This window comes from Nelumbo lutea, chromosome 8, assembly GCF_056320005.1.
Source record: "Nelumbo lutea isolate HS-2025 chromosome 8, American lotus-T2T, whole genome shotgun sequence".
Lineage (NCBI taxonomy): Eukaryota > Viridiplantae > Streptophyta > Magnoliopsida > Proteales > Nelumbonaceae > Nelumbo > Nelumbo lutea.
In genome coordinates this window covers 56,254,189-56,483,162 of record NC_142691.1, presented here as the reverse complement: position 1 = coordinate 56,483,162, position 228,974 = coordinate 56,254,189, and the positions used below count along the sequence as shown (strand labels likewise).

Here is a 228,974-nt window from a genome sequence, read left to right as displayed (position 1 = left end):
TAGGAAAAAAATAAGTGGGATTTTTTGCACAAGAATAGCATACCAACATAAACAAACATGTTTCTAAGCATCCAAACTAAAAAAACACAAAAGTATTTGGTGAGATTGTAAAATAAAATTAAAAAGGCATACATATTTTCTCTCATTTTTAACGATCTTGAAAAACTAGTTGGATCTTGCAAATTTGTAGATGTTTCGGTGGGTTTTGGAAATTTATAAATCTATAGGAATGATGTGAAGGTTTTTAGAGGGTTTGGGGAAGAAAGAGGGCTTCTAAATTGGGTTTAGAATATTTTTTTCATTTTCCGCAACAGTAAAATTGCACTATATTGGTCAACACAGCACCAAAATAGGTCGATATTACCAGAACGTTACCAATATGGGCACAATACGCTTCCGACATGACGAAAAGGACCGGTACTAAGGATTTGGTACCATTTCCCATGCCAGAACCTCAAAGATACGATACGTATCGATTGATACATAATAGAATTTTGAACCTTGCTTGCACCCATACTTAAGATGTCATTTGAACAAGATTGAATATACTAATTCACCGCATTACCTTCAAGCACTGGGCTAAAGTCTTGGGACAATGAATCTGGTTGGGAAGATATCACCAAGATTGAAAAGGAAGGGCATGAGAAGACACCTTCCTATGAAGAAATTATTCTCTCTTAAATTTTATGTTTTTGTCCCTACTTTTCTATTTCTAATATCCATATACACTTCCTACAACTAGTAGGGCCAGTTTGATGAATAAGCCACTTGATGCTTCATATGAACAGGAGGAGAGACCCTATGATCACCATCAATAATTTCTTCCTGGGGAGGAAAGAGAGAGTTTGGATCTCCTGTGCATTCATCCTAAAGATATTTCTATACAAAACAGAGGGTGCCATGTCAACAACCTATCATGTGCCAATTAGGCATGTACGAGGGAGATTAATGGACATTTTAAACGTCCTTTCATCTTACTTTTTACATATTAAAATTTATATTAAATTTTAAATCAAATATAAAATAGTGGATTAGGTTTCTTCTTCCTCTTTCCTTCAAAGCTTTCTCCAACAAATTGAATATAAAGTACCACGAACCACATACAAAGAACCAAATTCTTAAGACGACTCTCACCTCTTTCTCTCGATACCAATGAAACGACACCACTTAGACCAACAATCAGGCTATTGAACTCACCTGTTCTTTTGATTTCAATAAGTATAGATAAAAAATAAAAATTTTAAAATATAGGGGAAGGAAGAAACCCTTTCTCAAAAACCCTCATCCCCTATTTTTTATTGATGTATTTCGTCTCAGGCATTCAGTTCTCTATCAGTGGTACAAGGTGCTTAGGCATGTGGTTTTGTGTTGATTCGTTTTAGGCACATTCAGTTCATTGCACTATTGGAGAAATCTTTGAAGGAAAGAAAAGAATAAACCCTATCTCAAAAAGACAAAAATCCTTATCCTCTATTTTTTTAATTTGATTAAAAATTTAGTATAAGTTTTAATATGTAAAAAAGTAAAATGGGAGGACGTATGAAATGCCGGTTAATCCTCCTAGCACATGCTTAATTCGCACACGAGTGGATGTTAACATAGCACCCTTTGATTTGATGTATAGAAATATGTTCAGGATTAATGTGCATGAGATCCGAACTGAAAAAGAGATTATAGAAAAAATAATAAGCATGCCCTACCTCACTTGTTAATAGAGGTGTATCATTTGATTGATTGATTGATCATTTGTTTATTGACTCAATAATTTCTTTATATTTTTTTATTTCACTTGAAGGACTACACAATGGGGGTAGTTCATCCCCCAACCCATAACCCCTACCCAGGTGGATTCAATCCCAACTTTCCACTATGACCAGCGGAAGACCTTACCAACCAGCTAGCTGCTTCTTTTTTCACAAATCTAAATCCAAAAAGTTATAAATGATTTTGATAATGTCTTGCATAAGTAGACAAATAGCTACATATCTTTGTGTTTGATCACTGCCCCAAAAGTTCATCTATACAAAATTTATGCAGGTCAATAAACATTTCATTCCATTTTTGTACCATTTCCAATGATCTTTTTCAGTCAAGATTCAACCTATTCACCTCCATTCCAATGGTGACAAAACTGAGATATGGGGAACCCATTAGGTTGCTACTAGGTGCTTGAGGTATAGTAACAGCCCCTGATTCAACATATATTTAATATAATCCACAATGGGAATTTTAGGTAAGATTTAATCCCATATGTAATTCAATGTTGGTGAATAGAGGGAGTAAACTAACCTTTCATTAACACATGAACCACAACGAAATACAAGAATCTAGAGAAACAACACTAACAAAACCTATAGAACAATCAAGAAACAATACAAAGGAAAAGCAAACCTACACCATAAACACAAAGAAAGAGAAACAACAATAGAACTTAAGAAACCCCTAAAATAGGGTTAAAGAGGTCTTCTAAAGTTAACATAGGTGTCACAAGCCAAAGAAGACACACACCAATCCAACATTCAGTCGGCAATAAACCTCTCTAAGTAGAAACAAGAGTTGATCTATTATCTAAGCATTTCACAAAAGAGAAGGAAAAATTCAGACCTTGAGCCATCTTTAAGCAATCTTGAATAAAAAAACTACATCAATAGAACTTCCTTCCCCACTCAGAGTGAAAACTAGGCTTCCACCCATTGAGGGGAATAAGCTAGAACTGATATACATTTTGAAGCCAAACAAAAACATGAATTGTCAATAGCCACCACTTCAATGGTCACAGAGTTTTTATTCAAAAGCGCCCTTCCCACATCTATTTTGATCCAGCTATTCTATGAAGCCAACCAAAAGGAAACAAGAGCTACTAACAACATTAGAAGGGGGCTGTGTTGGTGATGATGTAGTTGCAATCCTCTACATCTCCATTGCTTGCTTTAGTACCCAGTCATTAGTCAATGACAGATAAGTGATTAGGAGAATTGTTGTTAACAACTAAATCATTTCGTTGTAAATCAAATGTGCCATATCATAAGAGTAGAGTAAGTCATTAGCTCCTCCTTTCTATCCTTTTGAGAGCTACACAGCAAGAACCAACTACTTAGCTAGTCCTAGAAGAGAACCTAGAAGAGTGTTGAAAGACTAGACTAAGAGAGCCACCAAACCAGCAATGATTAGCAAAATCACGCAAACACTGGGCATGAAAAACCCACTCCTCTTCCTACAAACACATAGGGCACATCAGATCATTTGATAGTCTTCCTACAAATAAAATTGCTTTGCATCCAAACACAACCTTACAGTCATACACACATAGGGTTAATTACTTATATAGACCATGTACATTTCAGAAACTACTTATATATGTCCTGAACTTTTAAAAACAACTTATATATGCCTTATAACCCTAGCCCACAAACTGACTCCAACTAATCTAGTTAATTTCCTTGCTATTGATTTTAGGGGGCACAAAGAGGGACCATAAATGCTTGCCCCTCTCACACCAAATTCTAAGGGGCTTACTTGATTCTTTACAATAACGTAAGATGATTTATCTAAAAACCTATCGTTTTTATCATGGATCTAAATAAGTCTATCTTCCTAATCACAATGTAGGATTTTAATTCTAAAATTTTCTCAACTAATGGGGGAATGAAGAGAGGATTTATAAAGATGGCATTCCACTCTCTACAATTTGGGGAGAAATAGGTCACTCACCTTTGAAGCATTTAGACCATCAGGTTTAGGACCAATTGCTCCAAGTCCAAGGATCCCAGGATTGAAATATTTCTGCCCAATCCAATTTACCAATAAACACCCTCCATTAGAACTCCTCTACCACTAGAATGCTCTTCCAACCAAATGAAACAAACTCAAGTAGGTTATAATTTATGAAAGGAACATTTTTCACACATTTTGTCCTAATAATCTTGGCCCACAAGCTGTCCTCTCGCTTAACAAAGTCTTAGCAAGGACTGCTTATTGAAACCAATAGGGTCACAAAGATCCAAGCCACTCACCAGCTTAATTTTTGTTATGTTGATCCCAACTAATCCAGCTAACCCCCTTGCTATTATTGTCTTCACCCCATTAGAAGTACATTTTGTAATATCTTCTAAGAAACTCCCACGAAGAGTTTGAAACAAGACATACAATAAGCATGAATAACATTTAGAATCTTTTTTAGCGGTGGAAATCACTGGAGTCTCATACGAACTAGGAAGGGAACTATACTTGAGCTTATTAGTATTTGCTTTTTGTTGTTATATGTCTTATAGATATGTAGCGAGTATGGGCTGAGAAAAGTGCATGCACACACGCACCGGGCTATGCTACGCTAACACACGCATGTGTTCACGTGTCATGTCGTTTTGTTTTTTCGTTGTCTTCTCACCAAACTAAATCTCTTTTAACTCATTAATGAATCTACAATTGCATGTAAGGCATGCTACACAAGTTTTTTTTAGGTGAGGAGAGAGAACTCTATGAGTGTGGTAGGAGTAGAACAATCATAAAGAAGATGACTGCTCCTTAATGTCCCGTGGCCAAGCCCACTTATTTTGTTCTTTCTTTCTTCCTCAAACACAAAGTTACTATTGCTTTTACATTGGTTTTCACTTTGTTTCTCAGAGAATATCAACCTATTCAAGGACCTCACCTAACAACTTAAGCTTTTGGGTTGAATGGTTCTTTGAGATGGTATTAGCACCACTTTGATCAAGTGGTTTAGTGTTTGATCCCCGTTACCCCCATTATATAATTAATTGAGTTTCAGCACAAGGTATGAGTGGCCTGTGTTTATTCACACTTCAAACTCAATGGACTTTCATGTAAAGGGGTGTGTTAGAGAATATCTACTTATTCAAGGACCCCACCTAACAGTTTAAGCTTTCAATCTTTGCTCTTCTGAAAAAGACTTACCAAACAAGTACTAATTCTCTTCTCAACTTTCTGTTTCTCTCCTATTTTTTGTCAAATCAAACACAGCCTAGTTTATATGTAAATCATTCAAGGGACTGGTTTAGGGATCTTGAACTGGGTAAATTATAAATCACCACCCATTTTGTTCAATGGAAAAACAAAGCTTTCAATCAGGCTGTGTTTGGTGTGAAGGAAAAAGTAGGGAATGGCAGGGAAACTTATACAAGGTTTGTAAATATTACAGGTTTCCCTACATTTCCCTTCGTTTTCCTACCTTTTCCTTCAAACCAAATCTAACCTTAAAAAATTTATTTTAAAAATTTGCAAAAATATAATTATAAAATTCTTTTGATAAAAAATCCAAAGAATGAGACCTAAAAAAAATTCTCTCTCTCAGCTAGTACTGTTGTGAACTGACAATGTAACAGGGCTCCACGTTACGTGGAAATTATATTCTTATCAGATTCCCAACGGGAGCATTTGCCATGTTAAGAATCAAAACAACTTGATAAGGCCAACAGTTTCAGCTAATTAAATCAAATATTAAACCCTTGAAAAGGTTAATTTATTAGTATAAATGGGTAACATGTGATCTGGTGGTCGGACAAAGTATTAATCTCTTACAGTAGGGAGTAGGGGTTAAGGAATTATTATGGTAAAAAATTCATTAGACTCATAGCTGCTACAGATGTATTATATGCCGTACATTAGATAGAGCCCAGCGAATTAAAGTTATATTAAGAATACATCTGGCCCCGTAACAGATCCCTGATGCCAAGTGTTTGATGCACTTGTGGCAGATCTTAGCAATTAACTACAACTACAAGTTTGATTAATTCATAACGTTAGACTTTTTTGTTTTTAGGGTAAAATATAAAAATCTCCTTAAAATTTCTTACAATCATAAAAACTTTTACTGTAGTTTCATTTTAACAAATATTTCTCCTGAACTTTTGAAAAATTCGGCAAAAATCTCCTTTCTGTTACCTTCCTAAATAAAAAACGTTAGATTAATGTATCAGTTTCTTTCAAATACCTATTCTACCCATTTATAAATTATTTTACATACAAAATTATTGAATAACCTTGTTTTGATTTGACAAAAACATTAGAAGATGATTGTTAAAAAGAGGTTTTTGTCAAGTAAAAACAGAATTATTTCAATAATTTTACATGTAAAATAATTTATAAAAGGGTAGAATGGGTATTTAAAAGAAATTAGTGCATTAGTCTAACATTTTCCATCTAAAAAAGTGACAGAAAAGAGGTTCTGTCAAATTTCTCAAAAATTGAAGGGGGATATTCATTAATATTAAACTATAGGAGATGTTTTTATGATTGTCAGAACTTGGAGAAAGGTTTTTGTATTTTACTCTTGGGTGAGTTACTTTGTTTTGATTGATATGCTGACAATGTCAGAATGCGGGGTTTGACTTTAGTTTTTCACAGTGACCAAAGCCAAGTAAAACATGCAGTTCAGAGCAGCCCCAAAATTGTATTTTGTTAACTTTTCCTCTCAACTTGCTGTAATTCTCTTATTTTCTATAAATTCGTATACTGATATAAACCTTTCCTGTGGACGGTCGTAATCGTATCTGCCTTCAATTTATAGTGCCAGAGCGTCGCTCAAAGACGGTCTCAGCAACCGAAAAATCAATTCATTAGGCGTGATTAGGAATGATTTGCCCAGTTAGAAAAGCGTTAGCAATCTTTATCTAGAATAACAGCTCAGGTTCTGACATGAATATAGCCACGTCATCAATTGGAGTGGCCCACTGCCTCTTCCATGCTAGCTTTGGGATTTTACTGTGTAACAAATTGACATCCCAACCGTGTTTTGTGAACATAGCACAATGACAAGTATGGGAGATATACTCAATGCACAGTCAGATGTGCATATGAGGCACCTGTGGAGTACTGATGTACCAAGTGCCAACCAGCTGGTTGATAAGGTACGGAGACTTGGGATCCAGTCCCACCTGCACCTGGGTTGGGGGTAAAGCCCAGCATGTTTGTTTCAATAGGGTATAAAAAATGTGATCAATCAGTTGAGCTGCTTTCTGAGTAAACAGGCCATGGTTGTCCCATAGAAACCCTTGAAGTGTAGATTTGAAACAAACTACATGATCGATTTTTTCCTACCTAAGATCCCGAAGCATTCAGCAATCATGCATTATTGCATTGGAAAGTCCTTATTTTTATTTTTTTTTAATTTCAAATCGTGGAACTTGATCAATCCTGCCCATTCTCTGCAAGAATGAACGATAATGAGCAGCCACACATAAGCCGGGCTACTGATTATGTTGTAATCATAAATTCTAATGTACATTAAGATCCTTTAGCTTTGTCTGACAATATGAGGCAAAAATTGCAACTATCTTTTAGCTAAGGCAACATTCATATATCAACCAAGGGTCCATTCCATTTGGTTCTCAGTTGGAATCAGAATCAGAATTATAATCAAAATCAGAATCAGAATGGCCTGTTTGGTTCAGACAGAAATTGGAATTGGAATCAAAATCAACTAACATATATTCCCATTTCCAAGGGAGGGAGAGGGAATAACCATTCCCTCAATGAAAGAATGTCATTCAATGGACCCTGGATCCAAACATGCAATCCTGGAGTCAAATAAACGAGTTGAACTACTGGTTTTTAAATAAAAGAACTGTAGAACCGACTTGTATGAACTAATGAATACCTCCTCATAACAATGACTTCGGCTGAAATAGTAAAACCATGGTACTTGGGTGTTACCAACGATTGCCACCTCTAGATACAAGGCAAAACAAATCAAAAGGAAAACAGTACGAAGTGAATGGTTGTGAGATAATTCGAACAATCAGGGAAAGAAAAGGTAATGAAATGGTGAAAGCATTTCTTTCTCAGAGATGACCTTAACTGCTGTAGCAAACAAACTTGTCCACATCATAGCCGATACTTATACATGATAAAGATGACAAGGGCTGGCAAGAACATCTAACCATCCCAGTAAACAATTAGATGTAGAACTAAAAATATAAGTTTAACAATAGGAAATGGAAGAAAAACACAAGCTTCTCGTAGCCACAGTTGAGGACTTGAATCTAACTTCCTCTCATTGTACAACAATAAGCCGCTTAAGTTTGATCAAAATTGATTTGGTGTTCAAGCTACGTTTACCAAGATAAGTACTTGGATCCTTTCCAGTGATCCCAATCCCAACCAAGTATTGCAACCAGAGTTGCTCTGCAGATAGTTCTAGTTCCCATGAAAAAGGAATAGAATACGGGCCGCGCATGATATGAAGCTTGTGCCAAGGAAAGAGCCATCTCTTTTAACGGAAAAATCCATCTGTATCCTCTCACAAGATTTGATATCAGCATCAGAAACTTGAATTAATTTCATTGAACTTGAATCATCTTTACACTGAAAAGAAGAGATGTACATACGGTTAGAAAGGGTTGATGCAAGATATTTTGTGAAACGCTAATCCAATAAACAAGATCTCTGGAAGTGGAAAAATGATTCAAATAAACCAACGTAACAATCCAAGACACATATTTTCAAGAGTTGGGGGGAAGGGGGACAGTTTCAGGGCAAATGGGTTGAATTGTAATGGCATTTTGGCTGTGTTTTCTAAGAAAATTTTGTAGGCAAGGATGTCCCACTGTTGCAAAAAAATAAAAAAGATTATCACAAGTTTCACTACTTTAAAGGGAATCATTTCATTTGTATCACCAGAACTACCTAGCTGACAATGTTCTGCCAATTGAGTAACAAATCATGCTCATCAAAAGGAATTCTACACAACTCAACCAAGGTTTGTCCTAAGTCCCAACTTTATGGGGTTATCTACATGAATCCTGTTATGCCATTCTACTCTGTTCAGTGCCACATCCATTGTTAAATATGGGCCCTTAAATGCTTTCCTAGAAAATAGAAACTCAAAAGTCCAGAATCATGGCATAGAAGGGCCACCAGGCCCACCACCCAATTTTGGTCCTTATCTTAGGAGGAATGGACTACGGAACTAACATTTAGTATTTTTGCACAATATGGCTGCTCTTACACTTGAACGGCATTCTCACACTTTGTTAGCCCAAGGATCCATCCTTGCACAATTACAATATAATTGGTTCTATATCTCAAACTGCGAAAAACAGAAAAAAAAAAAAGGTAGCAACTTAGTTTGGGGATCTCTGATCAATCTAGTCCAGTAACTACTGATGGTCAGGTTTTTCATTTCAGTGAGCACAAAACAAATATGGACACATAAATTGGCTAAAAGCAACCTCTACATGATATTTCCTAAATTGCAGGCATTGAAGCAAAGACGATTTTTGAGAAATATTACCTCAGGTACACTTAGAACTGTGAATTGCTGAGAAATGTAATCATACATCTAGCACTTTGAAACATTTTATCCATTCTCTGCCATGTTGGACTATGAACTTCTAGAAGTTTCCTTGCTTTATCCTGAAGTTTTACCTGGCGCCTTACCGTTTCACCATGTATCTGACAAGAAAAATTTGGGAGACATTAGAACAAACCCCTGAAGATCTTCCAAAAAATGGTCATATTATTCATATTATTCTTTTATTGGTTTCAACTTTAGCACATCAACGTTGTTCAACTTCAGCATGACATATCTACCACTAAAAATAAATTTCCATTATTTTTGTCCATATATGAAAAACAAATATGTGCATTCAACAAAAAAATGACCATTATAATTTGTTTCTTTTATCATCCAGATCCAGGGAATGAGGAAGGCTAGCAGACAGCACATATGCACTTGCAAGCACTGCAGGCACAATAGGACCCATTTTAATTTGTTTCTTTTATCACCAAAACTGATCCCTTCTCTCTGCAGTGATCTCAAGTCAGGACAAGAAAACATAATGAAGCAATCTTCCACCCCTATCCCCAATCTACAGGCCATTTCTTGATGGTCTAATATACATATGGTATAAAGACATACAACAGCTTAACCAATAAATTAACCCACCCCCCCCCCCCCAAAAAAAAAAAAGAAAAAAAAAAAGAAGGGAAAAAATGGCAGCAGAGTTGTTACTTTTTTGCAGCTATTACAAGAAAAAAAATTGGAACAATTAGAGATAATAGTCAACTGATACCTTCAAAAACAATCTAAGTAGAGCTTGAATAAAATCATAGTTGTCTCCACGGGAAATTTCATATATGAAATAATCCAATAGCAGTTCAATAAAAAATAGCTCGGGTCTTTTTTCAGGTTCTTGCTGATCTTCATCATCTATAATTTGAAGCATGCGAAGTTCCATGTCCAGTGTGGAGGGAGATACACCTTTGATGTAATCCGTGAACGGCGAAACTGCAATCAGAAAGGGTATGAGGAAGTATAAATGCAAAACCTTTTTCCCAACAATTCAGAAAAATCAAGTTACAATCTTGCACCAAAGAAGAGATTTACTGGAGAATTAGCATTACAACACAAATGAAATCCAAGGAACTGTCAAGTAGCCTACAAGGACAACCCATCCTGGGAACAATGATGTCACATACACATTATTTCACACCTTCCGATGGAAGATATCCAATGCCAAAGAAGCTTCATAACGGATGGCAATAACCATCCGATCTCTAATGATTTCTTGCTTCCCTAAATTTATTTTTAGTCGTCCAAAAAGGATGTAGCAGATTAGCATGTTCATCAAATCAGGTTGATCTCTTTATAGTAAGTTCATCCACATTAAAGAATCTCATATGGCAGGTCTTCCAGTGTAACAGTTTCTTTGTCTTGGATGGTTCTTACCATCTGTCAATCAGATTGGTAGATGAAGATTTTGTCAAGGATCCAAGGGTATAAACAGACTTACAGTTTTTTCCTTCTGCAGAGGACTGAAGAAGTTGCAGAAATTGGGAGGCTGGTAAGTCAAATTTCCTTTTACTATTTTCCAGCTCACCACCTTTTCTATTCTTCTCTTCAGCAGCTGGTTCACTAGGTTTAAATGATATTTCTCCAGACAATGATGGAACTGAAGGCAAAAAGAAAGGGGCTTTTTCTGGTTTTTTTGGCGGCTCGATTGGTTTATTACGGACCTGAAAATTGTGGAGAAGAATAAAAAAAAAGATAAGTATAATTTGAGTACAAGAATTAGAAGTGCCACAAAACCAAATAGCAAACCCAAAATTAACAAAATTTAGAATATTATATGGAAACAAAGAGTATGAGTTCAAAAATGACACATTCATAAAGTAAACCTTTATAATGTCCAAGTTGATCAGGCTTTGCCACTGGCTCTTGGGTAACAATGAGAGTGTAACTAGATCTGGAATTTGGCAATCCAAATGTGAAGGACAATGAGTTTCCTTCACTTGCGATTGATGAATCTTAGGTTTACCAGAACCCTCTTCCATAGATCCTTCCTTTGAAGAGACAGTAGGCAACTTAACATTCACAACTTCCTTCCCACTTGCATAGAATTCCAAATTGGAAGCTCCAGAGAACATTGCTTGATTAACCCTGATAGCATCCCACAGTCATAATTGGATTTAGAAAAGAACAAAATATACACAAACATACATGAACAAACAATAATCATGGTACCAAGCAATGATAGGTTATAATGTTACAAACTGGAGATTAAATCGTACCTTCAGTCCTCCTAACCAGGGTGTACAGTCACAAGGTGTAAGGTTTATTTTCTTAACAATGCAAGGTATGGATTAGCTTCAACAGGAAAACAAAAATGGGCTATTGCCATCCAGTTCTGTGATCATAGTTCGAATTTTTTGTTCACCATGAATTGGGAGAACGGAATCTCATAGTGTAGTAAATCATCAAACTAGATGCAAAATGACATACAAAAAAGAAAAGAACAGAAGGAATCTCAATTATATACTTACCAGAGGTATACTCCATTTTGATCAACATGAGAAGTGGCCAAAACATCCATATTGGGTGAAAGAGACAATGCTGTGATAGACACATCAACTTGTATAGCATCTATCTGTCTTGCCAAGATTACATCCCAGATTCTAAGAGTCCCATCCATACTAGATGACAAAAGCCATTTTCCATCCTCACTGAAACACAAGTCTGTAATACGATCTGAATGACCTTCAAACTTACGAACAATCCTTAGGGCAACGATATCAAACAAACGGATGATCATATCATTTGATACGGTTGCCAAAAGCCCTGAAATCATGTTGTTTATGTTCTGTTGAAAAATTGCTCCACATAACGTAAAACAAAATATAAAATACCAGAAAACAGACAAACTAACTAATAAACAAATAATGAAAAAGCACAGAAAATTACAGTACCATTGTGTCGGTGATAAATGAACTTGACCACAGGGCAACCAACTTCCAATTTAGATTTCAGTTCACGATTTTTGAAATCCCATACCTGCACAAGGACTCAAAATATAGTGGAAACAGTGAACTTAGTTTTAGTTGGCCAATTAACACAGAGGAAAGGAAAGAAAACTGGATGTAAATCCCTCAAAATGTTGTTAAAGCAAAAAATCGTTTTCTTCTCTGTTTTTCAAGAATTTATACAAGTCATCAATTATAAGGGCAACTATTTATGCCTTACTAATTCATGCACATTCGAGAATTTTGCATGGACTCGTGACTCGTCAAAATGGATTACTGTTCATGTTGGCAAGTGTTAAATTTTGAAAAACCAACAATTCTTCACGGACAATTCCCTATACGGTTTTCCTTTTCCTGGGTAACAAATTAGAAATGTACTAAGGAAAAGAAGAATTCGGTACAAATGCTAAGTGACTTTGTGGTACCAAACAAAACAATAACCCAAAAAAAAAAATACAATCATGAACCGACTCCAATACCACAAGCAGCTCAAAATCATCATCAAAGAAAATTATGTTTACACATTGTTTTTATTTGCTTGAATACTTTTCTGGGGAATTATGCTTCTGTCCCTTAAATGGTATTTACTACAACTACAATGTAATGGGCACAACTAGAAACATGCTCAGGCACTGCTTTTTTAAGCTAAACTAATGAAAAATATGAGAATGCCATGACATATGGAATAAGCACCTTTATATCTCCATGATATCCTGCACTAATCATGAAAGTATTTGTACTATCACAAGCAACTCCCACCACTTCCTCATCATGTGCACAGCTTCTTCTTTCAGACAGGTCTACATAACTGCCTCGCCTTAATCCTGATTGAAGATTAAATCGCTCAATCCAACCACTCTCTGTTCCAAGAACAGCATAATTGCCACATGCACTGATTGAACATGCCTGACACATGAACAATAAGGTATCAACTTTGTTTCAAATCTGTGCTGCCAAAATCATTTGCAAGTGTGCACAAGCAATTTTCTATGGAGAAGCAGCCCTTGTATGTCTACTTAAAAACTGTCTAAATAAAAGGAAGCATGATGGAAAAAAGTACAATTTTTTTAATCAGCAAACGCAAAAACTTTATTAACTACTTAAATTAAAAAAAAAACAGTTACAACAAGAGGTTGTGAAAACTGAGACACCCATTACAGCAAACACCTCATCACCCTGTTACTATTGCGCCCAACACATTTAGAAAGCATACCTTAACAGGTGTTTGATTCTCCGGACATGGTATCAAAATATGCTTGCCAATGACAAAATTCTGAAGTCTCCAGACATATGCCTGTGAAGTATCCATATGACATGTAACCACGTTGCACCAATCTCGCTCACGAATTTCAGCTGAAATACATTTTGGCACGGTTTAAAGACAAAATCAGGTCATCTTTTGGATTATTGAAAGAGGTTTCTATAAGCCAATGACTACCATTTTCACGCTATTTTAATAACTAGAAAAAGATTACACTGGCCTAATAAACAGTTCATTCAATTTACATTTGATTCCATAGGGATCATACCACTCCTAGATTCCTTTTGGCATAATAACCCTAAATCCTAACGTTTATATAGGTATTATTAACTATCCCCCTTTTAATTACTTTCTTCTATTGCACATTATGATTTCTTTCCCTGGATATCCGCATAGTTTAGTGGGTTCATCATCAATGTTTTAAAATGCAGAGGCATGACATGAGGCATTCCACTACCTGGAGGCATGAGGTGTAAGCCTCCCGAACATAAGGAAGCGTAAGCCTACTTAAGAGGAGGGGGATTAGGAAGAAGAGGGAGGACGAGGACGATCTCATTTTTCTTTATTTTTAATATTTTATATTAAGAAGAATGAAGATATATAGCACTAATTAAAAGGGGGGGGGGGGGGGGGGGGGGAAGCCCCCCAACCGAAGGGGTCCAAGGGCTTAGCCCCAGGTCCACTTTCTTTCCTTCCATTTCCTTTTTCTCTTTTTTTCCTTCTCTTTATTTTTCTTTCCTTCCCTTCCCTTTCTTTTCCTTTCCTTTTCCTTTCTTTTGTTTTTTCTATCTTTTTACATAAGGTGTACATGAGGCATGTACGAGGCATACACCTCAGAGGAGTCAATGGCTCCGGCACACGCCTCAGGGCGTTTTGGGGGCGCCTCCCATGCCTTTTAAAACACTGTTCATCATAAAGATATCCTATTCTTTCCTACATAATGTTGTAATACAATTAATTGAGAGCTTCAAAGCAAAACGTAGTCTGAAAGCAGAAGAAGCAGGAAATGAATTTGAAGTTAAAGTTTAATCAACACAGTTCTAGCAGTATATTTCTGCTTAAGTTCAAAGTAAACATATAACCGCACCAGGATTATATTTCTGCTGCATTGACAAAATTTAGGATGAAAACTACTTGGACTTGAAACCCAACGATTACAACTGGATGCAAGCTTTTCCATTAGCCTTTAGGGGGTCACTTTTGTTTCTTGATAGAATTTTTTGGTTTCTCACCAGTAAAGGAGTGAAATGGGGGAAAATGAGTCTGAAAGAATACCACCTGCACAGGGGAGTATCCAAGTATTGATAGAGCACAGGAACAAACATGTAATAAGGGGTACTTCTGCGGTTCTGCCTTTTCTGTTAACCTGAATTTATCTGGACATGTATGAGGGTGTTTAGGTATTTCCACCCTCATTATTAGATTCTACAAAAGATGAATGATTGTGGGGGCTCTCTTCCACATTTTCTCACTAATAATGCGCTTTGTCTTTTATGTGGCCTTATATTTCTGGACATGTATGAGGGTAGTTCTGTCTTTCTACTCTCGCTATTAGTCTCCTTAAGTCCTTATAAAATAATCAATTGTAAAGGAGAGTGCAATTTTTCTCTCCCACAGTTCTCTCTCTTCTGACTTGATATCAGAGCATATACCATAGGTTCTTCAAGGGATCATTTTCTTTCTACTGATGCTCATGGAGCTACTGATAATTTGATACTTAGCTGCATCTTGTAGATGATTTGGTTTTACAAGAACAAAGTGTAAAAGCTAAAATTGATATTTCAACAGTTTATATTCATACAAGGGGGAAAATGGTGAGCATGATATCTTATAACTGACAGTTAAGAAGAACTACTTTTCAATGATTCCACTTACAAATTAAAAATATACTTGCAAATACATTGCATAGAGGCCAATGTTAGGCTCATGGATTTTTATCTTTTAGTGTGTAGTCTCTAATCTATTATGCATTCTTGTCAATTACCATTACATATAAAAACAAAAAGCAAATAGAAAAGAGCAGCTAAGAGAAGGAAACTATACCAAAATCAAATGCAATAACAGGCTTCAATTTTATCTCATCCTCCTGAAAAAAGAATCCACAAGGAAATAAATCTGTAAGTTAATAACAAGGTTAATGGGAAAGTTGGTAAAGTCTAGAAGTAGGTGACAAATAGAGAGAGAGAGAGAGAGAGAGAGAGAGAGTTCAGCAACAGATGATTCAACAAGATATTCATTGCAGTTGTTGGATGAATTTTCGTGCTTTTGCTAACCAAAGAAAAACAGCAGAATAGAAGATAGACATGAGTGTTGTTGCTGCTGTCACTTTTCTATTTTTAAAAATTAATATGAAATTCATTTTCTTCTATTTTCTTCCTACATGTAGCCCAAAGGTCCTTTGACAAAAGATTATTGAAACAAACATATAAAAGTCCATCATTCACTCTATTCTAAATGGCAAGAAAAATAAACTTTTGGTTGAGAAAAAAGTCTTGAAATAGGTTGTCATGATCATCCATGCAAACCGCACTGGTGAAGGAGACTTCAATGCAAATCAAATGGAAAGTGCCAGCAACAGCTAGAATGAATTCTGATTATCCCGAACAAGTGCTGTGTCATAAAGCGATTGAAGGGTTTGGTGCCATATTTTCCAACTTGTAAATTACATCATATACAGAACCAATCAAAACATACAAGCACAAGGAGCACAAGAGAAGATGTGTAAAATACATACTTAGCTACTGCCATACCTTCACCTTGAGTTTCTTTGCTCTCTTAGATACATGACGCTGAGAAAGCTCTCTACTTTGTTGATCCTGACAACTCAAAATTTGACTAGAATGTTAAAGAAGTTGAAAAAAAGGTGCATATCACCAATAATCCAAAACCAAAAAAAAGGCATTGCATTTAAAAGGAAAAGAGGGAAAACATAAGACAACAGGCAAAGTATAATCCACAGAAGAGCAAATTCCAGCCATACTTATGTCTATGTTCTCTCTTTTCTTGATGATGTTTCAAAAAGAACAAAGTAATCAACAAAGTGCCATATTATGGTCTAGGATGTTAACCATGCCTCGAGAAACAAGGTAGCTCCATCAAGCAAATAAATTCTAGCAAAAATACCAAACTTCCAATATTTGTCCCTATTTGGAATTTCAACACATCAACATCTCTAGCATTTGCAGCATAGTTTTTAAGGCACCAAGGTGAGACTAGGCGACAGGGGGGCGTCTCGTCACCTAGATCCCTGACACAAGTTAGAGATTGAACAGCCTAGATCCGATTGTTCTCTGGGAGTGTCCCCATCGGCTTCCAACTACAAACCAGGTGTGGTAGGAGAAGGTAGTTCCCCTAGTCCCCAGATATCTCCAGTGATTCTAGATCTACCACTAGCCTTTTCTCCTCTGATTTTTTATTTGAGTACTGAAACCACCAACTCCCTTATAGTGTGGCCTTTCAACTTCATCGAAACCCAAACATCTTCAGCCTCTACCATCTCAGCCGGTGTTGTTGCACCCCCTCTAAATTATGGGCCTAGTTCCGACTAGAGAGCCACCGTTCAAATATCATCTCCATCAACTATGTTCACCAATGAGGGAGGTGGGCCTTGCCAACGAACTTTTACTATTATCCACTCCATTATCTTTTTGGCGGAGACAAAATTATCCAACTTTTGGAAGCCTTCACAGAGGTCTCCTATTCTTCACCAGGCTTTTTTGACCAAGGATACAAGGAGAGACCCAAGTTTCTAACCCAAAAAGAGGTGGGTTCGTTGTTCCCAAAATGCCAGCTGCCTTGTTTGGGATCCCAAGGTTTCAGGTGGAGTTCCCCAAACAAGTTTTGAGCACTAGTTTTCCAGATACGTAGGGCCTCCGGTTCAAAAGGAAGAATAAATAAAAATTTATTGTTGGAGATATACCTTACCTTCACTCCAAAAGGAACGTTCCAATTTCTACATGCCCAACGCCAAATAGTCTCCACCGAGAAGCTTTTGGTTACATAACCAACCAAGCATTTTTGAGGCAGTCCAGCCATTGTTAGATATCTTCTCCCTCCAACCCAATGTAGAAACAACTTGGACCGACTTTGATGGAAGCTGCTCCTTTCGTCCAAGTATTTTTACGAGTTGCTTCTACATAAGGGTAGCATTTTGTGGAACATGCCCAAAAAGCGACCTCTTGAAACTCCACCTTCTCTCCTACGTCCAACCCTCTCAAGAGAGGTGCCTGCTTGGGAGCTCGGGCCTCCTCTGGAGGAAAGGGGTGGTTGGCATCACTAATGTATAAATTGTTTTGTATGCTTTTGCTGTTAGATTTAAACAGTTTTTTCTTTATTTATGATGTTACAATGCTATTAGCTTAGACTACTGTCAGCATGTTCTTTTCTTTTGTATTAGGGTGAGCTCCAAGGGCCAAATTGCAATTTCTTATATTTGTTATAAATTATAACACACTTTAAATAAAAGTGAAGCTGGTAACCGCCAGCTCTAAAATGTGTTACCATGTAAACCGCCAACTCTAAAATGTGTTACCATGTTACATATGAATGTTCCCAAACGATTTTGGGTTGATGCAGTGATTTAAAAGGCGCGTCTAGGTACACAGGTGAGGCGCATTTCAAGGTATGCACCTCGCCTAAGTCCTAGGCGCAGCCCTTTCAAAAGGCGCCTTGTGCCTTGCGCCTGATGCGCCTAATAAAATGTCTTCTTAAAAAGCAATTAAAACTATAAAATCATTATTTTTTGTGTGAAAACTAAGAATTTAAGACCTAATGTGGACTTGTTTGGGCTTGCCATGAGGGGTGTGGCACAAAGGCGGCTCGTAGAATCAGGAATGTAATATGCTTTACATTGCATTAGCTATGTGAAGTACTAAAATTGAGTGAAAAAAGAGATTAGAGGTTTTACATGCTTGAAAATTTTTATATGTTTGATTTTAGTTTTAAATTCTCATTTGAATATGCTTTACAACTTATGTATTTTAATTTTAGATAATAGGTTTTTTAAAACATTATTTTAAAATTTAACTTTATATTTTCTAGTAGTATTATGTTTAATATTATTTTGATTTTTTTTTGATTTTTTTGAATTTTTTGACATTTTTTTTTATTTTTTAGCATTTTTTTGGATTTTTGCGCCTTGCTTAAAAAAGACACGCGCCTCGCCTTGTGCCTTGCGCCTCAAGTTGACCCCTGCACCTTTTTTGCGCCTTGCGCCTTTAAAACACTGGGTTGATGTTGTACTTGCTACTACTTGTGTCATAAACTGCATGCTCTCTAGTGTTAAACTACAAAGCCCCTCATCATTTATTGTTTCCTCAGTCTCCCCATTTTTTCCATTCCCATGAGGGTGTTTGGTTGTTGTGCTTTTGTCCATGACTTGTCCCCATCCTGTGGTAAGTTGGATCCTCGGTCTACTCCATGTGTTTTTCTGGGGTATCCCTCTTCGCAAAAGGGTTACCGATGCTTTGATCCCGTTGGCCAAAAGTCCTTTGTCTCCATGGATGTCTCCATTCCTAAGTCTGAATCGTTTTTTCCCGCCACTCCTCAGGGGGAGAGTAATGTGGAAGAGGAGACACAGGCTTAGGTTCGTCAAGTCTCCCTTCTATTCTGGATCTCGCTCCTTTTCGTGTCTTCCAACATCAACGCCGTAGAGATCAGCAATGTGACAAAGAGGTGGAGCCACCAAACACATGGCAACCAACACTGTCTGATTCCCTAGAGGTAAGTCCAAGACCTGTTGATTGATCCCATAGCCCCCGTGAGGTCATGCATTACCAAACATCTCATTACCCAGTATGTGTCCTATGATCGCATTTCCCCTTTCACCGTGCCTTCTTATCTACAATTGACAGTAATCCCATACCCAAAAACGTGGCAGAAGCTTTAGAACACCCTGAATGGATAGATGCTATGAAGGAGATCAATGCCCTCCACAAGAATCCAACATGGGAGTTGGTGGATCTTCCAATAGGGAAAGACCCAGTGGGGTGTAAGTGGGTGTTTACAATGAAACACAAGACAGATGGGACAGTTGAAAGGTACAAAGCAAGGTCGGTAGCTAAAGGGTACACCCAAGTTTATGGTGTTGACTATGATGAGATATTTGCCCCAGTAGCCAAGATGAATTCAATACGAGTTCTTCTATCATTGGCTGCAAACCTGGATTGGAAATTGCATCAACTGGATATTAAGAACGCCTTTTTAAATGGTGATAAGGAGGAGGTGTATAAGGAAGTGAAAGGTGTGCAAACTAAGAAAATTTCTCTATGGTCTAAAACAATCTCCTCAAGTGTGGTTCAGTAAATTTCATATGGCAATTCAACAAGTGGTTTTTTTTATCAATAACAATTTCATTAAACTTCATTAAAACAACATAAGGATAACTACAACAAGGAAGACAAACACTCTTATCTTCCAAATACAACTTAATCCTTCAAGAAAAGAAAAGGAAAGGAAAGGAAGGAACAGTTAAATTACAACTTGGCCCAAAACATTGAGTCCCTTTCTACCCCTTGTTTAGCTAATCCATTAGCTACAAAATTAGTTGATCTTTTAACCCAACTCATCTTAACTTCCATCTCCCCCACCATCCACTTAAATTTCCTCCTCCCATTGCTATAATTCCATAAGCATTGTTGTCTTTATTCAGCCACCCTATTGAGTCCCCTTCAATTATGAGTTTTATGATATTCATCTCCTTAGCTTTCTGGACTCCTTTCATAACTGCCAAGATCTCAACTCTAAGGGAGTCACCACTCCAATTCGGCCTGAGAACAAGGCAGAAATGATCCCATTCTCATCCCTAAAAACACCCCCAATCCTTGATTGTCCAGGATTCCCACTACTACTCCCATCAAAGTTTAATTTTAAGAATCCAGCAGGTGGGGGGTCCAAGACACACTCATTACTGATTTGGTCTGTGTACAATTTGCAATCTCACCCCACTTCCTCAACATATCATCCACTGTGTAATCTGTGAATAGCTCTAAGGATTTCAGCCATTGTACAACCCTTATATGTTGACCTGCCAAAAAGTTGACCCAACCCGCAAACCCGATCCAATCCAACCCGAAAAAACAGGGTTAGGGTCTCATGTTTAGCTACCTAAATGTGAAAATGACCTGACCTAACCCAACCCGAAAAAAAAAACTAGGTTGGGTTGGGCCAACCTGCTGACCCAATTGTCAAGTCTAAATGGAACTATTTATGCATTTTTATAAGTTTTCACTCTTTAATTTTTTCTATTTAATCTTTACTCTTTAGTGTTTACTCTTTAAATTATTAAATGTAGTTTTTCTATTTTATATTTGGAATTTTAAGGTTAATTCCTTTAATATTGGCATTTTTCATGTAGTTTTTCTTTATTTTTTTAAGTTTCAATTATTTTTTGGGATGACCCGAATTGATCCATAGGTCAACCCTAACCCAAACATTTAGGGTTAGGGTCTAGCATTTGATAACCCAACCCGAAATTCAACCCGACCGGAAATCAACCCGAAACGTCTTGACCCAACCCAATTGCCAGGTCTACTTATATGGATTATAGCCCTCAGTTCTTCAGCCCCTCTCTCAAATTTTGAGAAGATCCTGGAATTTCTTTCTTCCCATAATGACCAACATACTGCAGCCCTCAATCCACTAAACACAGTCCTTCCCCTTTTCATACGCCACCTGAAAAAAGGAGAGAAGAGACTCTACATGTTTGATGGAGGGTTCCAACTACACCCAAATAGAGAAAAAGCCCACTCCCAAATTGACATAGCAAATTGGCAAGACAGTGGTAAGTGAAAGCCAGTCTCCCCATCCGCTTTACAAAGAACACACCAATGAGGTGACAAGCAAGTATTGGGTCTCTTCTTTTGGAGCAGATCGCCAGTGTTGAATCTTTCTAGATGGGCTTCCCAACAAAAACTACTAACCCTAGTTGGAATTGGTCTGCACCAAACCTCATTAACAACGAAAGGGGAGGTTGCGGGACTGGTAGACTGGCTTAAAACTTTGAAGAAGGAAGCACAAGAAAAAGAGACAATGGTCCAAATTCTAGAGTCCACCTTAGAGGGGTCTAAGAAAACATTATCAAGAAGTTCAAGGAGGTTCGACATATTGTCGAGGTCTAAGTCCCTCAAATCCCTTTTCAGACCCAGGTTCCATCCAAGCCTAGAACTGGAAGAGGAAGGGGTGATGAAAGAAGAAACTGGCTCATTTTTTAAATCAGAAATAGCATACAAAGAAAGAAACCGACCCTTTAGAAGAGAATTCCCCACCCAAGTTTGTTCCCAAAATTTTATGGAGTTACCTAGATTCAAATCATACCTGACAAGATGGGAGAATACTAGTAGCAATTCATGAATTGCTTTCCAAGGTGAAGTGCTTGTGGTCCTAGCTCTGATTCCAACATCCCATCCATTTTGCTCCAGCCCATGTATGCCTGCCACTATTCTAACCCATAGCTTCTCCTACTCCAAAGGGAGCCTCAACAACCACTTCCCCAAAAGAGCCATATTCCTTTTTCTAATGTTCCCAAACCCCAAACCACCATAGGTTTTACTCCTAGTCACCACCTCCTAGCTAACACTATGATCCCTCTTCTCCTCTCCTGGCTCCCAAAGGAAATCTCTCATCATCCTCTCCAACCTGCTAGAAACCTTCACTGGAATTTTGAACACAGACAGGAAATAAATGAGTAAGTTTGCCAATGTGGCCTTAATTAGTGTAGTTCTTCCACCAAGAGAAAGGTAATTCTTTTTCCAAGAGAAAGTCCTTTTTCAAATCTTTCCACCACTAGGTTCCAAAAGCACTCTCTCTTAGGATTATCACCTAAAGGTAGCCCTAGATAAATCAATGGCCATCCTGAGACTTCACACCCTAGCACTTCTGCACTCTCCCTAATCTCTCCCTCCATATCTGCACCCAGTACACAACTTTTCCCAAAGTTCACCTTCAATTTTGACATTTGCTCAGAGTTGTATCACCAGTTTCATGTTCCTGATGAAACTCACTTTACCTCCACAAAACAAAATCTTATCATCAGCAAACTATAAGTGAGTGAGGGGGGTGTCCTCCCTTCCAACCCTCCAACCTCTAATGAGGCCCCTAGAGTATGCTCTGTGAATCAATTTCCCTAAAACATCAGCAACTAGTAAGAACAAGAAAGGAGATACGGGGTCTCCTTGTCTTATACCCCTAATGGCTGGAAAGAAATCTACCATTGTCCCATTCACTAGCACTAAATAATGACAATTCCGAACACAACCCAAGATCCATTTGCACCATCTAGCCCCCAAAAAAAATTTGGTCATACCTTTCCTCAAAAATTCCCAGTCCACCAAGTCATAAGCCTTTTCCAGATCCAACTTACAAACCACGCCCTTCTTTTTATCCTTCTTGAAATTTTCCACTCTCATTAGCAATGAGGATTTGATCAATAATCTGTCTTCCACTCACAAAAGCCCCTTGATTTTGTGCAATGATGCCTGGCAATACCTCCTTCAATATCAAAGACAACACCTTTGCAATAATCATGTACAGGCTATTTACCAAACTGATTGGCCTAAAGTCCCTTGGGTGGGATGCTTCTTTCTTTTTTGGAATCAAAGCTATAAAAGTAGAGTTCACACCCAGATTAACAATTCCTCTCCTATGAAACTCCTCAAAAACCAACAGAAGGTCATCTTTCAAAAGATCCCAATAGTCCTGATAAAAAGTCATTGTGAACCCATCCGATCTTTGAGCTTTTGTTCTATCCATAGAAAACACACCCTCCTTGATCTCTTCCAAGGAGCTTTTGTTCATCAAGTGGGGTTCAAGCATCAGTTTGATCACACTCTCTTTGTGAAGAGATATCAAGAACAAGTGGCTGTGTTGATAGTGTACATAGATGATATCATCATTACAAGAAACCATATCACAGAAATACAAAAGTTGAAGGAATTCCTAGCCTCTCAATTTGAAGTAAAAGATCTGGGCCCCCTAAAGTACTTTCTTGGAATTGAAGTTGCCTGCTCAAAAAAGAAGCATCTTCATCTCTCAGAGGAAATATATCCTAGATCTGTTACAGGATACAGGCAAATTAGGTGCAAAACCAATCGATACCCCTATGGATGTTGACCATAAACTGGGAAATTGTAATGAACCACAAAAAGATGTGAAGCAGTTCCAAAGACTAGTGGGAAGGTTGCTTTATTTGTCCATGACTCGCTCTGACATTGCTTACTCAGTTGGGGTCCTAAGCCAATTCATGCATTCCCCTAAAAGACAACACATGGAGGCAGGAGAGAGGATTCTTAGGTACTTGAAGAAGTATCCAAGAACAGGGTTACTATTTAGCACACATAATCATCTGAAGGTGGAAGTCTACACAGATGTTGATTGGGCAGGCGTTGCGGATGATAAAAAACCCACAAGTGGGTATTGTACCTTTGTAAGGGGAAATCTAGTGACATGGAGAAGTAAGAAGCAAAGTGTAATGGCAAGGTCAAGTGTTGAAGCAGAGTATAGAGCCATGGCACATGGGGTAGCTGAAGTTCGTTGGCTGAGGAACCTTTTAGGAGAACATGGGGTTACTATCCACAATCCTATGTCCCTCTACAGTGACAATAAGGCAGACATTAACATTGCTAGTAACCTAGTCCTACATGATAGGACCAAACACATTGAGGTGGACAAGCATTTCATAAGAGAAAAGTAGGAAAAGGGAGAAATTTGCACCCCTTATGTCAAATCCAAGGAGCAACTTGCTAATGTTCTCACAAAAGGACATCCACACCTACGACACAATGAGTTGTGTGATAAGTTGGGTATGACAAATATATTCAACCCAACTTGAGGGGCAGTGTTGTTAGATTTAAACAGTTTTTTCTTTATTTATGCAATTACAATGTTGTCAGCTTAGATTGTTGTCAGCATGTTCTTTTCTTTGTATTAGGGTGAGCCCCAGGGGCCTAATTGCAATTTCTTATATTTGTTATAAATTATAACACATTTTAAATAAAACTGAAGCTGGTAGCACATAACTCTAAGATTTTCGACTCACATCTTTTCTCTTCTTCTTCTCCCCTCTCTTCTCCCTCTTCTCACTTCTTGCTTTCTTGTATGTTTACAGCTTTCATATAAATAAAGTTTCTGTAGATAAGATGGGCCGAATGGCCCATAGGCTGCTTATCCTTCTTTATTTATTTATTTATTTATTTAAAGAAATGACTGTTTAGAAAGTTGCAAAATTTCAAAAGAAAGTAGCAGAAATCAGATTTCAAGAGGAGAGAAGAAGAAGAAGGTGGCGACAACTTGGGTTTAGAGAGAGAGATTTTCAAGCATAACCCTCTCTCTTACACCCCTAATTTCATTTTATTAGGTTAAACTTTAATAATTTGCAGAGAGGCCCCCAGTTAAGCAGAAAATTAAGAAACATAACACAAGAAAGAATAAGGCCCAGATTAAGGCCCATTACAGCAAAGAACATTAAAAAAAAATAAAGAAGGATAAGCAGCCTATGGGCCATTCGGCCCATCTTCTCTACAGTTTCTTATCACCAAATTGGCAGACCCGGTGAAACAAACACTTATTCGATCAGTTCCCCAGCCACAACATAATGGATTCAGTACTGCTTGATGGCTTGAGCATGTCAACACTCAATTTGTTGGTTTATTGGTTGTTGCATGTAGGCACTGGGAAAAAAATAAAAAAAAAAAAGAAAAAAAAAGCACAAAATTGGGGGTAGTTATAAAGGGACCATAATTGGAATGCCAAGCATAAGAACCCAGGTTCATGTAGGAATGAGAGGCCAATTTGTGCATGCAAAAAGGGGGAAAAAAAGCCATAGGTTAAGTAACCTGTCTACCCCTTCTAAGGCCCTGGGCCCTGGGCCCCGGATATTAAAGATTAAGGAATAAAATTGGGTAATAACCATTCATTCCCAATTACAATAGAAATCTTCTAAACAAACACTTATTCAAGATTAATTAACCTGTCTACTATTCATTCTCAATCTGAAACTGAACCAAAATCCAATCAGGCTCGGATTAGATTCAGATCATATCAGATTTTAGATAAGGTTCAGGTTTAATCTGAGTCCACTTATGACTATTTCTAAAATAAAGTATGAGTTTAAAAGTTAAAAAAAAAAAGTTGATGATTTTAACTTGTGCATATAAAACTAAAATATATACTGAAATCATTAATTAAAGACTTTATATAATAAAATATATTATCCATATGCATATCTATTCATGCAATTATATAATAATGTATATTCTAAACTTTAATGGAATCAGATCTTAATTGGATCGGATGTGATCAGGTTACAAAATCTGTATCTGATCCAATTATGTAAACAGATCATCTGAATCTAAAATAATCTAATTTGATGTAAGATTGGTTATTGGAATTTATGGACTCCATTGGAAGCTCTTCTCCTAAGACCTAAATATACTAAAGATCTTATAAAAAACCTACCCAAATTAAAATTAATCTTTAAAGATACTACAATCTTCAATATTGACAATTTCCCAACTGGATGAAGTGTCCACATCAGACAGTGAGTGCTTAGAACTACATGGATCTTGGGGTGAACTCATAATGCAGGAAAACAAGTCTAGCAGATCTGTTCTAGTAATTTTTTACAGTAAAATTACCCAAACTGATTGGGAAATTCAAGAGAAACAGAGAAAATATAGTGTTGGAAAAAACAGCATTCTTAAGCTTGCAGTAATAGAATATCCTTCTTTTTCTCCTCTTAACAGCAGCTAAGAATGTTCTTATATAGGCATTCAGTTTAGGTCTGCAGCCAATAGAAAAACCTTAAATTACAAAAACACCCATGTCCCAAAATAATAAGTCCCATCCTAACAGTAAAAATCCACTAGAAATCAATAACCGACTAAGAAACAACCTAGGAAATCATCAAAACAAAATCAGACACAAGACTGATTCACTTTCTTGTTCCTTTTAGATTTGTCACATGTGCAGTAGCCTCTACATCAGTCCTCCACTTGAAGAAGACTCACCCATGAGCCTTATTTGGAGATGGGTGGATGGTACTCAAAGATATCAGCAACATCGAAAGTTCTAGATGTATTCATGGGAGTAGGAAGGTCTACAACATAGGCATTGGCATTAATCTTCTTCACAATCTTGTAGGGTCCAATCTTCTTTGGTTGCAACTTGTTGCATTGCCCTGTGGGCAACTGGTCCTTCCTTAAAAAAATACCATTACTCCATCCCCTTCTTGGAAAATTTCTGGTCGCCTATGCTGGTCAGCTGCTTCCTTATACATGGCATTGGCCTTTTCTAGGTGCTTCTATATTTCCTCATAAATAGATAAGATCTTGTCAGCAAAGTGCTCCGTTTCAACACTATATCCCAGCAATTTTTGAAGCGGCACCAAGTCTAAAGTATGTCTAGGAGTGCAGCCAAACTCTGCTTATGCAAGAGCCAAATCCGTTTGTTTAGGCTTCCCACAGGATAGACTGTGTATCATATTGTCAAAAGTCCCATTCACCACCTCATCATTCTTTGCTGTAAGGCTGGAACAGCACATGGGCTAGTTTGCACCACTCTTTTCCTTAGAAGTTCATCCACTTGCCCTTGGAGTATCTCATGCTCCTTGGGACTCACTCTTCAAATAAGGGTTTCACAACATTGGGCACACCAATAGGTGGGAGACCTTCACCCTCGGCAACAATAGCATAGATCTACCTAGTCTCCTTAGATTCCTCCATGAATCCATGGCAACAGCAGGCCACCTTGCACTGTTGTGAAACCTTTTTCTAGCTGAATCTTCTTCACCCAACCAGCAATGAAAGGATCAGTGCTAGGTCTGGTTGGCAAGCCAAACGCTCTACAATTGATTTGGCAAGGCATTTACTTCTGCTCCACTATCAATGATTAGGTTACACAGCATATCTTTTATTCTACACCATGTCTTGAAGATTTTCTTCTCTTCTGTATCAAGTATGGGTTGCGTGGCTACATGAAGAATACACTTGACCAGACCAAAAGATCTCTTTTCTTTTGGGAAAAGCCAAATGAACATCATCTCCTAAAACGCATTCATTATCAACAATGGCTAAACAGGGGGTGGGAAGGAATCACTTGTTTGGGGCTGTTTTGTAATCATTTGTTCTAATTATGGAAGGAATCAATTCTTTTGTACATCTCTTTTTAATTTAATAAATCAGTTTCAGTTATTCATCAATAAATAAATAAAAAATCTGTGTTGTCTTCAACCTGTTCAATCATAATTATTCCTCCCATTCATGGTTGTGAGCAAGGGCTAGAAGTGTGATCACTTCCCCCACACCTATAGCATTTATTCCCCACAGATAGGCATAGGGATTGTTGTTTCTAGGCTGATTACCTTGCTGGACAGGTTGACTTTGTACTGTTCAAGGCTGAATTCTGGTATTCCCTTGCAACCTCTTTGTCCTCCTCAACAGTAGTCTCAACTCTAGATGTCTAAGCCAAGTAGTCTCTTCCCAAAGTTTGGTGTCCAATTGGATATTGTTCAATATGTCTTTCAGCCTTTATATCATTCAAATCCCACACAACTTGGGCTGCAACTCTTTCATGTATGCTTGTTTTGAGACCCTCAATAAGTTGAGCAGCCTTTTGTGATGGAGTTTCAGCCAACTCATTACTTCCAAACCCCATTTGTACCTTGCACACAATACTGGTACTATTGGAACAAGTATTAGTCATAATCATGTGGAAGGAATTGAACCCTAAGCCACTGCTTTATTTGGCCATGTCTTAATAGGTTGCTTTCCAGCTCTAACTCTCTCCATCTGAATTTGACCCCGCCAAGCAGCAGCTCCACCTTTCAGCTTATAAGAGACCAATTTCACCTTAATTCCTGCTGTCTCTGCAAAATCAAAGAATTTCTCCACCTCACAAATCCAATCTAGGAAATCTTCAATATGCAACTGTCGGTTGAAAGTCACCAACTCAATCTTCATCTTGTAATCCCTCTCACCATAACTTCTTCTTCTGGATGATATCTAGCATCAAGTGGCCTTCCCATACCCTGATTTTCATCTTCAAAATCTCCCTCTTCATCACTAAAATCAAAGGCTGTTGCTAGGGCTTGTAAACATGGTTGTTCTTGGGGCTGGACCACCACTTGTGGCTGAAACTAGATCAACTCTCCTTGCTGGTACAGAAGTGATACCCCTAGTTTCTTCTTGCATTGGGGCAGTACTTGGCAGCTGAAGATTGGTCCTAGTGATTGCTTCAGTCAACTACCTAATAGTAGCTTCTAAACCTTGAAAGGATGCAGCTTGTTGCTGCTGTAACTCTCTAATAGATGAGAGAATCTCGGATCCATCATTGGAAGCACTGTTATAACCCATGCCTGAGAGAATGAAAATAGGGTAAACACCCAAACTGACTGAGAAAGAATGAAAATAGAGTAAAGAAAGGAAAAAACAACTTTCTTAAGCTTGAATTAATAAAATAATCTTCTTTTTCCCCTCTGTAAAGCAGCTAATAATGTTCTTATATAGGTGTTCTGTTTAGGTCGGCAGCCAATAAAAACCCTAAAATTACAAAAACACCCTTGCCCCAAAATAAAAAGAAAATCCAAAAATAACTTTATCTAATAGCTATATACCCTATAAGACTCTTCGTAAGAGTAATAATTCACTAGAAATCATTAAGTGACTGAGAAACAACCTAGGAAATCGTCAAAACAAAAAAAAAGCAAAATTCAGGGCCTCAACCTTACGACTGCTTCACCTTCTTGTTCATTTTAGATTTTTAATGTGTTTCTTCATAATTAAGTGCAGCAGCCTCAACAAAAATTCACTTTATGTTCGAAACTTTCAAAACATAGTATTTTATTAGTAAAAAGGCCATTACCCAATGTGGGGTCTTGGAAGGAATAGACTGAATACAAATCTAACATTCAGCACTCATAACGAGGGGAGTTTGGAGGCAACTAGGGTGTTGTGAGCATTGCAGAATGGTTGCAGGGTTCCGGCTCTTTCAGATGCTGCAAGGATTGAAGAGTGGAAAAGAGAAAGAAGAGGAGATGGGAGGAAAAAGAAGAAGGTACAAGGGAAGGGAGTGTGTTAAAAGGAGGAGCTAGGGGGCAGCTGAAAGGGTTGAAGAGGAAAGTCTGGAGTTTGTTTGCGACCAGGAGAATGTTGGTAAAGTGGAAGAGAGTAGTGCAGCAGGAAACTAAGAGGAGTTTTCAAAAGCTGAAGTGGTTGTTGGCAGGTTAGGAGTCGATCTGGGTTGGAAAAGGAGTGTGATTTCAGATGGCTTCATGGGTGAGATGGAAGTGCCAAAGAAAGCCTGAGCTGCAAATAATTTCCAAATAGTGCATGTTACAAATTCAAGATTGAACAGGGGTCTGGTTGGGGCTGGTCTAACAAACAAATTCAAAGAAGTCTACAAGAAAAAGGGAAGAAAAAGGACAAAAGAGAACGAAATTCAAGGTTCCAACTTCCAATCAAGGACAGTCAAGAGAAGGGGCTCCAAGTTTCAAAGGATGGTTGGGGGGTGTCCCATTCAGTTGGGATTCCTGAGAAAAGGGTAGGGCTAATTGTTGGGTCAGAGGGTACTGAAGAGGGGGGAGGTTTGGAAGAAATGAAATTTGATGAGTATGCCAGTCACCAAGGGAGAAAAGGGAGGTGCAGTGGAGATCGAGAGTTTAGCTGTTAGAGATGTCAAAGCTGGCAAGAGTTCAGGTTTGTCATTTTGGGGAGGTGAGAAGTTTGCTAAAGGTGCATTTGAAACTTTCAAAACATGTAAGGTGGACATGCTAAAGAAATACATAATAGGGGAAGAAGGAGAGGCATGGAATGAGGAAGAAGATGGTCAAGAAGAAGCCTTTGAAATAAGAGATTAAAGGTGGGGAGCTCATATTGGGTTTCTTCTGCAAGGTCGGGGTTTCGGATTAGGAGTTTGTTTTTCTGCAGATCTTTGGAGTGTGTGTTTCTCTCTTTATTTTTTCATTCTTTTGATCCACTGTAATTGGGCAGTGTTGCTCCAGGTGTTAGCTCAACACCTGCTTCTGATTGTATTCACCTTTTATTTAATGAATTTTTCATTTTACTCTTTAAAAACGGAACAGATAGCATCAAGACTCTCTTGAAAATGCAAGTCACACCTAAATGCGACATCCAACTCCAATCCAGAAACAAAACAATTGGATAATAGAGATATGAAAGATTTGACAATAGAGAGTAAAGGGAACCCACAATGTATATGGTTTGGGTCACTGAAAGATATGACATATTAAAAGCAAGGAGCACAACTAAATTGCAAGGGCATATCAAAAAAAACAGGAAAAAATAAATAAATTGCAAGGGCTTCATAGAACCTCAGGTGCAAGGCTAAATGAAAGGTGTGTGCCTGAATAAACTGCTGCACCACTTATGTATAAAAGATATGGAAAAAAATAAAAAACAAAAAATAAAACTTAACATACAAGAATATGCAGGTCTAAACTCTTAAAGGAATAAAATTGTTCCTAAAAACCTATTAGCTTATTTTCTTAGTGCACCATATTTTCTTAGAGAGGTTCGAGATGCTACCTCTCTATAAAAAGCAAAGAAAAATTACAACTGAGCCCAAAACAAATTATCCTTATTCAACCCATACTTAGACAATGCATCCGCCATCCCGTTTGCTGATCTCCTCACCCATTGTATCCTGAGATTCATGATTCTATTGAATCACTTAAACTTCTTCATTTCATTCCTGTAGCACCAGATTATAGAGTCTGGGTCATTTAGCCACCTCACCGCCACTTTTGAATCCCTTCTATTACCACATTTGCTAGCTGTAGCTCATTTGCAATCTGCACTATTTGTACTGCTGCAAGCAACTCTGCTTTGAGAGAGTCACCAAACCCATGGGACCTGAGAATAAAGCTACAGTCTGACCTTCTGAATCTCTCAATACCCCTCCAATACCTGATGGGCCTGGATTACCTTGACACTCCCGTCAAAGTTCAGTTTCACAAAACCTTCAGTTGGAGGTATCCGATGCATCTCCACACTTTCCTTTCTAGAGAAACTTCTGGCAATTGCATTCCTGCTCCTCCAAGCATCATCAAAGGAGAATTGGGAGAAAAATTTCAGAGCCTTTATCCAATGGATCACCAATACCAATACACAATACCTAACAGCTTCTTTGCTCCTCTCTTTTTCTAAAAATATTCTAGCATTCCTCTCTTCCCAAATAGTCCACACCAAGGCTGCTCTAACATCTTCACATTGTCCATCCCCCCTTTTTTGGCAGCATAAACATGGAAGGATTGAAAAGCATGTTGACCTCCGATGGTGAAGTCCACCTACACCCAAACAAAGAGAAAAGCCAAAGCCAAATCTCTGCATCAAAGGGACAAGAGATCAGCAAGTGAATAGCAACTCTCAGTATTGGAGTTACATAAGATAAACCAGTTAGGAGAGAGACAAGAATTAGGCCTACTCTTTTGTAACATACCCAAGGTGTTAATCTTCCCATGTACTACTTCCCAACACAAAGCTCCTACTTTAGGTGGAATGGATCTACACCAGAACTCTTTAAAGGGAAAAGAAGGATGACCCGACGGAATGCAAAGAGTCTTGAACAAAGAAGCACAGGAGAACAGACCCTTGGGGTGGGGAGTCCACACACGCTTACCAGACTTCTCAGGGTCCAAACTAACATGTTGAGGGATTCGTAACAAATCTGAGCAAGCTGAGATCACACCATCTCTTAGACCTCTGGGGAAACCAAAATCCCAATTGAGGCCCACAGGGAGTATTGGAAGAACAATAGAATTCGAAACACACTCTTTTTATACAAGGAAACTGAATATAAAGAAGAAGAAAAAAACACTCTTTCAACGGACAAGATCCGATCCATGTAACCTCCCAAATTTTAACAGAGATCCCAAAGCAAACATCATACCTGATAGACCGACGTAAAAGAGGCAAGGTGTGGTGGATGGATTTCCATGGAGAGGTCAGTGTAGCCCTGTTAGATACTCCTACATCCAAACCATTTAACCTCCCATGTATGCTAGCAATGACTTCATGCCACAATCTATCCCTTTTCTTCGGCCACCTCCATACACAACCTCCCGTTTAACCAAATGATCCTTCTACCTATCACCCGGATCCCAAAGGAAATCTCTCATGATTTTTCTATTTTTTTGCCTCCTTTTGGGGAATCCTAAAAACTGACAAAATATAAATTGGTAGGTTGGCAAGAGTGGATTTGATCAAAGTAATTCTTCCGCTCAATGATACATAATTTCTCTTCCTAGCAGCCAGCTTCTTTGCACACCTTTTGACAACTGGATTCCAGAATCTGCTTTCTCTAGGGTTTGCTCCTAAAGGAAGGCCAAGGTAGGTCAAGGGCCAACTAGCTATGGAGCACTCTATGATGTCGGCAACAGAGTTTGTTCCCCTTCCTCCAAGTTGATCCCCGCTACACAGCTTTTCTTAAGGTTGAATTTCAGGTTAGAAACTAGCCCAAACTTCCTCACCACCTCCTTTAGGTTCCTCGCTACACCTTGCCCCCTCCCCCTTCAAAGATAATTGAAAGATAATTTTATCAACAAAAGATGAGAGCTCTTACCAGCAACCCAAAGAGAGGCACGAGGTGCGACTTTCCTTGAAGTATGAAGATTACATCAAAGCACTAGAAGAAGTACATAACAAAGTATCCCAGTACAGATGTTCCCTCATAACCCCTTGTTTGACAAGATAATCAGCCAAAGTGTTTGCTGATATGCCCACCCCATCTAAGCTAACATTCATGTTCCTTGTACTAGCTAGCTTTCTTTAGGATGTCCTTGTAGCACCAAATGACAATGTCTAAATCTGTTAACCAACCCACAACAACTTTAGAGTCTCCTCATTTAGTAAGTTCTCCACACCAGATTGATTTGCAATCTGAATACCTTGTAAAGCAGCTAGTAACTCCCCTCTCTTATACCCCCTCATAACCCCTTGTTTGACAAGATAAGGACTTGAAAAAAAAAAGAGGCACAAGTAAAGGAACCTTTTGGATGGGGGGCCCAAATCCCCTTGTCTAGCTTTACAAGATCCAAGCAGACATTAACAAGAACAAGAAAGAAATCGGAAACACAGCCAACTTCATCATCCCTTAAACCCCTACAGAAGCCAAAGTTCCAACTTAAGGAAAGAGGGGGTATAATAGAGGGGAGAAAATTAAAAACAATTTCATGCTTAAACAAAGAGATTGCTTGAAAGGGAAAAAAATTTCTTAGCACAAACACTACCATACCTGACAAAATTAATAAATTGAGGAGAGATATTGTGGATTGCCTTCTAGGGAGTAGCCAAGCTATAATGACATGATACACCAACATCCCAACCATTTTCCAAGCAACCTTCAATACTGGCTATCACCTCGTGCCACAACCACTTTTTTTCCAAAGACCATCTCCACAACCACTTACCTAGCATAGCTATATTCTTGAAAACCAAATTTCCTATCCCCAAACCACCTTCTTCCTTACTCCTACACACTATCTCCCACCTTATTAAGTGATCCTTTTTCTCTTCTCCTAGCTCCCAAAGAAGGTTGTACCCTTGTAGGTCCCAATCCTACAATTAACTGCTTAAACTTTAAACATCACAAGTACAACATACAATATAGTAAATTTCCTATTCAACATCAAATTCAAAGTTAGTTCATCAAAATCTAGGAACACGCCAGATAAGGTGCACTAAGTTCAACCTAGGGCTCCCCATAAAAAAGCCTTGCCTATGAGCCTATGTGCACTATCTAGAAAACTGTTTAAAAGAAAAACTAGATTGAGCTGACTGAAGCAATCATGCTCTATAGAATTGTGTTACTTGGGTGTACTTGGATTTTTTTTTTTTGAAAGAAGTTAACTGGTTTCATTAGAGGAAAGAAGGGTAAGTTTCTTTTTGCCTATGTGCCTATGTGCACTATCTACAAAACAGGGGCCAGACCCCTGAGAATGTGTAATTCTCATCTGGAACAACAAAATCAACAATAAATCATCTGGAATGACAAAATTGTATCAAAATTTGATAAAATAAATACTACCGGAAAAGTACACAAAAAGAAACCTGATATTCCTTCTACATGTAAAACATAAGAGATGTAAAACTAAAAGAAAGCAATTGGTGCACTTTTCTAAACCATAAGCTAAAAGATGGGAAGGTAAGTTTCTTTTTAGTTTTTCAATATATATTTCTTATAATGGATGGGGAGGGCAGAATGGTGGCACTATATTCTGGTCCCATAAGAGTGGGAGACTCTCTGAGAGCTGAAATTTTGCCAAGAAATGGGGATTTCAGAACTTTGAAGATGAAGGGGATTCTGAACTGTTAATAGGGTGGCTGCAGACAAAATGTCTGGGTGTATGGACTTTTAGACAACAAATAAGGGAAATAATTTGCTTGGCAAGGGATGTTGAGGTAATATTCAAATGGGTAAGGAGGTCAGCCAACTCTGTGGCAGATAGTTTGGCAAAGCAGGGGACCTTCAGGGAAATTTTCTTTTGGGCCGAATTGTAATTCTTAATGCTGATTGGGGTCAACACTCAGATTTTGAGTGGTTGATAGTGTATGATGTTATAATTGAGATCTTTAATAAAAGTTACCATTTCCAATCAATAATATATATATATATATATCTTTAATGAAAGTTACCATTTCCAATCAAATATATATATATACTCTTATAATCACTACATATGAATCTACAAGATCATACGGAACTCAAAATCAATCATCTGGAATGATAAAATCGTTATGAACACTTACAAAATAAATACTACCAGAAAAAGAAAACAAAAAGAAACCCGATATTCCTTCTACACATAAAACATAAGAGATGTGCAACTAAAACAAAGTAATTGGTAAACATTTATTTTATCAATAACAACAATTTCATTAATCAATCAATATGAGCAGTAAGGTACAAAGAAGTGGAGCTAAACTTTCTCAACTCCCTCTACTGAGGCTAGAGCCCCCATAAAAAACTGAAGTTACAACTGAGCCCATAAAATAGATTCCTTATCCACCCCTTGCTTAGTTAACCCATCAGCAAAGGAGTTAGCAGATCTCTTCGCCCAGCTGAGTTTGATATCCATGTCCTTAACCATACACCTTTACTTTTTCCTTTCATTGCTGTAAGCCCATAACCCAGCCTTGTCTTCTTTCAGCCACCCTACCACCACCTCCAAGTCCCCTTCAATTACAAGTCTTCTAATGTTCATTTCTTTAGCAATTTGGACACCTTCCACAACAGCATAGATTTCTCTCTGAGAGAATCACCCATCCCAAATGGACCTGAGAACAAGGCAGAAACAATCCCATTCACATCCCTAAACACAGCTCCAATACCTGACAGCCCCGGGTTCCCTCTACTACAACCATCAAAGTTCAGTTTTATAAAACCAGAGGGAAGGGGAATCCAGGACAAACACTGGCCTGTTTTGACCTGGGTACACTTAGTAACTGGTGCACTTTTACAAACTATAAGCTAAAAGATGAAAAGACAGGTTCCTTAGCTTTTCAATTTGTGATTCTTATAATCACTATATATGAAACTGTTGGTTTTTTCTCCCCCTACGCCCTCCCTCTCACACACATATAACATACACATACACATGGCATTAGTAGATTTGACCCAGACAGTTAGTTAAACAGGGGATCATGATCCTGTCACTTTTCCAGGTTATCATCTCATTTCCGATAACTACGATAAGAAGCAAAAAAATGATAATGCAGTAAGGGCATAAACATTTGAAGAAAGCACAACTTAATCTTTCTGCACAAATAATGTCAGACCTGGATAACAGAGAATAGGCGAAAGGCACGGTCCTGACCGGCAGACAAAATGTGTCTTCCATTGGCATAGAACCTGAAAGGATTATAGACAACTTAAGACCAAAAGGAACCTTCAATTCAAAAACTGACATAATAAGCAGGAAAAGAAGGAGAGACTAAATTTTTCATGCAATAAACATATAAAGGTGGCATAACATGCCATAAGGGAGAGAGACCTCAAAGTTAATAAATTTAAGTCTTCAATTCACAAATTGCTTATCATGGGCATGACTTGTTTACACTTGACAATGCACACCACTACCACTTGTCAATATAAAGGTTGGGAAACTAAGGGGTATCAACAATTCTTCTCTTTAAGGGTATCAAAGAAACATCCCATTTTTCACAACCATTCAATAGCTTGGGAGGTAGGTTAATGCACTGGCTCATACATAGCTAAGCAAGGGGTATCAAAGATTCAAGCGAACATTTTTTTATCAGCAGATTCAAGGGAACACTTGTTTTGGGCTCGGCTGTAATTTGCACTCTCTTTTATTTTGGAAGAGGTTGCATCTTGCACCTCTTTCCAAGGGATGCTTGTATATTATGTACCTATCGAAGTATATTAATACATGTTATTATTTATCAAAAAAATGATTAAATTAAACACAACAGTGGTTTTGTCTTTTAAAGCATGTAATGTTTGAATAGTAGTTAGGAGTGTGATCCTTTTTTAAGAAAAGATTACATCCAAATCACTCATCTGGAAAAAAAAGTCCTGAGATTTATATGGACCATTTACAGAAATTAGTTGTCCAGTACTTTGTTAAGAGATTATCAAAGTATATCTGTTCATCAGGAAGTACAAATCTAATCAAAATGTAGGAACTGTTGGAAGGGGAATTTTCTCGAATGATTACAATGAAAAAGATAAGGACTCTTTTTGCATGTGGAAGTGCCATGAAAAAGATGTGCAACTGTTAGTTCATAGAGCAGCAGAGTTCACTTGGTCATACTCTTTTTGCATTGTTCTGATTGAACACATGGGAATTTTCTCTTTGGCTTCCTTTCTCTGCTGAAAGGATCGATTTTATGTAGTACTATTATTTTTGCAATCTTTAGCACATTCGCATGAGCAAAATAGGAGAATATTTCAAAGGACAAGGAATGGTTACAAAATGTTTAAGGAAAAGGCACATCCTATATTTGAAGACATCAACAAAAGTTTGGTGGAATATAGTTCTAATTTCATTGTTGATTGAGCTTTTATCTTGGTCTTATGGTGGTTTGTTTGGAGTGCCATTGGAGGGGTTGCCACCTGGTTCTTATTACAGACACTCCCTCGCCCCCCCCCCAGAAAAAAAATAAATAAATAAACGATGCACCCTATGCCATGACTTATTAAAATACTAAAGAAAATTTCCATGAACAATTATGAAGGCATAATTAATCTTTCAATGCAAGTTATTACCTTATGCAAAGTGGTGGAGCACTGTGCCCACTTCGGAAGCGCAAAAGCCGAGCATCACCATCACTTGTGTCAAAGATCCACATCTGTTACAATGTTGAAAAATGTTAGTCGACTAAAGAGGGATATTTTGGTCTTTTCCCCTAAGTAAGTTGTTAGCTGTATGTCTCCTCATATGCAGGGGCATTTCAGTCTTAGTACTTTTATTTTGTCATGTTTAAGCATATGGTCGACCGGGTTAGATGAATAGTCCTTTCTCTCTCTTCTCTCAGTTCGGCTGAAAAGCACTAACATGGTATCAGAGCGCCATTGGCAGCAATCAATTACAGCTTCCGCAACTAACATTTCTCAGTTCTTTTTATTCGTTTTTTTTTCTGGTGCGAGAAATCTGGGGTTGAAGACTGCAGCACAACCCAGATTCCTGCAGCAACCTCTAGGGTTTCATAGGCTTGGTGACAAGGAAGAGTACAACAGTCGAGTGAACAGAAAAAAAAAAAGGTTTTTTTTGTGTGTACTGCTATCACCATGCGTGTGACAGCTATGGTGGTCGAGTAGGTGCAGTCGTGGTGGTCTGAATCCTCTAATGAGCAGTTTCAAGAGGGATTCTTTGTGGTTTTAAATCTGCCTGTTAGCAGTACAGTGGTGTTTGAAGTGGCAGAATGTATGCTAGGCAAGTAAGTAGTGATTGCAAGTGTGCTTGTGTGGTAGTTGACGAACAGTAGTGCAGTGGTTGGAACTGTTTTTTTTTTGTGTGCGTGTGACGAGCAAAACCGACTTTGTAGACTGAAATGGCTCCGATGGATGATGCGAGTGGTGACCAGAAATCGAGTGTCATGATCTCCTCTGATTTTTTAAATGTCCAAATAACCTCCATCAAACTTATGGTGAAAACTATGTTCCATGGGCCAAGTCGGTGGAGGTGTTTCTGAAGGCTAAGAAGAAAGTGAAAAATGTATGGGAGGAGAAACCTAGTACTGAATCCCCGGGTTTTTGTGATTGGGAGAAAGAGAATGCTCAAATTATGACGTGGTTGTGGAACAGTATGGAGCCTAGAATCAGTTTTAATTTCATGTTTTTACATACAACAAGGGATATATGGGAACATCCCAAGAAACTGTATTCTAGACAAGACAACACCACAAGGGTTTAACAGCTTTATCAGGAATACTTCAGTTTGTAGCAGAGAAATCAGACTCTTGAAGAATATTATGCTAGTATGAGAAATCTTCGGAATGAATTTAATGACTATCCTCCCTTGACTCTAGACGTCAAAGTTCTGCAGCAACAAAGGGAACAACTAGATGTTACTCGATTCTTGGTGGGACTGAAATCAAAATATGAACCCGTCAGAGCACAGATATTGGGAGGGTCTGCTCTCCCTACTCTAGAACAAGTGTTTGCACGTCTCCGTAGTATATCTCTCACCCCCACAGAGTGTAACATACCTTCTGACAGATCAGCACTTGTTGGCAATCAAGGTGGTTCTTATGAGCACAGAGGAGGTGGTCATACAGTTAAGGGAGTCCGTGGTTAACCCTATGGGTGGTCGTGATAGTGGAGGAGGTCGTAATTCAAGGGGAGACCGTGGCATAGGAAGGGGGAGCACTACTAGAAAATGCACACATTGTGGGAGAGAAGGTCACAGTTAACTTCTACTATGATTTGCATGGTCCACCATCAACATGGGCTAATCATGCCGTTGTTGGTGGTAGTGAAGTCAGTGATATTCAACCAGTTGATCCAGCACCCTCTACGGTCACTACTTCTGGGAAGGAGATGATGAGTAATCCAAGAGAGGAGTATGAGAGATTTCTTTAGGCCACCCCACATTAGAATACTGCCACCCTTGCTCTTTCAGGTATATCTTGCCTAGCATCCAAATCTTCACCCTGGATAATTGACTCTGGAGCCTCTGATCACATGACTGGGACTCCATGTGTATTTTCCTCCCTTTCTCAAACCTCTACATCAAATAATGTTATCCTTGCCAATGGATCTACTTCCACCATCTTTGGTGTTGGTAATATTAACACAGCATCTCTTTCATTGACTTCTGTTTTATACATTTCCAAGTTTCCTTTTAATCTTATGTCTGTTAGTAAACTAATCAAATCCCTCAATTGTTCTATCACATTTTACCCTTCCTCCTGTGTTTTTCAGGATCTAACGACGGGGAAGAAGGCTGGTGGAGGGCATGAAGCTGGCAGATTGTATTATCTTGACGATGGTGGATCTACGGTTGCACTTCAAACCTATTTGACTCCTCTTCAATGGTATTGTAGACTCGGCCATCCATCTCTTAAAGCTCTCAAGCTTCTTGTTCTGTCATTGAGTCGTCTATCATCTTTGCAATGTGAGTCGTGTCAATATGGGAAACACCATTGGGTTTCCTACAGTCCTAGAGTTGATAGTCGTACGTTGAGTCCTTTTGATTTAGTTCATTCAAATGTTTGGGGTCCAATCAGAATTGAGTCTTATAATGGTTAGAAATATTTTGTTATCTTTGTTGATGACTATTCAAGAATGACACAGCTTTATTTAATGAAAGAAAAAAGTGAATCATTTTCCATTTTCCAAAAGTTTCATGCTGAAGTGCATACACAATTTCGTGTTTCACTTGAAATTCTTCGTTCCGACAATGGCAGAGAGTATTTTCTTTCTTCATTTCAGCAATACTTGGAACAACATAGTATTATTCACCAGACATCTTGTGCCCACACCCCTCAACAAAATGGGGTGGCTGAGAGGAAGAACCAACATCTACTTAAAACAGCTCGGTCTCTCCATCATATGAATGTTCCTAAACATTTCTGGAGTGATGCAGTCCTGACTGCTTGTTTTCTTAATAATCGCATCCCTCATTTATTCTGGATGGTCGTTCTCTGTTCTCTATCTTATTTCCCACATTGTCTCCATATAATTTGACTCCCAGGATATTTGGGTGTATGTGCTTTGTTTAGAATCTTGGTCCTAGGCTAGACAAGTTGGATGCTCATTCCATTAAATGTATCTTCCTTGGCTACTCTACCCAAAAAGGGTATAAATGCTACAACCCTATTATTTGAAAATCCTTTTGTGTGTCCTGATGTTACATTTTTCGAATCGGTACCATACTTCTTTACTTCTGATATCCCTTCTCTTATAGAGGTTCCTCTTCCTCTTCCGATTGATAATTCCATCCCGGTGGTTCCCATTATGCATGAGTCTACACCTTCCCCAATGCAAGAACGTACTGAAAGACCACCAATCCATCAAGTGTATACTCATCAATAGATGCCAACACCTCCACCACCTTCTACTCTGGCGGTTGATCCAACTCTTTCCACAACTAAATTGCCTTCTGATATTGACCTTCCTATTGCATTGCGGAAAGGTAAACGTAGTTGCATACTACATCCTATATCCAAATATGTTTTTGTATCTCACCTTTCTACTTCCCATCATGAGTTTATGACCCTGTTGTCCTCTGTATCCACACCTAAGGATATTCAAGAGGCTCTTACCTCACCAGGGTGGCGAAAAGCTATGGAAAAGGAACTCTCTACTCTTCATCACAATCATACATGGGAACTCACCAATCTTCCCCTTTATGGTGTAGACTATGTCAAAACCTTTTCTCCAGTTTCAAAGATTGGCTCAGTACATGTGCTGATTTCCTTAGTTGGACTACAAGATTGGCCTCTCTTTTAGTTTGATATTGAAAATGCCTTTCTCCATAGTGATCTTCTAAAGAAAGTGTACATGGAACAACCACAAGTGTACATGGAGCAACCACCAGGATTTGTTGCTAAAGGAGAGGATGATAAGGTGTGTAAGCTCAAGAAGGCGATCTATGGGCTCAAAAAATCTCCCCGTGCTTGGTTTGGAAAATTCAGTGAAGTGGTAAATGAGTTTGGAATTAGACAATGTCAAGTTGACCATTCAATATTTAGCTATGACTCCGTGACCGGGAAAATCTTGCTAGTAGTGTATGTGGATGACAAAGTCATAACTGACAATGATAGAGTTGGGATTGATAGATTGAAGCCATTCCTACAAAATCATTTTCAGACAAAAGATCTTGGAAATTTGAAGTATTTTCTAGGTATAGAAGTTGCTAGATCAAAGGAAGGCATCAACCTCTATCAGCAAAAATATGTTCTTGACCTGTTGGAAGAAACAGGGTTGCTAGGTGCTAAACCAACTGAAACTCCCATGGAACTGAATGTGAAGTTGGGAAGTGACACAGATGAATTGTTTGATAATCCTGGAAGGTATAGAAGGCTAGTGAGAAAACTGAATTATCTAACTAACACTAGGCCTGACATCTCTTTTGTTGTCAGTGTGGTAAGCTAGTTTATGAAGAATCCTTGAGTGCCTCACTGGGATGCAATTCTTAGAATTGTGTCGTATTTGAAGGGGGTCCCAGGTCGTGGGTTACTATTCAAGCCAAGAGGTGATCTTGAAGTAGTTGGATACACCGACGCAGACTAGGTTGGCTCTGTATCAGACGGGAGACCCACTATAGATTATTATACCTTTCTGGAAGGAAATCTAGTGACATGGAAGAGCAAGAAGTAGATTGTTGTAGCAAGGAGCAGTGCAAAAGCATAATACATGGTCATGGCACATACTACATGTGAACTAGTATGGTTGAAGAATCTACTGCAGGAAATTAGGTTTTCAATAAACAAACCCATGAAGCTATACTGTGACAACCAGGCTGCAACTCACATCTCATCCAACCCAATTTTTCATGACCTTTGTAAGGGAAAAGGTCATCAATTGTGAGATAAGTACTAAGCATGGCGAACAGGTGATCAATGGGCAGATATGTTCACGAAAGAGTTGAGTTCAGGAAGAATGAGCTATATATGTAACAAACTGGGATTATATGATATATACTCTTCAGCTTGAGGGACAGTGTTAGAGTTGACCAAAGAGGGGCATTTTGGTCTTTTCCCCTAAGTAAGGTGTTAGTTGTATGTCTCCTCATATGCAGGGGTAATTCAGTCTTTGTATTTTTATTTTGTCAAGCTTAAGCATATGGTCGACTGGGTTAGATGAATAGTCTTCTTAGTTCGATACTATTCTTCCTCTTCTTCTTCTTCTCTCCTTTCTCTCTCTTTTCTCAGTTCGGTTCAACAACACTAACAAAAAAGAATAGTAGATTAAAGGCAAAATGAAACAACACATCAACAACTCAGTGAGGCACCTTTTCGCCTAGTTATTAATGAAAAGAAAATGGAGGAAAATAATTTTTAAAAAAATATAGGGACCGAGCCCATGCTTATGTCCTAGGAAAAGAAGAGAATAGGTGGAAGAAGAATGCATTGACTGGACAAATTTTCCATTCTTCCTTGTTGTTGGTTCAGGTTTTGTCGTCTTGGAGGGTTCAAACCAACAAGTGTGTTGATTGAACCCTAACAAATAAGAAAATAATAAAAAGAAACTAGTAAAATAAACAGACAATGAATATTTTTAGTTTAATAATGTCCATTTTATATTATTATAATCTTAAAAAATTAGGAATATAAAAGTATTGCATAGTGCTATGCACAAATTAGCTTGCTGCTTAAGCAATGTAACAGTCTGTTGGCACCTTGTTGCTAGGCAGCACCTTGACAAAACATGATCAACATATCCCCAAAATCAACAACCAAAGCCTCAATTTTTGTTCACTTAACAATGTCAATCAGATTTGTGATGAAAATCCAAAAAAAAAAATTATAAGCAATGCAGAGATAACATAAATATCATCCTATACATATAACAATATATCAAGACAAGCAGTGCTGTTTTTTACCAAAGATTGTTCAGACCTGTAATCCAGCATATGTGAAATGTGGGTGAAAGGAAACAAGTATACCTTTGAGGCTAAGTTATGCACCATACCATCTCTGCATCATGGAGTCATGGTTCCCAATATCAGCAAGATTTAGTGAAATTTCCCTGAAATTTCCTCATTTTGCTAGGTGGCAATATGTTCCTAATATGTCTAACATTTATATTTCATTGATCTACTATACATTTAAGATTTAAAATTTTAGAATATCATTAAAAACTTTTCAATATTTCATTAAAATAATCATATTTTTTAAACGTTTTCTAAAAGAACAAATAGGTATTCAGTGATTATTGGCTTACCATTTTGACATTCAATTAATATGTCACTACAATTCAAAAGAAAGAAAAAAGGCACCTAACTACAAAAGAGAATTCTCAATCTAATCAGAATGTATAGCAGTGTTTTAAAAGGTGCGACTGAGGCGCAAGGCGAAGCGTTTTTGAGAGTAGGCGCCCCACATGGGTCAAGGCGCCTACACTTTAATAAGGTGCTCGCCTCTGCGCCTAACGCGTGTGCCTCAGACCAGGCACCAGGTGGTCCAGGCGCGCGCCTATATTTGTTGCCTTTTGTTTTTAAATTTACTTTTATACTGACTTTTATAGATAGATTATAATGCTATGTGTATAGATTATTTCCTTTTATAGATAGATTATAATTCAAAAGAAAGTCACGACCCTCTTGAAAGGAAAAAAACTTGCCATGCAAGGTTTCTCAGACTCCCAGTATCAGTCGAAGTCTCAAGCCCTCAGCCCCCACATTCTTATTCCACTGACAAGGGGTTCCGCTCACCCCATTCTTCTTCTTTTCTTCTCCTTCTCCTCCTTCTCCTTCTCCTTCTTCTTCTTCTCCTCCTTCTTCTCCTCCTCCTTCTTCAGTTCTTCTTCTTGTTAACAGAAAAACAGGGGCTCCGCCCACTCTTGTTACTTGTTTTTTTCGTTGTCTTTCTTCTGAAACCTTCTCTTCTGAAATATTTTTACAGTAAAACAGGGGCTCCGCCCACCCCCTTCTTCTTCTTCTTTTCTTCTTCTCCTCCTCCTTTAGTTCTTCTTGTTCACAGAAAAATAGGAGCTAATAATTAAGTAATTAACTTTGTTTTTTGATATTTTCCTGATTTCTTAGAATTTCTACATGCTTTTTTCTAATTTTTTAGTTTTTTTTTTATTTTGTGCACTTAGCCTTCCGCCTCAGGTGCATTTGGAACCTGTTGCTTTTTGTGCGCCTTTCACTTTTAAAACACTGATGTAGAGTAAAAAAAGAGATAAAAGTCAAAACAGTAAATAAATGGCATACATAATAAAGAAAAGATGGCAATTATACTTATCTAATTTGATCTGTACTGTATTTTCTATTGTTGTGCAATTATACTTTTTCTAACAATTCCACGAAGGTTTATTTACTAACTCCATGTTTTCAAAAAACTTCACTGATTTCTTAGATTTTTTTGATAAATGCATAATGATTTTATTAATAAAAAAGGATGTGTACATTCACCCCAAGAGGAAGCATGAGATGTTACCTCCCCTTAGACGTGAGAGCATAAACAAAACTTAACAGAATACAATCATAGAGTGGCAGAAAATAACTCAACCTTTGAGACCCCTTATTTTACCAAAGAATCTGCCATGCATTTGCCGATCTGCTGACCCACTGATAGGTAACTGACATATTCCTTGTGAGCCCATTAACTTTCTTAAGATCTCTATAGCCCCATAGAACTGTTTCTGAACTCAACAACCAATGAACTAACCCACTACCACCTTAGAATCTCCCTCAACTATCAGATTTTCTAAAATATCTCAGTGAAATATCCCTGAAATTTCCCCATTTCTGCATGGAAAAATGTCCATCGATATCAAAATTGTTAACTCTGCATCACAAAATCCACACTCCTCTAATCTTATGGGCATAGGCACAAAGAAGTCGCTAAAATAAGCTATGCGGATTTGGGCCAGACTTTTCTTCACTCATCCTTTATGGAAGTTCACTACATTTCCAATGAATCCAATATAAATATAGAATAAAATTTTGAGGAAAGTTCTCTTGAAATTTTGGTATGATACAATATAAATATGTTATTAACAGAAAAGATGATAACAAAGTATAGGTGTGTTGTGGCCTAGGAGGACGTTTAATACAAATTCTGCAGAGGTTGTGCTTGACAAGTTCAAGGATTGCTACAAAGAAGTGCCTGCTGCTCTAAGTGTTAAAGTTAACATCCTTAATACCCTAAGTTGGGTAAATCCTCAAAATGTACACTTTCAAGTCAGTGAAGCTATCTCATCAGATTAAATATATTAGAACCACATTCTCAGCTAAAAATAATAGCAAAGAAATAACAATGTCAATGGTAAACAAGTTTAAAGCAGCTTACTTTTATAGAGTTGTCTGCTGAAGAGCTCATCAGCACAGGTTCATTGGCAAAAAAGCACAATGATATTATTGAACTATCATGTGCCTCCCTTATGACCGATTGGAGCCTTCTTTTCTCAAGATTCCATATGCTTATCACACCCGATGAACCTCCAGATGCTAGAAGAGGTTGTCCATCTAAAAGTTATAATCGAGAAGATAATTAGGTCAGTTATAAATGCTAAAGGATTCCAAGAAAATGTGTCTAAATTTACTGTCAAATATGAGTGTATACAGAGATTTAAAAGATTCATAGGTGAGGCACATTTCAAGGTCTGTTCCTTGGCTTGCGCCTTAGCCCAGGTGCACACCTTGCACCTCCCCCTTTTTACTAATGTGCAATCTAGCATGGACATTTTTGGGCTTTTGCCTCAAGGGACCCAGTACAAAGCAGCTTCTAAATTTAGGGTAATGCAATTAGAAAGAAACAGATTAAAAGTTTCACACACCTGAATCATTGAGTGCTTGTATGTGTTTTATATGCTATATTTAATTTTATTTTTACATTATTCACTTTTAATAAGTTTTATATGTTATGTTTATGTATTTTATTTGAGATAATAGAATGTTTAAAACATTTAGTTTAAAGTTTAACTATGAACTTTTTATTAAAACTATTTTAATATTTTATTTTATTTGAACAATTTATATTAAATTTTAGCAGTTTCCCTTTTTTGAAAAGTTTAAATTTTGTACCTCACCCTTGCACTTTTAAAACATTGATTGTAAATAGGTCTATCAATGGATGGAATCTTAAATATGATCTGTTTATAATTGGACAAATCCCATATGAGATATGACAATATTTTCTTTTTCAGAAAAAGGTAAAGTATGCATTAAGATGGAAAAAGGGAAGAGTGTACAATATAACAATATGTGGAAAAATATACATACTTCTATTCATAACTTTTGTTGACCATCAGCTTTTGGTATTGAATTTTCCTAACCAAAAGTTATAAGCCCAAAACTTATGGTATCCTATTTTTAAAGCATGTATTATAACCAAATTCAACCCAAGCCCAATCAGCCAATTCAAATCACGATATACTGGATGCCTGAATACTTGATCAGAAAATCTTTAAGCATAGTTACATATCATATTTTCTTTCTAGGTGAAATTTAGTGCAAGTGGTAATTTATTTAGGGGAAATCTATGATACCGGAAAGACATGGTGCTGGAGGAGCTTTGACCAATCAAAGCACCCTCTGATATCATAGTCGAACCCAACTGCTTATCATGTTTTTTTATTAGTATATTTGTTTAACATGTTTCACATACAGACAATTTAATAATCAATTAAAGAAACAAACCGCAAGGATTTACCAGTCCTAAAAGACAGGGCAGTCACAGAACCTCTGGTTGCATGTGTAAATGTTACCAATTCTTCATCATACTGAATATTATGAACATGAACTTTTCCATCAGCACAGCCAACTGCAACTACATCCAACGCAGGTGAAGAAACACAGCAACAAATAGATGAGTTCCATCCTTTGAATTCATAAAGTTTCTTCTTTGTACTGATATTCCAAAGCTGCAAAGAACCTTCCTGGCTTCCAATTATAACCTGCACATTGTGTACCTCACATTAAGAGGTTCCTTTGAGACAAAAATATCTAAAACATTCTGTCAAAGGAAGTATTGCAATGGAATACTTCCCTTCACACATCAACAAACAGACAGAAATATCTAAATTTCCATGTAACATTTCCCTTCACACATCAACAAAGCCTTCTCTAAAGGAGTAAGCATTTACCTTGTTTAAATAGGTATCTGGATGCATTATGCATGTAGGGTTGAATTTGTCTTCTAGCAAAATGTGTGTGATAGGAGCAAGGTTCTGGTTGACTTCTTTAAATGCCCAAATGAAAAGATTACCCTTAACATCAACACTTAGAATGTGTTCTCCAAACAAAAGCAATAAATGGACCTTCTCATTATGCCTACTCCATGTTGCTACCTGTTCATAATATTATTATCAGAGACAACCTCAGAAACAAGAGAAACATAAGCATGTAATTTATTAAACTAAATAAAGAGCAGCATCTGCAATATATATAGATATAGATATAGATATAGATTTAGATTTAGATATAGATATAAATATAGATATAGATATAGATATAGATATAGATATAGATATAGATATAGACATAGATATAGATATAGATATAGATAAGCGGCACTAAATAGAATTTAACTGTAAATTCTATTACTAAAATAGTATAAAAGGATGTAAAATAGTATGCTAATACCAAAAATACTATTTTTTTCATAAGAGTAATTAATACTCCAAAAAAGGGTACATGAAATGATGTCCAGAAAGAAACAAACAAAATGCATCTCAGGAGTTACACAGGCATAATTCTATTACTATACAGAACTTCCATGTGAGCACCAGATTTGGCAAATCCATCGGCTATTGAGTTTAGCTCCCTAAAAATTCAGTTAAGATTACAATCAGTGAATCCATAAGTCTCTAGCCTCAGTCAAGTAGTCAGCCAATCTCCAGGAACCACCATCCTTCTCCCCTGATCAATTTATAGTTCTAGCAGATTTTTTTAAGATAAATAAAATAAATTTTATTAATGATAAAAAGATACAAATGTATTGGGTGCCAAGGTGTCACCACCCAGCAATACAAAAGAGAAACTACAATATAACCAAACTAAGACAGACCAAACTCAAAAACCATACAAAACTAAACCAACAAAGTATACCAAAATTTGAACCAAAAATCTTCTTTTTTTCTGCTACAAATTCTGGAAAAATTAAAGCCCAACCAACAAGTTTTGAGCTGATTGATGCAAAAAAAATTCCTTTGCTCTTCATTTTTCTACATTTTTCTATCAAAAATTCTTCTATTTCTTTCCTTCCACAACTCCCAACAGACAGCAAAACGAATGCAGCTCCATAGGATTTTTACTTCGATGTTTCCTGATAGCCTTGGCTACGCTTCTGAAATATTCGCAGGCATAGCAGGAGACCAACCATCAAAGGTAAAAAGTTTGATGAAAAAAGCCCATATTCCCTTCTACAAAATTACAGCTAACCATTAAATGGAAAAGTCTTCTTCCTCTGAAAAACACAAAGCAATCTGCTCGGCATTATAAAACCTCTCTTCAGGTATAGTATCAGAAAAAGGCCCATATTCCTTTTACAAAATTTATAGTTTTAGCAGAATCACCTTTAATGTTTTGGAAAGACATGCCCAACTCTTTAGCAATTTGGAGCCCATAGAGAGCAGACAGAACCTCTACCTTTGTAGAATCAGCAGTCCCTATCAGTCCACTGAAACCTCAACAAATACTTCTATCTCTCCCCCTGATCATAGAACCATTGCTCTATAAAAAAGCCCTTCCTACAACCAGTTTAGCTAGGTCATCGGAAATTGAATTTTAACCCCCTAAAGGACTCATCTCATTCTCAACTGAAAAGGCAACAAGGATAGCACGCACCTTATCTAGTGTGGAAAATGTGAAAGCTTCCAAGGACCTAGACTGCACTCCTTGCTCCAATGGTACATTTGTCAAACCCCCTGCTATACAAACACCACGTAATGAGGGAGAGGACCTCAACCTTTATAGAGTCAGCAGCACGCCATCACCAATAGCTCCATGAACACTGATAAGGATCTAAAAGAGCCATTTGTATGAAAAAACTACAATCTCCTGTCTCCTCTTGGTCAGTGATTTAAAAGGTGCGCCTAGGCGCACAGGCGAGGTGCATATTAGGGTAGGCACCTCGCCTGGGCGTGTAACTTTTTGAAAATTTGACGTTTTATTGCTTTTATTGAATCTAGCAGTTGGGCCGGGGGCTCTACCCCTAGACCCCCGTGTCACACCCCTCAAGGCACACCAGGCGTGTTGGAAGCTTCACTCGCTCACTGAAGCTTCAAAAACCCCCTATTTGGTAATGTTGTTCATTCATTCATTCATCCTAATAAAATATCTTCTTAAAAAACAATTAAAACTAAAAAAATCATTATTTTTTGTGTGAAAATTAAGAATTTAAGACCCTAACATGGACTTGTTTGGGTTTGCCTCGAGGGGTGTGGCACAAAGGCGACTCGTAGAATAAGGAGTTTAATATGTCACATTAGCTACTAGAAGTAATGTAATTGAGAAAAAAAAAGAGATTGTGGGTTTTATATGCTTGAAAATGTTTTATATGTTTGATTTTATCTTTAAATTCTCATTTGAATATGCTTTACATGTTATGTTTATGTATTTTAATTTTAGATAATAGGTTTTTATAAAACATTTATTTTAAAATTTAAGTTTATATTTTTATTAAAACATTTATTTTTTAGCTTTTTTTTATTTTTTGCGCCTTGCTTAAAAAGGTGCGTGCCTCGCCTTGTGCCTCAGGCACAAATTGACCCCTGCACCTTTTTCGCACCTTGCGCTTTTAAAACAATGCTCTTGGTTCCTTCACTACCTGCTTTAATCAAGTCAACTGAAACAAAATCATCTCTATTATAACCTTTGTACTACTTAAAAAGGCCACACACAAGATTGGCCATAGTTGGTTAAGAACAATATTTCTTATACTATTAGTTTGTAGCCATATATTCTTAGATTGTCAATGAACTTCTCATTAGTAAGAACGAGATGCAGAATGAACTGAAAACAGAATCCAGGACAAAGGCAAAAAACAGAGACAAACAGCTGCACCAACCCAACAAAACAAGACTCAGACCCACATAGGGATGAGCATTATTTGTTCAAAACTGTTCAGTTCGGTTATTTCAGTTTTTGTGTATTTTGGTTTTCAGCTTCAATTTTCATAATTGAAACTTCAGTCAACTAAATTTCCTTGCATACATAATATAATATTATAATGAAATTCAGTTTTAAATGAAATAACCAAAAAATCTAACTGAAAATTCAGTCCGGTTTTTTCGGTTTTAGCTACTTCAGTATTTGGTTCAGTTTATTAAGTTTCGATTTATTTGGTTTGGTTTTTAACAAAAGAAACTGAATGCTCACCCCTATGCACATATGCAAAAGCATACCCCAATATATAGCCTCAGATCTTCTATTTAACATTCCACCAAATTGCTCAACTAATTTTTAGATATAAAAGCAAAAACTAAAAGAAGAAAAAATTTGAAAATACAAAATCCAAGAGTAGCAAAAAACATGTGTATGTTTCAGATCTTTTAAGCCTTTAGGGCAATGTCTGTCTAGATCCTACTCAGTTCAATAGGAGAATTTGGATTCCCAATCCAAAACGTTCATTCTCTTGTGCTTCTTTCTTCAAGTCCCTTTGTTCCCCTTCTGGTCAGAGGTTTTTTCCGGTTAAGGTGGTTTGGTTTAGGCCTGTTCCCCCTAAAGTTATGGTGTTCTGTTGGGAGGTGTTTCTTGGGAAAATTAATACTTTGGACTGATTGCAAAAGAAAAGGCCTTTCACGTGCTTGTCTCCTAACTGGTGTGTTCTTTGCAAAGCTAATGGTGAGGACTGTTTCCACTCATTAATATTGTGCTCTTTTGCTTCAGCTATTTGGAATTGGATCTTTGTTTTGCCTGTTTGAACCTTCTTTCTTTGTGTGGACCAATAAAAGAGGGCGGAGCATGTGGAAATGCATTAGAGCAGCGGCTCTATGGACAATTTAGGAAGAGAGGAAGCAAGAATTTTTCAAGAAAATGAAAGAAGCCTCCTAAATGTTAATGACTGCATTTTCACAAGAACAAAACTTTGGATCTTTGCTTTGTTTGGGTGCAGGTGGAACTTGCCTACAGATATTTGTTCACTGTTTGAACCTTCTTTCTTTGTGTGGACCACTAAAAGAGGGCATGTGGAAATGCATTAGAGCAGCGGCTCTATGGACAATTTAGGAAGAGAGGAAGCAAGAATTTTTCAAGAAAATGAAAGAAGCCTCCTAAATGTTAATGACTGCATTTTCACAAGAACAAAACCTTGGATCTTTGCTTTGTTTGGGTGCAGGTGGAACTTACCTACAGATATTTGTTCACTGTTTGAACCTTTGTGTGGACCACTAAAAGAGGGCATGTGGAAATGCATTAGAGCAGTGGCTCCCTGGACAATTTAGGAAGAGAAGAAGCAATAATTTTTCAAGAAAATGAAAGAAGCCTCGTAAACGTTAATGACTGTGATTTCACAAGAACAATATTTTGGTCTTAGGTTGAGAACTGTGGACTCCTCCCAATCCTTTTCCTTCGATGGCCTTTGGAGGAGCTGGTCAGTTGTAACAGCTTGCTCTTCCAGAAAAGATAGGATAATTGCAGATTGGGTTCCTCCTCCTGAAGGAAGTGTAAAGATGAATTTTGATGGAAGAAGTCAGGGTAATCCAGGACCCTCTGGAATAGGAGAGGTCATGAGAGATAAGGACTGTAGCACCTTAGCTCTATTCTCTGGCCCAGTAGGTCCGGGAGACTTTAATAGGGCTGAACTGCTAGCAGCCCTACAAGGTACTCAAATTGCACGTCAACTTGGGGTGGAAAATTGAATACTAGACGAGATTCTCAAGTTGTTGTGAGGTGGCTGGCAGATTCATACTCAGTGGTTTGGTGCTACAGGGACCTTCTAAAGAAAGCTAAGTGGCTAACTAGAAACATGAATATCAGCCTACACTGGGTGGGAAGGTCGGCAAATGCGTTGGTCAATTGTCTTGCCACAAACAAGGGGTTGGGAAAGCTTATACTAAGCTGCTGCTTTGTAATCTTTTCACTACTGTTTTTTCTATATTTTATTTTAAGGAGGTTGCACTGCATGCCTCTCCTTGGGATGCCTGTACTATCTACCATTTCTTGACTAATAAAATCACAATTCAATTATAAAAACAAGAGTAACAAAAAACAAAATTTGAAATCAGCTTGGAGAGGTTGTACTCTTTTACTCAGGGCCTCTGGGATATGGAGATTCTGTTAGGGCCGAACTACTAGCTGCTGAACAAGGGATGCATTTTGCAAATCATTTGGGAGTAGAGCAACTGATTATTGAAGGGTATAACAAGGTAGTGGTGGGCTGGTTGAAGAACCCCGAGAATGCTGTGTGGTGCTACAAGAATGAAATTAAGAAGTTAAACTGGCTGGTAAGGAATATGTCAATTTTTATACAGTGGGTGGGGAGATCAGCAAATGCTTTGGCTGATGTGCTAGCCAAGCAAGGGGAAAAAAGGGAAGATTTGTACTGGACTCAGTTGTGATTTCTGTTTTTCACTTTTAATTTCCTTGTAATATTTTGGGGGAGGCTGCAGCCTTTTTTTTTGAAGAGTAAAAATAAAAGATTTCACTAAACAATAAAAAAAATAAAATCAAGAACCGTCAAGGAGACACCTCAGCAAAACAAGAAAACAAACAACTAATCTACTGTGAACTGATCATCATTACAAGCTTGACTCTCAAAAAAATTCAAGAAACACTCCATCGGTTCAGCCTGAATAACTTAAGCGAAATCTAGGAGAGCCAGAATCCAATCCACACTAGATTTCTGATCGAAGCCACCAGCACCTCAATGCTCTTTATTTGTCTTTGAACAACCTTCTAATTCATTCATTCCAAATGATCCAACGCACAGCAAATGGAAAACCTCTGGATCCCAAAGCATAGCCAATCCCCCTGACAACCCAACAGCATTTAACTCCATCCACTCTTGACTCTCCACTGATCACTCCCCAAATTACTTTCCTCATACCCATATCAAACTATTCCAATTTTGTTCCCTGCAGCCAAACAAATTCTGGTCTATGTTTTCCAAGTAAATTCCTCACCAGCCCACACCTTTCTCAGGGTTGTTGTATGAGTTTACAGATCAAAATCAGTTCCTGAACTAATAAAATTATTCTTATTCATCAAAAAAATAAAATTTGAAAATAGATAAAAAAACATAGAAATCAAGAACTTTTAAACGTTTATTCAGTGCCAGTGGGAGAACACCAAGGGCTAAGCATTGAAGAACACCAAAATATTGCAACATAGTAACTGAGAGTGGCTGAAGGGTCAAAATGGACTGGTCGTTATGATATGACAGCCAAGTTTGTTAGACAGTTTTGTATGCCCTTAGCTTCAATCAAAATTGATGTACTTTATGAATTTATTGTAAATGAATAAAAGTGCATATTTGATTCATGTTCCCTTGGTATGTTTCTGTGTAATACCCTTAAACTGGACACTTATTGAGACTCGTGTTAGTTTAGAAAGTTCACAACCAGTGGGTCGGTCTGGGGAGACCTATCCTGACAAGGCTGACATTGTGGTGCCATCAAGTCGGTTGAGGTGGCTTGTCTCAGCTACCGGGGTGAGACCCTAGGCACATACAGTGTGGGATTAATTGAATCTTTGAACTAGACCAGATTTCCAATATTGCCCTGGACCTTGGAGATTGATGGGCAAAACTGGAAAGTTACACCCGACCCCTAGACTCGATTATGATACTACACTAGGTGTCGGATCGGGGTGTCTTTGATATACCAATCAGTGAGATCCTTAGCGGGGGTCAAAACCTGGGTATGTTGGGACAATCCGAGAATTCATCTGAGTGGGTGATCATAGTGACAAGATCAGCCCCTTTGTCGGACAAAGGTAATGATCGGGGATGCGCTCTCACTGTTGGAAACCAAGACTGCCGACAGCCGATTTCAACCGTTGAGATTTGTTTTGCAAAGTATATTTTATATGAGATATAAAAGTATATATATTATGGTTTCTAAAATGTTTGCAAAATGTTTTAATTCCCGGAATCCATATAAGTGGAGAGAGCAACACTGTTCCTTGCAGCCAAGGGAGAGGTCCTCTCTTGTCGGGCAGTGTATGATCATTAAGGGCTGAGAGGTTAAGTGTAAGACCATTGAGGATAATACCTGATGGGATAATCTTGCATCTGCCCACAGTCCCTAGGTGTTACAAGGTGGCTTGGCCCAAGGACCACTTAGGGTAAGTGTTGGGCCCATAGAGCCCATTTGATGGGTTTCAGGGGGTGCACTGTTTTTAACAGTGTATTCGACCAGGCCTTGTAACAAAGGCTGAGCCGAACCCATGTGGCTGATGTGTAGATCAATGCTTGGGTCCCACGCCATACAAGGAAGCCCAACTGGGCAGCAGTTAGGAAGGTTGAGTGAGCACATAAGCTTAATGGGCCTAAAGCCCATTTCGAACTGGGCTATTTATTTAGTTAATTAAAGGGGCGAATTCTGAGATGGATTAGCAGATAGGATAGGATCTTAATCCTATCCACTCAGAGAGTCCAAATCTGAATGTGATTCAGATCTAGAAACCTCCTAATGGGATTAGGATAAAGCTAATCTAATCTGCAGATAAGATAAGGGTTTATCCTTATCACTAGAAGAGAAGGCTGATCCAAATAAGATTTGGATAAGCACCTCCTAATGGGATTAGGAGCTGATCTTTCAAGTTAACAAAAAGAAGGAGGGGGCGGCAGCCTTGAGAGAGACCAACAAGAAACACATCAGATCCTCTTTAGTGCTGAAATCAAGAAAAGAGAATTCTGCAGCCTGCGAATACTCTCTTGCCGCCTCCCTGCTCTTGTCGCCCTGTTTTGCCAGTTCGATCTCCAGCTGTGGAAGAAGTCAAGATTGGATCTTGACATCAGTTCTTTGAGAAATGATTGAAAAGGAAACTGTGCTCACGTTCCATTCTACTGTTTTTGCGAAGGACAGAGTTCTTGGGAAGAACACTGCTGATTCTGCTCCATCCTGCAATGCACCATCTTCAGTGGGAGTAGTCTTTGGATCCTTCCTTGGGCGTGAACACCTTCGTTGGGAGATATTACTTCTCCGTATCAGGTATTATTCTCTCCCATTCCTTTTGGTTCAGATCTGGTTCAGTTTAAGGTTCAAGATTTATCCTTGAAAATATGATTTTCTAAATAGGGAATGTGATTCCCAATTGAAGGGAGAAGAAAATTTTTGAAATTCGCCCCTTATTCCGCAATCTTTGGGCGTCCATATGATGGATCTCCCATCCCTTTCAAAGTTATTGAGGGCAGTCAAAGGTGGTGAAGATTTTTTTTATCAGCATGGTGATGATTGATTTTGATGACAAATAACCTAGGACCTCAGCCAGATGCATCACTAGATTCAGGAAGGTAGAGAACTGATTAACAAATGAACATCTAGTTTGGATGGCTTGCAATACTTGCTAATTCATTAATTAATTCACTAGTAGCAAGGGAAGAGGTGCCTAGATCTGATTTGGATTAAGAGCTCTAACCCCCTGGGGTAAAGATTTTTTTCTTTGTACCTTGAGATTGTTGGACTATAGTGTGGATTTGAAATGGAGAAGGTATTGGAGCCAGATCTTTTTTGTATTGTTTTCTTCATCTTTCCTTTACTGATAAATAAAAACAATGCCAACAATAGCAGCAATAACAACTATAGAAAATCTTTAGAGGACCTACAGTATGCTGCAATTTCTTTGTTCACTTTGGTATTCTTCTTGATCAAAGATGAGTAGAATATTTTTTGATTTTTTTTCTCTTTCTGGGACAAATATCCCTTTAAATCTTCTAATGTACAAGGGTTAAACCTCATTACTTTGATTACTAAAGCTAACTTGTAGTAATCTTACGTTTTTCAAAAAAATTAAAAAAAAAAAGTCAATAATTAAATTTTTTCAGTACATTTCTGATACATAATGCAGTTTAATTAAATATCAAGAGTAAAAAAGAGATGCTAAGAAAAAATAGGAAAGAAGCACAATGATAACTATGTCCACCCCCATAAACAGGATACACAAAGATATCCCAACAATCCAGGACAACCCCCCCACACACAGGAAAAAAGAAAGTTCCTCCACAAGGAAAAAGAACAGCCATCACCAAAATGAGTATAACCTAACAGCACACCTCCTCTAGCCTTCTCCACTCCACAGAATAACCCCCAACTGAAACAACAGCAAAGTACCCAACTGGAAAACTCCGCAACCATACCCAACACAGAGAAGGAGAAGAGAGATGACCCTTCCAATACATGATAAATCAGGAACCTGGTCTACCCACCATTTTAAGGCCATGCACAATATATAAGCATACTTAAAATTGGGGCACCCGGTTTTAAGTTAACAAGTTTCTATAAAGTGCTGCAATTTATGGATTACCAACAGTATAAAATTTTTGTTATGACAGTATTCTAAATATACCCTCTCTCCATGTAGAAAATATAAGATTGACCAAGCCTTGTCCTGTAAAAGAAATGATCTGTCACTCAATTATTCTCATTTCCTTGGGGAAGTAGAAAAATTACAACCAAATTGATTAACCTTTAAGTTGGAAAAGCTAATGAGAGACTTTCTATGGGAACCGAGGGAGGAGAAAAAGGACCACAAGGTTGTGTGGGAGGTAGTGAGTAGAGGTAAGAAATATGGTGGTCTTGACATTGGAAATATCAGCAAGAGGAACTTGGCTCTCTTAGGGAAGTGCTTGTGGAGATTCCCTATTGAGAAAGAGAAATTGTGGGCAAAAGATTGTAGCTACTATCCAGGGGTTTGCAGATGATGGTTGGGATACTGGGATTCTGGCTAGAAGCACAAGAGCTTCACCTTGGAAAGCAATTCAGGCTTTCTGTTCTCTCCCTGGATCAGGTATGATTTACATTCAGGTAACATCACCAAATTTTGGGAACAGGTTTAGGTTGGAGATTCCCCTTTGAAAGACAAATTTCCAACTTTATTTGCTATCTCTGCTTTTAAAAGTGAATCTATTTCCACTTTCCTTGTACTTTCTAACTCATATTCAGGCTTTAGGTGGAACTTCGGTTTAAGAAGAGCTATTAGGACAAAGTTGGACAGTATTGGGCATCCTTGATGAAATTTTCCTAGACCTCTCACGGTTAGATAGTAGAATTTGGACCCCATGACCCTCAACATCCTTCACTTGTGCCTCCTTTTTTAAGACACTTACTCGACCAGCTGACTTTTCTAGTTTGTCTTTCCCTGTTAAGGAAGTCTGGTGTCAGCCTATCCCTCCAAAGATTGGGAGTTTTTGTTGGGAAGTGTTTCTGGAAAGAATCAACACAGATGATTTGATTCAAAGAAAGAGACCTAAAAGATGTTTATCTACTTATTGGTGTGCTCTCAGTAAGGCTGATGGTGAGCCCAGTTACCACTTATTAATTTCTTGTCAATTTGTAAAAAGTATTTGGGAATGGTTCACATATTTATTTGGGTGCAGTTGAAATCCCCCATGAGAAGAGAAGGTTTAAGTGGCTGACTAAGGACATTGAAGTAAAGTGTATTTGGGTAAAGAGAAGTGCCAACTCATTTGCCGATGGATTAGCTAGGCAGGGGGTGCATATGGATGCTATTTTCTGGATTCATTTATAACTGTTTTTTCTCACCTTGATTGCTTGTTATGAAACCTAAGGGAGGTAAGATGCTTCATCTCCCCTAATATGTATTTTAATCTCTTATTTTAATAAAATGCTTCCTGTTATTGATAAAAAAAATCTGATTTTGGAGTTTTTTGGGCTTTCTGTTTCTTGCATAGAACATTCATGTACATCCCCCCACCCCTTTTACTTCAATAAAAGTTACCTTTTCTCCACAAAAAATAAAATAAAATAAAAGACCGCAAATTCCTCTAATAGACGTTTCTGGGCTGGGCAGTAATATAGGAATAGAAAAGCATATGCTCCATTTACAAATCACAAAATGTCACCAAACACAATGAAACCAGATATTTCTGACTTGATTAGGATCAACCACTCCAGTCCCATTAATCAAGTCAGCAAACCCCAGATCAAAAAAAACACCCATAGAAAAATGTACTTGTTTCTTCTAATGGCTCTTACCAAGTTGTGAATCTTGGCATGTTTGCAAGGAGAAGAGAAGTAGAACTAATGAGAAAATTACAATTATACCTCTGATCCAATACTTCACTCTTCTACCATAGTGTATAGTCCCAATTGTTTCTACCAACAATCTTGAAAGAAATAAGATGGCATGCTAGGATTTTTAACCAAAGTTTGACTATGTAGTCTTTAAGAAAATAAGAAAAAAGAACCTCTGAACAAACTTGCCCTAGTGGAACTCCGGGTGACTAGTTCTTTTTTTATGACAAGTAACAGAATTTTTTGTTAAAGAGTAACAAGAAGATTACAAGGAGTACAAAAAGAAGGAAATAAAAGATCTTATCTCCATAAAGAACAGTTACAACTTAGCCCAAAACATATTAGTCCTCTCCATCAAATCAGCCATGCTATTAGCCACCCTTTGCACCCATTGAATTTTAATATCCATATCCCAGGTCAGCCATTTAAACTTTTTGAACTCATTATTATAAGGAAAAATCTCTTAAAGTACTCCTAAGTTTTAGGAAATTGACTTACTCTACTCCTGTTTAGAAATTGTCTTAAAATACCCCCCAAGTTTTCTGACAATTGACTAGTTCCTCCCCTGCCGTTAGAATTAAAAGCCACATGATCATCATTTGTGAATCACCTTGAATGATCAAATTGAGCACATTCAGCCCCTCTGCTCTAGATACACCTTCCAAGACTCGCACCACTTTATCTTTTAGGGAATCCCAAAAACCAACCAGACCAGACATGCATGACTAGTCCTTCGATTCCCCATTTAGGAACTTGGGGGTATGCCATATGCATCATATTTCTTTCATTAGGAAATCACCCCCCTTTCCCTCTAAGATAATTACCCATATATCAGGAAAATATATTTTTAGCATGTCATCTCAGATTCTCATATAAAGCAATAAACCTCTAGAAACAAAGCATATAATCAACAAACCTGATGAGCACGTTTAAAAACGCCAACGTCTTTTCCATATGCAGCAAATGTGTAGTCACGATAGGATGCAAGAGCTCGGATCTTCTTTGGCAATGAAGGTCCTTCATTGAAAATTTTCCACATCAAAATAAATGTTAGTCTACCAAACAAAAGTAAAACTCATCCAAAGCAAATGAATTAACTGGCAATGCTAATCCAATCTGTTAAATATTGCAATCAGATTCACAACCTCTTGTTGTATCTTTTTCCCTTCTAATTTAATGAATCAATTTTTATGTTCCTGATAAAAAAATGTTGCAATCATATTGAGAAGGATTGTCCTAGGAGCTGTAAGTTTACATGAGTGCTAAACTACACAGGATAGGTCCCCCCCTCCTCTTTTGGGAGATAAATAAAGAAGAAAATATTAGAAAACAACCAGCAGATAATACAGCATTGACAAGGCATCACCCAAAAAACCCAACCCACCCCAACTTCCAGACAAACCCTCAAACAAAACAAAAAACATTAAACTCAAAAACCTGCCACAACCAATCCTGAATTCAAAGCCAGAATCCCTATTTATAGCTTATCTCCCCTCTTATCAAAAATCAAACTATCAGATACCTAACCCAAAACGCTTCACATCAGCAGAGAGCTCACACCCTTCCTTCAAAACCCTCATCAGTAGGAATCAGAACTTATTTCCATTTCACAGTTTTCCTTGTCTTCTTTACTCTTTTATTCATACCAACTCCAAAAAGGTCACCCCTTAGTCTAGCAAAAATCTTTCAAACTGCCACATTTCGGTTTTTATTCTGGTGCTTAAATCTCCTCACTGCATTAGGAAGAGTCATATTATTTTTCTTCTTCTCCCCCCCCCCCAATTATCGTTAATCCTTTCCAACTCTATGACTGTGTTCTTCTCAAATATTTGTTATGCTGTAACTCCCTCTCCATTCTCCAATTCACTGACAGAAACACAAGCCTCAGAAGATGGAAAATCCTTATCATTCCTCAATGTAACTCCACCGTCACTTCTTCCACTTCCTTGAAGACATTCCTCGCAAATCCCTATCCACCTAAGAAAAACAGACCCAAAATTTTATTTACCTCCACCTCTTTGTTGATGACCATCTCGAAGTCAGCATTTTTTTCCAATTTCATCATTTCATCCAACAGAATCTCTCCTTCTCCACCTTCCACTTCCTCATGACCTCATCACAATCTTTCTCAATAGGTTTTGTTCTGTAGACTCTTTTTTCTGGTAGATCCTCATATCCTTCACTCCAAACTCATTTGTTTTTTTTTATTGCAAAACGATAACTTCATTAATACAACTTAAGAATAACTCTACAGAGTTAAGTACAGCTGTCAAACCCTAAACAGAGGTTGAGTCCCCAGTAATCTATCTTACAAAACATTCTCTCCCTCAGTCCCTTGTTTAGCCAACGTGTCAGCTAAACCACTAGCTGATCTCCTTGTCCATTTGAAGCATGCACCAATCTCCCTTGTTGTGTTGAAGATTTACCTTATGGGCTGTTTATAAATCCAGGCTCCCAACTTACCAGATTGCAGCCACTCAATCAACAATTTAGAGTCTCCCTCTATCTCAATTTGGTGTAACCCCAATTATTTGGCATATCTTACACCTTGAAGCAAAGCCATCACCTCCGCTCTCAACGAGTCCCCCACTCCTACTGGTCCTGAAAACATAGCCACAATTCTGCCATTTTCATCTCTGAATACTCCTCCTATACCTGAATGGCCCGAGTTACCTATAGAACTCCCGTCGAAGTTCAATTTCACTCTTTGTTGTGTTGGTGGGGACCACAATTTCTGCACAATAGGTTTTATGGAAGTTGTAGATGCCACCACTTCCCAATCCCTGTAAATGTCTTCAGCTGAGTTGTCTTTAAACAAATCCAAAGTTTTCAACCATTGAACAGTCATAATGACTATCCTTTCTACAATTGCCTCCTTGGATTTCTCCACTCCTTTAAAGATTCTATTGTTCCTTTCTTCCCAAACTGATCATAAGATAGCTCCTCTTGTGGCTCTCCACACGTCTCTTCGGTTTCCTAAAAAGGTTTGGGTCAAAAAGGCTTGCATCTGAGGGAGGTGTCCAAATGCAACCAAAGATAGAAGAGAACCAGGCCTAAATAAAGCACACAAATGGACAAGAAATTAATAGGTGTGTGATTGTCTCACCAAAGCCCAAGCAGAGGCTACAAGCATGGGGTGATAGGCATACATTTGGCCTTTTTCATTGCAACATATCTAGAGTATCGATTTTTTGGAGAACCACCTCCCAACAAAAAGCCCGAATTTTTGGGGGTACAGGCTAACACCAAATCTCCTTTGAAGGAAAGCTCCTTGCAGGGTTTGATGAATGAATGAGGACATCAAAGGAGGAACAAGTGAACACGCCAAATGGGGAAGGTTTCCAAATTCTACTGTCCAAACAAGATTGATACAGGTAAACTGACCTAAGATTATCAGTAAAAACTGAAGATATCACTTTTATTTTATTTTCTGATAGTGAATAAATAGAAGGGAACCTTTCATTAAGGGGAATGTCTCCAACCCAAACATCTTCCCAATACAACACTTTATTTCCTGCACAAGAATCAAATTTGACGTAAGGAGGTAATGAAGGTAAAATACCATGAATAGCTTTCTAGGGAAAGCATCAAGAAGCCCTAGGTCAACTCCTGCATCCCAACCATTGTCCACCAATCCATGAATGCTAATAATCACTCTATGCTGTTCCAACGGCAATCTCCATAACCATTTCCCCAATAATGTTGTTAGCCTATGATTTCCTATTCCTAGGCCCCCTTCATCTCTACTTCTAGAAACCACCTCCCACTTCACTAGGTGGTCTTTTTTGGTGTCTCCTGGTTCCTAAAGGAAGTTCCTCATAATCTTCTCTAGCTGGTCTGCCACTTTCACCGATATCCTAAAGGTAGATAGGAAGTACACTGGTAAGTTATCCAAAGTTGACTTTATTAGGGTTATCCTACCTCCCAAAGAAATGTAGTTTCTCTTCCAATTCGCAAGTCTCTTCGTAAATCTCTCAATCAATGGATACTAGAAGCTATCTATATTAGGATTTCCTCCCAATGGTAGTCTCAAATATCGTAATGGCCAATCCCCTACTTCACACCCCAATAGTCCAGCTAGCCAAATCACCTCTTCACTCCCTAAAGTTACTCCTGCACACAACTCTTGCCCCAATTAATCTTAAGGTTGGAGATCCTCTCAAATTTATGGACTATCCTTTTTACGTTCATAAGATATTTTGTTTTCCCTTCACAAAACAAAATAATATCATTTGCAAATTGTAGGTGTGTAACCACCACTTCATCCCTTCCAATTCTCCAGCCTCTAACCATATTGTTGGCATCTGCACTTATGATCAACTCACTCAACACATCAGTTACCAGAGTACAAAAGGAAGGGGGATAGAGAACCTCCTTGTCTAAGGCCCCTTTTGGCAGGAAAAAAACTCTTGCTACTCCATTTACCAGAATTGAAAAATGACATGAAGAAATGCAACCCTTCACCCATTTACACCATCTCTCTCGAAACCCCTACGCTTGAGAATTTCCAACAGAAACTCCCAATCCACCATGTCATAAGCTTTCTCTAAGTCCAACTTGCAAACCAGTTCCTTTTGCTTTTTCCTTCTTCTAAACGCTACACATTCATTGGCAATGAGAATTTGATCCATTATTTGTCTCCCAAACACAAAAGCCCCTTGATTTGGAGAAATCATCGAGGGAAAAACATATTTTATTCTTAGGGATAACACCTTGGAAATGATTTTGTACGTGCTTCCTATCAAACTTTTGGGCCTAAAATCCTTCGGCTAGATTGCATCAACTTTCTTTGGTATCAAAGCGATGAAAGTTGCATTTGCACCTGAGTTAAATTTGCCCCTCTCATAGAACGCATCAAAAACCTCCATCAAGTCACCCCCAATTATTTTCCAACAATCTTGATAGAAAGCCATTGTAAAACCAACAAGTCCTGGGGCTTTAGATCTCTCCATCGAGACGACTGCATTTTTCACTTCCTGAACCTCAAATTTCCTTTCCAAGGAATCCAATAACTCTCTATTTCCAACCATCCAATCTAGGCCCTCTAGGTTTTCTCTTGACCTCCTTGGATCCTCATAGAGTGTTTTGAAGTGATTCACAAAGGCTTGGGCTATGTCCTCATCTCTTGTCAATACTTTCCCATTCCATTCCAATTTCAACATTGAGTTTTTCATCTTTCTCCCATTTGCCAACATATGGAAAAAACCGGTATTGTTATCCCCTTCCCTAAGCCATTGACATCTAGATTTTTGTCTCCACATAACCTCCTCTTTTCTTAGAATGTCTTCCATATCCCTTTTCAACCCCCAACTTTCTTTCCTCTCTTCTGAACTCAAACTTCTCTAAGCTTCCTCACCATCTAGCTCCTCTATTCTACTGAGAATTTCTTATTTTCTTTCTTCAATATTTCCAAAACTCTCTTTAATCCACATATTAATTCTTGCTTTCAACAATTGCAATTTATAATAGAATCTATAACCCTTCCATTTGAAATCCACTTGATCTTCCTCCCACCACTCCTTCACCTTTGGAAAGAATTCAAGCTGCAAAAGTCGCATATTCTCAAATCTAAAAGGGTAGGGACCACCCCCTATCCTCTCTTGGGTCAAACTTATTGGGTAGTGATCTGAAACAGGTCTTGGTAGTGTTGTAACTACTAATCCCTGCCAAGCCACTTCCCGATCAGTTGTGAATAAGAATCTAACTTATAGCAAGTGGAGCCTCTTAAAAATTTGACCAAGTATAATTTACCCTCTGAATAGATAAATCCCACAACTCAAAGGTCTCTATGAAGAGGTTAAACTTCCCCATACTCATTGTAACCCAGTGATTTAGGTTGTTTGATTCACTCAAAAATCTTATGACATTAAAATCTCCTCCATAGACCTCTCACTACTTATAACTCCTCCCAAAGTCCCTCTCTTTCCTTATAAGAGGTGGGTCCATACACGTTAGTTAAAACCCATTCCCAATCATCCATCCTCCTCTTCAACTTAATGGACAGCGAATACTTCCCAATTAACTCCTCAGTACACTCCATCTCTGCATTTTTCCACAAAGTTACAATTCCCCCTGAAGCTCCCCAAGATTGTGTGTATGCCCAACTTATGTCTCTCACTGACCATATACTTCTTACCCAATTCCTATCTAACTCAAACAACTTAGATTCTTGAATCAACACAATATTTGGTTTTTCTCTTCTCAACAGATCCCTAATCACTCCCCCTTTTCTTGAGCTTCCTAACCCTCTTAAATTCCAGCTTATGAATTTCACGAAGACCACGACAACTTAAACAAACAAACAACTCATCGCTGCTTTTTCTCCTTTTTTCCAACACTCCCATTATCATAATCCACCTTACATTTTAGCCTTTCCACCTCACTTAATTTTTTCTCTCTGCTTTTTTACACCAACTCCTTTAGATCTAGGATCCTCTAGTTTCTCTTTCCCCTCTTTCGTTCTATTGGGACCCTTTTTCTTTGTTTTCCCCTTTTGTTTTTTTGAGCCAGCTTCTGCATTTAATCTGCCACCACCCTTTACTTCCTCTTCAACAATAGGATTAGGAGTGTCACCCTTCTCATCCTTTTCAATCTGTTCATCCATCTCTTCCTCCACCTGAATTCTAAACAATTCCATAATCAGCTCCCAAATTCTATCCCTGATTTCCATGTCTACAATTTCTGAAAACAAATCTCCAATCACCTCTGTTTCCTGCATTTGTTCATTCTAATTGGTAAACTACAAAGTTGGATTAGTCTCCTCTGTAGGCACAACATACACAAGAATAGAAGAAACATTAATAGCAACAAAAAACGGGTTCAAAAGAGACTTTTGTAAACAGGTAGGATTTACCGGAGGATTTGGCAACCCCTTAAACCCAACCATTGGGCTAAAGTGAGAGGTGTTACCTTCAGAACCACCCTCTAGATGGTTAGCCGTGGGAACAGGGAAGTTTGTAGCTCTACAAAGAGGTTCTGGGTTGACTTTACAGCCCCTACCAATATCCTGTATTTGGTCTTGTTCAGAACACAGATCTCCACTATTCTTTGTCTTAGATTTTACTTCCCCCAAAGCGATGCCTAATCTTCCTTCCCCTTTGTCAGGCTGGACTGAGTCTAGGTAGTGTAGTAGAGAGATCATCATCAAACAGTAGTCTCAAGCCATCTTCCGCTTCTTCCCCAAGTCGAGAGTGGCACTTACTTTGAACACTTCCAAGGCTAAAACCTCCAAAGTTCTCTCCCACCGTACTGTCCTCTAAACTTATCCACCCTGAATTTAACGTTTCATCCCTGTTCTTTGTTCTATTGTACCTTGGATTTAGCTTCTCTGGACTGGTAGAGTAGGAAACCAGTCTTGGCACCCAAGCAAGCCCCAAACTGGAACTTCTCGTTGAGCCTTCTGCTGGAGAATTGAGTTCGGAGGAAGAAAACACCGCTGCAACTTCAGTTTGGAACGATGGTACACCCAAACAATGGTCCCCCAATTTTTTTTATGAATGAATATAATTTATTAAAACAGAAATATGAGGCAATACAGTAGAGCCAAGAGGAGGCACGACTTGTTACCTCTTCTAACAAATATTACATCAAACTAAAGCAGTACTGACCAGAATTAACAAGAACTAAAATCACAAAGCAGCCCAAAAAAAATGTTCCCTTGAGGCCCCTTGCTTAAATAACCCATCCGCTAAGGCATTTACTGATCTTCCCACAAAGGTAACAGCCATGTTTTTGCTTGATCCAGTTGACTTTCCTTAGCATATCTCTATGTCGCCACATAGCTGAAGCTGGTTCTGTCAGCCATCCCACAACAATTTCAGAGTCCCCTTCAACTACCAAGTGCCGGACTCCTAACTGTTTTGCAATCTGAATACCTTGTACTGCTGCTAATAACTCAGCTCTATTGGAGTCTCCTATTCCCACAGGGCCTAAAAACAATGCTAATATTTTGCTTTCATTATCTCTCAGCACCCCTCCTATTCTGGAAGGGCCCGGGTTTCCTTGGCTGCTTCCATCAAAATTCAACTTTACCCATCCTTCAGGTGGAGGCATCCACACAACAGGATTCCAGTCCTTCCTTGTATGGCTGTTAGCCACCGCTAACCAGTTTTGTCCAAAAATCATCAAAGGAGAACGTATAAAATAGGTCCATAGTTTTCAGCCAATGAATGGCCCTAGTTAATATACAGTCCTCAACAGCTTGAGTGCTTCTTTCCTCCTTAAATACCCTTTCATTCCTTTCTTCCCATATTGTCCACAAGGCGGCTGCGCTAATACATCTCCACATTATTTTTCCTTTTTTTGTAGGCCACACAAAAAATGAAGGATCGAATAGCTGACTTAAATCTGTGGTCAGATTCCACCTGCACCCAAACAAAGAGAAAATCCAACTCCAAATAGCACTAGGAAAGGAACAAGATACAAGTGAGAGCAGTCCTCACCACTAGCCCTGCAAAGTACACACCAGTTAGGGGACAAACACAATGAAGGCCTTTTCTTCTGCAAACAGTCCAGGGTATTAATTTTCAACCTCTTGTTGTAGTCACATGATCACTTAAGTGATCACATGACTTCCTTTTTAATGGGCCATGCCTATTTGGTCCAACAGCCCCATTTTCTTCCATTTGAGTCAAATTTAATGGGTCAGGCATAATCAGCCCAGCAGCCCCCCCCCCATTCTCTACTAGAGTCACGTGTCTATTTAGTTTTTCTCGAGACTGGGCCAAGCCATTCAAAGGCCCACCAGGAGTTACTTCTCTCCCATTTGTCCCCACCCACGGCCATTTGTTTGAATTTGAACCTGCCACGCCTCCATCTTTTGAATTCATTAAAGCATGAGCGAAGGTTTTACACCTACTTGTTGAAACTCTAACCTGCTGCTTCGAATTACCACACTGAGAGATAGCTTAATTTACACCTTTCCAATTCTCAGTCTTCTTAGTTTCCTTATTCATGAAACTTCCTAATTTTCTCTGTTCTCCTCTCTTTCCAAGGTTTCCTCAAGACCAGGTTTTGGCCATGCCAGCTTCATCTTCTCCAGTCCTTCCTTCCTTCCACCATTGAGCTTCCACAGAGGAGGCTATCCAAGCTTTGAACATTTGACCATCTGAGAAAACATCTACAGAACGTGGGATGAGTTCTGGCTTCACTCCATTCACCTCCATAAGCACAACTCGGAGATCTGAGGCATCCACAGTCGAGAGCTCCCCACCAGACAACCTTGCACTTCTGTTAAAAATCTCATCCGACCATAGATGATAAGGCAGCTCCAGAATTCTCATCTCAATGCTATCTGTTGGGTTTACAGTTTTCTCATTACAATTTTGGGACCATCTTCCTACCACTGCCACTCCTTCCTTTGTTACTGCTGACACAGCTTCAAAGTCCAGCCAGGGATTTCTACAAGAAATCACAGCCTTCTGCCCACCAATAGGAATAATCTGCAGCATTTCTGATACCTTCAAAATTTGTTGAATCTCTTCATCTAGGGTTTTCCAATCTGTAACATCCTTACTCATGGATAATACTAATTTGTTCTCCCACTCTGTTTTGGCTTTATTGATCCCCATTCTCATTGACCCTAATCTTGCATCAATCTGATCATCCTTATCTGTATTGGTTCCCTTATTATGTGTTTCCTTCCCGTCTGTTAGTTCCATCTTCTCTTCAAGATTCTTCTGACCTTCTTCCTTTCTGATTGGAGACCTTCGTCTTTCATATAACACCAGAAAATCCCACATTGCTTGTATTAGTTTATCCCAACCCGATGCTTCTCTCCCTTCAGGGAAGCAAGTGAACTGTTTCAGACCCTCTCCATAATATTTGTATGTACCCACAAACCTTCCTTTTTTGCTTTCTCTTCTTTCAGCAGAATACCTTCTTCCCTCTTCCACAAGACTACACTTCCATTCTATTGTTCTCAAAGTTCTCTTCACTCCCTCCAGGAATCCCTGAAGCCAGGATATTGCTTTCTCTTCAAGAATCAGCGAAGCTTTTCTCAACTCCACTACCTTCAAGGCAACTCCTCTTCTTGTCCAAACTTCTTCCAAGACAACCGTTTTTGCCTCAATCTTCAGAATTCTTCTCCATCTCCTTGCTGGTGCAAACTCCATCCATGCAGATTTGAAGGTATAATCTTCAGAACTCTTTCACACCATCAAGCTCCTTTTTCCCCTTGCTCTCAACTATATTTTCTTGTCATCAAGTTCCTTGTTATCGCCTGTGTCAATGTTGTCAATTGGATCTCAACTCCAACAACCATTTTCAACTACTAACCACTTCAAAACTACAACAATCCAATTCTGGTGTTTATGGAAGGAAAGGAATGTTTTTGTGTTGCTTTTGATAGATCTCAAAGGCCATTGGTAATTGGGCATTGAATTTGGTATCCGAATATCAAAATTAATTTTAAAACTTTTCAGTTGAGAATGGAAAATAAAGTGCATGGAGCTATCAACTTACTTCATTTGCATGTGCATCCCTCAGCATATCAATCTGCAATTATTTAACTTGTAAACTTCCAAGGCTGGAAATCGTGTACACCCAAGTTGCATGATTCCAGTGAAGGAACACTTGAAATGGAAGTACAGAGAAGCCTGAAGACAAGGATGGAACTGGAGGCATTGAAAGTGTGTCTTCTTGCAGCCTTGACAGCAATTATGGGGGTAGAGAATCAGATAGATCAGAGAAGAGCACAAATCTGCTGGTTTCCAAACTCATTTGTTTCCTCCCTGTCATTTGTTTCTATGTCAGGTGACTGGTCCCAATCTCCTTGGACCCAATTCCTTCCTCCTGAACACCAATCGGGACAACTCCAGTTACTTCATTCTCCACATTCATCTTCTGGACTTCCTCAAAATGGAAAATGAAAGACCAACATCATCATCCCTCAACTCCCCAATCTTTTCCAGAAATTGCACTCGACCTATGTGTCTCTTCCCCATTCAACAAAGCTCCTTTCCTGGTTCACCCTCCTGATATTTTCTTCCTTCGCCTGGTTCAACTGCATTATATTTCCGTTCTGCCCTTACTACTGTGGCCCCCACCTTTCATGTGAAGAGGCACCCATCTTGACGGTTTATGCAAAAGTTTTAATACCCACCGTTCCATCTCTATTTTCGAAATGGCTTAAGTTATTCTCCTTTCTCAAAGTCACCTCCCCATCTTCACTCATTCAATCCGTTTCATCTTCCCTAGGACCTCGAGCCTTGACAATCTTACCTTTCTCCAATCTCTCTCCTCCATGTGTTCTCCATTCCTCCAAGATTCCATCTTCTTAAACCTTGGAGCATCTGTTCCATAGAAACGCTAATACAAGCAAGTCCCAAGCTCGAGGAACATCATCCGATTTTATTCCCATAATCCTAAATCTCACAGCATGGAAATTTGTTGATTAAAAACAACAAGAACTCCCCCCCCCCAAATGACTATACCAAGCTCTCAAAAAGTTTTCATTCAGAAGGTTGAAAGGAAGCCCCACCAGATGAAGATCAAAGCTTCCATCCAAGAAAGCCTTCTGGTTGCAGGACATATTCCACGCCTCCACCCTCACCAAAACCTATATTGTTTCCATCATTTCCACTGTAGATAAATCTTTCCTTCTTTTGCCAAGGATAGGTCCCCTTTTTCATTTGATGTTATTAAAGAATTAGTTCAAGAGGACACACAGATATGTACAAAAGAAAAAAAAAAAAAAAAAACTTAGAAAGTTGGTTTGCCTCTTGGCAATATATAAAGAGAGATTTCATAAAAAGAATAAATGTAGTTTCAAGTGAAAGGGTGTAATGGGAGTATACAAAATACACTTTGAAGCCCCAGCTATCAATAGCAAACGATTATGTAGGAATAGAGTAATTGTATTCAAAAAATCCCATCCCGTCTGAACTTAGCAAGGCAATCAGAAATTAAGCTCCCACAGATTCATCTAATCTAAACTGGGAGAAAGAGGATTTTCCCAATCTCATTCAGGTAATGATCAAGCTACCTAATCTCATTTGATGCCAGATCAATGATTTGGACTCTTTCCAATTCTTTTCCTTTGATGATCTTTGGAGGAATTGGTCAACTGTGGCAATTAGCTCTTCCAGGAAGGATTGTGTTACCATAGAGTGGGTCCCTACCTCCTGAAGGAAGCATAAAGCTGAACTTAGATGGAAGTAATCAGGGTAATCTAGGCCCTCTGGTATAGGAGGGATGTTGAGAGATAAGGATAGCGACAATTTATCCTAATAGGGATGAACTATTAATGGCTATACAAGGTATTCAGATTGCAATCAACTTGGTGTGGAGAATCTACTAATTAGTTAAATATTGATCAAAAAAATTCTACTAATTAAAGGAGACTCTAGAGTCATTGTGGGGTGGTTGGAAGATCCAGACTCAACAGTATGGTGCTACAGAGACTTCTTAAAGAAAGTTGGTGTTTAAAGTTGTTTAAGGTGAAGCCAAAAAACAAAGGAAGAAGAAGAGAAAGGAGGAGAAGGGAGAAGAAGAGAAGAAGAAGAAATGTTATGAAGGTGTGTCTTGAGCTACTGTTCACACCAGAGACTAAAAATTTATAATGTTGCTGAAATTACAAGTTTGCCCTTACTTGGGTGCCCAAAACAAAGAGGAAATTAAAAAAAAAAAAAACAAAAAAAGTCATTTCATCATATTGCATATTCTCAACTAGGAGTGTAAATGGTATTCGAAAATTCAAATTAGAATTCGAGATTCAACATAATTGAATCGAATTCGAATTATTCGAATGTCATTGGCAGTCAAATTCGAATGAAGTGTTTTTACCAATTAATTAATCAAATCGAATTCAAATAGGAGTCAGTCCGATTCGATAATATATGGTATACATATATATCGATATTAGTGATACAATTATATTCATATTAAATAAATATATTAAGGTATTATTTTGTTGGAGTACAATGAATGATGACTTTTGAAATTTTCTTTTATAATATTATTTTAATAATAAAGAATTGAATGAAGAAAGAGACGCTATGATTATTTTCGGTCAAATAAAGTAATATTTTAATAATATTTGAATAATAAAAAGTTGAACGGATACAGATGTCATGATGATTTTTGGAACAAACAAAATTAGAGAGGATTTGGGGACAAATTTGTGCTTTCCTTGAGGAGTATAGACAAAAAGAGAAATCTTTGGAGGAAAATCAAGGAATTGTGGAAGGGCGAAACATAACAAAAGCAGTCTTAAGTAGATCTGGAACAATAAACAACCCAAGGAAGAAGAAAATATCAGAGGTGGAAGGGTTGATCTCAGATATAGAAGGAGATTTAAAATTGAGGGGAAGAGGGGAGAGAAGGAAAGCCTCCAAGTAGAGGCCTGACCTCAGAAGGGGAAGTCAATTCTTTTACCTCCATGAAAATCATTAGTTGGAATATGAGGGGCCTGGGGAGTCCTAGGAAAAGAAGGCTTATTAAGGACCTCCTTAGAAGAGAAAGGCCGGATATAGTGATGCTACAAGAGACCAAATTAGTTGATATTGATAGAAGATGGGCAAGAAGCATATGGAAATCTAGAGGAATAAGTTGGGTTTCAGCACCTTCTTGGGGACCTTTGGGAGGCATTGCCACTTTCTGGAGAAAGGATACAGTGGAGGTTTTGGAGGAGCTAATAGGTAATTTTTCAATGTCATTAAAATTCAAGATGGTAGAGGATGGATTTACTTGGGCACTAACTAATGTGTATGGACCAAGCAACCATAGAGAAAGGAATGATTTTTGGGAAGAATCAAGGGATATGGGATGGCCCGTGGTGCTTGATTTCAATGTAATTCGTTTTACGAATGAATCAAATAACCCCCAACAGGTCATTACAACCAGCATACAGAGATTCAATGATTTCATTAATAATTGTGAGTTGAAGGAACTCCCATTGTTGCAAGCCCTCTATACTTGATCCACCTTTCAAGAGACACCAACCTGCTCCAGGTTAGATAGGTTCCTTTTCAATGAAAGTTGGGAAAACAAGTGGGAGGACTATATAACAAGAGCTCTACCTAAAGTCACATCTGATCGTTGCCCCATTGGCCTAGGACAGGAGCCGTTTAGGCAAGGACCCCGACCCTTTAGGTTTGAAAACATGTGGTTAACTCACCCGGATTTCATAAAGAAGGTTGAGGAATGGCAGAGAGAAGACCTAAGGGGGGTGAAGTGGAAAGGTGTAAGATTTCTTAAAAAACTAAAAAGTTTGAGAGCACATGTGAAGGATTGGAATAGGGAGCATTTTGGAAGAATAGAAGAATTGAAATCCTCTTTGATGACCCAAATAGAGGAATTACATGCGAAGGAATCCCAAAGAGTCATAAACTCTCAACATAGAGATTGGAGATGGAAATTGAAAAGAGAGTTAGATGAAGTCATTTTGAGAGAAGAAATTTCTTGGAGACAGAAGTCTAGATGCAGGTGGCTCAAAGAAGGAGATGGGAACACTAAATTTTTTCATGAACTAGCCAATGGAAGGAGAAGGAAAAACCTAGTTTCCAAACTGGAAGTGGATAGACTAGCCCTTGATTCCCAATAGAGGATAGCCAATTGTTTTGTTGACCATTTCAAATCCATATTAAGGAAGCCCCTAGATCCTAGTGTGAAGTTGGAAGGTGTGACCTGGCAAAGGCTTCCAGAAGAAAGTAGAAATTGGCTAGAATGGAATTTTGAGGAGGAAGAAATAAGAAAAGTTGTCTTCTCCATGAACAGATCTAAAGCACCAAGGCCAGACGGTTTCACAATGGCTTTCTTTCAAGATTGTTGGAACATAATCAAGGTAGACTTGATTGAGGTCTTCAAGGAATTCGAGGATAATTTAGTGATTAGTTGTGGAGTTAACGCTACTTTTTAGCCTTAATTCCCAAGAAGAAAGAGGCCAAGCATCCAAAGGACTTTCGACCTATTAGTTTGGTGACTAGTGTATACAAGATTGTGGCTAAGGTCTTATCTTTGAGGATTAAAAAGGTGCTTCCTTGTCTTATCAGCCAACCCCAAGGAGCTTTTGTTTAGGGGAGACAAATAGTAGATCAGATCCGGATAGCAAATGAATGTGTGGAGGAGATGAGGAGATCGGGTCGTAAAGGTTATGTTTGTAAACTAGATCTTGAAAAGGCTTACGACCTAGTGGATTAAGGATTCTTATTACTCGTGCTAAGGAAGTGTGGGTTTGGGGATAGATGGTGCAAATGGATAAACAGTTGCCCTTCCTCTTGCCATTACTCCATCCAAGTCAATGGAGTAGTTAACGGTTTCTTCCCAGCTACAGGGGTCTGAGACAAGGTGACCCCATGTCACCTTTCCTATTCACTTTAGTTGCTGATGCTTTTAGTAGACTTCTCTCAGAAGCGGATAGGGTCGGATCCTTAAGAGGGTGGAGAATAGGTAGAGATAGAGTTTCAGTAACCCATCTTCAATTTGCAAACGACATAATAATCTTTTGTGAAGGTTGTGATTTGATGGAGGTAAGAAATCTGAAGGATTTGATAATTCACTTTGAGAGGGCCTCAAATTTTAAGTTAAATTTTGAGAAAAGTTGTGTTGTGGGAATAAATTTGAGTAGAGAGGAGATGGAATTTATAGCAGCCTCATTAGATTGCAGTTGGTCTCAGTGGCCTCTATCCTACCTAGGACTTCCTTTAGACGCAAATCCAAAGAAAAGTAGGTTCCGAAACCCGGTGGTGGAAAAGTTTGAAAAAAGATTGACAACTTGGAAGAGAAACCATATTTCCATAGGGGGTAGAGTTACTTTGATTAAAGCAACTCTAGCCAACTTGCCTTTATACTTCCTGTCAGTCTTTAGAATTCCTAAAAGGGAGGCAAAGAGGTTGGAAAAACTGATGAGGGACTTCTTATGGTAACCTAGGAAAGAGAAAAAAGATCACTTGATTAGGTGGGAGGTGGTGAGTAGAAGCAAAAATGAAGGAGGCCTAGGCTTAGGGAATGTGGTGAGTAAAAATGAAGCTCTTTTAGGTAAGTGGCCTTGGAGGTGGCCCTTGGAGAGGGAGAGGTTGTGGCATGAAGTAGTGAAGAGTATCCATGGCTGTTCTGAATCAAGTTGGGACGCGGACGTATCCTGAAGGGCTTCGCTCACAACACATTGGAAGGTTATTTATGGCATTCTCCCAAAGTTCCTCAGATTTGTAAGGTATGATGCTTGTTCTGGAAACTCCATTCTTTTTTGGGAAGATATTTGGGTGAGCACTCAACCCCTAAAAGACCACTTTCCTTCTCTCTATTCCATCTCCCTCTTTATTCCCCCCCGGTTCGCCCTTTGGATTTAAACTAGAATTTTGGGTTTCGAAGAGGGTTAAGGGATGAAGAACTTCTTTGTGTTTCAGAGCTATTGTTGCTTCTAGACTCAATGTGCTTGGACCCCCCTAACCTGGACAAAAGAGTTTGGTCTCTAACCTCGATTGGCTCATTCACTTGTGCTTCTTTCTTTAAAGCCCTCTACTCCAATCCCTCCTCTCAGGTGTTCCCTGTTAAAGAGGTCTGGTCAAGGCCAATTCCTCCTAAAATAGCAGTGTTCTGTTGGGTAGCCTACTTGGGTAAGATCAATATGGTGTAAAACTTGCAAAAGAAGAAACCTTACTTGTGTTTGTCCCCAAATTGGTGCTTCATGTAAAGTGAAGGGTGAGGACTGTAACCATTTACTGATATCGTGCTCTTTTTCTGCCAATATTTGGAACTAGGCTGTTGCACTATTTGGGTGCAAGTGGAACTTGCCCTCCGAAGTAAAGTTACTGTTCATTCCATCTACCTTTGAGAGATTGACAAAAAGAGGGAAGCTAATGTGGAAATGTATCAGAGCCGCTACCTTGTGGACTTTATGGGAGGAGAGAAATGCTAGAATATTTCAAGAAAAGGAAAGAAGTCTGGATGAAATTAAGGAATGCATAATGACAAGGACAGTCTCGTGGCTAAAATCTTCACACTTGTTGGCAGATTACTCATTTGATGACTTAAGGAGAAATTGAGCAGCAGTGGCTTCTACAGTCTCCACAAAGAACAAATCACAAGCTGAATCCCCACCGAATGGAGTGGTAAAACTGAATTTTGATGGTAGCTGCCAAGGTAACCCAGGGCCATCTGGAATAGGAGGGATTCTAAGAGACAAAGATAGCAGCATGTTGTCTCTATTTTCAGGACCAGAGGGTGTTAGTGATTTTGTAAGAGCAGAGATACTAGCTGCGGTACAAGGTATATAGATGGACATTCAACTTGGAGTGAATAATTTGATAGTAGAAGGGGATTCCAAGGTAGTAGTGGGCTGGTTGACAAGTCCAGAGACAGCTTGTTGGGGCTACAGGGATTTGTTAAAGAAAGTTAAATGGCTGACAAGGAATATGTCAGTCAGGTTCCAGTGGGTCAGCAGATCAGCAAATGCAATAGCTGATTCTTTGGCCAAGTAAAAGATGTCAAGGGGAGATCTGTTTTGGGCCACTTTGTAACTGTGTTTCAGGCTTGTGTTTGTTTAGTGTTTATGACTCAGTCCTAGGGGGAGGTAACACCTCGTGCCTCTTCCTAGGCTGAATGTACTACTATTTTTTGAATTAATAAAACTACTCTCATTTATCAAAAAAAAAAATATTTGTTATCAAAAGGCCTGCATTTCATTAATTATTTTGTACTTTTCATTTCAATCACTTTTCATTTATTATTCATCTTTCTTCTTCCTCGGTTCTTATCTGCAACATTTCTTCTTCGCAAGTTCTCTTGTTTGGTCTGCAACTTGTAAGTTTTAACGTTAATCTCGCTTTCTTCATTCCTTTTTTTTTTTTTACATACAAATGTTTTTATTCTTTGTTCCTTAGTCGCTTTCTCTCTCTTCCTCTCTCCTCTCTTCCTATCTCTTGCTCTCTTTCTCTCTTGATGTTGCAGAGAACATGAACATGGTGGACAACCTCTCCGTTGCAGACCACACTAATGGCGACACTTGTTGCAGCGACATCAAATAGATGGTTATGATTCAAAAAATATTTTTTTTTTCTTTGTTTTTTGAATATTAGATGACAGGGAATGAAAAAATAAAACAACTTCAAACCAGGTTTCTTCTTCTTCCCCCGGTGAAGAGGTTGGTGTTAAAAATGTATTTCGAATTCGAATATTCGGTTATTTAGGGGAATTTGAATTCGATATATTGCTTTAAGAATCCACCGGATATCGAACCAAATTCGAAAATTCATCTATTTAATCGGTTCCGAATTCGAACCAAGCATGATTCGATTCGAATTCGCTCCGTTTACAGCCCTATTCTCAACAGTTAACAAGGAACATGAATATTAGCTTACATCGGATGGGCAGGTCACCAAATGCATTGACTGATTATCTTGCCAAACAAGGGGCCAATAGGAAACATCTGTACTTTGCTGCTTTTTAACGTGTCCCTTCTAGTGTTTTAATGTAATCTTCACCCTATAAGGAGAGGTTGCACCTCACGCCTCTTTGGGATGTGTGTAACAATCTTCATCTTTTGCTAATAAAATTATTCTTCAATTATCAAAAAAAAAAAAAAGATTTGGAAGCAGATACTCTTGTGGAACTATCAACCCAACTTCATGGAATACATCTATATGCCTAGGGGAGGATGACAGAAGAATCTAATCAAGGATTCAGGATGGTGGCTTCCTTCATCCTAATGATCATAAAGAATTCTAGATCCTTTAGATAATCCGTCATGCACAAATGATTAAAAGGTTCCTCTTCTAAATCCTCCATGAAAGAAAGCTCCAATCAGTGTCTATGCCATAAAGTCTTCTAGAAGACAAGATATCAACAAATTGTACATGGTAACCTCTGTTTGTTACCTAGGTGGGCAGTGCATGACAAATGACTGCCATGAGAAAAACAGGCAAATAGATTATAATAGCAATAGACCAAAGGATAAAAAGCTCAGATGTTTTTCAATTGCTTCTGGAAGAGCTATTATTTGTTTCAGAAAAAGGTTCATAGATGATACCTTAAAATATAATTACTCAAAATAGAACAAACTAGGACAGAATACATGCACTCTACCTCCATTTTAATAACACCCAAAACCAATAAATCAATTAATTAATTAAAAAGAAATGTAAATGTAAAATAGCAATTTAATATTCCCTCTCATGGGCACCCACAGTGCAAAGCAACGCTGCTCATTCTGTAGATATAGAGGGTGAATCAGCGCATCAACATTTTCCATTTTTTAACAAAATAAAAGTGATTACTGATAATACAGCAGTACAGATAAATTGGCATCCAAGGAAGCTGAACTTGATTGCAGATGCTATATCCAGATATAGGGCTGGGAGGGTCTTTTTTGCATAGTAATAGATCTATACCCATCTAGTTTTTTGTATGAATGAGTCATTTGTTCATATTATGTGCATCCTTGTACACCCCCTAATGTGCATCTATCTTTCTTGGCATATAATTCAATACATGGTAGTTGCCTTTATATAAGTAGAAAAAAGAATGCACTTCTTCAAGGTTCAAAATAATCAATTAGCAATGAAGTCATGAATAGAAATCTATGTAGCTAAATTAACCGAATGTTATTATAACAAAAGATGTATATTTAAATATGTATTGTTTGTAGTCACCAGCTAAAAGCATGGAAGATTATATGCACATGTAACGCATATTAAAAGACAATTTAAGCTTAATTATATGGAAAACCTGAAATTCAAAAGGTGCATGTATAAAAATTTATGACACATCTTGGCTGTGTAAAGTGCTCCTATGAAATCAAGCCACAGAAGCACCAAAAACACCAAACAGATGTGATACACCTGGTCATGGCACACACACCTCAGCAATACTCAAGCATGCATTATATAAATCAAAGTCTTACCAACAATCTCCAACGTCAGCTTAGCACACTGCAACAGTAAAGAAAAGGTATGAATGGATAAAATAGATAATTAGCTTTTGTTGAAAGAAAACATTTAAACTTCTAACATGATCATACACTTCTTGACATGAAGAAATGGGCATTCACATGAAGATAAGCCTAAAAGCTACTACATAACATGCTGGTGCAAGTACCAGTGCAGACAAATACAAACATGTCCATAAACAAAATAAGTATTTACAATACAAAGTTACCTCCAATCAAAAGAAAGTACAAGTTATCAAATATTCCAAAAATAACAAACTGATAGAAGTTATTTTCCAATAATAGGATGAGAGATCATTCTTCTAGGAAGAAGCACAATGAATATATGTCAAATTGTTTAAGCAACATTAAGCAATGCCTCCATTCCGTCATTCCCTTTTAAAGAAGTTTGGTCCAAACCCATTCCACCCAAGGTTAGTGCTTTTTGTTGATAAGCCCACCATAGAAAGTTAACTACGATGGACACTTTGAAAAAGTGAAGACTCTTCCTTTGCCTCTCCCCTAATTGGTGTATCCTCGGTAAAGCTAACGGTGAGAGTTATCACTTTCTAATCTCCTGCCCGCATGCTGCAAACCTTTAGGAAAGGTCATTGGTACTTTTTGGTTGCAAGTGGCCTTTGTCTTTGCAGGTCAGTAGCCCATTTGACCCTACAACTTTCAGTTGGTCGTGAAGGAGGGGCATGATTTTGTGGAGATGTGCTAGGGCTTCAATGATTTGGACAGTATGGGAAGAGAGAAATGCCAGAATTTTTAATGACAAGGAACAAGGAGGTTATTAGAGAATGGATCTTGAATAGGGTCATACACTGAGCCAAAACTGTGGATTTACTTTCTTGAATCTCCTTGGATGATATCTGGAGGAATTGAAAAGCTATAACAAAAAGTTAAAAGATTAAGGTTAGGCCTTGTCTTGGGTACCTCCTGAGGTAGGGCTCATAAAACTAAATTTTGATGGAAGCAACCTTGGCAATCCAGGGCCTTCAGGAATTGGTGACGTATTTAGGAATCCAAAGGGCATATAATTGCTTTATACCCAGGTCCTGTAGGAGTGAGGGGACTGGACACCATACTCCATACATGCTGAGTTTCAAGCCGTTTGCAAGGAGCACGGTTTGCTAGAGAGCTGAACATGGACAAATTGATAATAAAGGGGGGCTCAAAACTGGTATTTGGTAGTTGGGTGGTTGACAGATCCGGAAACTGTTAATTTGACTTACAGGGAAGCTGTGAAAAGGTTAACTGTAAATATGACTGTAAGGGTCATTAGACAAAAGGAGATCAGCCAATGAGATGGCTGATTGACATGAATAGGGAGCATTTGTTTTGGGGTCAATTGTAATTTGATTTGTAATTGAGGCTGCATCTCATGCCTCTATATGGGAAGCCTCATTGTATAGCTTGCTATTTGATTTATAATTGGTATGCAGCTGTTCCTCCCCGAGTCTCCAGCTGAAATTTTCTCTAAGTGGCCGTCTTTCAGTGGAAGCAAATAGGCCAGAATTGTTTGGAGCTGTACTCCGTTTGCTGTTTGCTGATTCATATGGAGAGAAAGAAGCAAGAGAGTCTTCAAAGATAGTCGGTACAAGCTAGAGAAGGTGGTGGAGTCCATTGGAAGGGCTGTCACTGATTGGGTGCTCACCTTACCGGATTGCTCAGATATCCATGTCAGATTTAGGGTCTAACTTTTGGAGTGCAATTGAAATCCAAGAATGTAATCTGGAAAATTTTTTGTAATGGGTTGTGGTGTAATCTCTACACCAGGCTGTAATATTCGTTTTTTGTTTTAATAAAGAAAAACATTAAGTAATATTTGTTTGACCAAATTTTTTTCCTGCCCTCTTTTTTTCTCTATTTGAAACTATAAAAAAACATGGACTTCATTGTATAGAAAAAATCCCTCATTCAATGTATTTTATATGTAAAAAAAAATGTTTATTACAAGTATAGAGAACACATTGGGATTATAACCACTAATCAAAAAGGTTACCCTCCAGTACAATCAAGGTTCTAGTGTTCTACCAGAAGCATGGTATTAAACGTGCACTGAAACTGAACTAATTCCATTAAAATGCTTCCATTTTCATGGAGAACAAAGCACAACTTGCCTGATTGAAGTGTAATTCAAGCTTCTATATAGCTTCCGCTCCAATTTTAGTCAGTTTTGATTGTTAAAATTGAAATGCTAACATTAATCTGCAGTCGTTCGAGCAGAAAACGAAGAAGAGTCATAGTCATCAGTTCCAAAATGTTCGAGCTAAAGTTCTTTATTGGAAGAAAATTTGAAGGCCTAGAGATCACAGAACGTGGATGAGGGCTTGGACGAGGCTGAACCTAAGGCTTGAGGAGGCGGTCTGGCTGGCGGAAATTCAGATGGTTGTGGAAGACAGAATAAGAAAAATAGAACCCAAGAAGAAAGCGGAAAGGGGCAGGGTGATTCTTTTTCAGGTCAACAAAAACAGATGGGGGAGCAGACAAACTGCAAAGTATATGCATCCTGGAGGAAGAAAATATAAGCGGATGGAAGACTTTCTTGCAAATCTTAGAAATCTCGGTCCCTTCTAGGGAGAATTGAAGTTTTTCAGCTCCTTCACCTGAATCCTTCCCCACCTTGGAAAACCAAAGCAGAGTGGTGAAGACAGGAAGCTCAGGCCATATTTCAGTCGTGCATCAGACCAGTCCGTTCGGACAGTGGAAAACAGCTTTTGTATGTACAAAACCAAAGGAGATGAGTTGGGAGTAAGTGAAGACGGGATTGACTACAAACCTGCATGCCCCAAAACAAAAACACCTTACTCCCTGCGATTCTAATCATGCAGTGTGGGTTTCGCCCCATCAGAGGATGTAGTTATGATTTGGTTGAGGCTAGAGAAAGTCTTCATTTTCAGTCAGTGGCTCTCTATATACCGTTGGTAGCCGACGGTTAATGCAGTCCCAAAATCCTTGATGTTCAACGGGTGGATTCTCACTCAAGGACTTCCATTTCATCTATGGAGAGAAGAGGTTTTTTCTTTGATTGGGAGCTTTTGTGGTGGGTTAGAAGAATAGACATTGTTAGCGTAGGGGTATTTCGGTCTTTATACCTAGATTAATGTTGCTGATCTGTAATATTGTGTTGGAACCAGTGCTCCTAACTTAAATAAGGGCAAATATGTCTTTTCAATTAATTTTAATAATATAAATACTGCCTGGCCGACTGGGAGATGCAAGGTTGAGTCTTCCAGTTCGAACCAGAATTTCTCCCTTCTTTCTTTCTCTCTTTCTTCCACTTTTCTCTTTCTACATAACTGATCTCAGACAGACAGAACTAGGCAGAACCGAATCATAACAGACACAAAAACTAAGCATTCTCAGGGGCTAAGGTTTGCCCAATTAAAGGTAAAAAACAGAGGAATCCATTCCATACCTCGTTCAATTCCCCTTCTCAAGAGAAATGTCTGGTTTTACCTGGCCATCGATGATTCGACAAGTCACTGAGCTAACTCGCCCAAACAGCTCTCAGACATGTAGAATCTAGCAAATGGAAGCTGAAGCAATCACCATGCAGAGAAGCTTCTATGAGACCAAAGATTTCAGAGGAAAGCCATTGCCACTCAAAGCTTTTGCCAAAGAAGGTAAGAGGTCAAAGAGAAGAAAAGGTCTTAGAGAGATGGGTAGGCGAAAGCGAAAAAAAAGGGGTAATGACAAAAGAAGAAAGTATTTTCAAATTTTAAAGGGGACCGATGAAGAAAGAAATAGGGTTGGGTTGGATTCAAATTGACCCGGTGAACCAACCCGACTAAACTCCATTTCATTAAACCAGCCAGGTAAGTTGGGTTCAACCAGGACTAGAACCAAAGAGCCCTCCTTGCAACTTCCAAGCGGCAACTCCAACATCCCTAATACCCCCACCTTCAACAATGGAGAATTACCTAATACTCCTGTTAGTTCAGAATGTAAAAGAAGAAGCATCAACAGGCCTCCAACTCCTAGCTCGAAGACTTCTTCAGGTGAAGAAGAAGAGACAGAAACAGATGTAACCACTTACTTCTCAAAGGAGGTATCAGACGGTCAGGAGGTGGCTTTTAGATAATCAAAGACTTTGTTCGAAGGAAGGGAAGATTGGGGAAGTGTCAAAATTGTACAGCCAATGCAATTAGTGAACCTAGACTATGGAGAGGATTCTAACCTAGGACACCTAACTGAGGGACAGAGTTGTTCTTCTTCGACCATTGCTAACCATCATCTTTCAGCCCCTTCTCTCCCCAACTTTTCTAACTTCAGTCACGATTTTGTATCTTCCTCTTCCAATTTTTTAGTCTTTCACCCTAACTCCTCTATTGTCTGTCTTTCAGGTTCAAGCATCTTGCTATCCCAATCGTCTGCAATGTCTTCCTCGCCATCGGTAACAAGGAAGTAGGCAGCCTGCAAACTTTAAAAGGGGAAGCGGTGGCAGTGAAGGAAATTCCCACCGGCATGACAGACTTAGCAGAGTTGGCAAGAAATCTGGATTTGGCAGATCGGATTGAAGAAAGGGAAGTTAGACCAGAACAAAAAGATGCTAGAAGGAACGACAATAAGGGGATCTTGTGCAAGATGGATGCAGGAAAGAAACTAGGGATTAATAGGGAATTGAAAAGACTCCAATGGGGATTGACAAACCAGAAGCTGGATACTCATTATGGTGCAGGAAGTAGAACCAGTAAGGGAAAGAATGTAGTAGAGGCGTTATGAAGATTCTGAGCTGGAAAGTTAGGGGTTTGGGAGGAGAATTGAAAAGAAGCCTAGTAAAGGAAACTCCTAAAAGTTAATTGGGGTGTAAGGGGCAAGTAGTGGACAACCTTACCAACAACAGGGACTGCAGGAGGAATCATAATTGCTTGGAAAGAAGAGTTAGTTTCAGGAATAGAAGTGAACATAGGGGAATTTTCCATTTCTGTTTTATTCACAAACACCTCAGATGGTTTCTGTTGGATTTTAACAAGGGTTTATGGGCCTAACTCCCCCTCCGAAAGAGCAAGATTATGGGAAGAACTGGACTCTATCCACGAGTTTGAGGAATTTCCTTGGTGCATTGGGGGAGACTTCAATGTCACCAAATATAATCATGAGAAGTTGAGTGGTAAACAGAAAACCAGAAGAATGAGAGATTTTTCTAATTTCGTAGCAAGGCATCATTTGCAAGATATCCCTCTCCGCAATGGGAGATTTACTTAGTCAAACATGCAAGGGAATGCAGTGAGCTGTAGACTAGATAGATTACTGATGACTTCAGACCGGTAGGAACACTTCCCAAACCTTCTACAGGAGATCAGACCCAAATGCACTTCGGATCATTGGCCAGTTGTGTTACAATCTGATTTTTTTAAAGAAGGAAATCCCCATTCAGGCTAGAGAAAGTTTAGACATTACGTAAGGACTTTAATGTGGCTTCTTAATGGAAGGAATGTAAAGTTGAAGGATTGGTTGGGTTCGGTTTCTTACAAAAGTTGAAGTTTCTTAAGATGAAGTTAAAAAGTTGGGGAAAAGAAGAATTCAAAGCTTTCTCTGGGGAGAGAAAAATAAAAGAAAAAAGCAAACTTATTAAGGTTTTGGAAGATCTAGATAGGGAGGAGCAAAATGAGACTTTGGACAATGAGGGTAGAAGAAAAAGAGTGGAGGTGCGAAGGTGCGAAGGTGGCTAGATGGCAAGGTGGACTTTTATTGGAGGATAAGCAGGTTTAGTTGGAAAGGGAGTTCAAGGAGGAGGAAATCAAGGAGGTAGTTTTTAGTATGGATGGAGATAGGGCTCCAGGGACAGACAGTTTACCGTTGTGCTTCTACCAACTCTGTTGGGATACCATAAATTCATATTTGCTAGAAGTTTTCATAGACTTCTTCAATTCAGCCATAATAAATAAAGGCAACAACTCAACTTTCATAGCCCTAATCCCGAAAAAAGAAAGCACTCTGGAAGAACAAGATTTCAGGCCAATCAGTCTACTGGGTAGCATCTACAAGATTGCGGCCGAAGTATTGGCATGCAGGTTAAGGGAGGTGTTGGGAGAGTTTATTTCCAGCAACCAGTTTGCCTTTATAAAAGGAAGGCAGATCATTGATAGCATCTTAGTGGCCAATGAATGTGCAGAAGACTGAAGACAAAGTAGTAACTCTGGGGTGGTTGTAAAACTGGATTTGGAAAAAGCCTATGATAAAGTGGACTGGGATGAGATCCTAAACATCTTGGAGTTAAGAGGCTTTGGAAGAAGATGGGTGTAGTGGATGAAGCTTGGTTCTCAATACTAGTAAATGGAGGGCCCAAAGGTTTCTTTCAGGCAAGCAGGGGCCTAAGGCAAGGTCCACTTGAAATGAGTGAAAATAATCCTTGGAAAGATATCAGTTCTACCTATTCTTCTTTTATCTCTTTATCAGGTATAGAGTAGGGAATGGATCTAAAATTAATTTCTGGACTGATTCGTGGTGGGGAGAAAATACATTAGCTTTTTCTTTCCCTAGTTTGTTTAGCCTTTCCCATAACCAAACGAGCACCATAGCTTCTTGCCTTTCAGACTTTTCTCCTTCTTTAAGCTGGAATTTAAGTTTAAGAAGACCCTCAAGGGATGTAGAGAATGCTTAGTTAGCAGATCTGAACATTCCTTAAGGGAGGTCTACATTTCCCCCTCACACAAGAATCTGGAAACTCCTTACTTCTGGGAAATTTTCAACCAATTCCTTTTTCAGGGTCTTGGTGTCGAAAGATTCAAATTCTGGGTTCCCGTTTCGGAAAGTTTGGATTGGTCTCATCCCTCCTAAAGCATCCTTCTTTGTTTGGGGAGTCTGTTTGAAGAGGAGAAATACTTGTGATCTTTTACAAAAAAAGCACTCTAGTAGATTAAACATTTCCCCCAATGTCTGTGTTTGTTGTCTCCGCAAAATAGAGAGTCAGCCGAGCACCTCCTTCTTCACTGTTCAGAAACTAGGAAAGTTTGGAACCAGGTCCTAAATCTGATCAGTTACAACTGGGTATTTCCTAAAAGCATCAAAGATTTTTTGTGGCAATGGCAAGGGAAAGGGCTAAGTCAAAGGGGCAAACTCTACTGGAACACAGTGGCACAAGCAGTCATGTGGGGTGTTTGGGAAGAACGAAACAACCGCATTTTTAACAACAAAGCTAGAACCTTGGAAAACCTAAGCTCTCATATCTCTCAAGTCTCACCTTTGCAATTTGTGGGTGCTGAATTCAGAGATGTACAAAAACTTCTCTCTAAACATGCTTCAGCAGAACCTGGTGGAGCTGCCGTTCTCTTCAGTCAAGGAAGAGGAGGAGGTGACCTTGTACTTTCCAGCTGGTTGTGGGGGTGTGTATCTAAGGAGGGATTCTAGTCCTCTGTGGTTCTTCAGTGGACCATTAGGGACTGCAAACTCTACAACAGCTGAAGTCGTAGCAGTGCTAAATGGCCTCCGTATCATAAGAAGACTAGGCCTGACCAACCTGGTGGTCAAAGGTGATTCTAGTAACACAATAAAGTGGCTGGGGGAGATGGACGGAGGACCATGGAGACTGGTTCACTACCTTGACAAGGCTAGAGATCTGTTACATCACTTGAATGCATCTTTAATCTGGATTCCCAGGAATTTAAACTCTGTAGCAGATAATTTAGCCAAGTCTGGTGCTCACAGGGAAAACTTTTATAGTAATAGTATAATGCCTTTGTAATTTGTGTGCAACTAGCCTTTCGAACAACATCTCGTGTATTCTACCTTTTCTCTTTATTATTATATAAAGTTACTCTTTTTCTCAAAAAGTATTTGAAATGCTACACCCCTTTTTTATCAATATGAAATACTACACCCATGGCTGCAATTATGTTAACGGCTAACCAGTGTTTTAAAAGGCATTCCTGCATTATATTCCCGGATATTGGCATGGACACTGACACGGATAAGGAAATGAGGACATGACTCCCCAATTCCTAAAATTCAGGACATGGATAAGGGTACTGGTATCCCATGTGATATGCTTATATCATACATTTATGTCTAGTTTTTTAAGCTAAATGTCATTTCTGAAGACTTGTGTCTTGCCAAATTTAATCAATTTTATTAACATGTACAAAGGTTTATAGTATAATATGTTAAAACACACCACTTTACATATTTTAAAAGTGTTAATGTTATAAAATGCATCTAAAAGTATTCGTGCAGTATCTGCTATTGTATCTAGTAACTTAGTAAGTATCAGATACAATACTAGTACACTAGACGTGTACAGGAATCTATGTATCATATATTACTGAAAGTCTGAAAGAAAAACTATATTGTTTACAGCATATACTATGTACAGAGAGCATATTTACAGCAGGTCACTTTAGAGGGGCTATTAATCTGGTTTCATTGCTTTGCATATAGGTCAGTGTTGTATGGACTCTCCTAAATGGACTTGAAAGGAATATATAATCCCTGCAGGATGAATAATCTCTACAATATTTCTTCACAGGAATTGAAAAATAAGCCCTTAAACTAACTAAAAACATTGGATCCTGGTTACATCATTTGAATTGAACTGATAAAGTCTTAGTCACAAATAGCACAATCTTCCAGCACCCCACCATTCACATATTGAGCTGGTTATGTCTTTGAAATTTTCTTTTCAAAGATTTTGTAAACATTATAGTTTATACTAAGTTTTTGCTGTTTTTTTTTTCTGAAAGACTCACAAATTTTTTCTTGAATTAAAATACTAGAGAGAAGATACTTCAAATGAATTCAATTATCAAATTTTTTTTATCAATTCAATTATCAAAAATAAAAAAGATGCTTCAAATGAATTGACCATGACGTTATTAGGTTGCTCGCATACAATGACTATTTCAGTCAATTTGGATACGCAGACTCGTCAGTGTCACCTTCCAACCACAAATATTATACCCTTCAGCAAATGCAACCCACACTAACTAAATATGTAGAAACTTGACAATTTATCCACTGTTGTGAAATTAAGTTCATAATAAAAAATTCATGGTTCCTCTAAGTTTTCTATAACTTCCACTAAAAGCAATTCTGTCCATTACAAGTTCACTATCTCTTGTACCGAATACAAATGCATCATACAGCATACATCTGGAACAATGTATCAGTCCGAGTGGGTTCCGCATCAGTCAGCCCATTTACTCCGGCAGACAATGTTTCGGATGTAAGATGCACTTATAGGTAGCATTCCCCTTTGTACTAAAGCCTCGCGATCAAATCATCAAACAAACAATTGCATAGTTCAAAAGCATAACAATTCCACATAAAAGCAAACAATAAAAACGACCATATTTGACTGAAGAAAGAAACGAAGCATATAGGGGAGGAAAGTAACGGGAAGAAAAATCTTACGTTGTAAACTTGCCATGCCTTCCCGACGCTAACAGTGACAAATGTCTCCGTCCCCAATCTCTGAACAGAGAAGGGAACATTGTTCGTGATGTAACCAATAGCTCGATAAGGTTCGAAAATCCCCATCTTTTCTGCAGTTTAAGGGAAGAAGACAGATAATTACCAGCTTGCATAGAGAACCTGAACTGACACAAAAGCAAAAATAAAAACAAGGACAAAAAAGATGAAGCATTTAAAGATTCCTGTTTGAGTTTAAAAAGGATACAGAGATTACAGGAGCCAAAAACTATGGTAATCGTTTGAGTTTCGAATACAAGACACAAGAGGCACAAAGAGAAGCAGAAGGGTGCCGCCTTACTCAGGGTCGGGGGGAGAGGCGGGAGCAAGAAATAAACGAGGACTCGTGCTAATAGGGAAAGTTTTAATTTTTATTCCGAAACTACCCCTGCATGTTATTGAAAATACTCCTGTGTCATCTCTCAAGGGTCGAGGGCGGGTTGGGTTGGGTTCAGAGTAGGACAACTTGGACCGGGTTGGTCCGAACCCGGCCCGGAAATGTAAATCTGAGTTGGGTTTTATTGGAGTTCGGGTTAGGGTTGAGGCTTTCACCAATCCAATTTAATTTCATGTTTATATTTACAAATATTATTTTAATATCTATTTATGAATGTATATTGATGCTTGTGTATTTTTACACAAGCATTTATATTTATGTATTATGTATATAATTTATCTATACGTGTATGCATGTATGCATGTATAGATAAATTTTAAACTTAAAGGTTTTTATTTTTATTTTTGGCAATTTAGAGATAATTGTTTTCTAGACATAATAGCCATGTTTTTGTACACATAATAATGCTACTATTGAATTAATAATATGGAACCTTGGAGTTTAGGAAATAAAGTAAATTGAACAAAAGAAACTAGGGAAGTTGGGCCAACCCGAGTCTGACTTGAACCCAACTCGAAGTTTTAGGGTTAGGTTAGGGGTTCAACAAATAGGATTATCCTCAACTTGACCTATCCCGATTTAACCTTCACCCCTTATTCAAAATATACTAGTACTTGAACGCTATAAATGACATATGCTTTGCTGAGAGAATGTACACATGCATTCTTCTCCATGCATCCTTCATGTTTTACCATTGCAAGCTCTAATCATCAAATGAGGAAAGGTATGCATCATACTGTGTTCCCTATTCTCCATTCCTCCCCCCCCCCCCCCTCCTATATGCACAAATTCATACTTCTCCATGCATCATTATCTTTTATATTATTTGTCCATCATTATATTTTGCAAATGTGTTGAGTGGGATTTTCATTTATGTTGTGTTTTATCATACAAATAGTTTTTTTTCCTTTTTTGTTGTTTTGATGGTCAACTTACTAGGCTATTTATGTGATTTGTGTAAGATTGATGTGCTTGTTATTCATCATTGCACCATTCGTTATTGTAAATTTCAACTTTTCATTAAGCACTCATGAGTGTTCAATGAAAAAAAAACACTTATTTACCAAAGAGGAAATAAGCATTTTAAAAAAGCTAAAAACTAGGGCATCTTCAATGATTGTTTATTTTCAATAATAGATACTTGCTTGGACTTATTTTGCAAACAAAAAGTAATGCGGCATTTGATGAATTTGAAGTATGATGTATAAAAAGTAAAAAAAGTTATTATTCTAATTTGAAATCTATAAAGAATCAAATTTTATTTTTTACTTCTTAGAGGCTATGGGAAGATAGCATTGTTTAACTTTAAGCAATTTTCCAATACATGGAACTATGAAGGTTACTATTTTACCCCTACAAATAAACTACTTGATAGCAATACAAGTAGTAAAAAGAATATTGTATAGAAGTATTATTAGTATTAAACAAATATTATGATTTTTGAAAATAAATAAATATTTATTATTTAATTAATAATAGTATTTTAAAGATATTATTTGTTATTATAAAGTAATGTTATTATTAAATTAATATTGTTTATTATTGAACAATTGATGATAATAAGGGCATTAACATTATTTCATCATGCAAAATGCATTTGATTGTACTAATGCATGAGACGACATCATATTATTTGCTACGTCTGTTTTCTTGTTAGAGTCGACATTATCTCAAAATCCCTTACTTCTAAAAAGCAAGGTTTCGTGTTTATTTGGATAAGCATTATATATCTAAAAAGTGTTATCAATAAGTGCTAGTTGGTGTGATATCCACTCAAAACCACTCATAAATAGGGGCTTAAAATTTCATTGTAATTATGCATTTATTTATTTATATTATTACTTTGTACTTGTATACAAATATATAATAAGATTTATGCTTTATAAAATATTTAATTTAATATTTTATGAAAATACGATACATTATTTATATGATGAGATTATAGTAACAACTATTTTTTATGTGAAATCGGCAAAAGAATATAATTTCCAAAGGTAACAACATCAAAGAATTTTAAATAAATACATTTCGAAGGGATAAGATATTTAAATATATAGACGAATGAAAAAACATTAAAATGTACAATTATTAGAGGTTATAACATTCAAGTAAATTGGCAAAATAATATAATTTTCAAAGAAAACAACATCTAAGAATTTTAAACAAATTCATTTAAATTGACAAAATATTAAAAATAAATAGACTAACCCAAAAATTATTAAAATATACAATTACCAGATGTTATAACATTTAGATAATAACCAAACAAAGCTCAATGTTATCAAAATTTTTCCATTTTTATATGATCAAAACCTAGTGTTATTAAACACACACTAAAGTTGAAGCACAACTCAACAAGTTTCTCCACTTTTATCTCTCATTTTTGAATTATACTCATTTTGAATCAAAGTTATTGGATATAGGTTCATTAATGCTTATTTAATAGGTTTCACATCTGCCTTTTAAACTCTTATTGTTTTGCCTATGGTACACTTAACAAATTATGCCATTGCTATTAATTTTAAACTATAATTATTTTGATAATCATTCAAAGCCTTTGTCAACCATTAAATTTGGGTTTACATATGTATATACACATAACCATGTTGGCACTTTGTTAAGGACAATGATATGTGAAAAGGGAATAGATGGATCAAAAAAGATAAGGGGGGAGTGTTAACAATGGATATGACACTAAATAGAACAAAATGGCAAAAGCAATATTCATGTAACTAACACAATATATTTGATACTAGTTTTAAAAATCACACAAAGCGTACGTCTAGATATAATGATCTAATAAGGTTAGTTACCAATAGTCAATCAAATTGTAAACTATTTTTTGAAACTAAACTAATATAACCAATTTTTCCAATTTCTCAAACTAAAACCGAGTTGGAAACATTGGTTGACTAATTAGTTGGTCTTGATTTTTGACTAGTTTGGTTCTTTTGCTTGTTTAGTTTCTTATAACCATAACATATATTATAAATAGATATATAAGTATATATATAATATTATATTAAATGGTGAATTTGAACAAAAACTATTGGTTCAGTTATCTGCACTTTTTTGTTTGATTTTTCTCATTTTCGTTCAATATTCAATTTTAATGAGCACCTATAAATTTACATATGTTTGGTAGGCAACATAGAATGGCATTATAATAATAATTTTTGCAATATGATTTTTTAGCATTTCAATTTCATATTTAAGCAAACTTTCAAAATCTTAATTCCCTATTTGAGAATAGTGGTTAACCTCCTTGTATGCCTACTCTTGGCATTCAAAATAACACACATTCCACATGGGGTAATCATACTTAATAGTCACATGGTTATTACTGTTCATAAGGACAATTCATGGACCAACATAACATTTCATGCAAGAAAGGAGGCTTTGCATGTAGGTTGGCTATAATCATACCCTTAGCCAGTCACATGTCTAAGTTAATTGAATTAGCTCGTATCCCAATACTTGAGTGTGTTCAAGGCCTACTAGTACCTTAGCATCGACATTATTAACATAATCTTTCATTAGTACGTAAGTGATGTATTTTATGAATGAACATAAGCCAAATAAAAATCTCGACTATGTGCAATGAAGTCACGATCTAGTGCCAATGACCTTGATGGAGACATCAACAATCCTATACTTGGCTATTACATTACTAAATGTTTGTCCTTTGCGCATAAGGCTTAAATACCATATGGATTCTTTTTATTGCCAAATCTAACAACGTGACAATTAGATTATAGCACATATTAATAACTATTATTGCAATTCTTATTAAAACACATTAGCCAATTGTTGTTATATTTGGTATTAAAGTAATTAAGTAAATCTTATTTGAAATGATTAATATGGGGTGTGGTTAATTTACAATCACATTCATTGGGTTCAGGCAAACACGCAAAACTGGCATGGCAAGAGGCTTAGTTATAGGGTTTCCATTTCAATGACCTTAATTAAAAGTGCTTAATGGCAAAACATGCAATTTACACTTAAAGGCATATTATGGTGATTCTAATGGAGGAGTATGTGGTGCATGGTTCTTTCATGGAAATCAAACTTTATCCATTTTGATGAGTTACAAATATTCCACTACATTTTACTTTCATAAATAGATAAATTAACGCTTTGTGACCTTTCAAACTCATAATTGAATGAACAATAATTTGAAATTAGTTTGTATTAATGGTTGTTACGGAATACCATTAAAATATCAACATTAATTCCAAAAAATCTTGTGATCAAATTACAATATTAAAAAGTTTGAAGAAAGGTAGTCAACATAATTGGGTGTTTATCTTAACATTCCAAATACCATACATGTCTCATTTGATGGCTTTAGTTAATATCTACGTGCGTTAATAGGTATAGTAGTGTATGGATTGACAATATATCTCACGCATGAAAATGAAGGTTTGGTATACGGATTTTTTATAGCCATGCCCATTCACCTTGTCAAACCTATATATAAATTTATCTAATTTTCTTATATCACAATAATTGGGTGTATTAGGACTCATGTGAATTGGCATATTTCTCATTTTTCACATAAACGACACATTTTATAGATAAAAATGACTGAGGCAAAAATCATAACCATACACAATAACATCATGATCTAATGCCATAAATCTTAATGGAGCCACTATCGAACTTGTGCTTGATCCTTACATTATCATAGGCTGGTCATTGTCGCACAAAGTCACATGGGTTCTTTTCATTACAAAATCTAACTGTACATTTAAATCAGGTGCCTATAAAACAAAAATAAATACACATGAAACGTATGCCTCATGTATAAATGATTAAACACATATAGTGTCACATGCATTTTATATTTGATATCTATTATTCATTTGATATTATGTTTTTTGTTTTTAAAATATTATTGATGGACCATAACTATATAATGTTCCTTACTATATAGTACTATGTTTTTAACCATTATAATGATTATTTAAGATTGCTTTTGGTTTGAAGGAAAAATATAGGCAAGAGAAAGAAAATCTATATATGATTTGGTTTGAATGAAAATAGAGAAAATGAATGATAAATAAGGAAATAATTCTTTTAATCCAAATGTGTCTCAAATATAAAATATATATCATTAAACAATTTAAATATGTCATGTGATTTTTAAAAGTATTTAAAAATGGGTAAAAGAGTTGCACATATCATCGGTTTCTCAAATTGATTTAATTATATCATAGAATTAAAATAACTTATTTACCCTTCATCATTATTCACATTTTATAAAATAATAATCATGGTTTATAATTATTGAGCGTAGTTTATTATGATATATAAAAAATGATAATTAATGAAATAAACAAATGTGGTTCATATACAACTAATGAAAAACTTGACGATATAAAATTTGTTGCTACTCATATTTTTCAACTGTAAAAATGGTTAGTACACAACAACTAAGCATTAAAAGAATAACAATGTATCAAAATTTAAGTGATAGATTATTTGGTCTAAGTCTAACTGACCATAATACATTTAAAGGATTTAAATTATACTTTGAACAAGGGCATAAGTGTTTATAGATTATGAGTAAATTTAGAAAAATTTCATATTTGTAAAGTATTATCACGGTTATTTAGAAATGAAAATGGTTCATTTTACTTTAAATTTGATAAAAAAATACAAAAAATCATATTTGGTAGGAATGCATTTTGATTGTGTTTTTAAAGTGTTTTGTCTTATTATTATAATATATTTATAATGACAATTGTATGGCATCTCAAAAAAGATGCCACATTTTTTAAATTTCAATGTGTTGTATAATCTTAGTGATTTAAGATTACCAAGGTGATTCAAAAACGATCAATTTAACATTTAAGAAACATTATATTTCCTAAATCATGAACCTAATTATTGTAACAATTGTTTTTTGAAAAAAATGATTGCCAAATACAATTAATTTAGCATTTTCATTTTTTATATAATGTGACAAACTTCATAATTTAAAACACTTGTAAAACTCTCTCTACCAAACACCTACTATCAAGATATTATCATCAAAACAATTATTTTGTATTGGCATGAACGACACATCAACAATTAAACGAAATTAGTAAGAAAATTGTATTTAGTAGTATGCTTTTTTCTTATAAATGGTTAAAAACATTTTGCTTTGATTTTTTTTTTCAATTTCACTTTTTAGCTGAAACATCTTTTTAAAATTTTTTGGATTGCCCCATCGGCTAAAAAATGATAATAAAATGTGTTGACCTATTATTTGTATTGGCAATAATGATAAATGTTATTTGGATCACCCTATTGACTCAAAAATGATAAACGTTAAAAAATATATTTTTGCACAACATTAATTTCAACTTGGAACATGACTAAAACCTTATGTTAAATTTTAGGGATTCTCCATTCATGTTTTTTTATTGTCGTTATTGAGTTATTATTGGGGTACATTTCTCATCTTGAACTTTGGTTCTTATGAATCAACTATTCGAACACCATAAATTTTCCTCTTATCATCCTTAACAATCTATATTTTAATGTCTAATTTTTAATGCATCCCATTACAAAAGGTCGCTGTTTGCATTTGTTATTGTCATTGCCTTCACCAAGCAAAGGTATTGTCAAGGAAGACAAATTATACTATTATTTTCATTGACCAAATGTTTTATATCATTATGAATTAACCTTTGTTACTATTATTATTACCAATAAACAAATTAACTTTTAATAGTGTTAAATTCTATTCGATGACTTATGAAGATTAACATCCATTATTTCCATAGAATAACATTTTATTGCGTTGAATAATGATTTGCTTACAATGAAGAAAGTTGTTTGTAGCAAATTTATGCATTTGAACAATATTTGTTTTAAGTAATAAACAATTTTCTTAACTATGTTTTTTTTTTTTTTTGCATGGCTTAATTTTTACAGCTTAGGACTTGAAAGCATATTAATGATGTTGCAAATTCATATGATTTAGCTTTAACTGATTTATTAATTTTAACTATTTTTTTGTAAATAAGAAATCACCATGTTAGTCCATTTGAATCAATTCCTATAAGCAAGGTAAGTTTTATATATATAAATTAAATACTTAAAAATCTTATGTTGTCTAAAATTTTTCCAATATTTCAGTGCACCATTAACAGTTTTAAAGATCAATACCTTTGAAATTGTGACTTTTTTATTTGGTATAAGTGGTGATTGTTTTGATAAATCATGTCACAAATGTATAAGCAATCATGAGGTGCCAATGTTATAGTCCAAAATGTTTTATTTATTTGTTTAGAGCATATTTGTTTAGTGGGGAGATAATATTAATATTTACAAATTATAATGTGCATTTAAACTTTTTAGGCCTGGTTTGGATAAACTTTTATAAATTACTATCGTATTTTTGAAAATACAAAAATACGAAAATAGAACACACTATTTGGATAGCATACTTTCTATTTATACTTTCATACTTTTTAAAAACACCAAATCTTGTAAAAGCATGAAGTCAACTTTTATTACCTCTTGTTTCTAACAAAAGTGTACTTCCATCCGCTTGTTGTTTTCAAGCATTAGACCTTATCATTGTTATCTATCTCTGACCATCAAACTCAACGGGAATCACCACATAAAGCATAATCTATTGGTGACACTGCTACTTCTTTGGGAATCACTATTGGTGACACTGCCTTTATTAGAATCGTCATTGTTGAATGATGCTCAAACCAGTCACTTAAGGTCAATTGAATCACATGACTGCTATATTGCAATTAGCAAATGGGAAATTGTTATTTTGTTTTGTAAATCATACTTTACAATTTTTTTATTGAAAAGTTTTTCACAACAAAAATACCAAAGTAGAAGTAATTTATGTACTTTATACTTTTGTATTTGTCAACTTTTAATATTTAATAATGTTCATAAGAATGAACATAATTATACAAGTTACATATATCTTATATTATTTGTATTATCCAATAATGAGCTTAAGAGTATCTCCCCTCTCCAAAAAGATTGACAAAGGTTAAGTTTGTATCAAATCTATCCCTTCCATGACCCAATATGCTTGGGACCAACATTGATTAATTGCCATTTTTTATACATTTCCAATGATGTGTCAATGAGTTAATTTTTCTCATATTGTTGAGTCAAACTCTTAAACAAACATTAAACAATGAATTCATTACGAGTAGCCTTGACAATCTTTAATACTTTTTAGAAAACTAATAAGTTGCTGCCTCTTTTGGTAGGAAATAAATAGGAATGGAAATGGGGCAGGGTGAATTCGAGGCAGGGGACATCCTCTTTATCGAGGATGGGGAATCCCTGAATTTTCACCACTTGAGTCAACTCCTAAAACTACATCATATTTAAGGTATTTTGGAAATATATTATGGGAATTTAGGAGTACTTTAAAAATTGTATTATGGAAATTTATGGGTATTTTAAACATTAAATTATTAGATCATAAAGGTTTTAGGAATATGGGGAATTTTAAAGATATTTTAGAAATTAATATTAAACCTAAGCATATTTTAATAATTTACCATTGGGTAATTATATGCAAAACTCATCCCTACCCCATCCCCATTTAAGATCGGTGAAAACTCATCCAATTTAGGGTGAGGCCCCGGTTTTATAGGGAAAGTTGCCCTCCCCATATGTAAATGAGGTACACTACCTACCCACCTCCATGTACAGTAAACTTTTTTTTAATGTATATCATACATGTTGTCAACAACTTTAAATGCAAGAACCTTGATATTAATGACCAAGAAATTCAATAAAGCTTGTAGACAATTACTTAAATATGCTTAGAAAGATGTTGGGGTTGTACACTATGACTCCATAGGTATGTTTGTTGGGCCCTTGAAAAATCTGCATTATTATAGAATCTTGGTGGGTTTTTTTTAGTGATCATTGTCTATTTGTTTACTAATTATAGACTAGTTTTTTTTTTTTATGTAATTGTCTATTGTTACTTGTTAGAAATTAGATTATGATAGATGATTGTTATTGATATCAATAAAGCATTGTATGGCTAAAAGGGATGGGGGTAGTGATGACAAGTTGATCACATATATGCTTAGAAAGATGTTGAGGTTGTACACTGTGACTCCATAGGTATGTTTGTTGGGCCCTTGAAAAATATGCATTATTATAGAATCTTGGTGGTTTTTTTTTAGTGATCATTGTCTATTTGTTTACTAATTATAAACTAGGTTTTTTTTTATATAATTGTCTATTTGTTACTAGTTAGAAATTAGATTATGATAGATGATTGTTATTGATATCAATAAAGCATTGTATGGCTAAAAGGGATGGAGGTAGTGATGACAAGTTGATCAGCCATATTTCTTTCATTAGTAATTGTCTAATCATGTACTATTTAGTAGGATGGTTGTTAATGTTGCTTGATTTTATGTAGTTCTTGAACCGATGTCACAGTTAGATGATCTTGCCAACTAGGCAAAGCCGAGGTAAAAGGATGATGCCACTCTTTAGTATTTGAAACCAAGAATGAAGTCAGAGGCTCAAGGAGTTATCCGCGGGTAGGTACTCCAACGCTCAATTCAGTCGAGACTAGTGGGTAGACAGGTCGAGCAATTAGAGAACGGTGCTGGTCCAAGCAAAGTAACGGTATAGAAGTCAAAAGTTGGATCATTTACCTTGAACGGGAGGTACCTTTTTATAGCCAAAGATCTGCGTCCTGATTGGATGAGGCTTCCGGGGTTGTTAGGATAAGGTTGCACGTCGAGATCTTTGAGATAAGACCTAATCCCTAGCGGAGTTGTCATCATCCGTACGACATTCTCTTGTTTTGGCACCCGGGGCCAGCTCTGCTAGGGACCATAACCCAAACACCACTCCCCCGCACCATTTAAGTAGAGGACCTTGGAATTGAACCAGTTTTTTGGATGAACCGGCTAGCTTGATGCTCATGTCATGCTGACGAAAGTGACTCTTCACCTTCCCGAGGCTACATGCATGCGAAGGTTAGTGGGGTTGTTTCAGCTTCCCGAGTGGTCAGAAGGCGGCGTTTGATTTATGTCGTTGATCTGGATAGTTGGGAGCCCTATAAAAGGGGGTGAAGGGCATTCATACTTTGTCATTAGCGAGAGAAGTTGTGCTTAGAGCTCGATAAGAGGTAGTCTTCAGCTCGATTGTTGCTTCTGTTCCGCCCGCTACTACAGAGTTCAGTAAGATGTCTTCCTCATCTTCAAACTCTTCCCATTCTTCTTCTTCTTTTGCTTCCTCTTCTTGTTATGAGTTCGAATTGGGGTTTCTCACCGAGGCTGTCGTGCTAGATGTTTGTGAGGCTGATGGCTAGGGTTTCTCACCGAGGACTTTTGGTGTTAGACCTTGAGTGGGTCGCTGAGTGGGAAGCCAAGGTTAGGGGCCAAGACCAAGCCATCGACTAGGAGAGAGGCACCCTTCCTCTGCAGGCTGGTCGATGATTTGAGACCACACCATGCTGTTTTACTCCCAAGATATACCCCGGATCCGAGCCTTGTATTGCTTCCCTAAAGAGTATGAACTTAGGTGCCCAAGGATCGATGAGAGGCCCACAAATTCTTGGTCGAGCGAGCTCTGTGTATGAGCACATCCTAATAGTCGGGCCAAGGTTTCCTTTGCACAAGGGGCTTGTCGAGTTGTTTAAGTGGTATTGGGTACTGTCTATGCAGTTGATGCCTAACTCGTTTAGGTTCCTAATTGGTCTTTTGTCTTACTGCTTGATCCATGACCTTGAGCTTATCTTGGGGATGGTTACCTACTTCTTTGTGCGTTGTCCCGGAGGCTCACCTCTCCTGGCTGAGCACCAGAAGCCCAGGACAAAGGTCAAACCAGCTCGAGCTGGCAGCAATAGGGTGATCGAGGGGGTCGATGTGATGTACTACACGTCCTTCTCAATGTTGGTTCATACTAGGTTGATGAGTGAGAAACAACCGATTTGTTGTGTTCCGCGAAGCACACACCTCGACATCAAAAGAGGGCAAGGTAGGTTGATGAGGAAGTTGTCATTGTCAATCCAAAGGGGGGTACTTTGGTCGTTCACTCTTCCCCTCTGTGGGACAATGTACTAGAGGGTGGTAACCCTACAGTCTACATGTCGCGGTGGAGTGTTCAGCCTGAACAGAAGCTGGAGACAGAGGGTGTCCTATAATAGTTGCTTCGGGTCTTGCTAATGCCGGCCATCCGCGCGTGGTCTTGCTGAGTCTACCAACGGTTCCCTGGAGAGAGCGCTCATGTGCCAGGTCAACTCAGTAAGTCTTTTTACTTATTCTGGTTGCTCTTGGGTTGGCAGGTCGAGCTCTGCACAAAGGTTTTTGTTGTTATGCTCCTCGTCTTAGAACTCGACCTAGAGAGTTAGCGAGCCTATCTCTATGGGGATCATGGCTTCTACCCCATATGCAAGGCTAAATGGTGTATCTCCGATAGTTGTTCGCAGTGTAGTCCTATATGTTGTGTAGTAAGGTTATGTTGGTCACTTCAGTCTGTCCATTACTTTGAGGTCGATGAGTGGCCGTAGTCCAATTATTGATCTTCAAGTTGGCGCAGAAGGCTCCAAACTTGCAGTCAATGAATTGTGCGCTGTTGTCAATGATGAGGACTCAAGGTATGCTAAACCGATAGACAATACTTTGCTAAAAGAAATTTCGAGCATTCTATACGGTAATGTGTGTCAAAGCCTCATCTTCCACCCACATGATGAAATAGTCCACTACAACCAAGAGAAACTTCTTTTGCCCAACCGTAGTAGGGAAAGGGCCGAGGATATCCATTCCCCAATGTGCGAAGGGCCACAGGCTAATGATCGACTTAAGGGGACCGCTGGCTAGTGATGGAGGTTGGAATGCCTTTGACAGTGGTTGCATTTTCTAACGAGTTGGGCTGCATGTTGCTTCATGGTTGGTCAGAAGTAACATTGCCAGAGTGCCTTGTAAGCTAGAGTTCAGGCACCGGGGTGATCTCTGTAGATACCTTCATGTATCTCCTTAAGGACATAGTCGGCCTTAGAAGGGGGGAGATACCTTAGGTAGGGGAGAGTATGTCATCAACAGTAGAATTGTCCCTAGATGAGGCAATATCTGGTTGCCCAGTGTGCAAGTCTTTTGGCTTTGGCTCGGTCTTTTGGTAGTGTTCCATCCTGTAGGTACTGTACTACGGGGTCCATCCAGGATGGACCTTGTTGAACCAGAAGGACGAGAAGGCCATTGGTGCTATGCTAGGCTGAGCCAACATGTCCATCCGCGCTGTTGAGTCGAGGTCGATTTGTGGCGAGATAGCTAACTTTGAGAGTGTGTCACTCAGATGTTTTCGGCTCAGGGAATCTGTTGAATGGTGAAGTGATTAAGCCATTGGATGAGCTCTAGCACCCTTTATAGGTAACTCACCATAGTTGGGGTCCATGCTTCGAACGGGTCGTGGATTTGGTTGACCACCAGCCGAGAGTCGCTAAAGGCTTCGACTTGCCAAGCACCGAGGTCTAAGGCAAGTTGAAGTCCGGCGATTAGGGCTTCGTACTTAGGTTTGTTGTTAGAGGCATAGAATTCGAAATTGAGGGCGTGCTCTAGTACCGTGTTGTCTAGGCCAAGGAGGATGAGGCCAGCCCCGTTACCTTGCTTGTTGGATGAACTATTCACACGAAGAGTCCATATCTACGGTGTTGGGGCCGGGTCTTATGTCGTGAAAGTGCACTCTGCAAGGAAATCAGCCAAAGCTTGGGCATTGATGGTGGACTGAGGCACGTAGTCAATGTCGAACTTGCTCATCTCCACACTCCATTTGACTAGGCTGCTAGATGCTTCCGACCTTGGTAGAACTTGCTTGAGAGGTTGGTCGATCAGCACTCGGACGTTGTAGGTTTGGAAGTATGGCCTGTACATCCCTAGAAAGATGACTAGGGCCAACTACCTTTTCTAGATTTGTGTACTGGGTTTTTGCGTCAGTGAGAACCTTGTTGGTGTAGTAGATTGACCTTTGTACCCAGCCTTCCTCCTTGACCAGCACTGAGTTGACCACCTCGTCTCCAGTCGAGAGATAGAGCAGCAACTCATTCCCAGGGTTCGGATTTGTGAGAAGAGGTGGCGAACTCAAATACCTCTTCAACTCTTGAAAGGATCGTTCACATTCCTCGGTCCATTGAAAGTCCCTTATCTTCTTTAGGGACCTAAAGAAGGGCAAACATCAGTCTACGGACTTTGACATAAACCTATTGTGGGTGGCTACTCGTATAGTGAGGCGTTGCACTTCTTTGTAGGTACAGGGTGATTGCATGTCGAGGATGGCTTGGATCTTCTCCAAATTAGCTTCAATTCCTCTCTACGTAATCATTAACCCCATGAATTTGTCGAAACCGACCCCAAAAGCACATTTTGTTGGGTCAACTTCATTTTGTACTTTTTGAGGGTGTCGAAGACTTTCTTGAGGTCGGCTAGGTGGTGCTTGGCCTTCTTGCTATTTACCAACATGCCATCCATGTAAACTTCTACGTTGCGACCGAGTTGATCTCTAAACACCTCATTCGTCAGCTGCTGATAAGTAGCACTGACATTCTTTAGGCCGAAAGGCATAGCCTTGTAACAGTACAGTCCGTGGTTAGTGATGAAGGTAGTCTTATTGTAGCATAAGAACGCATCCATGGAGCTTAGAAGTACGTGCTTCGCATGTAGTCTAATTGCTAGGCTGAAAATGGGGGAGAAAAATTGGTTGGTTTCTTGCTACTATTAGGAGAAGATCCTTATGTTCCATCGGAGAAGATCCATAGGAACTTGGTTTCCATATCCGCGGGAGAAGGAGAAGGTGCTTAGAAAAGGATTTTCTATGCCACTGGTGGGTTTGTTGCTTGCTGCTAGTGGATTTGTTGCTTGCCTCTAGAGAAGAGGAGCCCTATATTATTGAACTAGGGCTTGGGTGAAAATGGGGGCAGAGAGGGAGTTGAAACGGAAGAAGAAGAGCCTTGTATTTTTCCTAATTGGTTGATTTTGTCTTTAACCAACCTGCCTGGTTCCCTCCTGGTTCAAACGGCTCACGACTACTTCACTTAACAGCGAGGAGGGTCAGTATCAGACTCTAAAGGGGTGATGTGGACACCTCCTATTGGAGGGTTCACACGCCCTGTGAACTAAGGGGTTCACTGAATCCGCTCTCCAATTTATCGTGATCAGTGAAAAATGAAGCATGAAAGAAACCATAAAAACATAAGCGTGTGAATATCAATCCAGACCTCATGCATCGTTTATTCGGACGATACAACCAAAATTACATGTATATACCATTTATTTCACGAATAGGAGACCACATCGCCCAATGAAGACCCTTCCCATTTTAATATATACTAGTGAAGGGACCTTGCGTTGTAGGGGCTCGCTCATAAACTATTAGGCTTGAGCTTGATTTGAATTAGAGACTTGAGCTCGAGCTCGAGCTCGGCTACCTTTTGATTGTAGGTTTCTCAAGCAGTCGAGGTGCCAAGTCGAGGTCTCCCTCAATTGTTGAGGTGCCAAATCGAGGTCTCCCTCAACTGCTGAAGTGTGGAGCTGAGGTTTCCCTAACAGGTGAGGTGTCAAGCTAAGGTCTCCCTTAGTTGACAAGGTGTTGAGCCGAGACCTCCCTCAATGACCAAGGTACTGGGCCAAGGTCTCCCTCAGTGGTCGATGTGTCGTCTAGCTCGAGTTCGATTCGAATTAAAGACTTGAGCTTGAGTTAAGAAGTTTGAGGTTAGCTTGGCTTGAACTCAACTATCTTTGATTGCAGGCCCCCTAGCAGCTGAGATGCCAAGTTGAGGTTTCCCTCAGTTGGAGAGAGAGTGGCATTCTTGTAATTTATAAGGAGAGATATGACATTCTTGTAATTTGGTAGAGAGAGATGGTAGGAGAGAGAGTGTCATTCTTATAATTTGAAAGAAAAAAGAAAGCAAAAGATAAAGAGTTGGTAGAGAGTGATATTCTTGCAATTTCAATGAAAAAAGGCAAAAAATAATGTTAGATTCCATTTTCCTCATCCTCAAGCCTTTTTACGTACACATTTCAACTTAATATATTTATATAGATATTAGAGGCTGACCTCGTACTAATTATGAAGCAACTATAGTTTCATTTAATTATAAATTTACTATTTAATAATAAAAAATAGATTAGAAAAATTAATATGGGCATTACATCTTTGTATTCACAATATATTATAACCTATTTTGTTTTAACATCACTATTAATTTATGTTATTTTTAATATGATTTAAGAATTTAAATGAGGTCTTATTTGTAAATAGTAACCCACTTTAATTTGAGTTTTATTTTGTGGTTTTTTTTTGATAAATAGCCACGTTTGTATCATTTCAAAGTGGAATGAATGTGTTTTAAATAAATCACTTATAAGCAGTAGAATTAACCACTTTTGATCCCTTATAAGCTAGTTTTTCTATTTCAAGAGGGTCCGGAATCGGAATCGGAATCGGAATAGACTGGTTGGGCGGAATCGAAATCCGATTCCCATTCCGGGAGGAATGGCAATTCACCGTGAATGGCCATTCCCGACCCACCTCGCTTCTTAAAATAATAAAAAATAAAATGACAAAAACCCTCAAACCTTTTCTCACTACCCGATTCCAAGTTAAAACTTTCTCTTCCTCCCTCTCTCTCTCTCTCTCTCTCTCTCTCTCCTTGCAGTGAGGTTTGAAGGATTTGGATCGAAGCTCCGGCGACGGCAAGGTAAGTCACCGTCGATTTTGCTCTGTCTCCTCTCCTTCTCTTCTTCTCTTTCTCAGACTCATTTTCATTCCTCCCCTGTTTTTCTACTTCAGACCAGACCAGAGCACGGTGAGGTAAGTTTTCCTCAAGTTTTCGTTCTGGCAAAAGTATCTATAATTTTTATTGCTGTTAGATTATTTTATTGTAAGTTGATGAAAAATCCCTGAGATTTGATTTTAACATTGATGTTAAAATTGAATCAACGTATGTATTAGATTTCCTTTTGTAGGTTGTTAGACTTGAAATATTCTCAATTTGTACTTTCTATCCGAAAGAGGAGTGTTATTATTTCGAAGTTGAAGAATCTCCACCATTGATGAACAGCTTGTAGAGCTAGTTATTGGTGGAGATTGACTGTTATTGGAAGGAAATTGATAGGTTGTAAGTTAGTGGTGGAGATTGACAGTTTGTTAGTTGTTGGGTAGATTACCATACCCCTGAATATTTTATTATTCAATTATTCCCTATTAAAAGACAAAAGCAGTAAGCCATTCAATTCAGGTTGACCGTTATCAAATGGCCCCTGAGTAAATGGACTACATCCAAGGTAGAAAGACAATCATCAAACTATGGAATCCCTATTTTTCTTTTAGGAAAATATTTTCAAATGTTTTTTGACAATTCTAGTGATATATTAAAAAGATGGTCAGAATGTCTCATTTCCTTGCATGAAAAGTTGCTAGGAGAAAGACCCCATTGGAGCTCTTAGGTACAAGCTTAGTACTGTTTATTCTTGTTTGGGCATTTTCCCTTGCTTTGTAAGCATTGGCATTTAGATAGCTTCTGCTTTGGAGCACACTAGTATCATGTTCATCTTTCAATAAAATCTAGTTCTTGAGTAAAATATTTAAAAGAGTAAATGATCCAAGAAAAGACCAACCTAGTTCTTGCTTTGTAAGCTTTTTATCTTTAATAAAACCCAGTTCTTGACTAAAATATTTTAAAAAAGTGAATGATCTAAGAAAAGACCAACCTGAAATAGTGAAACTGCCAGCTCCTTTTTGCCTTTTGGGAATTCAGCTTTCAATACACAATGACCTAAAGAATTTTGCCACATCAAGCGCCTTCCACTGTGTTTGCTCAAGTAGTCCTTGAAAATGTTCTGTCTCACCATGAAAGATAAAAGAGATGGTGATTAAAGACAAAGTAGCTTAATTGTTGAAGTAGAACTCCTGAACCATTTTTCACTTACTTGGTATACATTCAGTTAATGTGGAAGCCGTACATCCATCGGTGGATATGTTGGTTAGTACCTTTACACAGTTACCAGACCAAAATTTACAAATTTTAGGAAACGGAACTTGCATAGCAGTGTTAACTTGTGCTCTTAATGTGTTATACCAAGTTTACAAATACTAAATTGGAGAAAGCAAGACCTACCCTGTTGTTAAGACATGGACACTCATTTCGATACCCGAAGGGAGTTTTGTCCTAGCTTGGGATGACTGCTTGAATGATTCATTTATCTCTTTTGATAATTCAATATCCTGCAAATGCATAGGGCCCTACTATATTCAATGGGAAATCTGTACAGATGAACAGAACTAGCTGCAGAATACCATTAAGATCTGGCAAGAACACTTGTCATCATCAATTAATTACATCATGGAACTGATGGCAGAATCTAGGAAAATTACCTAAAAGGTTATTTTGGAAAAATACATTTCTTATAGGGTTAAGCCATCTCAAATTTTTCCACCAAGGGATAAATAGTTCTGAATCATTGATTTACTGTTCAATGCTGCTTTCTTCTTTGTGCTCCATCCATTTAATTATTTTGTTAAACTATATCACTGTTCAATGCTGCTTCTATGTGTTGGACTTAGCACAAAAATTGACAACATTATTCCAAACCCAAGACCACAAAAATTATGATAGTAAACTCTGTAAAAAAGTCAAGCTTCATGAATTTACATCTTTATGCATAAATAAAACAGTTGTGAATAGAAATAGAGTGGACCATTTCCATATTAATTAGGCTACTTATGGAGGATGGCTGAACTAGATCTGATTTTCATCAAGGTTTGGTAGGGAAGATATAGAGAGACAAGTTTCTCTCTCCATAAAGGTGTGTGGATGTTGAGAATTGAAGGGAATACAGAGGAGGCATACCTGCGATCAAATTCAGTTCCTTAAGTTGATTGCTCTCTTATTTCCTTAATTTTCTTAAGGGTAAATTACAAAGACCCTCCTGTACTATGGGGTCAGTGACAAAGACCCCCTGTACTTCAATTTGCGACAAAGACCCCCCTGAACTTTAGCCATTAGACAAAGACCCCCTCCGTTAGTGCTCCATCAGTTAACTTTGAAAAAGATTCTTGTTTGACTGTTTAAAGTTTTTCAAATGCCCAAACTACCCTTTTATAATTTATTTTATCATTTTCTTTAATTTATGAATGTATCTTACTTTGTTTTTTAGCTTTGTACTGTTCATTGTCTTCTCCAATGGAGAAAATTCATTTACATAAAGAGAGAGAAGAGACCAACAACATGATGCCAGAAAATCAGAGTATGTTGTTTTCCTGGTGGCTTTGTTGAAGCAACATATCTCCATTTGGGTCAATTAGGTTTTAAGAAAACATGGCAGGAAAAGGAAAATAGAGAAAGTTTAGTGGGGTATTTTGGTAATTTAATGCCTTCCATCATCTGACTTAACGGCCGAAGGGGGTATTTGTCACAATGTAAAAGTTCAGGGGGATCTTTGTAATTTACCCTTTTCTTAAAGAATTCTTTGGAGTTGGAATCTGGTAGAAAGTCTTGTGGTTGCTAGCACTTCTCAACAGGCTTGAGGTAGATCTAGACATTCTTTTGTACCAGTCTTCCGTGGATTTCAGTATTTCCATATTATGTGGTGGCATGAAGTGGGTCACTTGATTATGTACTTGGCAAGGAGAGCTGAAAGGATTCCTTAAATTCTCAACCCCCTAATTAAACAGAAGGATTTTAGCTTAAAAGCCTATATTTCAGAATTGCAAATTGTTACAAGCTTAAAAGCCCATATTTCTGAAAAGATTGGTGGATGAATTTCAGCAGGCCTCCAAATTGAAAGTCAATTGGGGAAAATGCTGTCTAACTGGAATCAACATTGAAGGGGAGGATATCCAAGCCACGACAAATCTGCTAGGTTGTGAAGTGAAAAATTGGCAATACTTAGGAATGCCCTTGGGTGGGAATCCGAAAGCTGAAAGCTTCTAGAAACTGGTGGTAGAGAGGTTCATGAAGAAGTTGGCAACGTGGAAGAGAAATTATATTTCCTTGGGGGGAAGAATCACCTTGATAAAATCAATCCTTGCAAACCTTCCCACTTACTTCCTTTCCATCTTTAAGATCCCAGTGAAAATAGCTGGGAAATTGGAGAAGATTATGATGGACTTTTTGTGGGAGCTAGGTGAAGAAAAGAAAGATCATTTAGTGAAATGGGAGCAAGTTTGTTACCCTAAGGACCAGGGTGGATTAGGTATAGGGAACCTAATAAAGAGAAACAAAGCCCTCCTAGGGAAATGGCTATGGAGATTCCCTTGTGAGGAAGAAAGGTTGTGGCATAGGGTCATTAAAAGCTTACATGGTGATGTAGATAATGGTTGGGATGCAAAATTAGCCCTCAATGCAGTTCCATCCTCTCCTTGGAAGGCAATCTTTGAGGTATATCCAACTTTTCTTCAATTTATTAGGTTTGATGTTGGTTGTGGCAACAAAGTTTTATTTTGTGAAGACCTTTGGGTTGGGGATGTGCCTCTTATGTTCAATTTCCCAGACCTCTACTCTTTATCAAACTATAAAAACAAACCTATTGCTAGGTTTGGTTTGCTTTCAGAATCAGGGATCTCTTGGGATTTTGGCTTTAGAAGAGGGTTGAGGGAAAATGAGTGTGAGTTTCTAGTGCTGTTGATTTCAACACTTGAGAGGGTCTACTTGGGCCAATCTATAGTTGATTGTAGAGTGTGGTCCCCAACTTCTGATAGTTTATTTTCCTGTGTATCTTTCTTTGGTTTGCTCACTCATATTAACCCTATGGGGGTGAACTTCCTAGTGAGCGAAATTTGGACTAAACCGATCCCTTCAAAAGTACAAGCTTTCTGTTGGGAAGTGTTCCTAGGGAAGGTAAGCACTTGTGATGTGCTACAGAAAAGGAGGCCAAACAATTTCCTCTCTCCTCATGTGTGTGTCCTTTGTTTGGGATGTGGTGAAACTCTAACTCACTTACTATTATCCTGCTCTTTTGCTTCTGATATTTGGAATGTTGTTTGTTCTCTCTTTGGATGTAGATGGGCTCCCCCACAGGATGTGGTAAGTCTATTCCGCCCCTCTTTCCTGTGTCAATCAATGGAAGAAAAGGGGAAATGTATATGGAAGGCAGTGAGAGCAGCTACAGTATGAACTATTTGGGAGGAAAGAAACCTAAGAATCTTTTCAGGAAAAAGCAAAACAATGGAGGAAGTTACTGAAGCAATAAAAATCAGAACTGCACATTGGGTGAAGACCATGGAGATATTTAGAAACTACTCCACGAATGAGATACTAAGGAATTGGGCTGAAATAGCACAAAGAGATGTACCCAAAGTTCTTGTAAGCATGGAATGGAGGCCACCAGCACGGAACAAACTAAAATTGAATTTTGATGGGGGTTCTCTTGGCAACCCTGGAAGGGCAGGCGTAGGGGGTGTGTTTAGGAATTATCTGGGTGTGGTGGTGGCACTCTACTCTGGACCAATAGGTTATGGTGACTCAATATAGGCTGAATCTCTAGCCCTACTTCAAGGTCTAAAGATGGCTGAGCAGATAGGAACAACAGATTTAGAAATTGAAGGAGACTCTCTATTGGTCATCTCTTGGGCCAAAAACATCAAATCAGCACCTTGGAAGCTCAAGTTTATTTTCAGAGAAATTGACAGACTTGCAAGGCAGTTCAATTCTCAGTTTGGTTGGGTTAAAAGGGATGCAAATGGGATGGCGGGTACCGTAGCAAAACAAGGGGCAAATAGATCTTTATTGTATTGGGCAGAATTGTAACTGATTGTTGGAGATTGCAATTTCCTATGCAATCTTTAGCTATTGTATCTTAATCTCTCTGTTATGAATGAAAGGTTTTTACTGAAAAAAATGTTACAAGCTACATTTTTTTTTCTGATTTTTCTGCAAAATTTCTGGTATTTTCATGCATTTTCTATACTTTTATTTTTATTAGGGGTAAAATTGGAAAACATGGCTGATTCCAATTCCAGACTCTTAATGAACCAAACAGCATTAATCAGAATCTGATATTGGTTCCTGTCTGAACCAAACAGATAGGGGGAATAGGCCATTCCAATTCTGATTCCGATCACAAACCAATAGTTTCTACTTCTCCTTCTGGCTGAAGCTTGATCATAACTTATTTATTTATTTTTCTTCTTTTTTCTTCTGTTTTCTTTTTGTTCTTGCTCGAACCTGTTATTGAATAACGACACCTTGAATAGTTTGGCCGTCAACCCCTTACTGTGCTTTAAATCCAATGCACCAACTTCTAAGTAGGAAATCAGCAGCTTCAGCTATGGGGCTATGAGTATGAGCTACTGGGCCTTGGCTGCTGCTAGCTTTTCTTTAAAACTCTGTTTCTTGACAAATAAATATTTGATACTGTTATAGTGGAATTCTATCTTGGCTACTTCAGCATCAGTTTTATATGAACCATGAAGTTTATATTAAAATTTAAAGATTAAACAGAAATTTAAAGCTTGCTGTTAGTATCATCGTTCATTGGAATCTGGCTATTAGTTTAAGTTCTTAATTTAAAGCTTGTTGTTACTGTTAGTATTAGTTAAGTTCTTAATATAATGTTTTATTATTAGGAATTTCCAATTATAATTATGAAAAAAATACATGCTTGAGCCTTGAGGCTTATGCCTCCTTGCACTTGGGAGTCTTACACCTCTTGTGTTCTGAACTACGCCTCACGCCTTTAGGCAGTGGAATGCCTTGCATCACGCCTCTGTGTTTTAAAACATTGGTAACAGCTGAAGTTGCTGAACCGAAGGACTTATTGATTCGCCTTTTAATATGGATAAAATAATTAAATAATAAATGAGAATATAATAATCTATCAAACTTCAGTTTCAGCCATTAAGGAGCCCACAAGCTCTTTAAAAACTTCATTAAATGACAAAGCAATAAGCAATAAGCAATAAGCTTCAGCTGAAGTTGCTGTAAGATAAGCAACTTTTTTAATGTCAATGTTTTTTTTTTTTTGATAATTGAATTGTGATTTTATTAATCAAGAAATGAGAGCTAGTACAGGCATCCCAAGGAGAGGCATGAGGTGCAACCTCTCCCTAAAAGAAAATTACAGAAAAAAAAAGTAGTGAAAAGATTACAAAGCAGTCCATTATATGCTTTCCCTATTAGCCCCTTGTTTGGCAAGACAATCGGTCAACACATTTTCTGACCTTCCCACCCAGTGTAGGCTAATATTTATGTTCCTATTTAGCTACTTAGCTTTCTTTAGATGGTCCCTGTAGCACCAAACCACTGAGTCTGAACCTGCCAGCCACCCCACAACAACTTTAGAATCTCCTTCAAGTATTAAATTTTCCACCCCAAGTTGATGTGCAATTTGAATACCTTGTAGCACTGTTAACAGTTCAACTCTATTAGAGTCTCCGACACCCACTAGGCCAGAGAATAGAGCTAAGGTGTTATAGTCCTTATCCCTCAAGATCCCTCCTATTCCAGAGGGTCCTGGGTTACCTTGACTACTTCCATCAAAGTTCCTCTTTACACTTCCATCAGGAGGAGGAACCCAGTCTGCAATTACCCCATCTTTCCTGGAAGAGCAAACTGCTATATTGGTACCACGCATTATATCGGGAAGCTTGGATATAGATACAAATATGGATATGCATGGATACGGTAGAAAGATATAGATACACTTGGATTCCTTAGGGAAATTTCTTATAAATCCCACAAATACATCAATAATACTAAATGTAAGGCTGAAATAACTATAAATAAGGTAATTCATAAAAAAAAACTATAAATAAGGTATAAACACATAATAAATGTACATTTTAATAAATTATATTAAGAGATGCATTACGATCAACCATATTGGGAGTTTAGAACATGTAGATATCATACAATAACTTTACTAATAATATACCAAACAATGTTTGAGCTTCCATCTATGATAGATCATTGATAGATCCATCATATAATTCTCTCTTACCATGAAAATCATTTGAAACATATAAAATAAATGTCTTTTTTTTTTGTTTTTCCTAAAATTAAGAAAAAATCATTTTTGACAATTTATTCATAGATCATTGATGGATCCGTATTTATTACTCTTTATTGCAATGAAAATCATTCATAACATAAAAAGTAATATTACTTATAATTTTTGGACTTTTAGTAGTGGTCATGATAGCCGCTAAAAGTTCGAAACAGCAACGTGTTGTTTCACTTGTGCCATGTGCCCATGACTTAAGATACCAATACAATATGCCATATATTGGATGTATGGTGTCAATATTTTGAACCTTGGTTCTTAGTTCATAAGTTCAGAATGATAAAATGATTGTAGCCATTACTTAAGATACCAATACAATATGCCCTATTATCAGATGTATGGTGTCAATATTTTGAACCTTGGTTCTTAGTTCATAAGTTCATAATGACAAAATGATTGTAGCCATTACTTTCTAGTATAGAGTTTGATGCATTTGATACCTCCCTTCAACCAGTTGACATGATATTTGTAATGTGCTGTGTATTTTCCTTTCTATTCTCTTCCATTCTCCACAAATCAAGTAATTTTGATTATAATGTTCCCAGCATGATGATTTTCTGGATACATGGGAATTTTTGCCATTTCTTGTACTGATTTGTAAAGGATGGCGTGGCAGTGCTTCAAATTTAGGAAAATTTATCCACAAATAAATGGAGGAAACTGATGAAAGTGGATATCCAAAAAGAACAGTTTTTGTGACTGTGGGTACAACTTGTTTTGATGCCCTTGTTAGGGCTGTTGACACTAAGGAAGTTAAAGAAGAATTGTCAAGGAGAGACTATACTCATCTTCTTATTCAAATCGGTCGTGGGTCCTATATCCCCACAAAGGTATTTCTTTGAATCTGAGCTTCACCATTTGGTCTATTTCCTTATATTTTCTTATATAATAAATATAAATTAATGGTCTCAAAATCTTGAGGACAAAAATGAGAGAGGCAGGATAGATGTTTTTTTTTTTTTTTTAAATAAATGACAGAAGCTGTTCATAAATAAAATAGTAGTCACCGTCAAGCATGACCAGAGTCAGCCACCTTTCTTCAGGCCCTTTAGGCATGGGGGACTCCACTAGGGGTGCAACTTGCAGTACAGTTAGGAGTGCAACGTCTATTGATAGAAGGAGACTCCAAAGTGGTTGTGGGGTGGGTACAAAACCCAGATTCTGTGACTTTGTGCTTTATGAATGAACTTAAGAAATTTAAGTGGCTGACAAGGAACCTGTGTGTCAGAAAACAGTGGGTGGGGAGATCAGCTAATGCTATGGCTGATAATCTAGCCAACCAAGGGCAAATAGGGAACAATTGTATTGGGCATATTTGTAATCTGTTGCCGATTTGCTTGATTGGAGAGGTAACAACTCATGCCTCTCCATGGATACTTGTATCCTTTATTATCCTTATTTTAATAAAATTTTAATCATTTATAAAAAAAAAAGACAAGTAGGCGGTAGAATGTCCTACCTCTTCAAATTACATAATTAGTCAATGCTTTAAGTCTTAATGACCAGTAGATTATTTCATCGTGCACCTACTTCCAATCTTGCACACATCTGTGGCCAAGAGAATGTACTTCCTGTAATTATATTCCCTTACATGTTATTTCAAATATTAGTGTTTTTATGAACAAAAAATCTGTGTATGAATTGGCTGCTTGATACACATCTTATATATTATGGCTTTTCCAGCATCCCCTATATGTCCTCGCCCAGGAACTTATATCAGTTATCAGGGGACAAAGAGTATTTTATAGGTAGCATTTTTAGTTGTTGGTTTTGGAAATCAGAAAGTTTTAGAAGTTCTGTTGTTTTCTGATTCATATGTGAACTATGATTTATTAGCATCTATTTTTCAGTTATCTTGACCCAGCAAGGGTAATTTTCCAGCTTCTACCTCCATAATGACCAATAACTCCCTGTCCTTGAGCAGTGGAACTTCTTTCCTTTATTGGAATTTCTTTCTACAAGGTCATGCTAATGAGTTAAATCCAGTAGCACCAAGGGAGTAAAAAAATCATGTAGAGTAAGGGTAGTCTTCTTAAGCACAAAAATCCTGCTTTGGTATTGTATTTTCCAACTTCAAGCACCAAACGTCTTGGGGCATATGTTTAAACATTTCACAAAGACACATACAGAAAAAAGGTCAATATGGTATTTCTTGCATAAATATAATCATGCTATTTGTCAAAAATATCATAACATGAACAGAATAGTGCTGGATGATAGGCTGCAAATGGATTGGGTTGAATCAGATATAGGGTAGATCCTAATTTGAAATTTGATTTATTTATATCCAGATTCCAATTGGATCTTATCTGTCAGATTTTTATGGGATTTGAATTGAATTGAGATTACAATCAAATATTGCACAATAACCATAAATAAATACATAACCAATTCTTTGAAAATAAGAACCAAAAACAAATGAATAGATAAAGGAAGTAAACCAGTCAATTCATTTTTTTGACCAAACCAGTCAATTCATTTAAAAAAAGTAGATTTTTTGGATCCGTAACTGTGAATTGTATTAATTAAGATTAAGAAAAATTACAAAGCAAGGGGGCTAAACAATCTTAGCTCCTTAGAACAAACATTGAACACCAAAATACAATTACAATACGACCCAAAATATAGAGTTTCTGTTCACCCCTTGCCTAGCTAGACCATCTGCCAGTGAGTTTGCACTTCTCTTTACCCATTTGTACTGAATTTCAATATTCTTAGTCAGCCACTTAAGTTTTCTCTTTTGATTGCTGTAATTTTATATCCTAGAGTTATCATCTTTTAACCAGTTCACCACAACTTTCAGAGTCTCCTATGATCAGCTTACTAAATTGCATATCCTTGACTCTTTGTACCCCTTCAAGAGCTGCAAGTATCTCAGCCCTCAAGAAATCTCCCTCCCCTATTGGTCCAGAAAACATAGCTAACAGATTCCCATGTTCATCTCTTATTGCTCCTCCTATTCTGGATGGCCCTGAATTACCCATACTGCTGCTATCAAAATTCAGTTTAATAAAGCCATGAGGTGGACGAATCCAACAAGAGTTTGATGCCTTCTTAGCTGAAGCTAATTTTGCAATCTCCTTCTAGTTTCTTAGCATCTCATCTACTGAGAATTTTGCAAACAATGCCAAAGTTTCCAGCCAATGTATCACCCTAATATGGATGACCTCCAATATTACTTCCAAGTTTCTCTCCTTTTTTGAGAAGATCCGTGAGTTTCTCTCCTCCCAAACAGTCCAACAAACTGCAGCCTTCATACATCTCTACATAATCTTGGCCCTTTTTGTTGGCCAACTCGGCATGGAACTGAATAAACTTTGCACATTCAAAGCGGGGGGGGGGGGGGGGGGGGCGTCCACCTGCACCCAAACAAAGAAGTACACCATTCCCAAATGACTTTAGTAAACTGATAGGAAATTAGTAAATGGTATTCAGATCACCATCGGCTTTACAAAGAGCACAACAATGAGGACACAAACAACTATTGGGCCTTTTTCTTTGAAGTAAATCACCTACATTAACTCTTTTTAAAAAGGTTTCCCAACAGAAGCTCCCAAACTTTGGAGGTATAGGAAGACACCACGCCTCTTTAATAGGGAAGGACAGACCAAAGAAGAAGGTTGTGTTAGGGCTTTAAAGAACGAAGCACATGTTAAAGAACCCGAGGGGATAAGTGTCCAAATTCTACTGTCTGCCTTTGTTGGCTCTAGGAAGACCCCTTCAAGAATGGATAACAAGGATAAAATACAATCGAACTCTGTGCCCCTGATTTCCCTTCTAAAGCCCAAGTTCCAACTGAACCCAATAGCTGAGTTAGAAGGAACAAAGGAGGAAACTGGTTCATTTTTAAATGTGGAAAGAGTGAAAAGACTCGAGAATTGGTCTTTTAAGGGAGAATCCCCTCTAGATATGCTCCCAAAAATTGATGGGATTGCCTGAGTGCAAGTCAGACCTTATCCATGGAGAGAACAATGGCAAAATAGCTTGAATAGCTTTCCAAGGTGCTGCTCTTGTAGTCCTTGCTAGAATCCCAGAATCCCATACATTGTCTGCTACCCCATGAATACTGCCCACTATCTTCACCCAAAGTTTATCCTTCTCCAATGAAGATTTCCATAGCCATTTTCCTAGTAGTGCCAAATTCTTATTCCTTGTGTTCCCAATACCCAAGTCTCCCTCCCTCTTGCTCCTACAAACCATCTCCCACCTAACCCTATGGTCCTTCTTCTCCTCCCCTGGCTCCCAGAGAAAGTCTCTCATTTGTTTTTCTGATCTGCTAGCCACCCTAACTGGAATCTTAAAGACTGATAAAAAGTAGACAGGAAGGTTAGCTAATGTAGACCTGATTAAAGTGATTCTCCCACCAAGAGACAAATAGTTCCTCTTTCAAGTTTCTAGTCTCTTTTCAATCCTCTCCACAATTGGAACCCAAAACTCATCTTTTTGAGGGTTACCTCCCAATGGCAAACCGAGGTAGTTTAAGGGCCAATTAGAAATTGCGCACTCTAAAATGTCTGCACACTCCGATGTCTCCCCCTCCCCCATATTGACTCCAACTAAATAACTCTTCTCAAACTTCACCTTAAGGTTTGACATTTGCTCAAAGAGTTGTATAGTGAGCTTTAGGTTTCTTATCCTATTAAGGTCCCCTCCTTCACAAAATAGTATTGTGTCATTTGCAAATTGCAAATGTGTGAGTGGCACATTCTCCCTTCCAACTCTCCAACCTCTTATTAAGTCCCTGGAGTCTGATCTAGAAATTAGTCTCCCCAAAACTTCTGCAACCATTGTGAATAGAAAAGGGGAAAGGGGACCTCCTTGTCTTATCCCTCTCAAAGCTGGAAAGAAATCTACCACTGTCCCATTTACCAGTATGGAGTAATGGCATTTTCTGATGTACCCATCACCCACTTAAACATCCTGTCTCCGAACCCAAAGTTGACCATCACCTCCATCAGGAAAGACCAATCCACCATGTCGTAAGCCTTTTCCAAATCCAATTTGCATACCACCCCTTTTTTCTTGAATCTCTTGAACTCCTCCAGACTCTCATTTGCCACAAGTATTGATCTGTTATCTGCCTCCCTTTCACAAAAGCTCCTTGGTTGTCTTCTATGATTGTTGGGATCACTTTCCTAATTCTAATGGACAACACCTTAGTGATGATCTTATAGAGGCTGTTAACTAGGCTAATCGGCCTATAGTCCCTTGGGTGATTTGCTTTCATTTTCTTGGGAACCAAGGCAATGAATGTGGAATTTAGCCCCGGGTTTATCACTCCTCCAGAATAAAACTCATCAAACACTAGCCTTAGGTCCTCTTTCAGTATCTCTCGACAATCCTGATAAAAATCCATCGTTTAACCATCAAGTCCTGGTGCCTTTGATATGTCCATAGAAAACAATGCTTCCTTTATCTCTTCCAATTCAGATTTCCTTTCTAGCCATTCCCTATCCTCTAGTTTCAATGTTGGCCATTCCAATCCCTCAAGCCACCCCCTATTGTTTAGAGGTCTTCTAAAAATAGACCTAAAGTGATCCGTAAAGGCCCCTACAATTTCTCTTTGATTGGAGATTGTTGCCCCTTCAATCTCCAGTCTTGAGATATAATTCCTTCTCCTTTTTCCAGTTGCCACTGTATGAAAAAATTTGGTATTTCTATCCCCCTCTTTCAGCCACTTACACCTCGACTTTTGTCTCCAATTTATTTCCTCTTGAAGAAGACAGTCCTCTAACTGTTCACGCAAATTCCATCTTTGCTCCTTATCCTCTTTTGTGAAACAATCCCTCCCTTCCTTACTATCCAAGGCCTCTATTTGTGCAGTCACCATTTGCTTCCTTTCCTCCAGTCTCCAAAACTCTAACAAATTTCACTCCTTGATTCTACCTTTCAGATATTGGAGCTTTTTATGAAACTGCATTCCACTCCATTTCACTATTGGATTGCTCTCTAACCACCATTCTCTGACTTTCTTAATGAAACCCGGGTGTTCGAGCCACATGTTTTCAAACGTAAAAGGGGTGGGACCTGTATTTCTCACCTCCTCCTTACATATTACAATAGGCTAGTGATTGGATGTTACCCTTGGGAGTGTTCTGGAATTCAAATTCCCCCAATGTTCTTCCCAATCATTTGAAAACAAGAATCTGTTCAGCTTGGAACAAATTGGGTTCACTTGGAGATTTGACCAAGTATAACAACTATGTGACAATGGGATCTCTTTAAGTTCGTAGGCATCCACGAATTGATTAAATTTTCTCATGCTCATGGTCGACCTCTGCCTAGGACTATTTGTTTCTTCCAAGAATCTGATTACATTGAAATCACCTTCTAAACACCAAGGCCCTTCCCACAATCCCCTTATATCAGCCAATTCTTCCCATTACTGCCTCCTCTCTCTATAGTCATTCAGTCCATAGACATTGGTTAACACCCATTCAAACCCATCCTCCACCTGTCTAAACTTCAAGGAGATTAGTTGTAAATGCTTGGATGTTGGGATATAAGATCCATGAAAGGGTCTATAGTCCCATGTAAGACTAGTTGGGCGCCAATAATCAGTTTAAGACATCTTGGCCGTGATTTTAAAATATGAAATTAGCTACTTTTGGGTAGCAAGGGGCACCAGGCTTGGGAACTAGCATGTGAATTGCAAGGTTTTAAAAAATGACCCGGAAACAAAATCGCATTGTCCACTGGTTTTCTGGTCAGCAGTTCAACCATCCGGTTTGGAGGGTTCAATATATATGTGTGTGTGTGTGTGTGTGTGTGTGTGTGTGTGTGTTATGCATTTTTAGGTCCTATGTTCCATGAGAACATTTGTATCGTTCCCGGTGTTATCGCAGAGTAGGAATGCATTTGGTACAAAAAAATGAAAGAAACAAACTATTCTCACGTGAGAACAACACCCAAAAAACACGTTCTCAGAGAACACGCGGTTCTCACAATGTTAATGCATATTAGTGAACATGTGCCATCGATTCCTATGTGAGAGAAGGGGTATGTTTAGTATTTCACTTGAAATGATAGAAACAAGCCCTAAACAACCACCTTTCATTCATTCAACACTACCTCATTGCCATTGCACATCTTAGAGGAGGGGACTCCCTTGGCTACAACTGGACAGAAAGCGAACGGTACAAAGCTCCGACGACATTTCAGGCCAGATTCACATAAATAGGTTGGTGTATTCCTTCTCGTCGTACCTGGTTTACTCGTCATTGCTCTGGCTAGATTTACCCAAACTAATCTTCGAAAACAATCATATCTAACAGATGTCGAGTTTCCATCATCTGAGATCATTTGTTCATATTATTATTATTTTTTTACTTTGTTGGATATCTTGAAATGTGGGGTTTCTATTATGTCGAATGAGTAGGATTTCTTTTCATCTGAATTCGTTATTTAAACACCATTTTTGTTTCTATAGAACAAAAATGCATTCTTGAAAACCATTTTCCAAACGCCTCTATTACTCTCGAGGAGCAAGAAATAAAATTCTTGTTCTAGCACAAGAATTTCTAAAAGAACAGGAACAGGTGGGAACATTGCAAAACAGGGCCTTAGCCTTTAGATTGGAATATTAGGGTATGCATGTATGTATATATAATTAGAGATTTTGAGAAATTTGATCAAAGATGATGCCATCAAGCTTTGGTCTTTCCAGATTCTTAATAGAGAACAAATCCTTGCAAAAGTTGACTATTGCTGCAGTTATTCACCTTTCATAGTGAGACCCCGCAATGTCAATCTGATTAATCATGTTGCTTCTTTTCCTTGAACTTTCAATCTTATGGAAATAGGTCGTATTACTGTTCCCTTCTTTTAGCAATTGGACTCTAGATCTTTGCCTCCAAGCTATCTCTTCCATACGAGCCAACCTACAAAACTCTTAGCAAGGCCCCTCTGAATCTGCTCATCTTCTAAAATTTGGAATTTCAAAATACATGAATTCCAATCAGAAGGGGCAACCCTTTCTAAGAATACCTCCAACCTGTAAGATAATGGGTCAATGGTCAGAAGTAGGTCTTGGGAGGGTTTGCTATAAAACTTCCCCAAATTTGTCTTCTCAACTGTAGTTAATTAGAAACCTATCTAGCTTAGAAAGAAGGGAGTTGTAGAAACTAGGGTTTCAAGAGAAAGGAAGAAGAGAAGAGAAGAGAAGAAGAAGAGGAGGAAGAAGAGAGCAAGTGTCAAGAGGTATGTGTTATTCACTGTTCACACCCTCAAAAGATTACTTTATAATTTGAGAAAATAATAATTACAAGAAGGCCCCTATCTGGGTGCCCAAATACTTAGAGAGTATAAGAAAGGAGAAAAAGACCAAAAACACCCCTGTTGAATCATTCTCAACAATCCCCCTCAAGCTAAGTATATATCTCAATCATGCCTAGGTTGGCAAGGTTCTTGCAAACTTTGGATGGTGAACACCTTTAGTGAGGTAATCAACTAGTTGGTCTTCTGACTTTACAAGAGGAAGGCAAATCTCTTTGCTAGCAATTCTTTTTCTAATAAAGTGTTTATCCACCTCAATATGCTTTGTACGATCATGTTGGATGGGATTGTGAGCATTATTTATGGTTGCTTGATTGTAGCCTCATTGGAACATTTGCTTGGATGTCCATCTCAGTCAATAAGGTCTTCAACTAGAGTAGTTCATACACTCCATGAGCCATTGCACTGTACTTTGCCTCAACACTAGAATGAGCAACTATAGATTGTTTCTTACTTCTCCAAGAAACCACATTGCCAATTGAGGCACAATAACCGGATGTAGATCTTCTATCACCGATGGACCTTGTCCAATCAGCATCTGTGTAAGCCTCAATCTTTAGATGGCCGTGGTTGGAATACAACATCCCTTTGCCAGGGCATCCTTTTAGGTAGGCTAAAATTTTGCTTGCATATAAGATGTCCTGGGTTCATGCATATATTGGCTAACCACTTCAACAACATAGGAAATGTTAGGTCTAGTCAAACAAAGATACATAAGGTGTCCCACCAATCTCTGATATACCCCCTTGTCTAGAAGAACTTCTCCTTTAGTAGAGTTCAACTTGTGGTTGGGATCAATTAGAGTTTCTACAGGCTTACACCCTAATTTCCCAACCTCATGAAGCAAATCAAGTACATATTTCCTTTGTGATAGAAAAATCCCCTTCTTGGATTTTGTAACTTCAATGCCAAGAAAGTATTGAAGATCACCAAGGTCCTTAATCTCAAATTCAGAAGCAATGAATGCCTTTAACTGAGAGATACTTGTGATATCATCACATGTCACAACAATGTCATCAACTTATACTATCAACATTGTTACTCTACTATCAATTCTTCTTAAATAAGGTGTGTTCAGCTTGAAATTGAGAAAAACCAATCTTTAAGATGTCATTCTTGAACCTATCAAACCATGCTCTTGGATATTGTTTTAGCCCCATACAAAGACTTCTTCTAGCAGAACACTTTTCTATTACTGTTAGGAAAACTTACCCCAGGTGGTAAGTCCATATACACTTCCTCTTGTAAGTCCCCATTATGGAAGGTGTTCTTTACATCCATTTGATATAAAGGCCACGAGTAATGAGCGGCAAGAGACATAATCACATGAATAGAGTTCATTTTAGCAATTGGAGCAAAGATTTATAGATAATCAATGCCATAAGTCTAAGTGTATTCTTTGGCTACAAGTCGAGCTATGTATCTTTCAATTGATCCATCTGCTTTGTGCTTAACAGTGTAAACCCACTTACACCTAACATGAATCTTATCTTTGGGGCAAGGAACAACCTCCTAAGTCTGATTATTTATTAGGGCCTCCATTTCTTGGTTCATAGCTTCCTTCTAGTGGGGACACTGCATTGCCTTTGTAACACTGCGAGGGGTGGAAACAAAAGAGATAGCAGAAATATAGGTACAATAGGAAGGTGAAAGAGCATCATAAGACACATAGTTAGTGATAGGATACTTGCTACATGTCCTCTTCCCTTTTCGAATGGCAATAGGAAGATCAAGGCCAGAATCAATAATAAGATTGTCAAGAGGTTCAAGATTACTTGAGTCTGGGGAACCAGATTGTGATGGCTATTCTACTTCAGGAGCCACCCTTTTACTGCGCCTGATGAAAAGTTGCTACTAGGACCAAGGTCGATACACAAGAGGAGGAGGAGGAGGAGGAGGAGAAGGAATAGAGAGAGGAACAGGAATGTAGAAGGGAGTCCGATCTTTACTTGCATTCTCTCCCTGAAGAGAAGGACAGGATGACTGGAAAAAGGAAGAGGATTCCAAAAAGGTAACATCCTTAGAGATATATCTCTTGCCAAAGAGAGCATCAAAGCATCTATAGCCTTTCTGGGCTGGAGAGTAACCAAGGAATACACATTTAATTAATTTAGGACCAAACTTGCGCTGGGAAGGACTCATATCATGAACAAAACAAGCACAACCAAAGACCTTAAGGGGTAGATTAAAAGGAGGTTTATCAGGGAAGAGTAGTTGATGAGGAGAATGAAGGTTAAGGACCCTTGATGGGAGTATGTTAATGAGATATACAACTGTTTCAACAACATCACCCAAAAAAGTTGGAACAATAAGTCTCGAGCAACTTCAATCACATGCCTATTTTTTCTTTCAGCCACCCCATTTTGTTGTGGAGTATGACTACATGAACTTTGGTGAATAGTGCCCCTATCTTCAAGAAATCTATGCAAGTGATGTTCAATGTATTCCTTGGCATTGCCAGTTCTTATTATCTTAACTCTTTTCTCAAATTGTGTCTCAATCATATTCATGAAGTTTTGAACTATCATAGGAACTTCATCACTACTTTTCATCAAATAAAACCATGTATACCGACTGTAGTCATCAACGAAGAGAATGCAATATTTGTACCCCCCATACAGGGGAAGACATATGGGCCCCAAACATTAGTATGGATCAAGTGGAAAGCAATACTATTTCTTTTACTGCTTGCAAAATATGTGTTTCTACATTATTTGGATAAATGACAAATTTCACATTCAAAATTCAATTTGGACATAAAATCAAACAAGTTTGGAAACAAAAACTTGACAGAATTGATAGACATATGACAAAGGCGACAATGCCATAATTTCAAAAGACTCATTTTCTCATTGGAACAAGACTCAGTTTGGCTTGACAATCCATGCACTGAAGGTCCATCTAGGAGGTAGACTCCATCCACTTCATGCCCACTTACAATCGTCTTCCCCGTGCTCAGGTCTTGAAAAATACAATGTGTAAAGAGACTGGGCCGAATGGGCCCTAACAACCTCTTATGTGATATCGTTTATTTTATCTTTTATTTTATGTTAATGGGCCTCACATAATGGGCCTGTTATTTGTTCTTATTTTATTTCCTTTATGTAACTGCCAAGCTGGCCCCCCACTTAAGGGTATACTTGTCATCATCAATTTGTTTTAGAGATTAATAAAATAGGGTTAGAGGAGAAGGAAGACTGATTCGACTTTTTCTTCTCTTACCTCTTCTCTTCGACATACACAGTTCTTGTACTATCATTCAGATCTGATTTGTACTGCTAATCACTGATTTTAAACCTGATATTAGAGAACTGATTCACATCTTGGTATCAGAGCGGGTTCAGTTCCTCTTTCTTCTTTTTTTCTTTTGTTCCTGTACACTCTAAAATCAAGAGAGTGTATGGAGAGATAGGTTCTCTATAGTATAGAGAATCACTTGCCTAGTTGGTAGAAGGGTTTGGAGAGTTTAGTTCTGTCCAGATTTTGCCAAGAAGTGGTGCTGTCTTGCTGCTGCCCGAAACCCTAGCCGACTAGAGATTTTCGAGTTACCAGGAAAGGTGAAGCTTGGGTGTGGTGCTCTGTGCTTGGAAGGTGTCTTGTGACTGCTAAAGGAGGGCGGTTCAGGTTTAGAAGAGTTTGGATTACTCTGGTAGGTGCGGTAGTGTCTTCTCTTTCCCGCCCATCTACTGGACGAAGCAAAACCCTAGCTTTTCAAACACCCAAGTTCTAGTTTGACTTCAAGTAAGTTCACATAGTCAAAATTTTCTGTTCTTTGATTTTCGTTTGATTAATGGAGACATATGGAAGTGAGTTCAAGCAGGTGCTAGCTTCTGGACCTGCTCCAGTAGATTCCGTTTTGATGGGTGTTACCACAATTAAGCTAGATGGGATGAACTATCTTGCTTGGGCACAATCTATAAAAATCTATGTTTGTAGTAGAGGAAAACTCGGGTATCTCACAGGCAGCAAGGTGAAACCCGAAGAGGTAGACCCTAAATTTGAAAGATGGATGCAAGAGAACTATACTATTATAGGATGGTTAGTCAACTCTATGCAACCTCATATAAGCCATCACTATCTCTGGATGTCTTCGGCTAAGGAGATATGGGACAGTGTAACTGAGACCTATTCACATAAACTGAATGTAGCCAAAGCATACAAATTGAAAAGTGATGTGAAGAACCTGAGACAGGGGGAGAAGAGTGTGGCAATCTATTACTCCATACTAAAGTCCCTATGGCAGGAAATTGATGTTATTGGAAACAGTGGTGTGGGAGAGTAAAAAAGATGCTGAAATGTATAGAAAGCTAGTGGAGAGAAATAGGGTTTTTGAGTTTCTCACTGGACTCAACCCTGAGTTTGATATTATCAGACAGAACATTTTGGCCAGGGATGAGGTCACTCTTTCACAGGCATATGCTATGATAAGTAGTGAGGAGAGTAGGCGGCAGGTGCAGTTGCAGAGTCCATCTACAGAACATTTTGCACATGCGGGAGTGAAACCGAAGGGCCCTACTGAGAAAAGAGAGCAATTGTGTGAATATTGCAAGAAACCATGACATACAAAGGACACCTGCTGGAAGCTTCATCCTGAACTTCTTCCCGATAGGTTTAAGAACAATAATAACCCTAAGAAGGGCAGCCAGGTGGGAAAATCCAAGACTGCTAATGCTGCTACAGTGCCTGAGGGGGGAAGTAAGGAAAGTGAAGAAAAATCAACTATTGAGCAATTGGCTATAATGAACCTGGATTTTGAGAAGTATGGGAGGCTCCTAAATCACCTGGAAGCTACGGTTTCTTCAACTCACCCTTCCAACAATATATCTTCTTCATCGGCTTTTGCTCACTCAGGTACATATGCCTCAGCAAATCATGCTTCAGTTTCAGGTAACCATAAACTCCCTTGGATTATAGATTCCGGTGCATTAGACCATATGACCAGCCTATCTAACCTTTTTTGTTCATACCATCTTCTCTCTGGGAAAGAGAAAATATCCCTGGCCGATGGGTCGCTTGCCCCCATCTCTGGTAAAGGAGATATAAAGACCTTTGACATCCTGTTCTTATCTTCTGTTCTCCATGTTCCTAAGCTTAACACAAAACTTTTATTTGTTAGTAGCTTAACATAGTCCATGAACTGCAACATAACCTTCTTTCCCACTCATTATTTTTTTCAGGACCTGCAGTCTCAGAGGACGATTGGGAGTGGCCATGAGGCGAATGTTATATACCTGTTGGACACACCAGATCAAGCCTTGGGATTACCTCATGGAGTTGCTTTAGAGTCAGTTGTGTCAGAGTCTGTTAACAAAATTTTGTTGTCTTTTTCGGTTTGGTCATTTATTTTTTTCTGCTTTAAGTCATCTGTTCCCAGATATGTTTAAAGGAGTTTCTTTATCTAGTCTTCATTGTGAGTCATGTGAGCTAGCAAAGCATTGTAGACATTCCTATTCAATCAGTAATAAAAGATCTCTTTCTCCTTTCCATATTGTTCACTCTGATGTGTGGGGGCCATATCTAGTCTCCATATTGTTCTCTTTCTCCTTATTGTTGTTTCGATCCAATTTGCAGAGTTGACTCCTTTCTTTAGTGTTCCTCCTAAGGGGGAGAAATCTGATGAACCCTTTGCTATGTCTCCAATTGTTCCTCTTCCCATTCATTGTGAGTCTGATCATGGGGTGTCCACCTCTTCCACTGGGCCCACCCCTGATCCTCGTCTTGCTTCTGCTTCTACTCTCCAAAGGTGTTCCTGAGGAAATAGGTCAGCCCCCTATCGACCCACCTTCGACCGTCCCTGACCTTGACTTTCCTATTGCTCTTCGCAAGGGCAAGCGGGAGTGTACAACCCATTGCATCTCCAAACATTTATCTTACAACCTTCCCTCTCCTTCCTACTACTCCTTTCTTGCTTCTGTCTCTTCACATGTGATACCCAGGTCTGTACCGGAAGCATTGTCTCAACCTGAATGGAGGGATGCTATGATGACTGAACTTGAAGCATTACATAAGAACCATACTTGGGATGTTGTGGACTTGTCGGAAGGGAAGGAACCAATGGGGTGTAAATGGGTGTTTACCATTAAATATCACTCTAATGGCTCGGTTGAGAGGTATAAGGCTAGGTTGGTTGCCAAGGGTTACACCCAAATGTATGGCATTGACTATCTTGAGACCTTTGCTCCTGTAGCTAAGATGACTTCAGTTAGGGTCTTGCTTTCTCTAGCAGCTACCTTTGAGTGGCCCCTGCACTAGTTTGATGTTAAAAATGCTTTTTTGAATGGAGATCTGCATGAAGAGGTTTATATGTCTCTACCCCAAGGAGTGTATGGGAAAGAAATGAAAAGCAAGGTGTGTAAACTACACAAATCCCTTTATGGTCTCAAACAATCTCCTCGAGCTTGGTTTGAGAGATTTCGGGCCGCTCTTGTCTCCTTTGGCTACATTCAAACACAATCTGATCATACACTGTTCTTGAAGAGAAATGACTCTCTGGTGACCTTCTTGATTGTTTATATTGATGATATTGTGGTCATGGGTAATGACATTGAAGAGGCCAGTAAACTAAAAACATTTCTCTACCTTGAATTTGAATTAAAGATTTGGGAGATTTTCGGTATTTCTTGGGAATTGAAGTTGCACGATCTAATCACTGATTTTAAACCTGATATTAGAGAACCGACTCACATCTCAATGGTTGGAAAAAAGGTCACTAAGCAATTGTGGGATTTTGTTAGGGAACCAACGGAATATATATATATATATATATATATTTTGTAGCTGGGGCGCATGTAGAACAAAGTCAAGAGAAAGGTTATTAGTGATTCTGACTTCACCCTGACCCGAGATTGGGGTTTGAGATCCATCAGCAACAGTAATCTTGCCCTTCCCCGGGGTTAACTTATATGGGGTAAAATGTGAAGGCATACCAGTCATATGGTCACTAGCTCCAGAGTCTACAATCCATGGGCTAAATGACGTGGAACAAGCAAGTGCAGTACCTGTCTTGGCATATGAACTAGATAGATTACTAAGTCCAGAACCAGATGAGGAGGATGTACCACCATTCTCTAGCTGCAACAATATATTCCTGAGTTTGTCCATCACATCGGAGGAGTCAAGCACATCTGAGGGCTGAGCATCATTACCAACTGTATCCAAATGAGCATTGCCCTTCTTCCCGGTTTTGTACTTCTCCGACTTCAGATGATGATTGAGCTTCCAACACCCTTCTTTAGTGTATCTTGGCTTCTTGTAGTACTTACAAATAACATCCTCGACCTTTTTTGCAATGGGATGTTTGCTAGTATTTTGCTTGGGTCGAGATGACATAAAGGTAGAATGATCACTCACAGAGGATTGCATCATGGTGACTCTTCGGCTTTCTTCCCCTTGTACAAGAGAGTAAGCAGTAGCAAGAGAGACAATGCCTGTACTAAGAATGTGTTGCCTAGTGAAATCAAACTCTGGATTTAAGCCTGCCAAAAAATCAAAGACTATTCTCCTCTATGTACTTCCGATACTGTTCACCATCTTCAGGGTCCTTCCAGACTAGATCTTTCAGGCACTGATACACTCTAGTAGTATTGTTAACTTGGGAATAAGTAGCAACTACCCTATCCTAGATATCCTTGGTAGATGGAAGGAGCATGTAATTTCAGGCAATATGAGGTTGCATTGAGCAAATCAGCCATGACATAACAAGGGAGTTGTCTTGTTCCCACCTTGCAAATTTCGGGTCTTCAAGACTCGACTTCACTTCCCTTCTTGTGATGAATCCCAGTTTCCCCTCTCAGTAATGGTAAGTTTAGCAAACTGAGACCACTCTAAAAAATTAGTTCTATTCAGTTTAACAGTAGTTATCATACCACTGGAAATATCTGTAGTTCCCGGGAGCATGCCGGAAGCCATCTGAAAATCCTTAGATGATTCCATATTCTAACCAGACACCTTTTCACCAACCAAAAAGGACCCCCAACACTTTAATCGAGGTTCTAGACCCAAAAACTAGGTTACCACATGGTTAAGAACCAAAGGAAGACCTAAAAAACTAGGTTGGCGGAAAAATAGAGGGAGAAAAAAAATCTCCCAAAAATCACACAGTGCTTAGAAAATTAAGGGACCACTTCTTGTCAATCCCAAATTGAAAAATGACCTGAATGTTCTAGGTTTTACGGCAGAAAAATATTATTAAACCTGTTGTACATGGCTCGACATCAGATATGGAATTTCTGCGATTTTTTCCTTGAAAAATCCACCAAAAATCATAGAAGCTTCATATGATGACAAGAGTCATTCCAAAAGTTTTCTAAAATTAGGGTGAATCAAATTGTGCTGGTTTCATAGACTGCCGCCGGCACCCGTACGGACTGTTGATGCCATTTGGCGGCAGTCTGACATCAGCAGTTTGCCTCTGGGTAGGAGATCAGCAGAGAACAACTTTCAGATGCTTCTATCTGCTCAGATACCAAGTTGCAGAAACTAGGGTTTCAAGAGAGGAAGAAGAGAAGAGAAGAGAAGAAGAAGAGGAATAAGAGAGTGAGTGTTGAGAGGTGTGTGGTATTCACTATTCACACCCTTAAAAGATTACTTTATAATTTGAGAAAATAATAATTACAAGAAGGCCCCTATCTGGGTGCCCAAATACTGAGAGAGTATAAGAAAGGAGAAAAAGGCCAAAAACACCCATCTAACCATTCCCAACAAAGGGTCTGCCTGCAAGGTACTCCAAGTGTATTTTGCACCCTAAAAAGGAAGATCCATGAGATTCCATTTGTTTACGAAGTCCCCAAATGTTCCATCTCCCTGCTTATTCTCTGATTTCCTTTTCTTTAATGGCAAAAACGAATTATGTTGAAATCCCCCACCAGTTACCAAGGTGCTTCCCATTTTACTGCAATGGAGTCTAGTTCAGCCAAAAACACTTCTTTGAGTGAAGGAGAGGTGGGCCCATAAACTGCTGTCAGCTTCCTGACATCATTGTCAGCCTTGTTTTGAAGCAAAACAGTGACCAAAAAATCATCCACCCAGCAATCTAACTTCCTAAACAGGTTCACATCCCAAGCCAATAAGATTCTCCCTGAAGCCCCAACCGAGGGTAAGATCCACCCATTCTCAGTTTCTCAAGGACCAGACTTCCTCCATTTGATTTTTGCTGCAACAATCCTTCTTGGTTTCTTGTAACAGAATAATACTTGGCTTGTAGTTCTCGATCATCTTCTTTACCCCAGGCTCTTATCTGGGTTACCTAGGCCCTAGACATTCCAAGACAATGTTTTGAAATTCATGAGATCAAAGAGAAGAAACCTTGCCCCCCTATGAGCAACTCTTGCCCTTAATGCCAAATTTTCCTTGGACGTTTGCAGTGCTGCTACTTGCCCAATTTATTGAAGACCCCCTTTCATTCATGGTCCAGTTCAATCTCCATCTTTTCCTCCCTCTAGGCTTTGCATGCTGGTTTAGTGCTTCTTCCCTCAGCCCAGAGTTCCACTTCTCTATTGCATCGAAAAGGGCTCTTCTTGACCTTCATAAGATAGTCCTAGAAGCTTGTTCTCATCTACAATATTTAGTCTTGTCTATTCATAGATGCTCTTTGACTTTTCCTGGCAAGACTTTTCTTGCTCTTCAACCTCATTTACCCAAGACAGACTTTGTGAACTTGATCCTTATCACCAAAGTTATTTCTTTCCTCATGCTGCTCACCTACTAAGTTTCCTTCATTTCCTCTTATCACCACCAAGGGGGACACTATCTACACTGAGTTCACATTTGTGGGGCCGCCCCATAGCACATCCCAACCTTGTATTGGGAACACCTCTTGATGATGTCTTATCATTTCCTATACTTATCATTGGGAGATGTTCCCAATACAAGGTCGGGATGTGCTGTGGGGTATTAGGATTCGGCCTGCCCTTGAATCTTGTTAGACTGATAAGAGTCAAAGTAAAAGAAAGAGAGAAAGAGAGAGGAGAAGAAAGGGAGATAAAGATCTGGTTCGAACAAGAGAGAAAAGTCCACTCTCCCATTCGGCCAGATTTGTTTTTATATTATTAATACTCTGGAAATGTCACATGTGCCCCTACTTAAGTGAGGGACATAAGATCTAACATAACCTTACACATCAACAACTTAAACATAAGTTGGTGAGTATATATCATATAATCCCAGCTTGTTACATATGTAGTTCACTCTTCCCCGACTCAACCCTTTAGTAAACAAGTCTGCCCATTGGTTTTCTGTGTTAACATATGCAATATCTATCACTCTACTTAGCACATTCTCTCTCGCAAAGTGACAGTCAACCTCTATGTGCTTGGTTCTCTCATGAAACACCGAATCAGAGGAAATATGGACTGCAGCTTGATTGTCATAGTAGAACTTCATTGGAGTGTCAACAGTGTTTCCCATCTCCTGTAGAAGGTTCCTTAGCCACACTAATTCACAAGCAGTATGTGCTATAGTTCTATATTCTGCCTCCGCACTGCTTCTTGCCACAATTGTCTACTTCTTACTTTTCCATGTCACCATATTACCTCCAAGAAAAGTGCAATAGCCCGTAGTAGATCTCCTATCACATATAGAACCGGCCCAATCAGCATCAATGTACCCTTCTATTTCAAGTTTTCCATCACTTCTGTATATCAAACCATGACTAGGAGCCCCCTTTAAATACCTCACAATCCTTAGAACTGCATCCTAATGTGGAACCAGAGGTTTCTGCATGAACCGACTTACCATACTAACCACAAATGAAATGTCTGGCCGAGTAATGGTTAGGTAGTTCAGTTTACCTACAAGTCGCCGGTATCTGCTAGGGTCTTCAAACTCTTCACCCATATCACTGCTCAGCTTAGTGTTTGTTTCCATAGGTGTTTCAGCTGGTTTAGCACCTAACAAACCTGTTTCTTCTAGCAAATCAAGAACATATTTCCTTTGACACAAGTTAATACCATGCTTAGACCTTGCTACTTTTATCCCCAAAAAATATTTTAGTTTACTAAGGTCTTTTGTTTGAAAATGTTCTTGTAGAAAAGTTTTCAACCTATCAATTCCCACTTTATTATTTCCAGTAATAACAATATCATCTACCTATACCACTAATAGAATCTTTCATGCCAGAGAGTCATGACTAAAGACTGAATGGTCAACTTGGCACTGTTTCATACCAAACTTCTTTACCACCTCACTAAACCTACCAAACCATGCTCGAGGAGATTGTTTGAGCCCATAAATAGCCTTCTTTAGTTGACACACCTTACCAACCTTCCTCTGAGCAACAAACCCCGATGGTTGCTCCATATAGACTTCCTCGAGCAGATCACCATGCAAGAAAGCATTCTTGATATCAAGCTGATAGAGGGGCCAATCATACATAGCAGCAAGAGAAATCACAACACAAATTGAACCAATCGTAGCAATCGGGGTGGTCTCTGTGTAGTCAATACCATAGGTTTAAGAGTACCCTTTGGCAACCAATCTAGCTTTCAGCCGCTCTACTCTACCATCAGGTAAGTACTTAACAGTATAAACCCACTTACAATTGACAACCTGCTTATTAGGAGGAAGAGTGGTGAGGTCCCATGTATGATTATGAGTTAGAGCTGAGAGTTCTTCCATTGCACAACGCCATCTTGTAGAGGCAAGGGCTTCCTAGACATCCTTAGGGACAACAACAGAGGATAACAAGGAGATAAACTGACAATAGGAAGCAAAAAGGTGAGTGAGAAACAAAATTAGAAATAGGATGAAGGGTACAACTGCGTTTACCTTTCCGCAAGGCAATGGGAAAATCAAGGTCAGATACTGGGGTTGGGGCTGGTGCGGGAACAACTGTCGGATCTGTTGATGATGATGGAGCTGGTACATGTTGGCGATGTGTATACACTTGACAGATAGGTGGCCGTTTAACAGGTGGTGGCACTGGAGGCATGGACTTGGTCACAGTTGGAATAAGAGGAACAAAATCCTCGACTAGAAGAGGAAGGGGAGGAGGTGACGAGGAGGAAGAAACATCATCGGACCCCAAGAAAAATGGAGTACTCAAATAAAGTAACATCAACACACACAAAGGAACGTCGAGAGCTAGGATGATAACACTTATACCCTTTCTGAGTCCGAGAATAGCCAAGGAAGATGCACTTAATGGATCATGCATCTAACTTGTCCCTTCCTAGCCCCAGATTCTGAATGAAGCAGACACACCCAAAAACTCGAGGAGAAAGAGGAAACAGAGACAAGGTAGGAAACAAAGTGGTGAATGGAGAACGACCATCAAGGATAGACGTGGGCATCCGGTTAATCAGGAAGCAAGAAGTAAGCACCGCATCACTCCAAAAATGTTTGGGTACATTCATGTGATGCATGAGGGATCAAGTTGTTTCCAAAAGATGACGATTCTTTCTCTTAGCCACCCCATTTTGTTGTGGGGTGTTTAGTACATGAAGTTTGATGAACAATGCCATGTTGGTCCAAGTATTCTTGAAATGATGTAAAGAAATATTCACAGCCATTATCGCAATGAAACGTTTTAATGCAGACACCAAATTGGTTGCGAATCTCAGCATAAGATTTTTGGAAAATGGCAACAATTCACTCATTTCTTTCATTAAATAAAACCACATCATCACTGAATAATCATCAACAAAAATGACAAAATATTTATATCCATTGTATGACATTACTTTATAAGGACTCCAAACATCTCAATGAACTAAAGAAAAAGGATTCGACATACGGTTATCAACCCTAGGACTAAAGGGAACACATTGATGTTTCCCCAACTGACACGACTGACAATCCAAAACAGAAAGATGACTCAATGAAGGAACCAAAGATGCCAAAACTTTCAGCAAAGGATGACCAAATCGATAGTGCCACTGGAGAGGAGAAAGAGATGACTGGAGAGCTGTTGACGTACTTCCACCACCTTCAAGGTAATACAATCCACCAACTTCATGCCCTCCACCAATCTTCATCCTCGTCTTGAAATCCTGAGAAACACATGAAGAAGGGTAAAAAGTAATAGAGCAATTAAGAGGCTTGGTCAACTTACTAACTGACATAAGGTTAAATAGAAATTTAAGGATATACAAAACTGAGGATAAGGGTAAGGGGTCCATGTTAGCATTACCAACACCACAAATGGAGGATGTGGAGCCATTAGCAAGGTTAACAAATTGTGATGTTGGGCAATGAGAGAGAGAAGAAAACACACATGGAGTTCCAGTCATGTGATCAGAGGCTCTAGAGTCAATATTCCAAGGATTGGGTGTGGATGCCAGACAAGCCATACCTGAGTGTGCGAGAGTGGCCGTGTTCTGCTGAGATGTGACCTAGACAAACCTCTCGTATTCATCATGGGGAATACTCATCATCTCCTTCCCGCGAACATCTGTGGATGTAGGGAGCATTTGATCGGCTGGACGATTCTCCTGTCTGAAGCTACTGTCACTAGTCATGGGATGATTAGCCCAAGTTGAAGGTGGACCGTTGCAAATCATAGCAATAATTAATGGTATGTCCATCCATACCACAGTGTGTACATCTCCTCGGACCTGAACTACGTCCTCTGCCACAGGCTCCCCTTGAATCTCGACCTCTAGTACGACCACCACCACCATTGCGGCCATATGCCGGTCCATTGCTACCACTACGGCCAGACTGAGCTCCCCGAGCTCCACCTCTAACACCACGGCCCCTTGATACTGCAAAGGCTGATCTGTTGGAAACACTAGGGTTCTCAGTAGATCCAATAGAAATCCTCCTAAGTCGAGCAAACACCTCTTCTAAGGAAGGGAGAGCTAATCCTCCTAGTATCTGAGCCCACACTGGTTCATATTCATACTTCAGCCCCACCAAAAATCGAGTCACATCTAGTTGTTCTCTCTACTGTTGCTGAATTTTGACATCAGGAGTGAGGGGGTGATAAACATTTAACTCATTACGGATGTTTCTCATACTAGCATAGTACTCCTCAAGACTCTGATTACCCTATTGCAGATTAAAGTATTCTTGATACAGCTGATATACTCTAGTTGTATTGTCTTGACCTAAATACAACTTCTTAGCATGGTCCCACACTTCCTAGGCAGTATCAAGAAACATAAAATTTACACTAATCTTGGGTTCCATACTGTTCCATGACCATGTGATAATTTATGCATCTTCTTGTTCTCAGTCATCATACTTATGAGAATCAGTGGAGGGTTTTTCTTCCCTTATGTGTTTCACCTTCTTCTTTGCCTTGAGAAAGACTTCTACAGATTTAGCCCAAGGTACATAGTTTTCTCCATTCAGTTTAATAGAGGTCATTTGAACATTCAGGTAGTCAGTAGGGACCATCACACTAGTCTTATTGTCACTGTTGTCTCCCATTGCTGAATTCGGCACACTGCACACTAAACCACACTGCACACTGAACACACTGTTTTCAGCACTTATTATTGTTAAAAACTGCAATCTCTACACCACAACCCTACCCCATGACTACCTGAAAACTCACCACACTGTTTGAGGATCACTCCCCCTTTGAATCACATTGAAATTTGCATAAACCCTAGCACACTACAATCTGAATTCCCACCATACAATCTGAAGCAGACTTATCATTTGATTCGCAACAAGAAATTGCATAGAAACTTCTTACCTAATCACCCGAAAATCAGACCACACAAGGCACCTACTACACCGCACGAATCAACCCTCTTCTCTTCATCGATTAGGGGAGGGCTTCTTACAAATCACAGCAACCAACCATGAACAGCACAACTGGAAGCATATAAACCTCCAAGGGGAGAGGGCGATCACTCCTTTTCAGCCCTTTCCCTTATCTCTAACTGATGACAAAGAAAGCAAGGGAAAACCCTAGACTGGGTGCGCAAATAACAGAATTCTGGGCAGATCTGATTGCTCAGTTTAGCTTTGATACCATATTAGGATTCGGCCTCCCCTTGAATCCTGTTAAACTGATAACAGTCAAAGTAAAAGAAAGAGAGAAATAGAGAGAAGGAGAAGAAGAGAAGAGAAGAAAGGGAGAGAAAGATCTGGTTCGAACAAGAGAGAAAAGTCCACTCTCCCATTCGGCCAGATTTGTTTTTATATTACTAATACTTTGGAAATGACACACGTGCCCCTACTTAAGTGAGGGACATAAGATCTAACATAACCTTACACATCATCAACTTAAACATAATCATAAAGACAAAAATACCCCTACATAGTTGACATTAACATGGGGCATTGTGGGGCACCCCCTTGTGGGGTGTAGATGTGAACTCATCTTCACCTTGCCTTCTTGCTCAAGATTTATTGGGACTAGTGAGCGGTAGTTAGGTTGTGGTTGAAAAGAAACAATTATTATTTGCTTTGAGAGTGAAACATTGCAGGTGGACAGTCAACCCAGTTGAAGATGTACAAAAAAGGGGTTTGGGGGTTTTAACCTTGCTAGTGGACTGCAGTCATTTCCCTTCGATACCATCAGGTGGAGTTGGGGAAAATTGGATGTCTCTCCACCAGAATGGTTACCTCTGCTAACCACTTGACCTTCTCTTTGACATATTTCTTGTGAAGAAGACTCACACCTCCTCCCATAAACTTTCAATGATGATTCATGACCCAGTGCTCTCTTGGTTGAACCTTGTCTACTTGGGTTTGGTTTAAAAAGGAGTTTAGATCCTGATTGTTTGAAGTCTAGGCTGAAACAGTTGGCCCAGTACAACTGTATAGTTACCTCCATCTGCTGAGTTGACCATTTTAATTTCTTCAATTCGCTTTTGTAAGCCCAGATCACTGAATCTGGGTTTTTTTAGCCAACCCACCACTACCTTGGAGTCCCTTTCTAACACCAAATTTTCCAATCCCAACTGTCTTGCAATCTGTACACCTTGTAGTGCTGCATACAATTCTGCCTTTAAGGAGTCTCCATTCCCCACTGGTCCTGAGAAGAGTGCTCTTAAGTTTCCTTCCTTGTCTTTGATGACCCCTCCTATTCTAGCTGGGCCTGGGTTGCCTTGACTACTCCCATCGAAGTTTAGTTTCAGAAATCCTTCAATTGGAGGAGCCCAAACCAGCCTTGCCTTAACCTTCTGCATTGAGCTAGAAGCCACTAATGGCCAATTCCTCCAAATATCATCAAATGTGAAATTTTTGAATAGTTCCACCGTTTGTAGCCAGTGTATAACCCTAGTCATTACACTCCACAATTTGTCGTTTGCTCCTTTCTTCCTCTTAGAAAATTCTGGCATTTCTTTCTTCCCACAAGGTCCACACCACTGTTGCTCTAGTGTACCTCCACATTACTCTTCCCCTCTTCTTTGGTAACACAAAGATAGATGGGTCAAATGACATTTTTATCTCTATTGGCATATTCCACCTGCACCCAAACAAAGAGAAAAACCAATCCCATATATCTATATCAAATGAACAGGAAATTAGTAAACGGTAACAAGATTCACAATCAGATTTGCATAGAGTGCACCAATTCGGGGAAATACACAGAAAATGTCTCTTCTTTTGCAAATAATCCTGAGTGTTAATTTTCCCAAGTGCCACTTCCCACCAGAAGGCTTGAATTTTAGGGGGAATCAATGGAAACCATACTTTTTTCCAAGGACAAAGAGGAAGAGGACTGACAAAGAGCTTTAAAAAAGGAGGCACAAGAAAAAGAACCTTTAGAACTTGGGAACCAAATTCTTCTTTCTGGACTAGAAAGCTTTAAGCAAACACTATTAAGGAGAAGGAGAATCTCTGACAGACAAGTTGCTTCCTCATCCCTCAAACCCCTATGAAATCCAAGATCCCGATTAAGACTCAAAGGTGAAGAAGGAAGAACCAACAAAGTTGAAATGACCTTATTTTTGTACAACGAAATAGAATAAAAAGAAGGAAAAACCTTCTTTAAAGGCCGGTCACCAAACCAAGTGTCTTCCCAAAAACGAATTCAATTCCCTAAGCCAACGTCATACCTAATGTACCTGAGAAACTGAGGGAGGAGGCTATGAATTGCTTTCCAAGGTGCTGCCATGGTAGCCCTACGTGATACACTAGCATCCCAGCCATTCTCCAATCTACCATGTATACTTGCCACTACTTCAACCTACAAATTTTCTCTCTCAAGAGGCCATTTCCATAATCATTTCCCTAACAGAGCTGTATTCTTCTTCCTTACATTCCCTAGACCTAAACCACCTTCTTCCTTTCTTTTACACACAACCTCCCATTTTATTAAGTGGTCCTTTCTAGTCTCTCCTGGCTCCCAAAGGAAATCCCTCATAATTTTTTTTAATTTCTTTTCTTCTCTTGGTGGAATCCTAAAGATAGAGAGAAAGTAGATGGGTAGGTTAGCTAGAGTAGATTTTATCAGTGTGATCCTACCTCCCAAAGAGATGTAACTTCTCTTCCAAGCAACCAATCTCTTTTTACATCTTTCTATAACTAGGTTCCAAAGCCTACTTTCCTTTGGGTTTGCACCCAGGGGAAGCCCTAGGTAGGTCAGAGGCCACGGGGTGATATGACATTCTAAGCAATTTGCTATCCTATATAGGACCATCCCCTTCATATTAATCCCTGCTATGCAACTCTTGTCCAAATTGATTTTCATATTTGACACTTTTTCAAACTGCTTGATTAGATTTTTCAATCTCCCGACTTTCCTAATGTCTCTTCCTTCACAAAAAATAATGATATCATTTGCAAATTGGAGATGAGTAAGTGGGACATTGTCTCTACCCACTCTCCAACCCCTAAATTCATCTCCTCTATTTGCCTTAGAGAGAAGTCTACTGAAGATATCTGCCACTAAAGTAAAAAGGAAGGGTGATAGGGGATCACCTTGCCTTAACCCTTTGCAAGTTGGGAAGAAGTCTTTTATCACTCCATTAACAAGGATAGAAAAATGACAAGATCGTACACATCCAAGCATCCAATTGCACCATCTATCCCCAAACTCCCATTGATGCAGAACTTCTTTCAAAAAACCCCAATCCACCATATCATAGGCCTTTTCTAAGTCCAATTTGCACACAAAACCTTCCTTCCTAGATCTCTTCATCTCCTCTACACATTCATTGGCTATTAGAATTTGATCAACTATTTGTCTCCCTTGAACAAAAGCTCCTTGATACTGATTGATGAGGGAAAGGAGAATTACTTTGGTCCTCAATGATAGGACTTTAGCAATTATCTTGTAAACACTAGTCACTAGACTAATGGGTCGGAAATCCTTTGGATAGCTAGCATCACCTTTCTTTTGAATCAAGGCCAAGAAAGTTGCATTAACTCGAGGGCTAACAATATGTGTATTTGAGAATTCCTTAAAGACTTTCAGTAAATCATCTTTCAATACTTCCCAACAATTTGGATAGAAAGCCATTGTGAATCCATCTGGGCCTGGTGCTTTAGACCTATTCATGGAGAACACTGCCTTTCTTATTTCTTCTTCCTCAAAATCTCTTTCTAGCTAATTTGCTGCCTCCTCATTTAGTAAAGGCCACTCCAAACCTTCTAATCTCAACCTATCCTCCAGAGGTCTCTTGTAAAGGGATTGAAAGTGGTCCACAAAGATTCTGGCAATTTCATCTTGATTTGAGATTAGCTCTCCATTGATTTCCAACCAAGCCACAAAGTTTTTGCGCCTTCTTCCATTGGTGATCGCATGAAAGAATTGTGTATTCCTATCCCCTTTCTTTATCCATTTTTGTCTTGACTTTTGTCTCCAAGATATTTTCTCTTTCTTGAGGACTTCTTCCAATTCTTTTTTTGATTTCCATCTTAAATCCCTATCTTTCACACGGAGATTTCTCTCAATTTCCACATTGTCCAACTCTTCGATCTAGGAAATTAGAGTAAGTTTCCTTTCTTCTAACCTTCCAAAATGATCCCTATTCCACTCCTTTATTTTAGATCCTAATCTTTGCAATTTCTTATGGAATTTGATTCCTCCCCACCTTAATCCTCTTAGTTTCTCCTTCCACCAATCCTCCATTTTTCGAATAAAGTCCGGATGCGTCAACATGTTTTCAAATTTGAAAGGAGTAGGGCCATGTAAGAAGATTTCTCCTTTCCTTTTTTACCTTTGTGGCTGAAGTGCTAAGCAAAATGGTTGTTAAGGCTGATCTAAATAATTTGCTTAGAGGTTGGAGAGTTGGTAGGGGGGAGGTTATTGTCACCCACTTACAATTTGTAGATGACTTAATCATCTTTTGTGAGGACTGTAGTGAATCTAGTGCGAGTGTTTTGATCATAATTCCTAAAAAAAAGAACTTGAGTAGAATTATGGTTTCCCTATTCAGGGTGTATAAGTATGCACTGTTTGCTAAAAGCCTAAAATCCCTTAATTAAATTCCTTAAAGGAAATACCCTTTGATTTTGATTTTGTGAAAGAGCTACTTTGTAAGGGTTAAACCCGATAACAGGTATAAGCAGTCCCATTAGCTTGGACTCTTAGCGGGTTATACCCATGAGTGGGTCTCACAATTGGTAGATAGGTCATGGGATCCATACACTATTGGGTACTTATGTATTTAAACTTGTACATCTAAACAATGAGTCCTGTTAATCGGTAAAAAGTGGGACCTACTATACTGATTTGGTGGTGGGCATGACCCACCTTAATATTTTGGCAATGGGCCCCGCTGACAGGTGGGACCCACTAGGTTGATTTGTTAGTGGGCATGGCCCGCTTTAAGATTTTAAACTTAAATATTTTGACAGTGGGCCCCACTGACAGGCGGGACCCACTAGGTTGGTTTGTTAGTGGGTGTGGCCCACCTTAAGATTTTAAACTTAAATAGTCTGACGGTGGGCCCCGCTGACAAGTGGGACCCACTAGGTTAATTTGTTGGTGGGCATGGCCCACTTTACGATTTTAAACTTACGTATTTTGACAATGGGCCCCACTGACAAGGTGGGTCCTACTAGTTTGATTTGATAGTGGGCATGTCCCACTTTAATGTTTTGAACTTAAATATTTTGACAGTGGGCCCCGTTGACAGGTGGGACCCACTCGGTTTATTTGTTAGTGGACGTGGCCCACTTTAAGAGTTTAAACTTAAATATTTTGATAGTGGGCCCCGCTGATAGGTGGGACCCACTAGGTTGATTTCTTAGTGGGTGACTAGGTGTGGCCTACTTTAAGATTTTAAACTTAAATATTTGATAGTGGGCCCCATTGACAGGTGGGTCCCACTAGTTTGATTTGATAGTGGGCATGGCCCATTTTAATGTTTTGAACTTAAGTATTTTGGCGGTGGGCCCTGTTGACAGGTGTGACCCATTAGTTTGATTTGATAGTGGGAATTCAGATTATATTTTATTTATCTATATATATATATATATTATAATTGAGGTGGATAGGATTCACCGGTTGAATCTTGAATAATTCAGGGGGTAATGTAATTTATCTTCTTAAAGTGAATAAGATCCACATCATATGACAGTGGGTCCCTTTGTAACAGTTGGCAACAAACTGAAATAGTGGGTCCTAGGGGTTTGTCATTTACAAATGACAATATTGGCTGCAACAAATAGCAAACCAGTACATCTGTCCTTATTAGGTCTGCGGCAGTAACACATGTGGTGTCCCCTTTTAAGTGGATAAGATCCATTGACAATGTGCCCCCTTTTCCAGGTCTGCAATAGTGTTGCAACAGGTGGCAAAGTGTTGTTACAGGTCAGCACACCTGTCCCATTTTAGGTGTATTGACAACACTAGGTTAGCCTACTGAAATTCTTTGAGGTGGATAGAATCCACCAACATATCAGAGGCTCCCCAGTATTGTTATTATTTTTTTGTTGTCTTTGAGGTGGATGGGATCCGCCAGATATACATATTTGTATAATTTGAAATAAGCTTTTGAGTTCTAACAAAACTCTAGAGAGAGAGAGAGAGAGAAGATAAGCATTGAAATAGATAAAATTTTAAAGAGATAGAAGGAAGGATAAGATTTATGCCTGTGTAAGCCTATCCTTACACCTCAATTAGTCGAACTTCGAATTCCCTCCTCTATTTCTTCTCTTCCTCTCTCTTCTCTTTTTTTTTTTCTCTTTCTTCCTTATCTCTTTCACTGCTCCCTTCTTTCAATCTACCGCCCAATTTTCTTCTCCTCTCCCTCTTATATAGAGGGAGATAGTTATGGGGTAGGGAGGTTAGAGCAACCTCCCCACTCTTCATACATGGGGTGGTTGCTTAACTCCCCCCTAACCAGAACTTAAAATTTGAACTTATGTGGAGTGGGCCAGCTGTCAAATCTGCCCCCCTCAAGCTTTATTTATTTATATCATATTGTTTTTTTTACATCATATATTTTTAATCATAACAGTGAGGAACATAAAACACCTAGTTGATGGATTCCAAAGGGTATCAATGCTGAAAGTGAATTGGGGGAAGAGTTGTATGGCAGGATTAAGGAGAGCAAGATATTCAGGTGGCGGCAAAAATACTAGGTTATGAGATTAGGAGTTGGACCTTATAGTATCTTGGCATGCCTTTGGGGGGTAACCCTAGGTCAAAAAGCTTTTTGAAACCGGTGATAGAAAGGTTCAAAAAAAAAATCTCTTTGGAAGAGGAGTTACATTTCTATGGGGGGTAGAATTACTCTGATTAGAACCACCTTAGCCAATTTGCCTACCTACTCCCTTTCCACTTTTAGAATGCCGGTTAGGATTGCAAAGAATTTGGAAAAAATAATGAGAGACTTTTTTGTGGGAATCGGGGGATGAAAGATGATATCATCTTATAAAATGGGAACAAGTATGCAAACCTAAAGAAGTAAAGAACTGAGAGGACTTGGAATTGGCAATCTAAGAGAAATACAACTCTACTAGGAAAATGGCTCTGGAGATTTCCCTTAGAAAGAGATAGATTGTGGCACAAGGTCATTGGAAGCATTCATGGTATGGCAGAAAATGGATGAGATGCAACTTTGGCAACTCATACTTACTCAAGATCCCCCAAGGAAGCAATAATGGAGGTATTACCAGCCTTTCTCTGTTTCACTTGGTCCGATGTGGGCAATGGGAAGAGGGTCCTTTTTTGGGAAGATCTTTGGGTTGGGGATCTACCACTAAAACGATAATTTCCCTTACTCCTTTCTTTATCCAATTAGAATGCTGAACCCATCTCAAAATTTGGTTTACCATTAGAACTTGGTATAAATTGAGATTTTGGGTTGTAGAGAGGTCTGAGAGATTCTAAGCTTGATTTCCTTGTCCTCTTACTGTCAAAGTTGGAAAATGTTTTCTTGGACCCTAACTCTCTACATGGAAGAATTTGGTTTCCTTCATCCGATGGCCTTTTCTCTTGTGATTTCTTCTTTAACCTTCTTGTATTGTCAGAGCCTTTGGGGGAAATTTTCCTGGTTAACGAATTCTGTTGTAAACCTATTCCTCCTAAAGTACAAGCTTTGTGTTGGGAAGTGCTCCTTGGGAAGATCAACACCTGTGACCTGCTACAGAAATGAAGGCCAAATAAATGCCTTTCTCCTCACATGTGTATCCTTTGCAAGGAAAGTGGTGAGACCCTTCCTCATTTACTTGTTATGTACCCTTTTGTGTCTTGTATATGGAAATATATTTGTTATCTCTTTAGTTGGAGATGGGATCGTCCACAGGATGCGGTAGGCCTATCAATTCTAGTTTCTTAAGGCAGCAGAAGAAGAAAGGAAGAGTTATGTGGAGGACAGCAAGAGCAGCGCTGATCTGGACTGTATGGGAGGAAAGAAACCAGAGAATTTTTAACAAGAAGAGCGAATCAAAGGAGCAACTGTTTGAAGCCGTAACAGTAAGAACAGCACATTGGGTGGAAACTTTGGATCTCTTTCGAGAATTCTCAACAAATACAGAAGTGGCCCAAACAGTTAGACCTACAGAAAGTGTAATAATGGCTTGGAAACCTCCATCTTCTAACAAGCTGAAGCTTAACTTTGATGGTAGTTCATTGGGTAATCCAAGAAGGGCAGGAATAGGAGGTGTTTTCAGAAACCATGGAGGAGTGGTGGTGGCATTATTTTCAGGACCAATTAGCTTTGGAGATTCACTACAAGCTGAAGTGATGGCTCTCTTACATGGATTAACGCTGGCTATACAACTTGGAGCAAGGGATTTGGAAGTGGAAGGAGATTCTCAGTTAGCCATATCTTGGTCCAAGAATATTATATCATCTCCATGGAAATACAAACATGCTTTTAGGGAGATTGACATCTTGGAAAAGAAATTCAATTCCACGTTTGGGTGGATAAGAATGTCTGCAAATGGAATGGCAGGTGTATTGGCAAAGCAAGGAGCTAATAGAGATGGCTTGTTTTGGGCTAAATTGTAATATGATATATTTTGGGACGATGCTAAACCACGCATCATGTCTCCAAGTAGTGGAATGCCTCGCATCACACCTCCATGTTTTAAAACATTGTTTCAGCCTTTGGCCTTTTGTACTGGTTACATTTTCCTAAATATTATAATATTAAATATATTTATAAAAAAAAATTATAATATCAAATACTATAATTTACCTACCTTTTATTATTGTTTCGACTGCTGCTACAGTAGTCCGAACAGGAAGAGGAGAAGAAGAAGAAGAATAAGAAGAAGAAGAAGAAGAGAAGAAGGGTCTGTCGAAAATCTGATGGTTAACCCATCCAGTCGACCCCCTTAATCTATATTAGATTCTAATAATGTTTACAAAGACAGAAATGCCCTTAATTAAGTGTGGGGCAGAGTAACTCTAATAACACTACCACATAAGCAAGTTACTTAATAAACAGAAGAAGACTAAACTACCCCTATTCGGCACATCTTAAAACTCCCCCTCAAGCTGGAGAATATATGTTATATAATCCCAACTTGTTACATAGATAGTTCACTTTCCCTGAGCTTAGAGCTTTTGTAAACAAATCTGCCCACTGGTCATTGGAGCCCACATGTTCTGTATTTATCTCTCCGGCAAGAACCTTCTCTCTCACAAAGTGGCTATCAACCTCTATGTGCTTTGTTCTCTCATGAAAGACAGGATTGAATGAGATATGGAGTGCAGCTTGGTTGTCACATTACAATTTCATAGGTTTATCCATGTGAAACCCAATTTCTTGTAGGAGATTCCTCAGCCACACTAATTCACAGGTAGTGTGAGCCATGGCCCTATATTCGGCTTCAACACTGCTTCTGGCTACAACCGTCTGCTTTTTACTCTTCCATGTCACAAGATTTCCTCCCAGAAATGTGCAATAGCCTGTAGTAGATCTTCTGTCACTCACTGAGCCTGCCCAGTCTGCATTTGTATACCCAACTACTTCAAGTTTTCCTCCTGGTTTATACAATAGCCCATGGCCTGGAGCTCCTTTCAGATACCTCACAATTCTAAGGACTGCATTCCAGTGAGGTATACGGGGGTTCTGCATGAATTGACTCATCACACTGACTGCAAAGATGTCGGGTCTTGTGATAGTCAGATAGTTCAGCTTTCCCACTAGTCGTCTATACCTTCCAGGATCTTCAAATACTTCTCCTGTATCACTGCTCAACTTAACATTTGGTTCCATAGGGGTCTCAGCCGGTTTTGCACCTAACAATCCTGTTTCTTCCAATAGATCAAGGACATATTTCCTTTGGCACAGATTCACACCTTGTTTTGACCTGGCAACCTCTATTCCCAAGAAATACTTTAATGTTCCAAGGTCCTTTGTTTGAAAATGATTTTGCAGAAATACCTTTAGTTTGCCAATCCCCAATTTATCACTACCAGTGATGACAATATCATCAACATAGACCACTAATAAAATCTTCCCAATTTCTGAGTCATAGCTGAACACCGAGTGATCAACCTGGCATTGCTTCATTCCAAAACTCTTCACCACTTCGCTGAACTTCTCAAACCAAGCACGTGGAGATTGCTTGAACCCATAAATTGCTTTCTTCAGCTTGCACACCTTACCACCCTCCCCCTGAGCAACAAACCCAGGTGGTTGCTCCATATATACCTCCTCCACTAGATCACCATGGAGGAAGGCATTCTTTATGTCAAGTTGAAGGAGAGGTCAATCATACATAACTGCCAAGGAAATTAGGACACGAACGGAACCAATTTTAGCCACCGAAGAGAATGTCTCCATGTAGTCCACACCATACAACTATGAGTAACCTTTAGCAACAAGTCTGGCCTTCAGACGCTCCACACTACCATATGGCAAGTATTTCACAGTATACACCCATTTACAGCCCATAGCATGCTTCCCAGGTGGGAGAGTAGTAAGTTCCCACGTTTGAGTATGTTGATGAGTAGAAAGTTCCTCCTCCATTGCCCGCCGCCATCCAGGTGAACTAAGAGCTTCTTGAACATTGTTAGGTATGGAAATAGAAGACAAAAGTGAAACAAATTGGCGATGTGAGGTAGAAAGACGAGATAATGAAACAAAATTGGAAATGAGATGGAGTGTAGAACTACGTTTACCTTTCCGTAAGGCAATGGGTAGATCAAGATCTGAAGGTTCAGCAATAGGAGCCATGAGAGGATCCACAGATGAGGTAGAAGCAGGAGGAGGGGCTGGTGTCGTTCGACATGTATACACTTGTCGGATCGGTGGTCGTTCAGTGGTGACCTGCACTGGATGAGGAGACGGGTCTACTCCAACAACAGCCTCTGGAACTGAATCACTGACAGGAAGAGAAAGAGGAGGTAAGGGTGAGGGCAAGGGTGCTTCATGACTGGAGAAGGGGACAAACTCAAAAAAGGTGACATCAGGGCAGACATAGCACTTTCGGGCAATGGAATTATAACACTTGTACCCTTTTTGAGTTCGAGAGTAGCCAAGGAAGACGCATTTAATTGAGCGTGCATCTAACTTGTCTATTCCAGGACTCAGATTATAAACAAAGCACAAAACCAAAGACACGAGGAGTTAATGGGAACGAAGATAAAGTGGAAAACAAGATGGAGAAGGGGGACCGACCATGAAGAATAAAAGAGGGCATCCGATTAATGAGAAAACATGCAGTGAGTACAGTATCACTCCAAAACCGTTTAGGAACATTCATGTGGTGAAGCATAGACCGAGCAATTTCAAGAAGATGACGATTCTTTCGTTCAGTCACCCCATTTTGTTGAGGGGTGAAAGCACACGAGGTCTGATGAATAATGCCATGCTGTTCTAAATACTGTTGAAATGCAGTAAGAAGGTATTCACGACCATTATCTGAACGGAGAACTTTGATTGGAACACCAAATTGTGTGCGTATTTCAGCATTGAATTTTTGAAAAATGGAAAATAATTCACTTATTTCTTTCACTAAGTAAATCCATGTTATTTTTGAACAATCATCAATAAAGGAGACAAAATACTTGTACCCATTATAAGACTATTTTGATTGGACCCCAAACATCTGAATGAACCAAAGAAAAAGGACTCAACATACGACTCTCAACTCTTGGACTGAAGGACACACGATGGTGTTTACCAAACTGACATGACTCACATCGTAAAACTAACAACTGACTCAATGATGGAACCAACATCTTGAGAACCTTGAGAGGTGGATGTCCCAGTCGGCAATGCCATTGTACTCTTTCACAGTTGTCTCTAACTTTACTTCTCAGCTACAAGCTGATTGATGTTGTTCACAGTTTGATATTTCAGCACCTATTGCAGCCTCTAAACACCACAGTGGAAGCACACATTTGTTCTTATTCGCACTACTGCTGACTTCACACACTTACGCCCCACATAAGCATTAGTTTACCATTCACTAATTACAAGTAGAGGTCCTCTTACAACCACTCAAGCACCACAACACAGCCAAATCTGCTGCACCTAGTTCAGACTTGTTTAACACACTTAAGAGGGCATTACACAACCACAAGGAGTTCGTCAAGGTCACTGCATTCTACCTTACACCACTCGGCCACTTACAGCAGCCCTAACACCATTCAACAACTTACAGCAGCCCTACACCATTCGGCTACTGCACACACAACCCTTCCTAGGGCAACAATGAACCTAGTTCTCTAGGTTCTACTCAATACTAACAGTTTCTTGTAGGGTTTCTACCCAGAAATATAAGTAACACTAGAAGAAGAGAGAACCAACCTTCATTTGAGAATATCAATCAACCATTCACTGCTGAAGTCACTTTCCTTGTTGAAGAAGGTTATGCGTAGCAGAGAGACAAGCTGTAATGTTTCTGACCTAGGGCAAACCAGTTCTCTCCATCGACTAACCAGAAACAAAGGTGAAGAGTCACGAACAATGCTGAGGTGCTTTACCAACTGACTTAGGTCAGGAGCATGGCTCTGATACCATGTTTCGACTGCTGCTACAGTAGTCCGAACAGGAAGAAGAAGAAGAAGAAGAAGAAGAAGAAGAAGGGTCTGTCGAAAATCTGATGGTTAACCCATCCAGTCGACCCCCTTAATCTATATTAGATTCTAATAATGTTTACAAAGACAGAAATGCCCTTAAGTGTGGGGCAGAGTAACTCTAATAACACTGCCACATAAGCAAGTTAATAAACAGAAGAAGACTAAACTACCCCTATTCGGTACATCTTAACAATTATATTTGATACTGTCAAAAGAATACATAGATCAGTTTAAACAGATTATACAACTTTTGGCTCCCATAAAGACAATGCCCTGATCACATCAAACAAACAAACCCAAAATAGATGCTCCCTAGACACCCCTCATTCACCTAGTGAATCTGTCAAACCATTTGCTGATCTGTTAACCCACTCGAGAGATCTCTACTTCGCTTACTAACTGCCTAATAACTCTCAAAGCTTATCCATATATCTAAATCCCTTGGCTGTTATTATTCATCCACCCTACTATCGGCATGGAGTCCCTTTCAAGTTCAACCTCCATGTGCCTGAGATTCAGCTGCTTATCTGGTCTTAAACTTTGCAATGATGCTGAGATTTCTGCTTGTGGGTCTCCATAGCCTATTGGACTGGAGAAATAGAGCCAAAATTGTTCCATGTCTATCCCTAAAGACTCCCCCAATGCTTGAAGGTCCAAGTGTATATTCAGTTGAGTCTTTTTTTTCTTCTTTTTCTGGTTGGCTATTTGTAGATTTCATTTGATAAAATTAGTTGTCTGAAGTTGAGTCCAAGGAGTTTTATTGGACCAAGAAAGCATTTACCTTTATAAGAGAACAATTTTTACTCTGTTAGATTTAAACATTTATCTGATCTAAACTAAGATGGACCTCCTTATATCTTCAGACATCTAGCTTGTATGGTAGGATTCAATATGTTGATTTGATGCTTAAGTCAATTGTCTTACAGATATTTCTTTAATGCAGTCTATAGGAGATGGATCCTTGGCCGTAGACTACTTTACTTTTTCATCTAGCATTGCTGAATATTTAAAATCAGCATCTCTTGTAATTAGTCATGCAGGTAATGTTTTCACATAAACTAAGTATGTATAAGGGATCACGGTATTCCACACTACTTTCTTAATGATACATGTTAGACATGTCAAACATGCTCATCAATCTGGCTGAATCCTAGCCCATGCTCATCAATCTGGAGCACCTAATAAATTGGTCTCACTTGAAGAGCTATTCTTTCCAGAAACCATCTTTTTCTATGCTGCAGCACCTTGTAGGATGATCAAGAAAAAGGGGGAAGTGAAACTCCAGTTTCAGTTCCCCTTTTTCCTTGGGTGTGGTGGGGTGTGGGAGAGGTGGTAATTGGAACTTAGTGGCTGCTAGGAGAAAATTGATTAGAATATATATTGTGCTTTCTATGTATATTCCACACGTTTGATAGATATTTATATTAATCTTGCATATATTTATTTCTAAAGAAAAATCTATGCTGCTGGATAGACATGCTACCAAAAGGACTTTGGTCAATCACAAACCCCTGTTTGATAAATAATCATCTGATTGGTTACCAATTTAATGATACCGGTTGATTGGTTAAAAGTTTTTCTAGTATCATATCGAACCCTTTACACTAATCTTGCATTTATACTAATAAGAAGAATATATAGAAGAATGTCATAAATTTAACTGGTTAATCTGCTAAATAAGCGTTCTTGAAAAAGGATCACTGAATAACCAGTGTTACCATGCAGGCTCAGGAAGCATATTTGAGACATTGCGGCTTGGTAAACCACTTATTGTAGTGGTGAATGAGGATTTAATGGACAACCATCAGAGTGAGTTAGCAGAAGAACTAGCAGAGAGGAAGCATTTGTTTTGTGCTCGCCCACAAACGCTGCACCAAACTATCGCAGGCATGGATTTGGAATCTCTCATTCCTTACCCACCTGGAGATGCCAGGCCAGTTGCAAAGCTTATAAACAGATTTTTAGGATTCCCGGAGGATTAAATTAGATGTAGAATTCTTCTTTTTCCCCCTTTCCAAGTTGTAAGTTCTCTTTTTTATACTGTTATGGAGGCTAAGAGATCTCAATGATCATTTGAAAAAGCCTTCCTCATTAAAAAGAAGCGAAGAAAAAAAATCCTTAAATAATTACAGATTGCAATATTTTTTGGTGAGTTCATCACAAATTTCAATTCCAACTAATAATTGACCAACTTAATTGCCTCTCCAACCAAAAGAATGAATGCTGGTTGTCTTATTGCAGGAGATTAAATCAGATTGTACTGGCAAATCATGGATAGTAGAAACGTTGGAGCATTTACAGATCCATGGATACCTGGTCTGCTCGGGGTAATACCAGGAAGAAAAGGAGCAAAGTCAATCTCCCAAGAATTCCAAGGTCCCAGTGATTTTGAGTTCAGATGGAACCTGGAATTAACAGTTATTAAAAGTGGCCTTTGAAGGTGGGACGATAACTCTATTAAAAGAAATAAGATCCAATAGAAACAGCCAAGAAAATGGGGTACCATGGAAGAGAAATAATACTCGGAACTATACAGTAAAATCAGCTTACAGGTCTTTTTGTTTTAAATCAGAGGCCACGGTCATTAGGATCACAAGTCAATACAGTGAATTTGGAAGACAGGCAGGAGTGTAGAAGCTAATATCATAATGGAGTTATATGAAAAGACGAGGTAGCAGGAGTCGCGTGCTGTCGAGTGGAAACTGTTGCAGAGGGAGAATATTTGTAGCATGCTAGGTTTTCCTACCTTTCACTGCCTTTTCTTTCAAACCAAACACAACATTAGAGAAAAAGAAGTGAATTGGATGGGGACACCTAGAGAAGAAAAATGGTTTTAAAACTGTCGTTCATCCAGGCGGTTGAACTATCCGACCGGGTACCAATTACCTATCCAGTTCTGTTTTTTTACTTGGCTTGGATTTTTTAAAAAAACGTTGAACCAGTCAATGAACTGTTGACTCAGATAGTTGAACCGCTAAATCATTCGATTCATACACAGTTTTCAGTTGGGATGGCAATGGAGCTGGTTCAGCTATTCAGGTAGGGTTTTGTAAATTCTAGACCCTCCCCCACCTTCAATGACCTCCCAACCTGTACCATCCCAAAACTTTGGTACTTGGGTTTTCAAAATCCAAAGCTTCTCTGCACATGAAAATGCAAAGCTCTCTCAAACTCGCATCTAATTTGAGAGGGGTGGGTTAAGTCCAAAATTCACGTATAATTTCCTGTTATTTTCTGTTACACAAACAATAAATAAACAAATTAACATGAATAAATATTAAAATTTCCAATTATTTGATTGAAACTACAAATTATTAATTATTTTTCACATGAAATTCAAGGCATTATTAAATCTGATACATACGATATAAAATTGTCTTATAATAATAATTTAATTATAAGTATTAGGGCTATTTTGGTAGATTCAATGTATGGGTTGGAAAGGTTGGATTTATACTAATACCACTCCCTATCCGTACTCATACAGGTTATAAAATTCCAAAACCTGTGCCTGCCTCAAAATCAATTCTTCAAATAAAAAAAATCCTAAATGAGCGAGTGCCCACTGGATAGGGAGTGGTATTAGGTTATTTTTTATTTTTAAATTTTAAAAACATCACTAAAACTGTTTGATCCACAAACCAATGGTCAAAACATTTTTATTTTGAAATCGATTTTTAAAACCATGAATAGAAATAAGAGAAATAGAAAGATGAGGAAAAATTATTAAGGGAACTTATAAAATTTATTAAGAACCCAAGAAATCTGCCTAAATATAACACCATGAACTAAGCCCTAGTTAAATTGATGGATGGTTGGTCTTGAATTATTTTATTTGGCACCTAGTAGACTAGTAGAGCTTTAAATTTTTTACTTGATTTGACTTTAGTCTTACAGTAAGAACGATGGATAAAGACAATGTTTGGATTAGGGTAGCATTAGGTGCCCGTTTGAGAGGGCTTTGCAAGGTAGACCTAGGTTTGTCAATGGGTCGGGTTAAAGGGTAAATTCAGCTTGACACGACTTTATAGGGTTAGATTAGGGTCAAGCATATTCGGTTTTAGGATCGGTTAGGATTTTGATTTTTCAATTTAAGTCGGGTTGGGGTTTTGGCTGACTCGCCTTGCCGGGTCATGATACTATGCATATATACAAAGTATTCTTTTATCATTTTGACTTCTATTAGAGTGTAAGTTTTATTTATATGTTGGTTTTGGTTTTCTTCTTCTTCTTCTTCTTCTTTATATAGGAAAAATGATACGTTAGAATTTATTAAACAGATTTCTACCTAAATTAATGGATTTCAGGTCTTCAAAGCATGTTAAAAAAATACAATTGAAATTCTATGGGTTAGGTTGGGTCAGTATCGGGTTAGATCCTATATGGTTGGGTTGGACTTGAAAATTATGTATTTTTAAGGCAGGTTGGGTGGGATTCAGGTTGGGGCACTGGAAGGTGAAAGAATGGTAAGATCCATCTAATGGACGTCATGAAGGGTGCGAAATGGGTGGGTGAATTTCAAAATTTTTTCTACATTCTTCCAATTGGGAATCATATTCCCTAAATTTAGAATACAATATTCAAGGATTCTACTTGAACCATAATCAAACCAGATCTGAACCAAAAGGAAACATGAATGGTTATACCTGATCCGAAGAAACAATATCTCCCAAAGTTGGTGTTCACGCCCAAAGAAGAAACCAAGATCCGCTCCTGCTGAAGATGACACAACTGTGGATGAAACGGAACCAGCAGGGTGCGTCCTACACTGGATCCTTTGCAAGAATCATCTGAAAACTTTGAACACCGAATCTTTTGGTCTTTCTTGCAAGACTGTTGTCAAGAACTGATTTCTTGACTTCCTATTGCTGCAAAGATCCAATCTTGCAATAGGGAATGGCGGCTGTTGGAGGAGAAATCCAGGGACGAAGAGGGCTGAACTGTGTCTCTTCTCTCTGGAGTCTGTGTGAGAGCAAATCTCAATTCGTAGGAGGTATCTCTTGCATACCAACCCTAGTTCGAAATCTGATATTTCTGTTAGGGTTTCTCCTCTTTCTTCTTGATTAAGAAACCTCCTAATTAGGAGTTATCCCAATCCAAATCAATATTTGGATATGGGGGTAATCTTAATCCTATCTGCATATTAAGTTAGTTTTCTTCTGATCTTATCAGGAGGTTACCAGATTCAAATCTAATTTGAATTTGGTCTCCTAGAGTGGATAAGGTTAAAGACCCAATCCTTTTACTAACATTAATCTCAGATTCGCCCCATGAATAGGTGGTCATATCAGCCCAGTTCGAAATGGGCTTTTGGCTCATTAAGTGTTCAGTGTTTAACTAGTTTCCGATCTGCTGCTCAGTTGGGCTTCTTTGTATGGCGTGGGACCCAAGCATTGATCTACACACCAGCCACATGGGTTCGGCCCAGCCGAATTCACTAAAAAACTCAGTGACCCCCCCTGAGCCCATCATATGGACCCTATGGGCCCAACACTTTCATTAAGTGGTCCCTAGGCTAAGCCATCTTATAAAAACCCAGGGACTGTGGGCAGGTGCAAGATTAACCCATAAGGTATTATCCTAAATGGTCTTACGCTTAACCTCTCAGCCCATAATGATCAAGCACTGCCCGACAAGAGAAACCTCTCCCTCGGCTGCAAGGAACAGTGCCGCACTCTCTTCTCACATGGACCCCGTGAATTAAAACCATTTGCAAACATTTTGAAACCGCGTATGTATTGTAAATATGCAGTTACGAATATATATATATATATATATTAATTTTGCAAAACAAAATTCCAACGATTGAAATCAACTGCCGACAGTTTGGTTTCCATGAGAGAGAGTGCCTTTCCCGATCATTACCTTTGTCCGACAAAGGGGCTGATCCTGTCACTATGATCACCCACTCAGATGAATTCAGACTATCCCAACATACCCAGGTTTTGATCCCTGCTAAGGATCTCACTGATTGGCATATCAAAGACAGCCCGATTCGGCATCTAGTGAAGTGTCATAATCGAGTCTAGGGGTCAGGTGTAACTTTCCAGTTTTGCCCATCTGTCTCCAAGGTCTAGGGCAATACTGGAATTCTGGTCCAGTTCAAGGATTCAAGTAATCCCATATTGCATGTGCCTTGGGTCTTACCTCGGTGGCCAAGACAGGCCATCCCAACATTTGGTGGCACACCAGTATCAGCCTTGGCAGAATAAATCTCCCTAGACTTATCCAATGGCTGTGAACGTTTAAAACTAACACGAGTCTCTATAAGTGTCTAGTTTTAGGGTCTTACACAAAATTATACCAAACAACATGAATCAAACATATAATTTAAATTATTTTCACTAAATAACAAAAGTACATCAAATCGGATTGAAGCTAAGGGTATACAAAAATTGTCTAATAGAAGGCTGGGTTAGGATTGAGAGAAACCCATGCCGAACCCAACCTGTTGACACCCCTAGGTGGACCCTCGTATAGAAAAGCTAGAGGTGATGTTTGGTAAAAAACCCAAAAATCCCAAATATACTTTAATCCAATTAATAAATCAAATTTTCAGTGTGTGGGGGGTTCATGCCTCTGCTAGAGAGTTAAAGAGAGTTTATCTCTCCCCTTTTGTAAAATTAATTATTCTGATTGATTATTGAAAGTTTTGTTATTGATAAAAAAATCAAAATTTCCGTGAAACTAATTACTTCGACATAACTCCATCAATGTTGAAACCCTTCAAAACAGGCTCCAGATTTGATGGTAAAAAAATGGAATTATCATCGATATGGGCATTTATTGGAATTCATCAAAATATTAACCATGTCAATGTTTGTTTTAACCAAAAATACAGGTTTAATCGTCTGGTTCGAACAATTCAACCGTAAATTTCAATGCCAATTTGAAAATGTTATTTAGAAAAGATGTGATAGGGGTCTGGCCTTCTAGTTCGGGTCATTTGATAGGGGTCCCCAACCCATTTTTTTTGGGGTCGGATCAGGTTCGGGGTTGGGTTGCCTTTTTACCATGATCACCGGAAAAATCCATAATAAAGGAAAAACAATGGAAAAATCCATGATCAAGTTCGGGGCTGAGTTTGGAAGTAGTACAAATGCAAATACGTACAGCATAAATACATATAAAATAATACAAAATATAAAATTTTGTACTCTACATATTTACATTTGTATTCCTTCTAAATTCAGCCGAAAGATTTTTGACCAATCAAAGCAATCCATGAATTTGGATGAATATCACATCTTTTATGATATCAGTTGATTGGCGATAAATTTTCCGGTATCATAATTGAACCCATTGATACCAAAAAAAAAAAAAAAAGTTGAGCCCATGACCATTTTATAACATTTTCCCTTTTAACCCAAAACCCAAAAGAGTAATGAATGCACCAATTTCATGGGTTAAAATGTGAAATCCTCCTCAATCTCTTATATACAAACTAAACATTGAGATACCTCAAGTTGAAAACTTAGACGAAATACTTTTTTTTTTATTTTTTATAATCAGGTGAAATACTTGACATATCAAAAAACAAAAGTTTTTTCAGTACACTATTACATATTAAATATCTAATTAAAAAAACTTTACTTATGATCTTACGCCTCCATCCCCCCCACCCACAAAACCCAAATAACGAAGCATAAAAAAGGTGAAAGCCCGTAGAAAAATTAATAACCAACTCAAAACAAGGTTGAGTAACTATCCCAAGTGTAGTCAAAAGAGTAGCATCTTTCACCCATCTTCCATAAAAAGAATTTTTCTTAGGAGAGAACGACAGCTTTACTTAATATCCATAATACTAGAGAAAATTCAAAAGCAAACAGTGTATGAAGTAATCCACGGTCAAGTGCAAATCCAAACAATGTGATCCCACCATTGTTGTGTTGCAAATATGTCACTGCACAGTACAACGCTTAATATTAATACCCATCTCTGTTAATCAAAATTGACTTAATATATTAAAATAGAGACATGGGTTTCCCTTAAACAATACCCTACCAATACTACCCTATCCTATGTTAAGAAACAAATGAAAAACAGCACATTTCTTAACCCTTTTGGCTTGTATGTTTGCAGTGAAAATCTGAACCAAATGCAAATTTTGCACCCTGTTCAGTTTTACATCCATTTGTTTGCAATTATGATTTTCACTCCTATCTAATAAAAAATTTGTACTTTTATCTCATTTGCACTCACTAACAGTGTAAATTTTGAGTTCCAAAAGCTGTTGCAAAATTTGTACTACTTTCTTCTTTTCTCAATTCTCTCTTATATAAAATGGGGATCCCCAAACAAACAACCCTTCTACTTCTCTATTCTCTTTCGTATAAGGTTGGAACCATATCATTTTACTTATTTTACTTTTCACAAACACCAGTACATGCATTTACACCAGTGAATAATTTGCACTGCAAACAAACAGAGCCTATGGAGAGTCCCTTCACTAAAAAGTTTGGGTGTTTATGATCCTAGTCCAAATGTCCAGCCCAAAGCGTGGCCAACCCACTTTCATGGGTACAGGACTCAGGACTGAGCCCAGCAATAGAAGATGATGGTGCAAAGTTCCTTCCATTGATAAAGTTTTTGGACCAAAAAAAAAATTGACCCATAAAGGGGACGCCCATCTATGGTCTTGGGTTGTATCTACCTGGGCTGTTGCATGTTGGATGGGTTCTCTTGATCCAGCCCAAAGGCTCACGGCCTTTCTAGTTTAGCTGTACATATTCGACAGCTTGGGCTGTTCCGATGCTCTCTCCTCCTAACACGTTATAGTTAGGGGTGGTGGATTTGAGTCGAGCCCAGTTGAATACTTAGCTATTTGACTTTGGCTCGCAAGAATACTATGAGGTTTGAGGTCGAGCTCAAGCTTGATTCGAGCTAGAGACTTGAGCTTGAGCTCGACTCGGTTCATAGCTCGCAAGTTCGAGTTCGGTTCAGCTCGAGCTCAATTATAAATAAAGTTTTTTTTTGAAAATTATATGTATATATATATATTTTAAATTTAGGCAAAAATTAAGAATTATAAAAATTATTTAATATTATATACAAAAAATAATTATAAAAGTATTATTATATATAATAAAATTGTTTATTATATACATATATTTATTTATATGTATGTATGTATATATAATAAAAATTATTTATTATAAGCTAGGCTCACGAGTCTAGTTTTATTGGGCTTGAGCTTGACTTGATTAGTAAACTAGCTTATATATCGAGCTCGAATTTGACTCGAAGCTCGGTTTAAACCAAACTGACCCAAACTTTTCACAAACCAAACTCAAATAAATTGTGAAAGTCTCTGACTCATGGCCACCCTTAATTATAGTCAACACAACCATACATCTAGTATCATTAGTAACATGGAGTTCATGTAGACCATTGTCAATTAAGGGGAGCCCTCGGCCCTCTGTACAGCATGTTGAATGTGCACAGCCAATTTTTTCTTCAAATTGGGGGCCTAATTGCCAAGTTCAGATTTGTTGACAAAGGATGAAAATATTACATGGATTGGGGTGTATAATATCGGTATTGATGCATTACATATATTTGGATACATCATACGAATGTATACCCATACCCTATTTTGATATTGAAAGTATTGGTATTTTGATCCTTGCTACTGACCATAAGACACTGACTATATCTTAGTCACAGCTGCACATCAGGAATATATCTCCATATTAACTACAATATAAACTATGAGAAATGTTCCCAATTTGCTGTTGTAAAGTCTTGTGGCCATCATCATTTCAGGATTATCTTAGAAATCCCAACCCCATCCCCGTCTCTATGAAAAATGGGGATCTTCGAATTTACTTTGCCCTGTCTTGGTTCTACTTGCAAATTGATTTTTTTAGTGGAGGCAGGTTTGGGGCTGGAATTAGAGCAAGGTGGACATATTCCATCATTATCCTGTCCTTGGTCATCAAAGTTTTGAATTTCCCCGAAACTAACCCGGATCGGCAGTCAAAAAACCCCGTCGATGAGGGGAGGGTGGGTTGATACTTGAAACCCAAGGGGTAGATCAAATACATACAAGAACATAAAAGAAGAAAAATACATACAAGAACATGAACATGACTCACCTAAAGCCTGCCTGGTCTGAGAAGAGGATGTGTCTTGGGAGGAGGGTATTGAGGCAAGAGTGTGTGATGAATGGTCGTCACTGGGGTCTGCATTGGCAATTGGCAGTAGGTTCTTCCATGCTTCTGATTCAGCAGCATTACAAGAAGTACATGTCACCACCATGTGCCATCTTGTTGCAATGCTTACAATCCCTTGTGCTCTATGAGTGATTCTTGCTGCTCCAAGTAGGCACAAGAAGAAACCACTTAGCTGCACTGCTGAGCACACCTGCAATTAACCCTCATCCACAAAATTAGTTAGAGCCTGATTCATTCATGCAAGGCTGGCGGAAGCTAATATTCATGATTACGCTCTTCTTTGATGATCAACATTACAAGTTAGATCAATATTTTAAGAGTCGACTTTCAAAAATAAAAATAAAAATTGGCCTAAAAAAGTCGTTATTTGAGTCAAATGTACTAACAGTTCAACTGCCCGGCCGGATCCACAGATCGCTAATCAATTCAATGGTTTAGGACTGAAAATGAAACTGGTACCCTAACTGGTTTCTGGGCCATTAGTGTTCAGGTCTACCACCATGCTTATACTGTTCAAATAACCTTTTGCAATCTTGTATTGAAAATATTTCTTCATGAAATGAAATAAAGCACATAAATACAGAGATATTCTTAATGCAAGGTTGACGATTTGACCATCTGGTTGGAATGAACATTCTATTTTAATAACAAAAATTAAAAAAATTAAAAATGACTAAAAACCGTTGAATGAATCAATGATTTGACTGTCTGTATCAATAGATCATTGATCAATTCAATGATTTTTGATTAGGGACTGGATTTGAGATTAAATGGAATTGATTGACTGAACGATTCCCAGGGCCGAATGGTACTACTGTCCGGGTCAACCGTTCGAAAACCATGGTTAGCTGTCATTGCACTGAATAAAGCCGAACTCATTAGGTTATTATATTTGAATCAAGAGCTGTCAATGGATTGGTCTGGTTCGAGAAAGAAAAGGGTGGATCAGTACCAAATCGATTATGAATCAATTCTATCAAATAAACCCAAAATCGAACTGATTATTAATCGAAATAAAATTATATTTATACCCAAAATTATATGAAATTTATCGTTTTAAACATAAAATGAAAACAAAAATTACAAAAAACATCAAAGTACACTATTATATATATCATTAGTTATATAATCTATTAGGGTTTTAATCTTTCGGAACAGCAAAAACCGGTCCCGACTCCAGACCCAAATGTTAATCAAAATTGACATAATCGGTTTGGTCGGTTCAATTACCCTTAACTCTAGAATGAAATTGATACTTAGAAATTGTTCTTGTGTCCTTACCACAACATCACCTGAATTGAAGAAACTCTTCTCAGATTTTGAAGCCAACGCCAGCATCAGAGCTCCCAATTGACTAACCGTGATTGTTACCAGACAGCCGATGATGAAGGAACGGTACCTGTGGCTGGTTACTGATAACTGTTTTCTGATCCTCATGTGTTCCCGGAATATGACACAGGAGTCTGACTCTGACCCACACCCCTCCAGCAGCTTGTGAAACCCTTCAAATCTAAGTATCTGAAGCTCGCAGGTCAGTCGGAACAACACGCAGACCAGCAAGAACACGCCCGTCCGGTACACCCACGAGACCAAAACTGCGATGAACATGATCGAATTTGAAGGGACTGAAGCGCTGATGTATGGGATTGACACGGTCACCGTCGAGAAGAATATTATCTTGTGGAAGAACTCGACGAAGAACGAAGGCAAGAGGATGAAGGCCAGGTGCCGGAAGGCCTTGTCCAGCTCCCGTGCATACCCACGTCGGACAAATGGAGAATCATCCTGCATCGCGTCAAGAAACAGGAGTTGCCGGAGACCATATCGCCGGAAGAAGCCGGATAGTGTGAAGAAGGCAATGGCAGCGAGGCCGGACTCCGGGAATTGCACCAGCTTGTTGAAGGAAATTGGGTCGTCGGCGGATGCAGTGGGCGGTAAGCGCACGGATAGAGAGCTGGCAATGGGGATTATGACAGTGAGCAGAACGAAAGCAAGGTAGGAGACAAACTTGCCGGTGCATGAAGAGTGATCGAGAGCACACCACTTGAGGCTTATTCGAAAATTCCGTAACTCATCGTAGATAGATGATTTTGATCGGGCATAGGCCGGCTGTAGGAGCAATGGAACAGTGGCCGGCGCCGTATCTGGTTTGTTGGGTTGGTCGGAAAATGATACATGTCGACTTGGAAACTCGACGTCGATGCGTGCGTCGCCGGAATTCATGGAAGGGTTGGTGGGTTCCATGTTGCAGGGAGTAGATAGATTGAAAGTAAATTAAGAACTAAAGATGGATGAGCTTTAATACTACAAGGCAGCTCGATTCAGGGTGAGATGGGTCAATGGGTCTCTCTGATTTCTTTTTTCTGGTCGAGAATAAATCAAGATTATTGCTTGAGAGCTAATTAATCAGAACAGACAAATGTCAATTTTCTGAGACAAAAGATTAAATTCTGGGGCAAGCCCTGAAAGCATGGAAAATAAGAGCTTTAGTGATTGATAAATGGCCAGTTAGAGACAGAGAGAGAGAGAAAGAGAGAGAGGAACCGGAGAATGCACGAGACTTGTGGCTGTGAAGAAAACTAAAGTTGATTCAAATTTCAAAGCAAGCAAGAAAGGAACTACTTTTTTTAAACCAAGGATTGATTATCTTTCCGGAAAGCTCTGGTTGTCTGTGAGGTGATGAGTTTTCTTTTAAACAACCCCAGAATTAATTCACAAATCTCACAAGACCACCTGTAAGATTGGCCCACCATTGCAGGGGCTCAGAGCAAGAAAAAGATGATAGAAATGAGGCGGCCGGACCCGGACTAGAGACTAATAAAGATTAAAGAAGACCATGAAATTCATCTGGGTGGTAAATAATAACAGACTACCATCATGTAATTCGGGAGTGATGACACTTAAACCCCCCGAACTATCATTTTGTGACAAACACCAGCCCTGAACTTTCAGATTCTAAGCACTTTGCCCCCTGGTTGGTAGGAGTGCAAATGGATCCGATCCGATCCTATTTGGTCGAATTGGAATCACCCTGTTCGGATCTTTAGATCAGATCTGAGAAGATGCAATCTGATAATATATATTATATGTTTATAAATATAAATATAAATATAAATTTATATATGTTATCTGTTTATTTATAAATACATTTTTATATTATACTTTTATAAATTTGTTATATTATTTAATTTTATAAAAATATGTATATAATATATTTTTTATTTTATTTAAATTAGTATATTTTAATTTATTTTTAATAATTTATTAATTTTTAAAGAAAACAAGTCGGATCGGATCAAATCCAAAGATTCGACTTACCGATAGGATTCAAATTCAAATCGAGTCCTATCAGATCGGATTGAATCTGACATGAACAATGTTGGATCATATTCAAATATACCTTGATTCGAATCCGATCTGATCCGTTTGCATCCCTAGGATAAAATAAAATTACAGACCCTTTGGGAGCATTTTTTTTTGTTTGTTTTCAATTTTCTGTATTTCTTTTTTGGAAAATTTCATTATTTTATGTATTTTGATATTTTTTCTGTATTTTCTTCTTTTATTTAACTTTCTGTTTTTTTTTGGTATTTTGTTGTATTTTCTTCACTTTTATTGTATTTCTTGTATTTTCTGAAATTTATTACTTTTGTTTCAGTTTTTTTCATTATATTTTATCAAGTTTCCTACAAAATGGTCTCATAAGGACAATTTAGGGTTTTAGAAATGTTTAAACACACATATAACACTTTTATTTTTATAAGAGTCTTTTCTAAATTTAACTCACGAATGCTAATGACAGAACGGAAAGTTCAAATGGGTTTTCATCCAAACTGAATTTTCTGCCCACTACTCTCTATCCATACTCTACCCACTTTGAATTATAATCACACATCGCCATCTTGTATCGTAAGATATGCGGCTGTAATGCAATTAAAAAAGGGCACACTAAATAGTGAGTAAGAAATCTATCTAAGTCTTCATCACAAATGAAAGCATCAAAATACAGGGTGGTAGGCTATAATTTAGCTATTTTGTTTTTATTTTGTCTCTTCATCAACCAAATAATATATATCAATGTGGTTATTCCTAACCTCGACAAGTAACTAATAAACAACTCTTAAATCTCCGAAAGCATAATAAAAAGCAAAATATCAGAAGAGAAAGGAAAAGCAAAAGCCTCGCTGTGTCTCGTGAGATCTATAAAGAATAAAGGCTTCACACGTAACAAGCTTTAGGACCGGTCATAACAAGCTAGAGTGCCTTGCTTTGTTGGGCACTGAATTCTGGTGATCAGAATTCAGAATCAGAAATTCAACTTAATCCATTTAGAAAATGAGATTCAAACTTCAAAGCATTCACAAATTTCTCAAAAAAGAAAAGAAAAGAAAAAGAAGATTCCAAATGAGTGATGGGTTAACGCCCAATGATGAATTTGACACTATCTGATTCATGCAGAGTCACGGCACGGGAATGGATTATGGAGCGTGGGGGAGGCCAAGTGTCAACTGTGATTTGTGAGAGCAGGAAATGAGGGTTGTTGATTCCATCGTCTCTGCTCTGTTGCCACTTTTCATCACAATATTCTAGGTTTCTACTCCCGCTGTCATGCACGGGATTCCATGCAAATAAAAACACTGCATATATTAGGGCTGTGTTTGGTTTGAAGGAAAAAGGTAAGAAAAGAAAGAAAAAGACAAATTTATATAAGATTTGTACATGTTTTTTCTTCTTTTCGTTTTTTTTTTTTTCCTTTCTTTTCCTTTCCTTATTTTTTCTTTTAAACTAAATATAGGCTAGGGCAATCCAGCCATTGGGAATTTTTCTTCATAAATTTAACATACATGATATATGTACGAAAGATATTTCTAATGTATGGCTGATTTTTTTTATATCTTGTAAAGGGCACTATACAACCGGGGTCCATTCCCCAATCCATACCCCCCTCCCCAGTGTAAGCATAATTTGATTCCAAATCTCTGCTATGATCAACAGGAGACCTTATCAACCAGCAAGTTGGCACCTTATAATGTATGGCTGATTTAACATACATGTATGGAAGAAATTTTTAATGTGCAGTTCTACACAGTTTTTACTTGTAAGGCTCACAAAACTTAGAGATGGCAATTTGAGCCTCCCCACCCTGCCCGTTTAGGGAGGATTTTTTTTTACCACCAGTAAGTGTTCGAGGAAACCCAAAACTCTAATAGGGTGGGGATGGTATAATATAATATTATAATATTTATATTATATAATAAAAAATAGGTCTAGGTATGTTTAAAAAAAATAAATGTTTAAGTATGCAAATAAGAGTGACCCAGGTGGGGTGGAGCAAATTCAAGGATCCCAATTCCCCATGGGGACTAGCCCCGCCAAGGTTTGGTTGTAGGGGGTGGGGGGGTGGGGGTGGAAAGCCCGACCCTGCCCTGCCTGTTGCCATTCCTAATGAAAATCGAGGTGAAGGTCGATGGGCTGAGTTAGGTTTACCGAGGCTAAACCTTAAGAATTGGGCCTAAGGCCCTAGACTGAGCCCAAGGCCAAGCCAAATATGTCCAACTCGAGCCTACCCTACACTAAAATTTGATGAATTCAGCAGGTTGGGCTTGGGTTGGTCAATCAGCCCAAATTAATATTTGATATAATTGCATGTGTATATCGATGCATATATACGTATAATTTACTGAAAAAAGTATGCATATATGTATATACTCATGCAAATATGTGTTAGTGCATGCATATATGTAATGTTTATAGTCAACTAGGGCTCAGTCCAGGTTTGAACTACCTAAGGGCAAGACTGGAGCCCAGCTTGAAATTTTTTGACCCAATCCCAACTTGAGGACCGAAAGTCCAAGCCTAACCTATGTAAAATTGTGGACTAACTCGATTCAGGCTCGTGTTCGGCCTGCTCTAGTTGCACTAGAAAGTAATGAATAGCCCTATTCATGCTCATATTTATGATACCAAACAGTACAATAGATATTGCTGATGTGTAGCTGGATGATATAGTCTAAGGAATATTGCTTTGATCCAGGCTCTTTTGCACATGGTATTAACATCATCCTATTTTGATGATATTAGCTGCATGCATATAGACATTTTCGGGTCAGGAACCGGCTTCCTGGTAAGGATCCGTTTCTTTCTCTTGTAATGTTATGGCTCATGACCTTTATCATGAAGATTCAAACTGTGTAGGCAGATTTGATGGTAACACCTTCCCAAATTCTAAGTTCCTATTTGTTTGCAATGCAAATATGAACCATAAACAAAATGTACACCGGGTTCAATTTTTCACATAATAATTTGTAAGTTATTTATTATTTACACTCTTATTTGACAAAAATGTACTTTTTGTTTCATTGGCAGTGCAAATTTTGTATCACAAAAACTGAAGCAAAATTTAAACCACCATCCACCACCTTAGTTCTCTCTTATGTAAAAGTAGGGATTGTACCATTAGTTTCCTACCTCACTCCTTAGTAATCCTTCCCTACCCCCATTCTACCCCATTCTGTTGCATATAAGGTGGACATAATCATTTTACTTCTCACAAACAAATAAGACAGCCAAATTTGAAGCAAATTTTTATTAGGGCAGCCTAGTGCACGAGGTTCTTGCCAATGCAGGGGCAGGAGAGGGCCAGATGTACACATTGAGAGTAATAATTGTTAGCGTAGGGGTATTTCTGTCTTTATACTTGTTGAGGTTGCTGATTTGTATTATTATGTTAGTTCGAGTGTCTCTTACTTAAATAAGGGCACTTGTGTCTTTTCTCATTATGTTAATAATATAAAACATGTCTGGCAGAATGGTAGGGTTTGACTTTTTCCTAATTCGAACCAGACTTTTCTCCTCATTTTCTCTCTCTCTTTCTTTCTTCTTTCTTTCTCATTCTTCTTGACTGCTAACAAACAAACAAAATTCAAAGGCAGGCTGAATTAGAACATGGTATCAGAGCCAAGCTAAGCAAATCAGATCTGCCTAGATTTCTGTTCTCTGTGCACTCAATCTAGGGTTTTCCCTTGAACTTTCTGCCATCGATTGGAGATCAGGGAAAGGGCTGAGAAGGAGTGATTGCCCTCTTCCCTTGGAGGTTTCTATGCCTCTAGTTGTGTCGTGTGTAGTCGGCTGCTGTGATTTCTAAGTCCTCCCCTAATCAACTCTTCCATCTTTAGAGGAGGTGTTTGCTCGACTTCGGAGGACTTCTATTGGATCTATGGAGAACCCTAATGTCTCAGATAGATCAGCATTTGCAGTGTCGAGAGGTCGTGGTGTTAGAGGTGGGGCTCATGGAGCCCAGTCTGGCCGTGGTAGCAGCAATGGTCCGGTATATGGCCGGAATGGTAGTGGTGGATCTACATATACCCGTGGTGGTGGTCGTACTGGAGGCAGAGATTCAGGGGGAGTCCGTGGTAGAGGACGTGGCTCGGGTTCGTGGAAGTGTACTCATTGTGATATGGATGGACATACCATTAATTATTGTTATGACTTGCATGGTCCACCCTCAACCTGGGCCAATCATGCTATGACTAGTGACACCAGTTCCAGTTTTAAACAGGGGAATCGTTTAGCTGATCAGATGCCTCCTCCCTCTTCAGATGGTCTAGGCAAGGAGATGGTGTGTCCCCCGTGATGAGTATGAGAGGTTTGTTCAATCCACGTCTTAGCAGAACACGACTACTTTTGCACACTCAGGTATGGGTTGTTTGGCATCCACACCCAATCCCTGGATTATTGACTCTGGAGCCTCCGATCACATGACTAGAACTCCAGGTGTGTTTTTTTCCCTCTCTCATTGCTCAACATCACAATCTGTTACCCTTGCTAATGGTTCCACATCATCTATTTGTAGTGCTGGTAATGTTGACCTGGACCCTGTATCCCTGTCCTCAGTTTTGTATGTTCCTAAACTTTCGTCTAATCTTATGTTTGTTAGTAAGCTGACCAAGTCACTTAATTGCTCCATTACATTTTACTCTTCTATGTGTGTTTTTTAGGATCTCAAGATGGGGATGAAGATTGGTGGAGGGCATGAAGCCGGTGGACTGTATTATCTTACGGTGGTGAAAGAACATCAACAGCCCTTCAGTCATCTATCTCTCCTCTCCAGTGGCATTGTCGATCTGGTCATCATTCGTTGAAAGTTTTGAAATCTTTGGTTCCTTCGTTGAGTCAACTTTCTGTTTTAGATTGTGAGTCGTGTCAGTTTGGGAAACACCATCGTGTTCCCTTTAGTTTTAGGGTTGATAACCATGTGTTGAGTCCTTTTTTTTTTAATTCATTTAGATGTTTGGGGTCCTTATAAAGTGATGTCATACAATGGATATAGATATTTTGTTATTTTTGTTGATGACTTTTCAAGGATGATGTGGTTTTATTTAATGAAAGAAAGAAGTGAATTGTTTACCATCTTCCAGAAATTTTATGCTGAGATTTGCAATCAATTTGGTATTCACATTAAAATTTTTCGTTCTAATAATGGCCGTGAATATTTGTCTTCATCATTTCAAGAATACTTGGACCACCATGGCATTACACATCAGACCTCATGTACCTACACCCCACAACAAAATGGGGTGGCTGAGTGAAAGAATCAACATCTCTTAAAAACAACATGCTCCCTCATGTATCACATGAATGTTCCCAAACCCTTTTGGAGTGATGCGATGATTACCTCTTGCTTCTTAATTAATCGAGTGCCCATGTCTATCATTGATGGTCATTCCCCATTTAATGTCTTATTTCCCACCATGTCTCCATTTTCGCTTTCTTCTCGGGTATTTGGGTGTGTCTGCTTCGTCCATAATCTGGGCCCCAGGAACGACAAGTTATATGCACGATCCCTTAAGTTTATCTTCCTTGGCTATTCCCGGACCCAGAAAGGGTATAAGTGTTACCATCCCAGTTCTTGTCATTCCTTGGTGTGTGCTGATGTCACATTCTTTGAGTCTACTCCGTTCCTCTTGGGGTCCGGTGATGCTTCTTTCTCCTCTTCCACTTCTAGTTGCCGATCCTCTTCCTCTTGTTCTAGTAGTGCCTACGTCCTTGCCTCCAGTGCCACCACCCATTGAATGTCCACCTATCCATTAAGTGTATACACATCGTCCGCATGTACAGACTGCTACTCCTCCGGCTTTATCACCGTTGATAGGTCCAGCTCCAGATCCGCCATCGATTTTTTATCTTGATCTTCTCATTGCCTTGCGGAAAGGTAAACACACTTGCACTCTTCATCCTATTTCTAATCACGTTTCACTTACTCAACTTTCTGCCTCCCATCGCCAATTCATCTCTTTGTTATCCTCAGTGTTTGTCCTTAAGGATGTCTAGGAAGCCCTTGCCTCTTTAGGATGGTGTCGTGCTATGGAAGAAGAGCTCTCCGCTCTACATCATAATCATACTTGGGACCTCACCGCTCTTCCTCTTGGGAAACAGACTGTCGGTTGTAAGTGGGTTTATACTATTAAGTATTTGCCTGATGGTCGTGTTGAGTGCCTGAAAGCGCGTTTGGTTGCAAAAGGGTACTCCCAAACCTATAGCATTGACTACACAGAGACCTTCTCCCCGGTTGCTAAAATAGGGTTAGTTCGCGTTGTCATCTCTCTTGCAGCTATGAATGATTGGCCCCTATATCAGCTTGATATAAAAAATGCCTTTTTGCATGGTGATTTACTCGAGGAGGTCTACATGGAACAATCACCAAGGTTTGTTGATCAGGGGGAGGATGGTAAAGTATGCAGACTCAAGAAGGCTATATATGGGCTTAAACAGTCTCCTCGAGCATGGTTTGGAAGGTTCAGTGAGGTGGTCAAGAAGTTTAGTATGAAACAGTGTCGAGCTGATCATTCCGTCTTCAGTCATGACTCTCCGGTAGGAAAAATACTATTGGTGGTGTATGTAGATGACATTGTTATTACCGGGAATGATAAAATGGGCATTGACAGGTTGAAGATCTTTCTACAGGAACACTTTCAAACAAATGACCTTGGTAAATTGAAATATTTCTTGGGCATAGAGATAGCAAGATCTAAGCATGGTATTAATTTGCGTCAGAGGAAATATGTGCTTGATTTGCTGGAAGAAACAGGTTTGTTAGGTGCCAAACCAACTGAGACACATATGGAAACAAATACTAGGTTGACCAGTGATATGGGTGAAGTGTTTGAAGATCCTAGCAGATACCGGCGACTTGTAGGTAAACTGAACTACCTAACCGTTACTTGGCCAGACATTTCATTTGCGGTTAGTGTGGTGAGTCAGCTCATGTAGAAACCTTTGGTTCCTCATTGGGATAGGGTTCTAAGAATTGTGAGGTATTTGAAAGGAGCTCTTGGTTGTGGTTTGATATACAAAAGTGGTGGAAAACTGGAAATAGAAGGATACACTGATGCTGACTGGGCCGGTTCTATGTCTGATAGGCGGTCTACCACAAGCTGTTGCACTTTTCTGGGGGGTAATCTGGTGACTTGGAAAAGTAAGAAGCAAACAGTTGTGGCAAGTAGTGGAGAGGCAGAATATAGGGCTATGGCACATACTGCTTGTGAATTAGTGTGGCTAAGGAACCTTCTACAGGAGATAGGGTACGACATTAGTACTCCAATGAAGCTCTATTGTGACAATCAGACTGTAGTTCATATTTCTTCTAATCCGATGTTTCATGAAAGAACCAGGCACATAGAGGTTGACTGCCACTTTGTGAGAGAGAAGGTGCTGAATGGAGTGATAGACACTGCATACGTTAATACGGGAAACCAATGGGCAAACTTTTTTACAAAAGGGTTGAGTCGGGGAAGAGTGGAATACATATGTAATAAGCTGGGATTATATGATATATACTCACTAGCTTGAGGGGGAGTGTTAGCATAGGGGTATTTCTGTCTTTATACTTATTGAAGTTGTTGATTTGTATTATTATATTAGTTCGAGTGTCTCTTACTTAAATAAGGGCACTTGTGTCTTTTCCCATTATGTTAATAATATGAAACATGTTTGGCCGAATGGTAGGGTTTGACTTTTCCCTAATTCGAACCAGACTTTTCTCCTCCTTTTCTCTCTCTCTTTCTTTCTTCTTTCATTCTCATTCTTCTTGACTGCTAACAGACAAACTGAATTCAAAGGCAGGCCTAATTATAACAATAATAAATGGTGTTAAGTGTGTAAAAAGTGTTTTAACAAAGTGCCAAGAGCTGAAAAGAAAGGAGAAGCATCCAAGTCTACTAGTCTACATTGTTTTATATTTGGAACTTGATATAAATTATATAAATTATATGCATAAGATGCACTTAATGGGTTTGAACTTGACTAATCTCAGTTAACCTAAACCTTTATAGACCAATGGATTGTTGGGACTGGTAACTTTACACAAGGTGGGGGGGGGGGGTGAATTGGATAGAGCATAAAAATTAATTATCTTTGAATTCAAAATTGAGTTCTTTGACTCTTAACAAGCCAAGCTCAAAACCCTTCCCTTCAAACTGAAGTTAAGCCTTTTTGATAGTGAAGATTAAGATGTAGCGGATATAACAATGACTACTAACAACATTATAGCAATAATGCAAAAACAAACTGACAATATAATAGTAGGAGTTGCAGCGGTTAGTAGTCAATAAATAATAACAATAATAACGATGACCGCTAACAGGATGATAGCAATTGATAAATAAATTGAATAGATAAATCTGTAGCTTGCTATCTGATTAGTGATTCTACAATTAAACTAATGGATATAAAAAATGAAAGTAAATAACTACAGAAATGTAAAAGAGAAACTAAAAGTAAATCAACAATAGATTTAAATGGTAGTTACACTTGGTGTGAGCCTGAGCAACTGGAGAGAGATGACCAACCGCTAATAGTAACAAAGAGATGGACCTGCTACAATATGTGAGTTGAGATAAGAACTATCTATCCAAGTATAATCAACTTGAGATTCAAGCAATTGTTAGCTGCAGTCAGAATCTCAAAGTTATATCTAACTGTAGAAATGTAAATATTGTTGAATAATATAGAAACAATAAAGATAAACAACAATAGAATTAAATGCAAAGCAATTAGAGTAATAGCTAGCAGTGGTGAAAGTTAGTAAGCAGTAAAGCCGCAAAACTGCTAAACTAGGGAGTTAGTGCAATCAATAATTCTAGTAAGTTAGTAGTTCAATAACTACACTAAATGACCTTATATTTTGCAAATAGAAACAAATAAAACAAGATTTGCAAGACCTCAAAGGATCAGATTATTGTAGTTATGAGAATATTAGTAAAGTAAAAGTAAATTGCAAAAAGGAAGAGAAACAAACACATAAGACACACAAGATTTTTATAGAGGTTTAGTCAACCTTGCTTATGGCCTCTACCTCAAACCACCACTGATTCCAATAACCGACTGGACTTCTCAAGCACTAACCAAACCTTTAACAATAGTACCAACAAGACCCAACCTAAAACCAACAAGGCTTTTGGCTGCCTACAAGACCTTCTAGTTGGGCTTAACAGTAGTGCCAACAAGACTTGATGGTGTTCAATTTGTTGAACACCTATTTGCTCAAATAATCTTTTTTAGCAATGGAGCATATTTACAAGCAAGAGAACTCCTCTTAATGGATAGATGCAAACAATACAAACACAAAATATCTCAGTTTCTAGACTACTCACAGATGCTCAATTCAAAGAAGTAAGTCCCAATAGACAATAGATGAATGAGACTGTACAAGCATAATAGCTTCTTAGGTTTGCTCACCTCTAACATTATTAAAGCACATGGATTTCTCCTACAAAAATGAGTCTAGATAACTTGCTTTCTCTGAAAAACAACTATATACAATATGTACAAAGAATGTACAAGTTGTTTTTCATAAGCCTTGATTTAAATATCTTACTTCTTTTTATCTTTAAATCAACCTGAACTCTTCTATTTATAAAGGATTTGAGAGTAAGTAGCCATTTTCTAGATGTTGGAGGGATTTTACTTTCTTTAGCAATGGTTCAAAATTCCCCTAACATGTTAGAAGGCTTTCCAAAGATAGCAGTAGCCATTGGAGCCTTAAATGGTCAAATTTCTTTGGAGCAGTCAACCATGAACTCTTGTTAGTTAAACAAAGAGAGGAATCTTTTTTCTCTCATGGTCAATTGGTTCCTCAATATCAGTTGATTGGTATCATATGAACTCAATTTGCTTGGCATAGTTGACTCTACTTTTATGAGTTGACTCTAGGGCTGTAAATGGAGCAAATTTGAATCGAGTCAAGCTTGGTTCAAATTTGAAATTGATTAAATAGATAAATATTTGGATTCGATTCGATATCTAATGGGTTTTTTAAACAATACACCAAATTTGAATTCATCTAAATAATTGAATATTCGATTTAAAATAAAATAAAATTAATGCCAATCTCTCCAACTTCCCCAGAGTAGGAAGAAGAATCATGTTTCAAAGTTTTTTCTCATTCTTTTCTAATCGAACTTCCAAGAAACAAAGAAAAAACAAATTAAAAAAATTTGGACCATAGCCATTTATTTGGTGTCGCTATGTTGGTGTGGTTTGCAACAAGCTTAAAGAGATCTAATGTGGTTTGCAACAGAGAGATGTTTAATTGCCATGTTCATGTGCTCTGCAACATATATATATATATATATATATATATATATATATATATATATATATAAGAGAGAGAGAGAGAGAGAGAGAGAGAGAGAGAGAGAGAGAGAGCAATTGAGAAATGAAGAATCAAAAAGACTTTTAAATACAAAACATAAAAGTGAAACAAAGGAATGGAAAAAAGGGAGATTAATGATTAAAGTTTGTAAGTTGCAAGAGTGGAGAAGAAATTCACATACGTTCTGAAGAAAGTAGTGAAACAAAGTTGAAATAGTAAAGGTAAAATCATTTAAATGAAAAAAGTAGAAGATAATTAATGAGATATGTGACTTGTCTTCATTCAATTCTTTTGTTATTAAAATAATATTAAAAAGAAAGTTTTGAAAAGTTATCATTTGTTATACTTTAATAAAATAATGTATTAGTATATTTATTTATATATATATATATAGAGAGAGAGAGAGAGATAGACAGATAGATAGAGAGAGAGAGAGAGAGAGAGAGAGAGAGAGAGAGAGCAATTGAGAAATGAAGAATCAAAAAGACTTTTAAATACAAAACATAAAAGAAAGGAATGGAAAAAAGGGAGATTAATGATTAAAGTTTGTAAGTTGCAAGAGTGGAGAAGAAATTCACATACGTTCTGAAGAAAGTAGTGAAACAAAGTTGAAATAGTAAAGGTAAAATCATTTAAATGAAAAAAGTAGGAGATAATTAATGAGATATGTGACTTGTCTTCATTCAATTCTTTTGTTATTAAAATAATATTAAAAAGAAAGTTTTGAAAAGTTATCATTTGTTATACTTTAATAAAATAATGTATTAGTATATTTATTTAATATGAATATAATTACAACACAAATTATATATATATATATATATAATATTAATATTAGTATATATATATATATATATAATATAATTTAATCGAATAAAATTATGTCCTATTTGAATTTGATTGATAATAATTAATCGGTAAAAAACTATTATCCAAATTCGACTGTTAATGGTATTTAATAATTGAATTCAATTTGATTACATCAAGTCTTGAATTCAAACTCAGATGGGGAATTTTGTATGCCTCAGTTGTCACAGTTAGTTGACACATTTTTCTAGGGTAGTCGATTACATTTTACAAACTTGATATTTCATGCCTCAGCTGTTATAGTTGGTTGACTCATCTTTTTGTAGTCAACTACTATTAACAATTAGGATAAACTTGCCTAACATAAATCTCAATACTTAAACCTTGGAGATTTTTATCTAAATGTTTGGAAACTCTTCCATTGTCTTTCAAAATGTATTTTCCTAATTTTTTAATATCTTGTGTTTAAGCTCTAGAAAGCTTAGGAACCAAACCCATTAAAGTTTGTGGTTTATAAGGTTGAATGTATTGAGAAGTCTTGTTGAGCATCTAGAGAGTGCATCATACAATTGACTACATCAAGATCCTAAAAAGGTAAATACAATTAGAATACAATTTGATGTAGTCTTCTCCTTAATGAGATGTTGTAGTAGATCTTCCTTGAATAACTTCAAAACCATCAAGTCTTTCAATAGCCTTGATGCTTGAATTGCTTGCATCTTCTTCGGTTGGAGAGATGATGAGTTGTTCTCTGAAGCACAAACAGCCAACTCAGTAGAGCTTCCACTTCATCGTTTATATCATTATAGTTTAATACTTTTTTAGAACAAAGAAGCTTAGTAAAGATTTGTTGCACACCATTAGTATTCACAATGATGAGTTTGTTATCATAAAAAACATAGTAAAAAATCTCCTCCTTTTTAATGATGACAAACCATTGATGAAAAATAATTAACAACAATTAAGCTTAAAATGAGAATACCACTCTTATGGATCATGTTACATGAACATTTAATTAGCCATAATCCTTAACCAATGACTATTCAATATATGAATCAAACAAAAAAGCATAGGAATAGTCATGCCATGATTTTTGTTCAAATGATATAACAATTTAAGCACAAATAACTAAATGTTTTCAAATTATACAATATATCACAATTTGATCACATGAACCATTTAACTCCCCTTAATCGTAAAGGGGATTTCATGAGTATTCTCTCCTTAAACATATTCTTCATTTAGGGAATTCTCCATTTCTTTTTCAGTTCCCTTATTTTGAATCCACACATTTGGATCAAAACCTGCCCTCAATTAATGTGGGGATATTTCTTTGTTTGTTTCCTCTTGAGATGTATAAACATTGGATTGTTGGACATATAAGAGGTAAAGCTAAAGTTCCTTCATTTTCACTTGAGAGATAAAACTCCCCCCTCTATTTGTGAGGATGCATTCATTTCGTTGACATCTTTTTCCACATTTCTTGCAACAATCATTTTTCATTCAATTTCATAATTTCTCCCCCTTTTGTTATCAACAAAAAGAAAGAGAATAAAGGGGTAAAAAAATCTAATCATACTATAGACAATAAGAATAAATAGCAAATGATAAGGGAACTTAAAGATTATGGATTAACAATTAGAGACAATCATAATTGAAGATTATAGTTCAATGGCAATTGTAAGCATGTGCCATTCTCTCAAAAAGAAATATAAACAATTCAAAGCTTAAAAGATAAGCATAAATAACAACTTATCAGTTGGTTATCAACATTTGTCAAGTTTATGGACCCATACCTATAGGTATATGCAATAATCCCATCAAAGTAAATATAAACCATTGAGTTCAGAAGATAAGCCATTCACATAATATATCAATTGGAAAATAAAACATACATTTTCAATCTATTCTAATTGATTTGTCCGGGAAAGTACCATGACTGGTTTGAGCATTCAAAGCTCTAGGGGTTGGAAACTTAAGCTCCCCCTTTCATAGATGCTTTTATCAAAATATGTCATCTTTTACTTATTCTATCTCATTAGAACACATAAATATATAATAAATAAGTATGAAAATCAGAAAATGAAAGGATATTCAAACAATAAGTACCCAAATTATCCATGGCAACTAAACTTGGAAATGTGCTGAGCTTCATAGTTAAACTTAAACAAGTGTCTCTTGTCTTGTTTTTGGAAGTGATGTTGAATTAACTCCCTTCTTAGTTTGTTTTGGGAGTGATGTTGAAACAAATACCACAACAGTTGGGAAATGTTAAATATAATAAACTATAACCAAACCAACTGTGAACTAATATTCCAACTTTATCTACTTGGTTTAAACAAGCACTTCTTAGCTTATTTTGGAAGCTAAAATTGAGTCCCTTGATTCTTGAGCATTTGAAGGATTTCCATTTCTCTCATAATGATTTTATTAAACAATTGTTTGAAATTCATGTAGTTATAAATTCTTCTAACTATACGCTTGATCCAAGACTCGAATCAACCATTTGATATGAAGGGAAGGGAGATCCATTATATGGATGGCCAAACCATATAGGGTGGCTGAGCAAAATTTCAAAAATTTCTTTCTCCCTTGCGGAAATCCTATTCCCTGATTTAGAAAACTGCATTTTCAATGTTCATTATTGAAATAAATTGGACCAGATCTAAAACCAAAAGTAAGCAAGTAGGAAAATACCTGATATGGAATAATAGTAACTCCCAACGTAGGTGTTCACGCCCAAAGAATTGACCAAAACCTGCCTCCACTGAAGATGGCACAGCTTATGGTGAGGCAGGATGGTTCTTTAGCAAGAACCCTGATTCTTTAACAAGAATCAGGCAAGGGGATAGTGAACACGACTTTAAATTGTTTCTTCTAGCAAAAAACAATATCAAGAATTGTTCTTAATCAGATCCAAGAATAGAGATCGAACTGGGTAGGGGCGGCAAGAGCTAAAGGAGAAAACTACAAAATGTTGAATGCATAAAATGGTGAATTCGCCTCCTATTTATAGTCTTTGGATCAGCTTCCTAATCCAATTAGGAAAGAGTTTCTTGATCTAAATCTGATATTTGGATTTGGACTCTTAAATGGATAAGACTTATCCCCTTTAGCTAATCCTGATCAGACTATAAATCTGAAATCACCCCATTTAATTAAAACACTTAAGCCCAGTTCATAATGGCTTTAGGCCCATTAAGTCATGTATCTCACTTTCCCTTTCATATGCTAGCTAGCTTGGCTCTCTTTGTATGGCGTGGAACCCTAGCATTGATCTACACATCAGCCACATGGGTTCAGCCCAGCCTCTGTTATAAGGCCTGGCCGAATTCACTACAGAACATAGTGAACCCCTGAGTTCATCAGTATTGGCTCTTAATGGGCCAAACATTTACACTAAATGGTTATTGAGTCTAGCCACCTTATGAAGGCCCAAGGACTGTAAACAGATGCAATATTAGCCTATTAAGTATTACCCTCAATGGTCTTACACTTAACCTCTCAACCCATAATGATCAAACATTACCCGACAAGAGATGACATCTCCCTCGGCTGCAAGGTACAATGTTGCACGCTCTACTCACATGGATCCAGAGAATTAAAACCTTTTGCAAACATTTTGTGAAACCATAATATATAAGTATATATTTATATAAATATATTTTGCAAAACAAATTTGAACAAGTTTGAAATCAACTGCCAGTATTTTAGGTTTTCATCAGAGAGAGTGCATTCCCCGATCATTCACTTTGTCCAACAAAGGGGCTGATCCTGCCATTATGAACACCCACTCAAGTGAATTCTCGGGCTGTCCCAACATACCCAGGTCTTGACCCCCTCTAAGGATCTCACTGGTTGGCATATCAAAGACAGTCCAATCCGACACCTATAATCGAGTCTAGGGGTCAGGTGTAATATTCCAATTTTGCCCATCTGTTTCTAAAGTTCAGGGTAATATTGGAATTTGGTCCAATTCAGGGTTTCAAGAAAACACACACTGCATGTACCTCAAGTCTCACCCTCACAGCTGAGACAAGTCACCCCAACCCACTTGGTGGCACATCAGTTTCAGCCTTGGTAGGATAAATCTCCCTAGATCTATCCAACAGCTATGAAGATTCTAAACTAGCACGAGTTTCATAAGTGTCCAGTTTAAGGATATTGCACAGAAACACAACAAAATAACACGAATCAATTATGTACTAATAGTCATTTACAATAAATGCACCAGTACATCAATCTGGTTGGGTCTAAGGGCATACATTGTCTAACATTATAGGCATGCTTAACTTAAGAGTGTATAGAATTTTTATCTCCAAATTGAAAAACCTATAAAGATACTTGGGAGTGAGATAAGAGTTAAAGGCTATTCTCTTGCGATAGAGTGGAATGGAAGTTCTTGAAAGAATCTATGAGAAAGTTTGGGTTTGGAAAAAAAATGAATAGGTTAGGTTATAAGACGTAAAACCACTATAACTTATGATATCTTCATAAATGGTTCACCCTCTAGGAGAGATCAGTGGAAAAGAAATCTATGTATGGTGTTAAAATTTGTAGGCAAATTCCATTGATCTCTTGTTTGATTTTTTGAAAATAATAATTTCATATTCACATCAGTAAATTTTAGAGGAAAAAAGTTCATTGATGGAGGCAGTCTTCACCTATGAGCAAGCTTTAAGCCAGTAGGTCAATTATGGCAAATCACATTAAGGTATTTTTTAGTAAAAAATTACACCCCAAAGTGAAGAAAATCATGGCAAACACCCTCCATATTTTAAAAGTAGAAAACCCTACAATCTATTTGGGGACTTACCCCCTCTTAGATAGAAAGAAATGCAAGCCTTTTGAAATATCTTTTAGAGAGAGTGGCCTCTAAAGCTCTAGGATGGATGGATTCCCTTTTGTGCCAAGCCAAAGAAAAAAGTATTGCTCAAATCAATGATTCTTCTATTTTAACATGTATTTCCAGTTTCTTTTTCCCTAAAAGGATTTTTTATAATTTGCAAAAAAAAAAATACATATGATATTTTGGTGGGGGAGCCTCAAGGAGAAAAGAAAGTTAATTGGATTACCTAGAATTAGATTATTGAAAATAAAGAAGATGGAGGGTTATGTTCTGGGAAGATCCTCAAGTTTTCAACTTGGCCCTCTTTACAGAGTTGGCTTTGAGGCTATGTGTTGATTCTCAAAGCCTATAGGCTAGAACTAAGAAAGCAAAACACTTCCCGGATAATCACTGGAAGTGCTTCCTTATAGGACATTTACCTCAAGGTTCTTTAAACCACAGTGTTGCCAACCTTATAAATAGCAAAACCAGATGCTAGCATGTGAATTGTGTGAATAAGTGCTTCCTTCAACTCATTGCCTAAAAAATCCTTAGTATCAGGTAGCTGGAAATGAGTGGGAAGATAAATTATTTTGGGCTCCAAATTCCTTAGGTAAATGACTCGATCTCTAATTTGCATAAGATGTGAGGGAAAAAACGTGAATTTATCCTCCACGCTCTTATTTGTTATAACTAGCAAATTTGTACAAGCTTTGCACATGAAAACTTTAGATGATGATGATGATGATGATGATGATGATGAGATTAGTAATAGTAATATATTTCAAAATTATTTTAATATTTTTATATATTTCTTGTAAAAATAATTCTTACTAATGGCACATTTGTAATATGATGAATATATAATATCAAAGATGTCCACAAGTGTTTTCTACAAATGTGATGTATTTTTCATAATGACATCATGGATTAGTCCATTTGACCCCAATGTTTGAATTTTTTACCAACCACTTAGATAGAAGAACAATTTCATTTTTAGATCAATTCAAAAAAAAACTTGGATTTTATATTGTTAAAAGTATTGGATGTAGACATAATAATAGAATTAATTGGTGAAAAAAAATACCTTAAATATATGATTGACTTAGGGAGAATGGGAGTTAATTAATACCTTAGATATATGAATAATGAGAGAGATTTGAACAAGGTGAAAAGTAATAGTTCAAATTACACTTTCTACCATCACAATTAGAAAAGGAATAAATTTAGAAATAGGGATATTTTAGTAAAAAAAACTTCATAAACTCATTCATACTTTAATAGTAGTATGATATAGATGTGTTCAATTTTTCTTTAATATGATTAATATTAAATATTAGAGATGTGTCCAAGTTTTTATAATCTTATTTATTTTTTGTTTTCATTTATATTTTAAAAACTTTATTATTTAACTATGACATCATAGGTTTACCCAATTGACCTAGATGGTTGAATTTTTTAGTATCCATTTGGACGGATGAAAGGTTTCATTTTTGAGTTTGGTTTTAAAAAAATATAGATTTTATATTGTTAAAAGTATTGGATATAAATCTAAATTGTTGGATTTATTAATAAAAAATAACTTAAATATGGGATTTAATGAAAAAAAAAAGAGTTAATATCTTAAATATAAGACTTAATGATAGAGAATTAAATGAATTGAAAAGTTATAGTCCAAATTACATTTTTAGTCCTCAGTTAAATAAAAAAGGGGCTAAATTCAAAGATAGGGATATTGTAGTCAAGAAAAAAATTCCACACCCTCATTCATACTCTTAATAATAATATAGATATAGATATAGATAAGGCAAAATGCATCTGGTATAATTCCTATTTTGGTAGTTAATGCTCCAATTTCAATTGATGGATCCGGTGATGTCAATGTTGTAGTGAGTAGGGGTGTCAATTGAACTGAATTTGGTTGAATCCTATCCAGTTCAATGTGAGTCCATTACAAATGGACCGGGTCCGTTCCAATCCAATGAACCCAACCCAATATAAATTCATTATGGATGGACCAGGTCCAATCTATCCAAGAAATACTTTGGACCATAAGTCTGGACCGGTCCAATTCAATATATCTTATTGGTCTGTCCAATCCATCCAAATTGATTTTGGTTTGGATGGGTCCCAATCTAAAACTGGTCCATTGACACCCTTAGCAGTGAGAATTGGAAAGCTCATCCAAGGCTGAGAGAAGAGAGAAGAGCTGGTTCTTTATCTTTTTGGTCATGACCACCAGAAAGATTAATGTAGATGGTGGCTTTCCTGATCCAAATAATGCAGCTTTTTGGTTTTTCGGCCCAGAACTAGAAGGGATTTTGTTTGGTGACATTTCCTGGCTGAAGCAGCTGCTCTTTTTGAGGCTCTTAAAGTGATTCGAATGAAAGGGTCTCGAGAGTTGGTGGAATTGGACGGTCTGCATTTAGTGAATTGTTTAAGCTCAAAATCCAGTGGTTGCCATCAATATAGAATTTTATCATGGTTTTCAGAACCGGATTGGAAAATCGGGAACCGGTCAGGTGACTGGTTTTGTTTTTCACCAAAACTGGATTTTTGCCAAAAAAAAACATTGATTTGATCAACAAACCACTGACCTGGGTGGTTGAACCATTCGAACCATTCAATAGTTTTGACCATTTTTTATTTTTTATTGTAAAAAAGGGTCGACAATTCGATTCAAATGGTTAGACCATTCAACTTAAAAACCGAACCCCTGACCGGTTCATTATCTGGGTCGGTTTTAAAAACCTTGGTTTTTATATATATATTCTCAAGGATATTTTGCTCCTTTGTGAAGGTCATCCCATCCAGTTTACTTGGGTGACTCGTGAGGCCAATATACTACAGCAGCTCACAAGCTTTCTTTGATGGGTGCCATGATTTACAGTCGAACGAGATCAGCTTTCAGTCTGGTTTTGTTATCGAGTCAAAGACAATGTAGTTGGTTGTTCTGTTTAGCTTCTTTTTTTGTTTCTTGTTTGTTCTGAGTTGTTAGATAGGTGGTTTAACAAAAAAACCCAAATGCTGATTGCTGCACCTTCACTGGATTATAATAAGTATTAAAGTGTGCAAATGTTGATTTGGTCTCCATTTGGGAGAGACGCGGGCTTGACCACGCCAGATAGATGGCCTCCCTCCCTCCCGTCCCGTATGTTGATTTGGTCCTCAATTCTATCACTGAACATTCATTGGCCACTGAATTTTCAAATTCCGACAAAGTCCTCTCTCCGTTAAGTTGAGTGATGGAAGTTCATTTATCAAAATACCAAACTTATATGAAAACTTAGAATTGCAACAAACACAATATATAATTAATATCAACTAAGCCATTAACAAATGGAAATAAAAAAACGTTAAAAAACCATTAGAAAAAAGGATGATTTTGAGGTTCTGAAAAGTTTAAACAATTACATAAGAATCTTTTTCGGAGTTATCTAAGAGACTGCTAATGTAGGGGGTATTTGTAGGAACATGAAGTTTGGTAATTATACCTTTGTTGTTAAAACGTTTCTTGAAGTTTGGTAATTTCAATCATTTCTTCTGAATTTTTTGACACAGTTGCAAGTAAATTCTTTTTATTAGAATCTTCTAAAAAGAGAGAAAATTTTCCAAAATACCCATACAATTATTATTGAGGCCGGTTTCTATAAAAAAAAAATAATGCAAACTTTATAAATAAAAAATAGAGAATTTATAGTTTCATATTTACATTTGAGTGATTAATATGAACTGCAAATTTAGAAAATAAATCAATTTTAGAAGAGATATTGGAAGGATTTTAGCTAGTGGTTCGCATGAAGAGAAAATTTCAAAAAATAAGCATCTTGATCAAAAGAAATTGCATGGATGTTTTGGATATTTTTTAAAGATTCTAACAAAGGGGGTCTATTTGCAACTATGTTAAAAAGTTCAGGGAAGGCAATTGCAATTATCAAACTTCAAGAAGGTTTAGCAACCAGATTTCAGTTATTTACCATTAATTTCATGGAAGCAAGTTTAGTTGACCTGATCTTCATGAGCAATTTTCAAGCAAGTTGGTTTAATACAAAACCTGGAAGTCCATTGGAAACAAATGAGAATTTTCCATTTTAATTCATAGGGCCACACGGTTCTGGGTCACCGTGTATAAGCTTAACATTCTTCCTCCTCCTACTCCTGTTGAGGCCTTGGAATTTTCCAGGAAAATTCGAACTAAGTTTCTATATAATTAAGTTGAGGGGGATTCCCTCCTTTTCAAGGTGCAGAAGTCTACTGTCTGAGAAGGATAGAGGGAGAGCTTGAACGTAAGATAATATTTTAGTCCAACTCCAACAAGAGAGATATCAGATCATTCATTTCCTATTCCCTTGTGGCTGACGACGAGCGTGCAGCTATCATTATGGTTAGAGAGGAGACAACAGACGAAAAACTTGCAGAAATGCTACAATTCGAGGAGTATTTGTTCAATCCAATAATGAAGAGGTTTGAATACTGCGAGGTTTGCATGGAAAAGAAGCCTGAAGGAGAGATGTTCACAAACGAGACCTGCTCTCACCGCTGCTACTGTCGTGACTGCATAGGTAAACATATAGCAGCAAAAGTTGAGGACAACGTTTACAGGGTGAAATGCCCGATGTTGATATGCAAGGGGGTTTTAGAACCCAGTTTCTGTAGCTCACTGGTCCCAGAACAAGTGTTTGACCGGTGGGTGAATCTGCATAGCGAGCCGTCTGTAACTCCTGAACCTCGATGGATTCCTTGTCCTTTCAAGGATTGCGCCAAGATGCTGAAGGTAGACCAAGGAACAGACATCAAGTGCAAACATTGCCAGAGATCGGTTTGCGCTGTTTGCGGGCTTCAGTGGCATTCAGGCCATGGATGTGAGGAGTTTCAGAGGTTGTCTCATGAGGAGAAAGATGATCTCATGATGAAGGAGCTTGCCAAGAACAAAGGGTGGAGAGAGTGTCCAGGGTGTGGGATCTTTGTGGAAAGAGTGGAAGGTTGTTTACGCATCACTTGCAGGTTAGTATTTATCAGCTAATAATACGATCAAATGAGCTTTTGTTGCAGAACCAGCCAGCTTTCATGGCATTTGAAACCAAAGAACCCATTTCTCAAAGGTTAAACCAAGTCCGAAATTTTGGTTTCTTATTCAATTTAGATTTCCACTAAATAAATTAAATGAATCAGGATTCGTTTACTAACCCAGATATAGTTAATTGTAAACCCACATTCATTATATTAAGATTTTTGAAGCATTCGACTGACGAAGGTTGTCACTGTGAACTTTTTCAGATGCAACATTGAGTTCTGCTATAAGTGCCGTTGCAAGTGGACTGAAACTCATGCTGGGTGCCAAATGGAGTAAGCATGGAGAAGAACAGATCACAAAGGCAATATAAAGCAATTGAAGGTCTGCACATCTCTCATGTTGGCTCCTCCAAATTGCATATTCCTAGTAGTTATGTTGTTTAAACAATGTTCCTAGTGGTTCTACACAGTGCTTAAAATTTACTGTCTGTGTATCAGTTTGGTAAAGTTAACAACTCTATATTTGTATTTGAGGCTCTAGTTGGTGAAAGAAGTTTCTGTTTCGAGATAAGAGAAACCTTCTAAAAAGTAAAGAAGGTAGGGTTCGACTATGATAGCAGAAAAATTTGTAACCAATCAAGTGGCATTTATCAAACTTCATGGGGGTTTGATTGGTCAAAGATCTTCAGTATCATTTCTCTCCGGCAGCATAGATTTTCCCCGTAAACTAATGTGTCTGAATATTAACTTTCTACTGTTTTTGTCCTATCAATCAATTATATCAAACAGACAATGACATACCCCAACAACAGCCTCCATATTGCTCACAACCCATGACTGTCTACCATACTTAGAGCTAGTTCAGTTGCCCCCTATTGTCACTCATCTGACAGCAAGGGCTAACATCCTTCCTCTGAGGGGTTTTCTTTCAAAGCATGAAAGCACATAACTACCAAATTTGCTGGTTTAAGAAGCAACAGAAGCATATCAAATGATCATTTTCATTTTGGTGTACCCGTGAACCAGACTAAACATGGAGACAATTATCAACTGAACACACCAATGTATACGTGTGCGTGCCACTATACAGGTTAGTTTAATTCAACGATTGAACTAATTCATGTTTATATTAAATATAGAGATTGGACTTGGGCAGCCGAGGAGCAAAGCTATTTCCCTGCCATTTTTTGAAATAGAAGGTGAAGTTGGTCGTCTTTAAGCTCAAGGAAAGCCCTTACTTATTTTGTCAAGAAAGAACATCTTAAAAGTGGTTATTCCCACTTTCAAACAAAAGCTTCTTCCTTCAAACCAATGTTTTAAAATGCATAGGCGTGACGTAAGGCATTCTACTACTTAGAAGCGTGGGGCATACTTCAGAACGCAAGAGGCATAAGCCTCCTTAAGAGGAGGGGGGTTAGGAGGAGGAAGGGGATGAAGATGAAGAGGAAGGGGGGAAGCAGAGGTGAGAGAGCAAAGCGAGTTTGTGGGGTAGCGGGGGCAAAGCCCCACAACTGAAGGGGCAAAGGGAAAACCACTTTCTTTCCCCTTATCCTTTCTTCCCTTCCCTTTCCTTTTCTCTTTTTTTTTTCTCTTTCTTTTTCTTTCCCTTCCCTTTCCTTTTCTCTTTTTTTTTTCTCTTTCTTTTTCTTTCCCTTCCCTTTCCTTTTCTCTTTTTTTTTTCTCTTTCTTTTTCTTTCCCTTCCCTTTCTTTTCCTTTCTTCTTAGATGCAACGTTTTAGAAAACGATTCGAAAACGGAACCGTTTTGGCCATCGATTTTCGGGTTGATGGTCTAACCGTTTGGTTCGAGCAAATGACTCATTTTGACAAACAAATTAAAAAATAAAAAATGGTCAAACCCCATTGAATGGGTCAACAATTTATTGACTTTTTCAACAATTTTTTACCAAAACCGGGTTTTAGGTAAAACAGAACTGGTTGCCTGGACAGTTCTTGGGCCGAACAGTCCGATCGTCCAAGTCAACGGTAGCTCGAAAGCCTTGCTCATAGGTGTCAACGCCTCTAGCATATGCCTCAAGCCGTTTTGGGAGCACCTCACCTGGAGGTTCACCTCAACCTCCAAGCGTACATCTTCCATGCCTTTTAAAACACTACTTCAAAGTTCAAACATGTCTATCAACTGAAAAAAAAAAAAAAAAAGTATAATTTTCAAATGGTATTTGCCTCCACTCTTAAAAATTTAATGGTAGTCGACTCCCTGAAAATAAAAAACTCATTTCAAATATGTAAGATCCATAAAGTGAGTTATTGTTTAGAAATAAAACTTGACTAATGTCTTAAATTACATAATAAATTTATATATCTAAAAATATCAAATAAAATAATAACCTAAGTTTCCAACATAAGAAATGGATGTCAAACAAAATTTATCAAAATAAATTTGATAGCAAGCCAATGAGGGATAACTTCCTTCCACCAAGGGGATATCATTATTATTATTATTCATAGCTCCTTATCCTGAGCTCTTTGGATTCTTTTGCTCTCGACTCTAAACCTTTATCACAAACTCAAGCTCCCCTCTTCTCGATCAAATTGAACCAAAATGAGCCATAGTTATATGGCTCATGACACGCATGGATTTATCAATTCTAGACAAATCCAACCATCCTGCAAAATCTTCTCATCAACTAAACATTGAAAAGAAATTTTGGTAGGATAACTGGTCTCAGCAACCAAACATAGGTAACAGAATTGAGAAAATAAATTTTCCCTTTTCATCCTTTCTCGGCAACCAAACAGACCATAAAAGAAGCTAAGAAACTCCATGAAAAGCAATAATAATAAGGGCTAATTTCTTAAACTACCCTTATGGTTTAGCTAATTGACTAACTCTACCCAAGGTTCAAAGTATCAGCCCATATCGGCCGATTATATCATTCTGGGACCCCTCCGATATGCCCCTACAATGGGTGTACCGGGGGTCTGACCAGTTCAGGGGGTGGAGTCGTCCTAAACTGCCCCCCCCCCCCCCTGAACCGTTGAAGCACTACTAGCCTGAAAGTCGAGCCATCCACCAACGGCAGTTGTTTGTAAATCTGAAGCACTATAATCTAAGAACAGAATCACATTCCTAAATCCCCGCCTCCTATTCAATTTTGAAAATTTGGAGAATAATTGGTAAAATCATCTTTTTCATCTTTCCGTTATCGAATGTTAATGACAAGGAGATTTTAAATAATTGTCAAAAAAAAAAAACTTAATGGGTATTCTAAGACAATATATAAAACAATAAGGGTAGAGTTAATCAATTAACTAAACCATAAAAATAGATTAAGAATTTTGCCCTAATAATAATTCAAAGAGTGTCACTATGACAATAAAAACGTGAGCCATTACCACGTGAGAAAACAGACTTAACATTGTTTTGTTTTGCAGCAGGAGCCTAAAGCCCCTTCTCTGAATAAAAAATCACATGGTCAGTGGCGAGGGCGGAGGTCACAACCCTTTGTTGGCGTAGCCCATGTATCAGTGTTCCCCAATGCCCCACTCGAAAGAAAAACTAAAATAAAGACAAAATAGTATATAATATAAATAAAATATAAACTAATCAAACCCAAAGTCGATGATGAACTATGAGATACTAGTACATTACAACATCTGAAACCGTAAATCAAAAATAAAGAACCACAAGAAAAATTTATTAGTTTAATGTGTACAAAATATTTGACCAAGAAATGACACCATCAATGCTTTTCCAGTTACCCATTTTTTTTCATGAAATGAGCAAAACCCAATTTTAGCTTCAGCATCCAAATTTAAACTCCAATGTGAAGAATGACGGGGGGAATGGGAATAAATAAACGTAAGTTACACTATTGACCTTCATCCATTGCATCATTCCCACTACAACTTTGAGATCTTAAGTCTTTGTTCTCATCTTGCTTTGCCGCCTCAGATTCTAAAGCTTTGGTGACAGTGTCGTCCAGTGCCTCAAGAAAAGACAGAACAGTGAATTTATCTGCACAAAGGAAACGAGAATGTCGACAAACACTTGGACTATGATATGAGTTGAACAGAACTATGGGCCTGTTGGTTTGAAGTTGGAACCGAAATCGAAATCTATTGGAATTTGAATCAGAATGGTCTATTCCCCTTGTCAGTTGGTTCAGACAGGAATTGGAATCAGTTGGAATGGATTCTCAATCCCAAGGGAGGAGGGATGGTCATTCCCTCAAATGGGGGAATGCCATAATTGCAATGGCTATTCTGATTCAGATTCCAGACCCCTATCCCTGCAAATTAAATAGATCCTAAAATTTCAGAGAAACTTCATTGACTATAAAATAACAACCGAAATACATGGGGAAGACTCGGTTTCTGATAAATGGTTGACATCCTAATGACTGATGTGATATTGTAACATTTAGAAAAAAGCATGCCTATCTGATACTGTAATAAGAACAAAGGACCTGCCAAGAGGCATATAAGAAAAGCAAGCTACAAGCACAAAAGAAAAAGCATTCAGGGGTAGACTAAGATTTCGTTCTTACATTTACTTGGATCAATCCCAAACTGAGACAGGTCTATCTGTCCTGTCCGAAGCACCTATAAAACAAGAGCATTTTGTAAACTGGCCTGGATTTTATTTGGATAGCAAAGAGTAAGGAGAAAAATAACCAAAATAAAGGATGTTAATGTTTCTCACATAAGTAAATGCTTCTACTTGTTGGCGAAAAGGGGGACTTTGTAGCAACTCAATCAAATCTTCAGGAGTCCATTGGCCCTGCAACCTCAACACGGTTACAACTACAGGATACACCCCCACCAAAGGGAGGGGGAATATAGAGGAATATCAGGTAGAGAAATGTTGTTTTATCAATTTACCTCAGGCAAATATGATGCTAATCGCTGTTCCAAAGGCAATGTTTCAATTAAAGGCAAGATTAATTCAGGTTTAAGAATATCTCCTAATCCCAAACCTAGTTAAAAAAAATGATGTTCAGTGATCTGACAGGAAAAGAACCCCACCAAGATAATAACTGTAGGAAACTCAAGATAACCCTAAGTATCAGATAGACAGCATTTACAGTCTACCAACCACATGGCTTACATGAAGTACGACTACTAATTGGGAACTTTGCTGAGAGATCTTCCAACCTATAACTCATTAACTGAATGATCCTAACCATCTGACTTGACATCTCTTCTTCTGACCTGCCAAAAGAACTCAATAGTCAGAGTATTCTGGGGGGAAGGTAATTGGGGGTCAACACAGACCCCAACCTGCTATTTAATTGTTAGATGGTTAGGATCATTTCATCAGGAAGACCTTGAGACCAAGATTACTAGGAGGGACCAATAAGGTAAATTACTAGTTCCAAAATTCCAGATGAGTAGCCGCATGTATTATCACCATGCTATTGGCAGACCATCTCTATGGTCTTAGTGGCTTTCTTTCATGTTTAAGACAATTGGAATAGCACCTGCATCCTCATCTCCAACAGCACCTACATAACCAAGCAGATAATAGCACTATCAGTAATCAAAACATTGCAAGGCTGGGCACAAGAGTAGTCCTTCAGCAAACATGATACCTGCAGGTCCAATGCTACTTAATATTCTCTGCAGATCTGCCAACTGTACTGGTCCAGATGAAGAGACATCACTAGTTACTTCTGTGCCCAAGTTTGGGCCGACCAGGTTTCCATCTCTGCAAGTACAATGATAAGAACCATAAGTACAATGCAATATACTTTATTTTTCCTTGAAAAAAAAAAGTCGTATACAAATCAATCAGAATTAAAAAGAACTACTTGCCCTACATTAAGAAAAGCTAAAAGACTACAAAATTCTTCCAACATTGCCAATTTCTTGTCCAGGCATCTTGGAATTCTAGGGTAGGTTGCATAATTTTTGGAAATAAATAAAAAAGAAAGTTTATTAAGAAATAAAAAGAGATTACTAAGAAAGGTGATATCACCTACAGAAAGAAAGCATACCAATAAGTTATATCCCACTCACCAGAACCCACCTGAATCCCTTTTTTAAAACACAGGTGTTTCCCCCTCCCAGACATTAAACAAACAGAACCTTCTGCCAGGATCCAAAACCATCACAAGAGACCCAAAATTCTCCCCCTACACTACCAGCCCCAATCACAACCCATACAACCATCATCTACAAATCAAACCTCTGCATCAGAACCATTCACATTCAAACCATACATTTTTCCCAGATCCAAAAAAAGTACTTCTTGCAAATTCTTCCCCTCCCGGCAAAAAAAGTATTTCTTGCAAATTCTTCCCCTCCCAGAAGAAATAACCCCAAATTGACATTGTCATCTCCTCATTTTCCTCTTCCTTGTCTTCACATTCAGCCCCTGGCAACTTTTCCTCTCTCAAATTGACATCATCCTTTTGAACATCAGAATTTAGTCCCATCTTCATCTTCCTCACCTTTCTCTCTTCAACATATCCAAAGAATTACTCCTAATAGAGCTTTGATTTTTATTTTTGGCCTTCACCCCCTCTCATTTAGATCCTCTTGAACTTGCTACAAGGACCAGCTCCTAAAAGACCATCTTTCATCTGATTAAAAACTTCAGTAACATGAACTATGTGACCATTATTTGAACCTCTGTTTTTTTTTTCAACTTTACCAAAGGTTTATCAACTTCTCTACTTCAATTATGCTGCACCTTTTTCCTCCATAAACCCACTCCCAATTTTCAAACAACCACTTGGATAACAATTATGGGGTCCAACATCTCAATACCTTAATTTGAATCATCAAATTCCTCGGAATTCACAGCACCATCTTTTGCCCCATAAAGATCACTGCAGTCTTTCCTCATCTCTGACAAGTCAGCCGACATAACAGACTCAGGGGACAATCTAAGCAAATTTTTATGGCCAAATCCCTGGCCCACATAGGTAATTGTCTGATTGATGGCCCACTTAAGCATGAATTTTAGACAGGCAATTGCCAGCACAAAGACATTAACATCTATAAAAAAAAAAAAATCCAGATACGCTACTATGAGGATTGCTCATTACATCAAGAAGAGAAGATGTTTTGCATGGATGACATCTATGAGGCTAGATATAGTACTCTCATTGAATTTTGATAAATGCAGCCTTGGTCATCTGAGTAATTCACAGACAAAAGCAGCCTTCAGAAACCATCAGAATATCCAGTCTTTTTTCCTTTTGCGGTTTGGTTTACACAAGTCATAATAGCGGAGGGAGATACCACTCAAGGTAAGCTTCCATCCTTAACGAATTAAGGTTGCCATGTCCTTTGGGATATTGAGCACAGTCTTGGACACGCAAGAAACATCATGTCCAAAAAATTGAGTGTGGCAAAAAATGTGAATATTTGATGAAACATAGGAGTAGAAAAACTACATAGGAATAGCTCCAATAGGGAAAATTAAAATGTAGACTAAATGAAGACCATCTACATTTGAAGAAATAAACTTATTTGAAGAAATTGAGGAGTAGCATCAATAGGGAATAAAATGAATGAGGGAAAATAGACCAGCATGGTTATAGGACACGTGCAGAGAAGACCATCTAAAGCAATAGTGAAAAGAAGTCATCTGTGATGAGCCAAAAAGGACATGGACTGAAGTAATGAGATATGGTTTCCAGGTCGATAATATAACATGGTGGAACAGGACTAATGGTTTCCAGATCGATGATGATGATGACGCTCTTTGTGATATTCAAACTTACCAGTGGATGAAGAATAAAAATTATCATTGGAAGGATGAGTGATACAGCTGGACCTTCACCAATCACCACTTTATCATTAAATTAGAAAACCAAAACCCTTGACCTGGCTACTGCCTACCCTAACTAGTTATTTCGTTTTTCTACTGGCAGCTTCAACTATAACCTCAGCTCTATTTATTGGTCTGAGCAAGATACGACTTATTTAAAATGAAATGAATGAACAATTCAGAAAAATAAATGCTTCTGTGAATTCTATAGTTACTTCCCGCGTTAATTAATTCTCCAGCGGTTTGGGAACAAATATGCAAATTCTCTAGCAGTTAAACCCCGAAATCCTTCCTGACCTACCCAATCTCTACCTTTAGTCCCTAAATCATCCTTCAACCCCATCCAAACTAATTAATACCTTTACTGATTTTTTTGAAGATAAATAAAGAAGGAAAATTCTTAAACTAAAGAAAAATTATTACAAAAAGGTGACAAGGCATCACCCAACACCAATAAACAACCAAACCATCCAAAAAACTAACAAAAGAACCTACTACAAAACAGACCCAACAAGACTTTCACAGCCAGCCACAAGCAAAGCTCAAAAGAAATGCCCAAAACCCGACTTACCCCCCATCTCAACTTGGAACAAATTTAGACAGTCCTCTTAATACATAAAACAAAACCCATTCACTTCCCCTTCCTATGTACAGAAAACAAAATCCATTCACTTTAGTCTACCATTTGAAAAACTAACCACCTTTTTTTTATTCTCCATGACTATTTGTCTTCTTCACCCTCCTGTCATCTCCAACCTAAAACAAGCCTCCCCTTAACCTAGCAGAAACCTTCAAGACTGGCATAATTCGACTATTATTATTTTTTGGTGTCTAAATCTTTTGACTGTGTTGGGAATTACCTCAAATTTTTTCTTCTCCCCATGATTATCATTAATCCTTTCAAATTCTAGAACCACATTCTTCTCAAAAACTTGCTATACTGTCAAAACCACGCCCTTCGATGCTTTAATGGTTGAAGATTTTTCCACAGAATTCAAGCTGTCCTTCTCATGAACCCCCAACAAACTGCCAGAATTTCCTTCCACTTCCTTAAAGGCCTTCCTTGCAAATTCCTCAGCCCACAAGAAAAATAACCCTAGTGTTTTGCTCACCTCCACCTCTATGTTAATGACAGTTTTCATATCAGCTTTCTTCTCAATCTCATGTGTCTCATCCAACATAATCGCATGTTCCTTCTTTTCATCTTCAGCTTCCAAACCCTCATCAACAGGCTTCGTTCTATAAGACCTTTTTGTTTGGCATACCCTTGTTCCTTTATCCCCAACCGGCCTTCCATCCACTCCTTTATCCAATCCATCCTTTTCCTGCTTTCCAGTTTTATTCTCCTCTTCATTTCCATACTTCCTAAAGATCCTTTCCACCTTTTTCCTTTTCCTTTTCCTTTTCCTTTTCTTCCAACCTCTTTGTAGTATCTCCCCCTCTGTCTACAATGACTAAAACAGAATCAATTGTGATTTCTCCATCAACAGCTCAATCTCCAATTCCTCCTGCCAAAAACTAAACGAAGAGGACAATAATGGACCAGAAGAACCGTCAGTCAACACCCCTCCCATGTTAGTTGTGTGATTGTTTAAAAGCCCATAAGCCTCATCTCTGTTGAAAGGGTGTCAAGGTTCAATCCCGGTCAATACACGTGCCAGGATATGAGAGGTCGGTTGGGAACCAAAACATGAGTCACCGACCCAAACTGGTCCTTCTACAGCAGTGGCTGCATCGAATGCTCTCTCTTGCACAAGAGCTAGGTTAGGCCTAACTTCGATTCAGGAGAGGTCTGCTTTTCTCAAGATAGGAGAAACAAGGATTCTTATTCTTTCTTCTGCCTTTAATTGCATCTGCCAAGGTATTTATAGCCATGACCCCCCCCACCTTCTCTCATTGCATATGAGAGAGGAGCAGAGGTCTTCAAAGCTCATCATTCCTAGTTTCCCCCTACTTGGAGCACCTTTAATGCCTAGTTTTCTCAAAATCATCACCCTTCATCTTACATGCTTCCTAGGTTTAGCCACTAATAGTTCCCATCCTAGCACAGCCATGCCACGCTAATTATCATTCATAAATGCGTGCCAACCCTTGTTCAATCATTAATTGTAAGCCAATGCAGCACCTTATGTGGCACAACCACAAGGCCTCCCCAACCTGCCAAACCTTACCCGGTCCATCACACATCAAGATGCCTTGTCTAAGTGAATTTGTGTGTTGGTTCACCCCTCGATCTTGCCAACCTGACGCAACCATCAAGTCAAATCTTCCCAACTTATCCTTCATTATTAATGCCCCATACTTTCGTCACATCAAGTTTATTCAAGCTCCTCATCGCGTGCCACATGTGGCCATTTGGGCCTTTGAATGATCGATAGGGTCTTAATCACAACATTAGCCCCCTAACGGCTAGGTCGCCTCGAGGGGAACACGAGAGCAACGTGGCTATCACATCGCCCTTGCTTGGCCATCATGTCTTCCAACATTTATCACTCGCATCTAGATCTCTCTCCATGCCTTGCCTTGGGTGATGAATTTGCACTTGAGTTATGCACTCAAGCCCGAGTTAGCCTTATTTGGGTGGCAACCACATATCCGAATTAGCCCTCTTTGGGTGGAAAATTCATGTGAATCATGCCCGCGTTAGCCCTCTTTAGGTGGCGAACCCATGGCCAAGTTAGCCCTCTTTGGGTGGCAAGCTCATGCCCGAGTTATCCCTCTTTGGATGGCTAATCCATGCCCAAGTTAGACAAACTATTGCGTCTTGTCATCTTCCTGAGGTGCCCTTTTGCATGCGGCAAGCCGGTTCATAGGTTTCTGCCTACCACAGGTGCTTCTTCGAGGGAGCTCAGTCCTCCTACAGAAAGAAAGAGGATAAGAAAAGTTTGAAGTTCAAAAGGTTATCCACTTTACTCTATTTCAAATATTTATACCCCTTTACATCACCGGGAGAGGGGCTAATTCAGTTGTAACTAACTAGTTGACGTGGCCCTCTCACATAGGTATTCGGGTAAGACTGTACGAGTATCATGCTTCAGTCGGCAGTAATCTTCCCAAGTGGCTTCCTCTTCAGGCAGGCTGCTCCATACAACTAAGGCCTCTTCGATGAAGCATCTCCCTTTGCGAACCCAATGGAAATCTATCAGCTTGCGGGACTCTATGACCATGACTCCCCTCAGTGAAGGCTGGGATGGTTGCCTGAGATTTGTCCCCTTGACCCACTTGTTTCTTGAGTAGGGATACATGAAAGACGGGGTGGAGTTTGGACAATGGTGGGAGCTCCAACTTGTAGGCGACTAACCCAATTTTGTCCAAGATTTTTAAGGGTCCATAAAATTTGGGAGCTAGTTTCTGCCATGCTTACTTGGCTACTAAGGTCTGGCTAGAGCTTCAAGTAGACCATGTCTCCAGGCTGAAATTCCAAAGGATGATGCTCGTGGTCATAAGTAGCTTTCATTATCTGTTGAGCTCGTTGTAAATTGCCCTTAAGCTCCTGTAACATTAAGTCCAGACTGGTGAGGTATTTATCTACTGCAGCTACTGTAGTGGAGCCCGTCTCATAGGGTAGAACAACCAGAGGATCTCTTCCATACAAAGCCTTGAAAGGTGTCATACCAATAGTCACATGGAAGGTGGAGTTATACAAGAGTTCCACCCAAGATAACCATTTCAACCATTGCTTTGGCCTCCGCCCAGCAAAGCACCTCAAATAGGTCTCAATGCACCTATTGACAACCTTTGTCTGTCCATTAGACTAGGGGTGGTAGCTTGTGAAATGGGCTAGGTGTGTCCTCTAGATTTTAAAATACTCCTGCTAAAATCTTCCCATAAATAGACGATCCCGGTCAGAGACGATGGAAGCTGGTGTTCCATGTAACTTGGTGATGTCCCTAACGAACAACTCTGCTACTTGTGTTGCTGTGAATGGGTGTGATAAGGCCGAGAAGTGAGCATACTTGCTAAGCATATCGACTACCACCATGATCACTGTCTTGCCTTGAGAGGGTGGCAAACCGGTGACGAAATCCATGGTGATGTCATCCCAAACCTGATTTGGCATCTTAAGAGGCTGAAGGAAATCAGTTGGCTGCTGGGTATCGTACTTCTGTTGTTGACAGGTTGGGCAGCTGACCACAAAATCCTGTACATACTTCCTATTGCCCTTCCAATGGTAGTGTGCCACAATGCGTTGATAAGTCCATAGCACCCGGAGTGACAACTCCTACGGAGTAGAATAACCGTAGGAGCTCCACTATATGAGGTGATGATGAAGGTAAAACCAGTCTTCCCTTATAAAACAAGAGGGAGTCCCTCACTATATAGCCTGGGGTCTTGGTTGGGTCCTCGGCCCATCTCCTTTTGATAGTCGACAGCTCCTCATTACTCAGTATCTCATGTTTGAGTTGTTCCATCAGCTGGTATACGGGTCTGGACTCCGCCATCCAATGCAATTCACCTTGTATTGATAGGGCATCCGCCACCCAATTAGCAGCCCCAGTTTTGTCCTCTATCAGATAGTCAAACCCCAACAATTTCAACACCCACTTTTGTTGTTCTTCCGTAAGGAGATGCTGTTCCAAAAGGTATTTGAGGCTATGTTAATCAGTTCTGATGGATAAAGCGATGCCCTAGAAGGTAGTGACACCATTTAAGGACTGATAACACCACAGCCATTAACTCCTTAGCATAGGTGGATCCAGCCTTGGCTTGAGGGGAGAGAACCTTGCTGAGATAAGCTATGGGTTTATCTCCTTACATCAAATCAGCTCTGATGCCAGTTCCCAAAGCATTGCATTCTACCACGAAGGGCTGCTCAAAAGTGGTAGTACTAATGTAGGTGGAGTGGAGACTGCCATCTTTAGACGCAAAAAACTTGTTAGGCCTCTTCAGTCCAGTAGAAGGAGTTCTTCCAAAGAAGTTGAGTTAGCAGAGCTGCTATCAGCCGATAATCTTTAATAAAGCGCCTGTAATACCCGGTCAGGCCTAGGAAGGCCCACAGCTGTCTTACTGAAGTGAACCTGGCCCACTGCCATATGCTAGCCACCTTCTCAAGGTCGGCCTTCACTTCCCCTCTCTCCACAGCATGACCAAGATAATGTACTCGTCCCTGCCCAAAAACACATTTGGAGGTCTTGGCCGAGAGCTGATTCCGCCTTAGTACATCCAGTGTTAGCTTCAAGTGTAAAAGATGCTACTCCAAATCAGAGTTATAGATAAGAATGTCATCGAAAAATACTAAAATGAACTTATGGAGGTAGGGTCTGAATATGTCATTTATAAGTGATTGGAAAGTTGACAATGCGTTGGATCAACCAAATGGCATGACTAAGAACTCGTAGTGGCCATCGTGAGTCCTGAAAGTTGTCTTATGCACATCGTCAGTGTGAACCTGGATTTGATGATACCCGGATCGGAGGTCCAACTTTGAGAACTCCCACGCTCTTTGCAGCTCATCTAGCAACTCATCGATCAAGGGAATTGGAAACCGGTCCTTAACTATGATGCAGTTCAATGCCCGGTAATCCACATAGAATGCCAGGACCCGTCCTTCTTTACTAGTAGAACTGAGGACGAGTAGGGGCTGCTGCTGGGTTGTATGAACCCCTTTTGCAGGAGGTTTTGGACCAAGTTCTCAATCTCTTGGCGCTAGTAGTAGGGGTACCGGTAAGGCCTTACATTGGCCAGTGTCGTCCCTGGTAGGATGGGAATCCAGTGGTCGTGAATTCTCTCTAGAGGGAGCCCTTGTGGTTCTTCAAAGACATCGGGATACTCGGCCAAAACTGCTTGCAACTGTGGGTCTAGACAGCCCATTTTTCCTTCACTGTTTGTGGGCTTCAGATGTGGGCCAGGCATGCAGGACCCTATAAACATCAAGGTGGGTCGGCATTGGTCCCAATTGGTTTTGATGATTGGGATGAGGGTAGCTGGTTGTGGAACCAGCAGGCTAGAGCCGCTCAGAGTTATGGTGTGGTCTCCCCTTTGAAACTCCATGGTTAGTTTAGACCAATCACAAATCACCCGCCCTAATTGTTGCAACAATTATACCCCTAGAACAATGTCAGCCCCACTGAATGCCAATGTGTACAAATCAACGCGGATGATTTCTCCTTAGATGGTTAGCTCCATGTCTTTACATGGTATTTGACTGTCGTTGGCCACTTGGATATTGAATTTAGAGGTGGGTTTAATGGTCACCCCCATCTGAATGGCCAAGTCATCAAAAATAAAAATCATGGTGCTCCCACTGTCCACAAAAATTGCTACCTCCTGGCCCATCAATCTACCCATGACACGCATGATTTGGGGAACGCAAGGCCTGTGAGGGCCTAGAGAGAAATCTCAAGTGGGCCAAACCCAAATATCATATCAAGGCTGGTTGGGCTATCTTCTTCGAGGCCTTCAACCACCAATTCTCCTTCTTCTGGCCCATCTATTTGCAATAAGATGGCTTGTTGGGCCTTGCATTTGTGACTTGGGCTGAACCGCTCGTCACAGTTATAACATAAGCCCTCCTCCTTACGGGCCTGCATCTCGGCCCATGTCAATCTTTTGAAGGGAATGTTGGGCCTAAAGCCTTGGTTCTCAGCTTTAGTGGGCTTGGCTGACAGCAGCCATGACCGTCAAAGGTTGCATGGATTTCACCTCCACTCGGATATCCTCCCTCAACCCGCCGATAAAACTGCCCAACAAAGCATTTTCTAGCCACCCCTGTACCCCTGACGATAAACGCTCAAACTCCACCTTATTCCCTTAGTGTCCCAGTTTGTCTCCATTTTGCCAATTGTTCATCGTCGTTTTCAAACCCAATGGGTCCAAAACGTACACATAGGGCATCGGTGAAGTACACAATTTTTCCCGAAATTCACTTTCAAGTTTGACATTTGCTCAAAAAGTTGAATCACTAATTCCAAATTCCTAATGAACCTCACACCACCTCCTCCACAAACATGATCATATCATCAGCAAACTGTGAGTAAGTGGGATGTCCTCCCTACCAACCCTCCATCCTCTAATGAGGCCCCTAGAGTCCGCTCTATGAATCAATCTCCCCAGCCCATCAACAACAAGTAAGAACAAAAAAGGGGATAGGGGGTCACCTTGTCTTATACCCCTAATGGCTAGGAAGAAATCTACCACTATCCCATTCACTAGCACTAAGTAATGACAGTTCCTCACACACCCTATGATCCATTTAAGCCATCTAGCCCCAAATCCCAATTTTGTCATGACTTTCCTCAAAAATTCCCAATCCATTGTCATGTCTTCTCCATAACCAGCTTACAAACCACCCCCTTCTTTTTATCCTTCTTGAAATTCTCCGCACTCTCATTAGCAATGAGGACTTGATCAGTAATCTGTCTTCCACTCACAAAGGCACCCTGATTTTGTTCAATTATGTCTAGCAATACCTTCTTCAATCTCAAAGATAACACCTTTGCAATAATCTTGTTTAGGCTATTTACCAGACTAATTGGTCCAGACTAATTGGTCTGAAATCCCTTGGATGTGAGGCTTATTCCTTTGGGGGGATCAAAGCAATGAAAGTGGAGTTCACCCCTAGATTAACAGTTTCTCTCCTATGAAACTCCTCAAAATCCCGTAGAAGGTGAATATCCCAACAATCCTGATAGAAAGCCATTGTAAATCCATCCGGCCCTAGAGTTTTTGTTCTATCCATAGAAAATATAGTTTCCTTAATATCTTCCAAGTCAAACCTCTTCTCCAAACTTCTCCTGTTGTCCTCCCCTACATCTAGCCAGTCCAATCCTTCCACTTACAGGCCTTCTTAGAATGGATTTAAAATGTTCTACACATGCCCCAACTATCTCCATTTGTTGAATTAACTCAATTCCATCCACAACCAGTTTGGAAATGAAGTTTCTCCTTCTCCAACCATTTGCCAAAGAGTGAAAGTACCTAGTGTTTATGTCCCCCTCTTGTAACCATTTACACCTAGATTTCTGCCTCCAACTTACTTCCTCCTTATGTAGGTAGTCCTTTAATTGTCTTCTCAAGCCACTTCTTAATCCATTGTCCCCCTCACCAAATTCTCCCGTTTCTTCTTTAGAATCAAGGCTTTCTAGTTGGTCCATCAGAGTTCTCTTCCTTTCTTCTGACCTCTCATGCTCCAAGATATTCCACTCCTTGATCTTGGCTTTCAAGAATTCTAGCTTCTTATGAAATCTCATCCCCTCCCATTCCACCACTGGGTTACACTCATTCCACTACTCCCTCTACTCTATTTGTAAACCCAGGATGGAGTAACCACATATTTTCAAATCTAAAGGGGGCAGGTCCTCCACTCCTCTCTTCTTTGCAAATCACTATGGGCCAATGATCCAATGTCACCCTAGGTATGGCTCTAGATGCCAAGTCCCCCCAATGTTCTTCCCAATCTGTAGAAAACAAGAACCCATCCAACCCTGAACATATGAGTCTAGATTGGAGATTTGACCAGGTAAATGTCTTCTGGGATAGAAGTATCTCCTTAAGCTCAAAGGCATCTATTGAGCAAGAGCGAGAGCAAGTGAGAGACAAGAGGAGAGAAGAGAGGGAGAGAGGAGAGGAGTGCCAAGAGGACTGAAAGCCCCTATTGAACTTGGGGGGCGAAAGAATGATCTATTATTATTTATACTAGTACAGCCGAACAATGTAATCAGGAGGAAATTACAACAGTACCCTTATGGTACTAAAACTGCATACATAAACATAAACAACTGACAACACTCCCCCTCAAGTTGGAGCATAGATATCAATCATGCCCAACTTGTCACAAAGATCATGATGTCTAGAAAGGTTTAAACCCTTTGTAAAGATGTCTGCAAGCTGGTTCTCAGAAGTGACATAGGAGGTACACACTTCGCCTGTGATAACTTTCTCTCTGATAAAATGCTTGTCAACTTCGATGTGTTTTGTTCTATCATGTAGCATCGGATTGGCAGCAATGCTTATAGCTGCTTTGTTATCACAATATAGAGTTATAGGTTTGGTAACTGGGAAACCCAACTCCCCCAACAAATTCTTTATCCACATGCCTTCAACAACCTCGTGGGCCATAGCACGATATTCAACTTCAGCACTGGATCTAGCAACCACATTTTGCTTTTTACTTCTCCATGTAACAAGGTTCCCTCCTATAAATGTGCAGTAGCCACTAGTAGACTTTCTGTCACTTTGGGATCCAGCCCAATCTACATCTGTATAAACTTCAACTTTCAAATGTCCGTGCTTTTGAAACAACAAACCAATACCGGGATACTTCTTCAAATATCGGAGGATTCTCTCTGCTGCTTCAAGATGAGAAGACCTAGGAGCATGCATGAATTGACTGAGAACACCAACAGCATATGCAATGTCTGGGTGAGTCATAGAAAGGTATAACAATCTCCCTACAAGCCTCTGAAACTGTTTCACATCCTTAAGTGATTCACCACTGTTGTCACCTAATTTATGGTTGGGGTCAATGGGAGAGTCAACTGGCTTCACCCCCATCTTTCCAGTGTCTTGAAGTAAATCTATGACGTATTTCCTTTGAGAAATGAAGATACCCTTCTTTGATCGGGCAACTTCAATTCCAAGAAAGCATCTGGCGGGTCCAAGATCCTTCACTTCAAACTGAGTTGCAAGGAAAAGTTTCAATTTCTGAATTTCATCCTCCTAATCACCAGTTAACAATTATGTCATCCACATAAACAATTAGAGCAGCAATTTTACCTTCTCCTTTTTTCACGAACAGTGTGTGATCTGATTGACATTGCCTATATCCTTTCTGTTGAACTGCCACATGGAATCTACTGAACCAAGCTCTTGGTGATTGTTTCAGCCCGTATAAGGACTTCTTCAACTTGCACACTTTCTTTTCATTGCCTTGGGCTAGAAACCCAGAAGGTTGAATCATGTACACTTCCTCTTCAAGGTCACCATTCAAGAATGCATTCTTGATGTCCAGTTGGTGTAAAACCCAATCCAGATTGGCTACAAGAGAGAGGACTATAATGGAATTCATCTTGGCAACGGGGGCAAAAGTTTTAGCATAATCAACTCCATACACTTGAGTGAATCCCTTTGCCACTAAACGAGCTTTAGACCTTTCCGCTGTTCCATCAGCCTTATGCTTGACTGTGAACACCCATTTACATCCAACTGGAACCTTTCCCTTGGGAAGATCAACAAGTTCCCATGTGCCATTTTTGTGAAGGGCATTAACTTCTTCCCTCATGGCATTTGCCCATTCAGGAACTGAAAGAGCTTCTGCCACATTTTTAGGGATAGGGACACTGTCAATAGAGGTAAGGAAGGCACGGAATGAGGGTGAAATGTTCTCATAGGAACAAAGTTGGAAATTGGATGTTTTGTGATGCACAATCTAACACCCTTCCTGTGAGCAATAGGACGGTCAAGATCATTAGCAGTAGAGGAATCATTTTCAATAGATTCAAGGACATCATTGGGAGCTAAAATACCTGAGTGAGAATGATCCTCCCTCGAGGAGTCTGGTGGCACTAGAGTTACAGCTTTCGGATTCTCTACAGCTCTTGGATTTGGCTGGCCTTTGCGACAACGAGAAAAACACGAAAAGGTGGAGGGTTAGGGAGAGAGGGAAGTTAAACTAGTTTCTCCTCATGTCTACACTCCCCCTGAGGAGAAACGGGATAGAAAGGTTCATCTTCAAAGAAAGAAACATCCATGGAGACATAGAATTTACGAGAAACAGGATCAAAAACACGGTAGCCCTTTTGAGTGAAGGAGTAACCAAGAAATATGCAAGGTATAGCACGAGAGTCCAATTTCCCACGGGTGGGAGATAGATTTTGGACAAAACACCGACAACCAAAGACACAAGGAAGAATAGAAGGAAGGGGAGCCTTAGGAAAGAGAAGTTGATGTGGGGCTTTGTACTCTAACCGACGAGAGGGCATACGGTTTATAAGGTAAGTGGAACAAAGAACAGCTTCAAGCCAAAACCGTTTGGGAACATTCATATGAAGTAGTAAACCTCGAGCCACTTCAAGGAGATGCCGGTTCTTCCGTTCGGCCACACCATTTTGTTGTGGTGTGCGGGCACAAGAGCTACGGTGAAGGGAACCATGCGAAGCAAAAAATTCCGTGAGGTCACTATGAAAAAATTCTTTTGCATTATCTAATTGGAAAATTTGGATTTTAGTTTGAAATTGAGTGAAGACCATCCGCTGGAAATCTTGAATGATTTTTTGTACTTCTTCCCTGGTTCGCATCGGGTATACCCACGTAAATCTAGAATAATCATCAATGAGGGTAATGAAATACTTGTAGCCACTTTCAGATGGTAAAGTAACAAGGCCCCACACATCAGAATGAACAATGTGAAATGGAGATTCAGATTTACTATGTCTTTGAAGAAAATGAATTCTACAATGTTTACTCAACTGACACGTTTGACAATAAAAGTCAGAGACAGACATTGACTTAAACAGTTCTGGGAATACAACTTTCAAAGACTCAAAAGACAAATGACCAAGACGACAATGACATAAATAGACTTTTTTCTTACAGGACTGACTCAGTGACTCTGTAACATGAAGACCAGCCTTATTCTCCAGCATGTAAAGTCCATCAGCCATACGACCCCTACCAATCGTCCTCCCCGAGGCCAGATCCTGAATCACACAATGAGAAGGGAAAAAAGTCACTGAGCAATTCAAGGAATTAGTAACACTACTAACAGAGTACAAATTAATGGGAAAGTTTGGAACATGAAGAACATCAGAGAGGGTAAGGCCAAGAGGAAGAGAGATAGTTCCTTGACCAGCTATGGAAGAGTATGATCCATCGGCTAGTCTCACCTTGTCTCTTCCAGAAAGAGGGTGATAGGTTTGCAAGTAAGAGGGCGTACCAATCATATTTTTTGATGCTCCAGAATCAATGATCCATGGAGAGTCACGGGTGTGAGAAGCAACATGGAAAGCAGTGGCAGGGTTACCTGACGTAGATGCAAATGAGGTTGAGGGAGGAGTATCCATTTGACGAATTGCTCTACCATAGAGCTCTAAATGGTCACGGAAGGAATTCATAATGTCCTCCCTCGGGTCAGGTCCAGTGAGATGTGTCTGAGTCATAGTAGAAATGGTAGGCTGATGCTCCCGGGTAGCCATGTTGGCCATGTGATGTTTCTTTGTAATTTGCTGCCCGTACTTCTTATTCACCTCTGAACTATGCTTCTTAGTCAAATCTTGGGCCCATTTTGGTTTCCCATGAAGATCCCAACAGGTATCTTTGGTGTGTCGGGGTTTCTGGCAATGAGTGCACCACAATTTTTCCTTATCTTCTGTTTTTTCTGGAGATCTCCTTTCCGAGAAGATCCCCCACCAGTAGATACACCCCCTTTTGCAACTAACACAACAGCATCCCCACCAGGGTTGTTCATCAAATTTCTCCTACTTTCTTCCAATTGTACAAGAGCATAGACTTCCTGAACAGAAGAGAGATCCTTAGAGCTGAGAATCTGAACTCTGATAGATTCATACATAGGATTCAGACCATGTAAGAATGCAAACACCCTTTGCTGGGAGACAATCTGTTTGTACTTCTTAGCATCCTCATCACACTTCCAATCCACACTCTGGTAGTGATCCAACTCCTTCCAGGCAGATATTAAGTCAGAGTAATAGACCGATAAACACCTCTCCCCATGTCTACAAGTAGAAGATGCTGCCTGCAGTTGATAAATTTTGGCATAGTGTCTCAATTCTGAATATGTAGACTTTGCTTGTTCCCAAATTTCATTCGCAGTTTCAACCCACATGAAATTCTTCCTGATTTGAGGTTGCATGGAAACCAAGAGCCAGGACATAACAATATTGTTCTCCTGATTCCATCTATCATATTCAGCACTCCCAGAGGATGGTTCTTTTATCCTCCCATTAATGTAGCCTATCTTCCCTCTTGCAGTGATGTATAACTTGACCACTCTAGGTAATTTAAACCATCAAGAGGGACAACAGCCATAGGAAAGGATAAGTCACCCCCACCCATTCCATTCGGCATTGAGGAAACTCCAGATGAGGCTGAATCTTCACTACTCATGATTCCTGGTTTAAAAAAAACAACCAAAGGAGTACTTCCGTACACGGCTATTATAGAAACAGGTCCTTCTGACCTATGGAACAGGTCTGTATAACCTACGGTCTTATAGGAATCCAAGAAGAGAACACTGCAGTTGTAGTACATAATCAGGTCTGTATGACCTACAGTTGTATAACCCACGGTCTTGTAAGAATCCAAGAAGAGAACACTACAGTTGTAGTACACAATCAGGTCTGTATGACCTACAGTTGTATAGGTGTCATATGACCCTCCAACAGAATAGAAAAAACAGGTGAAGATCACCACACCCCTAATCGGCAGGTCTGGTAGCCGAACAGTCAATGACTGAGATCAATACAAAAATCTGTTTTAGGACATCAACAGTCCAGCGAAGGGGTAAAGGACTACAAAACAAAGTTGAATACAACTACTTTGTTAAAAAAAAAACAGTCCCTCAATAGTCCATCAATCGGCTGAACAGTCAATCAATAAACAACCAATCCGTAGGGCAGCCGAACAGTAAATGATCAATACCTCTTTTAACTTCAGATGATAGCCTCTCTGTAAGCCAAAAAACTCCCTCTACGAACCTCAAAGGATAGCCTCTCTACAGTCAAATCGACAATGAATACCACTTTTGGGCTGAAAGATGAAAAGTCTCTACAACTTCTAGGTCGAACTGAATACAACTGATTAGCAGTTCGATGGATACAGCCTTGGGAGATGAAAAGACTATTTGCTACAATTTGCTTGACCCCACCCTTCAGGCCTGGACGACTTGCTCTGATACCATGTTGAGCAAGAGCGAGAGCAAGTGAGAGACAAGATGAGAGAAGAGAGGGAGAGCGGGGAGGAGTGCCAAGAGGACTGAAAGCCCCTATTGAACTTGGGGGGCGAAAGAATGATCCATTATTATTTATACTAGTACAGTTGAACAATGTAATCAAGAGGAAATTACAACAGTACCCTTATGGTACTAAAACTGAATACATAAACATAAACAATACATAAACATAAACAACTGACAACAACATCCACAAACCTATTAAACTTCCTCATGCTAATTGTCACCCTCTGATTGGACTTACTTTTTCCTCTAAGTATTTGATCACATTAAAGTTTCCACCCACACACAAAGGCCCATCCCATAGTCCTCTTACATCAGCCTATTCCTCTCACAATTCCTTTCTCTCTCTATAATCATTTGGCCCATAAACATTTGTGAGCACCCACACATATCCATCCTCTTGTTGTTTGAACTTCATGGAAACTAAGAATTGTCCAATCAATTACTCCAATACTTCTACCACATCCCTCTTCCACATGGTCACTATCCCCCCTGAAGCACCCCAAGAGGGAGCTACCACCCAACTAATCCCCCTTCGTTTCCATACAGTCCTTGCTCATCTATCATTAAACTCCATCCTCTTGGACTCCTATAACATTACGATGTCTAAATTATACCTCTTTATTACCTCTTTTATTGTTGCTCTTTTCCCCATAATTCCTATTCCCCTCACATTCCAGCTTAGTATCTTCGTTCTCACTCTTTCCTTAATTCCCTCCTACACCTACCCACTACTTTCCCCCTTTCCTTCTATCCTCTTTTGCCCCAAACATCTTATCACCTTCCACATCTCTTTTCAACTTCACTCAACTTTCTCTTTTTTGTTCTGACTTCCCTCCTCCTCTTCTGTAGCCCCTCCTTCAGCACATTCAGATTCTAGTCAGCATCCCAACTTCTCCACAAAGTTCGCTATTAACTCCTCTTGGTTAGGTTCCTCCCCCCACTAACCTTCCTCCACATTCCTTTCCAGCCCTATCCACATCTCCCCTCCTCTCTCCTCTCCATCCTTCCTCATCACATTTCCTCCCTCCAATGTGCACTCCACATTATTCTTTCCCTCCCTGCCCTCCTTTTCTTCCCTTCCCTCCAGTGAACCCTCCCCTCTTCTCTCCTCTCCACCCCTTCTCCATATTACTTTTCCTTTCACCTCTTTAAATACTCTCTCACTTATTTCCCACACTTTCTCATTTGTATATCTCCCGTCCCGCTCCTCTTCATTGTTCTTCACAACCATTTCCAAAACCCCACCCTCTTGATTGGATGCACATACATGGGCTTCAAGACATGGAACGGAAACAGAATCTGGAACAAAGGACACAGAAAAAGCATTAGTAGCAAAATCCGAATTCACTTGGTTACCTAGGTGTGAGAGGGAAAGTGGATTAGGACTATTCCCGACCTCCCTTTCTAGTTCCCGAGGTTGGTCAATATCTATCTCCCTGGGTTGGTGGGAGAGTCCTTATGTCCCTTGGTCAACCTAGTGATCTCTTCTCTGTACCCCTATTTCACCCCTGATTGGTACGTTCTAGCTCTGCTTCAGGTTCTCCTGATTTGCCCTTTCATTTGTGTCTTGCACAATCTGAGGCCTTGGGTATAGGTTTTTTCGCTTAAAGTCTTCAGCCTTGCTTGTTTCATGGTTTCCAGGCCTTCTTCCTTCCTCTGTCTGACCTTCCTGGCCGCTTATTAGCTGCCTCCCATCATCCTCTAGGTCACCCCAAAAAAGCTTCGCAATGTCCCACCCTCCACTGCCATCTCTCGTAGCCATCTTCCTCGTTCACAATAGCAATATCGGTACCATCATCTACCCCATCATCTGATTCTTCTTTGTCACCGCTACACATCACCCAACCTTCATCCGCCTCCTCTCTCTCTTCTGCTCTCTCCTATGCATGTCTTGGATTCGGCCTCTTTGAGAAGCTTCGTAGAGAACTAGGGTCCACATTCTTTCAGAGTGGAACCCACTGTAAACTTTCTTGCTTGTCCATTCTCCGCCTTTGCAGATTTCCCCCACCTTCCTTCGCCGTTTGGGCCATTTCAAAAGAAGATAGACCGTGATTGCCATCTATAATCAGTCTATGGCTTCTCTCCTTACCCCAATCCACGTAACCTTTTAAGTTGTCACGTGGGTCATTACAACTATGCTTCAACCCACCCGACCCGCCCAACACCTCAACTGGCTTGGACCAGGCTTTCCAACGCCCTAATCCACAACCTAGGTCCAGCCCAAGTCCAGCCCAAACTACTTCCACAAATGGGGTTTTCTTTACTCCTCCTGGGCAGATTCAAAATTATTTGAAAAATTGCTAATAATTGCTACCCCCTTCTTTTTATTTATCGAATAAGACTGTTTGCCTTCCCTTTTCATCGAATCCACCCCTTCCTCCATTCTCCTGTTGCCACCTAGAAACCACCTTTCCAGCTCTCGACCTCCCTGCCACAATGACGCTTCGATTGCTGTTGCAATCCACAGGCGCCACCACCTGCCTTCCACCAGGAGTTCGCAATGCCCAAGGATTAAGAACGGCTTCACCCCGACAATTCTCATCTTCACAGCGAATAAGTTATCAAAACTGTAACCTTCAAGCTTGGCTCCTAGAGTTGTAACTATTTTTTCGAACACTCCCTCCTTCTAGAGGTTGAACAGAAGACCTACAACCTTCACGTCAGCTCTCAAGTCATCGATTTCAATCTCATTACACGACATGTTCCACTACTCGACAAGTGCCATGCCTTCCCTTGTTTAACCGTTGTCAGTTCCAACTTTTGTTCCCAAAGTCTAGGAGAGCCTTGTTTTCAAAAAAAGGGAGTATTGCAGTCGCTGCTTTAATGTGAATATCTTCCTTCACAGCCTCTAGAATCCCCTGCCAATCGTTCACCTTTCTCTGCAAGGTAATAACATATTTGTTAGCCCACACCCCTTTCTCTACCTCCATCGCAAGTTTAGTAGCAGATTGAGAACTTGTGATAGCCATAGAGATATTATCTTTTTTTGGAGGGTCTGAGGTCCAGGTTTCGAAGATTTGATCTTGCTCTACATCCGCTTTCTCCATTCTCCTGCCAACCTTAACACCCTCTTCGATGAACAACAAGAAGTTATACAATGACTCTGTGAACAAGAAGTTATACAATGACTCTGTGAACAACCCCTTCTGGTTCTATTTGAGGAAAGCATCATATTTCCGGTCCAAAAATTACATCGAACTCCTCCATTACTGCTGCTTCACCGATCGTATAGCCCCAACCACGAATCCTTGTAACCACTGCAAAGCATCTCCAATCAGAAAAACCATAGCTCTTCTCTCCTCCCTTCTCTTTAAAGACCATTGACCTTTGAATCTTTGTTCTTCTAATACCAATTTTTTCATTTGGTTGCTTTCACGAATCTTCCTTCCGCCATTTCCCTTGGATCACACCCCGCTTGTCTTGCACCTCAAAGTGAGCAAGTTGTCTTGCACCCCGCTTGTCTTGACACATGAATTGGATTGAGACGTTTCGATCCCCTACCTCCGTCAACACTTCACTTCCTAGGTCATGAACAAAAGACTTTTGAAATCCCAACTTAAGTTGGCATGAGCTTGCTAATAAAACCTGGGCATAACTTTTAAACCCAGCCACCTAAAATAAACAACCCAGACTTGAATCTTTATAGAACTTGGCATCTGATGCCCCTAATTTTGATTTCTTGAAAGTTCAACTTCCTCTAAAGGTGAAAGTTTGCAGTGGTCACACATTTCCTCTCTTCTAGTGCCAAGTGTGCTAAAGCCTGCCAACTCATCTTCTACCTCCAGCCCCTCCTTCCTTAGTGCTGCCTCCATAGATGAAAGAAGTCACACTTTGAAACTCAAACCATCGATGAACATTTCAATCATCTAGGGGATTGCATTGGCCTTTACTCCCAACAAATCTATGGTTGCCACCCTAAGGTCTATGGCGTTAAAAGCAGACAGAAGATGCCACAACTTCCCACAATCAATTTAAAAGTTGTCTCATTCCACTTCCAGGCACGATTAGTTTTCAAGGCGCCAAGGCGAGGCTAGGCGACTGGGGGGCGCCTTGTTGCCTAGTAGCCTAGGCGATGGATTTTTTATGTTAAAAACATAGATCCTAGGGTAGGTCCCTAGGTACCATAACCAAATTTCTTTAATAATTATTCATGATTATCAAAAATATAGGGGCTGAACCCTTATTTTTGTTATAGGAAAAGAAGAAATAAAAAGTATTGGTAGTAGTAGAAGAAGAAAAAGAAGAATATATGGAAGAGGAAAATGTGCTGATTAGATAAACTTTTAAGCTTTTCCTTACTTATTGGTTCAGGTTTTCAAGTCCTTGAGGGTTCAATACAGCATTTTTTTATCAATAACAATAACTATTATTAAAAATATATAAAAGAGAGATGCAGTATAAAAAGAGAGGTAAAAACACTTAACCCCCCCAACAATAAGAATCATATTACAACACAGCCCAAAAAAGATTCTCTTCTCACCCCTTGTTTAGCCAAGACATCCACCAAAGAATTGGCACACCTCTTGGCCCACTGAAACTGAATTTGCATGTTTCGAGTAATCTGGTTTTTTTTTCATTTGAGAACTTCCACAAACTGGAATCTCTCTCCTGCAACCAGTTAACTGTCAGCCTTGAATCTCCTTCCACCAACAAATTTCTTATGTTCAACTGCTTGGCTCCTTTGATCCCTTCCAATGCTGCCAAAATTTCAGCTCTCATTGAATCCCCCCAGCCTATAGGTGTTGAAACATGGCAATTATTCGACCTTTTTCATCCTGAAACGCTCCACCTATACCTGAAGGACCTGGATTTCCTTCACTACTAACATCAAAGTTTAATTTAATGTATCCCAAAGCTGGAGGAGTCCAAGATGGATTGGGAGAAGAAGACAAGGGAGCAGACCTAGCCACTTCTTCCCACTTTCGAATGATGTCTCTTGCTGAACATCCTTCAAATATCTTCATAGACTTGACCCAATGAACCACCCTAACATATATTAATTCAATGATGGCTTCCCTGCTTTTCTCTTCCTCATGAAAAGTTCTTTGATTTCTTTCCTCCCACACACTCCAGCAAACAGCTGCTCTAGCACATCTCCACAAGAGTTTACCTCTCTTTTTAAAATCCCTCACTGATGTAGTACTAAATAAGCCTTGCACACTTGGAGGGGGAGTCCATCTGCAATCAAAAAGAGAGAAAAGCCAAACCCAGATCCCTGAAACAAAAGGGCAAGAAATTAATAAGTGATAACAATTCTCACCATTCTTCTTGCATAAAATGCACCAGTGCGGGGATAAACACCACTTAGGCCTTTTCTTTTGAAGTAGTTCAGAAGTGTTACATTTTTCTAAGATTGCTTCCCAACAAAACGCACCTACTCTGGTAGGGATTGGATTGGACTGTGTTAATTTTTTGAAAAAAGAAGAGCAAGAGAAAGTACCTGACAGAGACCACACCCTATTGTCCACTCTAGAAGGATCATTAACAGCCTCCTCCAAAATCTTAAGCAAATTAGAGATGGAACCCAATTCAAAATCTCTGAGATCCCTTCTAAAACCTAGATTCCAATTAACTGTAGCATCAAAAAAAATAAGAAAGGAAGCTACAGGCTCATTTTTAAACCTTGAGAGGGAAAACAAAGAGGGGAAATGCCCTTTTAGAGGAGTGTTACCCACCCAAATATGTTCCCAGAATCTCAAAAACATGCCAGACCAAAGATCATACCTAATAAAAGGAAGAAGAGAAGGATGGCATGAATAGACTTCCAAGGAGATGCCCTTGTAGCCCTAGATGAGATCCTCGTGTCCCAGCCGTCTACCTCTTGCCTGTGAAAACTTAGGATTATTTTAGCACACAAATTCTCCTTTTCTTTATTCAATCTCCATAATCATTTCCTCAAAAGAGCTTCATTGTTCTTCTTTAAGTTGCCCACACCCAATCCACCCTCACTTTTGAGTTTTGTAACCAAGTCCCACCTAACTCTATGGTCCCTTTTCTCCTCCCTTGGTTCCCATAAGAAATCCGTCATTAATTTCTCCAAAATCCTACATACTCCCTCAAGAATTCTAAACACAGACAGAAAGTAAACCAGAAGATTTCCAAGGTTGACTTAATTAGAGTTATCCTGCCACCCAAAGATAGGTAGTTTTTCTTCCAAGAGGCAAGCCTTTTTGTGAAATCTATCAATCACCGGATTCCAATAGCTCCTTTTGGTAGGGTTATACCCTAGTGGAAGCCCAAAATATTTCAATGGCCATTGAACAATCTCACAATCCAAAACTTGGGCCCTTTCTTCCATCTCTCTGGCACTCATATTAATGCCAATCACACAACTCTTATCCAAGTTTACTTTTAAGTTAGTCACACGTTCAAACACCTTGATCACCATCTTTAAATTACTAAACCACCTAATCTCCTCCCCTCCACAAAACAGAATTGTGTCATTAGCAAATTGTAAATGAGTGACCGGAACCCTGACCCTCCCAACTCTCCAACTATTTACCAATCCTCTAGCATCTACTTTCTCAATAAGCCTCCCTAACACTTCTGCAATCAAGGTAAACAGGAAGGGGGAGAGGGGGTCCCCTTGTCTAATACCCCTAGTAGCAGGAAAATGATCTACCACCCTGCCATTCACCAATATAGAGTAGTGGCACATTTTCATACACCCATTTATCCACGTGCACCACCTTTGCCCATAACCAACGGACTCAAGTACTTCTTGCAATAAGGACCAATCAACCAAATCATAAGCCTTTTCCAGATCCAATTTGCATTCCAACCCTTTCTTCCCTCTTCATTTAAAATCCTCTACACTCTCATTTGCTATTAAGATTTGGTCAACAATTTGCCTATTCTTCACAAGAGCACCTTGATTAGGGGATAAGATTGTAGGAAGCACCTCTCTAATTCTTCGGGATAGCACCTTAGCAATGATCTTATAGAGGCTATTTACCAAACTTATGGGTCTAAACTCTTTAGGGTGGCAAGCTCCCTCCTTTTTTGGAATTAAGGCAATAAAGGTCTATTTCAAGCCTGGATTTATCAAGCTTGGGCCAATCCAACCCATCGGTCCTCCATAACAAACGCCTCTGCCTCTGCTTTAAGGTTCTGCTTCCATCTTGTTGTCAAAGCAAAACCAACCTCTTGTAAGTGCACCACCACACCTATTTTCATTCATGCATGGGGGAAGCATTATATTCTTTTTAGCCTAGAACTAGAGTGCGGCCTTACTCTTGATGACTCGTAGCTGTATTATTCTGCTCTATATCACTGAAGACTGTATGGTTCAAGGTCAAGCACATGATGGAGATTATCAACCTTCTAACCGATTCAAACCCAACTAAACTTATTTTTGGTTCTGTCATCCCATAAACAGTGAAGATGTCATTCAGATTATTTTCATTATGGAAAAACTAACAAATTGAGAGTGTTATATATAGATATGTGCCTACCAACACATAATTTGGATATCCTACTCTAAGCCCCTCCCCTATCCCTATTACATTTTACATTGTTACATGTCCCTTCTTCACTATGCTGTGCAACTTGTGCCCCCAAAAAACAACTTATAAGATAAGAAGATAAGAAGAGCACAAAAAGAAAAATGGGGAAATGCTTAGGTGTTTAACACAGAGGTTCGTCATTATGAATATATAATAAAAATCAACAGCCCTTGCTCATGATATATTGACAAGAATATTATTTACCTTTTAAATAACTGAAAATAGAAATAAATACAATAAATTCCTTGGTATATGCATACCTAGACGAAATCTCATCTTCAACCATGCCTTCAGACATCTCAGACATTTGATGAGGAACTGAAGCATCGGGTTCTTCTTCACCAGCTAATTCTGTCAAGCAAAAGTGATAAACAGTGGTTACAAAACAGAAATGCTTTACCCAAAAAGGAACGCCAGAAATATTTCTCATACCCAATGGCCGATTTATGTGATAATTGACCGAACTGCATATCTGGGAATCGTTATCAGATTTTGGTTCCTGGACCCAGTTTAGAGAGAGAATGTCAATCTCAAAGCAAAACAACACTGTAATAATTTTATTATCTTTAAGAAAAGAAATAACAACAAATGCTGCTGACCTGCATCCAAAAAAAGAACCGCCTATTATCCGTGCTAAACTTCAAAATGTATACCCTTTCAGTTGATTGAGTGACCTGAATTAGCCAAAAAGCGAGACAGAAAGTAAAGACAAAGATATCACAGCAGTAAGTTTGACAAAAGTCTGAACGAACGGTCACTCGTTTACAAAAGATAAATACCTTCTCAAAAAATGCCTCATCAGGAAAAACAATCTGATCCTGTAACATATACGGTCAAGGGAAACCATGGAAGTTCAAGCCACCAAACAAGATTCCCATATAGAATTTAACATCAGTAATTATAATGCTTTATTAATGTATTCAAAAGAATAGCATGTACAGTCTTTTGTGCCAGAAACACCCCATCAATTGACCTAGTTAAACCAGCCATATAAAAATATAATACAAGCCCCCTACCGAACCAGAGCCAGAATAAGCCCCCTATCAGCCAAACTGTTGGCAGTCCTAGGTGTCTACTCTAGATTTTTTTTATCAATAACACAATTCATTAATTATCACAATAATAATTACAAAGAGGAAGACAAACTTTCTTATCTTCCAACTTCAGTTTGAACCCCAAGAAAGGAAACAAGAGAGAAAGAGAAAAAATTAAAAATGAAATTTAAATTGCATCTGTGCCCAAAACATTGAATCCCCCTCAACCCATTATTTAGCTAACCCATCAGCAAAAGAATAAGCTGATCTGCTTGCCCAACGGATTTTAACTTTCATTTCTCGAACCATCCATCTGAATTTCCTCCTTGCATTGCTGTAATTCCATAAACCACTATCGTCTTTATTCAGCCACCCTACCACCACCTCTGAGTCCCCTTCAATTATGAGTTTTCTGATATTCAACTCCCTACCTTTCTGGGCTCCTTCCTTAACTGCATGGATCTTAGCTCTGAGAGAGTCACTCACTCCAATTGGGCCTGAGAACATATACATGTAACTATATAGATGCATCCACATCTACTAGCTGTATATGGATCATAGATAAGAACAAGATGAAAGAAGACATGCAAGTCAATGCAACATGCACACCCTTAATTAAATACAATCCAAACTCCAATAATGGACCATTTCAGAAAAAAAAAAAAAAGAAAGAAAGAAAAGATCAAATTTCTGTCTAAATCATCATCATCATCAAAGCCTTGCTCATCTATATGGGGTCAGCTACATGAATCTTGTTTCACCATTCTGCTCTGTACAGAAATTTATGCCTTAAAAGAAAACAAAATACACAAATTAATGTTGGGAATAGGCTAATTACAAAATGTTCACATGAAAGATGCTATTTTGAATCATAGAGCAGCACCCACACAACAATCAGGAAACTCACTTCAAAACACTCTATTAAAACTTTTTCACAAGACAGCATGGTCCAAACTCCACTCAACAGCAAAACCCTGAGTGTTTGGGGATTTAGAAAAATGAAAAATCAAAATTCATCAACCAAGTGGCTCTATAATCTATATCAAAGACTGAATTCATTACAATTTAAGGCACTGCCATAGGCCAGAGGAACATAACTGCAAGACAAGGCCCTATAATTTGCCATTTCTTGCAGATATCAGAGGATTAGAACCCATCATTACAAATAATAATGCAAGTTTTCACCATCTGGTTTATGCTTTTAGGAGCACTTTCCTTGCTATTTTTGGTGGGGAGTGAGATGTAATAAGGATACTTGGAAAGCCATAGAGCAATAGCCTGGGTCCAGTGGCATCAAGCCCAAGTTTTTTAACTCCCTTAGCATGTAATTATGCATAGCCTCTAATAGAATATCCCAAGAAACAAAGTATGCAATTAGCATAGAGCTACACACCAAGACCAAACAGGCAAAACAAGCACCCAGCCCCAACACCCCCAACCAAACAACTGAATACTTGCAACCCAAAAAGTCATAAGCACTGCCTTCAAAACATAACCAACTTTTCATGTGCAGTGTTACAGTTTTCTGCAAGTTGTCATTCAAAATTTTTAGATAAGAAAAATACTTCAAAAATTATGGACATGTATGCAGAATTACGGATAGATAAATGTGACCACAAACAGTATAAAGTACCTTCAGCCATTCAATGAGAACATGGTGAGCTGCAATTAAGTGGCCCAAATTGAAGAAAAAACTGAATATTACTTGACCAAATGTTCAGAAAATAAACATATCAGACTGTGTTATGCTTAATATATGTCTTTGCCTGTGTTCATACAGATATAAACTGATTTGAGTGATAATATGTGGAAACTAAACTATTTCATTACAAACAAAAGAACCTAATACACACAATTTCCACCAGGCAACAACCAAAGAGGGATACATCTTCAACCACATTTTGTGCCCGATCAAGCCACTGAAAATGAATCAAACCCTCCTCACCCTAATGGAGGAATCCAGAAGTTAGTCTTATTTGAATGACAAAGATGCATAATCTACATCTGAAAATAAATAAAATCTAAGACAGAAATAGCTTTTTTTCTATTATTAAGAAAATCACTGTATTTTTCCAAGGAACACTTCACCCAGAGATAGATCCTTGTCCTCAGGATGGCCTTACCCTTGCTATGCGAACAAGACCTTTACGTGTATCTGGGATCACCCGTGTTCCTTCCATAAACATCTTACCAGCTCGGAACTCAAGCAGAACTTCCTGCACAAAGGTACTTATAAAAATTGTCCTTAACTGATTCAAGAATATTTTTATCGGTAAATAGGTATAAATATGTATTTTCTTTATCCTCATGCAGAAAACTTCCCTATAATTATCAAAGATAAAAGGTAAAAAAGGTATTAACAGGAAGAAGAAACAAAACTGTTCAGTTATAGGGGCAACATTAACCTCAATTTATAAGAAGCCGAGAAGCAATTTACGCATTAAACACACCCTTCAATTTCTTCCCAATGAAATGCATTTGACATCATTAAATTCAAAAGAAAATATCCTAACCATATATTAACAAAATTTGCAGCAACAAATCCCCTCAAAAGCATCAAATACAAGCAAAACTTATCCTGTCTACTCCCACTGTCCCCAACGAATAATGATACAGTGAGCCACCAACAAAAATCATTAAAATAAAACTAATCTGTGTCTCATTTAACGTTTTAATAGGCACTCTTCCGGCATGGTAGATTCATAGGCCAGGCTTATATTGTGGGGTGCACCATTCCCAAACCCAAGTGTCTCACATGACTTATTGCTATGTTTCAATGAACTAACCTTGAATTTGATATTGTATGCGAAATTAAATAAGTTGTAGGTTGCACGTGTGATGCAAGGCTGCAGTCTTCATATTATTAACGCCACACAGATTCACTAACCGGTTAGCTAATAGACTTTTCAAAATATTTTATTTCTTTCAGAATTTAGGTTTGATATTCTTTTATATTACTTTCGTTGTTTTTTCCCAAATGTGGTGCTCCACTTCATTCAAGTGCAGGCCTCACCTTGTGCCTTGCAGTGATTTAAAAAGTGCGCCTAGAAACACAGACAAGGCACATTTTAGGGTATGTGCCTCACCAAGATCCTAGGTGCATGCCTGGTGTGCGCCTAATGCACCTTGCACCTCAGCCAAGGTGTGCACCTTTTGAAAATTTGATGCTTTTTTGCTTTTTTTGAACATAGCAGCTAGGTCGAGGGCTCTACCCCCGAACCCCCATGCCATGCCCCTCGAGGCAAGCCCAAACAGGTCCATATTAGGTGTTAAATTCTTAGTTCTCACACAAAAAAATAATGAATTTATAGTTTTAATTGCTTTTTAAGAAAATATTTTATTAGGATGAATGAATGAACAACATTAGGTCATTAGTAAATAGGAGCTTTCATGAGCGAAGCTCCAAGAACCCCCTCTTTGCTAATGTAGTTCATTCATTCATCCTAATAAAATATTTTCTTAAAAAGCAATTAAAATTATAAATTCATTATTTTTTGTGTGAGAACTATGAATTTAACAACTAACATAGACTTGTTTGGGCTTGCCTCAAAGGGCATGGCACAAAGACGGCTCGTAGAATCAGGAATGCAATATGTTTTCATACATTAGCTACTTGACGTAATGCAATTGAGTGAAAAAAGAGATTAGAGGTTTTACATGCTTGAAAATGTTTTTTTATGAATGTACATGCTTGAAAATGTTTTATATGTTTGATTTTATTTATAAATTCTCATTTGAATATGCTTTGCATCTTATGTTTATGTAATTTAATTTTAGATAATAGATTTTTAAAACATTTATTTTAAAATTTTACGTTTGCATTTTTATTAATACTATGTTTACTTTTTTTGAATTTTTTTGGATTTTTTGGCAGTTTTTGAATTTTCAAAAAAATTTTGGTATTTTTAGCTTATTTTGTATTTTTGCGCCTTGCAGTTTTAAAATACTGGTGCCTTGCAACTCAGCCTGTAGGAACGTCTTGTGCTTTAGTTTCACTCCTAAATTTAAAAACACTACTCCTCATTAGAGAAGAATAATGAGAAGCATCCAGGAAATAAGATCCACGGATCTACATTCATCAGCACAATCAATTAAATTTACAAATTTAATGGATATGAGAGCATTACACCCAAATCCATCTACATATAAAATGGGAACTTGAGACAGAAATCCTTGCCTGTCCAAGCTCCATGTATCCTGCACAATAATTATATTCTGAGTGTATCTAAAATTGATGTCATTTGCCTATTTTCCTGCCCAAAAAGGATACCTGATCTATTAAAATGTTTTATAAAAAAATAACTGAATTTGATATACATCAGCTTCACTGAGAGAGGCCCTTTCTGATGACATTCTGTTTACCAAATTTAATTAAACAATGTAATAGATGTTGAGATTCATTTTCTTATCAAAAACAAAGTATTACACAAGTCAGGAATGGGAGGAGCATTCAAGAATGACTAGAGAAAATCATGATCGTATTCTCAGGGCCAACTGGCGTAAGAAATCCATGAAGGAAAGAAATGTTTGCTTCAAGAAGTGAAACTGAGGAACTCTCTCTCAACTAAGGAAAGATAGTGATAGAAGTAAATTCTAAGGTGGCGGGGTATTGGTTTCAAATGATAGCTTAGGACCTTTGTAGCATTAGCAAACTAACAGCAAATTAACAGTGGGTGTGAACTGTGCAGGCAGGAAGGAACAAAGGATACATGATGTTTGTATAGGTTCCAACCTCAGAAAATGGTCAATCTGGTGTTTTGGCTAGAAAAAGATTAAAAAGATCCTGCATTGAGGTAGTGTTCCCCCATAAACTGAGTAGAATGTAAATTAAGGATGATAGGGGCAAGGTGGTTGTAAGCAGCTGAGAGTCAATGATAGAGGTGTTAGGCATGCTCTCCATATTTGTATAAGTCAAAATTCTTTCCCCATAAAAAATAAAAAATAAAAAATAAAAAAATTGATTGTTACTGATCTCAAATTTGAGTAAGGTACTATCGGTAGCTCAAAAAATGATTTCACAAAAGGGAACATCAACCAGGAGTAAGCTACACTCCCCCTCCTATAGTACCTTACTCAAATTTGAGATCAGTAATAATCAATTTTTTTTTATTGTTATCTGCTCAATTTTATTTTATTAACATTTAAATAAAAAATTTATTTAAATACAAGAAGAAAGTATGCCTAGCACCCCTTGATGTTTTAGTCAACCACAGCCGCTCAATCCAACAGATCCCATTTTACACTCATGTAACCGCACTCTATGGGTCAGTACCCCCCCCCCAAATACAGCTGATTCCTACTTGGTACCTGCCAAATAAATGCATCTGCCATGCTGTTTGCCAATTTTTGGATGGCACGTCCATAATCATTAGTAAAATGGTATATGTTTTAAAAGACAAAAACATTCTGCACATTGAACTTTATCATTGTAAACAGGGTTTTCTTTGTCTTTTCACAAGGAATTTTCCCTGCTTTTCATGTCAGCAGGAGCAGCAAATTAGGATTTTATTATACCCATTATGCACATATATTGATTTTGCATTTTCCCTCTTATCTTTTTATGCTTTTCAAATCAGCAGCAGCCAAATTATATATGTATGAGTTTGTTTTTCAAAACAAAAACAACCGCCAAATCAGCAAGCATATATTGATTTTGATGATGTGGCAGTTGTTTTTGTTATTAGTTCTCCTACAGTGACAAGTTATGAAAGAGGGAGTCAATGAAAGATTTTTACTGATCAAAAAAAAAAAGTTATGAAAGAAGGAGATTCAAAGGTGGTGGTGAGTTGGATGACTAAAAACAACAAAGCAATAATGGCAACATAGGCAATCCTTAAAAGTAATTAGGCACCTAGCAAGGAAATTGGAAGTTATATTGTGCAGGTAAAACGACCAGCCATAGTTGTCAAGGCATCTGGCAATTCTGGCTGACAGTGGGGTGCCTAGTTGTCCAGGCAATAGGATTTTTTTTTGAAGAGTAATAATAAAAAAGATTTATTAACATAAAAAAAAAGGATTAGAACAGAAGGTGGCAAGGTGACACCTCAACAAACCAACAACTACAACCAAAAAAAAGACCACTATAGACTGATACATATCTGAAACTCCATTACATGCCAAAGATTCCCAACTGTTCAGGCAATAGGAATTTTATAAATTTACAAAACAACTAATGAAATTTTGTCTAACTTTCTAGTTTTATATACAACTCAGTCTGCATATTAATTGAAAAATAGCAATTCTCTTTATTAAGAACATAAAATGTCCTCTCATAACATGGAAACTCATCATATCTAAAAGAAAAGAGTGTTTAAATAATCTAACATCAATATTTTCAAAAATAATACTAATATAATAATAAGTATCTTATAAAGCAAATTCATGTCAATTAGCAACAAAAGAAGGCTATAATTTTATATAATAGAAATTTAAGATAGAAAGTAAAAGAGAAAAAAAAAACAAGGGTGGAGCTACTGGTTCATTTAATGAAAGAAAGAGAGTAGAAAAAACAAAAAAAAAAGAGAAACTTCTCTGTACTTCTATTATTTCTTTTTTCTATTTTTCTTTTCTCAAAACCCTTTCATCTTTTACATTTCAATAGTAAAACTTTAAAGCAAAGTAAACAATTTACGTAAATATCAGTGACTTGAAAGGCACACCTAGGTGCACAAGCGAGGGGCATTTTAGGGTAGGTGCCTCGCCTAGGTCCTAGGTGTAGCCCTTTCAAATGGCGCATTCCTGGTGCACCTAGACGTGCGCCTGATGCACCTTCTGCCTCAGCCCAGGTGTGTGCCTTTCACCGCCTTTTTTTGCTCCAAGAACACCCTATTTGGTAATGTTGTTCATTCATTCAACCTACTAAAATATCTTCTTAAAAAGCAATTAAAATTATAAAATCATTATTTTTTGTGTGAAAACTAAGAATTTAAGACCCTAACATGGACTTGTTTGGGTTTGCCTCAAGGGGCGTGGCACAAAGACAACTCGTAGAATCAGGAATGTAATATGTTTTATATCACATTAGCAATTTTATGTAATGCAATTGAGGAAAATAAGGGATTGTGGGTTTTACACATTTGAAAATGTTTTATATGTTTGATTTTATTTTTAAATTCACATTTGAATATGCTTTACGTGTTATGTGTATGTATTTTAATTTTAGATAATAGGTTTTTTAAAACATTTATTTTAAAATTTGAGGTATATTTGTTATTAATATTTATGTTTAATATTTTTTATTTTTCTGCATTTTTTATTTTTTTGGCATTTTTTATTTTTCTAACATTTTTATTTTTTAGAATTTTTTTATTTTTGCACCTTGCTTCAAAACGGCGTACACCTCACCTTGCACCTTGCGCCTTAAGCCCTACGCCTTGCGCTTTTAAAATACCAGTGTATATATAGAATGTATTAAAGCACATATTAGTAAGATTTAGCAAAATAAAAGCTATTATATAATAGGGTGCAAGCCTTGTCATTTTTGTTGCCTAGGCAGGCACCTTATTGCTGTAAGTCATGGCACTTAGGCAAGGCAACTAGTCACCTACGTGATACCTTGACAAATATGCGGTCAACAAAAAGTCTAGTGGGTGGCAAAGCAAGGGATGGGTGGAACAGAACTATTTTGGGCTCAAAAGTAATTTCTAATTAAAAATGGGTCAAGTGAACTTTATCAAGCCTAAGCACAAATGCTTGTCAGGCTCTATATACCTCATTGTTTTTATAAATCGATAAAATGGCCATAGCCATCAATAAAAAATGATAATAAACCATAACTCTGTACAATTACCCCTCCATCTTCATGGCAAGTGAATCACTAGGCCTGCCTAACCCAACAAAAGTTACTTTGTTTTCTAAACTGGCAAAAATATTTGGAGAGACCTTTCACAGAAGAAGAGGTTAGAAAGACAGACAAGGTTATGGGGTCAAATGAATTCATAATGGAGTTCTTTCAAAAATCTTGGGACATAATAAAAGTTGATCTAATGGATGTTTTTCATAGAGTTTTTAGAGAGAGGAAACAGAAACTTTGGAGAAAATACAACCACTATAGCTCTTATCGCCAAGAAAACCAGTGTTATCACCTAGGGTAAAAAAGTGTTACCCATGATAGTTACTCAGTTTCAAGGAGCTTCCATGGAGAATGGGCAAATTGTAGATCAAATACTCATCGCCACTATATGTGTGCAAGAAATGAGGATGTCAAGCAAGAGAGGGTGGGTCTACAAACTATATCTAGAAAAATCCTAGAACATGATAGATTGGGGATTAACAGATGAGGTGTAGGAAACAATGGTTTTGGAGATAGATGAAAGATGTTGGTAAGGGGTTGCTGAAGTTCATGTCACAACTCACTCTGGTAGTTGATGGTCACAGTCGTCTCTTATCCAAAGTTGTCAATAGGGTCTCTTTAGAGGCATTAGGATAGGAAGGGATGAGGTAGCTTCTTGCCTCCAATTTGTGGATGCCATCATCATTCTTAGTGAGGATGAGAAAGAGAGTTATGTTAGGTATATCAAATTGTTGGTGTTTTGTTTGAGCTTTTTTTTGGGGAAGATAAATAAAGAAGAAAGGAGTACAAGAAAGTGGTAAGGCATCACCCACAAACAATAACCAGGAGAACCACCCTTAAATTTTCCAATAAAACCACCAGCCAGAAACTAACACTCAACAAAAAAAAAAAAAACCTTGAAACCACCTACAACATAGCCCCAAAGTATACAAATCAAAACACAACCTATCCAGCCACCGTAACATAGCCCCCTTCACAAATAAAGAAACCAAACATGCTCACTCCAAATACTCAACAATTGAATTTATTGAAAGCTCTTTTTCTTGAGCAAATGTCAAATTTAAAGGTCAATTTAGGCAAAAGCCACATTGTGGGGATTAACTTGAGTGGGGATGAGAAAGAGAGAGATCCTCAATTATGCTACGTTTACTTGGCCTCTTAATTACCTTAGGGTTACCTCTAGAAGGAAACCCTAGGTTAGATGACTTCTAGAGCACGGTGGTGGATAGGTGGTATAAAAGGCTTGCCTCATCGAAAAGGAATTACATATCTTTGGGTTCAGGGATCCCTCTTATTAAATCCACGCTTACAAATCTCCCAGTGTATCTTTTTTGAGTTTTTAAAATTCCAATGAGGGTGGTCATCATTCTAGAGAAATTTTCTTTGGGATCCAAGTGAGGATAAGAGATGTCACTCAATAAATTGGGAAATAGTTCACATGGAAAAAGAGGATGGGGGCTTAGGCTTAGGCTTAGGTGAGATAGCTAAAAGAAACATTTCCTTGTTGGGTAAATGGTTATGGAGCATTAGTTGTCAAGGTGATGTCTAGGCGACATGGCGCCCTTTGAGGCTCACCTTGCTTAATCACCAAGCAGTTTTGTACTATGTATTATAAAATACTTTTTTGTTCTTTATTTTTTGACATTATAATTATAAAATAGGCACTATTAAACTATAATATTCATTTATGTCTAAATACTAATTTCTTTTTATTATTTCCTTATTTGTTAGGGTTTAATCAATACAAACATTGCTAGCAAAAAAGGGTTCAGTCCCTATATTTTTTATTTTTCTTTTCCTTCTTTTCCTTCTTTTTCTTCTCATTAATATGCTGATTTTCTATACTTTAACATTAACTCTATACTATTCTTATGAAAACTATGAATAATTATTAAATATGGTTATGGTACCTAGGGAACTACCCTTGGATCTATGTTTTCTACATAAAAAAATCCATCGCCTAGGCAACGCCTAAGTGCCCACCTAGGTGACAAGGCACCCCCCGGTCGCCTAGCCTTGCCTTGGCGCCTTGAAAACTATGTTCTCCTCCTAACCTTGTATTACAATCTTGGTCCACATTCAGTACAACATTTAACAACATCTTATATCAAAACTTAGAACCCAAATAGCAATTTATATCCCAATTCCTTGAGAATAACTTTAGTTATTCATTCATCTCAATTAATAGTTGTAGTATAGTAATAGTAATAATAATTGATCAATGTGTAAACACTATACCTTAGCACAAGCCTTCCCTGAGTGAGGTTGGACTTTTGCTGACAAACTGACAGCAACGAGACCCAGCTCAACAGGTATAGCTACATATGGAAGGCCATCAAGAAATAGAAGAACCACTTTCCTAGCATTTCATTCCTATATCTCTAACCAGCAAACAACCCACCTCCCCTAACAATAAGATTTTGATTAGGAAAGTTGCATAACGTAGTATTTTTTTTATCAATAACAGCACTTTTATTAAAAGAGATAAGTAAGATACAACCAAAAAGGAGGGGAAAAATGTCTTAACCTTCCATTTCAAACCCGAAAAAACATATTACAGAATAGCCCAAAACAAATTAGATCTTCCCACCCCCTGTTTAGCCAAGGAGTCAGCCATGGAGTTGGTACTCCTCTTACCCCATTGAAACCTTATAGTCATGTTCTGAGTTAGTTGCTTGATTTTCTTTCTTTCATTTGAGAACTTCCACATGCTGGACTCTTCCACCTACAACCATCTAACAGTCAATTGGGAGTCACCTTCCACCATCAACTTGCTAATATTCAACTGCTTAGCCCTTTTGACTCCTTCTACAACTACTAGGATTTCAGCTCTTAGAGAATCCCCCCAGCCTATAGGTCCTGAGAACATAGCAATAATTCTCCATTCTTCGTTCCTGAAAAAACCACCTATGCCTAAAGGGCCTAGATTTCCTTCACTACTACCATCGAAGTTCAATTTGATGAAACCCAAGTGGAGTTCAAACAGGTCTGACATCAATAGACATAGGAGCTGACCAAGCCACTTCTTCCTAGTTTCTAATGATGTCTCCTACTGAATAAACTTCAAAAAGCTTCAAAGACATGACCCAATGAGCCACCCTGACATATACAAGTTCTATGAGGGCTTCCCTGCTTTTCCCTTTTTCATGAAATAATCTTTGATTTCTTTCTTTCCAGACCGTCCAGCAAACAACAGCTCTAGCACATTCCACAAAAATTTACCTCTCTTTTTTAGACCCCTCACTGCGGTGGAGCTAAACAATCTTTGCACACTTGAAGGGGAGGGCCACCTGCAACCAAATAAAGAAAAGAACCAACACCAACTATTTGAAACAAAAGGGCAAGAGACAAGCAAGTGATAACAGCTTTCACCATTCTTCTTACATAAGATGCAATAGTGAGGGGATAAACACCAATTAAGCATTTCTTTTGAAGTAGGTCACAAGTGTTACACTTTTCTAGGATTGCTTCCCAACAAAAAGCACCTACCCTAAGGGGGATGGGACTACCCCAAACTTCCCGAACTGGAAAAGGAGGCCCAGGTACCAGACTAGAATGTGTCAATGCTTTGAAGGAGGAGGAGAAGGAGAAGATACCCGAGGGAACAAGAGACCACACCTTGGAGTCCACAATGGAAGGTTCAAGGACTACCTCATCCAAGATTTTAAGCAGATTCGAAAAGGGTTCCAACTCAAAATCTCTGAGAGCCCTTCTGAGACCCAAGTTCCAACCAGTAGTGGAATTAGACAAGTTAGCAAATGTTGTTATTGGTTCATTTTTAAACCTAGACAGAGCAAACAAAGAGGGAAATTACTCTTTCAAGGGAAAATCTCCCACCCAAGTGTGTTCCCAGAAAAGTACAAACAAACCAGAACCAAGATCGTACTTGATAAATGGAAGAAAAGACTGCATGACAGCATAAATCGACTTCCAAGGGGAGGCTCTTGAAGCCCTAGATGATAGTCCCAGATCCTAGCCATCTGACTCTTGCCCATGAATACTTAGGATTATTTTAGCCCACAAATTTTCTTTTTCTTTGGACCATCTCCATAACCATTTCCCTAAAACAGCTTCATTCTTCTTCCGCAGATTTCCTAGCTCCAGTCCCCCTTCACTTTTATGTCTTGTAACTAGATCCCACCTAACTCTATGGTCCTTTTTCTCCTCCCTAGGTTCCCATAAAAAGTCCCTCGTTAATTTTTCCAACTCCCTACAAACTCCTTCTGGGATTCTGAACACCGACAAGAAATATATTGGAAGGTTTGGCAAAGTTGACTTAATCAGTGTTATCCTGCCCCCTAGAGACAAGTAGTTATTCTTCCAGGAAACTAGCCTTTTAGTAAACATGTCAATCACTGGATTCCAAAAGCTCCTTTTTCTGGGATTGTCTCCCAAAGGAAGCCCTGAGTAGTTCAGTAACCAATGAGCTATCTCACATCCTAACACACGAGCCCTTTCCTCCACCTCTCCCTCACTCATATTAATACCAATCACACAACTCTTACCCAGATTTACCCTAAGGTTAGTCATTTGTTCAAACACCCTAATCGCCATCTTCATATTGCACACCCATCTAATCTCCTCTCCATCACAAAACAGAATTGTGTCATCTGCAAATTATAAGTGAGTGACCGGAACCCTATCCCTCCCCACTCTCCAACCATTTATCAGATTTCTAGAGTATGCCCTCTCAATAAGCCTCCCTAGCACTTCAGCAATTAGGGTAAAGAGAAAAGGGGAGAGAGCCCCCTAGCCTAATACCCCGCACAGCTGGAAAGTGATCCACCACGTTGCCATTTACTAACACAAAACAATGGCAAGTCTTAATGCACCCTTTAATCCACTTGCACCACCTTTGCCCAAAACCACAAGACTCTAGCACTTCCAACAACAGAGACCAATCAACCAAATCATATGCCTTCTCCAAGTCCAACTTACACACTAGCCCTTTCTCACCTCTACTTCTGTATCCTTCCACACTCTCATTTGCAATTAAGATTTGGTCCACAATTTGTCTATTCATCATGAAGGCACCTTGGTTATGGGAAATGATCGAGTGGAGCACCTCTCTAATTCTTCTGAATAACACCTTAGCAATGATCTTGTAAAGGTTGTTAACCAAACTGATGGGTCTGAACTCTTTAGGATGAGAAGCCCCAACCTTCTTCGGTATTAAAGCAATAAAAGTTCTTCTTTGAAGATTATGTCCTCCAGGCTCTTCTTTAACTCCCACCTCATTTCTTTATCTCGGTCCCCAAAACATCCTCTTTCTTCCTTAGCACCTAACTCCTCTATTTTACTTATCTACTATTGCTTTTTCTCTTCTAGCCTACCAATGGGGAGAGAATTCCATTCCTTAGTTTTGACCTTGAGCTCTTTCAACTTCCAATGGAATTTCATCCCTTCCCAATTGACTTTCGAATTACTTTCATTCCCCCATGTTTTCACTTTGTCTTTGAAGTCCAGGTGAAAGAGCCACATATTTTCAAACCTAAAGGGAGAGGACCCACTACCACCAATATTAGACTTAACAATCATTATTGGCCAATGATCAGAAGTAACTCTGGGTAGAGCCCTTGACACCAGATCTCCCCAATGCTCCTCCTAGTCTGTGATGAACAAGAATCTATCTAATTTAGAGCAGATAGGTTCAGCTTGGAGATTAGACCAAGTGAAACTATTATGAGAAAGGTTCAATTCCTTTAACTCAAAAGCATTAATGAACTCATTGAACTTCCTCATGCTTGTAGTGCTCCTTTGTCTCACCTTATTGCTCTCTTCAATGAACCTTATCACATTGAAATCCCCTCCCACACACCACAGCCCTTCCCACAGACCCCTAATATCTCCCAGTTCCTCCCAAAGCTCCTTCCTTTGTTTGTACATAGCATAGTATTTGACTCTTAAACTGTATCTATTTCTGCCAAAGAACTACTAAATCCCACTGAACCGCACCATGTTATGCCTCGCATCATTCAATGTTACAAATAGAAAGAGAAACTAGCATAAAATGATAAACATACAAATTCCTTCAGTGAATTCTATAATAATTAATGACATTTAAAAGAACCCCCTAAAAAACGCTCACGAGTTTCAAAGCTCTGTCTCTCAACTTGTTTAGTCCACTAAAAAGTGGGGAAATAACTCGTTTACTCCTATAACAAAAAATTTCGACCGAACCACATAATAAAGCCAAGCAAAAGTCCGATCGCGCCATTCAACTACACAAATTATCCCACAAATACCTGCATTGGAGGAACACTCTCCGCTGCCGATGACCCCATGGCTCCGGACCTGTTCCAAGCATCCAAAACAAGAGAACAGTCAATAGCTTTAAGGCAACGAAAGCAAATTAATCTTCCTCAATTTCTTCTGTCATCAAACTCAGTGGTTAGAACACGAAACTGTTCAGCCAAAACAATAAATTTAGACAAGATGCAGCATGGATTTCTCAGAATTTCGAAATTCAAAACAACAGAACCCTAGATTCTTACTGAACAAATAAGTTGATTATTTAAAAGACTAAACAAACACCGATCGAACAAAAAAGTGAATCCGCTACCTTTAGAAAAAAGAAACCCAACGAACTGTGAAATTTTGTTTTAGGGTGTTTGTGCCAATATATGAAAAATTAAAGATATCAAAAACGGATAGAAAGATAAGAGGAGGAACAGAGGGAGAGGGAAAGAGAAAATGGGCGAGGGAGTTTTGAACCGACTGTATTACGAAAAGGAACCTTCGAGGGTTTTAGAATTTAGAGGAGTGTAAATTTACAAAATCCCACTCACTTTCCAGTGATTTTACTAAACTAACCAATAAATCAAGCCGTGTCTTTCTTCTCATCTCAAATCTGGGCTGGGGCTAGCACCGGGTGATCATTTTCAGCCCGACCCGAATAGTCCGTGCTTGGCCTAGATTTGAGTTCAGGCCCGGGCAGTACATATCTGTAATCTGTAAATATATACTAAGATAATATTATGTTATTTTATGATTGTATTATAAATAACACCTTTTCATATAAATATTGTATACATACCATATAATATAAAATTACATATATATATATATATGTAAAATTTTATGCATAAAAGATATGGCATAAAATCGGGCTTAACTCAGTCCTGGCTTGCATAGGCCTAGGCCAAGCTAAGCCTGAGCCCGTGAGTTTTCTTTGGGCCCAATCATCATTAAGGGTCTATTTGGTTCTGTCAGAATTCGAATTGGAATTGGAATGGTTTATTCCCCTCATTATTGATCCAAAGTTCAAACTGGAATCTTAGTCAAAATCAGAATTGGCTGAAATGGGTTCTCATTCCCAGGGGAGGGGAAGAGAATGCTTACTGGGAATGGGAATGGGATTCTGGTTCAGCCCAACCAAACAATCGGAACCAAAATAACAGAATGAACCATTCTGACTCCAACTCTGAACCCCTATTTCCACAAACCAAACAGACCCTAAGAAGCAGCCCACCTCAAAAAAGCTAGCTCAAAACACACATAAGAGAAAAGGGGTATAGAAACCCACTATCTTTTCATAATAATAATAATAATAATAATAATTGTTTAACTAATTAGATAAAAATGGAAATGGCTGAACTAGATGATTTATTACTTTCTCTTTTAGTTAAAAAATAATGAAAAAGGAGGTTATGAGTTTTTATGGCAAAATTGAGTATAACTATATTTTATATTTATTTATTTCAATAAGTCATTTGGCTATGATCAAACAGCCACTTGATGAAGTCATTGTGTGCACCCTGTGACCTAATTTTAAGTTTTAAAGCCTCTCCTAATTTTCCAAGTACAAATATGTTAATCAAAATCAACAATATTATTATTGATCATTCAATGTATTTTCTTTCTCACTATTTTAGTTCTTTGGTAAGCAAAATATCTAGTGCAATACTTAATATTAAATTTGCCATTAAAGGCTCCATTTGGGAAGAATGCAAATCCAAATACGCATTGTTTATGAAAATGCCAATATTTGTATTTGCAATAGACATATTTGTATTTCGATACATTAATGAGCTTTAGTAAAATTTTACAACCATTTGATAAAAACGCATTTTATGTATTAATGGTGACAATAGTCACCAATTCAAAACATGCTTGCATTCAAAATGAGAGCAATGTCTCCAACCAAAACATTTATACTTTCACACTAAAAATTGGTCAATATAAAAAAGCTGGATTCTAGTCTCATAATCCATGCTTACACACTTCACAACTAAATATCATTTGGAAAGAATATTAAATTATCATTGCAAAAATTAAACAGATTTGCATTTTTATAAACAAAGTATATTTGTATTTGCACTCATTTCAAACGAAGCCTTGAGGACAAATTTGTCACAAAGAAGTATGGAAAGACACTCCATCCTACCATGGGTAGGCTTTCCTCCTATTATTATAAGTAGGCTTTACTCTCTCCCCTACCCCACTCTTACTCCAATCCATAGTCTCCCCTCCCTTCCTTGTATCCTAGATAACCAAGCAAGACCCGACCATGGTGGAGAACTCATTAGAGATCTCTCCATTCTACTAAGCCCAAAATCAAATGATCCAATTGAAGCAATAGAGGATGATGCTATTCTTAGTGAACCAGAGTATAGGAACTTGATTTTCAAAGTTCTAATGGACAAACCAGTTAAGGTTATGGGACTATGATATCAGCATCTTCTCGAAGGTGAGAAGAGTGTTTGATTTTGCCTCGAGCAATCGTGCCTAGTAGCACTACTCATAGAAGCAAGGATAAGGGAAACAAAATATTTGATAAGAGATAAAACTCAAAGCCTTTTTATTAATGATATGGCTATTTATAATCACTAAGATAGGGAATAATGATCAATGATTGCAAATCATTACAATGATGACAGAAAATTCTCTCAATAATGGTCCTATAATAGGCTATAACGTCTTGGCATCAGGCACGAGCGGACACAAGGGTATCATAAGAACCTGCTACATCCTTCCCAAGAGAGTTGAGTTGTATCATTCCTCCTCCCTTGGGATTAGTCTTGTCCTCAAGACTAGCTCTAGGGAAACTTTTGTTGAGAGAGCCTAGTTGTTCCCATGTCACATCAGCATTTGTAGTTCCTTTTCATTTGATGAGAAGCTTAGTGATTGCTCTATTCCCACTTCGAACCATAAACATGTCCAGAATTGCTATTGGATGAGGCTGAAGAACTCCCTCTGGAGTTAATAGTAGAAGAGTGGGGCTACTTATGGCATGGTTGCCCAATTTAGCCTTCATACATGAAACAAGGAACACAGGATGAAGTTTGCATCCTTCTGGTAACTCTAACGTGTATACCACCTCCTGGCTACCAGGGATGTTTGTCGATAAGGTTGGAGCCTTAAGAACACTCAATCCCCCACCTCAAATGTCCTTTCTATCATTTTCTTATCCACCATCCTCTTCATCATG

General features: G+C 38.3%; 5 protein-coding genes across 12 annotated transcripts; 2 read left to right on the top strand and 3 right to left on the bottom strand.

The window, feature by feature from the left end:
- Positions 1-7,772: 7,772 nt before the first annotated feature.
- On the bottom strand, positions 7,773-88,397 carry LOC148844318 (transducin family protein / WD-40 repeat family protein). Of its 4 annotated transcripts, XR_016103661.1 has the most exons (21): positions 88,288-88,397; positions 88,014-88,144; positions 78,633-78,660; positions 59,712-59,812; positions 47,744-47,947; positions 47,311-47,554; positions 45,949-46,124; positions 37,754-37,836; positions 36,304-36,376; positions 16,270-16,335; positions 15,563-15,605; positions 13,472-13,611; positions 12,952-13,164; positions 12,205-12,289; positions 11,782-12,076; positions 11,137-11,398; positions 10,752-10,974; positions 10,032-10,246; positions 9,251-9,411; positions 8,346-8,403; positions 7,773-8,247 (listed from the first exon to the last, which is right to left on the bottom strand). XR_016103661.1 is itself a non-coding variant. In XM_088959217.1 (20 exons), the coding sequence occupies exons 2-19, from the start codon at positions 88,137-88,139 to the stop codon at positions 9,262-9,264; spliced, it is 2,727 nt and encodes a 908-aa protein (XP_088815343.1). In that variant the 5' UTR covers positions 88,140-88,144; positions 88,288-88,397; the 3' UTR covers positions 7,773-8,322; positions 9,251-9,261. The 4 variants fall into 4 exon arrangements, 3 of the variants coding, with proteins under 3 accessions (XP_088815343.1, XP_088815346.1, XP_088815345.1); XM_088959217.1 differs by lacking the exon at positions 8,346-8,403 and having other exon boundaries at positions 7,773-8,322; XM_088959220.1 differs by lacking the exon at positions 8,346-8,403.
- Positions 88,398-103,804: 15,407 nt separating this feature from the next.
- Positions 103,805-149,280, top strand: LOC148844317 (glycosyltransferase family protein 28). Of its 5 annotated transcripts, none has more exons than XM_088957827.1 (5): positions 103,805-104,170; positions 104,263-104,283; positions 112,090-112,303; positions 148,028-148,124; positions 148,810-149,280. In XM_088957827.1, the coding sequence occupies exons 3-5, from the start codon at positions 112,124-112,126 to the stop codon at positions 149,064-149,066; spliced, it is 534 nt and encodes a 177-aa protein (XP_088813953.1). In that variant the 5' UTR covers positions 103,805-104,170; positions 104,263-104,283; positions 112,090-112,123; the 3' UTR covers positions 149,067-149,280. The 5 variants fall into 5 exon arrangements, with proteins under 5 accessions (XP_088813953.1, XP_088813954.1, XP_088813955.1 ...); XM_088957829.1 differs by having other exon boundaries at positions 103,891-104,170; positions 112,019-112,303; XM_088957830.1 differs by having other exon boundaries at positions 104,057-104,170; positions 104,268-104,283.
- A 5,270-nt stretch (positions 149,281-154,550) lies between these two features.
- On the bottom strand, positions 154,551-159,625 carry LOC148844316 (Ras guanine nucleotide exchange factor K). The gene is made up of 3 exons (XM_088959135.1): positions 158,541-159,625; positions 157,182-157,449; positions 154,551-154,987 (listed from the first exon to the last, which is right to left on the bottom strand). Exons 1-3 carry the CDS (start codon positions 159,501-159,503, stop codon positions 154,851-154,853), a joined length of 1,368 nt encoding a protein of 455 aa, XP_088815261.1. The 5' UTR covers positions 159,504-159,625; the 3' UTR covers positions 154,551-154,850.
- A 21,160-nt stretch (positions 159,626-180,785) lies between these two features.
- LOC148844315 (E3 ubiquitin-protein ligase RSL1-like) lies at positions 180,786-182,279 on the top strand. Its single transcript, XM_088959894.1, has 2 exons — positions 180,786-181,549; positions 181,823-182,279. The coding sequence occupies exons 1-2, from the start codon at positions 180,927-180,929 to the stop codon at positions 181,893-181,895; spliced, it is 696 nt and encodes a 231-aa protein (XP_088816020.1). The 5' UTR covers positions 180,786-180,926; the 3' UTR covers positions 181,896-182,279.
- Positions 182,280-185,101: 2,822 nt separating this feature from the next.
- RPN13 (regulatory particle non-ATPase 13) lies at positions 185,102-226,354 on the bottom strand. Its single transcript, XM_088957594.1, has 14 exons — positions 226,107-226,354; positions 225,790-225,838; positions 213,876-213,968; positions 213,639-213,698; positions 211,498-211,536; positions 211,318-211,392; positions 211,151-211,217; positions 210,979-211,069; positions 187,113-187,228; positions 187,002-187,025; positions 186,403-186,497; positions 186,224-186,301; positions 186,069-186,123; positions 185,102-185,536 (listed from the first exon to the last, which is right to left on the bottom strand). The coding sequence occupies exons 2-14, from the start codon at positions 225,826-225,828 to the stop codon at positions 185,391-185,393; spliced, it is 978 nt and encodes a 325-aa protein (XP_088813720.1). The 5' UTR covers positions 225,829-225,838; positions 226,107-226,354; the 3' UTR covers positions 185,102-185,390.
- Between the last annotated feature and the right edge of the window lie 2,620 nt (positions 226,355-228,974).

Bases quoted from the DNA above. Each gene is read 5' to 3' on its own strand.
- LOC148844317 (XM_088957828.1), top strand. From the start codon at position 112,124: ATGGAGGAAACTGATGAAAGTGGATATCCAAAAAGAACAGTTTTTGTG. The intron at 112,304-148,027 runs GTATTTCTTTGA...TCTTTAATGCAG, and splicing joins GGTCCTATATCCCCACAAAG to TCTATAGGAGATGGATCCTT. The intron at 148,125-148,809 runs GTAATGTTTTCA...GTTACCATGCAG, and splicing joins TCTTGTAATTAGTCATGCAG to GCTCAGGAAGCATATTTGAG.
- RPN13 (XM_088957594.1), bottom strand. From the start codon at position 225,828: ATGGGGTCATCGGCAGCGGAGAGTGTTCCTCCAATGCAG. The intron at 211,537-213,638 runs GTATCCCTCTTT...TATATGTTACAG, and splicing joins CACAAAATGTGGTTGAAGAT to GATCAGATTGTTTTTCCTGA. The intron at 186,498-187,001 runs GTGCTATTCCAA...TTTTTTAACTAG, and splicing joins TGTTGGAGATGAGGATGCAG to GTTTGGGATTAGGAGATATT.
- LOC148844318 (XM_088959217.1), bottom strand. From the start codon at position 88,139: ATGGGGATTTTCGAACCTTATCGAGCTATTGGTTACATCACGAACAAT. The intron at 78,661-88,013 runs GTAAGATTTTTC...TTACTGTTGCAG, and splicing joins AGGCATGGCAAGTTTACAAC to TGTGCTAAGCTGACGTTGGA. The intron at 37,837-45,948 runs GTAAGCTGCTTT...ACATTGTAACAG, and splicing joins CAGCAGACAACTCTATAAAA to ATGTGGATCTTTGACACAAG.
- LOC148844315 (XM_088959894.1), top strand. From the start codon at position 180,927: ATGGTTAGAGAGGAGACAACAGACGAAAAACTTGCAGAAATGCTACAA. The intron at 181,550-181,822 runs GTTAGTATTTAT...GAACTTTTTCAG, and splicing joins TGTTTACGCATCACTTGCAG to ATGCAACATTGAGTTCTGCT.
- LOC148844316 (XM_088959135.1), bottom strand. From the start codon at position 159,503: ATGGAACCCACCAACCCTTCCATGAATTCCGGCGACGCACGCATCGAC. The intron at 157,450-158,540 runs GTAAGGACACAA...GGTTAATTGCAG, and splicing joins TCAATTCAGGTGATGTTGTG to GTGTGCTCAGCAGTGCAGCT. The intron at 154,988-157,181 runs GTGAGTCATGTT...TGTACTGTGCAG, and splicing joins TCAGACCAGGCAGGCTTTAG to TGACATATTTGCAACACAAC.